The sequence below is a fragment of the Budorcas taxicolor genome, chromosome 5 (assembly GCF_023091745.1).
Source record: "Budorcas taxicolor isolate Tak-1 chromosome 5, Takin1.1, whole genome shotgun sequence".
NCBI classification, from domain to species: Eukaryota; Metazoa; Chordata; class Mammalia; order Artiodactyla; family Bovidae; genus Budorcas; species Budorcas taxicolor.
In genome coordinates, this window is record NC_068914.1 from 140842709 (window position 1) to 141103857 (window position 261149).

Here is a 261149-nt window from a genome sequence, read left to right on the forward strand (position 1 = left end):
TGGCTTAGTGGTAAAGAACCCACCTGCCAATGCGGGAGATGTGGGTTCGATCCCTGGGTTGGGAAGGTCCCCCGGAGAAGGAAATAACAACATGCTGCCGTGTTCTTGCCTGGAGAATCTATGGGTAGAGGAGCCTGGCGGTCTACAGTCCATGGGGGGCAAAAGAGTCGGACGTGCTTTAGCAACTACGCAACAACAACAACACTCTTAGGGGCTCTTTCTTGTGTATTTGCTTTATGACTTCAACTAGTTTGGAAAATATTCCTCAGTCTAGCATTGCTTCAGAATACAGAGTAGTGTAGTGAATATTTGAACTACTAGATGACCTTATCAACTCAGACTATCTCTTCAGATAATATGGTTTTTCAGATTGTATTGAGGGTGGAATTTGGAGAATGGGACACATACTTAGTTGTCTGAGGGTAAGAAAGGATCTGGAATTCTGAAAAAGTTTATCTTATCAACAGAGTGGCACATGAGGGTGGACAGACGAATAGGGGTAGAGGTAAGAGGCTCCTAGTAGATGAGATGGGCCTATGGCCTCTGGGCCAAAGCGTTGGGGAAATTCTTGAGCCCAGGTGAGGCAGACCATGGCTGACACAGACAAGAAAGTGTCCCCAATTCAAATCTAGTTCTTGCTGTGACAGGTTTTGCCTTGAACCAGTTTCTCAAGCTTCTTACATCTTTGCACAACATTTGCCCTATTGAGAAACTGGTTTTGCATGAAACCTCCCATGGCTCGGAGCAAGTCTCCATGACGGTGTTTGCATACCGTGGGGGTTTTACTCCTCCCCTATGTGCCAATAAGGGTGAAGCGGCCTTCAGATGACGTGATATGTAGTCCATCACTGCATACTCCAAAACCAAGAATCTTTGAACTATGTGAAAGGCTCATACCAGGATTTCACAATGACAGAGGAGGCCAGGAAAGACTAGTCTAGAAGGCAAGATTAAGAACATTGTCTTTGCCCAAGTTCTCATGAAGCCGTCTCTGAGTACTACAGCCACATTGATCTCTCCTGTCTCTGGTTCCTGTACTACTGGGTTGGCCAAAAAAAGTTCCTACAGGTTTTTCCATATGATGGTATAGAAAAACCTGAGCAAACCTTTTGGCCAACCCAATACATATTGTCTAGACTACACAGTTCAGTCCTGGTTGTCTATTGTCTTCTAAAAATTGCTTTGTGTGTTAACAGTGAATTTCCTGAGAATACAGACTACCTCTTGTACTTTTTTGCTGGCCAGTTTTTGATACAATTTAACCCAGTGTGGGCACAAGAAGATTCTCTGCAATAAGTGTTGATGAATTTGTTTTGGGAAATGCAAATTCACGGAGGAAAATTAGAAGACCTGTTTTTTCTTCTTCTTTTTTTGGATGCCATGGCATGTGGAATCTTAGTTCTCCAACCAGTTAGGAGAGAAAGATGCTCCCCTCCCACCCTCCCCAGTGCCTGAGACCCCATCCTAATTGCCCTTTCCCTTCCCAACCATGAAGGTCATACAGTGAGAGAGGGGAGGAGCATCAGAGACTGATGACTCGGATCCTTTATTTTGTAGATGAGAAAACTTGGGGCTCAGGGAAGAGCAGTTGAGGGTGGTGGGGAGAGGATGTGTAAGCTTTGGAGGCAGGCAGAACTGGATTCGAATCCCAGTGCTGTTCCTCTTTAGCTGTGATTGTGAGTGTCTCTTCACATCTTAGAGACTCAATTCCTCATCTTTAAAATGAGGATAACGATGCCTCCCTATGGTGTGCGAATTAAGTGAGACAGTGTATGTAAACACAGTGCTTGGGAACAGAGATGCTCAGGACTTGTAGGCACTCTCTTGAATGTCCTGCCCAAAGTCATCAAACAATTCAGTGCTTGGCTCTTCTGATATTCAAGCTTAATATCCTTTTGGTTACATAGTAAGACTAGCCTCTTCGCCCCTAGAAAATTAAGATCAATTATTAAAATTTTTAAAAATTACTTTCACTGGAGATTTGGACCCATTTATTTTGAGCTCATTTACATGCCAATAATACTTTGGCAACCTTACTCATTGGAAAAGACCCTGATCGTGGGAAAAATTGAAGGCAGGAGGAGAAGGGGATGACAGAGGATGAGATGGTTGGATGGCATCACCAACTTGATGGATAAGAGTTTGAGCAAGCTCTGGGAGTTGGTGATGGACAGGGAAGCCTGGCATGCTGCAGTCTACGGGGTCACAACGAGTCAGACATAACTGATAGACTGAACTGAAATGACAAGCCCACAAAGGTCAATATAGTCAAAGCTATGGTTTTTCGAGTAGTCATGTATGGATGTTAGAGTTGGACCATAAAGAAGGATAGGCACCAAAGAATGAATACTTTTGAACTGTGATGCTGGAGAAGACTCTTGAGAGTCTCTTGGACAGTAAAGAGATTAAACCAGTCCATCCTAGAGGAAATCAGTTCTGAATATTCATTCGAAGGACTGATGCTGAAGCTCCAATACTTTGGCCACCTAACGCAAAGAGCCAACTCATTGGAAAAGGCCCTGATGCTGGGAAAGATTGAGGGCATAAGGAGAAGGGGCCGACAGACGACGAGATGGTTGGATGATATCACCGCCTCGATGGACGTACATTTGAGCAAACTCTGGGAGCTAATGAAGGACAGGGAAGCCTGGCATGCTGCAGTCCACGGGGTTGCAAAGAGTGGGACAAGACTTAGCAAATGAACAACAACAACATATACAGTAGAGACAGAAGAACTTAAAAGACAGGAATACTCAATTTCAGAGTGAAATTCAAAGGTATTGAGGTTTTAGCCATTTTCAACTATAGTGTTTGAACTCCTGGTGCTCCTAAAATAGGACTGATGGCCTTTTACCCCTTTAAACAAAAAAATTCCAGTCTCTGATATATTTACATGCTTTGCTTTGCAACTTGATATTTTTCACCTGTCTTTCTTAAGCCGTAGTCTGCTGTCCATTCATCATCAACTGGAGCTAAAGTGAAACACTTTAGCTCAACACTGCTGTTGAAGTTCTTCTAGAGAAATAAAAAATGTGTCAGAAATGAAATGGATATCACTTATGAAAATTAAAGATTGGGAGTCCCCTGGTGGTCCAGTTGTTGAGACCTCACCTTCCAATGCAAGTGGTGTGGGTTTGATCCCTGGTTGGGGAGTTAAGATCCCACTTACCTCATGGCCAAAAAAACCTAAGACATAAAACAGAAGCAATATTGTAGCAAATTCAATAAAGACTTTTAAAAAATGATCCACATTTTTAAAAAATCTCCAAAAAATTAAGGATTGACCATAAACCTTTTTTTCCATGCTGGAGAATATTCACTGGGATCAGTATTTCTTTGAAAAATTTTAGTTAGCTACTATTTATTTTGTTTGGCTGCAAATATATCTTTCAGTGTGGAGCTGAATCAGGAGTAGACCAGAAGAAAAATCTTAGTGTGAAATACCTCCTAACTGTGACTATTACAATCTCCAGTTGTGGTTGCCAGCCCATCATTTGACGAATCAATTAGGCCCTGCAAGGCAGAGGGAAAAAGCAGGGGCAAACCTCCCTGAAATTTCCTTTTGGTAGTCAGCAGAATAATGGCCTCTCAAAGTCGTGTCCTAATACTCAGAACCTGTGAATATCAGGCCACATAGCAAGGGAGAATTCCAGTTGCTAATAAGCAGATTTAACAATGCAGGAGTATGCTGGGTTGTCCAGGTGAGCCCAATGTAATCACAAGGCTCCTTAGTAGGGGAAGAGCAGGAAGAGGAGAACCAGGGGAGAAGGCTGGGGATGTGAGAGGAACTCAATCTACTGCTGCTGGTTTTAAAGATGGAAGAAGGGACCAGGAGCTGGAAAGGACAAGAAAATGCATTTCCCCTGGAATCTCCAGATGGGAACACAGCCCTGCCGACACCTTGACTTTGGCCTACTGACACCCACTTTAGAATTCCAGCACTATAAGATAATAAAGAGGCTTCTGTCGTAGGTCAGTTGGTAAAGAGTCTGCCTGCAATGCAGGGAGACGTGGGTTTGATCCCTGGGTGGGGAAGTCCCCTGGAGGAGGGAATGACAACCCACTCCAGTTTTCTTGTCTGGAGAATCCCATGGACAGAGGAGCCCAGCATGCTACAGTCTATGGGGTCACAAGAGTCGGACTTGACTGAGTGAACAAAGATATTAAATCTGTGTTGTTTTCAGACACTGTTTGTGGTTATTTGTTTACAGCAGCAATAGAAAACTAACAGTCTCTGCAAACAAAGGCCATCTTGCCCCAAAGAGCCTGCCTTGCTGTTGTTTAGTCGCTAAGTCATGTCTGACTCTTTGTGACCCCATGGACTGCAGCACTCCAGGCCTCCCCGTCCTCCACTGTCTCCCGGAGTTTGCTCAAGTTCATGTCAGATCCTGCCCGGCATTCTGGAATTTCTCACAATCACGGGCAACAAAATTCCAAAGAGACTGAGACAGAGGGAGAGGCCGAAGACCAAGGTCAAGGGGGCAAAGGGGTCAGCAGTTGGTAGAGCGTGCTTCTCATGTTTGGCATCATAAAGGAAGGAGAAGACGTATAAATACAACTTATAACCTACAGGAAAGATAGGACTAAGAGCCATACTTGGTATTTATGTCACATTTTATAATATGTAAAGAGTTTCACTTAATGTTTCCATTTAATCCTCCCATCAGTTCTATGAGGTCGAAATTTTTATTTTCTGTTTTGTAAACAAAGCTGAAGCTTAGAAAACTAATTTTTCTTTTTTCTTTTTTTGGCCGCACCACATGGCTCCTGGAATCTTAGTTCCCCAACCAGGGGTCAAACCCGGGCCCTCGCCAGTGGAAGTATGGGGTCCTAGCCACTGGACTGCCAGGGAATTTCCTAGAGTTAATTTTTATAAAATCAGATAATAGTTAAGTAGAAGAGTCAAGAGTCACAGATTTAATTCCAAAATCCAGATGTGTCACTACTTTGACATGTCTTACCCAGAGAGCCATTCAACAAGGAAGTCAGTTCTTACAGAGATTGCTCATTACTCAAGGTCATTTCTCTAATAAATGGAGGCCATGGGGAGAGGGGCAGATAATACTTTGCAGTGGGTATCCACTCTTCATAGCTCCGCTTCTTATAAATATAATCTTCCTAGAACGTACCTGTTGTCAAAAACATCACTGGGCAGTGGTGGCTACTTGCTGAATATTTTAAATTCACTGACCACCATGAACCTAAATTTCACATGTCTAGATTATAGCTCAACCCCACCTCCCCCACCTCGATCCGACCTCCACCCTGACTTTCCTATTTCTTTTAAGGGTTTCATCATTAACCCAGTCATCTAGATTCAACATCTATAAAAACAATAACAGCTAACCCTTACTGGGAATACATTCCAGTGATTGTGCTAAGTATTTTAGATGTCATCCACTGAGTCCTCCCAACAATCCTATGAGGAAGGTACAATTGTTAACCCTATTTTACAGACAAGGAAATTGAAGTTTATATAAATTGCCCAAGGTGACACCTTACCATCATCTTTAATGACTTATCTTCTTCACCCTTCAGAGCTCATGAGTCACCAAGTCCTCTTAATCCTCCCTCTGAACTGTTTCTTGTATTTGTTGCTTGCTTTCCACGTCCATTGCCCTGGTACCAGCCTTGGCTCTTTTTGACTCACGTCTGACTTGTCACTATAGCTCAATATGGTCTCTCTCATTCTATGGTCTCCTTGCTTAGATCTTTCTAATATGCTTTGGTCAGATTAAGCCACCTGAAATCCAACTTTTATCCCATCCATTTCTCAGTTCAAACTTTTAAATTGGAGAGGATACATCCAAATATTCCCAAAGGTTATCCTTGGACAGTGTGATGGTGGCAATATTTTTTGAAAAATCAAATAACTTCATTGTATTAAAGTTAAAAGAAAAAAATGGTTAAAAACTATAGGTTGAACTCACAGGGCGAGATACATAATAAAGATAAGCAAACATTGTACCCTTTAAGTGTGTAGGTCAGACTTCATTTGTTCCAGCATCGAAGACTTCTCACTGATCATCTGACCCCATTCCAAATACATAATTCCATTTTTTACAGGCAAATCTTTGCATTTTAAAAAAGGTACGAAAACCTACTTACTGTTTCCATAATTTATAAATTTCATTTCTACTGGCAAAACAACAAATGGATATGGCAAAAGAAAGCTGAATCAAAATACCAACAAAGGATGTAACAATAAAAAACTGTCTGAGACTAAATGATGAGAATGAGATGCTTATAAAAATTAACTAGTACAATGACTGGGCTGAGCAGGCACTCAGTAAATATTTGTTACCAATCCCTGGTAAAGGGAGCAAATGAGTACTCCTTAACTAGTGATTTTAAGATGAGTTAACTAGTTCAATAATCAAGGAGCAGTGAAAGGCACTTCAGATTATTACTTATATATATTTGCAACTCATCTTCTTTATTAAGTGGCAATCTGTGTCATAACTTATAATGCCATTATAAGCGCTGAGGGAAGTTTATCAAGGAATCAGAGACCTTTAATGCTTTGCTTTTCAATAAAAATTATGATATTTGTATTGTTGTTAATAATGAAAAGTGAGAAATCTAACAACTTGTGCGTGCGTGCGTGTTCAGTCATGTCTGACTCTTTGTGACTCCACAGACAGTAGCCTGCCAGCCTCCTCTGTCCATGGGATTTTCCAGGCAAGAATACTGGAGTGGGTTGTCATTTCCTCCAGCAGGGAATCTTCCCAACCCAGGAATCGAACTTGACTCTTCTATGTCTCCTGCACTGCCAAGCAGATTCTTCACCACTGCGCCACCTGGGAAGCCCAACATAGTTGACCTCAGAATATTTTAGCATTCTATATAATAAAAAGAAAAAAGCTTACAAAATGCTAAAATTGTATGTCAACATGTTGAGTAGTGTTTGCTCAAGTTCCATACTTGAAGTAAAATCTTAAGGATCAAACTCTCCAAATGTTAAGGCATAATGTGACCCAACCCACAGCAGTGAATATATTTTTCTATGTCAGTTAAACAGTTCTCAGTTAAATGTCAACCCCCCTCCCCACAAAAAAAACAAACAAACCCAACAACAACAACTTTTGTCTCTCTCCCAAGCATAACCATTGAATAAGGTGATTTACATTTTCTTCTTTACCCTTTTTTGTAATCAACAGACTTTTAGCAATGGACATATATTGCTTTATAATAGAAAATAAGGCCAATAAAGCATAATTTTGATTCTTGAGAGTCCCTTGAACAGCAAAGAGATCAAACCAGTTAATCTTAAAGGAAATCAACCTTGAATACTCATTGGAAGGACTGATGCTGAAGCTGAAGCTCCAAGATTTTGGCCACCTGGTGTGAACAACCAACTCATTGGAAAAGACCCTGATACTGGGAAAGATTGAGGGTATGAGGAGAATGGGGCGACGGAGGATGAGATGGTTGGATGGCATCACTGATTCAATGGACACGAGCTTTGGCAAACTCCAGGAGATGGTGAGGGACAGGGAAGCCTGGCGTGCTCCAGTCCATGGGGTTGCAAAGAGTCAGACATGACTAGGCAACCGAACAGCAACAATGAAGCAAAATTTTAGAAAAGGAACCAAATTATTGATCATTCCCTGCTACTTAAAATAGAAAAGCTAATTTTTTTGATCCAGGCCCTGTTGTAATCTGGCCCCCAAATGCTTTCCAGGCTTATTATTTATGTACTGTTGAATACAAATGTTCTGCTTCAGTTAAACTATTTTAAACACCTTTTCCCTGCTGTGTCTCCAACTGTGTGTTTTCTCTTCCTGGAATGGGCTTCCCCTTCTCTTTTAATGTCCCAGTTAACACTATTGTTCAAGATCTAAGTCTGTTCAATGTGCAGCCTTTCCTAAAAAGGAAGAAGTCAGTCTGTAGTGAGTATCTGCCCTGTGGATTACGCAGTGTGCTTGGTGTCTTCCTTGGTATTCATTTGAACCTCACAACAGCTCTGGAGAGTTGGTATGAATAACTGATGGTACCTGAATAAGCGATTTTTAGATGGGTTTTTCCATTTTACAAGTAAGCGAGCGTAGGTCTTAATGTGCTCCCTGGTTTTCTGGACTGAAAAATGACAATGTTCAATAATAATGTATTATTATAAATGTAAGCAATACCTTTAGGAACAGTCTTTAGTAATTGAACCTCTTGTTCAACAGTGGTTAAATAGCAAGATAGAGTATTCTGCTTGTGTTGTCATGTCCAGCTCTTTTGTGACCCCCATGGACTGCAGCCCACCAGACTCCTCTATCCATGGGAATTCCCAGGCAAGAATACCGGAGTAGGTTGCCATTTCCTCCTCCAGGGAATCTTCCCCACCCAGGGGTCAAACCCATGTCTCCTGTGTCTCCCGTGTTGGTAGGCAGATTCTTTATCACTGAGCCACCTGGGAAGCCCAAGGATATTCTGATTAAATAGCCAAGTACCATTTTGATTAAAAAGTACTTTTAAAAATTTGTGTAAAGCCAGAGTTTAATGTATTGAACAAAAAGGTCTAGTTCTCTTTAGATCACTGAGTTTTAGGACCATCTCAAATCACGACTATAAAGAAACTAAAAATTAAATGGAATGTAAAAATAAACTAGTATCACCATGTTAATCCAATATGGAAACAACCAGCTCCTTTGTACAAGGTATATACTGCATTTTTAACCCTCGTAACAACAGTGGAGGAAATTGAGGAGGTCAGTAGGATCTTTGTGGGACTGAAATGTTCTCCATCTGCCTGAAGCTGGGTAGGATGCTTTTCACTTCCTTTTAACAGTTTCTATTGCCTAAGAATGCACCGCTAGTTAGGGACGAAACTGGGATTAGAAGTTTCTGAAATGATAATTTCTATTTCACTGTTTCCACTTCCTTCCTTCCTTCCCTTTCCCTGGTGAACTCACTGCCATCTTGCCTCTGCGAGATCATCTTTGGTGAAACCATCCTCTTCAGAGTCATTTATCTGCTAAGTCAAAGGAAGACTTTTTTTTAACCGTATCTTTTTAAGCTATTAACTCACTGGAAACACACTCTTTCCTTTCTTGAGATGCTGTCTTCTTAGCTTTATGTAACAGCCACACCCACTGCTTTTCTTTCTACTTTTCTGTGTCTCTACACTCTTGACCCAATCCTGGGATTACTCATTTTAAAAATCCTTGCCAAATTGATAAATGAAAAATCATCCAGTTTTTGTAACTTGCTGTGTCTGTTTACATATCTGCTACACAAAGATCAGATATACACTGATAACAGTGTTGTTGCTATTTGTTGGTTAGATGTCTTAATTTGACATTGAGGTTTTTCATCTCTTTCAGAGCTGGGACTGTATGATTTTGAACTCCTTCACCTCCCTCCTTTCTGCCATTTCCTTAAGAATGAGCAGGTATTGGGTTGGCCAAACAGTTCACTCAGGTTTTTCTGTAGTCTCTTGTTTAATTTAACTGAGTGAGATTGAACACTTAATTCCCACTAGACTTTTTTAAGTACGATATGTGGTCCAGATTTTTCTGATGTGGAGCACAGAGCTCTGTACTGAATGAAAGTAAACCTGTTTCTAATCCGAGTTTCATCCCTAACTAGCTGTGCCTTCTTGGGCAAGCCACTTAACCTCTCTGGACCTTCGATTTCTTATATATAAAGTGAGTGGGATGGTATCAGGTAATGACCTAGGTATCTACTAGCTTTCATATCACATAGGTACAATTTTCTTCCCAGAACTTCCTTCAGAGGCAAACTCAGAATATTCTCTCCTAATTCTGACAGAATTGTGTCTCCTCCAACATAATATCACCTCTTTGAGGCAGAACCTGCTTCCTTCCAGAACTATAATTCATTTGTGCGGGGCAACGAGCCCTAGGACAATAGTAGCAGCTACTGTTCAAAAAGACACAGACAAGACTTAAAGGTAAAGTAGGTCTTATTTAAATGTATACCGATAAAACGCTTTGAAAATCTGTTGAAAGTTAGGGACCACGGGAAAACATACATAAACATATAGTACACAGTTTTAGGGGGCTCCTAGACCTTCTGAGGACTTCCCTGGTGGCTCAGATGGTAAAGCGTTTGTCTACACTGCGGGAGACCTGGGTTCAAGCCCTGGGTCGGGAAGATCCGCTGGAGAAGGAAATGGCAATCCACTCCAGTACTATTGCCTGGAAAATTCCATGGACAGAGGAGCTTAGTAGGCTACAGTCCATGGGGTCGCAAAGAGTCAGAAGTCCATCCATGTACTCCATAAGAATCCATGAACCCTAAGCTAAGAATATTTGATTTGGGAACATTAAAGGGATCCCTGCAGATTAACAAAATTATCAAAAATGCTTACTTCCCATTGGAAAAGGGAGCTGTAAAATGAAAAAAATATGTACAGAATATTATTGAAACTCTTTGCAAAACTAAACTCTTATGCTTACTTGTAAATATCTTCTTCATAAATCAGGTCCTGTGCTAACCTGCTTAAATCTCCCACAGCAGAATGCAAATTCCTTCCTGTGCATTATAAAGGCCTGTATGGTCTGGGCCCTAGTTTTGTACTTTTGAGTGCCACTGGCCTCCGTTATGCTCTGGAAACATTACCAGCTCTCTACAAGTCACACTGTTTTTGCTGAACAGTCTCAGAGTGACCTGCTGCCTCTGCTCAGACCACATCCCTGGTGGCTATCCTTCAGGCTTCAAGTGTCCCCTCCTCCTAAATGCCTCTCCCAATTACCTTTAACTCCTCTTTAACATGCGCTATCACAACACCCAGTTTCTCCTGTAGAACTGATCTTGTTACAGCCCTGGCTGTTTTTGTCTTCTTTTCCCATTAGAATGTTAATTCCTTGAGAGATGGGACCTTGCCTCTCTTATTTATTCCCAGAGCCAGGGACAGATTAAAACCTTCAGGGGGTCTAAGCACTAAAGATGATGGTGCTCCTCTTCCATCTTTAATTCTAGCTAAAATATTTGGTGCACCTCCCTCATGTTAAACTCTAACTAGAACCAGTACTAAACTGTACATTTACCTATACTGCAACAAAGACAGCTTCTTCCCAAATGATCTGATTCTAAGACCTCAGAGCCTCTGCTTTGCTGGTGTCCTAGCCTGCCTTTGGGAAATCAAGCACTCACTCAATCCTTCAAACATACTGGATGCAGTTTTAGGTTAAGTTGGCTATGCTTACCAAAAATACCTTGCTGGGATTCTGATAGAAACTGTGTGAAATCTATAAGTCAATTCTGGAAGAACTGACATATTTACTCTATTGGGTCTCCCAAGCCATGAATATAGCAAGTCACTCCAATTACTTAGGTCTTCTTTAATGTCATTCATCAGTATTTTATAATTTTCAGCATACAGATCCTGCACGTGGTTTGTTAGATTTAAACCTAAATAGTTCACATTCTTTGCAGCAATTGTAAATGGTACTATTTAAAATATCTTTGTTGTTGGCATGCATAGAAGCTCTTTCAGTAGAACAAGAAGGCAAATACTCTTTAGTGAAGTAAACTTGTTCAGTGTTTATTTGCTGGACAAGTAACAAGCTATGTATTGAACCATTCATGTACCTCTTTAACGTGCTTCTACATTTCAGATTTGGCCTACTTCTTAATTGCTACACCCCAGTCCCTACTATTATTAGAGGGGTCTACTCATCCCTCACCTGAATACCCTTTATGCAATCTATCTCCTTGTCTGCTCCACCATTTCCTATCTATAATAGTCCCTCTGCTGAACCCTCTTACACCAAACTAAATCCTAACGATCCTTCAAGCATGAAGTCAAAGAGCTTCAGAAGATGCTTTCCCTGACAACCCAGCCAACATCACTCCTTTTCTCTGCTGGACTCTACTTTTTTTTTTTTTACTTAAAAAATTTATTTATTTATTTTAATTTGAGGATAATATCTTTACAATATTGTGGTGGTTTTTTGCCATACAACGACATGAAGAGTTCACTGGACTCTTTAAACCAATATTGTATGCCACTCAATCATTAATTTGGTTTTTAATTGGTTTTAATTTGTGTTGTTTCCCTAATTAGATGATATAGAGTGGGAGACTCCCATAATAGCACACACATGGAAGGTGCTCCAATTTAATTGCGTCAATGAAGAAAGAGGAGAGAGAGGTTTCAAGATGTGTCGGAATAAGGCGACTGGAGCTGCAGCAGGTAAAGAGGTCTTTCATCCAGGCAGGATCCATCTTTTCATCCAATAGATCCAGGATCTAGTCTAGGACAAGGATTCTCTCTCTTTTCCTTCCTTCTTCCGAATCTCAGCTCCTCAACTAAGCAGACTGGAGATGCAGATCCTCTCCAACGCTCTCTTCAGTAACTGTTCTGAAAACAGCAGGCAGTCGAATTTTAGGTTTTCTGTAAGAGCGTAGGTTAGTTAATAACTTTGGAGCTGCAGTAACATCCCCCGGCCACCAGAGGACAGCGTGCCGCGGAAGAGATCGTATCGCCCCTGCAGAAGGCTTAACGAGGTCAAAGGCAGAGGCAGAAAGTCGGCTCTGCATCTGTGGCCTTCAGCTTCTTTAACTGCCTCAAGGGCTCCCTCGCGCTCCCCTCTCTAGATGGACTCCTTTTCCTCTTAAAAAAGATGGGCCGGAAGTTCCTAGAGGCTTACTCTAATACTGACCTTAAATGATTATAGAAACGAATGGGCTTTAGCTACAGGATTTAAAGGCAAAAAAGAAGTAGGACAAGTTCGCTTTTCTAACAATCCTCATCCTCCCCTCCCCCCCCCCCCCAACATGCTTCTCTGTTATTTTGGCAATCCAAAAAAAAAAAAAAAAACCCCACAGAAAACAAGACGACGAAAAGCCTCAGTCAATGTCCAAACGGACATTTCCCAACAAAGATGTCTTCGGGGAACCAACGTCCCAAATCTAGTTCATTGCAAATGGAATATTTTATTCTTACACACAAATTCTGGCTCATGAAGCAGTCCACTCGGAGTGTGCTTTTCCGTCATTAATCACATCTCTGTTATGTGATATCCACGTGAGTACTTCTCAGTAGAAGCAGCTTCATGCTCAAATGCTCAAAGAACACTAGAATAAAGCTCCGATTGTCCTACTCAGTGATTCCAAGTCCTCGTGTGTCACCAGCTCAGGTCTCTATTTCCCAAAGTGTGTAATGCCGTTTCAAAACAAAGCTATTTCAATCCCAAATTTTAAAAGGCACGAAGTGTGTAAAGTAAAATCAACGGGGGTCTTGCACCTCCCAAAAGGTGAACCTCTGGTCTGACACAGACGATTCTGTGCTGCTCAAGCAGAGGGCACACAGTGCTTGAAAAGGACACACTTTTCAAGAGCATGTTAGGCTACTCGTGCTCGTTACATTTACAAATGTAAATAGAAATAAGTAAAGAGAGGCACAGTAAAATCATAAATGTTAGGAGCATTCTGGTGGGGGCTTTCTATGACAAACAGAGGGAGAGCTGACTGCCTGACCACCTGAGCGTGATTTTTCTTAAATTACCTGTAACTTATCTCTCCTAGAGCCCGCAATGTCCTGCATTTTGGACTCGTCACTTTTAAAAGATTGTAATTCTCTCAAATCATTGTTTGCTTTTCTTCACCCTGGGGAGGCAGCTGGAAACAGCCCAAAGAGGAGGAAAAGGCTCTGCGCCTCGCTGGGGCGGGAACCCTGAAATACCTGTTGGGGCGCAGCCCTACGCGGCCGAGACCCGGCTCGAGGGTCGGGGATCGGGGGCCCCGGGGGCAGCCGGCGCGAGGGCGCGGAAGGAGGAGGCCGCGGGGCCGCCTCCCCCGGCCACCCGGCTCCTCCCAGCGGCGCCCGCGGAACCTGCCCCGGAGTCGCCGGGCCCCGGAACGGAACGTGACCCGACCCCTCCCCGAGCGGCCGCGACCAGGCGCGGAGCCGCGCTCCGGGTTCGGGCGGGCGCACGGCCCCGCCCGTCGCCCACCGCCCTGCCCTCGCCTGTCTCCTCCTTTCCCCGGGGCTCCGCTGAGTTCATTCACTGGGATTGGTTTCAAGTGACGCCATCTCTTTATTTTTAAACCAATGACCTCATCCGCGCTTGAAGTTTCCTGACCAGCGACTCTTTCTCTTTCCCCCCAACCCCCCACCCCACCCCACCCCCCGCCTTTCCCCCTCTTTCTGGGTATCTCTGTTTGGGGCGGGGGGGCTCTGATCAGTTTTCCAAACAACTATCATCACCTCTCCCGACCCCCTCCGCGTCCCCCCCCCCCACCTCCCCAGGTTCCTCGCCCCTTTCAACAGTGTCTTTTCAAGGCTGATCGGGGGGTTAGTGGGGGGGGAGAGAAAGAGTGAAGAAAAGTTGCAAACGTCTCCTCGCTTCCTAAGCCTCCCGCCCCCACCCGCCCCTCCGAGCAGGAGAAGATAATATAGTGAAAAGAAGAGGAGGCGGAGGAGAGCGCGACGGGACGGACGCGGGCGGGAGCGCAGCAAGCCCTCCCGGCTCCGCCGCGGCGCCTCGCGGGTCCGGGAGGCGAGGGGGCCCCGCGGGGAGACGCCGTGACAACTTTCGTTTCCCCCCCGCCCCCCCGAGGGAGCCGCGAGGTCTGCGGCCCCGAAAGTAAGTGGGCGCGCGGACGGCGGGGCGGGTGGGCGCGGGGCCGGGCTCCCGCCGCGCCGGCAGCATGGACGCCGGTCCGCGCGTCCCGCCGGCGCTGCCCTCCGGGCGGCCGGGCCCGGGGTCGAGGGCGGGGTGGGGGCGATCGCGGCCCCGAGGGGCGAGCGCGTGGGAAGCGGAGGCGCGAGGGGTGTGTGTTTTGGGGGGGGGGCCGGCCCGGCCCGCGCGGGGTCCGGGCGGCGGCGGCGGGTGCGCGGGCTCGGGCCGAGCGGGCCGGGCGGCCGGCTGCCGCCGCCAGGAGCCGCCGCCGGACGCGGTCCCTTCGCGGGCCAAGCTGCTCACTTCCAGGCGCGACTGTTACACAACTCGCCTGCCAAGAGGGGCCCCGGCCTGACTGTCCCCATTATCCCCAGCTCGCCTTCCATGTGAGCGGCTGGGCCACCTGAGTGGTGACCGGGCTGCGCTCTTCAACCCACTCGCTTTTCCTCCGGGGACCCCCCCTCCCCCCGAGGCCGGGTGTTGGGGGACCCGGTGCGCCAGGGACTTTTTCTTTTTTTACACCAACCGTAAAACGTGAGAAAGGAAGAAGCCCCGGGAGATGAGCGAAGGTCTGTGTATATCATGTGCAGTTTCATGGAATGAAACACAGGGGAGGAAAATATTTATGCAAAACGGAAGTTTTCAGGTGCAGCTGCGTTTATTTCCTTGAAATTACAACAGCAACTACACGGTTATTGTGTTTTCTCACTTGAGAAAACTACAAATAGATATTTAAATGAATGGATCCTGCAAAATCCTAAGGAAATGTATCAAACCTCAACTTCAACCGTCCTAAATAATAATCCTAGGAGTCTCAAGTCGTTTGGAGAAAGCACACCTCCAATCAGACCGTGATGAATAAAGTGGAGAGAGGAAAAACCTGTTACATAATCTCATTTGCCGTGGGGTTGCAGTACCGGCCCCTGAAATCAAGGGGAAGTGAGTTAAGATGCAGGGTTTTTAAACCTCTCTGAAGGTTTTATTTACCCACTCTCCCGGCTGCCTCTTGTGCTTTAAAAGATTATAAGTAAATACTCTGCTCTTACAAGGGAACCAAACCTATCAAACCTGTTTAGAAAATGACCAGGTATGTTTCTTTCCTTTCTCCTGTGTGTGTGTGTGAAATTTACCATCCATGAGAGACATTATGACTAGTATTTGGGGAACCTAGACTGTCAGAAAATGCGTCTTTAAGCCACTCATCTTTTGAGCGCACATAGGTGACAACTGTTTTCCTCAGAGGATTTATACTATTCTGAACTCCATCAAGAAAAGAGATTTTTTGAAGTTAAGGTAAATTTTTAAAAGAAGGAAAGAATTCTTACCTGTTGAATCAGTCATTTGTGAATTATTTATTTTTCCTTGAGAAATGATGTGTATGGGTGGACAAACAGCTTGGGAGGCCGTAGTTAATTGAGACTTGTGCTGCAGCCTGGAGAAGGTACATTGAAAAACAGAATTTGGGGCTTTGTCGGGGTATATTAGTCAAAGTGTGACTAGGCATCCTGAGTTTGTTTTTATACTTTAGGTAAAGTTCTGGAACTTAACTGAGTTTGATGACTGTGAAATCTTGTTTAAAAAAGTTTTGGGGAGTTAACATTTAACATCCTATATAAAAACTTGGCCTAAAAGACACCAGCCCCAAAGTTGGCTTTTAGGTAAAATAATTTGTACTTTCCAAAGTTCTTTATGAGGGGGAACCGCAAAAATGAGTTTATTCTCAATTCTGCTGGTAATATGGTGATTAGCATGAAAAAGAGTAGGTTCAAGCTCTATATAAATGTGCATTTGAATGTAAAATAATTGAATACCTGTAAAGTGAAAATAGTCATGTAAAATTGAGGATCAGGGATCTCTTTGGCCAAGAGCTCAATGGCAGAAGCTGAAAAGTGGAAAAAAGAGAAGAACCTGTTAACCTAGTTCTTCTCCTTTTTCTTAAACATTAGAAACTCATTTGTGGAGGTGAGGCAGCAGCAATCAAGTGTGAGATTGTGCAGAATTTAGGCTCGGGTCAGGAAAAGGGGCCAGGGTTGATGTATGAGTTTGTTTTGATGCTCTTTTCTATAAATGCCCGTATTGAGAATTTAATTTCATAGTTTTTGGCCTGTGGGATTATATATTGCCAAAGATGACTTGCATAGCTGTTTAATGTTTTTCTATTTTTCAGCCAATCATAATAACCCACTAATATAAATTTGCTAGAATTACCAGTGTAATTTATCCTAGAAACCCAACTTTTCCTGGAGTAGCTTAAAAAAAAAAAAAAAAAGAGTCTTCTATCCAGTGTTATTTGGACTGAAAATTTCATTAGACATTTAGTGTTATTACAATGCTTTTCATTCTCAAGCAAATGGTACTTTAAATTAAAGAAGTAAATTAATATAGAGTAAGCTGATTTGGATCAGAAGCCCAGGAACAGGGAGGAAATAAATCAGAGGAAACAGAAACCAGATTTTATGATAGTTTTCAACAGATTGAAAAAATGAGTTAAAGACTTCATAGGAAAAACCTCAGTTGATATTTGATTGGCTTTTTGAAAAAACTGCATCAGAATTTAAAATTGAGACAGATATTCCACCATCGTAAAAGAAAATGTTACTAACAGTGATGGCTTAAGCAAAAACTTTAAGTAAATCTTGCCCAAAGCCACATGGTATATTCCAAAGCCAGATGTCAGATTTTTTTCTGATTTTCTTGTGTTGTGGATAATCTGATATTTTTGTACATTTCATTTAGCCCAGATAACCAGGGTTTAGTTGGCTTTGTGAAGGGATGGCCAGATTTAAAGAAGCAGGCTCAAGCTTTAAGAAGAGGCCAGTCTCGTAAACAAGCTGACTGAAAAGTTTGAAATCTGATCAAATAAGTGACTAGAGGAACCAGGAGTGGCTCAGAAAGGAGGGTCTAAGGCAGATTACCAAGGACAGGTACAAAGCAATAAGGAAAGCTTGCCAGGGCTATGATCAGGAAAGAAGGAAATGGGATCTATCTTGACATGAAAGGAAAAAGGCATAAAAAGAAAAAATACCCTTCAGTACCTCAGCAACAGGAAGAAAGTAATGAAACTCCAACTTCCTTCTTGATTGGGGTTAGATACTTCACTTGAAGGTATCACCAAAAAAGTCACAAGATTTTTTTTTGTAATTACATACAAAAATTAATCTTGGGGGAGGGATGGATAAAGTGAATTATGAGCAGTTATAATTACATATATGAGAATGTAAAGCTTGACGTTGCCAAAAATAAATTTAAACTAGAGGGGACCCACTGCAATTTCAGTTGAGTTATTGGAAAGGGAGGGTTAGGTTATAAAAAGGTGAAACTATTAACTCAATTGATTTCTGGATTAATTATAGGTATGAGTCAGTCAAGCAGAGCATTTATTAGTGGTAGACTATGTATAGGTCCCGAGGTGGATACCGAAACTTAAGGGCACGGGTCCATGCCCTTAATGAGGATTATGAGAATTTTAAGGGAGCTATATACATATGCAAAGATGAACAGTTATCAGACAGCAGACAAGGGTGGCATTCATGGTATGAAGGAGAAGGAGACTGGAGGAATGGGAGATCTTTTTCATAGAGGAGGTAGAATTTGACCCTGACCTCAAAGGACGGTTAACCTGTGTATGGAGTGAAGGAAGGGGAGGGGCAGGGGGCGGCCATTCAGCCATCCCTTCATTCAGCAGATCTGTTTGGAACCTCTACGTGTGCTTGGCACTGTTCTCTGAACCCGGCAAAGAGTGGAAAGTAAGATAAGGTTTTTGCCCTTATGGAATTTACATTCTAGTGGGAGAAGGGCAATAAACAAGTAAACACTTCATGGAAAATCTGATGTCAGAGAGTGATGTCTTGTGAAAATAGGAATGATCAGAGACAAGGAGATTACAGAGTGCTAGTTACAGCCCTACTTATTCTGTGAATGACCTGTTTTGCCTGTGATATGCCTGGTGAAAGGTTAATGATTTAACTTTTTAATATTTATTTGCAGCCCAAACCAATTTGAATAGACATCTGCACAGTCATTGACTCTATCTTTAACCAAATTTTTAAAAGAAACCTACATAATATTTTACAGATTGAAGCATGCAGGCTTTGCGTTTTCAACTCCTCGTTAACAATTTTTATGCAATTCTGCTGCTGTTGTCTGCTAGGAACCTCATGTTTTTGCAGTGAGGTTAATGTCATTCTTTCCAGTTTACTTAGAGTTGTGATGTACTGGGCTGGGTACTTAGGTATATTCTCCATTAGGAACAGTAATCACAACAGTGATATAAAGGGAAGCTAAACTCCAAGGACAGTTTGTTTTGATGATACCTTGTAGGAGAGCACACAAAACTGAAGGTGGACAGAAAGTAAAAGTCGGCTCTTCAGCTTAGTTACCAGAAAATGAGGTCCAGGGTGACGTTCCCTCCAGGTCTCGTCTGCATGGTACATTTGGCATTTGGGCTGCGTTGTGCTCTGTGAACTTAATCATTCTCCTTACAGGTTGGTAGGGGACTTAGTGGTCTCACTGGAAATATTATCTTAAACTTCTGCAGATAGTAGACCTGATACAAAAGTGTCAGTCTTGAAATGGGGAAGTCTGGACTCTGCAGTTGTCTGACTGCCAGGTTTTGTTGTTATTGACAAGATGTCGTTTATAGCGTCAGCTAAAAAATTCCTTAGTGACTCTTCATGTTTGGGAACACACTTATGAAGTACTTCTTAAGCATTCTTTAAGAAATGTGTTCTCTCCTTCTCCACTTTTTCTGTAGTTTTAAACGTAAAACAAACAAATAAACACAACAACAACAAAACCTTATAGGTGGAATTGAGGTAAAGGATCCCCAAAAGGATTTATGTGCCTGTGGAACCACATCTCTTAACATTTTCTATATGCATCTGACCAGTTTTCATCTGCAGTTCATTCTGACACACTTGGGATAGGCCTATGGAAAAGAAAACGATTTTCAGAGGAGGTGGGAGATTCTTTAGGCTTTCCTTGATTTCCTTCTGAATACTCCATTTATTTTTATTTTCTCTAACTTTTTATTTTATGTTGGAGTATAGTTGACTAACAATGTTGTGATAGTTTCAGGTGAACCGTGAAAGGACTCAGCCATACATATAAATGTATCCATTCTCCCCCAAACTTCCCTCCCATCCAGGTTGCCATATAACATTGAGCAGAGTTCCCTGTGCTCTACACTAGGTCATTGTTGATTATCCATTTAAAATATAGCAGTGTGTACATGCCGATCTTCAACTAAATACTCCATTTAGAAAAGAATTGTAGATGTAAATGCTCTGAGTCTGTGATGTATATGATAAAAGCTAATGTGATATGTAATCTTGAAAAGTATTTGGGAAGGACAATAGAATTCATATGTTTTAATGTCTGGGTGAGGGGTGGGCCAAATTGCAGGTTTTGCACTATAAATTGTCACGTATGTGGCAAGGTATTAATAGTAAATTTGTCCATTCTTCCCGTTAAAATTAATGGGGAAAGTAATATGTAGAGAAGTATATGCCGCTTATTGTTTCACTGAATAATTTTACACAAAAATACTACAGCCCATATCCTAATATGTGCCTAGTAGAATTGACTTTTTGGACAAATGTTTGCTGAATAAATTGAATTGTCACAGGTAGTTTATTCTGATGATATTTGCATTGTATTTCTAGCTTAGAGCACTGTTTTTTTTTTTTTTACAATTATCTTTTTATGTTTAATTAATTTATTTTGGATGTGCCTTGGGGGATCTTAGTTCCCTGACCATGGATCGAACCTGTGCCCCCGGTGTTGGGAGCACAGAGTGTTAAAACCACAGGACCACCAGGGAAGTCCTGGAGCCCTGATTTTCGAGCTCTGAGTTGAACCCCGCAGGGGGCTGCCATCCAGCCTTTTGGTTATGGGGCCTGTTTGAGTGGTGCCGTCACTCTGGAGCCCAGGCCCTGACCTTCCCTCCAGCTTGCCTGACCATGGGGCTGGGCCGACCCCATCTTTTCCTGCAGTTTCTGCCTTTCCTGATCAGCTGAGTGGGCCTCTTCAGGTCACTTCTCAGAGTACTGAAGTGTCCCCAGTTTGGCCTTTTTTGTGGTGGGTGTCTCTTGTCATTTTTCTCTGTTGTTTTGTTGGAGAAGAAGCACATTTCCCTGGAGAATAGTTCTTGACTTGATTTTGTAAACTGTGCATGTATATAGAGCATGGTGTTATTTCTACTTCCTTCTTGTCTTTAGCTGAAAATCTTGTATTACTTGTAACTGAATTGTTGAGAATGTTTTGATCCTACAGAACAACTAAAAACTAATGAAGACTCTTTTTTTGGGAGACAGTCGGGAAGTTAGAACATGGAGTATGTTTTATGTTGAAGGGGGCATGGCAACCCTCTCCAGTATTCTTGCCTGGAGAATCCCATGGACAGAGGAGCCTGGTGAGCTACTGTCCTTGGGGTCGCAAAGAGTCAGACAAGACTGAAGCGACTTAGCATCGCATGTTTTAGGTGATATTTAAGAACTATAAAGTTCATTTCTATGTTAATGGTATTGGGGTTATGTTGAATTCCATCTGTTAAAAAGATACATATGGGAGTTATAGACAAAATGAAATGATGCCTAATACTTGTTTTTAAAAACATCAGAATAGGCATACACACACATAGGAAATGAAATAATATTAGCAATTTTGGGGTAATTTTTAAGAGTACATGAGTGTTTGTTACAATTTCCTATACTTCTATGTGTATTTGGAAATATCTGTAATAATTAGAATATACACATTACTGATTATAACTGTCAAAGTCTAAATCAATAAAGTTATGTGGTTGGACATTTGAGTTAATTGACTAATCAGAAAATCTCCACCTTGCATTTTCTGTGAGTTCTGCATTTAGCAAAAAAAATTTAAGAATACAGAATTTTTTAGAAATATAGTCACAAGGTTAAAACTCTTAACTTTGAGATCTTATAACAATAACAGTATACCTGTACTGTATCAACTGTTTTGACATATTTTGTCTTTTATCCTCAGAACAAGACATGAATAACCCATTTCTCAGATGAAGAAACTGAGACCTTAGATTAATTTATCCAAATCCCAAAGCAAGTGGACCTGGAGCCAAGACCTTCTGACTCATTCTCAGGTGCCTGTTCTCTTATATACACACGCATATAAGCACTCTTTTTTTTGTGGTGTTGAAAACCAAAGGTTTTCTAACATTTTGGTGTTGGGACACTTTTGCATTATTGATGCCCCAAAGATCTTTTGTTTATGTGGACTATATCAATATTTAACATAATAGAAATTAAAAGTCTGAAATGTTTTAAAATACTTATTCACTTAAAAATGATAAACTCATGAAAGGTTAACATGAATAACATATTTTAATGAAAAAATATTCCAAAGCAAAAATACAGTGAGAAGTGTGAGATGATTTTATGTTTTGCCATTCTCTAATGCATTGCTTAATAGAAGACCACTGGAGTTTCATAACTGCTTTTGCATTCAGCCTATTGTGATATGTTGATTTGTTTGAAATATATGAAGAAACCCCATTTATACACAGATACATAGTAGAGAAAAGGTCAGGCGTTTTACTGTCTTTTTCATGTAATTGTGTATGTTCTTTAATATATCGAGACTCACCAAATGGTAGATTCTTTTTTTTCTCCCTTTGCCTCTTTTTTTTTTTTTTAGAAAGGTGTTCTTAAGAGTTAGTTGTGTTGATTCTGAACATTGTCGATGAATTTTTTGTGCTACTCCGTAATGGAAAAATCTACTGGTCCATCTTGCACTTTGGATGGATCTTTGACCAGCTTGTGATTTTTATAACATTGTACACTGGTCATTTAAAAAATAATCGTTGAGTTCTACAGATCTTTCAAATGTTGACACATTTGGTTACACAGTATTCATCAAATCACATTCATTAATGCAACCATTAATCTCATCCAAAAAGTCTTTAGAATTGAGGCACAGTCAAGATTTTGGTATCCAGTTCAAGTTTTCCAAAATTCTAATTTTTTCTTGAAAACTCAAATTTTATCATCAGCAACAGGTATTGTCAGTTTTTTCCTTGAAGCGTCAGGCTCACTGTATCTACTTTAGAGAAAATGTCTGCAAAGTACCTAAGTCTGAATAACTATATATAATAATAAGTTGTCTGCCAGCCATTCTTTCAGCAGAAATGGTATTCTATGGAAAAGTGTATAGTTCAGCTCACAACTCAATTGCATAAATGCTTTTCCTTAAGATGGCCATTGTATTAGGTATGTAGAAATGCTTTTTGTACATATTAGATATGATGAAATGCTCCCATTTCATCACACGGATTATTAAAAAGATCAAGTTCTCAAGAGCAAGATTTAATAATTAATAACTTTTACTGTTTTATCAAGGACATTGTTAAGTGAAACTGGCTTTTTAAAAATGATTGATAGGAGAGTAACATGGAAACGTATATTACCATTTGTAAAATAGATAGCCAATGGGAATTTGCTATATGGCTAAGGAAACTCAAATAGGGGCTCTGTATCAACCTAGACACGTGGGATGGGGAAGGAGATGGGAGGGAGGTTCAAAAGGAGGGGATATATGTATACCTATGGCTGATTCACGTTGAGGTTTGACAGAAAACAACAAAATTCTGTAAAGCAACTATCCTTCAATAAAAAATAAATTATTTTTTAAAAAAAAGATTGATAGGGACTTTGCTGGTGGTCCAGTGGCTCAGATTCTGTGTTCCCAATTCAGGGAGCCCAGGTTCGATCCCAGGTCAGAGAACTAGATCCCGTATGCCATTCCTGCATGCTGCAACTAAGACCCTGGTGCAGCCAAATAAATAATATGAAATCAACATTTTAAAAAGTGATTGACAGACAGTGAAGAATGTAATTCCTGCTAGTACAGTTTGGATCCTTGCCATAATTGATGCTAAAGTGCCAGCAGTTTTGCCCTTCATTGCTTTTGTGCCATCAGAGGAAATATCAGCATCATAGTTTCAGGGTAAATCATGAAAATTTGAAATCGCTGATATAAACTGGTGCCTTGTTCTAACATATTTTTAGAGTAGTCTAACACAGACAATCTGTAGCAATAAAATAATGTTTCCATCTTAGCTGATTAACTTGTTGGGAAGAAGGAAATATGCTATTGTGTGGGATGAGCCATGTGGTCCTGAAACCACAAGGGTAGAAGATTAAGTAACCTCGGAGAGTGGTGGGTAAAGGGTAGACACAAAGGAAGCCTATAAAAGTGCTTTTGTGTGTGTGCTCAATTGTGGCTGACTCTTTGCACTCTTATGGACTGTAGCCTGCCAGACTCCTCTGTACGTGAGATTCTCCAGGCAAGAATACTGGAATGTGTTGCCATTTTCTTCTCTAGGAATCCCCTGACTCAGGGTTCGAACCAGCATCTCCTGTGTCTCTTGCATAGCCACCTGGGAAGCCCAAAATTGCTTTATAGCTTACCAAAAAAAAAAAAAAAAAAAAAAGCATTGGTTCTGTTTTTTTTTTTAAGTTAAAAAAGCACAGAGCCCACATACATCATTCATATAAATCTATATATTCATACTCATTTTTATCTGTGCTCAAACTGAAGGTACTCAGCCATTTTATTCCTTGAATGACAGTAGGGGAGAGATGGTAGCACACTTGAGAGAAGAGATGTTTGTGGCTGTTGTGTGTTTCTTTCAACCAGGGAGGCTGTGAGTGGAGTAGATGTTAGTGATCACAGAGCTGGTATAGGCAGAACGGAACTGGCTGTGGGCAGAGTGGAGATGAGTGGAGATGAGTGGGAGCCAAAGGAATATTGTGGGGTGAATACAGAAAAATGGGACCTAGGAAAGTGCAGAGGTGGGTGCAGCTGGGGTCATGGAGGTAAACATATTTGACAGAGTTCCATCAAAATACAGTTAAAATAACTATTGAAATAGCTGTACTGGGCAGTCTGACTTTTAATGTCTTATCAGTATTCAAATTCTATTATTATAATCTCTAGAGGAGAAAACAGCAATGCCATGAATTATATGTAGTGCTGGTAAGTCTCCAGGCTTCTGTTACAAGCATCCATATGTGAAAATACTGACTCGGCCACTTTGGGGGCTGTAAATTCAAGAATGAAATTTTAATATTTAATCTTTTACTAACAGTTATGATTAAGGGCTTTCCTGGCGGCTCAGTGGTAAAGAATCTGCCTGTGATGCAGGAGACCTGGGTTCGATCGCTGGGTTGGGAAGATTCCCTGGAGGAAGGCATGGCAACCCACACCAGTATTCTTGCCTGGAGAATCCCATGGACAGAGGAGCCTGGCAGGCTACAGTCCATGGGGTCACAAAGAGTTGGACACAACTGAAGCAACTGAAGCAGCAGTTATGATTAAAGGAGCAGAAGAGTTTAGTTCAGATAGATCTTATTCATTAGTTTGTTATTTACGTGATACTCATTTCCAAAAAGGATTTGAGATGGCAGAAAGAAGGATCAAAGTCATAATCAAGAAAAAATATGATTCAAAGTCATGTTTCTTTCCCTTACGTTTTGTCTACTGATGATGTTTATTTTAATAGGATCATTGTTGAGATGTGCTGTAACTATAAAGTAATTGAACTGGTCTTTATTATGTGTGGCTTCTCAAGTGGTGCTAGTGGTAAAGAACCCTTTTGCCAATGCAGGAGACAAAATGAGATGCGAGTTCGATTCCTGAGTCAGGAAGATCCCCTGGAGAGACCACTGGCAACCTACTCCAGTATTCTTGCCTGGAGAATCCCATGGACAGAGAGCCTGGTGGGCTGCAGTTCATAGGGTTGCAAGGAGTTGGACATGTCTGAAGTGACTTAGTATGCATGCATGATGTTAATTATGCCAGAGAAATATAATATTGTCTCTTTTTAGGGGCATGTAAATGAGCAGAATACACCCTTTTAATGGGAGTGATGTGGCAGGAAAATTACAATAGGACACAAAAGATTTTGTTTTATCATTTTTTTTTTTTAATTTTTGTTGTGCCATGCTGCTTGTTGGATCTTTGTTGCCTGACTTGGGATTGAACCCAGGGCCCCTGGCAATGAAAGCGCTTATAACCACTGGAACACCAGGGAACTGCCCTGAAAAAATTAAAAAAAAAAAAAATTCAGTACTGCTTTCAGCGGTAGTTAATAGAAAGCCATCAGTTCAGTTCAGTTGCTCAGTCATGTCAGACTCTGCGACCCCATAAATCTCAGGCACGCCAGGCCTCCCTGTTCATCACCAACTCCCGGAGTTCACTCAAACTCATGTCCATCGAGTCGGTGATGCCATCCAGCCATCTCATTCTCTGTCGTCCCCTTCTCCTCCTGCCCCCAATCCCTCCCAGCATCAGAGTCTTTTCCAGTGATTCAACTCTTCGTATGAGGTGGCCAAAGTACTGGAGTTTCAGCTTCAGCATCATTCCTTCCAAAGAACACCCAGGGCTGATCTCCTCTAGAATGGACTGGTTGGATCTCCTTGCAGTCCAAGGGACTCTCAAGAGTCTTCTCCAACACCACAGTTCAAAAGCATCAATTCTTCAGCGCTCAGCTTTCTTCACAGTCCAACTCTCTCATCCATACATGACTACTGGAAAAACCATAGCCTTGACTAGACGGACCTTTGTTGGCAAAGTAATGTCTCTGCTTTTGAATATGCTATCTAGGTTGGTCATAACTTTCCTTCCAAGGAGTAAGCGTCTCTTAATTTCATGGCTGCAGTCACCATCTGCAGTGATTTTGGAGCCCCCAAAAATAAAGTCTGACACTGTTTCCACTGTTTCCCCATCTATTTCCCATGAAGTGATGGGACCAGATGCCATGATCTTCGTTTTCTGAATGTTGGCTTTAAGCCAACTTTTTCACTCTCCTCTTTCACTTTCATCAAGAGGCTTTTGAGTTCCTCTTCACTTTCTGCCATAAGGGTGGTGTCATCTGCATATCTGAGGTTATTGATATTTCTCCCAGCAATCTTGATTCCAGCTTGTGCTTCCTCCAGCCCAGCGTTTCTCATGATATACTCTGCATATAAGTTAAAATAAGCAGGGTGACAATATACAGCCTTGACGTACTCCTTTTCCTATTTGGAACCAGTCTGTTGTTCCATGTCCAGTTCTGTTGCTTCCTGACCTGCACACAGATTTCTCAAGAGGCAGGTCAGGTGGTCTGGTATTCCCATCTCTTTCAGAACTTTCTACAGTTTCTTGTGATCCACACAGTCAAAGGCCTTGGCATAGTCAATAAAGAGGCTTAAACCTTAAGCCATTTATTACTGTGTGGTTCAGAAAAGTTCAGGGAATTTCAAAGGTAGGCGGTCTCAGGCAATTCAGCTGCTCCGCAGTGCCCTCAGCCAGGTGGTCAGCCATCTTGTGCGTGTTTACTTACAGCAGGTCACAAAATGGCTGCCTCAGTTGTTGGCATCGCATGTCTTTCTGAGGCAAGAAGGAGGGAGTGGACAAGAGCCAGCAGTTCCTACTCCAGTGCTTGCCTGACGGAGAACAAAATCTTTCCCAGAAGCTTCCGTTCCCTTTATCTGTGGTGTCTCATTTGCTTGAATCGTTGTCTGTGTCTGTCCAACAGGAGTGGGTACAGGGGGTGGTGTGACGCACATCGTGTATCGTTTCCTAGGCTTAGATACGCGGCCCGCTGTCCAGGAGGAACCGGGACTCTTAGCAAGTCTGAGGGGAGGAGATGTCTCTTGGGTGATTGGCTGTGTGTCTGCCTCAGATAAGCAGAAAAGAAAGCACAGAGAGTAACCAGCAGCCTGCTACAGCAACTTTCCTGGAGTCTAGAGACTATCCTGTGTGTGTTTCCTTCTTGCTCACAGATTGCCTTTTCTTTCTTATTCTAGTGGAAGGTTCCAGACTTGAATCGCAGCTCGTTGTGGAGCTAATTTAGAGATAGTTAGGTCTTAGCTTCCTCAGCTGTGAAATAAAAATATCATATTCGATGATCTTGGAGGTGCCTTCTGGTTCAGACATTCTTGTCTCTCCTTGCGTTCCTGTCTTTTGATCATTTCACATTTATATCTTTTTTTTTAATCAAAAAAGTGGACAGTATTAGAGGATATAAAAGTGTATGGTGTCTTACAGTCATCTTGATAGCTAGGCAGTATGTCTAATAACAATCTTGATGGTATAGAAGGTTAAAGCTAAAATTAGGTTTTGGCTTTTTGGCAGTTAAGTAATGTGATATCACTTATGCCCCAAATTTCCACCAAAGGTGGAAAACTAATTGCATTTTTATTTTAGTAGGGGATATATCCATATACATACAGAATCTGTACTCAACATAGCCCCAGTACCGTGTCTTAAATTTAAGCACTAGTGGTTAAAACCTGGTAGAATACCCCCTTTTGCTTGTTGGGCATTTGTTCTTATTTGTTAATCTTGTTTGCACTGCATATTTGCCTTAGGTAAAATTAGAGGACAACTAAAGGAGAGTGATTCCCTTCATTCATGGTAGCAGCTTGACTTGACTTGAACAAGGCAGAACCTTTGTCTCATCTTCAGGTAGATTCTACTGTGTTTCAGAGAGAGTGACAGTCTGGCTCTTCCTATAGAATTCCATCAAGATTTTATGAATTTGAATATACTGTGAATTGAAAATCACATTCTCAGCTCTAGAAACTTGCAAAGCAATTAAACACTGCTTATAGAATAGGCTCTTGAAATGTTAACCTAAAAATGTATCAATCTGTTCAACAGAAGTCTTATAGAAGGATCGCAATGTGGTTTATTGTGGTTTATCAGTATTGGGAGACCCTGAAGATAAACATTATTAACTCTGGCACTTAAAGGAGCCAGAAGTCATTTGCAGTTTGGAAGGTATTGTTAAGAATAAAATGGGTGTAGGTATATGTATTTAACAGCTGCTTTAAACAACTTTAGGGACAGACAGCATCTAATTTCATTACTCCAGAATATCCAAATATCAGAAACCTTTCCTTCCACTGAAACTCTTTTAACTATGTAATTAAAGCAATTGTTTTCATTTTTCATTTTGTGGATGACTAAGAGCCTCATTAATGTAAATATTCAGGAAGCTTGATTTTATAGCTTCTTGGCTTTATAACCAACAATAAAAATCATGTACAGTGGAAAACCCCTTCTTCTCTTGACTGCAATCTCAACTGAAAGACAAACTCAAGCAATTTTTTTTGGCAGTGGAGTGACCTGTGTGACTGGCTCTTTAGATGTTGCCAGTGGCCATCTCATTAGAGGATGTAATTAACAGGACGTTAATTTAAGGCAATACAGTATTTGCTGGTGGGGTGGATTTCCAGTTACCAAGTGTTAATCAGTGTGGTATCCAGTAACAGGAAGTAGTAGTTTTATACAAGTTCTTAGTAAAAATTATTGTGAAGTCAGTGGAGGTATTTTATTTTACAAATGACCTTGGTTCATGTATGGAAATGAGCACTCTGACTTCTGAGTCCAATAGACTTTTGGTGGACAAAAGATTCATTCTTTTTGCCAGTGGTCGTTGGCATGTCTCTGTCATTGGCATGAACAAGTCTTATTGAGCAACTTCTGAGAGTGAGGTATTAGAAGAGATGCAAAGAAATATATGTAGCCTGTGGCCTTCGTCATCAGGGAGTTTATATCAATACTTGTTGCCAGGATCTCTTGAAAAGAAAAACAGCCATTTTCTTTTGTTGTTGTTGTTTTCTTTTTTAAAAAATTGTAGTAAAGGCAATGTAAAAATTATCATTGTAACCATTTTCAGATGTATAGTTCAATATTGTTTTGTATATACACATTGTGGTGAAACAGATCTTTAGAACTTTTTACATCTTCAGCATCTGAAACTCTACACAGTAGAGTATTTGAAATCTCCTTTCTCCCTCCCTCAGCCTCCGGTGAGCCCCATTCTGTGGTCTGTTTCCATGCATTTGACTATCTTGGATAACCTCATATGAATGGAATCATAAGCATTTGTCTGTTTGTGACATATTTTACTTAGTGTGCTGTCATCAGGGTTCATCCATGTTGTTGCATGTGACAGGATCCCCTTCCTTTTTAAAGCTGAATCGTATTGTATTATTGTACGTGTAATCATGTTTTGTTTATTCATCTGTTGATAGACCTTTGGATTACTTTTGGCTGTTGTGAATATGCTGCTGGGAATACGTGTGTACGAATATCTCCTGGAGACTGTTTTCAGTTCTGTTGGATAAATACCCAGACGTGGAGTTCCTGGGTCATATGGTAGTTCTGTTTTTTAATTTTTTGAATAAGTGCCATACTGTGCTGTATAGCATTTATACCGTTTCATGGGCTTCCCTGGTGGCTCAGCTGGTAAAGAATCTGCCTGCAATGTGGGAGACCTGGGTTCAGTCCCTGGGTTGGGAAGATCCCCTGGAGAAGGGAAAGACTACCCACTCCAGTATTCTGGTCTGGAGAATTCCATGGACTGTATATCCATGGAGTCACAAAGAGTCGGACATGACTGAGCGACTTTCACTATACCATTTCATAATCCTACTAACAGTACCCAAAGGTGGTACTTTCTCCACATCCTTGCCAGCACTTATTTTCTGTTTATTTTGGTTTTTTTAATAGTGGCTGTTCTAAAGGTGTGAGGTGATAGCTCCTTGTGGTTTTGATTTGCATTTCTTAGATGATTAGTAATGATGGGCATCTTTTCATCTACTTGTTGACCATTTGTGTATCATCTTTGGGGTAATGTCTCAATCCTTTGCCCAGTTTTTGGTCATTGATTTAATTTTTTATTGTTGACTTGTAAGGTGCCATTTTCTTTTTAAAAATATGAATTAGCAGAGTAGAACTGCTCATAGATCAGGTGCAGGGTGCAGAAATGCAGTGAGTGGAGTGGGGTAACAGCAGAGAGATTCACCTGTCTCTAACCATTATTAGAGCAGTCTGTTCTTTTTTTTTAATATTTAGTTTTTGTTTGGCTGCACCAGTTCTTAGTTGTGGCACATGGAATGTGGCATGTGGGATCTAGTTCCCTGATTAGGGATCGAACTCCGGCTCTCTGCATTGGGAGCAAGGAGCCTTAGCTACTGAACCACCAGGGAAGTCTCAGTGCAGCTTGTTTAATTGAGAGCTTTTACTCCCAACGAGGATTTGAGGCCTCAGATTCATCCTCCTCTTCCTCGCCATCCTCCTCCTCATTACCTGTAAAACTAGGGGATGGACAAGATGATTACTGAGGTATCTTCCAGCTCTAAAATACTGAGTTTTGAGAGAACTGCCTTTTACCAACTGACCTCTAGGTAGAGATCTCCAGTTTCCTTGGAACCTCATTAACATCTGACTTCTAGACTAAGAAATCTTTGATGGCTAGTAAGAAGCTCTCCTCCAAAGGCCCATTAGATCTTTGCTAACTTTTAATCTTGCTCCTTCGGGTCTTTATAGTGTGGTGTCACCCCCAGATTCTGGGCCTACAGGTCAGTTTGTTACCTGCTGCCGCACGCAAGTCCTTCTGTGGGCATGTGGCAGGGTGCTCAGGCCTGGACTTTGCCCTGAGATATACAGTGTTGTTGTTTTTTAAGCCTGCTCACAGGCATGAGGAAATAGAAGCCAAAGTTCATTGGACAGTGTATTTGTTGTTGTTTTGAACCCCTAGAGCAGGCAGAACTAGTCCAAATCTGGTGAATTCTCATTTTGGTAAAACTGGCAATGTTTCTGTGTTAAGTGCTAGGTTTAAAGAAGTATTACCCAACTGGTTTGTTTATTCTTTGTCTGTGGTTTTCACAGTGATACTTTGGTAATAGTTAAGAAAAAAAAAAGCGGCAATGTTGATTGTGATGGTTGATGTTGCAGATTACCATAGACTCTGATATGACTTGCTTAGGATTACTTTTAGGTTTCAAGTGCGTGGTATTTAAAAAATATTTTGTATCTAATAGATACTGTCTGGTAGATATCCAGTCTTCAGGGAGCTGATCTTAGTTATTAATATATGGAGTTATGTTATTGCCACAAGACACTGTGACTTAAAATACTAATGGCAACAGTATCCCATGAGGTAATAAGGTAAACAGGCAGAGTTCAGTAAACCACACAGGAATGGGTGAGGAACATGCGTGGTGACTCAGGAAGAGTGAGGTGCTGATAGTGCTTGAGTAGAACCCAAGATATCTAGCCCAGTAGTGTCTTTGCCCTCGAACACCTGTGGCATCTCCTTTGCCTTCTGGCTTGTTGTCAGGTCTTGGTGGAACATTACCAGCCCCTTCTTTTGCCCAAAATACTAAATATAGGTGTGTGAGTGGGGGACGTAACACAGGGACCGAGGCAGCTTCAGAGAGCTATGTTGTGAGAAGCTACAGAAATGTTCAGAGCCAGCCAGTGTCATTCTTCTTCTTTTTTTAATGTTTATTATTTATTTATTTGGCGGCATCAGGTTTTAGTTGTGGCGTGTGTGCTAAGTTGCTTCAGTTGTATCTGACTCTTCCCGACCCTATGGACTATAGCCCACCAGGCTCCTCTGTCCATGGGATTCTCCAGGCAAGAATACTGGAATGGGCTGCCACGCCCTCCTCCAGGGGATCTTCCTGGCTCAGGGACTGAACTCATATCTCTTATGTCTCCTGCATTGGCAGGGCTCTTTAGCACCAGCGCCATCTGAGAAGCCCTTATTTGTGGCACGTGGCATCTTTAGTTACGGCATTCAAGCTCTTAGTTGAGACATGTGGGATCCAGTTCCCTGAGCAGGGATAAACCTAGACTCTCTGCACCGGGAGCACAGAGTTTAGCCACTGGACCACCAGGGAAGTGTGCTGGTGTTACTCTTAATCCCGATTATACAGTCCGCTCAAGGGTTGAAAATGCATTTTGTAACATTATGATGATTTCATAGCAAAAGTTTATCCAGGCCCTGAGGGGCTTGTCATCACCATCCCTCTGATCATGTCATTGAATTATGAAAAAACATAACCACCAGAAAACAGGTAAAGTGAAAAGACAAAACTAACGTGGGTTTTAATTAGTAGTCTAGAATCCATTAACATCATCATTTTCAAAAGGGTGTGAGGCTTTCCCTCCAAATAGTAGCATCACATGTTTTCATTATTCATCCATTTATTTCTGTTGCATGGGAAATGTAACATTTCTATATACTTTGGTTTCTGGTTTCTTAAAGTATAAAATGTTACTGTTACTGCCACATCAGTCTCATTTATTTAAAAAAGCGTTTGATGGTAAATCTGTTTATTTTTTTTTATTTAGAGCATAGTTGCTTTACAGTGTTGTTAATTTCTGCCGTGCACTGAAGTGAGTCAGCCACAGGTATACATATATCCACTCTTTTTTGGATTTCCTTCCCGTTTAGGTCACCACAGAGCATTGAGTTCCCTGTGCTATGCACTCAGTTCGCGTCAATATCTTTTGTAATGGAAGTTCTTTTTCTTTCTAGATGTTTCAGAATCCACATACTAAACATCAGAGCGATGCATGTGGCTCTAGGACTGTGATTTGGTCTCCCATTTCTCTGATCTGCTTTGTATTTGGTGGGGAAAGGCATTATTAGGAAGTGTGACTAAAGGGATCATACAGTTTTGGCTAGATGGTAGCATTTAGACTATCATCAGACTTCATTTATCCATGTAATGTCTAATCTATTATTAGAATAATGATTTGATCATTAAGTAAACTTTTCTAATTGAACAGGGAATATATGTATAAAAATGTTTTGATAGCTTTAAATCAGTTAATATAATTCATCTCATTAACTGTAAAAAGGTAGAAAAATCATGACTATGTCAGTCGATTCAGAGAAACTATTTGTTAGAACCTATTTCATCATAAAAGAACTCTTAACAAACAAGAATAGGGACTTCCTAAACATGAGCCAAATTCTGATGAGGATACAGAGTGAATGGAACTTCCCTGTGTTGCTGGTGGGGGTACAAAATGGTAGGCTTCTCCGGTGGCTCAGCAGGGTAAAGAATCTGCCTGAAATGCGGGAGTTCTGGGTTCATTCCCTGGGTGGGGAAAATTGCCGAGGGAAAGGAAATAGCTACCCAAATCAGAATTTTTGCCTGGAACATCCCATGGACAGAGGAGCCTGGTGGGCTGTGGGGTCATAAGAGTCGGACAGGACTTAGTGACTAAACCACCACCACCACAAATGGTCCGCTATTGCAGAAAGCAGTTGAGCAGTTTCTCATAAAGATAAGCACACACTTACCACGTGACTCATCAGTCCTTCTCCTAGGTATTTACTTAAGAAAAATGAAAACTTGGGTTCACACAAAAACCTGTACGCAAATGTTTATGCAGCTTTAGAAATAATCACCCCAAACTAGAAAGAACCCAAATATCCTACAACTAGTGAATGAATATATACTTGGTGGTACATTCCTGCTAACAAACTATTGGTAAATGTAATAACAGGCATGAATTTTAAAGGCAGCATGTTGAGTAAGAGAAGCCACTGTCAAAAGGTAATGAGCTATATGATTCAATTTAAGTCATATTCTAGAAAGGAAAGCTATAGGCATTGGAGAACAAGTCAGTTGTGGCCAGGGTTTAGGGTGGGGAGAAGGTGCTGATTACAAAGGAGTGGCATGAGGATATTTTCTGGGCAAATGGAAGCGTTGTGTCTTGGTTGTGGTGAGGGTTACATTATACATCTGGTTAAAAACTCATAAGAACTATATACCAAAAAAACACGAATTTTGCTTTTTATAAATTAAAAGTAATATTTTTTAAAAAGTAAGTTTAGACACTAGGTCAAATCTATGAAATCTGTATTTCTGTGTAACAGTAGTAACCAGAAAATGAAATTTTAAGAAAGATGACATGTATAGTAAGAGCAAAAAATATCAAAACCTAGCACTAAATCTAATGAAAGATGTGTAAAATGATTATATAAGATGATTCTAAAATTTATATGGAAACACAGATGGCAGGAATAGTCAAAGTAATAACACTGATGATAAACAAAACTGCTGAATCTATACTGTTGGATAGTGGCTCAGACAGTAAAGCGTCTGCCTACAGTGTGGAAGACCTGGGTTCGATCCCTGGGTCAGGAAGATCCTCTGGAGGTGGAAATGGCAACCCACTCCAGTACTCTTACCTGGAAAATCCCATGGACAGAGGAGCACAGTAGTAGCTACAGTGCATGGGGTCGCAAAGAGTCAGACATGACTGAGCGACTTCACTTTACTGTGCGGTGTAGAATAAACAAATGGGTCAATGGAATAGAACAGAAGCCAGAAGCAGATCCATGTCTTTTTTTTTTTTTTTTTACACATGTATATAAAATATGTGTGTGCATTTGTGAAACTGAAAGTGATGTTTGCTCAGTTGTGTCCAACTCTTTGCAACCCAATGAACTGTTAGCCTACCAGGCTCCTCTATCCATGGAATTCTCTAGGCAAGGATACTGGAGTGAGTTGCCTTCTCCTCCTCCAGGGGATCTTCCCAACCCAGGGATTGAACTCTGGATCTCTTGCATTGCAGGCAGATTCTTTACCGTCTGAGCCACCAGGGAAGCTCTTGTAAGTAATGTGTGTGTGTATGTGTGTATACATATACATGCACATAGACACAATTTATGATTAAGATGACGTTATACAGGAATCTGGAAAGAAAAATCTTTTCAATAAATGATCCTAAACTGTTTATCCATATTAATAACAACTGATTTTAACCCCTATCTCATATCAGACTCACAGAAAAACTCCAACTGAATTGTAGATCTAAATACAGGAGGTCAAATAAAAAGGTTCTCAAGGTGCTCAACATAATAGTCACCAAAGAATGCTGAATAAAACTATAGTTACCACTACACAGTGAACAAAATAGCTAAAATTTAAAAACAAATAACCAACACAGTATTGTAAAGCAATTATCCTTCAATTAAAAAAAAACAAATATAGCAACAAAAAGCTTGAAAATATCAAGTGTCAGCAAGGATATGGAGCAAGAACTCTCAAACACTGATGGTGGGAATGATGAATTAGTACAACTGTTTTGAAAATTGGTGGTACTGTGTTACAGCTGAAATTTGCACTGTGCCTCTGACCCAACAAATTCAGTCCTAGTTGTATACCCAACAAACATGTGCTTATGTTCACCAAAAGCAAGGATGTTCATAGCGTAATTCATAATTACTCCAAACTGGAGATGACCCAAATAGTCCATCAGTATAAGAATGGAGAAATACATTGTTGTGTATTCAATGAAATAACATAAAATAGGAAAAGCTATTGCTATTGACAACACTAAGGGCTCAAATACAATGTTGAAGAAAAGAGTTCAGACACAAAAGAGTTCAAAAACAAGCGAAACTACTGTATTGATAGGGGTCAGGATAGTGGTTACCTTTAGGATGGGAGATTAGTTGATCGGATGGGATATGAGGCCAACTTCTAGAGTTTTCTACGTGATCAGGATGGTAGTTCCATGAGTATGTTAAAGTTCTTTGTACATTCATGACTTTTATGCTTTATAGAAATATGTTATATTTGAACTTAAAAAGTTTATGAAAAGAAATATTTTGAGTTAACCATAGGAGTGAATGGCATCCAAGATTGTATTAGGTTTTTTTTTGCATTGGTAAAGTTCATATTATCAGTGTTGTAAGATAGAAAATTATGTGTATCTACAGATACAAATAAATAGAGAGAGCTCCATAAATAAATACAGAGAACAGGCTTAAATTCTTTCCTAACTAAATCAAGACATTCCTAGGCTTCTTGAATTTTTTTTTGTTGTTGCTTTTGTTGCTAGGGATAAATCCATTCTTCCTGTATCCCTGGGTTTTTTTCTCTTCAGAAAAGAATACACTGTTGGAAACTATTCTATATCAGTAACTATAGATAGACATTTTTCTTTTTTAGAGCCCTGTGAAATATAATATGTTTAGCCTATCTATCACTCATTGACATTGAGGTTGTTTCTGACTTTTTATAATCACAAACATGTTTCAATGAACAATATTTCACATAAAATGTACTTGAGCAAGTATATTTATATAGGATAATTTATTGAAAGTAGAAGTTTTGGATCTTACAGTACGTACGTGTGCATGCTCAGTTGCTTCAGTCATGTCTGACTCTTTGCAACCCTGTGGACTGTAGCCCGCCAGGCTCCTCTGTCTTTGGATTCTCCAGGCGAGAATACTGGAGTGGGCTGCCATGTCCTCCTCTAGGGGATCTTCCCAATCCAGGGATTGAACCCAAGTCTCTTATGTCTCCTGCATTGGCAGGTGGGTTTTTCACCACTAGTGCTGCCTAAATTATTTTAAACTTTTTGTTCGGAAATAATTTTACACTTAAAATGTAACAGTTTGCTCTCTCTGCTTTATCACTTGCTGTCTCTCTTTACATACATATGTGATACATTTTTCCATTTGCAGATAACTTGCACACATCTTGGCCCTCTGTCCCCAAGCACGTCCCTGGGTCTCCAAAGAACAAGAACATTCTTTTACCCCCAGTAGAGCTGTCAAGCCCAGTGAACGAGCGTGGACTTCATGCCTCTGTTCAGTCCGTTTCTGTCCCTGTTGTGTCCAATCCAGCAAGATTTCTATAGCGTGATCTCCCTCGTCAAGCCCAGTGAACGAGCGTGGACTTCATGCCTCTGTCCAGTCCGTTTCTGTCCCTGTTGTGTCCATCAGTCTGGCAAGATTTCCATAGTGTGGTCTCCCTCGAGTACAGGACGCAGTGGAGCATCAGATGCTGTGTTTACTTGTCACTTATCTTTTTCGTTTCCTTTTATTTGGTATAGTCCCTTGGCCTTTCTTTGTCTTTTTTAAAAAATGACTTTATTGGGATATAATTCACATGCCATAAAATTTTTGTTTCCAAAAACTTGAGATAAATCTCACAACTATAAAATTTATACTTTTATAGTGTACAAATCAGTGTTTTAGTATAGTGACAGAACTGTGTGACTGTCACCACTATCTCACCGTAGAACGTTTTCATCATCCTCAAATAATCCCTTCCCATATTAGCAGTCACTCGCCATCACCCTCCTCCCCACCTTTGGTGCCTGATTCCCTTCTCTTAGCTTAATGTTTTCCAAGTGTATCCATGTTGCTGCTGCTGCTGCTGCTGCTGCTGCTGCTGCTGCTGCTGCTAAGTCGCTTCAGTTGTGTCCGACTCTGTGCAACCCCAGAGACGGCAGCCCACCAGGCTCCCCCATCCCTGGGATTCTCCAGGCAAGAACACTGGAGTGGGTTGCCATTTTCCTTCTCCAGTGCATGAAAGTGAAAAGTGAAAGTGAAGCTGCTCAGTCGTGTCCAACTCTTCGTGACCCCATGGACTGCAGCCTACCAGGCTCCTCCGTCCATGGGATTTTCCAGGCAAGAGTACTGGAGTGGGGTGCCATCGCCTTCTCCGACCCGTGTTGCAGTTGATATCAAATCCATTCCTTTCAATGACCGAGTCATATTCCACTGTATGGCTATAGACATGTAGGCTATATTTTGCACATCCATTGCAGTCCACGGGGTTGCAGAGAGTTAGGCGTGACGGAGTGACTAACACACACACGTGCGTCAGCTGAAGCACTGTGGGGCCGGCACAAACAACACTGCCGTAAACATTCTTGTACAGGATTGCGCACACTCTCATACCTAAACTCTGACCTAGGCTTCATATGTCACTGTAGACTCCCTAGATCTTTCTTGGCCATTGTTTCCTCTAGACTTTGAGATGGATTATGAGTAGTTTCCGCATCCAAAACCCGCCGATGAGGGCTGACTGTACCTGTTGTACAACATCATTTCATTTAAGGGATTTGAGCATCCTAGGATTTTGGTATCCACGGGGACTCCTGGAACCACTCCCTGTGTTTACTGAGGGATGCCTGTAGTCAGAGAGACAATTGCTAGGGGGACGTGGACTGGGCAGTTTTGTTTTTTCAAGTGGTCTATAGACTGAAAAGCCTGAGGACCGTAGGCCTAGACAGCTAACTTCTCTTGTCTGTGACTATTGAGATTGCCCAGCTCCTGAGTGCTTACGGCCTTTCATCTACCTTTCTGGACCTTCCAGTAAAATGGACTAATTTTAATAAATTCCTCTTTTTTATTCTTCCTGCTTACACTTTGTGGGTGGACAGAATGCTGCTGGACAGAAGTCAGGTCAGTGTTATCTTGTCAGATAACCGTCAGAGTTGTAAAGCGGGTACCTCCCATTCATTCTTCTCTATGTTTGTATTTGTGTTGGGAAAGGGGACTGTTTGCACCTGGGGTCTGAAGGAAGATGAACCACCTCTTCCCTCCCCGCTTCCCCTCTGCTAGGTCAATACCACAGTGAGAACCAGCAGCCTGTCTGCCTGCTGAAGATGAGTTTGTTTATATTTCCTGGCAGGAAGCAGCCAGTCTCAGGGACCAGCTGAAAAGAGGTTGCCTCCAAAATTCGTAGAAGGGTCTTCTGGCTAGTGACATCCCTGCTCCCCCGAGACTTCCCAGGGCCACAGGTTGTTCGTGAATACAGCTTGTGTAGCATCATCAAAACTGGGGTAGGGGAGCATCCAGAGTAAATATGTGCTGGTGGGATCCATCGCTGCCTCCTCGCTGACCCCCAGACGTCATCCCTGCAAGTCCTCCCATCTCCTCCTCTTGGAGCACCCCCATCCTGCTGAGCCTGGCAGTTATTAATACCCGTGTACAAATTTTCTTTCTATGGCATTGCGTTTAATTGTGTCCTCCCAAGGTACCTGAGCAAAGAGGCTTACACAGACTGGGTGTTCAAAAACTTGTTCTGTGAATGAGCCCTGGGGAGACCTGCTGTTCAGAGGAGACAGTCCTAAGCACTTCCTCATCTAGTTTCTTCTATTGTTTGTTAATCAGCTATATCATGAATAAAAATGCTGGACTCTTGGTTGAATGCCACTTTTTTTTTTTAAGAAACTGCTGGCAAACCTTGAGATGGGTGGGGATATCCTTTATTTACTGTAATATGGATGGTTTGGCTGGAGGCCCAATTCTTGGTGTCCATCATCAGCTTATTTAATGAAGTTTTGCAGGATTGGACTAGAGGGAAGAGTTACAAAAGACTGTCTCCGCTTGTAGTGGTGACTTGCCCTTAGTAATGGGAAATTCCTGGGCGGAGATGTTTAACCTGCACTTACTCGTTTACAGGTGAACACTGAATTTACCTTGTCTCCTCCCAAACTTTAAAAACCTTTTTTGGATATATCTACATCTGAAAAAACAGGGGAAAAGATTGGAAACTGGGTTGCTTCAACCATAAGCTGTTTGGTTAAGCCACAGTGGGCTTCTGTGTCTCAGCACATCCTCAGGGCCTTCTGTTGGGAGTCATAGTGACGTGTGCTCCTTTATTATTACTGGAATTCAAGACTCTGGGGCACTGACAGCTTGATCTATTACTGATAATATATCCAGAACATCATGCCTCCAGCAGATGTTATAAAACACATACCTCAAGAAGTAGGTCAGATCAGTGACAGCACTGTGCACATCACCATGTTTCTCCTTTGTTCTCTTTTAGACTCTGCCTTCCAAACGGTCTGTCTTTTGTGACCCCTAGGAGGAGGTCAAGAATTCACCTTTAAGTGTTTGTGTAAAAAATACTGATGCCTACGCCCTTCTTCCTAGAGGTTCTGATTTATTGGTCTGAGGTACTTTGGGATAATTAAGAGTTGCCCAGGTGGCTTGGAGAAGGAAGTAGCAACCCACTCCAGTATTCCTGCCTGGAGAATCCCATGGACAGAGAAGCCTGGTGGGCTGCAGTCCATGGGGTTGCAAAGAGTCGTACACGACTGAGCGTGCGCACACACGCACACACACGCACAGGTGACTTCATGTGCAGCCAAGGTTCAGAACTACTGTATTAACCAAAATACTGCTCTCATTGATCCTGTTTTAAGTTGTTAGCTTTTTAGTGAATGTTCCAGTGTACAAATATGGTTCTTCTGCATACTGTGTCCTCACAGTGACTCCATGACGCAGACAGACTTCCGCTTCCAGGGTTCCTCTTTCTTCCCTAGTGTTCTGTGAGGCCTTGTTGCCTCACTGTCTTATTCTCCACTCTGTACACGGCTGTTTGTGTGACAGGCTGTCCCTGTGGTGAGACCACTTCTCTTCACAGCCACACACGTCAAGCGTTTAAACGGGGTGTGTTGTTCATCTTTTGAAATCTATTGTTCCCTTTCTGCTTTCTTTTGGTTGCACCATGAGGCATTCAGGATTTTAGTTCCCCTCCCAGGGATCAAACCCATGTTCCCCTGCGTTGGGAGTGTGGAATCTTAACCACTGGGCCACCAGAGAAGCCTCTGAAATCTGTTGGTTTCTGTGCCTTTCAGGAGCCCATTAAAATTTGCAAAATGTTTGGTAAGCTTTGTAGCGTTGTGGAAGGCTCTGTTATAGAAACTCAGGTTTCTGTTCTACCATTGATGAATTGTGCGACTTTGGGCAAAATACTTAACATCTTGTAAAAGGGATATTATTAACCTACTGGAAGTCCCACATCAGATTAAATGGAGGTCCTGCTTCATCTGTGAGAGTGGAATGGTCTGGCCGACTGCTTGTTCCTCCTTTATCAGCTGCTACTATTGCCATTATATACACTTCAAACACAGCTTTCACACCTTTATGCCATCCAGGTGCTGCCGCTAAGTCGCTTCAGTCATGTCCAACTCTGTGCGACCCCATAGACGGCAGCCTACCAGGCTCCTCCGTCCATGGGATTCTCCAGGCAAGAATACTGGAGTGGGTTGCCATTGCCCTCTCCACCATCCAGGTGAGAGAGACTGAAAATCAATTCAGTTCACTCATTCTTGTCCAACTCTTTGTGACCCCATGGGCTGCAGTACACCAGGCTTCCCTGTCCATCACCAACTCCCAGAGCTTGTTCAAACTCATGTCTATCGAGTCGGTGATACCATCCAACCATCTTATCCTCTGTCGTCCCCTTCTCCTCCTGCCTTCAGCCTTTTCCAGCATCAGGGTCTTTTCCAATGAGTCAGTTTTTCGCATCAGGTGGCCAAAGTATTGGAGTTTCAGCTTCAGCATCAGTCCTTCCAATGAATATTCAGGACTGATTTCCTTTAGGATGGACTGGTTGGATCTCCTTTGCAGTCCAAGGAACTCTCAAGAGTCTTCTCCAACACCACAGTTCAAAAGCATCAATTCTTCGGCACTCAGTAGGTCTTGACAACTCATTGAATGTGAACGTTGACTGCGCTGTTCTTAGTCCTCTGTGATGCTTACAGGTGTTAATAGAAATTGTGATAGGTTTCTTTAAACTCATTTAGGAATCTGGACAACGGGATAGAACAGTAGAGCTTTATGAACATTATCCTTAGGATATATGCCATGGACTGCATTGTAGAGGAGATGATGAAATTGGATATTTTAAGTCATTGAACTACTTAATGGAGAATCCTGTAGTCTGCTTTACATTAAAATCACTTGTGGCAAGTCTCCTATATTTGTAATCATTTTGCTTTTAACTCTAGTTTTGAGCATGTGGCCTTTGATGCTGCAGGTCACTTGGAAAAGGAGCTTAGCCCCGTACTAAAACGTATATGCTCAGGCTGCTTTGTCTGCGATACATTCGAATGCCGTTTGCCTTGGAACACTGTTGTCATAGAGATAGGTAATTACATTTTGAAAATCTCTTTCACTTTCTCATACTAATAAGTTGCTATTGGATATATCCCATGATGCTGTTAATTACTTCGGTTAATGATGCCTACAAAATAATTTTCACTTAGGTAATATAGAGAATGGATTCCCAGGTGGCTCAGTGGTAAAAATTCAGGATCCCTGGGTCAGGAAGATCCCCTGGAGAAGGAAATGGCAACCCACTCCAGTATTCTTGCCTGGAGAATTCCATGGACAGAGAAGCCTGGTGGGCTACAGTTCATGGGGTCGCAGAGTCAGACACAACTTAGTAACTGAACAACAACAAGAGTCTAAATCATCAGGGCATTTAAGGGCTAATGAAATTGTAAGATCCCAGAGTAATCATCTCTACTCAGGATGACCACGTGTGAAACACCACACTGGAAATGTTTTACCTCTCTCCTCCAAAATAAAACTATTTTACAGTAGTAAATAACCAAAAGATTTTAAAGGTTGACCAGACACCCGAGTCCATGGATGACTACCTCAGAGCAGTCTTGAGCACTTAGGTTTACTCATTATAACAGCAACACACACAGGGCCTTGGCAGATGCTCCCTAAAAAAGAAAATGAATTAATGATAACGGGTAAACTTTAGAAAGGAAGAGGCTTCGTTTTAATCAGGAAGAGAGAAAGGAAGGTGACTATGAAGAAGAGAGGGAGAGAGGGAAACGTCAAGGCTCCTGAGAACATATAAGGGCACAGACGATGCTGTTGGTGACGATGTAAGAGTCAAATGATAGGGAAGAGCTAGGAGGAAAGGACGAAGTGGAGAAAGGAACTGTGGGATGAGGATAGGCTCAGTCTGACTCCCGTCTGGGGAGCATCTGTGCTGCTCTGCGGTCTCCTTCTGGGCTGTGATTCTTCAGCCCAGATCCTAGTCCTGTCACCCGCTTTGTCCTGCAGCGCAGGAGACACGAGCTCAATCCCTGGGTCGGGAAGATCCCCTAGAGGAGGAAATGACAACCCACTCCAGTATTCTTGCTTGGGAAATCCAGTGCACAGAGGAGTCTGGCAGGCTACAGTTCATGGGGTCGCAAAGAGTTGGACTTGACTAAGGAACTGAGAACAAGCAGCTTCCTGATACTGCAGCTCCCCTGGCCTCAGGAGGGGAAGCAAGAAGACAGATTCAATGACTCAGATTAGCCCAGGAGCCTGGCGGGATGCTGCTGCCCCTTCCCCGGCCTCCTTCCCTCTCATTCTTCCTTACCTGGTAGCCTAACGGCCCCAGAGGGGAATCCTGCAAACTCAGAGGCTGGCAGAGAAGCGGGAGTCATTGTCTCGGAACCAACCTTGGAAATCCCCCACCACAGAGGAAATTCTCTGCTCACCATGCTGTTTGTGGAGCCATTGTCCAGGGCTTACCCGTTGTAACTTCTGTATTGTGGGATGTAAAGTAGCTCAACACGACTGTTTAGGGATCACATCAACCCTGATGCCGTGTCCTTGTCAGGGCCGCTTACTTAAGGCCTGAGATGCACTGATGGTGACCTCATCATTCTGTTGCTCAGTTGAGTCTGACTCTTCGCCACTCCATGGACTATAGCCCACCAGGCTCCTCTGTCCACGGAATTTTCCAGGCAAAAATACTGGAGCAGGTTGCCGTTCTCTTCTCCAGGGGATCTTCCTGACCCAGGGATTGAACCCATATCTCCTGCTTTGGCAGGTGGATTTTTATCACTGAGCCACTTGGGAATCCTCGATCTTATCATGTTCTTAGTGAAATAATCCTTCAGTGTTACATGATCACAGGCGAGGAAACAATAGGCTGGAAGATCTCTCTCTCTCTTTTTTTTTTTTGGAGGATATATCTCTTGTTAGGACATTTTTGCATCTATGTAAAGGAGCTGAAATTAGGAACAAAGTCTCCCGAGTTCTGGTCCACAGGTTGTTTTTTTTCTTAATAAAAAAATATCTGCACCCTAAAGCCCACTTGCTTCTGAGCTTCTAGGGTTAGTTTTGGCATCCAGGGGAAAAGAAACTGAGCTGGCCTAGAATGGAGATGGTTGGCATGGAGAGACAGACAGGAGCCTGTGATGGAGGGTCTTGTGATTGTCCAGCTTTGCAGCTCGGGTTTTCACTGTCGGTGGAGCTGAGCCGGGGGCCGGCAGCTCCCCCCGGCCTGGCCCGTGTCCCGTTTTTGAGGCCCCAGGGTTATTTTTAGCTTTGGGGCCTTAGAAGCAGGTGTGGTCCAGGCTTGAAGGCCGTGTCTGGAATCTGTTCAAGTCTTGTGCACGTCTGTTTTGGAGCTGAGGACAGTGATGGGGCCGCTCAGAGACTTTTTAGAAGAATTTGTGCTTTTCCACCGAGAGGAGTAGAAGTCACATTGTGTTTCATTTGTGATGCTTTAAGTAGATTTGTTTTGGAAACTTTATAAATTAAAATACAGGTTAAGAGTGTTAGGGAATATATTAATTTTAAAGAGAAAGCTAGCTATGAATCCTTTGTATACAGAAAAAACCTTCTGTATTGAAAGAGTCACACCACAGCTGACTTTTTTTTTTTAATATTGTTGGTCTTTTGAAAAACTCTTTGTATTGGAGTATAGCTGATTATACTCCAATAATATTTATGCGTTATGTTACAACAATGTTGTGATGGTTTTGGGTGGACAGCAAAGGGATTCAGCCATAGATATGTTGCTTTTGTTCAGTTGTAAAGTCATGTCTGACTCTTTGTGACCCCATGGATTGCAGCATGGCAGCCTCCTCTGTCCTTCACTGTCTCTCAGGATTTGCTCAAATTCATGTTCATTGAGTTGGTGATGCCATCCAACCATCTCATCCTCTGTTGCCCCCTTCTCCTCTTGCCCTCAGTCTTTCCCAGCATCAGGGTCTTTTCCAGTGGGTCGGCTCTTTGCATCAGGTGGCCAAAGTATTGGCGCTTTAGCATCAGTCCTTCTAATTGAATATGCAGGGTTGATTTCCCTTTAGGATTGACTGGTTTGATTTCTTTGCCGTCCAGGGGACTCTCAAGAGTCTTCTTCATCACCACAGTTCAAAAGCACAGCCATACATATTTGTGTATCCATTCTCCCCGAGACTTCCCTCCCATCCACGCTGCCGCATAATGTTGAGCAGAGTTCTGTGCTCTACAGCAGGACCTTGTTCGTCATCCATTTTAAATATATCAGCTGACCTCTTTTAAAAGTCCAGTTTTATAGTCACAAGTGTGTGATTTAAAATTTAATTTTGTTCACCCCCCAGCATTATTAAATAATCCTTTGTAAGTCCTTTTGTGAAGTAGAGATTGAGCTTTTTACCTTGAGGGTAAACCTCAGTTTTCCTGTATCATTTATTCATCTTCTGTTTCTCCCAGACCGCCAGTTTTCTTGACAGCGCTGTTAAGGAGGACTAGAGCCACTGAGGACCCAGGTCTGCATGGATGTCATGCCTTTTTTCTAATTTTTTTTCATGCATTTTCCAGAAAGAGAAAATGGGAAAGAAAAGAATGTAATACATATTACATTTACTTCACCCAAGCAAAACTATTATGACGTTTTTAATATATGTGTTTGCATGTTTATGGATATATGCACCCTGCATATATATGGGTGTTTGAGGTTCTGCTTTATCTACTGTTCTGTACTTTGATTTTACTCTCTTTATGTATCATGATCTTCTCTCATTGTTGGTTGTTTACTTTGATCATAATGGTGGTAGTTTAGTCACTAAGCCATGCCCGACTCTTGTGACACTATGGACTGTAGCCCACTAGGCTCCTCTGTCCATGTTATTCCCCAGGCAAGAATACTGCAGTGGGTTGCCATTTCCTTCTCCAGGCATCATCCCAGTCCAGGAATCGAACATGGGTCTCCTGCTTCACAGATAGATTCTTTACCGACTGAGCGATGAGGGCTTTTTGTCAGGAAAACACACCTTTTATGTAGTGGAATTTTGTTGTTAAGGGGAGGGTGAGCTAACTGGTGCATGAATAAAGATGATAAGTTTGTATTAGTATGACCAACCCCGTGCCTACAGAAGTCTGGCTTACAAAGGCCTTGTGTACATATTTGATGCACCTCTGACAAGGAGAGCTCCTTGAAAACATTTTTCTTTATTTTAATGTGAAGCTCCTTTAAATGATTTCCTTGTTGTATGTGAAGTTGTTCAGTCGTGTCCGACTCTTTGCGACCCCATGGACTGTAGCCGACCACACTCCTCCATCCATGGGATTTTCCAGGCAAGAGTGCTGGAGTGGGTTGCCATTTCCTTCTCCAGAGGATCTTCCTGACCCAGGGATTGAACCTGGGTCTCCCTGCATTGTAGGCAGACGCTTTACTGTCTGAGCCACCAGGGAAGTCCTTGTTGTATAGCTGTATTCAAACACGCATCGTGTTTAACGTGTCTTTGATGTTTTTACTACATTCTGTGCTATAAAGCCAAGATTCTCTTACTAGATACTACATATCTGTGGAGTTGGAGAATTGTATTAAATTAGCATTAAGAGTCGGAGAAGGCCATGGCACCCCACTCCAGTACTCTTGCCTGGAAAATCCCATGGACGGAGGAGGCAGGTGGGCTGCAGTCCATGGAGTCGCTAGGAGTTGGACGCGACTGAGCGACTTCACTTTCACTTTTCACTTTCATGCATCGGAGAAGGAAATGGCAACCCACTCCAGTGTTCTTGCCTAGAGAATCCCAGGGACAGGGGAGCCTGTTGGGCTGCCGTCTATGGGGTGGCACAGAGTCGGACATGACTGAAGCGACTTAGCAGCAGCAGCAGCAGCATTAAGAGTAATCTTTCTGGTTTAGTTTAGTCCCTCAGTTGTGTCCAACTCTTTGTGACCCCATGGACTGCAGTATGCCAGGCTTCCCTGTCCATCACCAACTCCCGGAGCTTGCTCAAACTCATGTTCATAGAGTCGGTGTTGCCAGCCAACCATCTCATCCTCTGTCCTCCCCTTCTCCTCCCGCCTTCAATCTTTCCCAGCATCAGAGTCTTTTCCAATGAGTCAGTTCTTCACATTGCATGGCCAAAGTATTGGAGTTTCAGCTTCAGCATCAGTCCTTCCAGTGAACACCCAGGACTGATCTCCTTTAGGATGGACTGGTTGGATCTCCTTGCAGTCCAAGGGACTCTCAAGAGTCTTCTCCAACACCACAGTTCAAAAGCATCAATTCTTTGGCACTCAGCTTTCTTTATAGTCCAACTCTCACATCCATACATGACTACTAGAAAAACCATAGCTTTGACTAGATGGACCTATGGCAAAGTAATCTCTCTGCTTTTTAATATGCTGTCTAAGTTGGTCATAACTTTTCTTCCAAGGAGTAAGCGTCTTTTAATTTCATGGCTGCAGTCACCATCTGCAGTGATTTTGGAGCCCAAGAAAATAAAGTCTGTCACTGTTTCCATTGTTTCCCCATCTGTTTGCCATGAAGTGATGGGACTGGATGCCATGTTCTTTCTTATTACAGTGTTTCTTTTCATTTCTTTGCCAGATAATGCACTAATATAGGAACCACAGCTTCTTCCTTTGTAGTTTTAAAGAAGGAACTATACTAAACTTTTTGTATATAAACTTTATATATATATATATCTTATATACATGTATCTTTTATATATATATGTGTCTTATATATCCGTGTATGTATATATATCTTCTTGTGTATATGTGTATATATATATATCTTTTTTTAATGGTTAAGTTAGAAGTTCAAGTGGCTAAAAATGCTTCATTTCTAAAAGATATAACATAGTTCTGAAGAAAGACTGAACACCTGCCACATCTTTTCCTGGCATTTACCCCATTCAGCATTACTCTGGTCAACATATATGCATTGGCCTCAAGCCCTGACAAAGAGAACTAGTCTCCCAGGCATCCATGTAGCCATCACTCACTCCCTCATGGTCTTTATTCAACCATCAGAGCAAGGTCTTCTCTGACTACTCTGTTTAAACTTTAACCGCACCCGCTTCCTTCCCTACTTAATTTTTTCTCCATAGCATTGATCACCATCTTTCATATGATGTTTTGTTGTTGTTTATTATGCATTTCTCATAATTAAATTAGAAGCTCCAGGAGGATAAGAGTTTTTGCCTCATTCATTTTTGCTGCATTTCCACCCCAATTCCTGGCACCTATTAGGTACCCAGTAACCATTTGTGAATTGACTGAATGAGTTGCAGTGGGCTGGACAGATGCTCAGGAAAACCGAGATGTACTAATTACTCCCCATCTTATGTTCTGAGTCTCGTTTCCTGGCTGCAGCCCACCTTTATGGCAAATATCCTTCCAAAACGAGTTCTCCTTAGCTCTCAGATTAAATCAACCTCTGGGGGCTTCCCTGGTGGCTCAGTGGTAAAGAATCTGCCTGCTAATGCAAAGGACATGGGTTCTATCCCTGGTCCAGGAGGATCCCATACCCCTCAGGGCAGCTAAGCCCATGTGCCACAACTATTGAGCCTGTGTTCTAGAGCCCAGGAGCTGCAACTGCTGAGTCCTGAAACTCTAGAGCTGTGCTCCGCAAAAACAGAAGCTGCCACAATGAGAGGCCAGCACACCACAACTGGAGAGAAGCCCCCACTCACCACAACTGGAGAGAAGCCCCCACTCACCGCAACTAGAGAGAAGCCCGAGAGCAGCAATGAAGACCCAGCACAGCCAAAAATAAATAAACAATTAAGCAGCCTCAGGCCACATTTCTCTTGCTCAGCCAGTCCATCCAAGCATCCTTCATTCTCACTCCCTTAGGACCATCACTTCCAGTGGGGGACAGTCCCCATTTTCAGGCAGGGCCCTGGGAGGAAGCATTAAATGCAGAAGGCGAATGCAGGAGCCCTGTGGCAGGAGTGTGTCTGGGATGGATACCTAGTGTGGCCGCAGGAGAGAGGAGGGGAGCTCAGGTGCTCAGGGACGGGGGAAGCTAGTGGAACAGGCGACCATGAACAGGAGGCTTCCATTGAGCCAGTGCCAGGAGTACAGTGGTCTTCATCAGTAGGACCTGGGTGAAGGCTTGTCACAGATCTGGACTCTGCCTGTGGGGGCCCGCATCTGAAGCAGAGGCCTTGGATTTAGTCTTGGCAGGATGGCTACTCTTCCAGCCTTTATCTGTGGATCCTTGTTGTTCAGTCGCTCAGTCATGTCCAACTTTCTGCGACCTCATGGACTGCAGCCCACCAGGCCTCCCCTGTCTCCTGAGGTTTGCTCAAACTCATGTCCATTGAGTCGGTGATGCCTGTAAACATCCTTGAGATGCGTATAAACAGCTTGAGCCTCTCCAAGCATGGGTTCTTCCTTCTGTGCTGGGAGTTGCTGCAAGGTGGTTGGATTTTACGGTGCTGACAAGTGTGGTCTCCATGACTAGTTCTGTCTAGACAGTGATTCAGGTGACCTTTAACCTGTTACAGCCACCGCTAGTCAGGTTGCGACCTCTGCTTAGGGGTAAGAAAATACAGTCAAGGCAGGAATAGGTGACTGAAAGACACGTTAAGCTCATACTGTCTTCTTGCTTTTGCTGAGCACAGTTTTTTGGTTTATTTTTGTTTCTCTGTTGAATATAATTTACTAAATACTAGACCTCAGAATTTCTATCAGGGTTAACCCACAGCACATGAGGCAGACTAGCTTAAACCAATATAGAGCTAAGATGGCTGGAGTCCAGGATGGTCTTGCTTCCAGACATCATGGGCTGCTTTTTCCCCTTTTGAGTTTTTTCACTTTTTTTTTTTTAATGAGGGGTGGGATGACATGGGAGGTGGGAAGGAGGCTTAAGAGGGATGGGACATATGTATACCTATGGCTAATTAATGTTGTTGTGTGGCAGAAACCAACAATATTGTAAAGCAATTATCCTCCAATTAAAAATAAATAAATTTAAAAGAAAGGTCTATGTGAGGACTTTCCTGGCAGTTTGTTGGCTAAGACTCCTAGCTTCCAACACAGGGGGCCCGGGTTCAATCCCTGCCTAGGGAACTAGATCCCACGTGCTGCAAGAACCCACATGCCACAACGAAGACCCAGTGCAGCGAAATGAATAAATAAATAATTTTTTTTAAAAAGAGAAAGGTGAAATTCTTAAAAAATTCTGTTTGTAAATTGCTGCTGAAAGTCTATTTGGTGTATCTTGTTGCCTATTTCTTTAGTTTTGTTGGAGGAAAAAAAATTAAGACCAGTTTGTAGCTTAATAACAGTAAACTTCTCACCTGATTTTTATCCTTTCCTTAATTTCTCTGAGAATCTGAACTTGAGCACAAGTCTGGGGTTTGCTAAACACACTTGGGCTGCTGTGTTCCATCTGAAAATTTTTATTCCTGTTGACGTCTTGAAGAGATTTAGGATAAGATGAGCTTTTTGGTGTTGCAACAATCAAATACTGTGTTATCATCTTTTATTCATTTTTTAAAGAGGTTTTCCTTCTTAATGATGTATTTTTCTTTTATTATTTGGCTGCATCTGCTCTTAGTTGGGCACGTGGGATCTTTGACCTTCGTGTGGGATCTTTTAGCTCTGGTATGTGGGATCCAGTTCCCTGACCAGGGATGAAATGAGCCCCCTGCATTGGGAGCACAGAGTCTTAGCCACCAGACCACCAGGGAAGTCCCGTGTGTATCTTTTAAATCCCTAGTCACTTAGTGCTCAGTTGCTCAGTCGTGGCCAACTCTTTGCGACCCTTTGGACTGTAGCCTGCCAGGCTCCTCTGTCCATGCAGTTTCCCAGGCAAGAATACTGGAGTGGGTTGCCATTTCCTTCTTCAGGGGATCTTCCTGACCCAGGGATCGAACTAGTGTCTCCAGTGTCTCCTTTATTGCAGGCAGATTCTTTACCTGCTGAGCCATCAGGGAAGCCCTTTTAAGTCCTAATTGACGCCAAAGATTTTGAGAGCAAACCAGTTACAAATGTGTTCCTGATCTCAGAGTGTTGACATTCTTCAGAAAGAGCAGCAAACGCAGTATTGTTGGTTTCTGCCATACATCAACATGAATTAGCCATAGGTATACATATGTCCCCTCCCTCCTGAATGTCCCTCCCATCTCCCACCCCATCCCACCCCTCATGAAAATTTTGAACTTAGAGTTGTAGCACAGGGTAAAGACTTACCCAGAATTCTGTAGCTACAAGTAAATGAGGTTGAAGGCTACTGTTACCCCTCCCTCCACACCCCCTTGGCAGCCTCAGCCTCTTCTTAGTCACCTGGGATCACAGAAAATCAGACGTGCCCGTAAAGGTGCCGTCAGAGAGCTCTAATTGGCTGCAGTACGACGTGAAAGGTGTAACTTATCCTCAGTTCACCTTCATTCTTTGTTTCCGTTACGTCCTCATGTCAGGGCTACTTTGCCCAGACCTCTTTCTGGTAAGGAAAAGGGGTCTTTTTCTGTCTTGGACTGCAGACTGTGGTCATTGTGTCTGGAGTGACTGTTTTCTTCCTGGTGGACCAGTTGGCCGCAAGCTGCCTTCAGCTTCAGTGATTTGGGCTTTTGGCTGAAGGGAAACAAACACAAGAGCTTTCTAACTCCGTTTTCACGTTTTTGCCATCTTCTCTCTCCTTTGTGCCTGGATCTGCTAACCCAGATACTGCTTTGTCCCAAGTGACTTGCACCATTGAGAGGAGCCAGTCCGGCTCCGAGGCTCGGACCATTGTCCGTCCGCTCGCTTTCTCGGGTTTCCACCTCCTGTACTGCCCGGGCTCCCGCGTGGACCAGGCGCGTCACTCCGTCTCAGTGCAGCTTCGCTGCGGGAGCGGATTCTTAGGAAAATGGGGTAACTCGGGAGTAGGAGCCCTGGGTGGGGCAGGAGTCAGGCTGTCCGAGCAGAGGTCCTGCCATGGCTGTGAACTGTGTCCCCGGCCAGGCAGGACATGATTCAGAAACTCCCTGGGTAGGTGCTTTGCAAACAGACGTTGGTTGGTCAATGAGGACAAATGCTCTGCTCTGATTTCTTCACTTGTAGTAGAAATGACTTTTGTGCTTGACTGCCATTTAGGCTGTACTAAAAGCAATGCATTCCTGTAATGAAGAAGAGAAACGGAGAAACCATGTATTACATGGAGCTGATTTGTAAGATGTGAGGGTGGACGAGGTGGTTCCTCAGGTGCCTTCTGACTCCATGTGTGTCTGGCTCTTGTGAGAAGGGGCACAGCCTGGCTGAAGCTGGACGAGAGGAGCATGGAGTTTCTCTGTCTTTATCTGCTGAGGGATGTCTTTCACATTCCAGCTGCAAGGCACCTGTGTTCACCATTGGCATCTTTGCAGCACTCTCCTTCCTTCCTCTATGTGGTGACGGGTTGCTTTCTGACTTAATCACTTGAGATTACTGAGATAATTTCATCCTCAAAACAAACTCTGTGGGGTGACAGAGCTGATGTTATATATCTGTATTTTGTATATGAAGAGAATGTGGTTGAGAGGTTAATATGATTTGTCCGAAGTTAAGGGCAAGACCTCTCCTCTGTCCATCCCACCTCTTCCTGCTTCTCCAGGCTTCAGTTCCTATTGGGTTGGCTAAAAAGTTTGTCGATCTTTTTAAGATCTTATGGAAAAACCCGAATGATCCTCTGGCCCGCCCAATAATTTGTAAGTCTGAGATTGGGAAACAGGACTCAGTGATGATTGAGAGGTTCTCAGTGCTCTCAGGACCCTTCGTCATGTCCTACTCTCTGCAACCACATGGACTGTAGCCTGCCAGGCTCCTTGTCCATGGGATTCTGCAGGCAAGAACACTGGGGTGGGTTACCATTTCCTCTTCCAGGGGATCTTCGCAACCCAGGGATTGAACCCATGTCTGTTAAGTCTCCGGCATGGGCAGGTGGATTCTTTACCACAAGCCCCACCTGGGAAGCCCTGAGGGGTTCTACTATCAGTTAATCAAATATGAATTATTCAGTATCTTAAGTCATTTTTGGAACAGAATTTTACTTACTTTTAACAGTGTTAATTGAATATCTTATGTGCACAGCACTGTGGAGGTGAGAAATATAATACAAACACCTGCTGTCAGATAGTTTATCCTCTAGAAGTTGAATGCCAACAGTGGATGTCTCGTTTAATGTAGCAGAGCATTTCCTATAAGCAGAGATGGACTGGGGAGATAGGAACATGAGGATAGTGAAGGTCAGGGTGAGGTCTAAGCGGTGGGCACAAAACTCCAATTAGTGTTAGTAGGAAAAGGTCTGTCTTAGGAATTTAGGAAGAGTAGGGAGGCAGTCAGGAGAAGGCAATGGCAATCACTCCAGTATTCTTGCCTGGAGAGTCCCATGGATGGAGGAGCCTAGTGGGCTGCAGTCCATGGGGTCTCTAGGAGTCGGACACGACTGAGCGACTTCACTTTCACTTTTCACTTTCATGCATTGGAGAAGGAAATGGCAACCCACTCCAGTGTTCTTGCCTGGAGAATCCCAGGGATGGGGGAGCCTGGTGTGCTGCCGTCTGTGGGGTTGCAGAGTCGGACACGACTGAAGTGACTTAGCAGCAGCAGCAGAGACAGTCAGGGACAGGGAAGCCTGGCGTGCTGCAGTCCACGGGTTCACAAAGAGTCGGACACGACTGAGTGACTGAACGACAAAAGGATAGGAAGTGTCAGGGCCACTGTTCAGAACTCTGTCTGCCTGGGTTGTTAGGTTTAGAGTCCACAGTGAAGCTGTGAGGTTTCCTGAGGCTGAGAGTCCATGAGATTCGCAAAAACAAGGTACAAGAAAAGGAGAACTGCGAGGTGCTGGGAGAGCACCAGGCCAGCGTCTTAGCTGTGGGTCTGCCGGGAGAGAAGCGAGAACATCACAGACCCCGGCAACAAGTTCAGCACTTGGTGTGACAAGCATATCGGTCATTCTGTCCCCCGTCTGCCTTAATAGGTGGCCAAAATTTACAGAACCTCCCGGGTTACTGCCTCTTCTCCCAGAGGGCAGTTTTAAGGAATCTTCACAGCAATCACACCTCCATTATCAGAAGAGCCTTTTTGTCCTGATAACACGGGATCGCTGACCTGATCCCTGGCTGCTCTTCTTTGTGCTCTTTTCAAGAAATAAGCAAATAAATGAAGGAAACCCATCTGGAATAAAGATACCCGAAGTGGCTTTTTATAGCTCTTTGTAATTTCGTACCATAAGTCCATCAGTTCTGGGCCCCCAGGTGGTTACAATTCATGACTGTGTCTTCTTTTGTCATCTCTGAGTTTTTATATTTTGAGGTGAAAGTGAATTATCGAAGTATGTTTCCTGAAGCCCTACCTACTTGTCCTTTGTTTGTTTGTTCACATGAAACAGTGCGTCAAGTATGGAATTAGATTAATGGGGTAAATATTATGAATCATACAGTCCCTCTAATCCGCTGCTCTTTCTCTCTCTGGCCCCCGTGTTTTGTTTTCCGTCTGTCATTCTCTCTCGGTGTAGGCTTTTCAGCCCCGTGGCAAGCTGTTGGAGCGAGGGAACAGAGGTAAAGAATGATGTAATGCACTGGCCGCCCCAAAGCATCTTTTGTGGGAATGGTTATTCCAGTCATCTCTTTATGAATCAAATGTGAGGGGCTGCTTTGTGGACGGAGGCCTTTGCGAGAACACATCAACGGGAAAGAGAAAGAGACATTCACTTGGAGGGCTCTCGCCGAAAATGGGTTTAACTCTGCTCTATCCAGTCACCACCAGCCTGACCTCACACACTTCAGTACAATGGAGTGGCTGAGCCTTTGAGCACACCACCATTACATCATCGTGGCAAATTAAAGGAAGAGGTGGGAAAAGAGGACTTATTGTTGTCATGGCCCATGAGATGATTGGAACTCAAATTGTTACTGAGAGGCTGGTGGCTCTGCTGGAAAGTGGAACGGAAAAAGTGCTGCTAATTGATAGCCGGCCATTCGTGGAATACAATACGTCCCACATTTTGGAGGCCATTAATATCAACTGCTCCAAGCTTATGAAGCGAAGGTTGCAACAGGACAAAGTGTTAATTACAGAGCTCATCCAGCACTCGGCCAAACATAAGGTACATGCTTGCTTTTTTTCTTTTCCTTTTGAAAATAAATGAACATAGTGAATGGGGATCTATTTTAAGTGAAGCCCCCTTTTTAAGGAGAGAACGTAATTTGGGGAAGTTTTGGTTGCTTTTTTTAAACTTTAGTACCTTATGATATCTCGAAATAATTCACTAATTCTAAATAGTGTCCCTGCTCAGAATTTTCCTGAACTGTACAGAAAGGTGTAACCTGTTTTAATTTGATCACGTGCTGTGTTTTCCTGTTAATGTTAAAACAATTGTTTTATTAATTCAGTCACAAATAAGTTATATTTAATACAATATTTTATTAATACTCAATTAGTAATTACATATAAATATAATATTACATATGTGTTATTAACAATTAATACCTGAGCAATTGAGCATGCACAGAACATTGTTTTTTGTTGTTTACAAACATAATGAAAGGGAGTCATTGTTTTCAAGTGCCCTGGGAAAAGAAGTAGAAACTAATTATTTTAGAAGTACTTCTCATTTGTGGGAAGGTAATGATCAGAAGTTAAGGATCTTCAAGGCAAGTTTTTCTTAGGATACCAGAATTTCACGTTGTGATAGGTAAGGCGATTTCTTTTGTTCAGGAATAAAAATGAATTCATGCTTTAGTTTTACTAAACAACTGGTATGTTACTATGTAGAAATCACTAAGTGTTTCTTCAGCTCAAGAATCATTATGTTTATGTTGCATACTGTTGTGTTGTACATGCTTTTCATACCCTTTTTATAGTGTTATGGATTTAAAACTAAGGAGTTGTGAGCACAGTTACACAGAAACATCATCAAGTTTGCCGTATAAAAGTTGATTTTTACAAGCATTTAAACCATTTGTATGCCTGGTTTATCCAGTACATTGACCAGGTCTCATTTTTATTCAAATATTTTTTAATATACTTAAAAAACTTTTTTAAATTGGAGGATAATTGCCTTACAATGTGCTGTTTCTGCCGTACACCAACATGAATCAGCTATAAGTATACCTGTGTCCCCTCCCTCTGATATTCAGGTTATGAATGAAGACAGGAAGCAGTTCACTTGCCCCAGTGGCAGCGATTTGGAGACTGTTCCTCACCCTCCTTCCTCACAGCCTCACGTTTACGTTGTAGGTCGACCTTGACTGCAGTCAGAAGGTTGTCGTGTACGATCAGAGCTCCCAGGACGTGGCCTCTCTGGCTTCAGACTGTTTTCTCACTGTCCTCCTGGGTAAACTGGAGAAGAGCTTCAGCTCTGTGCACCTGCTCGCAGGTAAGGCTTGGGGCAGGAGCGAGAGGACTCAGGATCTCACGAATCCTGTAAGCGGGCAGGATTCCACAGCGAGCTCAAAGCACTGATGGATGAAGCTTTGAGGTCATCACATTAAATGATTTTTTTTGTAGCTTTTGACTGATGAGACTGTTCTACCTAACTTGAATATGGTTGTCCTTCCCCATTGGCCAGTGCATTTTTGATTTCGCTCAAATGCCTCTTCATTCGCTGTTTATTAGCCAGAAGGCCACGCAGATCTGTGTGCCCGTACAGATGGCTCAAAGCCAGCTGCTTCTATCTGGGACTTTTTCTTTCACCTGCAGTCTGTGAACACAGCGTAATCTGCATCTCAGCTCCCACCCCAAGGCAAGAACCCGACCAGTGCTCAATGTGAACCTCGGTTAAGCTGGACTCTGGGTGATAAGATCGCCTGTCCTGGACATGTTGTACAACAAGATAGGAAGAGAATGTGCGTAGAATATTTCTTCTAATAATTAGGGGGAGTATTTTCAAACTAATTTACATATTTTTGTGTGGTTTGTTTTCACAACTAAGTCTCAACTTGCAAATGCTAAGCAACCAGATGACTTTATAAAGTACATGGTAAAGGCTGTTTTATATCTGCCCTCAAGGAGGGTGGTGTGGGAGTTCTGTCTCACTGAATTCCAAAGCCGACTGTTCATCCTTGGCTTCCTCTGTTTGGCAGATGGTCCTAAAGCCCTTCCACTCACATGGTCTCCCAGAACGGGGAATACAGTTTGACAGTGCGTGGTAACCTCTGCCACAAAGCCGCTATGTGTACACTGGGTTCTACCACAGTGATCGGCAAGTGTACCTTCAAAAATCTGACCCAAGGAAAACAAAATAGTGACAGAAACGATCACTTTCACACCTTTTGTGTTTTGTTGCAAGGAGGTTCCATTGACCTTGATGATGTTGGCAATTATGTGTTAGAGGTACAGGTATTTCAGTTGTCAGAGAAATCATCAGTTACTGGTGTGTTATCACTTTAAAACTCTCTGAAGGCTTAAATAAGATTTCCGCGTCTCCAGTTCTCTCTCACCAGCTTTTGCTGCTGTTCTTAAGAATAAGCGTAGTTTACCTGTCACTTTCAGGTCATCTGTTGCCACGTGTTTCCTCTATGCTGTGATTCTTGCCTTAAGTGAGGCCAGCGTGTCTCAGAATGTAGCTCTCAGAACTCTGTAATGGAGAATTCACAGCACTATGAATGGTAGGCACACTGTTTTACTGGGAGTATAATTGTGTTAAATCTGACAATTGTTACTTGTTGTTCAGTCACTAAGTCTTGTCCGACTCTGCAACCCCCATGAACCTCAGCACACCAGGCTGCTGGGTCCTTCACTATCTCCCACAGTTTGTGCAGACTCATGTCCATTGAGTCGGTGATGCCATCCAACCATCTCATCCTCTGTTGTCCCCTTCTCCTCCTGCCTTCAGTTTTTCCCAGCATCAGGGTTTTTTCCAGTGAGTCGGCTCTTTACATCAAGTGGCCAAATTATTGGAGCTTCAGCTTAAGCATCAGTCCTTCCAGTGACTATTCAGGGTTGATTTCCTTTAGGATTGACTGGTTTGATCTCCTTTCTGTCCAAGGGACTCTCAAGAGTCTTCTCTAGCACCACAGTTGGAAAGCATCAGTTCTTCAGCACTCAGCCTTCTTACTGTTACTAGAGTTCCACTGACCTCAGTTGCTGAGTTTAGGACTGCAATTCATGCTTCCTGGGGCCACTGTGTGGGACTTTACCTTGGAATCATATCATCAGTACCAAGGTTTTTCTTAAACAGGGCACACCTGGAAAGTGATTATCCCACCTGGCTCTTGTTTCAGATGTTTTTCGCTCCGGGCCTCTGACCTGACAACTTGGCTGGGCAGATGCACCCGGAGGAATGAGCTCATGTCGAGTTTTAGTTACTCAAGTAACTTCCTCCCCCTTCTCCAGGAATATGCCCTTGTTACCTGGAAGGTTCTTATGAGCCACACTCTTACCAGCTTTGGGAGGGGCATTCATTGGAAAGCAAGGAAGTAAAAGGACTCATTCCGATCATCTCGATCAGCCCTAGGGACCCGTGGGCCTGTGCTGGGTCAGAACCCTCAGCGTCTCCCCTTTGCACAGGGATGTGTCCTAGACCTAAACGGAGGCTCACTGAGGCAGCTCCAGGAACCACACATGTGTATCTCCGTGTCACCATCCACACCCCAGAATCTGTTATTTCTCTTAGCTTCAAAGGTGGTTTCAAGGACTGAATGGCCTTCTCTGGGAGTGTCTGAGCGGCCGGATTTCTTAGGACACCTCAGAGAGGGTTCTGGATGATTAAAGGCCTCCCCAGCCATCCAAAAGCCTCTGGCCAGTTGGACATTTTCTTGGTTAGTGCATCTGTTCCTCAGAGTAGACAGAAGAATGTAGTTAGTGGAAGACTGGTGGGGAAGGCAGGGCTGTCAGTTCTTGGCTCATTTTTTTTTTTTTTTTGCCAAGGTCCAGATGGTCAGAGGACATCCCAGGGATATGGGGTAGAAGGACACATCGACACGTGTTTCTTCAATAATTTTGTTTGGAAGGGAAATAACTGACAAGCACACTAGCGCCCCACAGGTGCTGCGGGAAATGACAGGGTCGCTGGAGACAGTTTTCACTACAAACTGCCCCTTGATGCTTTCAGCAGTTAGGTATGCTTGTTGGCTCCATGGGGATTTGATAATGGAAAGACAAAGTGGCTTCTTGCAGTAATCTCTCCATCACGTTAGCGCTTTTAGCTATTCTGAGATTGTTCAGAAAGAAAGTATCAGACACGTGAAATGGCTTTTTATAGTCATTATATATGAGGAGAGGAATTGTGGCCATTCACAATTGCTCCATTCTTTTTGGGGCCACCTTACTCAGAGTCATGACTCTGGAGAAAGGGAACTAGAGGACCTCCCCAAGGAGCTGGTAGAAGAAGTATCTTAACAAGCTCTTCCCCTCAAGCAAGAGGAGACCCAGACTTACCTGTGGGACCTAGTTACATGGACATTAACAGTGAGGTCTTCCTGACAGTGGAAGCAGTACTGGGGCTCTGGGCTTAATTTTTCCGTATGGAACAGCAGGTCCGGCCCTGGGATGGGCTAGCTTGGTAAACTTTAGCTTCTCTGCCAGGGAAAGGGGTTCTGTTAAGCCACTTTAACAGCTGATTATCAGTAAGACTTTCCAATCCTGAAACTTTGACCTGATTCTGCAGTGAACTCAGCCTATATTGACTACATCTGTGGGCCTGCTTGGCCAGGGACCTTGACCCTGGCCTGATCAACTTTCCCTCCTTTTAAGCCCAGCCAGTACTCTAAACCGAGTGATTAATATTTGATAGACATCCACCACATGCACATCTTTGATTATTTTCTTAAAATCTCATTTAAACCTGTGTTGTCACGTATCTTTTCCATTTGTTAGCCTAACTCCCCTACTGGATTCTCTTTTTCCTAACTCCCCTGCCGGTTTCTCTTTTTCAAGCTAAGGACGTTGTCCTTGTTCATCTTGTGTTCCCCACAAGGCCAAGCACTTTTTCAGTTTTCAATAAATATCTGATATATAAATTAGCTCACAGGTAGGTTTAGACTGTTTGTATTTCATACGACTTACTAGTTTAGAATAAGTCATTACATTAAACAATGATGAAACTAATCGGAAAGTGTAGCAAGAACTTGAAGTATTTTGAAATAAATGATAGGCAAGTTGTCTTCATTCAGGTAAAGCAAAAATATAGTTTCTCTGGTGGTCCAGTAGTTAAGAATCCTCCTGCCAACACAGGGGACACAGGTTTGATCCCTTATTCGGGAAGATCCCGTTTGCCACAGAGCAGCTAAACCCACACACCACAACTATTGAGCCTGTTCTCTAGAGCCCACGTGCATCAGCTACTGAAGTCTGCGCAGCCCGGAGCCCGTGCTCCACAACAAAAGAAGCCACAGCAACGAGAAGCCCGCACACCACAACTGTCTGCAATTAGAGAAAGCTCTCGTGCAGCAACAGAGACTCAGTGCAGCAAAATAATAATTAATAAATAAGTCTTTTAAGAAATACACAGCTGTTACGGGAAAGGTATCTAATACAAAAATGTTTCCATCGTTTAAGTAGATTTCAGCATGGCTTTAAGATCTAATAAAAACCCTGGTACAGTTGAGCAGTACTGAAATACTGAACTGTGGCAAGGAACTGACAGCTCTAGAAAACCTAATGCCACTCACAGGAGGAGGCACGGCCTCGAATGCATATGAATTGAGGCTGGTTGAAGCAAATGTTTATATGAAGTCAATTCATTATTTAGCCACTAGTAAGTTCATAGCTCAGTCGGTAAAGAATCTGCCTGCAGTGCAGGAGACCTGGGTTCGATCCCTGGGTTGGGAAGATCCTCTGGAGAAGGAAATGGCAATCTACTCCAGTATTCTTGCCTGGAAAATCCCATGGACAGAGGAGCCTGGTGGGCTACAGTCCATGGGGCCGCAAGAGTTGGACACGACTTAGTGACTAAACCAAACCACAAGTTTCCCAGTGGGCTTCCCTGGTGGCTCGGTGGTAAAGAATCCACCTGCCAATGCAGGAGACATGGGTTCAATCCCTGGGTTGGGAAGATCCCTTGGAGAAGGAATAGCAACCCAATCCAGTACTCTTGCCTGGGAAATCCATGGACAGAGGAGCCTGGCTGGCTACAGCCGATGAGGTCGCAGAAGAGTCGGACACAACTTAGTGACTAAACTACAAAGTCTTCCAGTAACCAAGCCGGATTAAACCATAGCATTGTTTCACCCCTCAGAGGATTAAAGCATTTTACTGTGAGTTGTAGCCTCATCTTAGCCAAAAAGAATGAACTTGGATCCCTTTGGAAAGTTCTCCCTCATCATTGATGGGTATAAACAGTTGCCAATATTGACTTATTGATCAACTTTTTTGGTCTTGTTAACTTCCAGGAAACTCTCTAAAAGCTAATCTTGTTTCTTGGCGTTTAATTATTCATCATATTACTTAATTCTACTTGCCTTTGTCTATTATATTTCTAAGGGTGCCAGATTGAAAATAAATATATTAGAAAAAAAAAGAAAAGCCTCTAAATTTGGACATTTTTGTGTGTGCTAATATAATGGAGAATAAATGGGTTAATTTACTAGAAATAAAGATCAACCTACAGATAAAAATGCTCTTCTATTATTTCCTTCTCTTTCTTTGCTCTTGTAACTCTGGGTGAAAGCAAAAGGGACCCACAGCAGTTGGTTCGTTCTCCAGCACTCATTTCTCCCCCCCTCCCCCAAACTTTAAACTTTGAATTTTTGTATTAGGGTATAACTGATTAACAATGTTGTGGTAGTTTCAGGTGAACAGTGAAGGGACTCAGCCATACATATACATGTATCCATTCTTCCCCAATGGAGAAGGGAATGGCAGCCCACTCCAGTACTCTTGCCTGGAGAATTCCATGGACAGAGGAGCCTGAATAGTCCACGGGGTGGCAAAGAGTCAGACACGACTGAGCGACACACACACACACACACACACACGACTGAGCGACACACACACACACACACACACACACACACACACTCTCCCCTAAACCCCCTCCCATCTATGCTGCCCCATAACATTGAGCAGAGGTCCATGCAGCCCGCATTTGTGTCCTGTGATGAGGCACAGCATAGTCTTGAAGCAAAAAACCCCTGGAGCTGAATCACAGATCTCAGCCCTTTCACTTATAAATGAGGAATGACTCTCCCTGGGCTTCTCAGGTGGTGCTAGAAGTAAAGAATCTGCCTGCCAATGCAGGAGATGCGAGTTCGATCCCTAAGTCAGGAAGACCCCCTGGAGAAGGGAATGGCAGCCCACTCCAGTATTCTTGCCTGGAGACTGCCATGGACAGAGGAGCCTGGTGGGCTACAGTCCATCGGTTTGCAAAAGAGTCAGAGACAACTGAGCGACTAACACTACTAATGACTCTCTCCAGCTCTCCCCAAGCTCTGTGCCCAGTCTTCTGGAATTCCTTGAGGAGGCTGGACTGAGAATCAGGGGTGCCCACTTCAGGTCAAGTCTGTGCTTTCTTTTCGTGGTAGCCTTCTCTCAGCTTCTTTGTGGACTTCAGAGTCATATTCTTACTTCACATTGTATGAAAGAAGCAACATATAAAAATACACTGTATATAACATTTTTAAGCATTAATCTTTTTCAGTCGGGGAATCATCAAATAAAAGTCTATTCTGTTCTGAGCTGAATTATGACTCTGGGTAACAATAGAAGATACTCACCAGGGGGATCAGTGTCAAGTGTGGTGCTAAGGGTTTTTAGAAACATTTCATCTCTAAACACAGCTAAGGTCTTCGATGAATGTCTGCTAAAGGCCAAGTATGTATTTCTTTGTTCTGATTCAGAGTTGCTAGTGTGGTTAGAGCTGGGAGCAAATAAAAACGTGCTTGACTCTTCACTCACTTCCAGTTTAACAGGAATCTAGACTCAGCAGTTCTGTGTACAAAATGTGCAGCTTTCTACTGCCATTCCACCCTGAACGTGTCCGATCTCATCTGATTTGGGAAGCTAAGCAGGGTCGGGCCTGGTTAGGACTTTGATGGGAGAAATGTGCTGCTTTGGTTCAGTGGCACTGGTCACCGTCCTTCCACGTGGAAGCAGGGCAGGAGCTGACCCTCCCACTTACACATTTGCTGGTGCCACCGTCTGTTGTCTTATCCCATGGGGCGTTTCTTCTGTCCCCGTGTCTTGGGAGGGGAAGTCTTCAATCATTGCATTTTCAATCCTGAGGTAGCTGGTGAAACAGATTGGTGTTAATGGGGTCTAGTCAAAGTACTGCAGTAAGTCAGGAATTGCCTCTTCTCATGTTTAAAAAGCTGCGGTGACCAAGAGCCACTGAAAACAGACTAAAACTCGGTTCTGTTTCGCCCTGGTTGCCGTCTATTTGCTGGCTCTGTTTCTCAGTTTGCATGCAATTATCCAGACTAGAGCCCCTTTTCTCCGGTTGCTACCTGCCAGTATGGTAACAAGACAGCTGTGTCACTCCCTAAGTGACCCGGACCTCAGACGTCATGCCCGGGGCTGCTTCTGTTCAACAGCTGGACTGCAGACCATGCTAGAGATGGTTCTTCACCGTGACACCTTGCACAAGCCACCCAGAGGCCCCGTGGGTGACAACGGTGACATCAGTCTTTCCCTGACCCAATCATGTCATTTGTGTCCTATCCATTCAGCCAGCCTCTCAGTGTCCAAGGGCTTCCTTGTGTGGGCCCTGGGCTGCGCCTGGGGGACGGGGTGCTGGGAAAGCACACCTCTCACCCCCGCACCTAAGAACACAGAGTTAATTTGGAGTCCCACATTCGAAGTGGACGAAACAGAGGTGCGGTTGACAGTGTGCCAGCTGGTGAAGGGCGTGACTGGGTGTCGCCTGCCGGGCTTGGGGAAGAGTTGGTGACAGTGGTGGAATTTTGATCAGACCTTGAAAGATGAGTAAGATTTGGGGGCGGAGGGGAGGGACCTCGGTAGACTAACTGAAAGGAAGGGAAAGGTGATTACAGATGTTAAGAGTGGACATTGATTTTAAGAGTAGGGAGGAGACAGAATAGACTTTTTGTGACGGAGAGGAAGGGGAATTGAGTGGAAATACTGTCAGGCTGGGGTGGCCTGGGATGCCTTGGAGACTCGGTGACACCCGTTACCTCTCGGCCACCAGAGCTTTCTTCTGGCCTCTTTGCTCTGTACTTCTGCTACCAACTCCAGCCAACACTACCCCTCCACATCTGCCCAGGGGCCTCCTTGCTGCTCACACACCCTGTCCACACTCTCCCCCCACCCCATTACTCACTCTCTCACCAGCGTTACGTCTCTGTTTTATATTTTTAATGTAACCCTGATTTTATCACCCCCTGGCTTAATACACACCAGCACTTTGGGGGTAAATTCCATAATCTTTCCCTGACTCCAGGGCCCTGCAGTGACAGCTTCTGCCCGCCTTCACACCTTCGTCTCAGGCCCTTGTCCGTCCTCAGGTTGCTCTGTGTGTGTATTTTAGCTCTTTGGGTCTCGAGTGCCCTAGCCCTGCAGCCCTGAGGCGCCCCTCTCTGCCCTGATGTGCCCCCCTCTCCCTCATATCTGGGTCAATCTCCCACTTGACTCACGGCAGCCCTCCAGCCTCCCCTGGTCCCCACACAGAGGTGCGTGTCCTCTGTCACACACACTCCTCTGGCCACGCACCATAGTCAGCTAATTGCTCATCTGATTGATTGGCTGAAGTTTGTCCTGCTAAAGTGTCCATTCCAGAGACAGCCCCTGGCATGATCACCAGGGTCCCATCAACCCAGCCCCAAGTCCATCTCTCAACCAAGTGCAGATGCCAGTGGCCTCTAGTATTGTCTGGCTGACAGTTGGGGGCCCTTTCCTTCCCCGATGCTCCACCATGTCCGTGGGGAGGCGGCGCACTTGGCCCCAGAGGAGGACAGCTGCTAGAGCGGACACAGCAAAGTGGGCGCATGGGAGGGCTGCTCAGGGTGGGTGTGGGTTAGAAGCCTGAGCTTCACGGAGGAAAGGCCATTTGGGCTCCGAGGAGCCCTTCTCTGGAGACCAGACTCCTGTTCCCTTTTCCCCTTGACTCAGAGCATTGTCTCCTGATGGGGGTGAGGGGTCTCAGGAGGCCCTGTCCGCTGTTGGTCACCCTGGGCACAGACAGCAACCACTTCGTCCTCAGCCGGGGTCAGTCTGTCGTTGGTCCAGCTTGTCTCCTGAGGGCTGTTGCCCCTGGTCCCCTGAGCCCTGGAGGTCAGGGGTCTGAAGGCCTGAGCCTGTCTCTTGAGGGAAGTTCCCTAGACACGACAGAAGCACCTGAGGACTCACCGGGGATTCTGGATGATGCAGGCAGCATTTACCAGGTCTCCCTCCTTTTTTTTTTTTTTTGACATCAGAGAAATGTTCTGCTTGCTCTCAGCTGCCTCACTCACCCTGAGGGTCCTCTGGGGCCTCAGAGGAGGAGTAGGAAGAGGTTCTGGCTCCCACCCAGGCCCACAGAGCTCTCAGCGCTGAGTGGAATCAGGAAATCCTTTTGAACACCAAGCATACACGAGATTTATGTCCATCAACAGCTATTCATTGTAACAAGAAAGGATTCAGTAAACATTTAGTTACATGCTAAGCATTGTGTGAAATCCGGAGATGATTGCAAACAAGTGTGAGACACAATTCTTACACACAGTACACAGCGTGTTATAACTGGAGAGATAAGAGGGCACCACAAACACGGAATGAGAATTCACAGTGACCGGGTCAGTGGAAAATACTGCCATGTGATGGCTGTGTATACATTCATATATATGTGTATGTATATGCTTCCCAGTGGTAAGAAATCTGCCTGCCAAGCAGAAGAGCGAGTTCAATCCTTAGGTCAGGAATTCCCTGGAGGAGGGCATGGCAACCCACTCCAATATTTTTGCCTGGAGAATCCCATGGATAGAGGATCCTGGTGGGCTGCAGTCCATGGGATCGCGAAGGAGTCGGATATGACTGAGCGACTAAACAACAACCAACAACGAATATGTATTTTTAGTCACACTGCATGGCTTGTGGGATCCTAGATCCCCAATCAGGGATGGAACCCGTGCTCCCTGAGGTGGAAGCGTGGGGCTGTAACCATCGGCTTGTCAGGGTAGTACTGTGGCTGTGTATTTTAAAGAAGTTCTAAGTTGGCAAGACCATATTTAGATACACTGATCAGGGAAGATTGTTATTGTTGTTTTTTAATACAGCAGAATTTTAAGAACGCAACAGAGTACTAGAATTGAAACTAGAGAGCAGCTCCATGGTAAGAGAGGATTGTATCATGAAGCTTGCTTTGGTGGTGAGTCAGTGTGGGTGATAAGAAGGTAAACTGTATATTCTCTTTGTCACGGTAAGAGAACCGTGGCATATGCAGCTGGAGAAGAGCTGTGATCCGTGCCAGCCTCTGGTTCATAAGAACTGAATGGCCAGAGGCTGGCGATGAGACCACTCAGGTGTGCTGGGGAAACAGGAGGAAGATGATTGGACCTGGGATGTAGTGGGTGGAGCAGGGACAGTGAAGGTGGACAGTAGAGCGGGGTCAGATGATGAAGGGGCTTGAGTGGCTAACCAGGAATTTTGGGTTGCATTCTCTGGGCATTTGGGAGCACAGGTTACATCAGAACTATTTTAGGAGCTTAATCGGGCAACAGAGTGGAAGCCAGTTGGGGAAAGGACAGGTGGATCAAAGAGAGCTGTTCCTGAATTTATCCAATGATGCAGCTCAGAGCTCACGGGCAGGGGTGTGGTAGGGGAGATGATGAGGCAGGGACAGACAGACAGACGTCGCAAAGGCAAATTTGAGTGTTGCCATGCCAGGAGGATGCTGCTAAGGCAACTAGGAGAACGGGGCCAACAGGTACAGGGATAGAGAGTGAAAGAGAACGAGATATTGCCTTGGAATTTATTTTTAAAATGTCAGTAAGTCTTTCAAGTGCAAATGCCCAAAAGAGGGTTGAAAATGTTAGATTGGAATTTGGGACCTCAAGTTCCCAAATGCAACCTTGGAAGTCTTGACTTCCAGGTGAACTACAGCGTGGCCCATTCGGTAAGGAATCCGTCTGCAAGGCAGGAGACCTGGATTCGATCCCTGGGTTGAGAAAATCCCCTGGAGAAGGAAATAGCAACCCACTCCGGTATTCTGGCCTGGAGAATCCCAGGGACAGGAGCCTGGCAGGCTACAGTCCATGGGTTCGCAGAGTCAGACACAACTGAGTAACTAAACCACCACCACAAGAGCAAAGGTGATCTCCTGAACCACCTCAGAGGCCTTCTACATCCTGCCTCCTCAGGAAGCCTCCGGCGGCTGCTCGCTGGGCTGTGTCTTCGTCACCGGAGGACCCAGCGGGTGGCCCCTTTGACCCTCTCTCCTGCTTACAGTGCTCACTGCCTTCCCTCGGGTGGGTTCTGGCCATAATTCCTTTTGATTGGTTGTTCTGGCTGTGCTCTTCAGAACAATCTTTGTGTGAAGGGATTTATTAAGAGTCCTGCCTAGCTCTGTGCGTGTGTGTTTTAAGAGAAAGAGTCTCTGGGCGTTGTTACGTATCACCAATGTGAAAGCCCAGGGACTTCCCTGGTGGTCCAGTGATTAAGACTCTGCGCTTCCAATACAGAGGGTGCAGGTTCAAGCCCTGGTCTGGGAACTAAGATGCCACATGCTGCTCTGCATGGCCAAAAAATAAATAAATAATAACTTTAAAAACATCAATAAAAGCGTTAAAAAAAAATGTCAGTCAACATCTTCTGAGAACTCTTTCACTAAACAACACTTCAGGATTTTGCCAGTTGAATCGATCTAGATAACACTATCTTAAGGAATGCAAATTTTAGAAATTATGAGTCATAAGAACTCTGATAAGTTACATTCTTTTAGTATTTAGTGATTTTTTTTAATGCTAGTATTTTGCAAAATTTTAAGTCATTTATTGTGTTGGATAACGATGTTAATCCAAAACTTAGCTGGACTGTCCCATCCCCACCGTGCCGGGTGATTGGTGACTTCATACAGAGGGAGCTTGGAAGTGTCACTTATGGGGCAGGTTTCATGAGATGAAGGCTTCTTCTCAGGCTTCCTGGAGGGAAGGTCTTCACAGAAATGCATGTCTGCCCCCTTCCTCTCGAGGGAGTGGAAGGGTGGAATAAGAGTTTAATATAAATGCTCCACACCATTTGGATTTTTTTTCTCTTCTGTGCTGCTCAGCAGACAGTTAACTAGGTAGGACATAGTTGCTGCTGATGCTGCTAAGAAAAGTGTGCCAGGCTCTCTGCCCTCCTGTGTGGCTGGGTTTCCCTACACCAACCTTTGTACACTGGAAAACACTGGAAAAGTACAGTTACTTTTTTTTTTTCGCCCACACAGCTTAGTTCCCTGACCAGGGATCAAATCCATGCCCCCTCCAATGGAAGCCCGGAGTCCTAACTACTGGACCACCAGGGTATTCCCACAGTTACATATTTTTGCTTGCTTTCTTTGCAGATAAGTAATTACATTGCGTTTCTTCTTCTTTTCATTTTATGTAACTAGTTTCAACTCTCCATATATACGGTCTGCAGACCCCAGGAGAATTGTGACCATCCTTGAATATTTTTAAATGGTTAAAGAATAAAGTTGGCTGAAGCAGACACTTCAGACTAAAAGTGCAAAGTAATTATTCTTAAGAGCAGTTAACATGCTGGGTCGGCCAAAAACGTCATTTGGGTTTTTCCATGACAGTGTACAGAAAAGCATGAACAAACGTTTTGGCCAACCCAGTACTTCCAAGATACACATCTCAACATTTCAGTGTTTGATATTAAGATTGTCTCCTTTGCGCAGTAGCAAAGCCCAGATTTTACTTTCAGTATGGAAAGAGCTGTTGTGTACAGACACAGGAATACTCCATTTCAGTCCTTCACATACATTCCAGAATAAGTAGATGAATGGGTCATATTTATGCCACAGAAAAGGGAACTTTGTTTTGCAAAAGTCTTGAACTACATGAAAACTATATTGAAAACCTACGAGACTATGTAAACTGTGAAAATGATTTAATGAGTGGAACTTAAATTTGCATGTGACTTTTTAGAATAATGTGTTTCATGAAGTGGAGTTTTGTGTAAACAGATTTCTGTACATAGCCATGGACTTCATCCCCAGTGTGGGAAGGGGTTGCCTTGAATCCCACTTCGCAGTTTGGGTAGCTGTCAGAGGGTTAAGAATCTGCCTGCCGTGCAGGAGCTGCAGGAGATACAGGTTCAATCTCTGGGTCAGGAAGATCCCTTGCAGGAGGGCATGGCAGCCCACTCCAGCATTCTTGCCTGGAGAAGCTCATGGACAGAGGAGCCTGGTGGGCAATAGTCCACGGGGTCTCAAGGAGTCGGACACGACTGAAGTGACTTAGTGCACACACAGCTGATAAAGCTCTTAGATCTGCTGCCTGTTTGAACTGAAACATAAGTGGGCAGCCTTCTGTTTCTTCCTGCAGTGAAATGTCTTCAGAATCATGGAGTTGATGTTTATCTCTGGTTTGACTTCAAGGATAGGGATGCATTTTTAGAACTTGAATCTGAAAATTAACATCACTCATCTGTAGTACAGTGCTACTTTTGTTGATTATGGAAATATACTTTTAAGAAACACCGCTGTGATTTATAACTGCCAGGGTCAGAAGGAAGAGAAAGATGACCGATTAGAATTGTTCAGTGGTGTTTCTTTATGTATATTTTCTTTTACTTGGCAGTTTTTCTCCCTATGAAAATGGGATGGTGGTTAACATTGGCTCTTATAGAAAATTATATTTATGGCTGGAATTATGAAGGAGGTGTTCTTAAGAAGCGTTTTCTTGGCTGAGCGAGAAGAAAGTAACATACAAATCATGAATGCCTTTAAGCTGTACCAAATGTTTTCTCTTTCCAAAGTAATATGTATGTTTTTATTTATAAACATGCATTCTCCTGGTGAAGTAGTGGACAACAGACAGAATATGGATTTTTAACATTGCAATCTGTTTGGCTATCTATCCAGAGCTTTAGAGGCCAGTGCTGTCTGTGTGTCTGTCTGCTGGTCTCCCTACCTCCGTTTCTCTACAGGCCAGGATGTCTGCATATGTGTCTTCCTTCCTTTTAAAAACAAGCATTCCTAGCACAAGAGGCCCTAGTGGGTGCAACGTTCCGAGATTCAGGTCTGTCTTAGGGAAGAACGTATGGGTGTCTGACTTTCTGTTTACTCCATTCCTAGACAATAAGCAGCATAAAATCCAGGGATGGGAGAAATTTGGCCAGATTGGACAGTTGAGTCAAACCTTTGACAACTTTAAAAATTATTTTAAAACTGTTTTCAAGAGCGTGACACTTTTCCAGTGCTGGTCTCACAGTAAACAAAGGGATCCTGAGCCGACACTGTGCCTTTTTGGCGTAATAGACTCTAACTTGGGATCCGGGGACCAGAGTCAGGAGCGAGGGCCGAGACTTCTCTCTACTCTGCGTCTGTCATCCCCTTGTCACAGAGAGTTCACATAGATGAATTGTACTGTTCTCCTTGTGTGGATCTAGTTAATAGAGGAAGAGGGACATTTTAGACATATTTCAAAACTGAGTTGCTGATGAAGCCACAGATAGTTTCTCGAGGGTTTGGGTAGATCAGGAGGTGTCTCATCTGTGATTAATTAATGAAATGAAACCAGGGTCACTGGAGTCCAGCAATGAATGAAAGGTCAGCGAATGGAAAAAACTGTCAATAAAGGCGGATGTCAGCAGAGTGGAACATTGTCAGAGATAAAGATCAGGGGAAATGCACTCTTTGCCAAGGTAGACTCCTGTGGAAGTGACCAGGAGTCCTGGTTTGGGACATTTCAAGCCAGACTGAACACTGATTTCAATGAAATTTGTTAAATATTTTAAGGCTCTTTGGGTTTGTGCTGCTAGAGATTAGTTGTAAAAATTTGTTAAAAAAAGGGGGGGTTCTGTTTGCTTTATGATGTGTTTTACCACGTTATTCCTGTTTTGTTTGGCTCTGGGGGGGTTGTTCTGATGCTAAATGGTGGTTTGTTTTCTTTCTATTTTCTGTATTAGAATTTTCTAGCGCCGCACTCACATTTTACTTTTTTAGACCCACTGAAGTTAGAAGTGATTTAGGATAGCATGAATGATAGAGCTGGACTTGGAACAGCCCAGGCTGGCCGCTCTCACTCTACCATTGTTAGAGACTCTGTCCTCTCTGAACGTAGTTTGTTGGACGGAACGGGCTGAAAGTTACCAAGACGCAGGACAGCCTCACCACCGGTTCACAGACTGTGACCGCGAGCCAGCCGCGAGCCCCCAGTCCATCCTCGGTTTTGCTACTGGTCTCACGCGCCTCGAGCTTACAGAGCTCTTGCGTCTCTGGTCAGGCCGCCTTCTCTGTTCTCTGCCTCATCAGCGCTTCTGAGCCATGTGGCTTAGGGGGAAGCACGGCTCTTCTGTCTGTTTGGGAGAGGCCTTGGCCATTTCCAGCCTAGTGAAACGAGGCTGAAATGAGGCAGGACCCCAGAGATGACAGCAGACATGTTGCTCACATTCTAGGCAGCATGGCACTTAATTCCATGGCATTTTAGAAATGTGGTCTAATGCAACCAATGAGAGTACAGTCTGAAGCTGGGCTGCCAGGGTTCACATCCCAGCCCTGTTGGTTATCAGTCTGTGCCTTTCTGAACCTCAGTTACCTTATCTGTGAAATGGGAATAACCCAGGCACCTCCTTCAAGGGGTTGTAACGATCAAACAAAACTTATAAAGTGCTTAGAGCAATGCTTGTCACATAGTCAGTAACTCGAGGATGACTTATTTGTAAATATGATGACTTATAAGTTTAAAATGGAATTCCTTGGATGGTCCAGTTTCTGTTTTCTGAGAACACTTCGTAGACTCCCGTTTTGTTGGATTTAAATGAGAGAGACCATCCCCTGAACTGTTCTGGAGCCAGAATAGGAAAAAAAAATATGACAGCAGTTTCTTAGAGAAATACCAGAACCACAAAAGTTACTGGAAGTTAAAATTTAAACCCATTCAATTAAATTGTAATCAGAATTGCGGCCGTCAGTTACTGTGTTGGGTAAGCAAGCGTAAGATAGGCCAAGAATGTTGAGATTCTTTAATGTTTGTTTTTGCAAGAATTACTTGAGGGAAAAAAAACTCACCTTAAATGATTGTATTATGCCATTAAGAGACTGAAAAGGACAGAAGCAAAATGATGAATCCTGAATCATGAGAGGCATATACATATGCCTGTATTAAGGAGAGAAGTGAACATGTTAGTTGCTCAAGTTGTGTCCAACTCTTTGCGACCCCATGGACTGTAGCCCACCAGGCTCCCCTGTCCATGAGATTCTCCAGGCAGGAATACTGGAGTGGGTAGTCATTCTCTCTTCCAGGCGATCTTCCAGACCTGGAGATGGAAGCTGGGTCTCCAGCATTGCAAGCAGATTCTTTGTCATCTTACCAGGAAACGCCTGTATTAACTGATCCCTTTTTGAGATAGCTGGTGGGTTATACTCTAAGTGTGGAAATTCCAATTTACTGTATTTCAGTAGTTGCAACGGCCTTAACTTGATGTTTCCTGTGAGTTCCACCAGCTATTAAAAGATATTAGGGGGAAAATGGGAGGGGAAATTCCATGGTCAAATAAGTTTGGGAACCTTGAATTAAACGAAAGTAAACCAGTTTCCTTAGAGGTTTTTAGGCTCCTCAGAGAGCTTTTAATATGTGAGCTGTGAGTCTCCTAGGGAGAAGTGCCATGTAGTGTTTCAGGTCCCAGTGTCCCATCTGCCAGCTTCCTGCAGGAGGTCAGTGCTCCAGAGCCGACTCTGGGAGATGCAGCCTTCGGAGCACTGCTGCTTTTGTTCTGTTTCAGGTGAATCCTGCTGAGGAATAGCCGCAGACTAGCGATGGGGGAAGGCCACAGACGAGGCTGGGAACTGGATGTCTGATGCCTGTGCCGTGGGGCGCTTCCTCTGCAGGCACAAGCTCTCAGGCATCCTGACTGGCCCCATCCTCTCCATCCTCTGACAGCTCTGTGAGGGTGTCTGATCACTGCTCCCAGTTTAGGAACAGGAAAACTAACAGCCAGAGGGCGTCATTCACTTGTGCAAACCTGACAACCAGAACATGGTGAAGCCTGGACGAGAACTCAGTACAGCGGCCTGTGTTCTTCTTCCCTCTGATGTTCAGTCATGTGTGTATGTGGTTCGTATGCCCTGTGTGTGTGTGTGTGTGTGTGGTTTGTATGCCCTGTGTGTGTGTGGGGGGTTTGTATGCCCTGTGTGTGTGGTTTGTATGTCGTGTGTGCTCGTGTGGTTTGTATGCCCTGTGTGTATGTGTGGTTTGTATGCTGTTTGTGTGTGTGTGTGGTTCGTATGCCCTGTGTGTGTATGTGGTTTGTATACCCTGTGTGTGTACATAGACTGTGTGGGATAGGCTGGTCGTGGTGAGAGAACAGCATGTAAGTTGACAGTGAGTTTTGTGTGGCTGGAACGATGTTTGGAAAGGGCAAGACATGAAATCTTCACTCTGAGCAGGTGCAGACCCTGAGGACCCCGTCGGTTCCACGAAGGAAGTGGGGTTTCTGTAATGGAACCTCCTACTCTGTCTCCCATGTTCCCGTAAGAGCTTTACAGGCAAACTGCTTATGAATAAAAACAGTCCAGACCCCTGGGTTGGAGGCTCGGGATGGACACTTACATTTGGCAAGTGCAAGTTATTGGCACTAACTTGCTGCCATCCAGCTGGCTGCACTGTGCATGCCACGGTAAGCACAGATGATGCACACGGGTGTCCAGAGGGTCCTGCTGACCCTTGCCCTGAACAACACAGGGGATAAAAAAGGGTGATACTTCTCCTTCTGCAGGTGCAGGTGTCAGCTCCCTGCACTGGTGCAGCTGATCAGGGTGTGTTTTGTATGTATCCAGAAGAGGGAAAGGTGTGTAGAATGCAGCTCAAGGAGATGGAGGTAAATATTTAATGAGATTTGCAGGTCCCTTTTAAGGCTTGTTTAAAGAGGTAAGAGTGGGACTGCTCTATCTTCTCAACAAGTGAATTGTTTTTTAATTTAATAGTATTAAAACTGTACACACTGCTATACTTAAAATCCATCACCAACAAGGACCTACTGTATAGCACAGGGCACACTGCTCAATGTCATGTGGCAGCCTGGATGGGAGGGGAGTTGGGGGAGAATAGATATGTGTGTACCTATGGCTGAGTGCCTTTGCTGGCTACCTGAAACTATCACAACATTGTTAATCTGCTGTACTCCTGTACAAAATAAAAAATTTTTTAAATATGCACACACAGACATTCATATTCTGAGTCTCTTTGGTTCCTGAGTTTGTACATAGTGAGGGCTGGATAGGGAGGGATTTATCTGAAAATGTATCAAAATGTATTCAGTTCCTGGGTTTGGATTTGCATCACAAAGAGTATTTAGATTGGAAAAACCAGTGAAGACCTTATTCATCTTTTCTTTTCCCAGAGAAGGTGAGTGTCTCTTTAGTCAGTGGGTTTCTTGTCATTAACAGTAGCAAGATTGTAACCTAATAAAGGTCATGAATGGGTCATTTTAAGGACAGGACTAGAAAAAACGGAATTCCTCCAAGTCCAGGAATCTTCCCCCAGGGCCTCTGTATGTGCCCTGAGCAGTTAGGGTCTGTCAGCCCTTGTTTATAGTGAACGCCCAGCAAAGGAACAGGAGACCCCGGAATCGCGAGTAATTATGAAACCCTCGATACGGAGAATATTTGTAAGAGTAGAGGGTGTATGTGGTATCTTTGAAATTAAGTATTTACATAGTAGGAAGATTTTAAAAGTTCATTCTGAAAGAAACTTAAGTTGATCAACTGTGTTTTGAAGAAATAACACCTGGCCTCAGTTGAGGATTTGTTATATCCCCGTTTTACTTCTGCTTGGTTATTTGCTGCTCACTTTCCGTCCTCTTTAAGTTACACAGAAAAGGACGGGGGACTTTCAGGGCCTGGGCCCCTTTGCAGGCCCTGCAAGCCAGGGCTGTTGCTGGCCTGTACCCCAGCGCAAGCAGCTGTAGCCAGGGATCCGTGTACGGCAGGATCCACTTGCATTTGTGGGATTTGCTTTTTCTTTTCAGACAGCTTTATTTGACTGGTTACCAGAAGGCTGATTTTCATCTCTGTGCACGGCATAACTTTACCATGTCTATCCTTAGGTGGGTTTGCCGAGTTCTCCCGCTGTTTCCCTGGCCTCTGTGAAGGAAAGTCCACCCTAGTCCCCACCTGCATCTCTCAGCCTTGCTTACCTGTTGCCAACATCGGGCCAACCCGAATTCTGCCCAATCTCTATCTTGGCTGCCAGCGAGATGTCCTCAACAAGGTGGGTGCTTTGAAAATATCCTTCATTGCAGGATTTCTTGACAGCAGCCGGAGAGGCGCCGGTGGGCCATCCTTTCAGATACAAATGTTCTCAAAGCAGCTCCCCAGCCAGCAGCCCAGCAGCCTTACCTCCTCCCCCGTGCTGTCGGCTGTGATGTTCTGGTTGCCGTCGGAGACCTAAGCCATTGTCAGGTGTGCTGTTCTTACAGGTCCAAGAGAGCTGCGACAGGACAGGGATTTTCAGAAGTTTCGCCCCATTTTCTTAGATGTTCTGTTACAGTAGCCAGGCACACTCAGGAAGGCCAATGCCATCTAGATTATTTCACACTTAGAAACGTGTTCATTCGCTGCATCAACTGGAAAAGAGCTCAGAGTGGCTTGGATTGAGGAAGAGTTCATGATGACTTTCCCCTTCCAGAGGGGCAGGGGAAGGGGGTCAAAAGATGGTGAGGACCAGCGTTTAGAGGATGCAGTGCGGATCCCCTGCCTGAGGTTCCTTGACGCAGTTTGGTGAAGACAGAAGAGGGAAGAACATGAATCCTGGATGTAAAGGATGTGGGCCGTCCTGAGTCAGGTACGCCCAGCAGAAGAGCCGTGTTGATTGGCTGAGGCCGTTGTATTTACCGGTACACACATAACAGCAGTAAACTAAGGTCTGTCTGTCTCCACAGTCTATATGCTCTTAGCCAATGTTGCTAGAACACAGGCCCCTAATTGCCTGGAAAGTGATCTGTCTCTAAACCTCTTACTTGGTGGTGGTTTAGTCGCTAAGTCGTGTCCGACTCTTGCGACCCTATGGACTGTAGCCCGCCAGGCTCCTCTGTCCATGGGATTTTTCCAGGCAAGAATGCTGGAATGGGTTGCCATTTCCTTCTCCAGGGGGTCTTCCCAACCCAGGGATTGAACCTTGGTCTCCTAATTGCAAGCAGATTCTTTACCTACTGAGCTACCAGGAGGCCCTAAATGTCTTATTTACACCACCTCTAATTGAAAAAGCATTCAGAGATCTTAATTCAGCTGCTGATGATTTACAAGCACTGCTTTCTTATGTGAAAATAAATTTCTCCTTGAGTAGCTGAAAGAATTGGACTGGCTATAAAAATAAACTTCTAGGCGGGCTTGCTTTAGCATGTGGAAAGCAAAAACATCCCATCATTGGGCAGGAAGGAGGCATTCTTTTCACTGCTTTTTTTTTTTTTTGCTCTTAAAACCCCTGCATCTTCAAAATTTTGCCTGGACATCATTGTTAATACATCTGCTCTTACTATGAGGCATTTGAAATTTGATAACGCATACTTGCACTGAGCCTTTCTGGTGGGGTCATGATGTCTTTGAGCATGTGATTCTTATTAGTCCTCTTTGAGAAATAAGCAAAGTATGTCACAGCGTGCATGCTAAGTCACTTCAGTTGTGTCCTACTCTTTGCAGCCCCATGGTCTGTAGCCAACCAGGCTTCTCTGTCCATGGGATTCTCCAGGCAAGAGTACTGGAGTGGGTTGCCTTTTTAGTCAGACTTAGAAGATGAAGTCTTTGAGAACAAACAGCACAAAACCACTAATTTTATTAGTTGTCTTATTTATTTATTTTTAACAGAGTGCCACCTAAGTATCTTAAAAGCATGTCATAGTAATTTTCTTAGGAGAATAATAGTGTTTAACATTTAAAATGCTAGGCTCAAAAAAAAAAAAGAAAAGAAAGTGCTATACTCTTTATGTTACTGCATTTAACCCTCATAATAGGATTTAGAGGCAGGTTGGCCCTGAGTTGTATGACTTGCTTACCCACAGTTTTGTGACTAGAACGTCATTGACTTCAGAGTTAGTCAGTGGCAGAGATCTTTCTCAAACCTAGTCTACTCTGGCTCTGAGTCCTATGTTTACAGAACACCAGAAATCCTCATCTCCTGCAAAATGGAAATCTCCATAACAGGCTGTTTACAAAGGACTGAGATTCTAATGGGCTATAGAATTTAATTGAAATTTGTTTCCCCTGCTTTTTCTAAAGCATAGTCTATACCAGAACCATCCCATAGAAGTAGAATGCAAGCCACACATATAATCCAAAATGTTCCAATAGCCCTTTTTTTAAGAAGTAAAAAAAAAAAAAGAAAAGGTGAAACTAATTTTTAAAATATGTCTATCTACTTTTTATCTTATGACCGCACCACTTGACATGCAGGATCTCAGTTCCCCCGACCAGGGTTGAACCCCTGCCCCCTGCATTGGGAGTGCAGAGTCTTAACCACGCGACCACCGGGGAAGTCCCGTGCAATCAGTTTTCATAACATTTATCACCCTGTATCATGAGTATTATTTCAACCTGCGATCAATATAAAGCTTACGGGCGCGTTACGTATTTCGTTACTGGGTCTTGGAAAGCTCGTGTGTGTGCTGTGGCCGCTGCTGCTCTTGCTGTGGATGAGCCACACGAGCCAGCTCCCCCCTCAGACCCTGCAGGCCCATGCTGTGAGCGCGTGACCGTTTTCACTTCTGTCTCAGAGACCTGGCTCTTCTGTAGGAGGCCATAGACAGGCATCGGTAGTGAAAAGAACACCCTGCCCCTTACGCGTGTGCTTTGTTCCGACACTCTCCTCCTTTCTGGTCTTTGTACTGGAGTTCGAACAGGAATGGCAGTTGTGCTAAAGCAGTTTGCAGCTGCCCAGTTCTTATCTGACTGACTGCGCTTGGAATCAGAGTCCTGTAGTTAAAATGTTCAAGACAAAAGTTCCTGATGCTTTCTCCTCCCTTATCAGTTAAAATTCGAAGTGGACTTCTGTTTCACCCTTACACACGGGATGTGTGATGGAGTTACCTACTGCGCATTGTTCTTGAACCTGAACCTGTTCAGCTTCTTCACCCAACTCAACTCTACCCCTCTTTCCCCGTTTTAAACAGGCTGCTGCCAGCCTTCTTTGGGCAGCATCTCTTTTGTTAATATTTATTTGTTTATTTGGCTGCACCAGGCGTTAGTCGCAGCATGCGGGATCTAGTTCCCTGACCAGGGATTGAACCCAGGGCCCCCCACTTGGCGCCTTAGCCGCTGGCCCAGCAGGGGCATCCCTGGGTAGCGTCTCGTTTCAGTCTCCGGTGTGCAGAGCTGGCTCTCCTGTGCTGCCAGCACCAGGGCTGCTGCTGCTTCCCCTGGTGTTTCCATCGGAGAGTTAGGCAGGAGCCTGGTACCATGTAGCCAGATAACGCTTTCAGGTTTCTCTGTGATCTAGAAGACAAAGGGTCATGTCGTCAAAGCAGGCAGTAAAAATGTTTATTGTGTCCACTGTGTGTAGAATGCCATATAGAGTGCAGGTTGGATAGATAAGACTTGTTCATGAGTCAGTGATTCATGAGACAGGTGACTTAGGGCTTGAGTGAGGGCTGGCTTTGCACGGGGTGGATTTGCATCCCAGCTGGTTGGCCTCACCAGGCAGAGCACCTGAGCCAGGTGACGGAATCCGCTTCTTCACCTGCAAGCTGAAATGACTCCTGCCTCCTCCTAGTGTTCACGTGAGGCTCCAGTGACAAGGCATTATGCCAGGCACTGAGCACAGTTCCTGGTTTATAGGGGACTCTGATGTTGTCACCAGTGGGTGGAGTATACCAAGGTCTAGCGTGGGTGGTAGATACAGTGGGTATGGCTGGTTGAGGAGGGCTCGCTGGAGGAAGTAGGTCAATGCTGAAGGCAAAAGGAGTGGCGAAAACAAACTTATTCAGTTGGCTTCAGAAAGAAAGATTACAGTCCCTTTAGAGTTGCAGTGCCTGCATGATTTAATGAGACCTCTGTCCTCAGCCTAAGTGAACGTGGGAAACTTGACCAAATAGAGCAGTTTAATTAAGCTATATATTAAATCTATAATCCATACAGTACTCCATAGTCTATGTCACAAGAGCACAGAGCCCACGTTTAGAAATTAGTCCAACTATTGGGGAAAGTTTATTTCACGGTTTGAGAGAAAGAAACTTAAACGGGAAAAAAGTAGTGACTGTAAACCATGGTAGTAAAATGAAGATTTTTTTTTTGACTCACAAAAAATTATTTTTGAACATTTTCTTAATTGTGTTTTGAAACTAGAATCTTTAAAAAAAAATTATTAGGGGGTCATCTTTGCTGCTTTACGGCTGAACTCTTTTTTTATACCCAACCTGCTACATTCAATGTAATTTCCCTTTGTTGTTTAGTCCCTAAGTTGTGTCCAGCTGTTTTTGTGACCATGTGGATTGTAGCCTGCCAGGCTCCTTCGTCCTTGGGACTTCCCAGGCAAGAACACTGGAGTGGGTTGCCATTTCCTTCTCCAGGGGATCTCCCCCACCCAGGGGTCGAACCCACGTCTCCTACGTTGACAGGCGAGAAAACAGGGAAGCCCGTAATTTCCCTAGTGAAGGCCAATTAGGAGGAGGGACAGTTTGAATTAGTGAAAAATATACATTACAAGCTTTGGGGGTCCAGGCGTGGGCAACAACTTTATTGAGATATAATTCATACACCTTATGATTTACAGACTATTTTTTATTGAGATATAACTGACGTATAACATTATATTAGTTTCAGCTATACAACATAATGATTAAATATTTGTATGAACTGCTAAATGATCACAATAAATCTAGCTAACATACACCACCATACATTGTTACACGTTTCTTCACTCTGTTAACCACTCTCGAATATATAATTCAGTATCGTTATCTATATCAGTATACTGTACAGTACTTCTCCATGACTTAATTATAACTGGAAGTTTGTACCTTTTGACCACCTTTCACCCTCCCCTCCACCGCCTCTGGTGGCCGCCAATCTCTTGTCTGTATTTATGAATTCGATATTTGTTTGCTTTTTAGATTCTGCGTGTAGTGAAAGCGTATGGTGTGTTTGTGTTTCTCTGTCTGACCTACTTCACTCACCATGAAGCCCTCAAGGTGCATCTGTGCTGCCACAGCTGGCAAGGTTTCCTTCTGTTTTAAGGCTGAATAATATTCCACTGTATAATAATACCGTGTCTTCTTAACCCTTCATCTGTCAGTGGCCACTTGGGCTGTTTCCATGTCTTGACTTTTGTGAATTGTGCTGCAGTGAACACTGGGTTGCATGTGTCTTTTGGAGTTAGTATTTTTGTTTCCTTCGGGTAAAGACCCAGAAGTGGAATTGCGGAGAAGGCAGTGGCACCCCACTCCAGTACTCTTGCCTAGAAAATCCATGGATGGAGGAACCTGGTGGGCTGCAGTCCATGGGGTCGCTAAGAGTCGGACACAACTGAGCGACTTCACTTTCACTTTTCACTTTCATGCATTGGAGAAGGAAATGGCAACCCACTCCAGTGTTCTTGCCTGGAGAATCCCAGGGATGGGGGAGCCTGATGGGCTGCCGTCTATGGGGTCTCACAGAGTCAGACACGACTGAAGCGACTTAGCAGCAGCAGCAGCAGCAGCAGCATGGTAGTTCTAGACATCCCTGGTGGCTCAGATGGTAAAAAACCACCTGCAATGCAGGAGACCCAGAGTTGATCTCTGTGTCAGGAAAATCCCCTCTGGGAGGAATATCTACCCACTCCAGTATTCTTGTCTGGAGAATCCCACAGACAGAGGAGCCTGGTGGGCTACAGTCCATAGGGTTGAAAAGAATCAGACATGACTGAGCGACTAAGCACATGGTAGTTCTATTTTTAATTTTTTAAGGAACCTCCGTACCGTTTTCCATAGTAGCTACACCAGTTTACATTCCCACTAACTGTTTTAAAAATAAGATTAGGTGGGACTTCCTAGTGGTCCAGTGGTTAAGACTCCATACTTCCACTGCAGGGGGCCTAGGTTTGATCCCTGGTTGGGGAACCAAGATCCTGCATGTCGTGTGGTACAGCCAAAAAAATTTTTTTTTAATTTAAAAAATAAGAGAAAGTAAGGGAACTAACGTTTAATGAGACTTGTATATTGTGCATAAGTCACTTCATCCTCATAACAGCTTTACAAAATAGTCATCATCAGCTCTATTTTACAGGTAAGGAAACTAAAGCTGAGGGAGGTTAGTGAGATCATTCGGATAATGAACAGTCCCGCGCTGAGCCGTGCTCTCAGTTTCCTGGGCCTGGTACCTGTGTGCTGGCAGAAGGGATGGTGGTAGAGGAAGTTTATTAGAGTTTGCGTCTAGCGGTTTCCATTATCTCAGGGTAGTAGGAACCAAGCTCATCCACGAGCAGAGAGAGAGGGCGAGGGAGGGCGTGTGGAGAGTTGGAAGAGAAAGGGCAAGGGGTGGAACGGCATCCAGAGAAGAGGCCAGGAGAAGACTGAGGGAATACGGTGCCTGCCGATGCGTGGGACCCAAGGGGGCCCCTTGGCAGCGCGGCTGTGTTTCTCTTGGGCCCGTCCAGCTGCCCAGTGCAGATGCAGGCTCAGGGGCGAGACAGATTTATCCAGACTTATTGTGATCTTGCGAAGTGAGTGCAAAGGAGTGACAGAGGGACACCGGAATTGAGGGTGAGGGACTTCCCTGGCAGCCCAGCAGCTAAGACTCTGTGCTTCCCTGCAGGGGTGCACGGGCACCATCCCTGATCAGAGAACTTAAGATCCTGCACTTGGTGTGGCTAAAAAAAATGCTTAAAAGTTGAGGTTGAAAGTGAGGGAGGGATTCTAACTGTCTCTTGAGCCATGCAGGGGTTAATCCTCTTACTGTTTATGGCCAGCCCTCCCCATCTGCAGGGTCTCTGCGTCCTCCAGTTCAGCACCAGCAGATTCTCTAATACTGCAGTGCTTGCGTGCATGCTAAGTCAGTTCAGTCATGTCTGACTCTTTATACCCCCATGGGCTGTAGCCCACCAGGCTTCTCTATCCATGGGATTCTCCAGGCAAGAATACTGGAGTGGAGATGCCCTCCTCCAGGGGATCTTCCCCACCCAGGATCGAACCCATGTCTCTTAGGTCTCCTGCATTGGCAGGTGGGTTCTTTACCGCTGAGCCACCTAGGGAGCCCAACACTGTAGAACTTACTGTTGAAAAATATCCATGCGTAAATGGGCCTGTGCAGTTCAAACCTGAGTTGTTCGAGGGTCAACTGTGTCATGACTGATCATAGAATTTAAGTTGGGCCCAGAAGGAAGGATAGACGTTATAAGATGGAAGGACAGAGGAGAGACGGTAGGAGCAACAGATTGTAGGTCCTGAGGGGACTGAGGGACTCCAGCCATGGTGGTAGAGGAAAGCTGGTGGGAAGGAGGCACAGTCCTGCAGTGGGTTGTGTGTGGTTGTGGTTATTAGTAACAGCAGAGACCAGACCAGGCCCCGGGGAGGGAGTGGTCAAGGTGAGGTGCTCAGAGAACTCAGAGGCCAGGGTGTCAGAAGGGTATCTGAAAGGCCAGAGAAGACAGATTACGTTATCCATAGGAAACATGTATTAGCTAACTGAGCACAGAGTTGAGCTAAATATTAAACAGAGTAAGATGACTGCTCTCTGGAAGCCTATGTTTAACTAGGGGACAAAGGACTGTTGAGTTGTGTATGCTTTCCACAACACATGGAAACAAAACTGAGTGAGTGACATGAATTCCTCATCAGTTCAGTTACTCAGTTGTGTCTGATTCTTTGCGACTCATGGACTGCAGCATGCCTGGCTTCCCTGTCCCTCACCAACTCCTGGAGCTTGCTCAAACTCATGTCCATCGAGTTGATGATGCCATCCAACCCTCTCATCCCCTGTTGTCCCCTTAGGAAGTCACATTCATCTGTGAGTAAAAATAATCATTAGTCCGTAATATGTACACACTCTTCACACTTGTGGTTCCATCCCAGTTCTGCTCTCAGGAACTGTGACATAAGACGCACTCTTGAGCACTTACATGCCTGGCCATAAATACAATCAGGAGAGAAGGGAACAGAACAGTCACGTGACTCCTCAGCTAACAGCAGCTGCTGACCCTCCGCTTAGCTGCCCAGGTGGAGACAGGTGGAAGCCCCCCCTCCCGGCCACAGTGGGCCCTGGGCTGCAGTGGGCTCTGGGCTGTCACAGGGCTACTTGCCCCATTTGAATAGTCTGCTCACCAGGAGGCAATTGTGTTTGTTCTCAGACTATTTAGGCCAGTGTACTTGTTATTATAATGATGTACATTCATGAAAGTATCATATATATGAATGAAATATGAATGGGGAAAATGAACTATTTGTCTATGCTCTGAGCTAAATGTTTTCAAAAGATTCAGGAAAAACAAATTGCTCTACGTATTTTTTCTGTCTTAAGAGATGGGGAAAGGCAGCTGTAAGTCTAGAATATTCTGTCCTGATTTATTAGTTTACTAGTTCTTGCTCTTTAAAGAATGGAAACTATAAGTGGTAGATGCATTTGGTTGTAATTTTCTAAAGAACTCCAGTCAGCTAAGCTGTTGAAAAAACAAAAACAAACCCAAAACACCAAGGTCCTGCATCAGAAGTTAGTGCATTAATGTACATGTGTTTGCATTAAAATGTTTTATGTATATATGTAACATCTTTAGTGATTTCCTCCTTTAACTCAGTTTTACTGATGTAGTAACTGCCACTTTTTTTTCTCATTTCATTTTGCATGTAAGTTGTTATCTCCATTTCAACACAATAATGTCCCCTTCGCCCTTAGAAAGTGTTAGTCACTCAGTCGTGTCTGACTCTTTGTGACCCCGTGGACTGTAGTCCACCAGGCTCCTCTATCCATGGAATTCTCCAAGCAGGAATACTGGAGTGGGTAGCCTGTCCCTTCTCCAGGGGATCTTCCTGACCCAGGAATTGAACCTGGGTCTCCTGCATTGCAGGCAGATTCTTTACTGTCTGAGCCACCAGGGAAGCGTGTCTCCCTTATGTCAGTTATAAATAAAGCTACTGCTTACATGCATCTTTTATGGCATACTGTCTTATACTTGGAGAATATTGTTGAGTATAAACTCTTGTGGGCTTGGATGACTGTTTCCTACATGAGGTCTGAACTGCCCCCTTTTCATGTTTCAGCCATGGCCACTGGGCCCCTGGCAGCAGCCTGCCTGAGGCCGGGAGACGTGCATGCCGGCAGCAGGGCCACGCTGTGATGCCCGTGGCTGCAACCGAGGCAACAGTTGGGAAAAAAGAGGCAAAGTGCAACTGATGAGTCTCCTTCAATAGCTTTCTAGTGTCCTGAGTTACTCCAAGAGTCTGTTCAGAGAGAACCATGCCCAGATGGGTGTTCCTGTACTTTCTAACTGGTTAGAGTTTAAAAGGGTAAAAAAGGATGAAACTATATTACTTCACTTGGTTAAACAATAAAAATCTGTGTGTAGGCTAGTTACTTTGCTTTATTTCTCCATCTTTGTTGTTGAGTCACTCAGTCGTGTCTGACTCTTTGTGACCCCATGGACTGCAGCACGCCAGGCTTTCCTGTCCTTCACCATCTCCTGTAGCTTGCTCAAACTCACATCCATTGAATTGGTGATGCGATCCAGCTATCTCATTCTCTGTCGTCCCCTTCTCCTCCTGCCTTCAATCTTTCCCAGCATTCGGGTCTTTTCTAATGAGTCAGCTCTTCATATCAGCTGGTCAAAGTATTGAAGCTTTAGAGTCAGCATTAGTCCATCTAATTTGCTCTCAAAAGAACTTCAGTGGAGTGCAGCAATAAAGAAGACATATTCTAGAGATGAATATAATTGGATTTGACTTTTGACACTGGACCACTTGGTAGCTGTGTAACTTTGGAAACATGTAAACTTGCTAAGTCTTAGTGTCTTCATTTTTAAAATGAGGATAATGATAGTACCCATGTCAAAGGGTGGTCGTGAGGATTCTGTGAGACGATCCATTTGAAAGTTTAGCACAGGGGCTTTCCTGGTGGTCTAATGGTGAGGAATCTGCCCGCCAACGCAGGGAACCCAGATTCGATCCCCCGTCCAGGAATATCCCACATGCCGCGGAGCAGCTGAGCCCGTGCTCCACAACTCCTGAGCCAGTGCCCTAGCGCCCACAAGCCGCACCTGCTGAAGCCCATGTGCCTAGAGCCTGGCTTTGCAACAAGAGAAGCCGCTGCAGTGAGAAGCCCGCACACCGCAAGGAAGAGTAGCCCCTGCTCACTGCAGCTGGAGAAAGCCTGTGCAGCAACAAAGACCCAGGGCAGCCAAAAATAAATCAATCAAAAAAATAACAAAGTTTAGCACAGTACCAGGTACATAGTAGGCATTCAACATGTTGGATGTTGTTATATATGTACCATGCTCCCTAATAGTATATTGTTAATAGGCCTATAACAAAGGTGCCCTACAGATTTTTTTTTTTTAATTTAGGTTAAGTGATTGTTTCTATAGAGTGTGAAAGTTGTTCAGTCATGTCTGACTTGTTGCGACCCCATGGACTATACAGTCCGTGGAATTCTCCAGGCCAGAATACTGGAGTGGGTAGCCTTTCCCTTCTCCAGGGGATCTTCCCAACCCAGGGATTGAACCCGCATTGCAGGTGGATTCTTTACCAGCTGAGCCACAAGGGAAGTCCTGTGGCTGCTTGTCAGAAGTGTGCGTGGTTCCCATCTTTCTGTGGGGAAATCATACGTGACGCTCGCTATGACTCGTTACAGCTCAGTGTTGTCCTCGTTGAGCACTGCCTGTGGTTTTGTGATTGTATAGAGTGGGTGACATTACCTACATCAGCCTCTCTCCTCAGAAACGCCTGTGTCTTTACTGTTGGACTACTTTTCATTTAATAAAGCTTTACAGTACTGTTGACAGAAAGGAGGAGGATATTTTAAAAGGTTCCTTTCTTTAAGGAGCAGTGGTGAGAAAGGCCCAAAAGGCTTTTATCTCCAGCTCCTTGGTCAGGAACACTGTGGTGATCAGATGGTGGTAGAAAGCCTTCGCTCATGTACAGATGTCACCATAGTAAACACTGAGATCGTCATAGCCTGACTCTTAGCCCCACGGGAGCCCCTGAGTCCTTCAGAAGATGAGGGTCAATCACTTTGAGCTCAATTAGCTCCAAAAACTACTTCTTGAAGCCCCCAGTTGAGAGGGCTTTATACCTGATCTGGATTTGCTCAGTCTGCCTTTTATGTAAAACAGAATATATTCGTTGTGCCAAATGTGGTAAATGGAGGGATTAGGGAGTTGGCAGGAGGCTAAAATAGGAAGAAAACCACCAAATTCAAGACCATGGCTGAAAATGATCTAACAAAAAGATCTGTAGAGGAGGTCGCATTCCTAGAAAAGAAGTGACATGGTTGCTGAGAAGAGAATGATTTCAGGCTGGAGACGTTTCCTGAGAGGCAGCAGTGGACGACTAAATGAAGCGGGTCCTGTAGGCTTGACTGGAAGATGGCAGACAGGGATGGTAGTTGAACAAACACATACCGACCACGACTACGTACCTGGTGCTAAAGGTAGAAAAACAAGCAAGATTTAGTCCAAGATCTCAGTACCTAATAGGATAGACAAGAATTATCTGCTACTGATAACATAGTATGCTCTGTATTTTACTAATAGCATGTCCAAAGTCCTTTGGGCAAGCAGAGAACGGAATGGTTAATTATGTACCAGTAGAAGGGTTCATAGGAAGGTTAAACCAGAAAAGTGGTAGTCATCAGGAAGAACAGGGCCTGCTCAGAACTGGTGTGAACAACATTGAGGAAGGCTGGGTGCACATGTTATGTTGGGTATTCGAAGGTTGTATGGGACAGGAGCGGGCAGTGAGATATGGTGAAGATAAGTGTGCATAAAACATAGTCCCTGTTTGGTTACAAGAAAGGATACTGTAGCTGTTGTTCAGTTCAGGTTTGGAGAGGAGAACACTGCAAATTTAAGAGATCCGTGGCGGATAAGATAAGTGTGCATAAAACATAGCCCCTGTTTGATTATAAGAAGGCATACTGTAGCTGTTGTTCAGTTTAGGTTTGGAGAGAACACTGCAAATTTAAGAGATCTGTGGCGGCTTTTCTGCTCTCGTGGTGTGGGCTGCTGGCTGAGCAGCGACTGAGAATAGAGAGAAGGGGTGATGTGAGGGGTTGATGCTGCAAGGGTTTGACACCATTTGGAGGGGAGTGGTGAGGAAGAGAAACGGGATGAAAAGATCCCATTTTTTAGCTCAAGTGTCTGGGTGGATATTATTACCAAAACCCAATTTTGGATTACAGAGAGGAAACAAGAATTTGAAGCAGAGAAGGGAGAAAGAGAATGTGCTGTTTCTGAGTCTGAAAGTTTTGAGGGACATCCGAATAGAGATATCTAGGAAGCAGCTGGAAATATGGATCAAAAATTAAAGCGTGTGTGTGTATATGTGTATTTATTTAAGAGTCATCAGCATGTAGAGACATGGAAATAGTCAGCCTTCAGAGAGAGCATTTAGAGCCAAGAGATGGCCCAGGACTGTGTCTTAGAGAACAGCCACCATGTTCAGCTTGGGGAGAAAATGTTCTCATTGTGTGTGCATATGTTCTGAAGTCAGTACAAAACAAACAAAAGTATTCTAGTATACTTCCAAATCTTGTAAATCAATGCACTTATTCATGCATTTTGCGGATTACACCTAACATGGTCATAATAAATTTACATAGATGCCAAAGAGGGGGAAGTCAGTAAACTGTCATGGTTTCATTTTGTATTCTTTGTTCCACTTCTCTAGTAATGAAGATAATAGAGTTGACCATATTAGTGATGTGTGATTTTTTTAATAGCCTTTTATGCCCTTAAAAAGTTCTGCTTTAAAGCCTTGATTTAAAAAAAAGTCTTGATAAATGTAAAGAAACTTAAGTCATATCAAGCATCTTTTCCGACCATAATGCTATAAGATTAGAAATCAACTACAAGAAAAAGCTACAAAAAACAAACGTGGAGTCTAAACAATATGCTACTAAACAACCAATGGATCATTGAAGAAGTCAGAGAAAAGTAATAAGAACCCAGAGATAAGTGAAAATGAAAGCAGCAATCCAAAACCTACGGAATATAACAAAAGCAGCTTTAAGAGAAATGCATAGTGATGATGCAAGCTTATAGGAAACAGAAAGTCTCAGATAGCAACCTTATGCCTAGAGAAAGCAGAACAAACAAAACCCAAAGTTAGTAGAAGGAAATAAATCATAAGGATCAGAGAGGAAATAAATGAAAGTGAAAGTCGATCAGTCGTGTCCGACTCTTTGTGACCTTATGGGCTATACAGTCCACGGAATTTTCTAAGTCAGAATATTGGAGTGGGTAGCCTTTCCCTTCTGCAGGGGATCTTCCTAACCCAGGGATCAAACACAGGTCTCCTGTATTGCAGGCGGATTCTTTACCGGCTGAGCCACACAGGAAGCCCAATAAATGAAATAGAGGCTAAAAAAACAATAGAAAAGATGAATGAAAGCTGGTTTTTTGAAAAGATAAACAAAATTGATAAACCTTTAGCTAGACTCACCAAGAAAAAAAGGAAGTGAGTTCAAACCAATAAAATCAGAAGTGACAAAGGAGAAGGTACAACTGATGCCACAGAAATAAGAAGATCATAAGAGACTAGTGTGAGCAACTGGATGCCAACGAAGTGGGCAACCTGCAAGAAATGGACCAATTCTTAGAAAGGTGCAATCTCCCAAGACTGAACCGGAAAGAAACAGAAAATATAAACTAATCAATTACCAGTACTAAAAACTGAATCAGTAAAAACTCCCAACAAACAAAAGGGTGGGACCAGGTAACTTTATAGGTGAATTCTAACAAACATTTAGAGAAGAGTTAACACCTATCCTGAAACTATTTCAGAAACTGCAGAGGAAGGAACACTTCTGAACTCATTCTGTGTGTCCGCCACCATCACCCTGATACCGAAACCAGACAAAGATATCACACGCAAAAACTTAGTTTTTGTGTCAATTATCACTGATGAGCATGGATGCAAAAATCCTCAACAAAATACTAGCAGACCGACTCCAGCAATATATTAAAAGGTTCAGACACCATGATCAAGTGGGATTTATCCCAAGGATGCAAAGATTTTTCAGTATCTGCAGATATCATATCTACCACATTCACCAACTGAAGAATAAAAATCACATGAGTGTCTCATATATAGAAAAAGCTTTTGATAAAATTCAGCATCAATTTATGGGTAAAAAAAAAAACTCTTCTGAAAGTAGGCATACAAAAAAGTTGAAAAATGAAGCAAATTCCCTAGCAGTCCAGTGGTTAGGACTCTGCAGTTCCATTTCAGGGGGGCACAGGTTTGATCCCTGGTCAAGAAATGTGGGATCCACCCCCCACATGCCACAGCACAACCAAAAAAAAGGGGGGGGCTGTTGAAAGTGGGCATAGAGAGACCATACCTCAGCATAATAAAGGCCATATATGACAACTCCCACACCTAACATTATAGTCAACAGTGAAAGGCTGAAAGCATGTCCTCGAAGATCAGGAAGAAGACAAGAATGCCCAGTCTTGCCATTTTTATTCAACATAGTTTTGGAAGTCCTAGCCACAGAAATCAAAGAAGAAAAATAAAAGGAATTCAAATAGGAAAATAAGTAAATCTGTCATTGTTTGCAGATGACATGATGCTATAGATAGAAAAGCCTAAAGATGCTACTAGAAAACTACTAGAGCTCATCAATGAATTCAGTAAAGTTGCTGGATACAAAGTTAATATACAGACATAGGTTGCATTTCTATACTCTAACAACAGAGTATCAGAAAGAGAAATTAAGAAAATAGTACCACTAATCATTGCATTAAAAAGAATAAAAGACCCAGGAATAAACCTACCTAAGGAGGGAAAAGACCTGTATTCTGAAAACTGTAAGATGCTGATGAAAGAAATCACGCAGCAAAAATGGAAAGATACACCATGTTCTTGGATTGGAAGAATCAGTATCGTTAAAATGAGTATACTACCCAAAGCAATCTATAGATGCAGTGCAATTCCTGTCAAATTACCAATGGCATTTTTCACAGAACTTGGAAAAAAAAAATTAAATTTGTATAGAGACACAGAAGACCCAGAATAACCAAGACAATCTTGTGAAAGAAGAATGAAGTTGGAGGAATCGTACACCCTTACTTCAGACTATACTACAAATTTACAGTAATCAAAACAGTAAGGCACAAAAACATCAATGGAATGGGGTAGAAAGCCCAGAAATAAACCCACACACTTATGGTCAATTAATCTATGACCAAGGAGGCAAGAATATATAATGGAGGAAAGACAGTCTCTTCAGGAAATGGTGCTGGGAAAACTAGACAGCTTCATGTAAAAGAACGAAATCAGAATGTTTTCTAACACCATATACAAGAATAACTCAAAAGGGGTTAAAGAACTAAATTTAAGACTGAAAACCATAAAAGTCCTAGAGGAGAACATAGGCAGAACACACTTGGACATAAAGTATTGTTTTGGAATGATCTTCTGGAGTAATGGAAAATTAAAACAAACAAACGGGACCTAATTAAACTTTTAAAAGCTTCTGCACAGCAAAGGAAACCATAAACAAAATGAAAAGACAACCTATAGACTGGAGAAAATATTTGCAAAGGATGCTACCGACAGGGAATTAATTTCTAAAATATACAAACAGCTCATATAGCTTAATATCAAAAAAACAACCCAATAAAGAAATAGCTGTAAGACCTAAGCAGACATTTCTCTAAAGACTTACAGATGGCCAACAGGTATATGGAGAGATGTTCATATTGCTAATCATTAGAGAAATGCAAATCAAAACAACAAGGTATCACCTCACGCCAGTCAGGATGGACATCATTAAAGAGTCTACAAATAATACCTGCTGGAGAGGGTGTGGAGAAAAGAGAACTCTCTTAACACTGTTGCTGAGAAGGTAAATTGTTATAGCCAGTATGGAGAACAGTATTGCAGTTCCTTAAAAAAGCTAACCATATGATCCTGCAGTCCCACTCCTGGGCATATATCTGAAGAAAACTATAAATAGAAAAGATACATTCACCCTAATATTCACTGTAGCATTATTGACAATAGCCAAAACATGGAAGCAACCCAAGTGCCCTTCAACAGATGAGTGGATAAAGATGTGATGTATATATCTATAATGCTTATGTATGTATATACATATACATATACGTACACACAATGGAATACTGCTCAACCATAAAAAGAATGAAACAATGCTATTTTCAGCAATATGGATGGATCTAGGCATTATCATACTAAATGAAGTCAGAGAAAGATGTATCATCTGATATCACTTATATGTAGAATCTTAAGAAATGATCCAGATGAACCTATATGCAAAACAGAAACAGACTCACAGATGAAGAAAACAAACTTTTGGTTCCCAGAGGCGAAAGCTGGGAGGGAGAGGATAAATTTGGAATTGGGGATTAACATGTAAGTATATAAAATAGATAAACAACAAGGACCTGCTGTATAGCACAGGGAACTAAATTGAGTATTCTGTAATAAACTATAAAAAAAAGAATATGTAATATGTATAACTGAATCCCTTTGCTGTACACTTGAAACTAACACAACATTATAAATTAACTATACTTCAGTTTTTAAAAATTCTGCTTTAAACTTGTCTTCACATGTCATTGTGCTAGGTTTTGGATTTTACTGACTGAATGAAATCTGATCGCTTCAAGGAAACTAGTCATTTTAATCATCGTGTTAAGTTTTTCTCTTTAAAAATGATCATGCTATTACATTATGTCACTTTAACTGTTCTTTCCTTCCTTAGGAGCTGATGCAACAGAATGGGATTGGTTATGTGTTAAATGCCAGCAACACCTGCCCCAAGCCTGACTTTATCCCCGAATCTCATTTCCTGCGAGTGCCTGTGAATGATAGCTTTTGTGAGAAAATTTTGCCGTGGTTGGACAAATCAGTGGATTTTATTGGTAAGTAGCTCAAGTCATATTACAAATCCTTTGGGTTATAGTCTCATGTATGAGTATACCCCTTCCTCCCCTTTTCTCTCATTAGAGAAAAGGAACCTACTTCCCAGATTTTTCGAAAGTCTGAAAACAAGCATGATGCTGCTTATCTCATTCAGGGGCAAGGTGACGTGTGTGCGCCGTGTGTCCCTGAGGGACTGGCCTTGTGACAGCTTAGCTAACTCAAACATTCCCAGGGTTAAGCCTGATGGGATCTGGGATTACAGATTTGCGAGTGTTTGAAAATGGGTTAAACTTTTTTGGGATTAAACTTGCCACCCACTTCATCAGATCCTATAAAAGACTTTTGGAAACTCTGGTGGCATTCCTTAACCTGTTTCTGCCTTGCTGCTGTGCTTTCCCCAGAGAACAGCCAAGTCCTGTGGAAACTAATCCCATTACATTTAAAGTTTTTATGTCACAAGATTCCTAAGCCTCCGTCTGTATGCCAGCAATTTCAAGTATTAATAGTACTGGGTCTAATGAAATTCCAACACACACACTCACATTCGTGTGATCGTTCCTTGGCGATAACTGTGACAGGGTCTGGTCTGGATGGTACTTTGTTCTGCTCACTGGGCCCGTCAGCCCTGGAGCCTCCCCAACTCCCAGCTTCTGGCACTGCTATGACATTTTTGGTGCCTTGAAATCAGGTCTGCTGGTAGGAAATCAGTGACGTTTACTTGAAATGTGGTTTTGGTGGAAAATGGCTAAAGCAACGAGATGGGTTCCTTGCTCCTGGGCAGCACGATGAGGTGTGACTCTTGATGTCCATGTGAGGAGTTTTCCTTGGTTTTCCCCCCAGTCATGAGCTGGAGCACCCTCATCCATAATTAAATATACTCTTGAATTGGTTACTGAAAGTTTTTTTTTTTAAAGAACTGATTCCTTTTAAACAATGTAACTGTGTAAATGAAGCCCCTCACTCTATCCTTTCATCTGTGAGAGGAATTTTCTAAATAGTGCTTTTGGAACTTTGGGTAATTCTGAAACAGATCCCCCTTTTGTCAAGACTTCAGATTGCCAAGACTTCTCCTCTTTAATAGGCATGCATCCTGTGAAACACCAGAAGGTAAATGGCTTAGATAATTTGCATGAAAATCATCACAAACAAAACTCCTATAATTAATTTTTCCCACCATTCTACTTCTAGGAAGTATTCAGCATATCATTCAGTGTTTGCCTCTTTGAAAGACGACGATTATAGTTAATGTTCCCATTAAACGTCACATTGATCCAGAGATAATTGGCTCTGATTTCAGCTAAAAGTACGGTTTCAGAGTCTAAATTCAGAAGAAAACCTGATTCTGTTAAGTCATGACAGTGTCTAAGCTTTAGGAGGGTAGGTAACAAAGAGAGGACTTTGCTTCCAGCTTACTTTTCTTCGACTTCATGGGAGCTATTGGCCACTTTTAATTCATACAAAAGGAACTTTACCATGTTCCAAGTTGGTGAGATACATACCCAAATATATATTGTAATTGTATATCTGAAGATATTTTTACTTACCAGTAGTTCACTTGCTTGGCCCTATTTACTGTTAGGCTCACCACCCTTTTCCCACCCAGACCCAGACCATCCAGTGCAATACCTCCAGCCCACTGTGGAATTCAGCCTGTGTTCACTAGAGGTGTTCATCTCCTCCAGGCCATTTAAAGCCTTGGTTAGTCATGGCAGAGAATATAAAGATGTACCCTCGTACTAGGACTTACTAACTTACAGGCTCGTACATTTATTATTCAGATTAAATTTCAGTTAAGTTCCTGGGTTTGTTGGAAAGGCTCAGGTTTGAGTGTTGCCTTTGCTTTTAGGAGAGGGAGGCAGAGGTGAGCGCAATTGCCTGTCTGTGCTTGGGACCCTGACCAGGCCCCCAGCCCGGCTGGCTGTTGGTACAGACTCCTGCCCCACTTCACCCACAGCAAACTCAGGGCTTTTGTAAGCAATACAGGGAGGTAATTAAGAGGATATACTTTGGAGCCAGACTGTATTTGAATCCTGCCTCCCTTGGTTATCAGTTAAGTAATTCTGGGTGAGTTACTGAAAATTCTCTGTTCCTTAGTCTGCTGATCTGATGACTGAAGACAATGTATTTATCTTATAAGGTATATTGTATATCTGTATATACCTTATAAGGATATTATATGGATTAAAATAGATAATACATATAAACACTTTGCACAGTGCCCGACTTGTAACTGGGTCTTAAATAGTAGCTGAACTAAAAAATTATCTGAGAAGCCTTTTTTTTTTTTCCTTAGAGGTGTCCTCTGTCACCTCAGTTACTACTTCCTCCATTTTCACCTTTGTAACTTCTCCCCTTCGTCCATTTCATTTGCTATCTTTTTTTAAATTAATTCATTTTTCAATTGGATAATTCCTTTACAGAATTGTGTAGGTTTCTGCCAGATATCAACATGAATCAGACATAGGTATATATATATAGGTCCCCTCCCTCTTGAACTTCCCCCACCTCCTCTTTTTTAACCTAGAATTGATTAAAAAAAAATAGGCAAAATTGAAATATATCTTTTTCTTATCCTTGGATTGCTGTAGTGGCAACCTGCTTTTCCCAGTTTTCCCCATCCATGCCTTCTTATTGCCCCTATTCAGCACCTGCAGAGGCTACTTAAGTGTCTCGGGTCCTTCGCCCGAGTTTCCTAGACTCTCCAGCGGCTGCTCCCCACCTTTGAACCTCCTTTCCAGTCCCTTCCCACCCAGCACGCACCAGGCAGGCCTCTTTTCTGAGCAGTGGTCCAGCCCCACTGTGGCTCTTTGTTGAATGTTTCCCTTCTCTCCTCCAGGTCTATGGGCATTCCTTCCTTTGCCTTAAGAGACTCAGCTTAGCACACAGTTCTGGCAAGAAATGTATTCTAATGAGCTCCACTTCAGTATAATCACTTTTTAATTAGATTTTTAAAATACACCATCCAAACAGTTGTAATTGTAAGAGCAGTATAAATACCACACAGAAAATTTGAAAAACAGAGAAAAGGAAACCTATACCCTCAACATCCTAACGCATCTGTTACCATCATCACTTTATTTCCTTCTGGCCTTTTTCAATGTTTTTATAAAGATTACCTTTTAAAATATGTATTGGCCAGCGAGCCTGTGTACACAGGGTGTATACTGTGTGCTCAGTGTTCAGGACTTTGAGAGAGTGTTAGAAGCAAAACCCTTCTCGGCCCTTCGAGTCTAATTCTGAGATAATTATTAAAAATCAGAATACTGTCAACATTAAAAAAATATTAAAAATATTTCAAGCCAGTCTATTTCCAGTAAGAATTTGAAGCAGCTTACAGGAAGAGGTTGGGATCAGAAGGTAACACACATTCACCCCTATTACCATTAAAATGGAATGGAAGATCAAGAACCAAGTAATACGTGGCTAGCAAAGGTACAGTAAAATCCAAATCACAGTTCCTTATTGAAATTGAGTGAAAACCTTGGCTTTGAGCTTCTCAGTAGCCAAAGTGAAGAAGGAAGTACTAAGAGCAGTCTAGGCTAAATACTGCCTGGTAAAGAGGAGGAAGAGAGCTGTGGAGGCCCAGGAAGTCGTGGACTTTGTGGACATGAGTTTATATACCATTATGTTGTCTAGCGTGTCCTTATTTCTTTGTTTCAGTGTTGTCTTGCATCCCTTTGTTATTGTTTTATTGTGTTTGATTTCGCTATTTAAAGGGGAGCTGCTTGATTGTTCCTGTACTACCTCAAAGCCCTTCAGTGTTCTGTACATAACAAATAATGCATCATGTACGTTAGCTGTTTGTAATATGTATAACAGAGGTGGTGAGACTGGAGTTGCCTTGTATTATTCAACTGCCAGAGCAGAGTCTCTGGGATACCTGTTAATTACAAGAATATTAACATAAGGCTTGATAAACTTTTGATAATCAGTGAAAACAGGAATGAAAAGAGGAGTTGATGGCAGCAGGTCAGCATACAAGAAAACTGTTCAGAACTGAGGCAGTCATAGTACCGACTGAAATGGTGGCTGCTTCCAGGCTCTGGGGTAACTTGATCCTTACCCACGAGAAAGCTTTTAAAGCTCATCTACAGTGAGAGGTGGCAGGACTGTGTGATTGAATTCACTTGGTTCTTGGTTCTAACAGAGTCCTACCATGTTACGGGCAATTAGCATGACGCAGTGTGACAGTATGGTCTCAGGGAAGAAGTCAAAGTTCGCTTGGTCCTCGTTAAAGTGACCTACTAAACCGGATTCATGGTGCACGCATGGTTTCTCCCTTGAGTTCAGCAAATAAAGTTCAGGAACCACTTTATGTCGTAGCAAAGTCTCCTGGAGAAAAATGGGGAAACTATTTTTCTATGAGGAAGATGGGTTCTGAGCTGGCGTTTGAAGTTCTTGATGTGGCATCTTTTTACATTGTGATGTAGTCTCACTGTGACTAGGTCTCTCCCCTCCCCACCACCCTGCTTTTTACCCAGTAATGTGTATCACATATGTTTAAAATGAAAAAGTGCTTTTAAAATTTAATCTCATATGTTTAAATCATTATGTCATACACCTAAAATACAACGTTATATGTCAATTGATGCCTCAAAACTGGAAGAAGCTCTTAGCAAAAAGCTGAAGGGTCAGACAACATGGGTAAACAAAATATTAGCTAAAATCGTAGGATTTTGGATGTTATTTTCTTTTATACTATTCTGTATTTCTGAAGTTTTCTATGCCAAGCAAGTAGAATCATGTGATCACAGTGTATGATTTATACTCAGAGTAGTTAAAGTAATACATAATGTAAAAAGTGCAGTGAAATGTATTGAATGAGAAGCAACCTGGATTAGGGACAAATTGCTTATTAACACATGTGGGGACTTTCTCTGTTCTCTATGAAAATGGTGGGGAAATCGTGTTCCCCTACCTCCTTAAAAGAGTATTGAAAGGAAAAATAGATAAGTATCAAGAAGAGGGGCTTTCCTTTGCATCAGCAGGTGAAGGACATTGTGTGAGTAAATGGAAACACCGTTTCACTGCTGAACAAAGTTGTTAGTGAACTTTTCTGAATTTGACTCCTACAGAGAAAGCAAAAGCCTCCAATGGATGTGTCCTCGTGCACTGCTTGGCGGGGATCTCCCGTTCCGCCACCATCGCCATCGCCTACATTATGAAGAGGATGGATATGTCCTTGGATGAAGCTTACAGGTGAGGGCAGGAACACACCCTGTGCAAGTGGCTTCTCCTTTGACCTGAATCATGAGATATGAGAATGGGTGACCAGGATTATTTTAGTTAACACTCTACAGGTGACTTGATTTTTAAATGTTTAAAGATTGGAGGAAAATGTATTTTTATAATTTAGCACTAATTCTGCCCTCCCATGTGTGAAGTGCATTCTCAGCTGCTTTATTAAGTTTGAAAAAAGTGAAAGATGCTCAGTCATGCCCAACTCTTTGTGACCTCATGGACTCTAGGCCGCCAGGGTCCTCTGCCCATGGGGTTCTGCAGGCAAGAATACTGGAGTGGGTTGCCATTCCCTTTTCCAGAGGATCTTCATGACCCAGGGATCGAACCTAGGTCTCCTGCACTGCAGGCAGATTCTTTACCATCTGAGCCACCTGGGAAGCCCTGAGTTTTTTAAGAACGAGCAAATCTAGAGATCTTTCCCTAGTTGGAGAAATATCATTTGTTCTAATTTACACATGAGAAAAAATGCTCCAAGAGAATACTCATTATAGAATTCCTACTGTGCTTCAGACTCTCTCGCTTTCACTGACGATAAAGTCCAGTATATGTAAGTATCAAACCAAACAATTGTCAAACTCCATTCACAATCTAGACTTGCCCAGTTTTTTTTAATATTTATTGAAGTATAGTTGATTTACAGTGTTGGTAATTTCTACTGTGTGGCAAAGTGATTCAGCTATGCAGGCACATATTTTTTTAATATTCTTTTCCATTATGGTTTATCACAGGATGTTGAATATAGTAGGACCTTGTTGTTTATCCAGCCTATATATAATAGTTGGCACCAGCTAATCCCAAGCTCCCAATCGTTCCATCCCCGACTCTCCTCCCCCTTGGCAGTCACAGGTTTGTTCTTATGTCTGTTTCTGTTTCGTAGATATGTTTGTGTTTTAGATCCCACGTAGAAGTGATACATATGGTATTTCCCTTTCTCTTTCTGACTGTACTTGGTATGATAATCTTGAGGGCCACCCATGTTGCTGCTTCTGGCATTATTTTATTCTTTTTCATGGCTGAGTAATATTTGTTTGTGTGTGTGTGCACACATCTTCTCTATCCATTCATCTGTTGGTGAACATTTAGGTTTCCATCTTGACTACTGTGAATAGTGCTGCTATGAACATTGATGTGAATGTATTTTTTGAAATTATACTTTTGTCTGAGTATATGCCCAAGAGTGGGATGCTGGATCATATGGCAACTCTATTGTTAGTTTTTTGAGGAACTTCTGTACTGTTTTCCATAGTGGCTGCACCAATTTACCTTCCCATCAACAGTGTAAGAAGGTTCCCTTTTCTCCATAACCTCTCCAACATGCATTATTTGTAGACTTTTCAGTGATGGCCATTCTGATTTGTGGGAGGTGATATCTCACTGTAGTTTTGATTTGCATGTCTCTAATTAGCGATGACAGACATCTTTTTCATGTCCCTGTTGGCCATCTGTATGTCATCTTTGGTGAAATATTTATTCAGGTCTTCCGCCCATTTTTTGATTGGGTTGTTTGTATATTTTAGAAATTAAGCCCTTGTCAGTCACATCATTTGCAAATATTTTCTCGCATTCTTGGTTGTCTTTTTGTTTTATGGTTTCCTTTGCTGTGCAAAAGCTGCTAAGATTGATTGGTCCCATTTGTTTATTTTGGTTTTTATTTCTATTACCTTGGGAGACGGTCTTAAGAAAACATCAGTACAATTTATGTCAGAGAATGTTTTGCCTATGTTTTCTTTTAGTTATATGGTGTCATGTCTTATATTTAAGTCTTAAAGCCATTTTGAGTTTATTTTTTAATGTATGATGTGAGGGTGTATTCTGACCTCATTGATTTGCATGTGGCTGTCTGTAGACTTGCCCAGATTTTGCAATGTATACTTTTGACTGGGTTGTCCCCAATCTCATTGTCCAGACAGAAGGCAGCCAATGACAGCAGCACCAAGGACTGGGGTTCTGTTGAGGGACGTATGAAGCAGAGCCCTCTGTGTATCTTGTTGGATAGAGGTGGATAATCTCCATGTGATAATGGATCAATAAATATATGCACACAGAACCAGACCTGTTGTAACAATAGGATTTTTTCCTCAAATTGGAAAATTTGGAACAAAGAAATGAGCTACTTGAACAGCTCACTGGAAGAAGAAAGTGGGGAGGCAGATCCTCCTGAATGCCACACAAACCAGCAGGAAAGGCACCCTCATATCCTCATGGGGGTCTTAGCATGAAGACCCTGTATTTACACTTGTCACAGTTAAGTCAGTTATTTCTGGCTTTGTTAATTTGCTTTAGGTTACATATTTCTAAGGAGTTTATTTTTGAGTTTTCTCTTTCCTTCCTTATTCAACTTCTTAGGGTAGTTTCACTCCTACATCTTCTGAGGCATGTCCGTGAGAATCAGGGGCCACTAAAGAACGTATCTACCACTTCTGAGTCTTTGTTTCTGCCATGAAATGGAAAAGCTGTTTACTACTAGTTTTGATCCCTTGGTGACTCTTTTAACAAGGTGGTTACAGGAATGAATCCAGATGTTAGACCTGGTTTTGAATCCCAGCCCCATACTTCAATAACTGTGTGACTGGGGCAGTTCACATAAGGACTGTGTGTACCTCTGTGATGGTAGGTAGTTTTGAGGGCTGACTGAGCTGATACTCTTGTTAGTGCATTAACATCATGCTTAGCAGACAGAGTCCACTGTGTGACTCGTTATTCTGTCCCATTAAATACAAAGAGCAGGGAACTGGGAAGTGTGTGCTTTGATGCTCTGGCTGTCTGATAGCCTCTCTCTTTTGGTCATTAAAAATGTGAAATGTCTCGAAGTCACTGTGGGGACTGTGTCATTGGAAAGTTGAAGGTGGCATGGCTGTTAAGCTGTACTTCTGATGGGAACACCAGTGCAATGGCGGGGTAGGGGTGAGGGTGTCCCAGGTGGTGAGGAGAGAATCATCTCTTACCAGCTGCACTGGAAACACTGTGCATGCTGAAGTCGCTCAGTCGTGTCTGACTCTTTGTGACCCCGTGGACTGTAGCCCACCAGGCTCCTCCTTCCACGGGGATTCTCCAGGCAAGAATACTGGAGTGGGTTGCCATACCCTCCTCCAGGGGATTGTCCCAACCCAGGGATCGAACCCAGGTCTCCTGCATTGCAGGCGGATTCTTTACCAGCTGAACTAACCAGGGAAGCCCACTGGAAGCCTTAAGTCCTTGAAAACAGGGAGGATGAACCTAGAACTTTTGGGGCTGGGCTCCTTGCTTTCTAACATCCTCAGGGTCGTCTGTAAAGCTCCGCAAGGCAGAGGCCCTCACCTCCTCCACCCACTCCCTGAACTTCTAAACCAGCCATCTTCCAAAGGTCTTGGGAGGACCTCTCTGATAATTCCCTCTCACCTCTTCACTTACTCCAGCTTAATCACTTTAACAGGTCAGCTGTCAGATTCAAGCCTTTTTGGTTTTTCCCTCTCCTCACAGATTTGTGAAAGAAAAAAGACCTACTATATCTCCCAACTTCAATTTCCTGGGCCAGCTCCTGGACTACGAGAAGAGGATTAAGAGCCAGACCGGGACCGCTGGGCCCAAGAGCAAACTGAAGCTGCTGCCCCTGGAGAAGCCAAGCGAGCCAGTCGCCGGGCCCGGCCCCTTGGAGGGCGCACAGGGGAGCCAGCTGCCCCCAGGGCCACCCCACGGCCGCCCGGCTCCTGCTCCCTCCGAGGGGGCGGGGCCCCAGCCTGCGCCCCCCAGCACGGCCCCCGACGACGGCCCCCTGGTCCAGGCGCTCAACGGGCTCCACCTGCCCCCAGACAGGCTGGAGGACAGTGGCCGCCTGAAGCGCTCCTTCTCGCTGGACATCAAGTCGGTGTCCCCAACGCCCGGCGGGCTGTCATCCCCCGAGGCCGCCCTGGAGCTCTACAAGCCCGCTGCCTCCAGCCTGGAAGGCGCGGGCAAGCCCTGCCAGTTCTCTCCGGTGCAGGAGGTGTCAGAGCAGACGCCGGAGGCCAGCCCGGACCATGAGGAGGCCCCGCCGCCCCGGCCCTCTGACGGCAGCGGCCAGGGTGCGCGGCCCCGGCCGGGGAGGCCCCTGTGGTCGCCCCTGCACCGCAGCGGGAGCGTGGAGGACCGCGGGCAGCCCCGCTTCCTCTTCGGCCTCTCGGCCAGCCAGCAGCACCTGGCCACGTCGGCCACGGGGCTGGGCCTGGAGGGCTGGCACTCGGACCTCCTGGCCCCCCAGACCTCCGCGTCGGCCCTGACCAAGAGCTGGTATTTCGCGCCAGAGCCCCCACACTTCTACTCGGCCTCGGCCGTCTATGGGGGCCGCGCAGGCCACCCTGCCTTCAGCTGCAGCCAGCTGCCCACGTGCGGCGGGGACCCTGGGCACTCGGTGCGCCGGCGCCACAAGCCTGGCGACAGGGCCGACTCCCGGCGCAGCTGGCACGAGGAGAGCCCCTTCGAGAAGCAGTTCAAGCGTCGAAGCTGCCAGATGGAGTTCGGTGAGAGCATCAGGTCCGAGAACCGGTCGCGGGAGGAACTGGGCAAGGTGGGCAGCCAGTCAAGCTTTTCAGGCAGCATGGAAATCATCGAGGTCTCCTGAGCAGAAGGACACTTGTGACTCCCGTGGACAGGGCTTGTCTTGTTCACGAAAACTAATTCCCTGTAAATCTGAAATATATATATGTACATATATATTTTTGGAAAATGGAGCTATGGTTTAAAAACAACACATGGATCCACACCATTCTTTTTTTTTTTTTAACATCTGCAGTTGAGAGAGCAGCTAATACTTCTCTCAACACAAATGGAAGGGCCCAGGCCAGCTTTCCACCAGACACGTCACACAGTTCTATGCAATGGATTGCACATCCTCCCCTTCTTACTAGATTGAGTTCTACTTGGAGTTGGAGGACGGAAGCCCCCACCGTTCTCTTGTTGTGCTACAAAGAGATCTCAGATCCTAGTCCTGTCTGGTCCCTTCCGAAGTGCACCTTAGCGCTGAGACTGAGCCAGCCTGTGGGTCGGGCGGGGAGACCCCGTTAGGAACAAAACCTAATGGTAAATCAACAAGGAACCATCACGTCCAAAGCTGAGGCACAGATCCAAGCGCACCCGCCAGCCGCTGAGCTGGCCAGCGTCACTCTGCTGACCGACCATTAGGGGGCCTTGCCAAGACCTACTTTAGAGCAACCCCAGTACCTCAGACAGAAAGTCGGGGCTTTCACCACTACCAGGCCTGGTGGCCCGGTTTCTAGGCATTGTGAACAGGTAGGTAGCTAGTCACACCTTTCGACCAGTTTAGACGATCTCTGCAGGCATTTCCAATTAGGCCTGGATGGAAGTGGTCCAGCTCCTCTTTCTTCTCGGCTTTGTGAAGAAGGAAGACAAAGCTATCTGAGATCAACTGAACAGCCAGGACTCTGGCGGCATGGTGATTTAAGCTAATATTGGGAGGCTAAATGAGTCTACCTCCCTCTTTCTAAATCAAAAGAACTGTTCAAGATGGGCTTGTTAATCCTGGGAAGTAAAGGTTAACCTGGTTTCAAGCCAGATGTGAATTTATTTGGTAGCAGAGCAGCACCCCCTTCAAGGTCTCAGCCAAACTAGGTATTTTCTATTTTGGTTTCACTGCACAGAGGTATTTTGTGAAAATGGAACAATAAAGTGGAATTTTATTGCAAACAACAAGAGGCAGAAAATTGTGGAAGGACAAGATCAAACTACTGAGGAGCAGCTGCTGCTGCTAAGTCGGCTATTATTTTCTCAGTAGTTTTTTTTCCCCCCTTAGCATGTGACGAAGGTGGTATTTTCTACGATTTCCTTAGGCTTTCATACCGCTAGGGCTGAGAGGCTTTCGTAAGCCAGGAATGCTCAGAACTAAACGGTATAGAAAGGTGAGGAGGCGGACAAATTTTGTTTCATCGCAAGCAGAGTGGAAAGACACACCCACACTATTCTCAAACTACCCGCAGCATTTTTTAGTAGAAGGGACACCAAAATGGAGCGGGACCAAGTGGTCTCAGTCCATACCTACAATCACTGTATGGAATCAACCCTGGCAGCTGAAACTAGGTGATTAGAACAAGTAAACAAGTGATAGTACTTACCTGCTTTTAAACTTCCTGGCTTGAGTTTCGTCAGCTACAGTCTGGTCCTGTTTTGAAGCCTTAATTCACGTCAGCAGCTTTTTTTTTTTTTTTAAGGGTGGTGGGTGGGTGTTCGTGTTATTCTTTACTGTAAGTGTAGCTAGTTGCTGACTCATATCTCAGGTTTTTCTACGTGTGAGAAATGGACAGTCCTTTGAGTCGGATGTGACTTCATGTTTCTTATGGTGACTGCTAAAACCAGCATAGAATGACATGATTCAAAACTGACTTGATCGTGACAATTCTGAGCTTCATAGAACATAACTGGTTATGCACAAATAATGGGTTGTGATATGGGTGTAAAATGAAGTGAGTAAACTGTGTAGGGAGTGCATTGTTACCATACTGGAAAGGTTCTGTTAAGTTTAGCTTTTCTCTATACATGCAAATTCTGGGTGTAATCAGACCCAATTGTCAAGGTTTCACACATTGATTTTTGATGTGTTACGTACACACGCACCAACCATGTAACAGCTCCCAGCTTCCAGAGTCTGGTCACAACTGTGGAACATTTTTGAGAAGTGAAAGCAATGGCTCCAGTGCTGTCTGTTTCAGGAGGGCTGTGGGATTTGGTTTTAATGAGATCTTTGGGCTGAACTGGTCTTCCAACCTTCGGGATTTCTCTTGGCCATGGTCCCCTTCCTTCCTGTGACCAATGTGGTCCTATGCTACAGCTTTTAGTTCTTGGTCACTAATGTCAAATAATCAGCCCTCAGAATGGAGACTTCCCAGCTGAGGAGACAGCTTCTCAGGTCAGCCCTGGAGCCACATGGGTGGCCATGGGCCCCGAGTGGCTGGTTCTCTGCACCGTGAATCGGAGAGGGAGTGCTGGAGCCTACCAGATGATACAGAATGGTGATAGTAAACAGCAGAACTAGACTTCGATGTGAGAAATGCTGGAAAATGGTTTAGGACATTTGTAAAGTTGGGCGGGAAGACTGTATAAATGTTTAATATGAATATAGTGTTCTTTTGGAGTAAGGCAAGCTGTTGAATGGTTACAATTGTGCATTTCTCATTCTGATGTGTCATGAATGTTAATATGATGAAATAAAATCAAAACTGGTACCTGTTTATACATAAACATGAGAAGGGACCTCTCTCTGCAGCATGTTCAAGGGGTTAGGGAGGCCGTGGTGGGGCCTGGCCTGCAGAGGGTTCAGCTCAAGGCGAAACGCTGAGTCTTCAGCCTGTGTCACAGGCTCCACCCTGCACAGGGAACGCGCGTCAGAGCTAACAGTCTACTGCCGTCATCTTCATCCTCTCATGGGTACATCAGATGCACACTATGGCATAGAAACCTCAAAGGTGAACATTTGCTGACTGGCTGAATCCAGAATGGTGCAGGGTAGGAAGAAAAAAGACAAACATTCATGGTGCATTTTGTACAGTTTTAGAATTCTTGTAGGAAAAACCGAGGGAAAGTAGTCATTTCAAGATCTGTTCTCCATCCTCGTCATGCACATCCTAATGACCTCTCCGCTTCTAAGTGATGACACGGCACGACGACTCATGAGACAAGAAGCTCAACCTCATCAGGTTGTTAGTTAAAAGAAAAAAAGATGATGCATTAAAGGAATAAAGCATTTACCTTCAGTGCAAGCAGACAGGATACTGATGACACTGGTAATCGCAGGTGACATCATTTCAGTTGGTTGTGAAAGACTTCTGAGTTGAAGTCAGATTTAAGAAAATTTAAAAGTAAGAAGGATTGGATGGAGTGAGTGAAGACCAGAAAGAGCTGTCTTGGCTAGGACCTTGCCAAAAAGTGGAGGTGGGTGTGGGACAGAAGAACAGAAAGACAGTGTTAGTCGTTCAGTTGGGTCCGACTATTTGTGACCCCACAGACTGTAGCCCACCAGGCTCCTCTGTCCATGGGAGTCTCCAGGCAAAAACACTGGAGTGGTTGCCATGCCTTCCCTACCCAAGGATCAAACCCAAGTCTCCTGCATTGCAGGCAGATTCTTTACTGTCTGAGCCACCAGGGAAGGCATAGGAATAAATCTGCCTTAAGATGTAAGGTGGCAGGAGGGAGAACATGCCTCGGTGAGAGGCTTTGGATGGGAACTTGTAGGGGTTGGAAGGCCCGAAGGTCAAGCCAGTTACGACTTAGACAGACTTGAGGGCCTCTTGGGGCCCACCAGCCGTAGCAAGCTGGCATCGAAGGGCTAGTTTGGGTGTGACATGACCAGACCAGGGCTCAGGCTAAGGGGAAGCAGGGGGGGTGCAGCTGTGAAGGGTCAGGCGTACACAAGGGGACAAGGGGACAAGAACTTCATCATCAGGACCCTCACTGTCATTTTATCGTAGATGCTCCCATCTGGTGGTTTTCCTTTTCTGACACTAAGCAGAAATGTTTTTGGTCTAGTAAACAAAATTTTACTTCCCTGGTGGCTCAGATAGTAAAGCGTCTGCCTACAGTGCAGAAGACCCAGGTTCAATCCCTGGGTTGGGAAGATCTCCTGGAGAAGGGAATGGCAACCCACTCCAGTATTCTTGCCTGGAAAATCCCATGGATGGAGGAGCCTGGTAGGCTACAGTCAAAATTTAGGTCTAGGGGCTTTTTCTCTATAAATATTACTCTTCTCCTTCTCTCAATGAAAGAGGAAAGTGAGTTATTTCTTGCATTGTGTGTGGCTCATTCATCCTTGTACAGCAAAATTATACTTGGTTATTATCTTTGAAATGTTGCAAAAATCAACCATGAGAATTACCACAGCACCAACTTGGGAGAAGTCTGCAAGTCAATCATATTGTTGCAGTTTATGTACACAGATACCAAGCTGGTTATCTATACCAAAGGAATGAAACTTGTTTTTATTCCTTTGGTTCTGGCTAACACTGGAGTCGGTTCAAAATGCTTTCTTGTAGGACATGCAGAGTATGACTTTGGAGGAGGGTGTCACAAGCAAACAGGATAACTGGGAGAGGGTTAATAGCTCAGTGGTGGCCTAGCTTCTCTGGTCAGGGGAAGTATGACAGTTTCAAAGACATATTAAAAGCTTTTAGCATAAATTTTGCTTCACTATATAATAAAAGGTAGCAACAGTAATTTGCCTTGATTGGTGAAGAAAATTAATCGAATCATCAATAAGTTCCATCCTGTCTTATGTTGACACTGATGACCCTGAACAAACTCCTTAGAGTAATGGACACACACAGCCAGCCCACCACATGAGTACTGCTTATACTAATAAGCAACTAGATTTAGTTGCCAAAAAAGTTTTAACATTGTGGTTTGAAGCATGGGAATAATTAAGTTTTCTTTCCCTCTGTAGTCCCAACATCTGCATGGGAGGTACATGCCTTGTGTGTGTGCAAGAAATTCAGTGTTACCAACCACAAACCAGAAAACAACAATGACATCTCTTAGGCACTGTGTAGCTCTTAACAAAGGAATGAAAGTCAGGGTGAGGGGAAAGCAAAATTATTTCTCTCAAAATTAAGAAAACACCTACACCTAAAAATTCCACAAGAAAACATTTCCCTTCTCTCTACTCTGCCTTTCAGTTTTTAGCATCAACATTTCAAGTAATTTCCAACTGCGTACTACATATCCAGGTTTAGCTGAGAGGTAAACAAAATAGGAAGATAAAATTTTCAATTACTCTAGGAAACAGCAAACCCATTACACTCCCAAAATCTGTTCAAGAAAGTAAAGTATTGAGGAGGGAAAAGTGAAATGTTACCAGTCAGCGTTCAATCCATGAAGAACCGTTAGGAATGAAATAGAATAAGGAGGTTGTTCAAGAGACTTACCTTAAGCAATTAATTACAGGAGCTGGTCAGAGTCCTGGTTCAGCTGTTTCTTTGGTCGGGAAAGCAGCTGGATGGGCGGTGGGGAGGGATGGGTGGTGGGGGATGGATGGATGGGTGGTGGGGAGGGATGGGTGGGTGGTGGGGATGGGTGGGTGGTGGGGATGGATGGGTGGTGGGGATGGATGGGTGGGTGGTGGGGATGGATGGGTGGTGGGAATGGATGGGTGGTGGGGATGGATAGGTGGTGGGGATGGATGGATGGGGTGATGGGGATGGATGGGCAGTGGGGATGGGTGGTGGTGGACGGAGGGATGGAGGGATGGGCGGTGGGGGATGGATGGGTGGGTGGTGGGGATGGATGGATGGGTGGTGGAGGATGGAGGGATGGGTGGTGGGGATGAATGGATGGCCAGTGGAGGATGAAGGGATGGGCAGTGGGGCATGGAGGGATGGGTGATGGGGATGGAGGGATGGGTGGTGGAGGATGGAAGAATGGGTGGTGGGGGAGAGCCAGGACACCTGAAGCCTGCAACAAGCTAGAACCAGCATCTGGCTCCACCAGAACCCACACTGGCCTCGTCCCTTCTCTAAGCCCTCATCCTTTGTGCTGCAGAAGACCTAAGGAGACGCTGGCACTCATACCTGATCCAAGATGCTGAAAAGCTGCAGGCAGAGTTCTGGGGAGCTGGCCCAGCTGCTGCCCACACCATAGGTGCAACAGATCCCTGAAAATGTGCACAAGATGCAATAGGGGCTGACCAACAGCGACTTTCATCAAGCACGCACGCATGTTGCTTTACTTCCACTAGCAAAGCTCATGCAAATTCCTCTTGTGGCCAACCCTAATCAAAAAGGGACAGGGAAGGGAATTCTGGGAAATGTAATCCAATTTGGCCAAAGTGGACAACACTGCAAAACCACCACATACCATAAATAATAAATTAACTAGAATTATTTCAAAACACATATCTGCCTATTGTTCTTACTGCCTCTTCCCAGTAATAAGTAGCCTGTGGACCCAAATCTAAGTTAATACCATGTTTTGTCTAGCATCTTTATAAGAAGGAAAAGAACTGGATGGAGAGGTGGCTGGCAGAGAAGTTTTGCACGCTGTGCTAGGTTGCCTTTTTGCCACATACAAACCATCTCAGCTGCAATGGAACAGTGAGAAAGCGCTGTCCTCCTAGGCCTAGTGACATAGTTTGTCACTGTGTTATGTGCTTTTATTTATAAATTGTATTAAGTGCAGTGAGGATTATAGGACCTCACCCCTGAGCTGTTCTTACAGCTTGGTAGACAACCAGCCCTTCCTTCTTTGAAGGCTACAAGCTACTTGATGTTTAGAACCAAGTTCTGATATCACAGGAACTCAAAAGACAAAGATGGTGAGGGCTGAAAAATGCCACGTTCTGTCAGTCTAGTGGAAGGGAAGATGAGAATGCCTTGTATTATTTTTTTCAGCTTTTCTGCCAGTTAGAAGTTAAAAAAAAAAAAGTGAAGTTAGGAAAAAGGGGGTGTTTATGTAGCCACATCAGATACTAAAAGGTATTATGAAATTTTAATATTAAAAGTATGGGGGGGAAAAAAGCACGAAACAGTATGAAGACAAAGATCAATGGGTTCAAATAAAGTCCAACACCAGATTCTCCATTACCCGAAAATTTAATACACGAGAGGAACACTGCAACGTGGCAGTGGTGGGGGGGGGGGGGGTCATTATTTAACAAACACTGTGGCCTCCCCATCCGTGACGTTTCCTAGAATAACCTTAGCTACTCAGCAGGCTTCTAAAATTACAGAACATCTTTCCTGATGTGAACTCTGATGAACTGCTCTAGAAATGGTTTAAAGCCCCACTAAAATCCTGACCGTCAAAGGCATTTATAAGGACAAGCTTCTCAGGGCCCCCGATTCGGTGCTCTGGGACAACCTAGAGGGACAGGGTGAGGAGGGAGGTGGGAAGGGGGTTCAGGAGGCGGGGGGACCACAAGTATACTTGTGGCTGATTCAGGTTGATGTATGGCAAAAACCACCACAATATTGTGAAGTAATTACCCTCTAATTAAATAATTAAAAAAAAAACAGGAGGGAATACAACTTGGAAAAAGAAGAAAAAGAAGAGCTTCTTTCACCAGAATGGCCCCCAAACCTCTGATCTCTGAAAGTCTAGCTCCCCACGCCCAGGGCAGGGCTTCCAACCCCTCCCTGGCTCCCTCAGGCCACTTCACCTTCCTGGGCTGGGTGTCTGTCTACCCACTGTCCTCATGGTGCAAAGAAGTGGTTCCCAGAAGGGTGCTCTCCGAGGAAGGCAGACACCATCTTGGCCTCTTCATTTGGCTCTGGGTTCCAACCTGTCTTTCCGGCTCTGAAAGAGTGAACCATCTTCATATGTTTTGGGCCTTAGAGAATTCTAGAAGCTGTTGACTTTTACATCATGTCTAAAATTTTAGAAAATTATATTTTCCATTGAGCTTGGAGTGTTTATACTTAAGCCATCATGCAGTTGTTGTATCCTCTACATTTTACTCTGGGTTCTAAGAACCTTACAGGATAGTGTCTGATCAAACTCAATCAAAATCTGATTAGAAGAATCAGATGACGTTTACCTGAGAGATGCTAAATTAAGTGGGACCAATTGTAACCTTATAAACATACTAAAGGCTGTTTGGACACATAAAAAGTCACCCTCTGAGGCTTGGAGAAACCTCGGGAGCCCCGTGGGCCCCCGTGACCTCTCTCTATCCCCGGCTCCTGGTCTCTGTCTGCCGGCCTGGCTCGGTCCTACATTCCATTTCTTAGCTTCTGCAGTCTTCTCTTCCACTAGAACCTTTATAACGTGCAAAGTACTGTGCTAAGAACTTCTGTGGCTCCTCAAATTGCTTCATTTCCTAAACTCCCAGAGAAATTCAGCAGCGCTTGAGTTGTTTTTTCTCTTCAGAAAAGAAGGGCAGGGACTACACAGCCCTTTTTGTATGCAGACACAGTGTCTGGCCCAGGCAGTGGGCCCCGTGGATGCCTGCTGGGTGCGCGCTCTTCCCCTCTGCTCCACGCGTCTGCGAAACTAGTAAAGCAACGCTGGCTAAAACCTGCTTCAGAAACTGGAGTCCTGCCAACGCTGATGTAACAAGAGGAAACCTAAACTGTGTTTGCATCAAGGAAACCCATTATCAGTGGGAGACAAACCCAACCAGGCTGTGGAAAGGGAGGCTTCGGTTTCCAGTGACGACACGGCAGGGACACCCTGAGCTGACACAGGAGCGATGCCAGAGCCCTGCCAGGCCGGATCGAGGCTGGCTGCGATGGAAACACGACACGCACACCTGGATTAAGTTAGCTTTTTATGTTTGCAACCCGGACAGCCTGTGGAGAAAAATGTCACAGGGACACAGGGCTTCCTTAAATCTTCTTCCCCCTTCTCTTCATAGTTTCAGTCTGCAAGCTAGATTAGATAATATACACTGTCAATTTTTTAAAAAGCAAACTAAATTAAAAAATAATAATTCCCAAGGCAGGGTTCTGTACACAATTCCTAAGAGTTCAAATATTCCCACTTCGGAGACCATGGAGGGCAGGTTGGTTGGCTTTGCAGGGGAGAGCGCGTCAACGGGAGGGCTGGGGCATCACAGGTCTCCAGGGCAACAGACTGCCTCCCATGCCCTCGGGGAGCACCACACTCCCCTGACCTAGGTCACTTCCCGTGTCTCTGGTTCCAAAGGCCCCGCGGCCCTGGTGGTGCCGGGGACATGGCTACAGCCTGAGCTCGCGGTCGGGCTTCACACTGAAGGGCTCCAGGCGCTCGGCCTCGGGCAGCAGGCTGTTGAGGCGCTCCAGCAGCGGTACCGTCTGGTCGATGCCCATCTGGATGCGTCGCAGGATGGCTGACATCTCGTTGACCTTCTGGATCTGCTCGGCGTATTTGGCGTACCTTTTCTGGCGCTCCTGCATGAAGCTAAAGAGGGTTTCTACAGACAGATCCATCTGCAGGGACAAGAGAAATGAGACACGTTCAGTCCCCTGGAAACAAGTCCCGGCGAGAGGATGGTGGTGGGGGTGGGGGGCTGGGTGGTGCGGTGAGCAACAGGTGTGGACCACGGGCCACGTGGGGGACGACCAGCGTTCCTGGAAGTGGAAGCGTGGGGGACGAAAACCTTGCCGAATGTGGCTGGAACCCTCTGCAGGGGGTAAGAGGTGAAGGCCTCCAGCTCCATTTCTGGGTGTATAAGCCACTTAGTCCTAGGTGAGGCCCAGGGAGTTTCTAGCTCTTTTTCTCTATAGAAAGAATCCTGGGCTGGGAAATCAGGCAGATGGGGTTTGACTCTGGCTCTGCCATTTGTATAGATGGAGAAGCTCTGTAAGTCAGCAAAAACAAGACTGGGAACTGACTGTGGCTCAGATCATGAACTCCTTATTGCAAAATTCAGACTTAAACTGAAGAAAGTAGGGAAAACCACTAGACTATTCAGGTATGACCTAAATCAAATCCCTTATGGTTATACACTGGAAGTGAGAAATAGATTCAAGGGATTAGATCTGATAGACAGAATGCCTGAAGAATTATGGACAGAGGGTCGTGACATTGTACAGGAGGCAGAGATCAAAACCATCCCCAAGGAAAAGAAATGCGAAAAGGCAAAATGGCTGTCTGAGGAGGCCTTACAATAGTTGAGAAGCAAAAGGCAAAGGAGAAAAGATATATCCATCTGAATGCAGAGTTCCAAAGAAAAGCAAGGAGAAGTAAGAAAACCTTTCTAAGTGAACAACGCAAAGTAATAGAGGAAAACAACAGAATGGAAAGACTTACAGTGATCTCTTCAAGAAAATGAGAGATACCACGGGAACATTTCATGCACAGATGGGCACAATAAAGGACACAAACATTATGGACCTAAGAGAAGCAGAAGATATTAAGAAGAGGTGGCAAGAATACACAGAAGAACTATACAAAAAAGATCTTAATGACCCAGATCACCACGATGGTGTTATCACTCACCTAGAGCCAGACATCTTAGAGTGTGAAGTCAAGTGGGCCTTTGGAAGCATCACTATGAACAAAGCTACTGGAGGTGATGGAATTCCCGCTGAGCTATTTCAAATCCTAAAAGATGGTGCTGTGAAAAGTGCTGCACTCAATCTTCCAGCTAATTTGGAAAACTCAGCAGTGGCCAGAGGACAAGAAAAGATCAGTTTTCCTTCCAATCCCAAAGAAGGGCAATACTGAAGAATGTTCAAACTACCGCACAAATGCACTCATTTCACACGCTAGCAAAGTAATGCTCAAAATTCTCCAAGCCAGGCTTCAACAGTACGTGAACCAACAAGCTGGATTTAGAAAAGGCAGAGGAACCAGAGATCAAATTGCCAACATCCACTGGATCATAGAAAAAGCAAGAGAATTCCAGAAAAACATCTACTTCTGCTTCATTGACTACACTAAAGCCTTTGACTGTGTGGATCACAAGAAACTATGGAAAATTCTTCAAGAGATGGGAATACCAGACCAACTTACCTGCCTCCTGTGAAACTGTATGCAGGTCAAGAAGCAACAGTTAGAACTGGACAAAGAACAATGGACTGGTTCAAAATTGGGAAAGGAGTACGTCAAGGTTGTATACTGTCACCCTGATTATTTAACTTTTTTGCAGAGTACATCATGTGAAATGCCGGGATGGATGAAGCACAAGCTAGAATCAAGATTGCTGGGAAAAATATCAATAACCTCAGCTATCCAGACGATACCACCCTTATGGCAGAAAGCAAAGAGGAACTAAAGACCCTCTTAATGAGGGTGAAAGAGGAGAGTGAAAAAGTTGGCTTAAAACTCAACATTCAAAAAACAAAGATCATGGCATCTGGTCCCATCACTTTATGGCAAATAGATGGGAAAACAATGCAAACAGTGAGGGACTTTATTTTTTGGGCTCCAAAATCACTGCAGATGGTGAATGCAGCCATGAAATGAAAAGACACTTGTTCCTTGAAAGAAAAGCTATGACAAACCTAGACAGCATATTAAAAAAGTGACATTAGTTTGCCGACAAAGGTTCTCTCGTCAAAGGTATGGTTTTTCCAGTAGTCATGTATGGATGTGAGACTTGGACCATAAAGAAGGCTGAACATGTCAGAATTGATGCTTTTGAGCTGTGGTGTCAGAGAAGACTCTTGAGAGGCCCTTGAACTGCAAGGAGATCCAACCAGCCCATCCTAAAGGAAATCAGTCCTGAATATTCATTGGAAGGACTGATGCTGAAGCTGAAGCTCCAATATTTTGGCCACCTGATGTGAAGAGCCAACTGACTAGAAAAGACCCTGATGCTGGGAAAGACTGAAAGCATGAGGAGAAGGGGACGACAGAGGACAAGATGGTTGGATGGCATCGCTGACTCAATGGACACGAGTTTGAGCAAGTTCCGGGAGATGGCGAAGGACAGAAAAGTCTGGCGTGCTGCAGTCCATGGGGCACCAAAGAGTGAGACACGACTGAGCGACTGAACACCACCTGCCACTTGAGTTGCTAATGCTCATCCTTCCTGTCTCAGGTTTCTCATCTGCAAAAATCAGGGGACTGATGATGGCAGATGTGTAGGGCTGTTGGGAGGACAAAATGAGATGAGGTGTGCTAACACACCAGCTCCAATACTTTGGCCACCTGCTGTGAAGAGCTGACACATTGGAAAAGACCCTGATGCTGGGAAAGACTGAAGGCAAAAGGCGAAGGGGGTGGCAGAGGATGAGATGATTAGATAGCATCACCGACTCAGTGGACATGAATTTGAGCAAACTCTGGGAGATAGTGGTGGCTTCCCAGATGGCACAGTGGTAAAGAACCCGCCTGCTAATGCAGAAGACATAAGAAACATGGGTTTGATCCCTGGGTCAGGAAGATCCCCTGGAGGAGGACATGGCAACTCACTCCAGTATTCTTGCCAGGAGAATCCTGTGCACAGAGGATCCTGGTGGGCTACAGTCCACAGGGTTGCAGGGAGTCAGAGATAACTGAAGCGACTTAGCAGACACGCACCCATGCATGGGAGATAGTGGAGGACAGGGGAACCTGGGGGGCGGCAGTCCCTGGGGTCATAAGGAGTCAGACATGACAGGGACTGAACACCACCACCACCCCAGCTCAGGACTCAGCCTGGCATTGAGGAGTTTTACAATTCGCTTGGTCCTCCGTCCTTGCTGCGGAGCACAGCCAATCTACATGAGTTGCCTGGAGGGAGTGGCACTCTCTGCCAGAACCACAAATGTCAGCCAAGCCAAGTCAGCACCACGAGAGGTAAATAGGACTGTTCCATGCACCCTCCCTCCAGTCAAACAGACTTGGGGTTCTGGGCTCCCCTTCTGGGATCTCTTTTCCTCCCTTGATGGGGTTCTTTGGACCGATCATCTGGATAAAAACAGGGAGAGCGTACCACCAGAGTGTGAGATGCCCTTACCCTTCCTCTGCACAGGCCCACATCCACTCCCTCTCTGCCTGCTGCTATTCCCTGACCAGGGAAGAAACAATCACACCACCAAGACTCAAGCTTCTGTCTCAAAGCTGAGATGCTCCCTCAGTCCTTCCTTCTTGTGTCTCCCAGAAGCAAGGCCCTTCCTAGCCCTGGTATCAGGCAAAGTGCTGGCAGGCGCTCAACGCTTGTTTCCGCAGAGCCTGCGAGCATGGTGTGATAAAGACAAGCACAAAACACTCTAACCTCTAAGAGGGCCTGGCCTTCACTCTCTTACCACTGCTCCTGACCACTAAGCCCTAATCCCTTCTGTAGTATGTACCCATGAGCCCCAGGTACAGACTTCCTCTCGCATATCTGACACAGCTTTAGGCATTGTCAGTATCTAATACAATTCGGAACCTTTACCTTTTTTTTAACCCTTTTTGTTCTGTATTGGAGTACAGCTGACTGACAATGTGGTGACAGTTTCAGGTGCACAGCAGAGGGACTCTGCCCTGAATCTTACCATCTGGACAAACTGGAACAAGTTTACCTTTCCCATTTTTATTCTAGCATGAAGATTCCAACGAGGAAGCGTAAATACAATATACAGAGACAGCAGACATTTACTGCCACACATCATGTGGGGTCCTAGCGATACGGATATTGAGAATCAACTGTTTCCACCCACACAGCAGACTGTGCACATTAACATGACTTTTCTCTTCCACTCTCTTTGTTAACATGACTTTACTATTCTAGGAAACTCAGGCCCAGAAGGAGAAATGTTGCACATAACCTTGTTTCAGGAACTTTCAGCAAAACCATTTAAGTTCAAGAAAAAAAACTATTAGATTTTTCCAATAGACAGAGAATGACTAGTCCCCATGACTTTTGCCTCAAAACCCTGGCCTTGCTGTGACCATGTGACTAAGGACTAGTCAGCAGCACGTACAGGAGGAAGTCTCTCATGGAGCTTCCAGGCGTCTTCCTTAAAAGTTAGCAGGCCTGCTCCTCCTCTTCTCCTTCAACCCTTCCCTCCCTCTGCTGATGCTCAAAGGCAGATGCAGTCCTCGTGGGTCACAAGAATCACGAAGGTCACAATCCTTGGGTTGGCACAGCGGTGAACCAGATGAAGTCTATGAGTCTTTTGCCCAATGCAACTTGTACCAGGAGTGGGAAAGAACAACAAATTTCCATTCTGTATGAGCCACTGTAATTCCAGGTCTCGGTAAACCAGTGGGATTTAATCTTACACTCATAGAATGAATGTGATAGAGTCTCTACCCTCAGAAGTTGCTGTTTACTCTAAAATTCACACTTTAAAACTTGCCCCACATATTCACACATTGTCACTGGCAGCAGTATACTCCAAAAGGCAGGTGAAAAAGGAGGCAAGATTATTTGAACAAGTACAAGCTTTACTAAGACATGAGACATCTGTAGAAGGGGCTCAGACTCATTCCAAATACCTGATGTGGATTTGCCCATCTGGCTGGTCCATTGCCACCAATGGGTCCAAGACATTAGCGAATCCAAGCAGCAATATGCAAAAAGGACAGTCTATCATTACCCAGTGGGGCTTATCTAAAGGATGTGAGCTTTCTCAGCATCTGAAAATCAAAGTTTGCCATTTTGATATAATAAAAGTTAAAAATCACAATCATTTCAAATCAATGAAGAAAAAGCACTTGACAAATTCAATTATAAAACATTTCAGCAAATTAGGAACAGAAGGAAACTCCCTCAGTCTGACAAAGGTGTCTATGAAAAACCAACACTTAACATCATAGTTAGTGGCAGACAACACTTTTCTCCCTAAGAGCAGGAGTAAGGCAAGGATTCTTTCCCACTCTCACTACTTCTCTTCAACATTGTGCTAGAGATCCTAGCCAATGCAATAAGACAACCAAAGGAAATAAAAGGCACAAGCACTGGAGAGGAATAAATAAAATGGTCTTAATCTACAGATGACATGCTGGTGTGCCTAGAAAATCCTATGGAAACTTAGACCTAACACCTAATAAAACCAAGTGAATTCAGCAGGGTTGCAAGATACACAATTAATATACAAAAATCAATTACATTTCTACATATTTGCAGTGAACAACCCAACAATGGAATGAAAAAATATATATGAAACTTAACAACTGCATGAACACCAACTTAGAGAAAATGTCAAAAAAAACCCCATGTATAAGACCTGAACACTGATATTACAAAATCCTGCTGTGAAAAATTAAAAGAGATCTCAAAAAATGGAGAGGTATATACCATGTTCATGGAAGATAAATATCAAGATGTCAATTTTTACCAAATCAATTTATAGATTCATTTGCAATCTAAATCAAAATTCTAGATGGCTTTTTTGAGGGGGGGGGTTAGGGATTTGATTGGCTGATTGTACTAAATAGTATGGTCAAAAGAAGTGTGAAAAAGAATCAAGTGTGGGAAGCTCCCTGATGTACTGTGGTTAGGACTCCAGGCTTTCACTGCAGTGGCTCAGAGTCAATCCCTGGTTGGGGAACTGAGATTCCACAAGCTGTGCAAGGTGTAGCAAAAAAAAAAAAAAGGCACAAAAGAACAAAGTTTGAAAGACTTATAGTACTTGTTTCAAGACCTAATATAAACCTACAGTACTCAGAATAGTGTGGTAGTGGCACGGAGACAGGCATCTATAGACCAGTGTAACTGAATCGAGTACAGAAATAGATCTAAACATATGTGGTCAGTTGACTTTTTTTTTTAACCAAAGTTTCCAAGGTAATATATTAGAGAAAAGAAAGTTTTTCAACAATTTATAGAACAACTAGGTATCTATACAGAAAAAAAAAACCCTGAACCCCCACATCTCACTCCCTTCACAAAGATTAGCATGAATCTAATCACAGACCTAAACACAGAATCTAAAACTATACAACTTTTAGAAGAAAACACAGGAGAAAAACCTTTGCTACCCTATAGACAGCAAAGATTTCTTAGGTCTGAAAAACATAAACTCTAAAACAAAAAATGGTTAAACTGATCATCAAAATTTAAAATTTGTCTTCAAAAGATACCATTAAGAAAATGATAAGGCAAGACACAGACACAGACTAAGGTATTATATATATATATATACACACACACACATATATTCAGAATATATAAACACCTCTTACAACTCAATATTAAGAAAAAAAAAAAATCCAAGTTTTTTTTTTCCAGGAGAACTGACCTGGGCCTCTGTCTCATTAAAACATTCATTGAATTTCTAAAGAAAATCTGCTTTCAAGATCTTTTTGCATGCATGCTTAATCACTTAGTTGTAACCGATTCTTTGAGACCCTTTGGGCTATAGCCTGCCAGGCTCCTCTGTCCATGGGCTTGTTCAGGCAAGAATACTGGAATGGGTGGCCATTTCCTTCTCCAGGGGATTTTCCCGACCCAGGGATCAAACCCACATCTCCTGAATCTCCTACATTGCAGGCAGATCCTTTACCCCTGAGCCATCAGGGAAGCCCTAAAAAGGAGAATCAAGATCCCTTCCAGGAAAGTAAGCCTCCAACTGATCAGCTGGATGTCAACTGAATTTATTATGAAGGAAAGGAGGGGAGCCACTGGAAATGGTCTGGGAGCCCAGGGAAAAGGCTGTCGGAGGTGAGCTTGAGTAGCATCTGGATCTCTTGGGTAAAAAAGTAAACCTTGCCTGAAGATTGAACCCATGGGCACCGCTAAGTAAGCTGGACTACAGATCAGGAAAAAGAGTAGCTAGATATTAACCAGACAGCATTTTCCACAGAACGCCCAGGGGGAAGCCCTGACACAGTGTGGAAAGGAAGACATCGTGGTCAGTGGCCATATCACTGTGAGGACACTGCAGGCTTTTTGTCCATGGTCAAGATGACCCCGGATGCCACCCCTGTCTCTACATAGCTACTGCTCCCAGGTGAGAACTGGCTACTCACGACACCAGTGCCCACAGGGCTGAACACTTCACCGGGCAGGGACCTGTTTCACAGATGCTGCCGTCCTTGCTGAGCTGGGGTGGCAGAAAAGCACTCGGTGGTTTTCAGATCCATTGGCTTAAACCCTCAATAGCTGACCTCCTAAGGTTTTGCCAGAGCTTTCACCTAAGGTGTGAACTGACCATCCAGACCCTGCAAAATGACCTGCTCAGACCTCTGAGGCATTTCTGAGCTGGAGCTAAGTGACTCACAAGTCGCTCTGAGATCAGTGAGCTTCTCAGAAGGGGGACAGGGGCTTCAGTAGAAGCAACAAAATAAAGGATTACTGTGAGCATGTCACCATTCTAGCTTTACAGCTGACTGTATATAGCTTGCAGCTGAAGACAGTGCTGTCAGACAAAACTGGGTCAAAATCTCGGTTATGACTATGACTGATCATCTTTGTGACCTTGAACCAATTACTGAACCTCTTTGAGCTTCAGTTTCTTCACCCTTAAGCTAGGCATAATGGTAGGGCTTACCTCATGTGATTAATGTGAGGAATAATGAGATAACATGCACAAAACACAAAGAAGAGCCCCAGATAAACACATTACCAAAAACACGAGAACTGAAAGAGAAACTATGTCTAGAAACCTCTTTTACATGAAAAATGGAAAAGGAAGATTAAGTAAGTATGGGCAGGGAAAATGGTGACCTTTGAAGATATCCACATAGGCGCATGTATCTCTGTTTCATAAAGGCCGTGGTGGTGCAGTGGCTAAGGCTCTGTGCTCCCAATGCAGGAGGCCTGAGTTCGAGCCCTCATCAGGGAACTGATCGCACATGTTGCAACTAAGAGTTCTCATGCTGCAACTAAGACCCAGTACAGCCAAATACATAAAGAAATAAAAACATTAAAAAAAGGAATTTCAAAGGCGGGTGAGCAATTTTTATGCCTCATCACTGTTACACTATCTTCAATGTTTACACAGTCACTCAGAGGACAATCTACCATTATGTTTTTTGCTGGTAAGTTTTATTTTTGTTCTGAACTTCTGCTAAATCTTACAACTTCTGAAAATCTTACAACACAATTACATTACTTACCCCCAAGTTCCCTTACAGAAACATTTTACACTATGTAATAACTGAAATCATTATTTACCTACAAGTCCTTCCGTATGCTTTTGATTTATATGTTCAGTCATGAGAATGAGTTACTATTACCACTGTTTGGTGCTACCAACATGGTAAAATAAAAATATATACGTATACTTGCATGTATATATACATTTTTCAAAAAAATATTTTGAAAGCAAGCAGAAGAGCTTCAATAGACGATATCCTCTCTAGCGAGAGTACACGGCTTCAAAAATTATTTTTTAAAATTTCCTGATAGAATAAGCTTTGATGCTGGTTTGGGAAAGGTAGGTCATCCTATGGAAGATGTCTAAATGCTTCATGGAAATTCCCTTTCAAAGTAAAGTATAAGTACTACTTGTCAAAGTAGTGATACATACTTCAAGAGTAAATAGCTCTAAGTTAGAAAAAAGATACATGACAACAGCAAGAGCTTCAGAAAGAAGAGTGTACATCTTCTAAATTCTAAAACCCTAAGCTGTAGATAGGTTCAAGATGGTAAAAAGCAAATTTAACCTTTTCACAGATCAAAAGAAAATGAGTAGACAAACTGTGTTTCACAGTTAACAAAATTCAACTCTATACAATCAACAGATTATTGCTTTTCCTCCTCTTCTTAAGTTACTTAAGTCTTTTTTAAAAACTGGGACTCACCTGGTGGTCCTGTGGTTAGGAATCTGCCTTGCAATGCAGGAGACACAGGTTCGATCCCTGGTCAGGGAACTAAGATCCCACATGCCTCGGAGCAAGTAAGCCCACGCATGGCAACTAGTCAGTCTGTGCGCCCCCAGCACAAGATCACACATGATGCAACTAAGACCCAATGCAGCCTCAATAAATATTTTTTAAAAGAGATTGCTCAAGAACTTGAGACTCTATTTTAAAAAGTCACTCATTTTTCCCATCCTTTAAAAGTAACGTTCAGCTTTTAATGTGATATCGCAGTTAACTTAAGCTTCAAGGTCAATTTTTATTTGGTCTCAAATAGTCCACTTTCTCTCGGAGAAGGCAATGGCACCCCACTCCAGTACTCTTGCCTGGAAAATCCAATGGACGGAGGAGCCTAGTGGGCTGCAGTCCATGGGGTCGCTGAGAGTTGGACACGACTCAGTGATTTCACTTTCACTTTTCACTTTCATGCATTGGAGAAGGAAATGGCAACCCACTCCAGTGTTCTTGCTTGGAGAATCCCAGGGATGGGGGAGCCTGGTGGGCTGCTGTCTATGGGGTCACACAGAGTCGGACACGACTGAAGCGACTTAGCAGCAGCAGCAGCAGCAGCAGTCCTCTTTCTCTGCATTCATTCTGCCTTTAAATTCTGGTTTCCCAAGTTGGTCAATTTAGGAATATGGGGGTTGGGAGCTGGAGGCCACGATGGGCGGAGGCCAGCGAACCAAGGGCTTTCTGCCCTCTCCTCACATTTCAAATCCAGTCCCAGCTTTGTTCCTTTGTATAGATATCCTTTAGCACCCCCAAGTGTAATGAATACACAGGGGTACACAACTCTGCTCTTTTATTATAATTTTTGTTTCTAGCTAGAGGGGTTAAATGGAAAACTGAGAATTCATTCTAGTTTACATATATCCAAATAATGAATTCTCAAGTCTATAACAATCTATAGGGATGTGGCCAAGCCTCTAATGTCTTTTTGGAGATGGGCGTATCACTGATTTTTAGCAATGCAGGCTCACCCCCCCAATCCTTGACTTGGCTAATAATTCACTACCATAGAAAGATAGAAGTCAGAAGGCTTGAATTTAAAGCCTACTATTTGTGTGAGCCTGAGCTTCTACTTCTTAAAAATGGGAACAGTAATACCCGTCCATCCATCCACCTATTATTTTACAGTAGTGTTACGAAGATTACAAATGAGATGATATATTGAAAATGACCTAAAAAGAGACCAGAGCTATAAAAATGTAAAGTTATATTATTATAAGAAATACCATTGGATGGCCAAATCTGTTTGGAGATCTATTTTTCCTAAGTACTAACATAAAACTAAGAAATTGCCCAATTATATGATCACATTCAAAAGAAACTGCTTCAGTGCTTTATAAAAAGTTTCACTCTTTCTCCCATTCTGAATCTCAGAACTACCAATTGTGATTAGAGAGCAGTTGACATAACCAAGTAAATCGGTACCGTCCCAAGGGCAAAATCTGGGGCTGCAAAAATACAGCTTGAAATTCTGTCCAGTGGGCAGGCACACAGAAAGGAGCTCAACATCTTCAGTCGTTAGGAAAATGAAGATCAAAACCACCAACAGCTAGGATGACACTCACTAGGATGGCTGAAATAAAAAGCTAGGCAGTAAGCTCTAGTGAGGACGCGGAGAAACTGGAATCCTCATGCACAGCTGGTGGGAACGTGAATGGTACGGCACACTTTAGTTTCTCCAAGAATTAAACACAGGGTAACCATTAAATACCACACAACCCAGCAATTTTACTCTTCGATATATATACTCAAGAGAACCGAAATGGCTATTCACAGAAAAACCTGCAAGCAAATGTTCATGACAACATTATTTCATAATAGTCACAAAGCAGTAACAACGCAAATGCCCATCAACTGGGAAATGGACAAACCCAATTGTGATATATCCATACGACAGAGTAGTGCTTAGTCAGAAAAAGGGAAGCGACACTGATATAAGCCACACCATGGATGAACTCTGAAAACACCATATTAAGTGAAAAAGCCAGACACAACAGGCCACACCATATGATTCCATGTATGTGAAATGCCCAGAAAAGGCGACTCAGAGAGACAGAAAGATTAGTGGTTGCCAGGGGTGGGAGAATGGGGCGTGGGGAGTGATGGCTAATTTATACAGTGCTTATTTTGGGGGGTGATGAAATGTTCTGGAATTAGATAGTGATACTGGCTGCACAAGTTTGTGAATACATCAAAAACCACTGAAGTGTATCCTATAAAACAATGAGAGGTACCTCAAACTCAAGTTCTTGATCATTGCCTGGAACCTTCCTTCAGTTCAGTCGCTCAGTCGTGTCCAACTCTTTGCAACCTCATGAACCGCAGCACGCCAGGCCTCCCTGTCCATCATCAACTCCCAGAGTCCACCCAAACCCATGTCCATTGAGTCGGTGATGCCATCCAACCATCTCATCCTCTGTCGTCCCCTTCTCCTCCTGCCCTCAATCTTTCCCAGCATCAGGGTCTTTTCCAATGAGTCAGTTCTTCACATCAGGTGGCCAAAGTATTGGAGTTTCAGCCTCAACATCCGTCCTTCCAATGAACACTCAGGGCTGATTTCCTTTAGGATTTGTTCTTTTTCAAAATTTTTTAATTTATTTTTTAGCCATGCCACATGGCATGCAGGATCTCAGTTCCCCAACGAGCGGTAGGACCCACACCCCCTGCAGTGGCCGTGCCGAGTCTCTAACCACCAAGCCACCAGGGAAGTTGCATTCCTGACTTGTCCCTGCACTGACCCCATAATGGCCACTTTCCTAACGTCACTCTGACTGGAAGCATCTTCCAGAGGTCTTTCTTCAGCTCTAAGAACCTGATGCTGTGGCTTCATTGCTCAAGCTTTCACACATCTGCTACCTCCTGATTCTGCCTGTGACCCATATGATCAGCTCTCTCCGCTTCAGAAAATGGACTGCCCCTTGCCGTCAACCAAAGTTTGACCCATTCTAGCCCACCATCATCCATCCATTCTCATGGGGATTCAGACAGATTATAAAAGTGAGGGTTTCCTAGGTTGCAACAAAAATTCTCCCAAGGCAACTCTATGGTTTCTGGATTTCTGACCCTTCTCCAGACAACCATCCCCGAAGAGGACCAGGAGCTCTCTGTGGGAATCTTGTCCGGGGTGCCGCCCTCTCGCACAACAGACAGATGACAGGCAGATGTTTTCATCAATTACGCCACAGGCTCGATGACATCAATTACCACACACTAGATGTTCTGAAGTGACTGTTTCCAAAGGCAATCGCTTATGGTGACAGCTTCTAAGAGTAAACTCTTGCCACTTATTCTCATATCACACCTTTGATCTGTAAGTCAGTCAAGCAGGGAAATCCTTCCCTGGCAGATCTCAGTCTACAAGGTCTACCAAAAACAGGAACTAAAAGCCATACTAGCTGGACTGTTTCTTTCAGTCATCTTGTACATCATATTAGATAACTAGGAAGGCAGAACACAGTGTATAATTTAGTAATTCCCCAGATATTTTAATGAATGTAATAAAATCATATAATAACAGGGACTTCCCTGGTGGTCCAGTGTTGAAGAATCCACCTTGCAGTGCAGGGAACATGGGTTCGATCCCTGGTTGGGGAACTAAGATTCTACACGCTGCAGAGCAGCTAAGCCCACACACTGCAATCACGGAGTCTGAGCATCACAACTAGAGAATCCATGCACCGCATGATGCAACTAAGACCTGACGCCGCCAAATAAATAAAAGTATTTTTTAAAATAAAATAATGCTTAACAGTTGCAACTACTGTCCACTCTGGATGCATGCTCTGTTGCTTCAGTCATGTCCGACTTTGCATCCCATGGACATCCCCCTAGGCTCCTCTGTCCATGGGGATTCTCCAGGCAAGAATACTGGAGTGGGTTGCCATGCCCTCCTCCAGGGGATCTTCCGGACACAGGGATCTAACTGACGTCTCTTAAGTCTCCTGAAGTGGCGGGTGGGTTCTTTACCACTAGCACCACCTGGGTGAGTACCAGTTAAATGTCAGGGACTGTACTATATACCACAGATACATTATCTTTATTTCTCACAAAAGGCCTATAGGAAAATACTCTCCTACTAGAGCTGCAGAATCAGGGGTCAGAGATCATAAAATGTGTCCAGGGTCACACAGCTCATCCTAGCAGTGAAGTCAGAATTCAAACCTATGGTTTTTAGCCTAATCTCCCCCTATATTTTCTTCAGAGGCCATTCATTCAAATGTCGATTCACTTCAGTGAAATATGTACCATGTTGGGCCACGTGTTCGGGACCTTTTTGATATCCCTGACAGATGCGTTAATATGGCAATTTTCACAGTTTTCCAGCAGAGTGAAAGGACACTTTTGTTCCTAACTTAAGCACCACCATTTCTTTTTTTAATAACAAGGAGAACAAGCTGCCAGACCTAATACGAACATTCACAAAACAAAAACCAAGAGGAGACCAAAGGGAATACACTATTTATTAGCAGATAAACTTGAGTGACGTTTTCTCTGGCAAAGTCTGTTACATTTTGTACTCTGACATTCACTTATACAAGCATTTCACAATCCTTGACTTCACCCGGGGGCTCAGAACATGGAGGTTTAGCACAGCAGGGGCCTCAGAGATCATTTCGTCCCACCCCTCCTCACTTTACAGAAGGAGGCCACCCCGGAGAGGGTCAGTCCACACGGCAGGGACTGCCGGCGCCAGGGATGGGCTCCAGATCTGATCGAAGGCGAAGGGCCGCCCCATTACACTACCACCAGCTTTTCCACAGCGAGCTCTACCTGGTCAAACGGACTGTCAGTGTATGTCACAATCGTGACCTAAAACAGAAGTTTTCCAGACTCACAGACACAGAGGACAGACTTCGGTGGCCAGGAGGGGAAGGGGAAGGATGGGTTGTGAGTTTGGGGTTAGCATATGCAAACTAGTATATACTGGACGGATAAGCAACGTGGTGCTACTGTATAGCACTGGGGGCTATATTTAATATCCTGGCATAAACCATGATGGAAAAGAATACAGAAAAAGAGTATATGTGTGTAACTGAATCACTCTGCTGCAGAGCAGACACAAGACCGCAAACCAACTATGATGATGTGCGTGCTTGCTCTATACTTCCATCATAAAGAAATACATATATAAATAAATAAAAGTTTCTCAAGACACCATTTCTGGCCAAAAGGAAAATAAAAGCCTATCGTGAATTGACGTCAAAATCAAATGATAGGGTCTAGTCAGTCAAGTGTCTCCACGTCCATTAGGAAAAGGAACATGCTCAGGTGGCCTCAACCTGCAGCTAGGAGGGCATCACTCACAGTGGTGTGCAGTCTCTGTGCCCTTCTGGAATCACAGAAGCCTCCTCCTGCTCCTGAGTAGTCGGCCATTTCCTGTTGTGCAAGGGACAAACAATGGGCAGATGGTTGCCAGTGTTTTCATTAATTACACCACAGGCTGAATGGCATCGATTACCACATAATGGACATTTCACAGTGACCCTGCTTCCTTTGTTCAAACAATGTATCTAAATGTCTTAGCAAAGGAACCCATTCTATTTGGGTCTTTAAGAGAATGAAAAGACAGGAATCTCAGGAATAATTGCATCACTTTGCCCCAGTAATGATTTTATGACTTATCCAACTTCCTTTGTGCCTTCTTACCCTTGGAGGTGTTATGTCCAGGCAGGACGGGAGGGAAGAAACCTCAAAACCTTTAAGTGGGTCTCAAAGCTCGATACATCAGTGTCAGGCGGATCACCCCGCACCCTGCTGCCCTGCCCTGGAAATGGGCTAGAAAGTGACACTGAAAGGCAGCCAAAAAGGAAGAGAAGCACATCAGGGTCAAAATCAAAGCTCAAGGGCAGAAACGCCACTCCTCCCTCCCCGCTGGGAGACTTTCCCTGGACTCCACAAAAGATACTAGTTCAGGGCCCATAAACATCCTAGAACAGGGGTCCCCAACCCCCAGGCCTCAGAGCAGTATTGGTCCATGGCCTGTTAGGAAGGGGCCTCACAGCAGGAGATGAGCAGTGGGCAGACAGGCGAGCTAGCAAAGCTTCATCTGTGTTAACAGCCGCTCCCCATCACTCACATTACTGCCTGGGCTCCACCTCCTATCAGATCAGCGATGCCATAATAAACATAATGAACTTGAATCACCCTGAAACCATCTGGCTCTCCCCTGCCCCCCTGGTCCATGGGAAAACTGTCTTCCACAAAAGCAGTCCCTGATGCCAAAAAGGTTGGGGACCACAGTCCCAGAGGATCTTCTGCCTCCCTGGGAAGTCCCTGTCCTGCTTTCTCTCTCATTAAAGCCCCACTTTCCGCAGCCCTTCTGAGTGGGAGAGGGGGCAGCAGGAAACCACCGTCCAGCTTCCCTGATGGCGTCCCTCTGTCCACCTTCATTTCTGCCACAGTCCTCTGGGATACTGGTAAAAACCCCTTTCTCAAAAAAGTGACCGATCAGGAGCATAGAAAAGTTAGCCTTAAATCGGCAGACCTGGCACCTTCGAGATGGATACATGGGGTCTTCAGGGTTATTTTCTTAAGTGTGGCTGCATCCCATAAGGACTGCGTTTGAAATAAAAAAGTGTGCTGTGAAACCATGGGGAGAATAGTAGAAAGGAATATGGGATCAGGGAAAGAGAGCATTAAGTTTGATCAAGGAGAGGAGTTGGGGGGTAAAAAGCCCTTGGATAAAGTAAAGAGAGGGACTTGCCTGGCGGTCCAGTAATCAAGACTTTATTTCCAGTGCAGGGGGTGTGGGTTCAATCCCTGGTTGGGGAGCTAAGATTTCACTTGCCTACTGGTCCAAAAACCACAACATAAGACAGAAGCAATAGTGTAACAAAGACTTTAAAAATAGTCCATATAAAAAAGATCTTAAAAAAAAAAAAAAGAAGCAGGAAAAGACAGTAGGAAAAGCAAGAGCCCTGGAGTCTTCCATGTGGGTTTCAGATTTGGATTTGAGTGTCCGGCTCCACCGTTTAACAACCACATGCCATTAAATGGTTTGCCTTTCAGGTCTCTGAACCCTGGTTTGTAGCTGTCAGAAGTCTATGACAAGGTACATCAAATGCCTGCTCTAGACCTGGCGCATGGAAAACACGTACAAGAAATTACAGTGGTCTTACTGTTACTACTCTTACTCCCACATTAGGAGAAGAGCTGAAGGAGCCCTGGTAATAGATGGAAGTGGGTGGACGTGAAGAAAATCTGGCAGGCACACGGTAACCTGGACTCCCCTTCCCAGTGTCCAAGATTATAGGGAAATAAAAGTAAGTTTGTATGACCCAAGTAACACATTCACTATTTTAAAACCTGAGCTAAGACAACCAACCAGTGTAAAACTGGGTTAATAATGTGTTCTATAATCCCCTCACTTATGCAAACTGGACATGAATATAATCTCTTACTTAGAGAACAGACTTTGGAGGTAGTGTGCAGGTAAATATTTTACACCTAACATCCTCTATACTATGCTTGGGGAAAGAACCAGAGATACCCAAGATGAGACAGTGATGATGCTGCTGATGATGTTTATACTAACATAATCTAGTCGACCTCAAGTGACACCAGAGTCTGTGCTCTTAAACGCTGTGCCAGGTGACGTCTCCTGATATGCAAGCGCCTGGCATAGAGTCCAGAGGCCCATGTCATTGACACCTCAACTCCCCTACACAGACTCATGCCGTGAACACTTCCTCGGCACAAGGGGAAAAATGAGGCAGAGACCCCTTGTCCGGGCAGAGCAGGAGTGTTTTTAGACAGGCTGTTGGCATATCCAGAGAAGAATGGAGATGCACTGGGCAGAGACGGGAGCAGAGTCCAGCAGAAGGGAGCACACAGATGGCATGGAGTGAGAATGGAGACCAGAGGAACTCCCAAAGCGAGTGGATTCTGTAGCACACGACTGTGACAATTACAAGACGGAAACGCAGGTATGTGGTGACAGGGAGTCTCGGTCCCAGAAAAGGTGAAAGAGAAAATGGCTGATTAAAGACTGAAATAATGCCATCTGCAGCAACATAGATGGACACAGAGGTTATCAAACTAAGTAAAGTTGGACAGAGAAAGATTAAATATACACACTACAATATATAAAGTAGATACACCTACTGTATAGCACCGGGGACTCTACTCAATATTCTGTAATAACCTATTAGGGAAAAGAGTTGGAAAAAGAATATATATGTATGTATAACGGAATCACTTTGCTGTACACTTGAAATTACTACAACATTGTTATCAACTATATTTTGATAGAAAATTTAAAAAAAAAAAAAAAAAAACAGCTGAGGTGTGCTAGGATGCTTCCCTGACAGCTCAGTTGGTAAAGAATCCATCTGCAATGCAGGAGACCTGGGTTTGTTCCCTGGGTTGGAAAGATCCCCTGGAGAAGGGGAAGGCTATCTAGTCCAGTATTCTGGCCTAGAGAATTCCACGGACTGTATAGTTCATGGGGTTACGACTTTCACTTTCATTTTGTGCTAGGATGTGGGAATAAATCCCTACTAAACGCTATTTTAATTGTGCCACTAACGCTCATTCTTCTACAGTAACATCCTATAAGAACCCCACTGGTGGTCTTGCTGCATTTTAAAGAAATGACTTTTACTCACTAAAAGAATTCTTTCATTTACACAGCTCCTTAGATTCCTGCAGAGAGCTTGCATCTTCACTGTCCCATTTGCTCTGGAATGCAAGTTGCCTTAATTTTCTGCAAGAGCAGCTCTAGCAATGGTTGGATACGTCCCTGGACAAGTGTCAAGCTCTCTACTCATGCGCAGAATGAGCCCGGGGGAGTGAGGCCAGGACAGCATCTAAAATCTCATGATACTGGGATTACCCTGGTGGTCCAGTGGTTAAGACTCTGCGCTCCCACTACAGGGCACATGGGTTCGATCCCTGGTCAGGAAACTAAGATCCCATGTGCCACATGGCGAGGCTGAAAGAAAATAAAATGATGGAGCATTTAAAAAATTAAATTAAAAATATAAAAATCTCACAATACCAAAATACAGTCTGTCAACAGGGCAGAAAAAAGTTAACTGTTGTCTCAAGCTCTACAGACACTTCCTCAAGAAAACCTTTGAGAATCCTTGAGACCTGAAAGAATGAGAGATGTTTTTAAAAGGAGTTTGGCTCTGGAAGTGTCCTGCCAAGAAACAATAGAGACAGCAAATGAGCCTTTGGTTCAGGACATCCCAACCAGTGTGATAAAGAACAGACTGTTAATAGTGGATAGACTTAGGTACTGTGATTGTCATTGGTCGAAACACTTTTGATCACTTTTAGGTGTAGACAGTTGTGAGGAAGAGCCCTCCTGGCTTGCTCTGTGCTAGCCAAGAGGTCACTATATCAATGGTTCTCTCCTAATAAGACCTTCTGGGCCTATCCTACCTAAAATTTACACCCCACTGACATTTCAAATCCTTTTTCTTGCTTTCTATTTTGATTCTCGGCATTTTTCTTACATGTGATACATAAAACTACTTTTTCCATCTTGTTTATTATCTGTTTCCTCAATGGAACGTTCAGGTCTATGAGGAAGGGAGTCTGTCTCTTTTGTTCAGCGATACATCCTTACCACCTGGAGCAGAGCCTGGCCCAGAGCTGAATGAGTTCAGAAATGAAGTGAACATGTAGAGGTACATGCATAGAACATTCTGAAAAGCATATTCTATCGCAGTGAGTGAAAAAGCAGCAGCCAAGGAGACAGAACCCTGATAAGGCTCATATAAATGAGAAAGAGAGAAGAGAATTACTCTAAGTTGGGGAAAAAAATGCACGTTCAAGATAGAGATTTATTAAAAAGGAAAACAAACCGAACCAGGCTAAAAGCAAATACTGGTCATCTGATCACTACAGTTAGCAACCATGGCCAACTGTCGTATTTCCTTCTAATCGTTTTAAAAAAGAGATTTAACATATCTGAAATCCTATTAACTATATAATGTGTATTAATTTTTTCCACTTAATGATTTAACTGATGGCTTAATATCACTTGATTTTCACTGACAGGAGGACCTAAATCAAGTGAAATTTTCTTGGGAGCTCGGGGCCTTGCACCAACCCCTGTGAGTCTCAAAGTCAGAATGAAGATGCATTTTGGAATTATAAGTTCAAAGATGGCACAGAGGGGCTTCCCTGGTGGCTCAGTGGTAAAGAATCCACCTGCCAATGCAGGAGACACGGGTTCAATCCCTGGTCTGGGAAGATCCCACACGCCACACAGCAACTAAGCCCATGCACCACAACTATTAAGCCTGTGCTCCAGAGCCCAGGAACTGCAGCTACTCAAGCCCGAGCGCTCTGGAGCCTGTGATCTGGAACAAGAGAAGCCACTGCGTCGAGAAGCCCGCACACGGCAAAGAAGAGCAGCCCCGCTCACTGCAACGAGAGAAAAGCTCACACAGCAACAAAGACCCAGCACAGTCAAAAGTCAACCAAACCACCCTGGGCACACGACAGACTACATTTCCCAGCCTCCTCTGGAGTTGGCTGTGGCCACGTGACTGAGTTCCAGCCAGAGTGACCTGCAACATTTCCAGGTCTGATCCAGGAGAACCTCGCATCTGTGCTACGCCACTGTTTTCCCCTCCTGCCAACTGGAATGCTATCAGCAGTGTGGCCTTTGGATATGGCAGGAACATAAAATGGGAGAAGCCTTAAATTCCTCACTCAATGGAGGAGTCACCTGCTAATCAGAAACATCCACCCTGAATATGAGCAAAACATAAACTTCAGCGGCATTTGAGCCATTACACATTCTTGAGTCTATTTATAGCTGCAGTCTAGCCTACATTTACCTAATGCGTGTGCTGTGTGCTGAATCGTTCAGTCGTGTCCGTCTCTTTGTGACCCTTTGGACTGTAGCCTTCCAGGCTCGTCTCTCCATGGGATTTTCCAGGCAAGAATACTGGAGTAGGCTGCCACTCCCTCCTCCAGGGGATCTTCCTGACTCAGGGATCGAATTCGCATCTCCCATGTCTCCTGCACTGGCAGGCGGGTTCTTTACCCCACTGAGCCATCAGGACATTTACCTAACAGAACTCTCATAACCTTTATTTTCTGTAACCTAATAAGAAAGCTTATCAGTCACTATGACAAAGACATTGACACAGGTGAAGAATATACTAACTTGTTCATTTAACAAGGATTTATTAAATGTCTGCCATGTGCCAGGCATGTGCTGAGCATTGCAGCAACATTCAAATGTATTAACACGTTATTGACCGGGAGATTTTTGCAGAAACTAATGCCTGTGGCTGCTGATTTATTTTGCGAGTGAAGACTGAAAGGCTCCAGTCAGTAATGCTTGGGTAACAAAAGACCTATTTATACTTCTCTGGCCAATAATGTGTCACACTTCCTTATCTTTCTTCATGAAAGAGGCACAGGAAGGGACTGTCTTTCCCTGGTCCTACTTCCAGTTCTGTTACCATGTGCCTGGAATACTGCTCACCTGCTGGCTTACAGACTGCAGTTCCTCTGGCTTTCCTCACGAGAGAGGTGGCTGAGGGGCCTCCAATACCACCCATCCTCACAGGCTGGAACACGAGCTGGGGGAGAGAGTGGAGTGGGGCTCCAGCGCCTGGCCCGTGAGGCCTGTGCTAGGAAAGCTGGCCAAGCCGGCTGCCCAGGGGCACGACTAGGGCAGCTGACCTGGAGGCAAACAGGGCTGCTGCTCACACATGCTTCACATCAGGACCCAGAGCCTGAAAGGAGGGGAATCTCAAAGCAGTCGCATAATTGGGTTTTGCTCGGGCCTCGCCAAAGCACACAGGCCCACATTTCCAAGAGGCGAGTAATAAACTCAATTGGGCCTTCGTCCAGGATTTCTGCCTTTTGGCAGGCCAGCGCTGGTGCAGAGGAAGTAAGGGGCCAGGTCTGAGGAAGTGCTGTACAGCGTCCCTTACAGCCAGATACACCAGAATGTGCCCAATCCCTTAGCTGGATTTCCTGCCACGCAGGGGACCAGCTGTGTTTCTTACTGGTGAGAAAGGCTGCCCAAAGGACAAGAAGGGGGCACAACTCTGTCCCAAGGGCTCAACCTGAAATTCACACTAGGGTAGCTTGTTAGACAGAAAGGAGATCTGGAATGTTCCAGAAATGCCTCGCCCTCAGCCTTTCAGCAAAAAGAAACCCAACATTTCAATGCTCTTGTCAAAATTTATAGCTTTAACCAATGCTGCCAAACCCATTTTATAATGTGAAGTCGAGCAAGCAGTGACCAATGCCAGGATATGTTTAAAAGCACCAACAGGAATCTAACAGTGTTGTCATTGGGGGGACATTTGGTTCAAGGTGGCAGGCAAAGGGTAATATCCTCACCTGGCCAGCGGCTCACACAAAGCAGGCTTCTTGCTGAAGGGGCTCAGAGTGAATGCTAACACTAATTCGGACATGGATTCTCTGTGCAAACTGTGAGAAACTCACTTAACCTTGGTCAGCCTCTCCCCCAGCCCCATGGGAGGAAACATGGTACAGGAAGTCAGGTCAAATACTTGGAAAATGGCTCCAGCTGGGTCTCAAACATTACAGTATTGTCAACTGAAAGAAATCCCTTCCCAAGAACAGGAGCTCATTCCTTCCAACACTAGTTGAGAGCCTACAGCATGAAAAAGGAATAAAAAACCAATGATAAGGTTCTGTGGAAGTGGAATATAAGTAGTAAGGTAAAACAAAAAAAGAGGAGGGGAAATCAGAAAGATTCATCTTCTATTGTCTTAGTTATTAACTTGGAGAAAAAGCTTGGACAAATCCCCAATAAACTCAGGGACCCTTGGTTTTCAGTGTGCCATGAAAGGGCTGAATTAGAGAAATCTGAGGGTGTCTTTATAATCCCACCTAATCATGTGGCCTAAGTGTCCATCTGAAAATGCTTCATTTGGATTAATGTTAAGAGAGCATGCTTTCAACACAGGTAACAATGAAACACACCGAGGCTACCAAAAGCAAGCAAGTACACAGAAACTGTAACAAAGTTAACCTAGTGGCTTCATCTCAGCTAGGAAGGTATTCTAAACCAGGAACACATTCCCTCACTGACAGCAACTAGACTGGGGCAGAAACAAGATCCAGGTCAGTGACTGTGAGCCACTCAGCTTTCTCAACTATATCTTCCTTGGGGTTCCTTCCAGGTTTTTGACACTGGCCTTCCTCCCCACGACCCCGGCCCCTGCGGAAAGCCCTTACATTAGGGGGATGGACGTTCCTTTCTTCCTTACCTTTCAGTAACCACGATTTCAATGGAAGATGTGACCTACAACTGAAAGTGTCTGCCTGCCAACCTGAATCCTTAACTAGAGATGATGAGATACCAACAGAAATCACTGGAACGATCAGAGGCGAGATATTCACAGCTGAGAGGCCGAGGACCACTCACGTGCCACGTCCAGCTTCACAGTTCCCATGGTCCACGCTCCACAGGCACCGGTGTTTTACAGAGCAGAATAAACAGTTAAATTAACTACAAAGACTCCAGACAGCACATGTCTGTGGCATGAAGGAAATCAGGCAGGGCTTGGAGACTGGGTTAAAAATGATCAGCTGTGCCTCTGTTTAGTTCTTTGTGATACGCAGGTTGTTGATAGTAATTTAAGATGAGTCAGTATTTAGGCTGCTGCTGGTATCAGGAAAGTTCACACAGGCCAATTCAGAGCAGTAAGGTTAGGCTTTTCTCTCTCAGTCATTATTTTCTGTTATTTTTTTTCTATTAGTCATTATTTTTATTCGAAACAATAACAAGAGCTAATACCACAGTGTTTATTATATGGCAGACATGGTCCCACACTTTACACAGAGTAACTCATTTAACCCTCACCAGAATCTTTCTGAGGCAGACTACTACTTTTATACTCACGTAACAGAAGAGGAAACAGGCTTAGAAGAATCAAGTCGCAGGACTTCCCTGGTGGTCCAGCGGCCAAGATTCCGCACTCGCCGTGCAAGGGGAAAACCATCCCTGGTTGGGGAACTAGATCTCACGTACGTGTCAGAGCTGAGAGATTGCATGTCACAACTAAAGATACCACGTGTCTCAACTAAGAGACATGTCTCAACTGGGCACAGCCAAATTTAAAAATAAGAAGAATCAAGTAACTTGCTCGAGGTCACACAGCTCATTAAAGGCAGTGGCAGGGTCTGAACGCGGGAATGAGGCTCTGGAGTTCGCACTTAGAACCATCACACAGAACTGCTCACAAAATCAAGGCCCGAGTTCTTCCCACCTCCGCTGAGCCCTCAGTAACTCCTGGATTCACAGCTGTGCTCCTACTCAACAGTCACTCTCAACAAACCCTCTCCTTCAGAAAAAATACACAGACTCCTCAGGTGTGGCTGGTCTGTGCCCGGTGCCCTCTTTTTAAAAACCTGCCTAGTTCCCCCCATTCTTTCCAAACAAATGCCCCCAGGAATTCAACTCTCAGAATTCACCTTGTATCCTTTATCCACCACCTCTTCTCTCCTAACTCTTCACCCTCAACCCACTAGCCTGTTCTAATGTACTACCCAAGGAAAAAACCCCCCAAAACCCAAATTTCATTTGATTTTCATCTGCTTTTAATTCCACAGTATCAATTTCTGCATCTGTGTAACAAGGGCCTTGGACCAGAAGCTCTCTCAGGTCCTTCCAGTTCTGACACCTGCTTCTTACTGGAGAGATTTCCTGGAACAAGTTTAGTTTCTCCACTGTCCCCCTGAAGCCCCGAGGTTAATCTTCTTCTGAGACTCTCAGCTGGTCCCACAGCTGGCAACACTCCCCTCTCTCCATTCATTTCCCAAATCCCAGTTTTCCTACAAGACATGACTTTAGCCTCACCCAATCCAGAATATTAGAATCTTGAACTCTCCCAGGCCTTCGGCTGTGAACCACAACTGAGTACTCCACATCGATGGCACCAATCTTTCATCTTCATTCCCTCGCCTAGATGAAGCTCTCAGCGAGCAGGGACCATATTACGCTTCTCTATCACCCTTAAAGCCCCTCACTCTAGGTCAGTTGATAATAGCTGCTTGGCCATGCTGGCTGGCTGGCTGAGGGTCATCCTGAAGCTACTAGGGAAACTAGTGGTCAATGGACAAGACTCTCTGGTGTGAAAGGAAGACACCCCTAGCTTTCACTCCTCTCTGATAAAACAAATTCCCATCAACTTTTTATTCAAGAGCATCATCCAAATTTAGTAATAGGAAAGCCCTAGCTTCTTGGTTTTCTTCTCTGAATCAGCAATGGTTACAGACACATTTCCCTCTGAGCCAAACGGAAGTGATCCCAAGCGCTGCAGCTTTCAGAGCTTCTGGCTGATCCAGGTTCTACTTCCACTAATACACATTCTCCACGGTTATTAGGTTCCTTGACTTTTCCACGCATATAGCATTATGTTACTTCCTTACACTTGCAACCCAATTTCCAGGAAACATCTGGAATAATACAAGCGAGCTGGTGTTTGATCAAAACGACATCCTCTGCTTTATTCCTTTGGAAGTGACTAATTTCAACCCTGGGGTTTGAAGTGAGTGCACACAGACACGTGTGTTTCAGGAGTTTGCACCAAGAGAGATGACACGTCTCCGCTGAAAACCTGCAAACTGTGCTCACCCCTCTGGCCCTAAGAGAGCTAACGAGGAACTGCTGGTACCGGGCCTGCTCTCTCTGCTTGGCAACAATTCTGGCCACTACTGATGGCGCAAAGTGAATTCCAAGGCTCCTCAAACGCAGAATTTTAAACTTACTTTACCTGTTTTTAATGAACACTCCACAGCACTGGTGCTCAACCCTGGGTACTTGTGAGAATTATCCAGAGGGTGTTCATGAACACCAGGGCCTGGCTTTCTCCCTCCCCCACCCACCTCCCTTCAAAAGTTTCCATCTAACTGGTTTGGAGTGAAATCAACATGTCACTTGAAAGCATCTCAGCTATACTGCATGAATGAAGGTGATATTTTAAGTATGATAATGGTACTCTGGCTGTGTTTTCAAAAAGGAGTTTTTGTCAATGGAAACACTGGTTAAAAAAAAAAATCTCCATTTAGTTAATGGTATTGTACCAATATGAATTTCCTGGTTTTGTCATTGTACTAAGGCTTTGTAAGATGCTCGCTTTAGACAAAGTAATGAGAGGCAGATAAGGGATCCTCTGAATTATGTTTTGAACTGTTCTCTAAGTCTGAAAGTAATTCAAATTAAACAGTTTCTTAAAGGGGTCCTCTATTTTTAAAGACATATACGCTTAAATATTCATGAATGAAATAATATGCCTGAGATTTCCTGCAAAACAGACCAGTTGGGGACATGGAAGGGAGTGAGTGGGGGTGTGGATGAAACAGGGGTCTTCACAAGTTGATGCCTGTAGTAGCCAGACAGGACAGGACAGTAGCAGTGAAGAGAGGAAAGGCCCCAGTATTTGTCTGCTTCAGTGTCTGTGTAAAGGTTTCCACCATATATACTGGAGTGAAAATTCCCAGGTAATTCTAACACTCACTAGGGCCCAAGAAACCACTCTGGAGTTGAGAGTGTGGTATAATGAACTCTGTCTGTCTGGTACTATCAACTACAAAATACTCTGCCCGGATCTTTGACAGTGAGCTAGTCACTTAATCTTTCTGTACCATATTTTCCTAAACCATGAAGTGACAGGTATGGAGTAGAGGACCCTATCAAAAAGAAGACAGGAAACATTAAATGTTGATTTATTCTAAAATCTGAAAATTAATAACATAGTTAATTTCTAACACAGTCAAAAATGGTAAGGTCTTACGTCTACAGAAGCACTTCCCAAAGAAGGCTCTGAAAAACATCACTCCTGGGACTTCCCTGGTAGTCTGGTGGTTAAGAATTTGCCTTCCAATAGAGGAGACTCAGGTTCAATCCTTGGTCAAGGTACTAAAATCCCATTATCATGCAGGGCAATTGGGCCCACATGCTGCAGTGAGGAGCCTTCATGCCAGAATGAAGATCCTCCAAGATGCAACTAAGACCCAAGGCAACCAAATAAATACTGTTGTTGTTTTGAGAGAGAGAGAGCGAGAAGTCAGAGGGTATGTGTACTGTGAAGATGCTAAAGATCAACTTAAAAAAAAAAAGATTATTCATATAAGATGTTAACAGATGCTACCCAAGATAAGGGTTCCAAAATCAAATAAGTTTGAAAAGTGCTTATGTTCTTTACTGTAACATTGCTAAGAACTTTTAATAAGATAATATGCACTGGGAAGGGATAGAGCTAAAGCAAAAACAATACCGAGTTGTGGATGTGACTGGTGATAGAAGCAAGGTCCAATGCTGTAAAGAGCAATATTGCATAGGAACCTGGAATGTCAGGTCTATGAATCAAGGCAAATTGGAAGTGGTCAAACAGGAGATTGCAAGAGTGAACGTGGACATTCTAGGAATCAGCAAACTAAAATGGACTGGAATGGGTGAATTTAACTCAGATGACCATTATATCTACTACTGCGGGCAGGAATCCCTCAGAAGAAATGGAGTAGCCATCATGGTCAACAAGAATCTGAAATGCAGTACTTGGATGCAATCTCAAAAATGACTGAATGATCTCTGTTTGTTTCCAAGGCAAACCATTCAATATCACAGGAATCCAAGTCTATGCCCCAACCAGTAACGCTGAAGAAACTGAAGTTGAACGGTTCTATGAAGACCTACAAGACCTTTTAGAACTAACACCCCAAAAGATGTCCTTTTCATTATAGGGGACTGGAATGCAAAAGTAGGAAGTCAAGAAACATCTGGCCTAACAGGCAAATTTGGCCTTGGAATGTGAAATGAAGCAGGTCAAAGACTAATAGAGTTTTGCCAAGATAATGCACTGGTCATAGCAAACACCCTCTTCCAACAACACAAGAGAAGACTCTACACATGGACATCACCAGATGGTCAACACCGAAATCAGATTGATTATGTTCTCTGCAGCAAAAGATGGAGAAGCTCTATACAGTCAACAAAAACAAGACCAGGAGCTGACTGTGGCTCAGATCATGAACTCCTTATTACCAAATTCAGACTTAAATTGAAGAAAGTAGAGAAAACCGCTAGACCATTCAGGTATGACCTAAATCAAATCCCTTATGATTATACAGTGGAAGTGAGAAATAGATTTAAGGGCCTAGATCTGATAGATAGAGTGCCTGATGAACTATGGATGGAGGTTCGTGACACTGTACAGGAGACAGGGATCAAGACCATCCCCATGGAAAAGAAATGCAAAAAAGCAAAATGGCTGTCTGGGGAAGCCTTACAAATAGCTGTGAAAAGAAGAGAAGTGAAAAGCCAAGGAGGAAAGGAAAGATATAAGCATCTGAATGCAGAGTTCCAAAGAATAGCAAGGAGAGATAAGAAAGCCTTCTTCAGCGATCAATGCAAAGAAATAGAGGAAAACAACAGAATGGGAAAGACTAGAGACCTCTTCAAGAAAATTAGAGATACCAAAGGAACACTTCATGCAAAGATGGGCTCAATAAAGGACAGAAATGGTATGGACCTAACAGAAGCAGAAGATATTAAGAAGAGGTGGCAAGAATACACAGAAGAACTGTACAAAAAGGATCTTCACAACCTGGATAATCACAATGGTGTGATCACTCATCTAGAACCAGACATCTTGGAATGTGAAGTCAAGTGGGCCCTAGAAAGCAACACTACGAACAAAGCTAGTGGGGGTGATGGAATTCCAGATGAGCTATTTCAAATCCTGAAAGATGATGCTGTGAAAGTGCTGCACTCAATATGCCAGCAAATTTGGAAAACTCAGCAGTGGCCACAGGACTGGAAAAGGTCAGTTTTCATTCCAATCCCAAAGAAAGGCAATGCCAAAGAATGCTCAAACTACCACACAATTGCACTCATCTCACACGCTAGTAAAGTAATGCTCAAAACTCTCCAAGCTAGGCTTCAGCAATACATGAACCGTGAACTCCCTGATGTTCAAGCTGATTTTAGAAAAAGGAGAGGAACCAGAGATCAAATTGCCAACATCCTCTGGATCATGGAAAAAGCAAAAGAGTTCCAGAAAAACATCTATTTCTGCTTTGTTGACTATGCCAAAGCCTTTGACTGTGTGGATCACAATAAACTGTAGAAAATTCTGAAAGAGATGGGAATACCAGACCACCTAACCTGCCTCTTGAGAAAACTGTATGCAGGCCAGGAAGCAACAGTCAGAACTAGACATGGAACAACAGACTGGTTCCAAATAGGAAAAGGAGTATGTCAAGGCTGTATATTGACACCCTGCTTATTTAACTTATATGCAGAGTACATCATGAGAAATGCTGGACTGGAAGAAACACAAGCTGGAATCAAGATTGCTGGGAGAAATATCAATCCTCAGATATGCAGATGACACCACCCTTGTGGCAGAAAGCGAAGAGGAACTAAAAAAACCTCTTGATGAAAGTGAAAGAGGAGAGTGAAAAAGTTGGCTTAAAGCTCAACATTCAGAAAATGAAGATCATGGCATCCGGTCCCATCACTTCACGGGAAATAGATGGGGAAAGAGTGGTAACAGTGTCAGACTTTATTTGGGGGGGCTCCAAAATCACTGCAGATGGTGACTGCAGCCATGAAATTAAAAGACACTTACTCCTTGGAAGACAAGTTATGACCAACCTAGATAGCATATTCAAAAGCAGAGACATTACTTTGCAGACTAAGGTCTGTCTAGTCAAGGCTATGGTTTTTCCAGTGGTCATGTATGGATGTGAGAGTTGGACTGTGAAGAAGGCTGAGCGCTGAAGAATTGATGCTTTTGAACTGTGGTGTTGGAGAAGACTCTTGAGAGTCCCTTGGACTGCAAGGAGATCCAACCAGTCCATTCTGAAGGAGATCAGCCCTGGGATTTCTTTGGAAGGAATGATGCTAAAGCTGAAACTCCAGTACTTTGGCCACCTCATGTGAAGAGTTGACTCATTGGAAAAGACTCTGATGCTGGGAGGGATTGGGGGCAGGAGGAGAAGGGGATGGCAGAGGATGAGATGGCTGGATGGCATCACTGACTCGATGGATGTGAGTCTGAGTGAACTCCAGGAGTTGGTGATGGACAGGGAAGCCTGGAGTGCTGCGATTCATGGGGTCGCAAAGAGTCGAGGGACTGAACTGAACTGATGCATTGGGACTTTCTGAGGATGGTAATAAAATATGCATCAAGTCTGGCCTTCTTTGTATGGAACCAGTTTTGCTTTTTTTTTTTGGAACCAGTTTTACAGAACTTATCTTGGAAAATAATGCTCTAGATGAGTGGTTCCCAAATCCCATGTAATGGAGACTCGCGTTCGTATCATTCAATAAGTTGATTAAAATAATGATTCACAGACCACATACTAGGCCTACTGGAGAGGAAAGAATTCAACACTAAAACAAAAAAAATCCAAGTGATTCTAATGCATAGTCCTGTTTGGAACTTCCAAGTTCTGCCGACCATAATGTAGTAAAATAAGTCTAATATCGAAAAGGTCACATGCAAACTGATCAATAAAAAAGGTCATATTTAATACTTTTCCATATAAAAGTCATTAGTCCGTAAGAAAAGCATATATGCACACAACATTCCATGGAGAGTAAACAGTAAAATAATGGAGGTGTCGGCACATTTACATCTATCAGCAGAGCTAACGACCACTCTGTCCCCTCAAGGATGCAGTGCTTCTGTTACTAACTGATCATTAATCTGCAGTGATTCTCCACTTTCTCCCTGTGTGTTTCCTCCTGTCCATCTTCTCCTGCCAGAGTCAATGACCAGGACCAATTTGGTAAACGCCAGGAAATGCCATTCACATAGGTGGTTTCTCCAAGTTACAGCTCCTTACCTTTTCTTTATATGACATCACTTCAAGGTATCAGAAGAGAAATTCCTTCTTGATTGAAAATTTTTGTAAACATACTTACTTATACCTTGGTGCTCCCAGAGCTGTATGATGTGCTGGCCCAGTCAATGATATATTTAAATGTTTGAAAGAAGAATCCACTTATTGTTATTCATAATTACTTCACATGTGTACCACACACTCTTTCATTTACTAAGTACTTTCACGTGAATTATCTTGTGTCTTTCTTCACAAAAACCCTGTGGGTTAAGTAGGCACAACTGTTTTTATCTAACCAATAAGAATCACTGAGCTCTTCCTGCTGACACAGTGAAAAATATAATTGAGGAAGATGTCAGATGCTTTGCTCCCAAAGAACTGATACTCGACTGGAGTATCTATCAGTTCTCAGTATCAGTATATAAAATATAAACTACACACAGGAAAGAGCTGAAGTGTCAGTCAAAGCAAATTAGTACGGCAGGACTTCACACATACTAACAACAGTTAACACATACTGAGCAATTTAATCTTCACTCAACCCTTCTGGAAGGTTATTACTATTAGACCCATTTTTCTTATGAGGAAACTGAGACCAAGAGAAGGGAGGTAACCTTGCCAAGCAAATAAATGGAGAACCAGGATTCAAACTTCAGGTTAGTCTACTCCACAGATCACTCTTTTCTATCACCACATTTTACTGCTGGGAAAGACAATGTTCCCAAAGTCATGGGGACGAATGTCAAGACGTCGAAACAGAAAACGACTACCTCCCAAAACAGTGGGGTCAGTGGTGCTACAACCCAGGAGAAGAGGACCCAGGAGTCACAGGGAATCACAAGACTGAGTCAGCCATGCTACTTTCTCGCGATCCATTACCTCTTTGATTCGTTTCACCAAAGCGTTCTGGTCGAAAGCCACGGCCTCGGCGCACTGATGGAGGTGGTCCTGGTAGCGGAGACAGAGCTGCAGCACTTGCTGCGAGTCCAGCTTCTCCAGTTTGGCGTTTGTTGGGGAAGTCTGGCCACTCAACAGCCCTTCAGAGCAGAAAAAAAGAAAAAAAAATGAAATGAAAAATTACTAGTAAACTTGTGAATAAAGTAGTTTAATAACAAGTTCACGGAAGATAGAGTAAGAGGTTTAAACTTAACCTTGCATCTGTTGTCGTTTGCTAGTGACAATCACAGCAGCTATCATTTACGGAGCATCTCGTAGGAACCAAGCACTTGGCAAAGTGCCTCCTGGGCATTATTTTTCAGACTTACAATTGCCCAGGAAAGTAAATGACCATTAGCTGCATTTTACAAGTGAGGAACCCAAGATACAGAGAGGTTAAGTAACTTACCTAAAGTCACACAGTAAGTGGTTTCTATAAGACACAGCACCTGACCTTATGGCACTATTTTAAGATATTAAGAATATAAATCCCTTCTTGACCAAAAGAACTTTAAAACGGTTGTCTGAGAAACAGAAGAAAATATATATAAGGAAACTGTTAGGAGGAAATACAAACATGAAGACATTTAAAACCTGAGCAGGATGTCCACTAACATGCCATGAGCCTCATCCTTTACATTTTCTTCCAACATCAGTTTAGCTGGATAACTATTAAATTCCCTTAAATTTGAACAGGACATTATTTTTCAAAGCCTTTCACACAGAATTACCTTACCTTTCTTTAAGGTGTATAGACCAGGATAACATTTACAAAACACGAAATATCAGTTAAAGAGCTTAAATGACATACTAAGGGTCACACAACTCAAGTCCCCTGATTTCTGATCAAGTGCCTCCTTCCAACTCAAAGGTTCACAAACGTTTTGGTGTCAGGACACTTTGATCCTCCCAGAAATTATCGAGGACCCCAAAGCACTTGTGTATGTAGTTTAAAGCAATATTCAAAGCTGTTAAAAATTAAAACTGAGCAGAGGGAGGAGAAGGTGAGAATCAAGAGTAGCACTGAAACATATGCATTACCGTATGTAAAACAGACAGCCAGTTAGAAGTTGCTGGTGTAACTCAGGGAGCTCAATCTGGTGCTCTGTGACAACCCAGAGGGGTGGGATGGGGTGGGAGAAAAGAGGGAGGGGACATATGTATACCTATGGCTGATTCATGTTGCTGTATGGCAGAAACCAACACAACATTGTAAAGCAAATGTCCTCTGATTAAAAAATGAAAAAAAAAAAAACAAAAAACAGAAAATTCTTGAACACTTATCATTTTTTAAAATAATATTACTCAGCTATTAAAAAGAATGCATTTGAATCAGTTCTAATGAGGTGGATGAAACTGGAGCCTATTATACAGAGTGAAATAAGTCAGAAAGAAAAACACCAATACAGTATATTAATGCATATATATGGAATTTAGAAAGATGGTAATGATGACCCTATATGCAAGACAGCAAAAGAGACACAAATATAAAGAACAGACTTTTGGACTCTGTGGGAGAAGGCGAGGGTAGGATGATTTGAGAGAATAGCACTGAAACATGTATATTAACATACGTGAACAGAGCACCAGTCCAAGTTCGATGCATGAAACAGGGCACTCAAAGTCAGTGCACCGGGACACCCTGAGGGATGGGATGGGGAGGGAGCTGGGAGGGAGGCTCAGGATGCGGGACCCATGTCCACCCATGGCTAATTCGCATCAATGTATGGCAAAAACCACTACAGTACTGTAAAGTAATTAGCCTCCAGTTAAAATAAAAAAATCAATAATAACAGCCCCATATGTGTTAATGTAAATAACATATTTTAAAGGATATAACTACTTTCTCAAACAAAGAAGTGAGAACAGCGGCATTCATTTACATTTTTGTAAGTCTTTTCACTGTCTTGGCTTCATAGCAAACAGCTAGAGTCTCAGACCTGCTTCTGCATTTAATATGTTGCTATTTTACATCATGAAGCCTCTGAAAAACTCTACTGTACACTTTTGTAAGAGGATGAGAGTAATTAACAATCATCTAAGTATTACTGTGAAAGTGGTTTTGACCTCTGAGAATTCCTACTGGGAGCCTGGGGATCTCACGGACCCCCTTCCACTCCCAGAGTGGTACACTCGCACTAGAGCCAATGGCACAGCGCAGATCCGAAATAAACATGACAAGCACATGCACTGGGCACTGTCAGGATGGACTCGCACACCCAAGCTTGTCTTGGGAAGCCTTCCCCACTGCTGCCTCCCAACCACCAATGTCAAACCTCCACTGGTTCTGAGGAACTGGGGCGTAAGCCAAGTTCTTCATCCCCTAAAGAAGATGGAGGCTGGCTGACCCAATGGAGCTGTTCCAGAGAATTCTCTCAGCTCCTCCTCTGGCCTGACAGCAGAGTGCGCGCTGCACTCCGCAGGGCCCTGCTCCCCCACCTCCACTGCCGACCCTGGCACGGGACAGCCTGGAGCTCCTCAGAGCCTGCCTCCCCATAGGAGCTTTTGACAGGGTTGACTTTGGCAGAAATAAGGATTTATGTTTTAGATCTGACGTTTTTATTGAGATCCTGTGTACAAGATCTCGTGTATTCCTTTACCTAGCTTCTCCCAAAGGCAACATTCTGCAAAGCTATAATACAGTATCACAGTCAGGACACTGACATGGGTAGGACCCACTGATCTGCTCAGATATCCCCACTTTACCTGGACGTGTGTTTAGCTCTGTACAGTTTTTTCATATGCGTAGGTTTGGGTATCACTACCACAGTCAGATATGGAGCCATTCCAACACCACAAGTTCTGTTGCTTTTTATAACCACAACTACCCCTCTTCCATCCTCAGCTCCAACAAACACTAATCTGTTCACCATTTCTAAAATTTTGCCATTTCAAAAATGTTCAAAAAGGGAAAAATCCAAAATGTAACCGTTTGGGATTGACTTTTTTCACTTAACATAATCCCTCAGAGATTCATTTACTTGTTGCATGTATCAGTAGTTTGTTCATTTTAATTTCTGAGTAGTCCTCCATGGTATGTATCACCCAGAGTTTGGTTAACTATTCACCTGTTGAAGGACATCTGGGTTGTTTCCAGTTTGGGGCTATGACAAAACAAAGATGCTATGGACAGTCGCCATACGGGTTTTTCTGTAAACATAGATTTTCATTTCTCTGGGATGAATGCCCAAGAGTACAACTGCAAAACAAAACAAAGGGTACAGTCAGCAAAGACAAGACCGGGAGCTGACTGTGGCTCAGATCATGAACGCCTTATTGCAAAATTCAGACTTAAATTGAAGAAAGTAGGGAAAACCACTAGACCATTCAGGTATAACCTAAATCAAATCCCTTACACTTATACAGTAGAAGTGAGAAATAGATTCGAGGGATTAGATCTGATAGACACAGTGCCTGAAGAACTATGAACAGAGGTTCATAACACTGTACAGAAGGTGGTGATCAAAACCATCTGCAAGAAGAAATGCAAAAAGGCTAACTGGTTGTCCGATGAGGCCTTACAAATAGCTGAGAAAAGAAGAGAAGCGAAAGGAAGAGGAGAAAACGAAAGATATACCCATCTGAATGTAGCATTCCAAAGAATAGCAAGGAGACATAAGAAAGCCTTCCTGTGAACAATGTAAAGAAATAGAGGAAAACAACAGAATGGGAAAGACTAGAGATCTCTTCAAGAAAATCAGAGATACCAAGGGAACATTTCATCCAAAGATGGGCACAATAAAGGACAGAAATGGTGTGGACCTAACAGAAGCAGAAGATGTTAAGAAGAGGTGGCAAGAATACACAGAAGAACTACACACAAAAAAACTCTTAAATTACCCAGATAACCATAATGGTGTGGTCACTCACCTAGACTAGTCATCTTGGAGTGAGAAGTCAAGTGGGTCTTCGGAAGCATCACTGCAAACAAAGCTAGTGGGGTTGATGGAATTCCAACCAAGCTATTTCAAATCCTACAAGACAATGCTGTGAAAGTGCTGCACTCAATATGCCAGAAAATATGGAAAACTCAGCAGTGGCCACAGGACTGGAAAAGATGTTTTCATTTCAATACCAAAGAAAGTCAATGCCAAAGAACGTTCAAACTACCACAAAATTGCACTCACTTCACGTTAGCAAAATTCTCCAAGCCAGGCTTCAACAGTACATGAACCAAGAATTTCCAGATGTTCAAGCTACATTTAGAAAAGACAGTGGAATCAGGAACCAGTGGAATTGCCAACATCCGTTAAATCATCAAAAAAGCAAGAGAATTCCGGAAAAACATCTACTTCTGCTTCACTGACTACACTAACACCTTTGACTGTGGGAATCACAACAAACTGTGGAAAACTCTTTAAAGAGATGGGAATAACTGCTGGGCATACACACCGAAGAAACCAGAATTGAAGGAGATACATGTACCCCAATGTTCATCGCAGCACTGTTTATAATAGCCAGGACATGGAAACAACCTAGATGTCCATCAGCAGATGAATGGATAAGAAAGCTGTGGTACATATACACAATGGAGTATTACTCAGCCGTTAAAAAGAATACATTTGAATCAGTTCTGATGAGATGGATGAAACTGGAGCCGATTATACAGAGTGAAGTAAGCAAGAAAGAAAAACACCAAAACAGTATACTAACACATATATATGGAATTTAGAAAGATGGCAATGATGACCCTGTATGCAAGACAGCAAAAAAGACACAGATGTGGACAGCAGACTTTTGGACTCAGAGGGAGAGGGTGAGGGTGGGATGATTTGGGAGAATGGCATTGAAACATGTATACTATCATGTAAGAATTGAATCGCCAGTCTATGTCCGATGCAGGATACAGCATGCTTCAGGCTGGTGCACGGGGATGACCCAGAGAGATTTTATGGGGAGGGAGGTGGGAGGGGGGTTCATGTTTGGGAATGCATGTACACCCGTGGTAGATTCATGTCAATGTATGGCAAAACCAATACAGTATTGTAAAGTAAAATAAAGTAAAAATAAAAAATTAAAATAATTAAAAAAAAAAAATCTATATATATTAAAAAAAAAAAGAGATGGGAATACCAGATCACCTGACCTGCCTCCTGCAAAACCTGTATGTAGGTCAAGAAGCAACAGATAGAACTGGACATGAACAATGGACCTGTTCAAAATTGAGAAAGGAGTACGTCAAGGCTGTATATTGTCACTGTTTATTTAACTTCTCTGCAGAGTACATCATGTGAAATGCCAGGCTGGATGAAGCACGAAATGGAATCAAGATTCTCAGGAGAAATATCAATAACCTCTGATATGCAAATGACACCACCCTTATGGCAGAAAGTGAAGAAGAACTAAAGGGCCTCTCGATGAAAGTGAAAGAGGAGAGTGAAAAAGCTGGCTTAAAACTCAACATTCAAAATACAAAGATCATGGCATCCAGTCCCATCACTTCATGGCAAATAGATGGGGAAACAGTAGAAACAGTGACAGACTTTATTTTCTGGGGCTCCAAAATCACTGCGGATGGTGACTGCAGCCATGAAATTAAAAGACACTTACTCCTTGGAAGAAAAGTTATGACCAAGCTAGATAGCATATTCAAAAGCAGAGATGTTACTTTGCCAACTAAGGTCCGTCTAGTCAAGGCTATGGTTTTTCCTGTGGTCATGTATGGATGTGAGACTTGGACCATAAGGAAGGCTGAGTGCTGCAGAATTGATGCTTTTGAACTGCAGTGCTAGAGAAGACTCTTGAGAGGCCCTTGGACTGCAGGGAGACCAAACCAGACAATCCTAAAGGAAATCAGTCTTGAATATTCATTGGAAGGACTGATGCTGAAGCTGAAGCTCCAATAGTTTGGCCACCTGATGCAAACAGCCAACTTATTTAAAAGACCCTGATGCTGGGAAAGACAGGAGGAGAAGGAGACGACAGAGGATGAGAAGGTGGGATGGCATCACTGACTCAATGTACATGAGTTTGAGCAAGCTCCTAGAGATGGTGAAGGACAGGGATGCCTGGCGTCCTGTAATCCACGGGGTCGCAAAGAGTCAGATACGACTAAGCAACTGGACAGCAATAACAATTGCTGGGTTGCATGACAACTGCATGTTCAGTTTTATAAGTAACTGCCAAACATTTTTCTAGAGTGTCCATCCTGAGAAAATGTGGGGTTTTTCAGACCACTAAAATCTCCTAACAAAGTTATCAATGGCTACGCCACTACTGACAAAGAATACAGTTCCAGGAACACAGACTTGGGAAGAAAGGCACCTAGAGCATTTTGTTGTCAATCTAGGACTGAAGTCATAAAAAGACTGAAGACAAACTGTGAGAAGAGGAATTAAATGATTCTGTGCCATCAAAAGTGGGCCAGGATTAAAAAAAAAAAAAAAGTGGGCCACGATAACACAAAGACCATAAAGGAAACATTGATATATCCAAAAGATAAAAGTCAAGATTCCTCATGGCAAAAAGCACTGTAAGCTAAAACAAAACAAAAAATCTGCGAGAAATATTTGCTACATGTATCATAAACGGTAAGCTTCCTATTAGATAAAGAGCTCCTAGAAACTGGCAAGCAAAAAATCAGCAAAAGCAAGTCAGACAAAGGATATGAACGGCATTTCACAAAAAAGTAAATACCAATGCCACAACAATAAGATGCAGAAGTTCACTCACAATAAGAAAAATAGAAAAGAAGACTTCACTGGAAGTGCATTCTTCTCTCAAACTGGTAAAAATCCAAAAGTGTGATTAAAAACTCTGTGGGTGGAACTATGAGGAAACAGGCATTGCTGACTTGTATGTAAGCTGCTAATGTCATCACAGAGGATGATTTGGTAAAGATATCAATTTATGCAATTATAAATGCATAAAGCCATTAATGCAGCAATTTCTCTACTAGGAATTTATATGTTAGCACACATGCTAAACGATGTATCATTATTTAAATGATTAGTCATTGTAGTAGTGACTATAATAATAAAAGGAGAGAGAATACCTCAATATCCATCAAGGGAGCTTGCTATCAGTATCAATCAAGGTACATCCATAAATGGTATTACACGGCCACGGAAAAGAATGAAGATGGTCTATACGTGTGTGTGTTAGTCACTCAGTCATGTCCAACTCTTTGTGACCTCAGGGACTGCAGCCCACCAGGCTCCTCTGTCCATGGAATTCTCCAGGCAAGAATACTGGAGTGGGTAGCAGCTTCTTCTCCAGGGGATTTTCCAAACCCAGGCATCAAACCCATATCTCCTGCACTGCAGGCAGATTCTTTACCATCTGAGCCACTAGGGAAACCAAAGGTTGGTACATATTCACATGGAAAAATCTCCCAAGGATATGAAGTTATAAAAGAAAGGTATATAGAAAATGAAGAAAATACATTGCCTTGGTGAATTTATCATGTTCAAATTGTCTTATTAATATAGTAAACTTTTTCTAGCTTATCTTGGCTTTTTCAGGTGATATCTTTAAAAAGACTTTTTTCATTTATGTATAATGTCTATAGTACTTATTTTATACCCCTATTGGATTTATAAGACTCTCTCAGACAGTTAAATGTAAGTGGTAATTGCCGGAATCTCAGTCAAGCTCTTGAACTAAACTGTAAAGATTAAGTATTTGCTGTTCATTGTGTAATTGCTATTGGTAGTTATTAAATAGTCTTTACCATATTTAAATAGTTTAATTATCAAGAATGGGGGACTTCCCTGGTGGTCCAGTGGTTTTGATTCCAGGCTAACAATGCAAGAGGCCCGGGTTCAATCCCTGGTCAGGGAACTAGATCCCACATGCTGCAACTAAGATCCGGTGCAGCCAAATTAATTAATTAATTTAAAAAAAAAAAAAAAGAGAGAGAGAGCAAGCTGAGGAAATCTTCAGGAGGAGAAAGGCTTCTCAGGGTCCCTGCTCTGCGTTCCCATATATACTTCAGAGTGAGGCCTGCTCTCAGCCTGCACCTGCTCCTCCAAGGTGAGTGAGGAAGATTCCAGAGCCTGCCCTGAAGAGTGGCAGGGAAGAGAGCTCCAGCCAGTGCTGGCCCATGGCACCAGAGGCTGAAACAGAGGGCCTCCAAACCAGCAACGGATCTTCAATCAAAACCCTGACCCTTCTTCCTACAAAAAATGGGGGAGGTGGGGGGAAAGTTTGCTAAGTCTAGAAGGCACCCTAAGGTGTTCAAAGGAAGCCACTCAGCAACTCCAAGGTCAGAGAAATTACACTTGAAGGGACTTCCCTGCTGGTCCAGTGGTTAAGACTCCATACTTCTAAAGCAGGGGGTATGGCTTCTATCCCTGGTTGGGGTACTAAGATCCCACATGCTGCATGGCCAAAAAATAAAAAAATAAATTAAATAAAATTTAAAAAAGAAAAAGAAATCACTCTTATAAACTGCAACTGTACCCTCCCCTAAATACTTGAAAACAAAGCCCAGGTACACAGGTCTATTATCAGAATGTGCTTCTTAGACTCACAGGAATCTGAAAATTGGCCCATAAATCCAGTTCTAGGACACCGAAGGAGCAAGACAAAAAGAGGGGAAAAAAAAAAAAGATGGGCCACTTTTTCTACTCCTGAAGTTACAGAGCTCCAACAAGACAGGCTGGTCTTGCAGGCAATGAGAATAAAGTTTTCCCAGGTTCTCAACTGTCAGGAACTCAGCTCCCCCATTCTGATGCCTGAAGCACCCCTATATCTTCTGATGAAAGGAGGAGAGCAGACAGAAAGCTGGGTACATTCAGAGATGGTAAATTTTTTTCTTTTGCAGGAGACCATATATCGCCTGCCCTCCAAGAGGTTTTTGTTTGGAACACATGTTCATTTTTAAAAATTGCTGATGCTTTAACTATGTGCTCTCCTGCTCTGTCATCCTCTACCTGAACACAGCCAACCAGCATCCCTCACTCACATTACCTGCCTGGCCTCTGAGGGCCTCTAGGCTTATACCTCTATTTTGAGTCTTACTTACCAACTCTAGTGATAACCTAAACCCTTAGCTTAGGTAACAGACAATGAACTCTATATACCCTTGAAATGATCTTTTGTATAGTTTTATAAATGCTCTTTATGGTTAAGTCTTTTTTTCCTTTTTTATATTACATAAATTTTCAAATATACAGAAAGGAAAAACTATATACCCAAATACGATCTAGAATCAGCCACTGACATTTTATCACATCTATTAATACTTCATCCTTTTGCTGTCTTTTCCTAAGCCGTTAAAAAATTAGCAGTCATGACACTTCATCCCTGATATTCTATTCTTTTACGATTTATGGTTAGTTTTTCATGTTAAACAAAAGTTTCTAAATTATGTCTTCCTTACTGTGTTAGGGAACAGCCATTACCCTCAGCTTTCTAACTCTTCTTTAGCTTAACACAGTGATGTACACAACGTAGATGTTTATTGACCTAAAGACGTGATTTAATAGATTCCATATTTGCAAACGGTAAATACTGAGGCATACCCTAAGATCCTGTTGAAACCACTCTGTTTACCCAGGAATGAAGAGTGGGCTCTGGGGAATGGGTGAGGACCACGTCTGAGTATTACACAGATACAGCAACTTGCCATTTGTACCTACCTCTCTTTGTAAAGTGTTGAGTGGAAAAACCATCAGGGTTAGAAATTTGGAAAAGATTTTTGCTGAGACATCTTTTTCTTTCTGAAATGTCAGGTAGGAAAAAAAAGTTTTTCTAGAAGTATAGTACAGAGCCATACGGCTATTAACCTATGCTATTACCAAGCTGAATTCCTTAACTTTTAAAAACTTAGTTACTTTCAGGAGTAGAAATCAGTATTATGAGTAATAGCACTCAAATTTGGGAAATAGTATAACAAGCGTCATTTTCTTCTGCAGAACCAGAAAGCAGAAGCTATGTAACTTTGACAACAGCTACTGTGAAGGTACAACTAAGCAACAGATTATAAAAAAAAAGAAATCAGGTCCCCACAAAATCAAGGATTTCTTACTCTATTGGTCACAGAATATTTCAAAGTCAGAAGTACATAAGCCATGTGTATTATTTACCTAAACTCTAGATCCCAAAGACATTCAGGTCTACAAACACCTGCCCATTTAAACAGGACCTTATGATGTACGTTAGTGATCGATTCTTTTGCGGTATTCAGAAAAGCGTGCCCTCTATGACTGGTTCCCTGAGGACTTTTTATGTCCACCTCAGAGGCACACCAATCTCACTCAGGAGAAGCAGCCACCCAGAATGGCTACCATTATTGTTTTGGTTAATCCATGTGGCAGAAGAGACGGCAAGTGTAGACAGCCCCAGTGTAACAGCCAATCTATCACAGCTTTCAGGGTGGAGAGACTGCTCCCTCCTAATCTTTTCTACCAGAGGCTCTAACTACCAGAGGCCCAAGAAAGAACTTCCTCATTGAGAGAGTGCTACATACAGACTGAATGTCCGTATCCCCCAAAATACATGTGCTGAGACCTAATGTGAGAGTATGAGGAGGCAGGGCCTTTGGGGGTGATTAGGTCATAAGGCTGGAGCCATCACAAATGGGATTAATGCCCTCATAAAAGAAACCCCAGAGGGTACGACTGATTCATTCACCATGTAGGGCACAGTAGAAAGACTGCCGGTTGTGAATGGAAGTGGTCCCTCACCAACACTGAATCTGCCAGCACTTTGATTGCGGACTTCTCGGCCCCCAGAACTGGGAGAAATAATCTTCTGCTGATTGAAGACATCCAGTCCATGATATTTTGTTACAGAAGCCCAAATGGACCAAGACAGGGAACATGGGGAAGGCTGATTTGAGTCCCATTATTTATGAACTGTGTGAACTTTGACAATTTACCTTATACCTCTGAGCCTCAGTTTTCTCATGTAAAATTGGGATAATAATCACTTCCCTTTCAGGATTTACCTAGCATACAGTAGGATCCTGGTAAATATCTGTTCCCTATCATCTTCCCTGTCCTAAGACTCAGGAGGGAAAGGGGTACTCAGGCTTGGGGGGAATCAGCAGTCGGGCACAGAAAGCATTTCACCCCTCCAGGTTCAGGCACCCATCTGTCCACGGTCAATGCCCTGGTTTATGGTACTAAAGAAACAAGAACAGAGAATGTCAACAACCCAAAGCAGATACAAGTTTTCTAAGCACGATCAGTACCTACAAATGAGAAACCTCACTATCTTCAAGGAATCCTATCCACTAATATGAACTTAACTTAGCTTTTTTACAATCTCCTCCACTTTTTCCTCCCAAAGAGTTAAGTAAAGGTTCAACTCATTATCCTTCTTCAATAGTCTCCAGGCTCAAAGCCTTGCACTCTTGTTGAACTTACAGGGCAAGGAAGGCAGGCAGCTTGACAGAATGAAGAAAGTATAAGCTTTAGAATCAGACTGACCTGGGAATTTGAATCCAGGAATTGCTGTTTACCACCTGTGTCATGGGAGGGTGGATGCTTAACTTCCCTGAACTCAAACCCTTCATCTGCAAATTAAATACTACCTACATTAAAGGAGTACTGAGAAAATTATACCAAGGTAAGCTGAGCACCGAAGAATTGATGCTTTTGAACTGTGGTGTTGGAGAAGACTCTTCAGAGTCCCTTGGACTGCAAGGAGATCCAACCAGTCCATTCTGAAGGAGATCAGCCCTGGGATTTCTTTGGAAGGAATGATGCTAAAGCTGAAACTCCAGTACTTTGGCCACCTCATGCGAAGAGTTGACTCATTGGAAAAGACTCTGATGCTGGGAGGCATTGGGGGCAGGAGGAGAAGGGGACGACCGAGAATGAGATGGCTGGATGGCATCACCGACTCGATGGATGTAAGTTTGAGTGAACTCCGGGAGTTGGTGATGGACAGGGAGGCCTGGCGTGCTGCGATTCATGGGGTCACAAAGAGTGGGACATGACTGAGCGACTGAACTGAACTGATGCCTGCCATAGTGTAAGGTACAGAGTAGGCACTCAATTCATGTTAATTTTCTCAATGTCCTTAAGTCCCCAACTACCAACTGTTGCTGTAATCAAATAAGCAGGGCCAATCCTACCATATACGAATATCAGCTAGCACTGCCTTCTACATATACTATATACATCAGGACTGTGGAAAATAACAAAAAAGTGATCTCCCTCCTTAGGCAGATTACCAGAAGCAGCAGGACTTAAATACAAAGAACACAGAGGTGAACAGGGACTCCAATGAAAAGTAACAACAAAAGCCAGTTCAAAAATGGGCAAAGGACTTAAGTAGACATTTCACCAAAGATACAAGGATGTCACTAAAGCACATTAAAGATGCTCATTATCACTACTCATTAGGGAAATGCAAAACAAAAAACAAAAAAAACACAATGAGACCCACTTGTAACTGACATAGCAGCTATTATCCAAATAATAGAAAATAATAAGTTCTGATGAGGATGTAAAATGCTTTGAAAACAATGTTTGAAAACACTGCTGAAACTGAAACCCTTAGGGGTTGCTGGAGAGAATGTACAATGGCACCCCCACTGTGGAAGACAATACGGTGGTTCCTTTAAAAATTAAACAGAGAGGATTCTGGGAAGATAGTAGAATGGGATGCACCAGGAATCCGTCTCTCCACCTAGACAACAACTGCACTGGCAGAATCTGTCTGATATAACTATTTTGGAACTCTGGAGTCTACTGAAGGCTTCAACTTCCAGGGGAAGGTCTGGATGGTAAACTGTGCTTGATTTCAGTCACTTTCAACGTTTTAGCACAGCAGCATCTTACCATCCCCAAACCCCTGTGGCAGGCAGCGGTGAACAACTGACACACAGCTTGTAGGAGCCAGGGTGGGCAATAAGGAGCCTGTCCCTCCGAACACCAGGGGTCCAGGTTCTGATCACAAAGGGGCAGACAAGGAGGCAGTGGCCACTCGTGGTGCACACCCCGCACTGTTGCAAGGCCTCTCACCCTCCAGCTGAAGTGATTTCTGGGGACTTAAAGTGCTGGCACCTTTTCTCTTCCCTTTCATTTTTCTCTTTTTTCCCCTTTTGGAGCTAGATAGTAAACATGAGAACATCTGGAGCTAGACACTGGCGATGAGAACAATCAAAAGCAACCACATATATGGGAGAAATCAGAAATTCACTGTGTATGCCCAGGAAAGGTGCAGGCTTAGAAAAGATCTGGGAAGCCCTGCTCCTCAGCAGAGAGACAGCACAGTAGCAGAATACAAAGTTAACACACAAAAATCAGATGCATTTCTATATACTAACAACGAACAATCCAAAAAGGAAATTAAGAAAACAATTACATTTACTGAAGTATGAAAAAAGGATACTTAGGAATTAACCAAGGAGACGAAGGATCTGTACAATGAACACTGCAAAACACAGGTGGAAGAAGTTGAAAAAGACATAAATAAGGAGAAAGACAACTCATCTTTCATGATCTAAAAGACAAGATGATTAAGGTATCAATACTACTTAAAATGATCTACAGAGTCAATGCAGTGCCTACTGAAGTTCCAACAGTTTTTGCAGAAATAGAAAAGCACATCCTAAAATTTATATGGAATCTCAAAGAAACCTCAATAAGCAAAACAATCCTAAAAGAGAAGAGCAAAAGTGGAAGACTCATACTCTGCGATTTCAAAACTTACTAAAAAGCTACAATAAACAAAACAATGTGCTACTGGTATAAACAGACATATAGATCCACGGAACAGGATAAAAGTCAAAGTGTTCAGCCCTCAGTCGTGTCCGACTCTTTGTGACCCCATGGACTGCAGCCCACCAGGCTCCTCTGTCCATGGAATTCTCCAGGCAAGAATACTGGAGTGGCTTGCCATTTCCTTCTCCAGGGGAACTTCCTGACCCAGGGACTGAACCTGGGTCTTCCGCATTGCAGGCAGACTGTTCACTGACTGAGCCACCAGGGAAGTCCTATGGAATAGAAGAGAGAGCCCAGAAACAAACCCTCACGTATGTGGTCAAATGGTTCTCTACAGTGGTGTGAAGACCGTGGACGGGGAAAAGAACCATCTTTTTAGGAAACGGTGATGAGAAAACTGGATATTCAGGTGCAAAAGAATGAAGCTGAATTCTTTTCTAACACCACATACAAAAATTAATTCAAAATAGATCAGATTTAACTATAAAACTCTTCGAGGAAATGACAGAAGCTTCACAACATTGGATTTGGCAATGATTTCTTGGCTATGACATGAAAGATACAGACAACAAAAGATAAAATAGACAAGCTGGATTTCATGGAAATTTAAAAATTTTATGCAACAAAAGGCACTAACAACAGATTAAAAAGGGAGCCTACAGAATGGGAGACAATATACACTAATCATATATATCTGATAGGGCTTTCCTGGTGGCTCAGAGGTTAAAGAGTCTGCCTCCAATGCGGGAGACCCGGGTTCGATCCCTGGGTTGGGAAGACCCCCTGGAGAAGGAAATGGCAACCCACTCCAGTATTCTTGCCTGGAGAATCCCATGGACTGAGGAGCCTGGTGGGCTGCAGTCCACAGGTCACAAAGAGTCAGACACAATTGAGTGACTTTACTTACTTACTTACATACATCTGATAAGGGGCTAACATTTAGAATACATTAAAAAAAGACTCCTAAAACTCACATTAAAAACAGCTTGGTTCAAAAATGGTCAAAAGACTTGAATAGATATTTCTCCAAAGAAGATATATATAAATAGCCAATAAACACATGAAACAGTCAAAATCACTAATCATATGGGACATGCAAATTAAAACTGCAATAAGATACTACCTCCCAGTCATTCGTAAGGCTACCATCAAAACAGCAGAAAACAATAAGAGCTGCTGAGAATGTGGAGGAATTGGAATCCTCCGAAGTGTTTTTTGCATTGCTGATGGGAATTTAAAATGTGTAGTACAGTCACTGTGGAAAATAGCATGGTAGTTCTTCAAAAAATTACTGTATGATTATCAGCAATTCCATTTCTGAGTATATACCCCAAAGAACTGAAAGCCAGGACTGAAAGTGATATTTGTACACTCATGTTCACAGCAGCATTATTCATCAGAATTAAGAAACGGAAGCAACTCAAGCATCCATCAATAGGCTAATGGATATGCAGAAAGTGGCATATACATACAATGTTATATCATTCAGCCTAAAAAGGAAGGAAACTCTGACTTATGCTACAACATGGATGAACCCTGAGAACATTATGCTAATGAAATAAGCGAGACACAAAAGGGCAAATATTGTATGATTCCACTTACATGAGGTACAAAGAATAGTCAAATTCAGAGAGAAAGAAAGAATAATAATGGTTGCCAGTGGCTGAGAGAGGAGAAAATAGGAAGTTACCCTTTAATGGGTACAGAATTTCAATTTTGGATGATGAAGTTATAGAGATGGATGGTGGTGACGTTGCATGATAATATGAATGTATTTCAGTTCAGTTCAGTTCAGTCGCTCAGTCACGTCCGACTCTTTGCGACCCCATGAATCACAGCATGCCAGGCCTCCCTGTCCATCACCAACTCCCAGAGTTCACTCAGACTCACGTCCATCAAGTCAGTGATGCCATCCAGCCATCTCATCCTCTGTCGTCCCCTTCTCCTCCTGCCCCCAATGCCTCCCAGCATCAGAGTCTTTTCCAATGAGTCAACTCTTCTCATGAGGTGGCCAAAGTATTGGAGTTTCAGCTTTAGCATCATTCCTTCCAAAGAAATCCCAGGGCTGATCTCCTTCAGAATGGACTGGTTGGATCTCCTTGCAGTCGAAGGGACTCTCAAGAGTCTTCTCCAACACCACAGTTCAAAAGCATCAATTCTTCGGCACTCAGCCTTCTTCACAGTCCAATTCTCACATCCAGACATGACCACTGGAAAAACCATAGCCTTGACTAGACAGACCTTTGTTGGCAAAGTAATGTCTCTGGTTTTGAATATGCTATCTAGGTTGGTCCTAACTTTTCTTCCAAGGAGTAAGCGTCTTTTAATTTCATGGCTGCACTCACCATCTGCAGTGATTCTGGAGCCCCCAAAAATAAAGTCTGACACTGTTTCCACTGTTTCCCCATCTATTTCCCATGAAGTGATGGGATCAGATGCCATGATCTTCATTTTCTGAATGTTGAGCTTTAAGCCAACTTTTTCACTCTCCTCTTTCACTTTCATCAAGAGGTTTTTTAGTTCCTCTTCACTTTCTGCCATAAGGGTAGTGTCATCTGGATATCTGAGGTTATTGATATTTCTCCTGGAAATCCTGATTCCAGTTTGTGCTTCTTCCAGCCCAGCATTTCTCATGATGTACTCTGCATATAAGTTAAATAAGCAGGGTGACAATACACACCTTTGACATACTCCTTTTCCTATTTGAAACCAGTCTGTTGTTCCATGTCCAGTTCTAACTGTTGCTTCCTGACCTGCATATAGGTTTCTCAAGAGGCAGGTCAGGTGCTCTGGTATTCCATCTCTTTCAGAATTTTCCACAGTTTATTGTGATCCACACTGTCAAAGGCTTCAGCATAGTCAATAAAGCAGAAATAGATGTTTTTCTGGAACTTTCTTGCTTTTTTGATGAATGTACTTACTGCCACTGAAATGCACACTCAAAAAGGGTTAAGATGGTAAATTTTGTTCCTGTATATTCCACACAACAAAAAAAGTCAAGTAGGTTGATTTTCACTTTCGCTCAACAAAAATATTTCACAATACCTAATAAAGTGTCCAAAAGTGTGTGGCCAATAGGGAATAAAAGGAAAACTATAAAAGGATAAACCAAGGGAAAACATCTAAGTCTCATTTCCTTCTCTGAAAATTGAGTGAGTTGAACCATGTTTGCTTCCAAGTCTAAACTTCAAAAATTCCAAGTTTCTCTGACTTCCCTGGTGGCTCAGATGTTACAGCTTCTGTCTACAATGTGGGAGACCCGGGTTCAGTCCCTGGGTTGGGAAGATCCCCTGGAGAAGGAAATGGCAATCTCCTCCAGTACTATTGCCTGGAGAATCCCATGGACAGAGGAGCCTGGTAGGCTATAGTCCACGGGGTCACAAAGAGTCGGACACGACTGAGTGACTTCACTTTCACTTTCACTTTCTGCAGAGAGAGACAAGTATTATTCTAGAGTGCTATACCATGTTTCTTTTTTTTTTTTTAAGTTAAGACTAATTTAGAATTATCTGCAGAAAGGAACATATTTAAATTCAGAAGACTCTTACTCTGAGTATGAAAATAAAAGATAATGAAGGGGGAGAAGGGACACATGCATATATATGGCTGAGTCCCTTTGCTGTCCACCTGAAACTATCACAACACTGCTGATCGATTACACACCAATATAAAATAAAAAGTTAAAACAATAATTAGAGAAATGCAGTCTAAAGAGTTGACTCATTGGAAAAGACTCTAATGCTGGGAGGGATTGGGGGCAGGAGGAGAAGGGGACGACAGAGGATGAGATGGCTGGACGGCATCAGTGACTTGATGGATGTGAGTTTGAGTGAACTCCAGGAGTTCACAGGGAGACCTGGTGTGCTGCGGTTCATGGGGTCGCAAAAAGTCGGACACGACTGAGCGACCGAACTGAACTGAACTGAACTGATGAACATACGTAGTTCAGATGCCACAGGTTTTCAGTATCTCTCACTGAATGAATGCAGAAAGCCCATTCTGCCTCCCTCCTCTGAAGAATGAATGCCAGCCTGTAAACTGGGCACCTGGGTCCTCCGTGCAACTTGGCAGCAAGCATCCACCACGCCCAGGTGTTCTCCACTTACTGAAACATCGATACCCTCAAAATGTAGCTTTCCAGACAAAGTAAGGATAGTTTTTTTTTGAGCACCAAGGGCTTCTTCCCTTTCTAAAAGAGTTTGCTTTAAGGAACAAAGTGTTCTAACACTTGATTCCACTGACACTTAGTTTGAGGTGTGTGTACATAGCTCCTCACAGTACAGACTCTGCAAGGGTCTTTATAGAGTCAACAGCAAGCACGTTGGGGACCTGAATTTTTTTTTTTTAAGGTTTTCAGAAAGGTGAATCACAGATTTGCTTTATATAAAAACAAATGAAGTACTAAGAAAAGGATGCAATGAAAAAGATATTGGAAATATTAATGTGACGACTTCTTTGTTCAAAGGAGTCATCTTTCTTGTCGGTGTTAACTCATGGCTTCCTTGAAAGATTACACACTCTGTCCCATGGATTAGGGGACACATTGAATAAATTGTTTACACTGAACAAAACACCCTGAAAGGACAGAATGTTCTCACACTCACTAGTAGCTTAAAATGCTCAGGCAATACTGTTATAAATTAACAGCTAATTGCTAAGTACGAGATGGATTTTAGAGAAAAACTGATATTTTTCCACACATGAGGCCTACTAATAAGGAAAACAATCTTGATTTCTACTCAGCTTATATACAATCAACAGGAAACAAGAGTATTTTTTTTCTTAACACAGAGAGTTAGGACCCAAGCAGCTGGCAATAAGGCAAAGTGTCACACGTGAGAGCCTAGTCACCTATTATATCCAAACTGAAGAGCCAAAGAGCCTCTTTTTTCCCCCACCTGCCCTGCAGCCAGAACACAAACTCAATGGCTGAAATTCCATCCATCTGTCCATCCGCCCAAGCTACTAAATAGGGAGCAAATGTTGCAAAATAGGGGCCTTCCAAGAGGTACATTCGCCGGTTTCTGGAGAACCAGTGTTTCTGAGGAAGCAACAGAAGCAGAAAGAGTGGCAAAGCCCAGTCTCCGAGGCCAGCCGTCACTGTCTGTGGTACAAGGTGTGTCAAGCGCTTGGTCCTGTCAAGCGCTTGGTCCTGACAGTCACAGCAACCTCACCGGGTCAGTTCTGTGGCCTGATTTTGGCCATCTGCTTGAGTAGGTTGTTCAAAATCTGATTCTCGAGTTCTTCAGGAGATTCTGTAAACCAGTCACTGTCCTTTCGGTAAATTCTTTCTCGGCTTAAATCAGATGGAAAATCTGACTGATACACTTAACTTCAATTACTCTGTCAGTAAAAGAGGGGTAAGACTATGTACCTTGAAGGCAGCCGAGAGGATTAAACGAGATATGTGAAAGCCCTTTATAACCACGTAGTATCAAAATTCACTAAAACTTAACTACATGGCAGGCACTGAATAAAGCATTAAATTTCAAGAAAAACAACAGTTAACATTAATGATGGCACTCTCTTAGCCAAGCACTGTGCTAAACATATTATATGCTTTATTTTAATTGTCAGAACGACCTTAGGAGACAGATTTTAGTACCTTCTCTACTAAGAAAGTAAATAAACAGTAACAATGATCATGACAACAAACCACAGTGACGGGATTAACAAACAAGAAATACTGTAAATTAATGATTTTTGGTGACAGAAATAGTACTGTAATTTAAAGGAGATAATAGACAAACCAAGAGAGCTGTAGAGCTGCCAATTCTTAAAATTCTAGTGTCCTCAATTTGGCAACTCACTTGAGGAATTAATTTAAAATACCATTTTCCTTCTGATTTATGCTTAAGGCAGTTTTGCTTATTTGAAACTTGGTTATAGTTTGGAGTCAAAATGTTTTCAGCCGCAACATAGCTCATTTATAACTAAATCTTACTCTTCAAGGGGCTGGAGCTCTGGTGGAAGATTCTTTTTTGGCAGTTATCATAGCATTGTTTTTGTATATTGTTATTGACCTTCTTGCTTTCTTTCCAGTTACTGGGTAAGGTCCTTGAGGAAGGAATCATGTACTTTTGTCTCTGAAATTCAGACCCAAGGCACATAGGTGGCTCACAGATATATACAAAGTAGTACTCCATAGATGTCTGCTGTTTCATATACTGAGGAATGCTCACTTTTGTATGAATTCTGCAAACACACAATTGGTACCCCCTTGGGCCTTGGCTGAAGCTCCCAAATTCTAGAGGCTTGCGGGCTCCGTCACTCCGTTCCATTTCCTCAAAGCAAAGTTCTGATTTAAATTTATTTTTCCCTAGAGGGGTAGAGTGGGAAGAAGGAGGCAGGCTCAAGAGGGAGAGGATGTATATATATAGTTATGACTGATTTGTGTTGTTGCACAGCAGAAACCAAGAGAACACTGTAAAGCAATTATCCTCCAATTAAAAATAAATAAAATTTTAAAACCAATACACTATTCAGTTAAAAAAAAAACAAACTTTCAAGTGTGCTTGCCAGAAAAAAAAAAAGAAAGAAAATTATTTCTCATGAGAGCAAGAGACGCACATTCTGTTCATATCTCTCCAAAGACATGAACTCATTCCTGCCTCTAAAGTAAACTTACGTCACCCGTATTGAAAGATATAGGCTCCTCTTGTGCAAGCAGCACAGGAGACCTTAATCTGTAAATCACTTGACTGTGGTCTTTTGAAAATTCGGCAAAGGCAAGTCTATGGAACTACAGATAAAGGTGATACCAAAGGTCAACAAAACTGCAGATTAAACTCTGTTCTCCTCCCCTAGCAACTACTGAAACACACACACACTCTGGCCTGTCATCACTCACTCAAAGCTTGATTGATCTCATGTAATTAAACCATGTACTCAACAAGTCCCCTCCTCGGTCTCCTGACCCTTGGACTCAAGTTCACTAAGGTGACATATCTGGATCCCAGTGTGACCACAAATGCCAGGTCACTATGACAGGGCTCGGAGTGCGTGTTTCCACATTCTAAGCTCATCAAACCATGTGCGTCACTCCCTTTGTGGTAGAAGACACCCAAGTTATAAAAATTCAGACTTTCCCCGCTACCCCTAAAGCACACAGCTGTGAAAACATCCTTCTTTATGGAACGTATCAGCTGACAGCATTCAGAAAAAAAAAAAAAGTATTCATTTGTGACTTTTTCTCACCCTATGCTTCAGTTTCCCCAGAGACAGGAAGGAGCCCCATAGGGCACTAGGGAGAGATGGGCTATCATAGGAAGGAAATCCTTGGTGTGTCCAAACCACGGATCGAGGAGCTGGGGTTGTCAAATGGGAAGCAAGCAGAAGCAACACATGTCCTATAATCATGCCACACTACCAATATGATATCCCAACTGGGTTAGCCAAAGATGTGAACATCCTTTAACAGAAATACATCTGATTTTATGATGTAATTAATGAAATATGATAGCAAAATTAATAGAAATGTTACAGAGACAGACTTGCAAACTGGTTTAAATACACAGGTTTGAGAATTAGACCCGAGTTTAAAACTGGCACTACCTTTAATAGCTATGTGACAGAAAAAGTCTTTAAACCTCTCTGAGCCTCATCATTCTCATTTGCCAAATAAGGAAAATGCCCACTCGAAGAGATTAGACAGGTTTTAAAGGAAGTAATACATGTAACACCTTTGTGGGAAAGAAAGAAAAAGATAAAAGTTGCTATTATTCGTAGTAGTAAAGTGAGACTGTATAAACCAAAACCTCTGCTCATATGCAAGTTAGAAATAATAATAAAACGAATAGTCCCTATAGACACTTTGGAACTTTTCTATCAAGTATAAAAATATGTGGAAGGTTTTTCTAGCCTACCTGTGTTCACATATGTAATTTTCACTACTAAGTCAAGATAAAGCTAAATTGTATCTTGGAAAGAAACAAGACAAAAAGTAAGTCAAACATATGTTTGTTTTCATATCTGTTACAGTAGAAGCTAACAAATAAATACAGGTGAAGAATTTCCAGCAATACTTTTAGGGAGCCTTTCATTAAAAAACAAATGAAATGGTAAGTGAAAGTTACAGAAAATCAAACTTGGGCTTAAGTGACAGAACCACATTCAACTAACTCATCAAAGTTGAGCAATAAGGGAACAGATTGCCTTATGTTGCAACAATCTGCTTGGAATTAGATATTTAGCAAGTCAAACCTGTAAGTCTACTTCAATGAGACAGTCTACAAAATACACTCAGTTTAAGGACTCTGCAAGTAGAAGACTGGATGATAAAACTTTAAAACTCCCTCCCAATTCTAAAATTCTACAAACCTTGACACTACAATACACAAGAAACTCTCCGGTATCCATGGTCAGGTAGAGTTCACCTCTAAAACTGCAAGTCATTCAGCTGTGTCTGACTCTTTGCAACCCCACGGACTGTAGCCCACCAGGCTCCTCTGTCCATGGAATTCTCCAGGCAAGAAAGGATTGCCATCTCCTTCTCCAGGGAGTTCACCTCTAAAATCATCCCTATTAAGAGAAAGATTCAATTAAAGATTTGCCACTCAATTCAAAGGGCTTCTCTGGTGGCTCAGTGGTGAAGAATCCACCTGCCAATGCAGGAGGCAGAATTTGATCCCTAGGTCAGGAGGATCCCCTGGAGAAGGAAACAGCAACCCACTCCGGTGTTCTTGGGGTTGCAAAGAGTCACACACAGTGACTTAACTCAATTCAAATATAAGAGAAGCTAAATTAATAGATCTCATGACCCCTCTGTTTCCTCTCTCAACTGATTCTTTTTCTTTTGTATGGATGCCTTTCTTATAATCTCTTTCTTCAGTCTAACTCCACACACATATACTGACCTTTTCTAGAAGTCTATCCCAAAGAAACAACCTGAAATGCATCAGATTTTTATACCAAGACTGTTTACTGCTGTATTATTTTAACATCAAAGATGTCCTCTAAGGGTAGAATGCTTAAGTTACAACATTAATACAAAGAAACGTTATGCAGCTATTAAAATAGTGTTTTAAAATAATAGTCAATGACAGGAAATGCCACAATATAGTCTTAAGTGAAACTATGATATAAAATAAATTTAGCATGATTCTAATTGTAAATATATATCACATATATGTTTACAATACAAGGAAATACATAATAAAATGTTAACAATGGCTATGTCTAGGTGGTGGAATTTTTAATCTTATTTTTTGTAACTTCTGTTTTCTGAACTATCCAAAATACCTATGTATTCACTTTATGATCATAAAAAGAAACATTAATTGTTAAAAATAAATGTGAGCAAAGTAACCTGTTATGGTTACCTGATTCTATAACTCTGAGAGTGAAAACAGTTCCTTTAAAAGGAGAAAGGCTGATATAAAAAAACAAGTTTGCATCTGTTGACTCATGTTTGAGCTGGTTGCTAAGCACAGAGCTGTCTTTAAATGAATCAGTAAACAAGGAACAGCTGGGACAATATCTAGTGTGCCTAAGGATGCAGAACAACAGGAACTCTAATACACAGCTAGTAAGGATATAAATCGACACCATCTTTGAAGAGTTGACTGTGTCTAGTAAAGTTGAAAATACTGTGCCCTTCAGTTCAGTTCAGTCACTCAGTTGTGTCCGACTCTTTGTGACCCCAAGGACTGCAGCACGCCAGGCTTCCCTGTCCATTACCAACTCCCAAAGCTTGCTCAAACTCATGTCCATCAAGTCAGTGATGCCATCCAACCATCTCATCCTCCGTCTTCCCCTTCTCCTCCCGACTTCAATCTTTCCCAGCATCAGGGTCTTTTCCAATGAGTCAGTTCTTTGAATCAGGTGGCCAAAGTACTCAGCTTCAACTTCAGCATCAGTCTTTCCAGTGAATATTCAGGACTGATTTTATTTAGGATTGATTGGTTGGATCTCCTTGCAGTCCAAGGGACTCTCAAGAGTCTTCTTCAACACCACAGTTCAAACGTATCTATTCTTCGGTGCTCAGCCTTCTTCACAGTCCAACTCTCACATCCATACATGACCACAGGAAAAACCATAGCCTTGACTAGACGGACCTCAGTCGGCAAAGTAATGTCTCTGCTTTTGAATATACTATCTAGGTTGGTCATAACTTTTCTTCCAAGGAGTAAGCATCTTTTAATTTCATGGCTGCAGTCACCATCTGATTTTGGAGCCCCCCAAAATAAAGTCTCTGTTTCCACTGTTTCCCCATCTATTCGCCATGAAGTGATGGACTGGATGCCATGATCTTAGTTTTCTGAATGTTGAGCTTTAAGCCAACTTTTTCACTCTCTTCTTTCACTTTCATCAAGAGGTTCTTTAGATCTTCTTCGCTTTCTGCCATAAGGGTGGTGTCATCTGCATATCTGAGGTTATTGATATTTCTCCCTGCAATCTTGATTCCAGCTTGTCCTTCATCCAGCCTGGCATTTCACATGATGCACTGTGAATAAAAGTTAAATAAGCAGGGTGACAATATATAGCCTTGACCTACTCCTTTCCTGATTTGGAACCAGTCTGTTGTTCCATGTCCAGTTCTAACTGCTGCTTCCTAACCTGCACACAGGTTTTTCAGGAGGCAGGTCAGGTGGTCTGGTATTACCATCTCTTGAAGAATTTTCCACAGTTTGTTGTGATCCACACAGTCAAAGGCTTTGGCATAGTCAATAAAGCAGAAATAGATGTTTTTCTGGAACTCTCTTGCTTTTTTGATAATCCAATGGATATTGGCAATTTGATCTCTGGTTCCTCTGCCTTTTCTAAATCCAGCTTGAACATCTGGAAGTTCAAGGTTCATGTACTGTTGAAGTCTGGCTTGGAGGATTTTGAGCATTACTTTGCTAGCATGTGAGATGAGTACAACTGTGCAGTAGTTTGAGGATTCTTTGGCATTGCCTTTCTTTGGGATTGGAATGAAAATTGACCTTTTCCAGTCCTGTGGCCACTGCTGAGTTTTCTAAATTTGCATATTGAGTGCAGCACTTTCACAGCATCATCTTTTAGGATTTGAAATAGCTCAACTGGAATTCCATCACCTCCACTAGCTTTGTTTATCGTGATGCTTCCTAAGGCCCACTTGACTTTGCATTCCAGGATGTCTGGCTCTAGGTGAGTGGTCATACCACTGTGATTATCTGGGTCATGAAGATATTTTTTGTATAGTTCTTCTGTGTCTTCTTGCCACTTCTTCTTAATATCTTCTGCTTCTGTTAGGTCCATACCATTTCTGTCCTTTATTGTGCCCATCTTTGCATGAAATGTTCCCTTGGTATCTCTAATTTTCTTGAAGATATCTCTAGTCTTTCCCATTCTATCATGTTACTCGATTTCTTTGCATTAATTGCTGAGGAAGGCTTTCTTATCTCTCCTTGCTATTCTTTGGAACTCTGCATTCAAATAGGTATATCTTTCCTTTTCTCCTTTGTTTTTCCACTTCTCTTCTATTCACAGCTATTAGTAAGGAACCATCTTGCCTTTTTACATTTCTTTTACCTTGGGAGTGGTCTTGATCTCTTCATCCTGTACAATGTCACGAACCTCTGTCCACAGTTCTTTAGGCACTCTGTCTATCAGATCTAATCCCTTGAATCTGTATATATACAGTCGTAAGGGATTTGATTTAGGTCATACCTGAATGGTCTAGTGGTTTTCCCTACTTTCTTCAATTTAAGTCTGAATTTGGCAATAAGGAGTTCATGATCTACTAGATAGCAATTTATTCCTAGCTACATACCCTAGAGAAAACTCTTGGACTTCCTTGGTGGTCCAGGTGGTTAAGAATCTGCCTGCCAATGCAGGGGTAGAGGTTCAATCCCTGATCCAAGGAAGACTCCACATACCTCAGGGAAACTAAGCCCATGTACCCCAACTACTAGGACCGAGCTCTAGAGCCCACAAGCCACAATTACTGAGCCTGCATGCCACAACTATGGAAGCCTGAGCAGCCTAGAGCCCACGCTCTGCAACAAGAGAAGCTGCCACAGTGAGAAGCCTGAGCACCACAACTCGAAAGCAGTGCCCTGCCCACTTGCTGCAACTAGAGAAAGCCTTTGCACAGCAACGAAGACCCAGTGCAGCCAAAAACAAGATAAATACATTTTTTAAAAAAGAAAACTCTCATACATGTCCACAAAGAGATGTACAGGGTGCCCTCAGAAAAACTGTTTAATAGTTTAAAAAAAGTCTGAAACTCCAACATTAACAGGACAATGGATAAACTGTGAAATATTGGAATACCATGCAGCAGTGTAAAAGTAAGAGATATCAACATAGACAAATATAAAAAATGTAAACCAAAAAAAAGTTATAAAAGTATATGAAGGAAACATATGATAAAATGCACTTCATATAGACACAACACATTAAAGAATATATTAGATACTGTCTAGAGACACATAATATTTGGTAAAAAGTAAAGCAATGAAAAAAACTCATGGGCATGATAAACACCAATCAGATCAATGATTCCTTGCAAAGAGAGAATATTAAGGAAGGTTACAAGCGACAGCGAGGGAGGCTTTAAGTTCATTTGAAATATTTTTCTCCTGGAGGGGGAGGGGAAAGAGATCTGAAGCAAATATATCAAAATATTAAAGTCTGACAAAGTTGGTAAATAAAGACTCAGGTGTTTGCTATTTTTGCTACATGCTAAGATATTTCAAATGAAAAAAAAAATTTAGGTAGCAGCTGGCAATCTCTACTGAGGGCAAGGCTCTTCATCCACATCCTTAAACTCTTTTGGGTGTGAAAATTAATAAAGAGAAACCTCACTAATATGAAGTTGGGAGGGGGAATTCTCAAGTGGTACCACTTGACATCAATCACAAGAACTGTCAATTTCAGATCTCAACTCAAGAATCACCAACAGCAAAGAGTCATTCATTATAGGACCAGACAGGAAAAGAGGTACACTGCACCTCCTACAAGAAATTAACTACCCCAGCAATTCAACCAGTGAGAAATCATCATCATCCTGAACTCTCATTTTTCTCCAATGGACTTTCATTCAAAACAACCCCTTCCAACTTCCTTCTTTTTCTCTCTACAAAGTAACATTTTCCCCTCACCTTTATTTATTAGACCTGCTTATGGTTTTTGCAGTGGCTTGCTTGTCCTGAATTCCGATTCCCTACTATTCCTGAATAAACACATTTTGGGGGTTAAATACCTGACTTTTATTTTTAAGGTCAATATTACTTGGTGTCAGAAGTGGGATCCAGAAATGAAGCCCCCAAAAACCTCTGAGGCTGGTAAGTGAACAGAGCCAACTGGGCCCACTAGTTTCTTACCAACCTTGGAGTTTCAGGGCCAAATTCAAGTTTAAGGTTCAAATACAAGTTCTCTTGGATTTTGAGCTTTGCTGTCTTTGCATTTTCAGTTCTCCAAGCTTTATTTGGAATCTGTTTATAGGCCTTGTCTTTTCTGAGACTACTATTGGGCTTTTGGCCCAATTCCTTTAGGAACAGGGCTGTTTCTATTGGAACTATGCTGGCTTTTGATCCAATTCCTCTTGGAATTAGGCTTTTCTTATTGAAGCTGGTGTTTAGGAATTTTTCTTTTTGCTCTAGAGAAAAACATCTAAGAAATCAGATCCCAGTCATCAAAATGCTTTGAGGGTGCCTCCTCTTTGGCAACCTTAATCAGTTTTATGTTTTAAAACTACAGTCCTGCCTCATGCACATTTCTAATTAAATGGAACAACTTAATCTGAAAGTATTAATAACTGAGAACAAAAATGGCCATCTTAAGAGAACTTCCAAACTCCCCAGACTTACTTTTCTTAAAACAGAATTGGACAGTCATGGCTCTAAAATGGTTAAAACTGAATGAGATGCCTATTTTGATTGGTATTTTGAGGATTTCAAAGGCTATCAAGGGCCTAAAACTGCCTCTCTACAAAATGCAAATTATAAATTAACTGAGACAAACAAACAATTAAAGAAGGGAAAAAGTTTTCTGAGGTCTCTCTTTCACCTCCCCTACTTTCTTTGACTCCACCTCCAGGGCCCTCATGCCCATTTCCTTCTGCACCACCTCCACCTCCTCCACACCCTGTTTCCAAATTCTAATTCTTTCACCACACCTCCCCTTGAGCCTCTCTCCATTTCCTTCCCTTCTGAGCCTATCAGAATGTGCCCCTTTAACTCTTCTGAGGATCCAAATAAATCCCAAATATCTTATGTTCCCTGGGCGAAGGCCAAATTGCAAGCCATAGTCAAAGCGTTTCCTAAAGTAACCAAGAGGCTAAGACCTCTTGGAACAGTTTTATCCTGAAATTACTTTCTCCCTAAAGGGGAAAGTAATTCTAGAATTTGACAGTAACAATCAATATAGACAACCAAATGAACTAAATGATCCTTTGACATCTTTTATTTGCTCCATTTCTGATGGCACTACAGTGGAATATAGGGACACTAATCAATTGTCCCTAATGGATCAGCTGCTATCCTCCTTACGGGAAAAATCACCAACTAATATTGGCAGAATTCACAGTTCATCTCCTATCAAGATCCAAAGAGATCCCTCAAAACCCCTCCCAGAATTAAACAATATCTTGAAGGAAAAAAAATAAGACCATTTAATACATCAAGCCCATAATAGAGAATTATAAGGCCCAGGGCCACAATAGTATCATTACTAGCCCCTGTAATACCCCTATTTCACCTGTGAAAAAACCCAATGGCCAAGGATGGAGGTTTGTGCAGAACTTATGAGCAAGAAACAATACGGCTATCCCCTGACAGCTGGTTGCTCTTAGCCTGAACAGGCTACTGACATCCATTCCACTGAAAGCTTATTTTCCATTCCAACTGATTTATGCAGTGCAGTCTTTAGTGTTCCAGCTGATAAGGCTAACCAATGCCTTTTTGCTTTCCCTTGACAAGAAAGGCAGTACACCAGGTTATGCCCCAAGGTTTTACAAAGTCCCTCTTATTTTTTCACAAATCTTGAAAGCTGATTTAGATGATATAGTTTTTTGCAGACTCGACTTTCTTACAATACATAGATTATTTGCGTCTCTGCTCCCCTTCTCAAACCTCTTCACAAGACAGCATCCACCTGTTAAAACTTTTGGCATTGGTGGTCCAGTGGTTAAGAACCCACATGCCAACGCAGGGGACACAGGTTCCATCTCTGGCCTGGAAGATTCCACACGCTGTGCAGCAACTGAGCCAACGCGCCACAACTATTGAAACCTGCCCTCTAGAGCCCATGCTCCTCAACAAGAGAAGCCACTGCATGAGAAACCCACACCACAACTAGAGAACAGCCCCCCAAGCAGCAACCAAGACGCAGTACAGCCAAAAATAAATTTTAAGAATTTTGTTTAAAAACTTTTGCTTCCTACAGCTGTGACTCAATTTCTGTTTTGTAAAAAAGTTCATTTGTACCATGTTTTAAAATTCCACATATAAATGATATCATGTGGAATTTTTCTCTTAGTTTTCTGAAGTGAAATTGCTCAGTCATGTCCGACTCTTTGTGACCCCATGGACTGTAGCCTATCAGGCTGCTCTGTCCATGGCATTTTCCAGGCAAGAGTGCTGGAGTGGATTGCCATTTCCTTCTCCAGGGGATTTTTCCCGACCCAGGAATCAAACCTGGGTCTCCCGCACTGCAGGCAGATGCTTTACCATCTGAGCCACCAGGGAAGCCCTCTTAGTTTTCAATCAGCTTTAAAATTTCATGACAATACCTATTACTGCCTGTGATTATGCTTAGTGCAAACTTATGGTTACTATGAGGGAAGACAGAGAGGGATAAACTGAGAGATTGCAAATGCAAAGTGAAGTCACTCAGTCGTGTCCAACTCTTTGCAACCCTATGGACTGTAGCCCAACAGGGTCCCCTGTCCATGGGATTTCTCAGGCAAGAATACTGGAGTAGGTTGCATTTCATTCTCCAGGGGATCTTCCAGACCCTGGGATCGAACCCAGGTCTCCCACACTGAAGGAAAACTCTTTACCATCTGAGCCACCGAGGAATCCCAACTGAGAGATTGGAACTGACATATACACACTACTATATACAAAACAGATCACTAATATGGACCTACTGTACAGAACAGGGAATCCAACACTCTATAATGACCTATATGGGAAAAAATAATCTAAAAGAGAGTGGATATATGTATAACAGATTCTCTCTGTTATGCACTTGAAACTAACAACATTGTAAATCAATTATACTCCAATGAAAATTATTTAGAAAACAACAACAACTTTTGACTTTGAGGGGGCTTAAAGTCTCCAAAGAAAAATAACAGTTTGCTCAAACTCAGTTTCAATATTTAAGGCACTAGATCTCAGAACAAGGACGACATTTGGATCCACGGTTAGTCGAATGCACTGATAGCGCTATTGAGACTCAACTGGCAAAATTTGTGAGGACTCTTCAAATACTTTGACCAAAAACATTACCACTGGACCTTCTAAATTTCAGATTCACAACTTCTGGAACTAAAAAGCTCTTACCTTTTGATAGAATCATGAGACATCCAACGCATCTAGCTCCTGCCCCTTTTGATATGCAGCTGATAAAAGGAGATATACTTCAATACTATAAAGGTTTAATTGGTTCTATTAAAAATAACCATCTTTGGGGGACTTCCCTGGTGGTCCAGCCACTAAGACTTCGTTCTCCCAATGCAGGGGGCCTGGGTTCGAGCCCTGGTTAGCGAAGTAGATCTTACATGCCACAGTGAGCAGTTTTCATGCCATAGCAAAGATGGAAGGACCCACGTGCTGCAACTAAGATCCAGTGCACCCAAATGAATAATTTTTTCTTAATAACCATCTTTGGTAGAGTAATATTTTCATAGCATGCTCTCAGGAGATGAAGATCTTAAACATCACATCTCGTAACCTGGAATTTTGTATACTGAAAAAGACACCTCTAGAAAGATTTTCTTCAACCTTGCTGGAAAGGTAAGGTTCATCAGGGTTTGGTGCTTTCTTTAAAATGTGTCACGTGAATTCAAGACGACACAAAAGTTGGTTAGCAGTACCTGAGAGAGTCTTTAAGTGAAAGTATTAGTCGCTTAGTCGTGTCCAACTCTTTATGACCCCATGGACTATAGCCCGCCAGGCTCCGCTGTCCATGGAATTCCCTGGGCAAGAATACTAGAGTGAGTAAGCCATTCTCTTCTCCATGGAATAGGGGCGTTTAGGAATATGTGAAATTGGTCATCAGGTTGCCCCCATTCCCAAGGCTGCATAGTATTCTGGGAAAATGGAGGCGGGGGTGTCACATACCCCACACAGTCTGCAGTGTTACCTCCAGGTGCCTGCAAATCCTAACAAAAAGGATGTTTTGCGTTTGCTATTACTGGGTTGCGGGGATGTCTTCACTCACACTTGCTGCAGCCCTCTACCGAGCCAAAACAGCCACAGGGGGCCATTCTTCCCTGAAAACGAGTCAAGGCGATTACACAACCCCTTCCCCAGGGATCTGCACACAACAGGCTCGCAGGGAGTGTGGGAAGAGCCCCAGGGACCTCTCTCTCCTTCAGCAGTTCAAGTTCCAACGCTGATGCCTTCTGACAAAACAAACATGGCTTTTCCATCATAGTAATGTTTCTGTAACAAGTAACTCATTCTCCCACTCCTTCTCCAGCTTATTTTTTCCCCCTCATTCTTTACCCTTTGCCCGAAATCCCTCCTCCCCACCATGCTGTACTATTTGTTTGGAAAAAAAAAATTTTTTTCGGAGCTGCTTCTTGCCAAGTGTGACATCAACTCATTCTTATTTAGTGATGTCCACTGAGAACTCGCTCTTCCTAAAAGTTTACTCTGAAGCAAGATTACTCACTGCATTTTGTTTGCCCTGTCGCTGTTGCTGATGCATTGGCTATCTTCTGAAGCAAATGACATAACACCTCATTTCTATGACCTGAGGCACTGTGCTTGTATACAGAGATTTTCTTCTAACAGCTTCAGGAAGACAAAATATAGCCTCTGTTACTAAGATGGTAAAAGAGAACTTGATAAGGTAACATGATCATTTTAACCTCCCTGAAAACAATACCACTGCTTTCAGTAACAAGAAAGAACTATCAATATTAAAGAAAATGCGAGCCCCAAAAGTCTATTCCAGGTAAAGAATTTTTGTTACTTAGGGGGGAAAAAAGCAAAACTGGATATTCTTTAAAACAGTAAGATATGCAGACACAGAGAACAGACTGTGGACACAGAGTGGGAAGGAAAGGGTGAGACGAATTGAGAGCGTAGCACTGATACGTATACGCTATCATACGTAAACCAGATAGCTAATGCGAAGCTGCTCTATAACTCAGGGAGCTCAGTTTGGTGCTTTGTGACAACTTAGAGGGGTTGGCGGGGGAGGAGGGCGATCCAAGAGAGGGGATATGGGTGTTGCTCAGTCACTCATGTCTGACTCTCTGCAGTACCCATGGACTGCAGCACACCAGGCTTGCCTGTTCTTCACTGTCTCCAGGAGTTTGTTCAAACTCATGTCCATTGAGTCGATGATGCCATCCAACCATCTTATCCTCTGTTGCCCCCTTCTCCTCCTGCCCTCAATCTTTCCCAGCATCAGGGTCTTTTCCAATGAGTCAGCTTTTCACATCAGGTGGCCAAAGTACTGGAGCTTCAGCATCAGGATATAGATATACTGATGGCTGATTCATGTTCTTGTATGGCAGAAACCAACACAATATTTAAAGCAATTATCTTCCAATTAAAAATAAATTTAAAAATAATAAGACAGATGTATTATACTACTTCCTGCTCAACATCACTCTGGCAAGGCACTACTTAATGCACAATTTTGAAAAGCCAACAATTTTATTCGTTTTAATTATTATATTCTACACAAAATTGGGCTTCCCAGGTGGCACTAGTGGTAAAGAACCTATCTGCCAATGCAGGAGACTTAAAGAAATGTGGGTTCAATCTCTAAGTCGGGAAGATCCCCTGGAGAAGGAAATGGCAACTGACTCCAATATTCCTGCCTGGAGAGTCCCACGGACAGAGGAGCCTGGCAGCCTACAGTCCATAGGGTTGCACTGAGTCGGACATGACTGAAGTGACTCAGGACATACATAACACACACATGAAATAAGCTACAGTTCAGAATTATTTTCAGTTAGTTTGCCGGAAAAGTCGGTGCTGGTATTCCTAAAGTGTGTCCAACTGTGATGGAACTACTGAGCTAGGTAAGGTACTAATCGTCCCTCATGAAATCATTCTTAAAACCCTTCCCATTCCATCCATTGGTTAATTAAAAGATACGATTGGAAACAACATTAATTCCCTCGCTCTCCTTCCTTCGGGGAATATGAGCAGCTAACCTCACTTAATTATCAGAAGACAGACGTGAACTCCCAGTGTGGATTGGCCCCGGGCACGACTGCCAATTCTGTCACATTCCAGGACTTGCTGACTAGGATGGCGCAGAGGAACCTAATCCACACACAAAACGTGTGATGACACTCACATTTTCCTGGTGCATTGTCTAGGGTATCAAGGCATTTGTTCCAAGGCACTCGGACGTACTTTCAGACGGGTCCCTCATAGCTCAGAAGGCTAGATAGACAGCTAGATCTGTCTGGGGTTTCCAGCCCTTGGAGACGCCAGGTTTCAAATAAAAAACAGGAGAGGAACGAGGAAGTATATACCTTCCCGGGGAACTGCAACTATTTAACAGAAACAAGCGCAAAAGGTTTATAGAGAAAAAGAAAATCATAGCTTTGCGAATGTGTGTGCGCTCGTATGTGTGTGTGAAGTCAGCCAGAAAAACACAAAGGAAAAGGCCTTGAGAGTTGTAATTATAGAAGATTGTTCAGGTGACTTCATCCCACCCACATGCTTTTTATTTTCCAAAACTATGACGAGTGCTTTTTAAGTTAGTGCTCCGGAAAGGCTGCAGCTGTTCGGCGCAGATTTCAATGCTCGGTGAAGAATAATATTTTATCAACATAAAGGTTAATGGCTTCTAAATAAGGGCGGCAATTTCCAACCTGAGCACTGTAAATTCTCACTCTGTTTGAAGACACAGACGCAGAAGAGTGACTTAGTCCTTGGCCTGAGCAGTAAAATAATAACCTCAACAGTCATAATCCCCCCAACTCCTACCCAAGATTTTTAGCTGGTCTTTTACAAAACGTCACATCTGTGTTTACGCACATCAGGCTGGAGGCATTTGCCTTGACTGAACTCAATGGACCCACAGCCAATCAAGTCAGGAAAACAGCAGATTTTGTTTTTGTTTTGGCTGTGCCATGCAGCATGTGGGATTTTTAGTTTCACAATCAGGGATCAAACCTGCGTTCCCTGCAGTAGAATCACAGAGTCTTGACCACTGGACCACCGGGGAAGTCCAAACAGAGCAAACTTTGAAAGACACCTGCCCCTCCACTCCCTCCTACACTCCCCACCCTACCACCTCCTTCTAAAGTGTCTTCTCCAGGACCAGAGCGGGTGCTAGAATGGTGCTCAGCCAGGGAACGTTCTGTGTGCAGCACCAAAATGCCTCCTGGCTGTGGTTTTGCAGGGCCAATTTAAAAGAGGAATTTCCCTTCCCAATTCTGTCATTTCACTCTCTCCCGGTCAAGCGACCCTACAGGTGTTTTCCCTTTCATTTATTTCCTGCACCTAATCTGTCAGGTCCTGTCATTGCTTCCTTGAAAACATCTCTCAAATTCGTTCTTCCTTCCACTGTCCCCATCCCAGTCTGGACTTTCCTCAGCTCCTCAAAACTAGAATACTATAGCAGCCTCGTAACTGGTGTGTCCATCTCTGGTTACTGCCATACTTAGCATCCAAAACACACAGCTCTCAACCTGTCAACACCCTGTTCCCTACTCCAACGAATATAAAACACCAACTGCTTCTTACAGCATCACCTCCAAATTCCTTTCTCAAATGCGTTTCAAGAACACCCATGATCTGCCCATGGTTTCGCTTTCAGACCTTACTTCTTACTCCTCCTTAGATGTGTGCACCTTTCTCTTTGCTAACGTTTCTTTCACTGTCTCCACTCTAGCTCCCTAAAAGCAGCAGACTCAGGCTCACTTTGCTCACACTACCCACCCACCCAGGAATTCCTTCCACCCCACTCCCCCGCCCAACACCAGCCAAAACATCCCACCACAGTTCTGCCTGTTCCCATAGGTGCGGCTCAGTTAATAACTCCTCTGCATGCCTGTTTCCCAGGACCATGGCCTACCGTGTCCAAAAGTGTGATCAAAAGAACCGGGTCTTTGGATTACGACAGACCTAAGTTTCGATCTCTGTGGAAAATTGATCAAGTTGTCTAATTTCTCTTTCTCATAGCTCAACTTTCTTACCTACAAAATGATGACATTAATGCTTCTTTCATAAGACTGTTTCGCAGATTTAAAAAAAACCCAAAACATTCTGCATGGAGAGCAACTAGTGTAGCTGAGTACATGGTACAGGCATTCCACAAATGGTAGGTATTATAACATCACACCATACTATATGAGTAACTATGCTTCTACGATTCTAGGCTCTAAGTCAATAATTGTGCTTTGATTTTTCTACTACATTGTTAAACTATTCAGGAGCAAAACTGTCATATCCAATTGCATTTCACTTATTTAGTAATTTCAACTCCCTAGAAAGCAAAGAAAACAAGGAAAAACAAACAAAATGGCTTACAGATTGCTCAAACAGTTATTATAAATCCCCCACATTGATGCCTATGTTTTTTATTAACAGGAAGCCCTTCAGATGGCCCCTGAGGGCCTATTGATTTTTATTTTGGTTTCCAAGCTGACAGTAGCAATTAGGAGGTGGCTGCTATTTATCAGCAAAGAAGATAACAGAAAAAGTATAAAAAGTAAACATACACGCCTGATCTGTACAAAATGGTAAACAAAATCAAGTCTAGCAACCAAAGCTTCTGTTCTAATTCGGGTATTTAGCATGTATTGTCTCAGAGATAAAGTATCTCAGAGATAAATTTCTCTCTGTTAAAAAATACAGAAACATACAAAATTAAAATGATGGTTGTCTAAGTCTAATGATCACAACTGTTAAAAAGTTAAAAGAATGTTTTGCATGACTAAAGCAATTATTTATCAAGTCCCTGACACGTACCAAGTAAATATAACACATAAGCCATGCTGCTTACATAGATTAATCCTCCTACTAGCCCCCAGGCATCGATATTAACTGGGGCTCAGAGAGGTTAAGTGCCTTTCCCAAGATCACATGGCATGTGTGACAATTTCCACCCCTGAGCTAACTCCAAAGCTGGCGTTCTTCTCCCATTATGCCACACTGCTCCTCCATGCCCTTGTGAATTGTAAGAAGTGATCCTAAGTTATGCGAGAAGATCCTTTCAGTTCTGCTTATACAAATCTAGAAATGGAGAGTTCATGACTTTGTGAGACAGCTTAGCAGTTATGAGCACAGCCAAATCTAGGTTATGAACAGCTGTTTCACTACTTTTTAGCTGCACAATACTGAACAAACCAGTTTCATTGAACAGGTTTCCTTACCTGTAAAATGGAACTGAAATGTACTCATATGACAAGGTTGCTGTGAGGATTAAATGTGAGAGGCTGCACGAAAAGTGCTTAGCTCACGGCCTGATGTACTGCAACTGTTCAATAAAGAAAGTCCTTTACATCAAACCAAACTCCACCTCCCAATCACTTCTCCCCTTTGACCTCAGTTCTGATCACTGGGACTTCACAAAAGATCTAATCACACATCTGCTCAGCAGCCATTTAGTATTAAAAGCGAGTAGGGATTTCCCTGGCAGTTCTGTGCCCACTCCTAATGCAGGGGTCACAGGTTTGACCCCTGGTCAGGGAACTAAGATCCCACAAGCCGCACTGTGCAGCCTAAAAAAATAAAAGACCACAGCAACTATACTTCAATTTAAAAAAATGTTTTTAAGTCATTTTTTAAAATTAGTTTTTAAAAAATATTAGAAGAGATATATTCCCCTAATTCATTTCTTTTCCAACCTAAAAACTCATATCTGCTTCAAGACTTCTTTACATGACAAGGTTTCCAAACAACGCCCTTCTGGGTGTTTACTCAGGATATACCTTAGCTTATAAATAAACACCTTAAATGCAACACCCAGAACACTCTCGCAGGTACAGTACTCAGCCGGAGACTATCACTTCCACGTCCGGCTCTTGCTCTTGCCAGAAACCCCTACTGAACTGCCGTTGAGCCAGTTTTCCCACACCCTGTCCTTATGCAACTGACTGTTTTTCATCTAAATGCAGGACTTGACATTTATTGCTTTTAAATGTCATTGTGGTTTCAGCCCATCTTTCAAATCTGCTGAGATCATTTTGAACCCTCGATCCCTGGATCTGTCCTCCCTCATGTTAGATATTCCTTCTAACATTTTATCATCTGCAAGTGTGATTAATACGCTCCTACCTCTTTATTTAAGGTCAGTCGATAAATCTTTACTGAGTTATACAATATGCCCAGAGTCCTTTGATAGGAGCTAAATAAATGATACAATGTTGAATAAGAAAGAAAGTCAGAACCTTGTGGCATCTTATTTGCAATCTTCTTGTGCACTTACCTTGAAAATGTTTAGTCTGCAAAAGACAAGGCTGATAAAGGCACAATAGTCCATATTTTCAAAGGCAGCGAGCTCTGCAGGTATAAAGAGTTCCCATCGGATAGAATCTTACAGTGACCCAAATTTTTGATTTATCTTCCCTCTTTCAATTGCCCCATCTTCCTTCATTCCTCCACGTTTTAGTGAAAATACTTTTTTCTATGTCTAAGCTTCCAGCACCTCTTCTGTTCTAAAGAATTATAGATGGGGCTACAGTCCATAAGATTGCAAAGAGTTGGACACAACTGAAGCAACTTAGCACGCACACATTAGTTAGAAAAGACCCTGATGCTGGGAAAGACTGAGAGCAAGAGAAGAGGGCAACATAGAATGAGGTGGTTGCCAGGGCTGGTGCACTGGGATGACCCAGAGGGATGGTATGGGGAGGGAGGCTGGAGGGGGGTTCAGGATGGGGAACACATGTACAACCCGTGGCGGATTCATGTCAATGTATGGAAAAACCAATACAATATTGTAAAGTAATTAGCCTCCAATTAAAATAAATAAATGTTTATTTTAAAAATAATTTTAAAAAATTAAAAAAAAAAGAATGAGGTGGTCAGATGGCATCACCGGCTCAATGGGCGTGAGTCTGAGCAAACTCCAAGAGATAGTGAAGGACAGGGAAGCCTAGTATCCTGCAGTCCATGGGGTCACTAAGAGTAGGACACGACTTAGCAACTAAACAACAACAAAATCTTCGTGTCGAGCCCGGGAGTTCAGATCTGACTCTGGCTGTCAGTATGGAGCAACCCAATCCTTTCAGCAGGAATCAGATAACTTGAGCTAGGTTTAAAAAAGATTCTCGCACGAGGTGTACGTAATTAATTAGAAAGAATTTAAAATGCTCATTTAAAATGGATTTGTTTGAATGGGCCTAGGGGAAACTATCTGGCTGGGGATAGTTAGTTAGTGGCTCAGATGGTAAACAATATGCCTGCGATCCAGGAGACACAGCTTCGAGCCTTGGGTCAGGACAATCCCCTGGAGAAGGGCATGGCAACCCACTCCAGTATTCTTGCCTGGAGAATCCCATGGACAGAGGAGGCTGGTACACTACTGTCCATGGGGTCACAAAAAGTTGGACATGACTGACTAACAAAAACATACTTCCTCTGTTGTTTTCAATTTTTTAATTAATTTATTTGTTTGGCTGCGCCGAGTCCTGGCTGGGGTACACGGGATCTTTGTCTTCATTGTGGCATGCAGACTCTGTGTCACCTGCCGCAACTAAAAGCTCGCAAATGCTGCAGCTAAGATGTCACGTGCTGCGACTAACATGCCTTCTCTTTGAACCTGCAACATGTGTCTCAGCAACCTGCATCCCGTCCCCGTGTTGGAAAGAGTAAGTCATTGAGTGTTTTCAAAACAAGAGGAGGGATCAAACAAAGCCAAAATAAAGACGGCCCAGATCTGCAGCTTCTTGCCAGGATTTGCTATAAGTCGGAGGAGGGCTGGCTTCAACTTGCTAGAAGAAAGGCTTAGTTGTCTAACCAAAGGGAGTTAGGCTCATATCTGGGAACGTTTTTTTTTTCCATCTCACACTTCTAATGTGTGGGACTGCCTTGATATTGTGTTTCCATCTCTTCCAGTACATTGGCAGGAAATGGAAAGAACAGCAGAAAGATAAAGCCCATCTGGCCACAATGTTAATGTTCGTCTTCCTCTCTGGTCCTTGGACCAGACTTCCAAATGATGCACACCTTCTCTTATATGTGCCACTCATGACCCCGGTTTCCCTTCTATAGTTACTCACACCTTGCCTATTTTTCCTTACTGCATTACTGTGGAATAGCCGTCACAGTGGTTTTAGTAATACCCTTATCTACTACTGCTCAACAACCACATCCAAAGAAAACAGTAGATGTCATGATGAAACATTTTAACTTCTTTAGTGACAGATATATTTCTTTTGCTTTTGAATATTAACTATCCCTGGTTAGCAGTTACTCTTCGTTGATTTCATGTCATCTAAATTAGTGGCAGCCATCGACACTACTAGCCTATTCAGGTTTGGGGCAAGTCTTAAAATACGATTTTTTTTCTCCCCTCAATGGTACATACAATTCTTATCTCTCTGGTGACTCTCACTATGTGTTTGGAAAGCATGGTCCTCAATGTGGTTTAAAGTCTCAGGAAAAACACCTCAACAATTTAAATGAGTACTGTAATAATATACATAGAGTTACGCATAGGATATCATAATAAATACTGCACCAGTGACATATATAATAAAACACAGCACTAAGAAAAAGATACCAAAATGAGACTCAATAAATTTTACAATATTGAACATTACCTCTCATTAATTACATGTAAGGTGGAAGTCTCTTCATCCCAAGGAACACTAAATAGAAATTAGAAAATAAAAAAATATATATATCCTTAACAGATGGCAAGAGTTCTGTGTCTGTTGACTGTAATATAGCTTCAGCTCTTCTCTGGCTCTCTGAGGTGGGTCCCATCCTGTTAAGATTTTTCAATGACTTGAATGAGCTCCTGCAAAGTCTGTTAATCGTGGGGATCCAAAAATAGCCTCAAGAAGTCAGAGACACAGCTACATCTGACACTGAACTATGCATGCCTGTAAAGCCTTTCACTGAAGGCTCAAATGGCTATCTGGAGAAATATGGAAAGAGGGAGGTATGGCTTCATATTAGCGCATTTGAAAGAGGCCTTAAGATTTGAGACGATTCGGTGTGACCCCACTGCATGAGGCTGCCATGAGCGCAACTTCCGACTTGGGCTGTCGCACAAGGAACACAGCACGCAGAGCAGGCAGCAGGCTGGCCCTCACCACTCTACTCAGCGCCGGGGGCCACACTCCAAGGGGAAATGGGCGTCTGAGTTTCAGTTCAGAGGGCTGGGAGAGGCAGTGCCATTTTATACAAGAACTGAAACTGTTTTGTCTAGAGAAGAGCCTGGTCTATAATTTTTAAATGAGCATGTACGACTTTTATGGTCAGATTAAAAGACATTTCCACTTTGGGTTAAAAAATATGTAAATAATGCCCTGTGTTAAACAGGATATGATGAAACTAACATGTCCAGGCCCTGCTGGTTTTACTATAAATTGGCTTACTAAATCTTTGGAAAACAATCCTGCCATACGTTGTGACAGATGTGAAATTGCTGTTATAGTGTCTTCAGAGACAAAACATGGTAGATTCATACGATGGAATACTGATCAGCAACAAAAAAGGAACAAAATACTGATATAACCATATGAATGAATCTCAGAAGCATTATTATTAAGTGAAAGAAAAAAAAATCCCTGACTCAGGGATTTTCCTGGTGGTCCAATGGCTAAGACTCCATGCTCACAATGCCAGGGGCCTGGGTTTGATCCCTGGTCAGGGAGCTAGATCCTACATCCTGCATCTAACAGCGTGCATGCCGCTACTAAAGATCCCACATCGTGGTAGTTCAGTCACTAATCTGGACGAATTTTGCAGCTCTATGGACTGTAGCCCACCAGGCTCCTCTATCCATGGGATTCTTCAGGCAAGAAAACTGGAGCAGATTGCTATTTCCTTCTTCAGGGGATTTTCCTGACCCAGAGATCAAACCTATGTCTCCTGCATTGCAGGCAGATTCTTTACCCACTGAGCCACCAGGGAACCCCTTAAGACTCGGCGCAGACAATTAAAAACAAAAAAAGCAGCAGCAGCCAGACTCAAAAGGCTGCATACCATATAATTCCATTTAAACAATATTCTAGAAAAGGCAAAACTACAGGGGTAGAACTACTACGGTAGTCAGGGGAAGAGTAAGACTGACTGCAAAGCAGTATGGGAGGAGTTTGGGAGAGTGATAAAGCTGTTTCATACCTTGATTGTTTGGGTGGCTATACAACTGTATAGATACATCAACACACTCAGAACTGTATTTTAACATCAGTAAATTTTACCGAATTTAAATTATATCTTAATTGAAAGAAAAAGGGGGAAAAAAAGAGAAAATCTTGAAGGCAGCCAGTAAAAAGAAATACACTACAGAGAGAAGAACAATAAAAATTTGTCTTTTAAAAAGTAAGAAAAAAGACTTGTTCAGACCAACAAAAACTGAAAAAGCATATTTCCAACAGATCCATACTATGAGAAACGCTAAGGGGAAGTTCTTCAGGCAAAAGTAATGTGATATCAAACAGAAACTTAGACTAATACAAAGAATTAAAAGTTCTCCAGAAATGGCTGAGATGAAGGTAATATGAACTACCTTTTCTCTTATTTTTAATGGCTCTCAATAATGATCATCTAAAGCAGGGGTCAATAAACTACGGTATAAGGGCCAAATCGCACCCTCTTCCTGCTTTTGTAACTAAAGTTGCATTGGAACACAGTAACACCCATTCCTTTATGTATTGTCTATAGCAGCTTTCATGACAGAGTTGGGCAGTTGAGACAAAGACCAGATGGCCTACAATGCTGAAATTACTTACTATCAGGCCCTTTATAGAAAAAAGTTTGCCACCCCTGGTCTAAAACAAAAATAGCAATGTATTATGGGTTTACAGCATACGTAAAAGAAAAACGTGTAACAACAATAGCACAAAATGTGAAGAGGAAACAAGTATAAATACCTTCCTGCGATAAAAACTCTACACTTTGTGCGAAGCAGTGATTAATTAAAGACGTGCATTATAAACCCAAAGGCAACCACACAAAAAGCTTCTAAGGTTTTAATGATATGCCAACAGTGGAGATAAAAACTGGGTCATAACAAGATGTGATTAATGCTAAAGTAGAGAGGAAAAGAGGGGGAAAGGATCAAAGAATAAGTTGAGTAAATAGAAAACAGAAAGGTGAAGAGTTTAATCCAGTCACGCTGAAATTGCATCAAATATAAGAAGGTTAAAGATATTATTTAAAAGACAGAGATTTTTCAACATGAATAAGAAAGCAAGGCTCTTTTCAACATGAATAAGAAAGCAATAAGAAATTTAAGAACAGAGTTAGATTAAAAGCAAATGAATGGGCCAGGCATGATTTGTTACTATAGTTAAGTGAGGTGATCAACAAGTCCTCTCCATAAAAAGCAACTACAAAGCTGGACAAATTTTAAAAAAACAATCACTTTGAAGCTTGAGAAATCAACCAAAGGCGTACAATAATCTGAGAACCATTTATGCCTAAAAACAGAAGAACGTGGTCGAGAACAGTGGGAATCTGTGGCATTCTAACCTGCAGCTTCTCCTATCCCTCCTGCCTTAGTTGAAGCAGATGTTGTCCCAGAATGGGGCAGGTTGAGAATAAGCAATTATTCTGTTGCAGGAGAAAGAGGTTCATTTGATTTGGAGCAGCAGGTAACACCCATGCCCAGTGACGGTGTCAGCAGAATTCACAATCTCAGAGACGGGCAGGTGCGAAGGGCTAAAAGCTCTACCAGCCCAAGGTAATGGTCATGACGGCACATGTGCTCAGCTGCGTCTTAGTCTTTGAGACCCCATGGACTGTAGCCGGGCAGGCTCCTCTATCCATGGGATTTCCCAGGCAAGAATATTGGAGCTGGTTGCCACTTCCTTCTCCAGGGGATCTTCTTATCCCAGGGATCAAGCCCACATCTCTTGCATCTCCTGCACTGGCAAGCAGATTCTTTACCATTGAGACAGCTGGGAAGCCATGTGGTCATGACTGGGGCAAGTTTATTCCTGGCTAAGGCTGCATGCATTTATAGCAGAGATCCAAGAGGGTCTCAGTTCAGTTCAGTTACTCAGTCGTGTCGACCCCATGAACTGCAGCACGCCAGGCTTCCCTGTCCATCAACTCCCAGAGTCCAGCCAAACCCATGTCCATTGAGTCGGTGATGCCATCCAACCATCACATCCTCTGTCGTCCCCTTCTCCTCCTGCCCTCAATCTTTCCCAGCATCAGAGTCTTTTGAAATGAGTCCATTCTTCGCATCAGGTGGCCAAAGTATTGGAGTTTCACCTTCAACATCAGTTCTTCCTGAAAATCCGGGACTGATCTCCTTTAGGATGGACTGGTTGGATCTCCTCACAGTCCAAGGGACTCTCAAGAGTCTTCTCCAGCACCATAGTTCAAAAGCGCTCAGCATTCTTCACAGTCCAACTGTCACATCCATATATGACCACAGGAAAAACCATAGCCTTGACTAGACGGACCTTTGTTAGCAAAGTAATGTCTCTGCTTTTTAATATGCTGTCTAGATTGGTCATAACTTTACTTCCAAGGAGTAAGCGTCTTTTAATTTCATGGCTGCAATCACCATCTGCAGTGATTCTGGAGCCCAGAAAAATAAAGTCAAAAAGGTCTAACCAGTCACAAACTCTTGGCTGAAAGTGAGGCTGTGTGTATGCCAAGAGGAAAGGTGAAAGGACCCAATGCAAAAGATGGGAGAGTCTTGAAAATGACTTGAACTTTGAATGTGCTACTTACCCACACTTCATGGCAAATAGATGGGGAAACAGTGGAAACGGTGGCTGACTTTATTTTGGGGGGCTGACTTTATTTTTTGGGGTTGTCAAAACAGTCAAATACAACAGATGACAGAAACCTTACTGGATCAAGGTGGCTGAATATAATCTCTCTAATCGCTGGCTGACTAGCAAGCCTTGGAAACATAAGGACAATCCCTGGGAAAGCAGACTTAAAAACACATTTAAAAAGAAGCAGAGATATCAGTGGCTACAAATCACAGGGAAGAGAGAGTTTACAGGTTTCGCAAACATATTACTAAACAAAGAAACAGTGAACAAAGAAAAAGCAATAATATGATATGTTAATTACCTTGAATGTGGTGATTATTTCATAGTGAATATGTATACCTAATTAAATTATATACTTCAAATATACACAATATTTAATTGTTATATATTCAATTTAAAAAACAAAACAAAAATCTTGAGGAGATCAGAACCCAGAGCTGCTTAAATATCTCATCAAAAATGTCCAGTTCTCACAAAAAAAAAAATTATTAAGACAGAAGAAACAGCGAAGTGTGACTTACACTCAAGAAAAGGACATCATTCCAGGATGTCTGGCTCTAGGTGAGTGATCACACCATTGTGATTATCTGGGTCGTGAAGCTCTTTTTTGTACACTTCTTCTGTGTACTCTTGCCACCTCTTCTTAATATCTTCTGCTTCTCTTAGGTCCAGACCATTTCTGTCCTTTATTGAGCTCATCTTTGCATGAAATGTTCCCTTGGTATCTCTAATTTTCTTGAAGAGATCTCTAGTCTTTCCCATTCTATTATTTTCCTCTATTTCTTTGCACTGATCACTGAAGAAGGCTTTCTGATCTCTCCTTGCTATTCTTTGGAACTCTGCATTCAAATGGGTATATCTTTCTTTTTCTCCTTTGCTTTTGGCTTCTCTTCTTTTCACAGCTATTTGTAAGGCCTCCTTAGACAGCCATTTTGCTTTTTTGCATTACTTTTTCTTGGGGATGGTCTTGATCCCTGTCTCCTGTATAATGAGATGAACTTCCATCCATAGTTCTTTAGGCACTCTGTCTGTCAGAACCAAACCCCTTGAATCTATTTCTCACTTCCACTGTATAATCGTAAGGGATTTGATTTAGGTCATACCTGAATGGTCTAGTGGTTTTCCCTACTTTCTTCAATTTAAGTCTGAATTTGGCAATAAAGAGTTCATGATCTGAGCCACAGTCAGCTCCTGGTCTTGTTTTTGCTGACTGTATCGAGCTTCTCCATCTTTGACTGCAAAGAATATAATCAATCAGATTTCGGTATTGACGATCTGGTGATGTTCATGCGTAGAGTCTTTTCTTGTATTGTGGGAAGAGGGTGTTTGCTCTGACCAGTGAGTTCTCTTGGCAAAACTCTATTAGCCTCTGCCCTGCTTCATTCTGTACTCTGAAGCCAAACTTGTCTGTCACTCCAGGTGTTTCTTCACTTCCTACTTTTGCATTCCAGGGTAGCAATTCTCTTTAGGGCTTAAAAAAAAGTGACAACAATTGGTGACTTGAAGTCACCAGAAGAAATGAGGAACACCAAAAATAGTAAATGTGTGGGTTATATAAAAGATTATACATATATATATATATATATGTTTTTACTCATTTATTCTAACTTCCTTGTATACTGTACAGAGGACTATAATGGAGAATGGTTATATTAAAACCAGATAAAACAGACTTTAAGGCAAAAAGTATTAATAGAGAAAAAGAACATTTCATAATGATAGAGTGACTACATTAGTAAGATATAATTATAAATGTATTTCACACCTAACAATGCAGCAATAAAACAGAAACAGGAAAACAATAGAGAAAATCAGTAATATATGACTTACTTCACTTTATAGATCAACAAAACCGATAAAACTGTAGCCAGGATGATCAAGGAAGAAGGAGAAACAACTCAAATGATCAAAATCAGCAATGTAAGAGGAACATCACCACTGACCTTACAGAAATTTAGAGGATTAAAAGGGATTATGAAAAACTTTATGCCAATAAATTAGATAAGTGACAGAAATTTCTAGAAAGACCAAAAGTACTAAAACTGACTCAAGAAGAAAATAGAAATCTGAATAGATAGATCTATACCAAGTAAAGAAAATATCAGGCCCACGGGCTTCACTATGAATTACATCAAGTATTTAAAGATAAAATAAAACCAATCCTTCATAAACTCTTACAGAGAAGGAAGGAGGAAGTACTTCCCAACTGATTTCACAAATCCAGTGTTTCCTCATAGCAAAGGAATCACAAGAGCAAGAAAAAAACTAGAAACGAATCCCTTATTTATGCTAGGTTCCTAAGCTCTGATGTCCAGATATATCCATGTAGATTTTCCTCTTAAACATCTAGAGCACAGAAGCATAAATATTTGAAAGTATGCTTTACTGATAATTTAAAATTTTTTCCCAAGGTTATAAGTATGCTAAGTCACTTCAGTCGTGTCCAACTCTGTGCAACCCCATAGACGGCAGCCCACCAGGTTCCCCTGTCCCTGGGATTCTCCAGGCAAGAACACTGGAGTGGGTTGCCATTTCCTTCTCCAATGCATGAAAGTGAAAAGTGAAAGTGAAGTCGCTCAGTCGTGTCCGACTCCTACCAACCCCATGGACTGCAGCCTACCAGGCTCCTCCATCCATGGGATTTTCCAGGCAAGAGTACTGGAGTGGGGTGCCACTGCCTTCTCCAAGGTTATAAGTATACAGGTGGCCAAAAAGTTTGATTGGACTTTTCCACAGCATCTTACGGCAAAACCAGAACAAACTTTGTGGCCAACCCAATAATATATAAGATTCTTACACTAACTTAATTATACCCAACAGCTCTACAAACACGAGATGTTCCTCCACTGTTGTTCTGGGCCCACAGGGAACCTGAGTAAAGATGATGAAAACACATAACAAAGGCTCATAGGCAGAATGCTGTAAGAAATCATTTTTTTATTGAAAAGCAACAAAGGGATTGATGGCAAATCCCTGGGAAGTCTCATTAGATTACTGTGAACATTCTGCAAAGGGGCACTGAGGGTATTAAACTGCAGTCTGAAGAGCCAAAATTCAAGTGACCTTAAAGGCCAAGACACTGAACAATTTTATGTATTAGCTACCATATGTCTACTGGGGTTAAAATGGATTAAGGGTCTTCAAAAGCTCTACTTCCCTGTCTTCAAGGGAACTCACTCTTGACTTAAGCCATCCTAGTAGAAGTTCATCCTAAAAATTCTACAAGGTAGGAGACTGTAAAACTTCCAATATCTGAACTCTCAGAACAACACCTAGTTCAAACATGGATGGCAATATTTTGCAAGCCATCATTGTATTTTTAAACTTTAAATATTTTAAATACCTTTAAGAAAAGTTGTATAAAGTACAGGATTCCTATCTGCCCTTTAGAGCTTCCTCTAATATTAACATAGTACATAACCATAGTACAATGATCAAAACCAGGAAATTAACAATGGTACAATACAATCAACTAAACTACACATCTTACTCACATTCCCTGTTTGTTTGGTTTTTTTTTTGCTAATGTCCTTTTCTGTTCTGGGATCCAATTCAGGACCCAACATTACTAGGTCTCCTTAATTTCCTCCAGTTCAGTTCAGTTCAGTTCAGTTGCTCAGTCGTGTGCAAGTCTTTGCGACCCCATGGACTGCAGCATGCTATGCCTCCCTGTCCATCACCATCTCCCAGAGATTACTCCAACTCATGTCCATTGAGTTGGTGATGCTATCCAACCATCTCATCCTCTGTCATCCCCTTCTCCTCCAGCCCTCAATCCTTCCCAGAATCAGGGTCTTTTCAAATGAGTCAGACCTTCACATCTGGTGGCCAAAGTATTGGAGTTTCAGCTTCAACATCAGTACTTCCTATGAACACTCAGGACTGATCTCCTTCAGGATGGATTGGTTGGATCTCCTCGCAAGTCCAAGGGACTCTCAAGAGTCTTCTCCAACACCACAGTTCAAAAGCATCAATTCTCTGGTGCTCAGCTTTATCAGTCTCCTCCAATCTATGACAATTCTCCAGTCACTCCTGTCCTTCATGACTTCTGACTTCTATGAAGAACAGTAGTCAGTTACTTTATAGAGTGTCCCTAACATTTTTTCCTTAATATTAACAAGAATCTTTTATTGAGGGTTTGCTAAATATTAGGCACAATGTTGAGCCCTCTATCATCTTTTTAAATAAGTGTTTTTAACAGACTTTAGAGCAGAAGCATTTTAAAAATCAAAGAGTAATCACCTTTAACTCACCTTTCTCCAAGCACTAGTGTTTTGTAAATTACAAAGCATAACCAAACAGATTATTATTCCCCAACTGCAATATTCTTTGATGTTCCCTACCCTGCTAGAAAATATTAAGCCCAAGTACAAGCTTCAGATTCAGAGCCCTTAAGTTGTTAATCCACCTCAATCTTTACAGCCCACATTTTCCTACCCATGAACCCTGGTTCATAGCTTTCTTCATTTATACCTGCCCTCCTTTTTCATCTCAAATACCTTTTCTTGAAGACACCTTTAATCACTGCCCCTAGCTCCCAAGAGCTACTGATCCACCGAAATCCCACAGAATTTAATGACTACACTAGTCATTTGCTACATATACACCACCCTGAGCTATAGGCGTATGTTTTTGCAGACTGTCTCCCAAATCAGGCTTTTTCAGAGCAGGATGTGTGGCTTCCTTTACCTTTGACATCCCCTATATATACTACCTTAGGGGCTTCCCAAGTGGAACTAGTCGTAAAGAATCCGCCTGTCAATGCAGGAGACCTAGGAGACACGGGTTTGACCCTGGGTCAGAAGATCCCCTGGAGGTGGGCACAGCAACCCACTCCAACATTCCTGCCTGGAGAATCCCATGGATGGACGAGCCTAGTGGGCTATGGTTCATACAACTGCAAAGAGTCAGACATGACTGAAGAGACTTAGCACATACCACCTCAATGCTTAACATCATTTACTGAATACCTACCAATTGCCAAGCTTTTGGTGGTGGTTTAGTCGCTAAGTCACGTCCAACTCTTGCGACCCCATGGACTGTAGCCTGCCAGGCTCCTCTGTCCATAGCATTTTCCAGGCAAGAACACTGGAGTGGATTGCCATTTCCTTCTCCAGGGGATCTTCCCAACCCAGGAATCAAACCCGGGTCTCCTGCATTGCAGGCAGGTTCTTTACTGACTGAGCTACGAGGGAAGCCCAAAGCTTTTGGGAACCACTGAGAAATTAGAGACGATTAAGACACAATCCTAATTCTTCAGAAATTTTTGATGTAATAAATATTTCTTTGAGTATAGTGACAGACTGAACGTGGAATTTCTCTCCAGAAACTTCAGGTCACTGAAAGGTTCCTGCAGTAGTAACTTTTTTCCTTTTCTGTCCTGATAAGCAGTAAAACAACTAATTATAGATTACTGATGTGTCACAGAACATGTATATTTTCCAGCCAGCCTGTGCTCGAAGCAAGCCGTAACCTGATTTTATGAGAAATCCAGAGGAGATACACACTAAACTTAATTAACCAAAGCAAATATTGCCACAGGTTGTAGCAAGGGTTAACCAGCTTGCCAACCGTTTTAGTTTAGTGACATCTAGTGGCAAAAGTGTCAAAAACAACACTGCTATAAATTAAACCACATTACAGGGAAGCCATCTTATGAAAACAAGTAGCAAAATATGAGAAAGAACTATGATACTTACCAGCATTAAAAAACATTTTAATGTCTCTTTGGCCTATTTAATTATTAACCCGTCTCATTGGAATTTATCATTTTTTCCTTCTCTTGAAGCTATGCGTGGGTGCTCACTCAGCTGGACCTCATGGACTGCTGCCCGCTGGGCTCCCCTGTCCATGGATTTTTCCAGGCAAGAATACTAGATAGGGTGGGTTGCCATTCCTCCTGCAGGGGCTCTTCCTGACCCAAAGATCAAGCCCGTGGCTCCTGCATCTCCTGCACTGCAGGCAGGTTCTTTATCACTGAGCCATCTGGAAAGCCCATTCTTGCAGCTCCTTAAATATTAATTTTGACATAAAATTTACGGAAATAAATGATACTAATATTTTAATTATAAGTTAGAGAAAAGCCCTCAATTTAAAAGACTGAATGAAGAACAAAGAAATCCCCAATGGTTGTATGTCTGTTCCAAAAATCTGGGAAATCAAAACTGCGTTTTTATTTCTACACATTTGTCTATTGACAATTTCATATGTAAGTAAACATGTTTAGAAACTTTTGTTACTGATTTTCATCTGCCTATATAAGGTAAATAATTATCCAAACTCATTTTTTAAAATATCACTTTGCATTTCACTGAATTTCTATGAAACTGAATTTTGGTGGAGATAAAAACACTTAAACATTGTAAAAAATCTGTGACTTTTAACAGATTTTTCTACAAACAATGAATTACCAATGAATTTTAAATTTAATGCACAAGTATTAAATGTGAATCGTTTTAATAATTGATTTCATCCAAAAGTAGTAAAAAACCTAGTAACATTTTCCAAAATACCTTTTTGATAACCACATCTCTTAAAAAAAAAAAAAAGATGTCTAAATCATTTAATTGAATGATCTATTAGTTTTTGTGATTTCAAGCAGGACTCAAGGTCGTAAACTTTGGCTCCTTGTTTTCCAAAGTGTTGCTTATGAACCCATTTCAGAATCCCTAGCTCAACACACAGATGGTTGTCTTACATCTGAACCTACTGATTCAGACTCCCTTGAGTTTTGGGGCCCTAAAATCAGCAATTTTTAAAATGCTTTTCCAGGTGGCTTTATTATGCATAATAAAGTTCTGGAAATAATTACTATCAAGACAACAAATATAAATTTCTCTAAGTTGTTCTGATTCTAGTCAAACTTTCTGGCCTCTTTCAGACGCAATAAGTTGTTCCATCCTTAGGTTCTCTGATGGTTCCACTCATTAGGTTCACTTTATTTACACCGCTTACCATGTGGGTCACAATTTATCTGTTAACAATATATTGGGTTGACCCAAGAGTGTGTTCGTGATTTTCTGTAAGATGTAACGGAAAGACCCCTGCGAATTTTTTTGGCCAATCCAATAGTTTCCCTCTATTGGGATTGATATATATTCACTATTGATACTATGTATAAAATAGATAACTAATAGGAACCTACTGTATATCACAGGGAACTCTCCTCAATGCTCCCTGGAGACCTAAGTGGGAAGGAAATCCAAAAAAATGAGGATATGTGTATATGTATAGCTGATTCACTTTGCTGTACAGTAGAAACAACATTGAAAAGCAACTATACTACAATAAAATATTTTTTAAAAGACAAGAACAACATATATATGTATCTTTATAAAACTATATATATGTGTATATATATATGTAAATATATATTTCCCTCACTAAACCTGTGAGCTCTTCATGGGAAGGAGTTATGGTTTTTGTTTTTGTGTGTCTAGCCCAACAATATCTGATGAACAGCAAGAGCTTAATGAATTTGGTTAAATGAATAAGCAAACATATGAAGTATACAGTTCTAAAAAAAAGCATGTGGCTTCCACTTGTGCTCAGAGTGAGGAACCTTATGTAGTACCAATTCCAAATATGATTAAATTAACATCAAAGTAATGTCTAATAATCAGTTAACATTTAGGGGCTGGGAGAAATCGAATTTTTTCAAAATTCTGCAAATACCTTTTAAACTTTGACTTTCCTGAAAAACTATTTCAGTCTTAAATGCTAGAGTGTTTTAAAATAGAAGAATTTTTATATGTGATTTTTGGAAAAAAAGAAAAATTGAAAATGACTAACAAAATTTTATACTGTTCAGCCTTAGACTTTCTCTAGGCTGTCACTGAACAGAAACTACTGACAAAACTAGAACCCTGAAAGGAAATATATACTGTACACCCATCTTCAGTGCCATATTCCAGGGTAAAAGGCTGACTCAGGCAGGAAAAGTTATTGCTTAGAAAGATAGATCCTTCGTTGTTCAGTCGCTAAGTTGTGTCCAACTCTCTGCGCCCCCATGGACTGCAGCCTGCCAGGCCTCCCTGTCCTTCATCGTCTCCCGAAGCCAAAAGATATATCCTTGGGTTCTAGCTAAAGTAAAATAAACCATGTATATTTTGCTTCAAATCATAACATAACACAAATTAAAAGTTTAAAGAAATAGAACAGAATGAACAGTCAGTACATAAACTAATAATTATTCCAGTAAATTATTGTCATACGGCTTAAAATTAAAATCAGAATTTAATCCACATACATTTGGGTAACCTGCATACATTGGCTAAGAACAGAAAATTCAAGCAGTATGTCTGAGATGTAATTTTAGTCAAGAACTCTTTAGGCATCTTTTATTTCTCTTTAGTAAGTTAGCCAAAAAAGTTCATTCGGGAAAAATGTGAGTGAACCTTCTGGCCAACCAATATTTACTTGAAAGATTTTAAACCATGAATCCCCTCCTTGACCCTGTCTTCTCAAGGTGGCTACCTTCCATTCATTTCTGGAAGCGCAGCTAAAGTGTTACTTCCTCTGTGAAGCCTAGCCTAAATTCCCAGGTCAAATTAATGAGTCTCTCCTCCATGCCTACCTAGTCTGTTGGGTCCTGGCCAGTATTACACACACTATAACACTACGAGTTATTCACCTGCCGAAACAACTATCAAAATGACACGCTCTCAAAGGGCAGCAGCTGTGTCTTACACTGTTAGTACCTCCGCTCTCTGGAGGACTACTAGAACCTGGACAGGAGTTTACCAGGATTTTCCAGAGATGAATGCCCAGTGTAGTCATCAAAAGCTGTGGGCAAGAGGGGCTTAAGTAAAATGAAGAAGTGGCAACTGACAGAAAAACATGGATTAAAAAGCATCTTTGGGGAGGATTTCTGTTTCTGCCCATGAAGGATTACCTGCTATTATGCCTTCCATAGACAGTCAGAAAACCAGAGAAAATACACAAAACACTCTTTTCAGATATTGTGTAACAGGCAGTGCGCTACTGTGCGCCCCGTGAGAAGGGAGACAAGTGGGCTCTATTACTTCCCCAGCTTCCTGCTGGAAGGCAGCTCCCAGGATGCAAACCAGGGAGGAAGAGCAGCCACAGTGAGCTGAAGAGGGACAGAGCCTGCCAGGATGAAGATGTCTAGCACTTACACGACGGAAGATGGGAGGGGAGGGTATTCCATGAGCATACTCTGGAAGAGTGCACAGGGCACCCCCAAACACTTGGCACTAACCTATGAATTTATGGGCTGAAATTTCACAAGGTTGGAGAAAGGCCCAGGACAGCAGTAAGCCAAATAATTTCTGAAACTCACATAGGGCTCAGAGTAGTTCATGTTCCCAGCAGCCAGAGTGGAAAGACGTCATCATACACAAGGCAGTAGGCAGCATGATCAGAAGGGTACTGCCTTATGAGGGAGGCTTAATAAACCAGGCTAGGCTGCTCTAGATGAGCCTTAACCAAACTCAAAAGCAAGCCTAGAAAGAACCAAACTGATGACAGCTAATGCCAGAACCAAGTCCAACATCCTTTAAAGGAATCAAAATCCAGCATCTAAAGACAAGATTTACAATGTTTGGCATATGGTAAAAAAAAATTTCCAGGCATGAAAAAAGTAGGAAAATGGGAAAATGTGACATGGGAAAGCTCATTCGTTTAGGAAAAAAGAAAGATCCAGAAATGATAGACTGACAAGAGTTAAGAGTTAATATAAAAATATCTGATATGTTCAAAAAAGAGACAAATGAACATAAGCACAATAAAGAAATGGAAGTTTTTTTTTTAATAGGGGGAAGTGAAATCAAAAGCTGAAAAACACAATTATCTGAAATTAAATACATTTCCCCTCATAGCTCAGTCGGTAAAGTATCTGCGTGCAATGCATGCGACCTGGGTTCGATTCCTGGATTAGGAATATCCCGTGGAGAAGGAAATGGGAACCCACTCCAATATTCTTGCCTGGAAAATCCCCTGGGCTGAAGAGCCTGGCAGGCTACAGTCCATGGAGTTGCAACAGTCAGACACGCAACAGTCAGACTAAATCACCACCACCACCAAAAATACGTTGGATGGGATTAAGGGCAGCACAGACACAACAGAAAAAAAGACCACTGAACCTGGAAACAGCAATAAAAGCCATCCAAAGCAGGACAGAAAGAAAAACAACTAAAAAACCAAAAATGGTGCATTGGTGTGAGAAAACACCAAAACTAGTCAAACACAGAAACTGGGAGAGGCAAGAACAGGAAAAATACTGAAGAAATAATGGCCAAAGTGTTTGCTAAAAAGCTATAAACCTACAGATCAAAGACCATGTGGAGCCCATAAGCATGAACTCATCTTTTTCAATATATATCTGCTCAGTTCAGTTGCTCAATTGTGTCTGACTCTTTGTGACCCCATGGACTGCAGCACGCCAGGCTTCCCTGTCCATCACCAACTCCTGGAGCTTGCTCAAACTCATGTCCATTGAGTCGGTGATGCCATCCAACCATCTCATCCTCTGACGTTCCCTTCTCCTCCTACCTTCAATCTTTCCCAGCATCAGGGTCTTTTCATATGAATCAGTTCTTTGCATCAGGTGGCGAAAGTATTGGGAGTTTCAGCTTCAGCATCAGTCCTTCCAATGAATATTCAGGGCTGATTTTATTTAGGATTGACTGATTTGATCTCTTTACAGTCCAAGGGACTCTCAAGAGTCTTCTCCAACACCACAGTTCAAAAGCATTAATTCTTCGGCGCTCGGCTTTCTTTGCAGTCCAACTCTCACATCCATACACGACTACTGGAAAAACCACAGTCTTGACTAGACAGACCTTTGTTGGCAAAGTAATGTCTCTGCTTTTGAATATGCTGTCTAGGTTGGTCATAGCTTTTCTTCCAAGGAGCAAGCGTCTTTTAGTTTCATGGCTGCAGTCACCATCTGCAGTGATTTTGGAGCCCAAGAAAATAAACTCTGTCACTGTTTCCATTGTTTTCCCATTTATTTGCCATGAAGTAATGGGACCAGATGCCCTGATCTTAGTTTTTTGAATGTTGAGTTTTAAGCAAACTTTTTCCCTCTCCTCTTTCAATATATATAAGTAAATATAAAAATAAATACTGATGTTAATGTGTGAGTTTGTATATATACACATGAGTATATTTCCTGCTTAAACACTGAGAAGGTATGGAAGTGGTTTCTAAACACCCCTCTCCACTGAAAGAACAGCACTCCTAAAGAAATACTCAATTCTAGCACTGGGGCCAGAGAAGAACAAAGTAACTCTGGAACATTATAATGTGCCAGAAATTAAAAATATGCTCAAAGAATAATGAGAGCACATGAAAAGAACACAGGAAGCTAAACTGACAGTATTTCAACTGGCCAAATTTGGAGCATTTTGAGACTGAAAACGAATAGTCGTCCCTTGGCGTCCATGGAGGCACTAATTCCAGGACTCTGACAGTTACCAAGTCCCTGGATGCTCAAGTCATTTATATAAACTGGTGTAATATTTGTACATAACCTACACAGTGCTCCCATATACTTTAAAACATCTCTAGATTACTTATAGTATCTAATACAATGCAAATACTATGGAAATTGATGCAAACGCTATGTAAGTAGTTGCTGGTACTCAGAAAAATTCAAGTTTTGTTTTCTGGAACTTTCTGGAATTTTTTTCCTGAATATTTTCAGTCTGCCCTTGGGTGAATCTGTGGGTGCAGAACCCACAGATATGGAAGGCTGAATGTAATGACTTAAACAGATCATAACCCACTGAATAAAATAGGAATTCACTGTTCCGCTTAAATAAATGAATAAATACTGGGGAGAAGAGAAGGGTCCTCCTTATAGTAAAATGCAAACCAATAAATGTAGAAGGAATGATAAAGTCAGAAAACCCCTATTTGGAAACCATCACTGTATAATGAATTCAAGCAAGAAATATCAATGAATATTATAACTGGTGAAAGAAATGGTCTTGAAAAACAAAATTACACAGTCTCACAATATCTCCTCAAAAACACAGTCATCATAAAAAAAAAGGAAAAAACCTTATAACAATAATGAGCAAAACTAACATTCTTATATAAATAAAAACAGAAAGAATTTGCTTCCAGCTGACCTGCACTGTAAGAAATGCTACAAGAAGTTCTTCAAACTAAGAACAAATTTCATCAATGGAAGCTTCAGTCTATAGGAAGGGATTAAGAATTCCTGAAATGATAAGCACACGAGTAAATATTCTATATATAGGTTTCCTTCTCTTAATTTCTTTAAAACATATTATTTAAGGGTCTTTAATAAAAGACACAGACACACCTTCTTAGAGACTTCACAGAAAGAAACAAGAACGGATACAGGCACAGAGATTTACTGGAGTGAGGAACAAAGTGAGGTTACTCTCACAAATCTTCTCTATGGCTTAGAGTGACCATTCTCCTGGTACGTCTCACTCTTCTGAATAAGACTCACACTTTGCTGGTTAACGGCCATGTTTAAAAAGTTAACTGAAACACTATTACACATACAATGTAACAGGTAATAAAGGAATGAATTATCAACCTTTCCAAGATAGTACCTGGGGGGGAAACTATACTCTTAGGATCAACCATGGGTCTGGAGGTCACCGTTAAGCCACTCAGAGAAGACTGTGGCTCTGATTAAGACTCACCCGTGGTTGCCTCCTTTGTCACTCCACTTTCCAATGTGGAGGGAGGTAAGGCCTGGCAGGTGGCAGAGGCAGGTCTCTGATGAATGCCAGGGCCAACCTCCTTTATTATTTTATTTGTCGGGCTAATAGGTGGGTGAGTGAGAAAGACATGAATAAACTGGTCATTTGAAGTCCAGCTCCCTCGTGTTCTTCATATCAACCTTTTCCATCAATTCATGCTTCTCCCACCCACCGTCTTCCACTTAAACTTCAAGCACTATCTCTCTACATTACACATGATTTCAGAACCTTAACTGATGTTTTGCGAGATTTTGCTCCACCAAGGAAAGCCTCAGGCTTTTTTTAATTGTCAAAACCTCCTTCATGTATTGCTAAGTTGCTTCAGTCATGTCCGACTCTGTGCAACCCCATAGAAGGCAGCCCACCTGGCTCCCCCATCCCTGGGATTCTCCAGGCAAGAACACTGGAGTGGGCTGCTATTTCCTTCACCAATGCATGAAAGTGAAAAGTGAAAGTGAAGTCGCTCAGTCGTGTCCAACTCTTAGCGACCCCATGGACTACAGCCTACCAGGCTCCTCCGTCCATAGTATTTTCCAGGCAAGGGTACTGGAGTGGGGTGCCATTGCTTTCTCTACCTTCATGTATATCATCTTCTTAACAACCAAGCACAGAACTCCCAACAGATTTGCTTAGTACCACTGAAGCTTTTACACTAATATGTTGATAATAAGACTGTCCCCTTCCTAGGCAACAAGACAATATTATGTTTGTATCCAAGGTCAGTTGCAAAAACATCATATGTGTACGCACCATCATGTCCTCACTCCCATGCGCATATATATATCATCAGGAGTGAACAGTCTTATAACTTTGATATACAAAACATCAATATTGCATTTCTCTTGTATTTCATTTCTGCAGAATGACATAAAAAACAGTGAGATTCATTAAAAAATAGGAGTGGTTGAACTTTAAGCAAGAAATCCTCTGGGAATCTAATTTGAATCAAATCTACATTTTACTTTTGTGCTCTGTCACAGTCATTTGTTGCTAGTCTCTAATTTTTTAATTTCTGCTTTTCTCTTAAGTGTGTTATATTTCAAAATAAGCTGCTACTTCAGAGACTTCTAGGAAAGAAAGGAAATTCTTTAGGCTTAAAAGAGGAACCTTGCTAATGTAGTTACTTGGCATTTGTGTGGACCATAAATTATACCCTGGGATGTTTACCCAAAAGGGTTAAGAACAAAGAAAGAATCTGCTTGCTTATAAAGAAAAAAACAAAAACGCACACATTACCTCAGTCAGAGAAATCGCCCCAAACTCGCCCAGGCACAGCCTCCGCAGATCACCCACCAGCATTAGCACTGTATCAGATGACATTACAGAACAATACTGAACTCTGTGCAGGGCTTGAATATATTGTTTTGAAAGAATACACTGTCATTAACTTGAATAAAGCTTTCTGAAATAAAACCTGCGGGCACAGCCCTCACTGTGTGGCCCTTTTACTACTTTGAGAAACAGCCTCATCCCGAAAGCAGTAGAGGAGGGAAAAAAGAGATTAGGAATAAAGGCAACCGTGATGAGTCACCCCGGCCCAGTCCTGTAGGCAGATTCAGGGCTTTATACCAGGCGGAACATCATCAAAGCAGAAGGCTCAGGACTTCCTTCCCTGGTGGTCCAGCGTTTAAGAAACCACCTTCCAATGCAAGGGACGTGGGTTCCATCCCTGGTCGGGGGAACTAAGATCCCACATGCCATGGGCCAACTAAACCTGCACACTGCAACTAAGACTCGACACAGCCAAAAATAAGTAAATAATTTTTTTTAGAAAAGGCAGGAGGCTCTGTAAGGAACAAGGCACCTGAAAATCCAAACCAGCTGACATCCATCACGCTATTTCCCTTTACAGCCTCGTGATTTTTACCATGGGTTTCCCTAGAATTGGAAACTGAGTTGTCTTTTCTTTTTTTTTTTGAAGTATAACTAACTTCTAATACTATACTTGTTTCAGGTGTACAACAGTAATTTGATATTTGTATACCTTGCAAAAAGATGACCATGATAAATCTAGGTACCATCTATCAACACAGTATTACCAATTATATTCCTGCTGCTGTGCTTTACATCCTGGGACTTGTCTATTTTATAACTGCAAGTCTGTACCTCCCCCACAACTCCCCTCCCCTCTGGCAACCACTAATGCATTCTCTGCATCTGAGTCTGAAACTGAGTCTTATTCCACGTACAAAATAGTTAAAACTCGATATCCAGATGCCAACTTGAGATGGCAGTTCTCTAGGCCATGAACTGAAGCTCTCTAAATGGCAATGTTTAATCTAGAAAGTGGAAAGAACACAGGACATCCCTGGCGGTCAGGTGGTTAGGATGCCGCCCTCCCAGTGCAGGGGGCTCAGGGTTCAATTTCTGGTCAGGGAACCAGATCCCACATACCGCCGAGGAAAATTCTGCATGCTACAACTAAGACCCACTGCAGCAAAAGAAAGGAAGGAGGGAAAGAAAGAAAAGAAGGGAAGGAGGGAAAGGGGGAAGCGAGGAAAGAAAGAAGGGAGGAAGTGGGTAAAGAAAAAAAGGTCACACATAGTATGGGAGGTGAGGATTAGCTACAATTACTGTTAATATCATGACTATACTTAATATTTCCACTCAGTCGTCCCCCTGGCCTACCTTTTCTAATCATTGTCTGAGACGTTTCTTCTTCACGAGTGAAGCATGAGCAGTAACTTAAATATTCACTGGCTTTTTTTGTTTCCCAGCAGCCTGGCCACTACCTCTTGTTGCCATTTCTGTTCTCACATCGCTCTCAGCACTCTCATAAAGTGATTTTTCTAGCTTCAGTAGCCAAATCCCAAGATTCCTCTTAACTACAAGCTACTTTTCGTGAGCTTTCCTCTCTCCAGCACCTGTTCTCAATGATCTCAACAACCAAGGTTCAAAGAGGTGAAAAGCAAAGCCAGGGCAACACAGAGAGTTGGTAGCCAAGTCCCACTTAAAACCCAGGTTATGGAAGCCTTGTAAACTGTTGGTGAGAACATAATTTGGTGCAGCCACTATGGGAAAATAGAATGGAGGTTCCTTAAAAAACTAAAAATAGTACTACCATACGATCCAGCAATCCCACTCCTCGGCATGTATTCAGGAAAAACAAACACCAAATTGAAAAGATACATGCACCCCAATGCTCACAGCAGCATGATTTACAAGTAACAAGATATGGGAACAAACAAGTGCTCATCAACAGATTACCGGATTAAGACGTGGTAATATATATACAATGGAATATTGGCCTTAGAAATGAATGAAATACTGCCGTTTGCAGCAATGTGGATGGACCTGGAGAATATTATGCTTCATGACAGAAGTCAGACTGAGAAAAGACAAATACTATATTTCACATCACGTATATGCAGAATCTAAAAAATTATAAAAATGAATGTATATGCAAAACAGAAGCAGACTTACAGATGTAGAAAAAAAACAACTTGTAGTTACTAAAGAGGAGAGGAAGTGGGGAGGGACAAATTAGAGGTATGAAATTAACACATGCAAACTATTACACGTAAAATAGATAAGCCACATGGATACACTGTATACAACAGGAAATTATGCCCATTATATTGAAATAACCTATAATGGAACATAATCTACAAAATACTGAATCATTATGCTGTACATCTGAAACTAACAGACTACTGCAAATGAACTACACTTGGATTAAAGATAATAAAATCCAGGGAGCAATGCAACCACATCCAGCTGTGTTGTATTAACTGCAGTGCACTATTCACTGCCAGAGTTCCCAGGGACGATTTTAAATCTGAGGTTAACTTGCCTTAACACTAAACTTCTTGTAGATGCTTCCCATACTAGTCAACTTATCATAAAGTATAAGTTAGTTCAAATGCTCAAAGAAGAAACAGTAATTCCAGAAAAATATTACATATATCTCAAAGTTCTGGGGTTTTTTGTTTTTTCTTTTAGTTTTTTGTTTGCTTTCAGAATTTCCCTAAAGAGTTGACTCACTGGAAAAGACCCTAATGCGGGGAAGGATTGGGGGCAGGAGGAGAAGGGGACAACAGAGGATGAGATGGCTAGATGGCATCACCGACTCGATGGACATGGGTTTGGGTAGACTCCGGGAGTTGGTGATGGACAGGGAGGCCTGGTGTGCTGCGATTCATGGGGTCAAAAAAAGTTGGACACGACTGAGCGACTGAACTGAACTGAAAGTGGGACGGGGGCTTCCCTGGTGGCTCAGACAGTAAAAGAATCTGCCTGTAATGCAGGAGACCCAGGTTTGATCCCTGGGTTTGGAAGATACCCCTGGAGAAGGGAATGGCTCCGCACTTCAGTATTCTTGCCTGGAGAATCCCATTGACAGAGGAGCCTGGTGGGCTAGAGTGCAATGAGTCACAAACAGTCAGACACAACTGTGTGACTAACACTTTCACTTCTTAAAGTGGGGTCAAAAATAGATCACACAGGCCTCATCCAGTTCTATAAATGTAAGATGTTTTCTATATTATACTATACCAGGTTAAGTAAACCAGGGTAGGTCAACTAAATCATTTATAGTTCCTCATTTTTTGTGAGGAGAGGAAGACAGAAAGACTTTGGGAGGAGAGGGGCATAGTTAACAGGAAGCAGAGACATGATCAGGGTGACTATGAGCAGCACTACTTGCAACTCCAAAGGCGATCAAGGACAGGATACAAGTGTCCTCCTCTAAGTTTCTAAAGATAAAGGTGCATCTTTTAAACTGGATTGCACAAGGATCTATGAAGATGGAAAATTGATTAATGCTGGCTTCTTTGGAGAATTACATATTCCTTAAAACAACAGAAACTAATGAGAAGGTGGGTAACAGGATACAACAAGCTGTGTAAGAACCAGACGAGTTTACTGAAGTCTAACACAGAGGCCTGCGGGGAAAGACTGAAAGCTTGTATTTCCTCATCTGTAAAGCAGATGAAGCACTGGGAAGAATGAGATGGTACATGGACCATTTATAAAGCACCATTTGGGTTTATTTTTGTTTTTTAAGAACAGCGTGGAATAGTGTAACTAGTAGATCTGACATCAGTGATACAGGTTGAAGTTCAGCCTCTATCTGCTAGTTGTCTGATCAGGCACAAATCATTCAAACATATGTAATGATGTAAGAACTAAAGAGTTAATATCTGTTGTGTAGGGGAAGGAAACTTTTAATATAAATGTAAGATGTTTTCTATTATACTGGACCAGGTAAGTAAATCAGCGAAGGTCAACTAAATCATTTATAGTTCCTCATTTTTTGTGAGCAGAGGAAAACAGAAAGAGTGATTCTTACTGCAGAAATCCCATTCAGTTAAGAGAAAAATCATTGGTCTTTGGGACACCCACATATACTTTGTAAGTGTGCTAGGTGCTCAGTCGTGTCTGACTCTTTGTGACCCGTGGACTCTAGCCAACCAGGCTCCTCTGTTCATGGAATTCTCCAGGCAAGAATTCTGGGGTGGGTTGCCATGCCTTTCTCCAAGGGGTCTTCCCAGTCTTTCCCAGGTCTCCCACATCACAAGCAGATCCTTCACAATCTGAGCCACCAGGGATGCCCAGAGAGACCTAGAGATATCAACTAAGTATAATTATTCTGTTGTGTCAGTTAGGATCTCTGTTATTTTACTGACTTTCTGTCTGGAAGGTCTGTCCCCTGATGTCAGTGGGGGACTTACTATATTCAATATCCTGTAATAACCTATAATGGAAAAGAATCTGAAAAAGAATATATCACACACAAACACATAACTGAATCACTTTGCAGTATACCTGAAATTAACACAATCTGGAAAATCAACTATATGTAAATAAATTTTCTTTAATGCAAACCCTTACCTTTCAAAAGTGGCTGGAAGGTTGGAATCTCTTGCAACTTGATGACATCAGGATCGTTGCTGACGTTCCTTGAGGCCTGGGAGCCTTGAGCTACAACCACAATATCGTCCATCTTGGCTCTATGCTTAGCTGGAGAAGGAGTCACTGAAAATAAAGTTACATCGCTCAGGAGTTGCATGTTATTTAGCCACCTCTGTCTCAACAAGGCTGTTTTCACTGTAGTCATTAAAAAGGACATTCTTACACACACAAAAATGCTAACTGTACTTACCCTGTGGTGGGGGCTGGGGTAGGGGAGATGAATTACAGAGGACCTCTGCTTTCTATGGTGTTAAAAAATCCTCAGACTTTACAGGAACATATGCCATCCATTGGAGAAGGAAATGGCAACCCACTCCAGTATTCCTGCCTGGAGAATTCTATGGACCAAAGAGCCTAGTGGGCTACGGTCCATGGGGTCGCAAAGAGTCAGACACGAATAAGCAACCAACACACACGTGCCATCTATAAAAGTGCTTCTGTAACTAAAAGTTTATTCAACACACAAAATAAGCAGATTGTTTTTAATTTTTGTTTCTTTGATCCTCCTGATGTTTGTCCAAATAAGGGTACAAGATTTAGCTGGCTTCCCTGGTGGCTCAGAGGTTAAAGCGTCAGCCTCCAATGCAGGAGACCCGGGTTCAATCCCTGGGTCGGGAAGATCCCCTGGAGAAGGAAATGGCAACCCACTCCAGTATTCTTGCCTAGAGAATCCCATGGACTGAGGAGCCTGGTGGGCTGCAGTCCACGGGGTCACAAAGAGTCGGACACGACTGAGTGACTTTACTTACTTACTTACTCAAGGTCAACAGTGCTAGAGACGGAGTTAAGAAGGAAATGGGAGGTAAATGGATTATTGGTATACATGGCCCATTCCTGCCATGCTGGGGTTCCAAAGCTGTAGCCACCCTACCACAGTAAGCCTGGTATGTTGAATAGATCCTAGTTATGGCAAAAAACAAAAAAACACCCTGATTCTCAACCCTAGATGACCACACCAGCCCCCTCGCCCCTTAAAGTCACAGGGCAGAAAGAACCAGTGGGACAACGGTAGGCTGAGCCAAAATTAAGAAATTTGAAGGACTGCTAAAAAGGCAGATCAATTTCAGGCTTCTAGGCAAATGTAAGCCATTTAGAAGGAAGTGATTTAAGGACGTCCCAGACCAAGACATCCTGTGTTCCCAAACATCTGGTTGGGGCAAGAATGAATCTTTATTGTTTTACACTCTTGAAGGTAGTATTTGCAGGCTTACCATAATCATGTCTCAAAGGTTGATCCAAACATGCCATAGAACCATCCTGCCTCCTGCAGGCTAAAGTCTCTGGAGACCTGGCCTTCACTCTTAGAATCTCAGCTGCTTTCACTGCTCTTCAAGAAATCTCTCTTAGCCTCTTCTGGTAATTTACCTAATGTTTTTACAAACCTCAAGCCAGAAATCTTTCCTGGGACAAAGTGACTCCTCCATCCCCAGACTCCAGAGGATAACAGACTTCACTAGATTCTAGGTAGCCTCTACTGCTGCTGCTGTTAAGTCACTTCAGTCATGTCCGACTCTGTGCGACCCCACAGATGGCAGCCCACCAGGCTCCTCTGTCCATGGTATTTTCCAGGCAAGAATACTGGAGTGGGGTGCCATTGCCTTCTCCGAGGTAGCCTCTACTACTTGTCTGTAAAATGGGGCTACTGAGATGATTAAACATGAACACATGTGACGCACTTAGCCTATAGTATTTGGCAGTATTGGTTAGTATGCTCTGGTACTGGTCAGAACCCATGCTGTTGGTTAGAAGGCGAACAAGCCTATTAAAAAGATGACACAGTTCTTGCAAAACATGATTCTGGCCTGACACAGAGGCAAGAAAGTAAAGGATAACAATTATTGCCGTATTTGTTATAAGATACTGCATTCTGGATCTTCCAAAGAAATAAAAATGTAGCCATAGATACTGTTCACAGTTAAAAGCTATCTCAATCTAGCCCCCAGAATGGTCTGAACTAGCCTTGAAGGTCACATTTCAGTGTGGAATACCTCTAGCTCTGTTAACTTCTACATTTCTGAATTACACGTCCTACCAAGGTCAGAGCAGTCCTATTTATGACCAGAACTCTTTTTAGGCCCCAGTTATAAGCCAGTTTGGATTAACCACTCCAGAGCTTATTATCCAGGGCAGCCCCAGTGGCCCTAGGGTTTAGTGTGTAGCAAATAAAAAAATAAAGGCAAAAACGATCCTCAATTAAGCATCAGCTGTTTGAGCGCTCACTACAGGAACAAAAATCGTCCCATTTCTACATTAAACTCGAAGAGAAATCTAAAAAATACGGATGCGGAAAGAGTAGGGCAAAACATCAGAACTTGCCTTCATGGCCAACTTCTATATAAGAAAGGGAGCCGAGACACCTTCCGATGGGAAGATGCAGTTTCTGGACATGTTCGCACGCAGGGGTTCAAAGCGATTGTACACCTGTCACACGCCTCTTCTCAAAAGGAATTTCTAGGACCCACTTTTAAGGACGAATCTGTTCTTTGAGGTTCTATGACCCATCCACTGTGCGACCCCAATCTCACCCTGCCAGGCATGAATACTAAAGCCAAATATTAATTAGATCGTCTTTCAAGGAGTAAGCTGCAGCTGAGACGAATAGCTGTTCTGAAAATAAAAAATGGGCTTGGGCGCCCACGCTGGTTTAGCTTGCAATCACAGCACTGGTTTCCATCGGGGGAATTAAGGCTAGGGCAGATGATGGCTTTTTTTTTTTTTTTTTTTTTTGCTTTTTTAAGAAAAAAGCACGGCGAGGGCTTTCTGTGCGTTCCTGTCCGCCGGCCTCAGTCCCCAGCAGGCTGGCAAGGCAGCCCGCCCGGCATGCAGGCAGGGCTGGCTGGAGAAGGGTGGAAGTAGTTAGGACACCGACCTGAGGAGTTCAGATCGTTGGGTCGGCTCTCGGCCTCGGAGCTCTGCTCACTGCCCATGATGCCGGCAGCGGTGGCAGCAGAGGAACGACGGAACGGGCGGCGACCGCTCAGGCGGAGGGGCGACAGAGCAGGGACCGGGGGACCGAGATGCAGAGGCTACACCGGCTGCGATGTGGGGATGGCGCGCCCAGCCCACGCGGGGGCGCGGACGGTGGGGGACGAAGAGGCCCTATTTGGGGAAAGGCTTGCAGGGAAGCACCGCGGGGATGCACGCCGCTCGCCCGCCCGCCTTCTTTGGGGAAACCAAAGGCAAGGAGGCGGGTGAACGCCGGGAACCAGCCACGCCTGCGACCCGCGGGCGGCGCCGCAATCACTCACTCGCTCCAGGGGCCGCAGGTTCGTTCCTTCCGCGACGCGGATTGGCAGCGACGGCTGCGCTCGGCGGTCAGTTCCGGGTTAGAGTGCCCCGCCCCCTGCCCGAGGGAGGGCAGGGAGTCTCAAGCTACCTAGTACAGCGGGCGCAGCCTTAAAGGGCCAGATCGCCTCAAATGCAGAGCCGCTCCTAAGATGGAGTTGGTTCCTATGGTAGTGATGCGAGACACCTTTAAGCATCATCTACACGCTAGGCAAGTTACCTCTATAGTTAGAAATTTACTAATAGGTTTTTGAGGGGGTTGTTTTTACCTCAGTTTGCGTTTTTTTTTTTTAAACGTATTGCTCTTTTTCATTTTTTAAAGTGACATTTGTTTATATTTATGTTTGGTTGTGCTGGAGGGCTTTCTCTAGCTGTGTGGTACAGCGGCTAAGGGGCCTGCTGGGCTTCTCATTGAGGTGACTTCTCTTGTTGCACAGCTTGGGCTCTAGATCACTGGTTCAGTAGTTGTGGTGTTGTCCTACATGTAGGATCTTCCTAGACCAGGGACTGAACCCCTGTCCCCTTGCATTGATTGGCAGATTCTTTACCACTAAGCCACTGTGCTATGCTTACTCACTCAGCCCTGACCGACTCTTTGCTATCCCATGGACTGTAACACACCAGGCTCCTCTGTCCATGGGGATTCTCCAGGCAAGAATAGTGGAATGGGTTGCCATGCCTTCCTCCAGGGCATCTTCCCAACCCATTGATCTAGCCTAGATTTCCTGCATTGCAGGTGGATTCTTTACCATCACAGCCACTAGGGAAGCCCTTTTGATATTTTTAAAAACTGAAATGTAATTGACATACAACATTATATTAGTTTCAGATGTATGACTCGATATTTGCATATGTATGCTGCAAAATTTTAAATCCTCTTTTACAGATGGAAAAAGAGAGGTGCTGGATAGACTTATGTTTGGAATCCACATCATAGCACAAAGCTCCTATTTTAGTTCCCAAAGCTGGGAGTTTGGCAGTGGCAACCATACAAAAAAAAAATGAGAAACACTAGATGGTGAAGGAAGGAGCTGGAAATGAGAGAAGAATGAATAGAAAATGCTGATTCTTGTGTTAGGGTGTTTGTGCATCTTCAAAAGAAAGTGGATGCCCCAAGTCTACTTTCTGGGAACCTTGACATTTACCCACAGGCATTCTGAAAGGAGAAAAGGCAAGAAGGAAGTAGAGATAATGTGTAACAGAGACTGTCAACTTTGGCAGGTCAAGGATGTCAAGGTAGCAATGCTTTCCCATTCAGTAGTTGGGTGGCTATGGCACTTTCAGAACTTTACAGATCATATTGTTTGTTTCACTAATTTTAGCTAATGCCCTGAGTTTTCAAATCAACTATGATTTCATTATACAAATATTTACAAATTGAGTCAAAATCTAATTTTTTTAATTTTTAAAAACTTTTTATTTTATATTGGTGTATAAGCCAATTGGGCTTCCCAGGTGGCACAAGTGGTAAAGAACCTGCCTGCCAATACAGAAGACATAAAAGCTGCAGGTTTATCCCTGGGTTCGGAAGATCCCTGAAGGTGGGCATGCAACCCACTCCAGTATTCTTGCCTGGAGAATCCCATGGACAGAGATGCCTGGTGGGCTATAGTTCATAGGGTTGCAAAGAGTCAGACACAAGTGAAGTGACTTGGGTGATTAACAATGTTTTAATAGTTTCAGATGGACAGCAAAAGTACTCAGCCGTATATATACACGTATCTGTTCTCCCCTGCAAACTCCCTTCTCCTCCAGGCTGTCACATAACACTGAGCAGAGCTCCCTGTGCTGTGCAGTAGGCCCTTTTTAGTTACCCATTGTGAATATAGCAGTGTGTGCATGTCAGTCCCACACTCCCTAACTATCCCTTCCCCCCTGGCAACCATAAATTCATTCTCTAGGTCTTTGAGTCTGTATCTGTTTTGTAAATAAGTTCATTTATGTTGAAATGATAAAAGTATCATTAAAGAAGTATATTAAAGAAATGATAAAAGTATCATTTCTTTTTAGATTCTGCATATAAGAGATATCATATGATATTTCTCTTTTCCTGCCTGACTTACTTCACTCAGTATGACAATCTCTAGGTCCATCTATGATGCTGCAATAGGCATTATTTCATTCTTTTTCATGGCTTAGTAATATTCCATTGTTTTATATTTTTTATATATTTTAAGCTCATCTGATGCCCATAAACAGATAACCTCTTCCTGGTAACTAGGTCGTAAGTGGTGAAACTAGGATTTAGGACTCTTGCTCTTTCCTTTGCTCACCATTACAATACAATCATCCCTTGAGATTTATATAAACCACCAGGCTGATGGAACTGAAAGGGGTCTTGCCTGGGAAATTCCATGGACAGAGGAGCTTGGCGGGCTACAGTCCATAGGGGTCCCAAAAGAGTCAGACACCACTTAGTGGCTAAACAACAGCAACAATGCATGTGGGATCTTTGGTTCCCTGACCAGGGATTGAGACCACACCCACTACATTGGAAGGCAAAGTCTTAACCACAGGACCACCAGGGAAATCCTAAAGGGTTTATTCTTGATCATACAACTCGTGAGTGATAAAACCAGGGTTCGGGTTTTATAAAACTCATTATGCCTCTATTTACTCCAGACTAGCTCCTTCTCCTGTGTCTTTATCCTGACGGGCACTCCAAGCCAGAAGCCTTGGAGGCTCCCAAGCCAGAAATCTGGTTAACCTCACCACCATATCCAACCTGTCACCACATCTGTAAAGCCTCTCTCCTTAATTTATCTTTTGTCTCCATGCACAGTTCAGGGCTTCCTGACTTCTTTCATTCCTTGGAAGGCAGGAGGCCTCTGGCCTCATTTCCTTCAATGCATCATTCATGTGACTGGCACAGAGAATTTTCTAGAATATTAGTCAGGTCTCTGAACCTGTCACTGCCCTGCTAAAAACCTTCAATATTCCTCATGGTTTCAGGATAAAGTTTCAAATTTAGCATATGAGAACCTCATTGCTCTGACCTCAGCCTCTTGTTCTATTCCTTTCTATACAGTCAAACTTCATGCTGATCAGGATGAAATTCCCTGAATAGTCAGGCTGTGTTTTCTCTGTCCAGAATATTCAGCTTTTCTCTGTCCATCTCATTAACTGAACTTTATCCTTCAAGGTTTAACTTAGAGTTGAAAACTTCTGTCCACACAAAACCCTGAACACAGGTGTTTATGGCAGCTTTATTTATAACTGCTAAAATTTGGAAGCCACCAATGTATCCTTCCCAATGGGCTTCCCTGGTGGCTCAGATGGTAAAATGTCTGCCTGCAATGCAGGAGACCCAGGTTCAATTCCTGGGTCAGGAAGATCCCCTGGAGAAGGAAATGGCAATCCACTCCAGCACTCTTGCCTGGAAAATCCCATGGACGGAGGAGACTGATAGGCTACAGTCTATGGGATCACAAAGAGTCGGACACAACTGAGAGAAGAAGCTTTTAATGTATCCTTGGTAAGTCACTTCAGTTGTGTCTGACTCTTTGCAAACCCATGGACTCCAGCCTGCCAGGTTCCTCTGTCCATGGGATTCTCCAGGCAAGAATACTGGGGTGGGTTGTCATTTCTTTCTCCAGGGGATCTTCCCCACCCAGGGACTGAACCCACAGCTCTTATGTCTTCTGCATTCGCAGGCGGGTTCTTTACCACTAGAGCCACCTGGGAAGCCCAGGGTATCCTTAGGTGGGTATATAAACAACCTCTGATCTAGACATTGGAAGAGAAAGATGAAGAGACAGAGAGGAACCTCAAACACATATCAGAAAGTGAAAGAAGCCTGTCTGAAAAGGCTGCATGCTGTACTCCAAGTACATGACATTCTAGAAAAGACAAAAATTTGGAGATAGTAAAAAAGACTTGTGTTTGCCAGGGTTTAGGAAAAGGGGAAGAGATGAATAGGCTGAACACAGAGGATTTAGGGGGCAGTGAAAATACTCTGTAGAAAATTGCAATGGTGGATACATATCATTATGTACTTGTCCAAGCCTACAGAATGCACAACAATAGGAATGAACCTAAGGTCAACTATAGACTCGGAAGGATTTTGATGGGTGAGTCTAGGTTCATTGTACGTGCATGTGTGTGAGCTCCGTTGCGTGGTTGTGTCTGACTTTGCAGCCCGATGGGCTATATAGCATGCCAGCCTCCTCTGTCTATGGGATTTTTCAGGCAAGAGTACTGGAGTGGGTTACCGTTTCCTACTCCAGGGGATCTTCTCAATCCAGGGATCGAAACTGTGTCCCTTGCATGTCCTGCACTGGCAGGTGGATTCTTTAGCCACTTGGGAAACCTGTGTAACAAATATACCTCTCTTCTACAGGATGTTGGTAATAGAGCAGGCCATGCATGGGTGGGGGCGGGGCCTACGGGAAATTGCTGTACCTTCTTCTTAATTTTGCTATGAACCTAAAGTTGCTCTTTTAATACTGTTCACGGGGTTCTTATTTTCTTGGGCTCCAAAGACATTACTTTGCCGACAAAGGTCCATATAGTCAAAGCTATGGTTTTTCCAGTAGTCATGTATGGATATGAGAGTTGGAACATAAAGAAGGCTAAACACCGAAGAACTGATGCTTTTGAATTGTAGTTTTGGAGAAGATTCTTGAGAGTCCCTTGGACTGCAAGGAGATCAAACCAGTCCATCCTAAAGGAAATCAATCCTGAATATTCATTGGAAGGACTGATGCTGAAGCTGAAGCTCCAATACTTTGGCTACCTGATATGGAGAGCTGACTTATTGGAATAGACTCTGATGCTGGGAAAGGTTGAGGACAGGAGGAGAAGAGAGCGACAGAGATGGTTGGATGGCATCACTGACTCAATGGACATGAGTTTGAGCAAGTTCCGGGAGATGGTGAAGGACAGGGAAGCCTAGCATGCTGCAGTCCGTGGGGTTGCAGAGTTCAACATGATTTAGCAACCAAACAACAAAGGTGCTCTTAAAACACAAAGTCACAAAACACAAAACACAAAACACAATTATTGGACTTATGCACCTCCTCCCAGAAGTCCAGATTAGACGTCCCCCTCGTGAGCTTCCTTAGCTAGTTTTTTCTATTATAACGTGTAGTCTTTACACAATCATTAATTTACCTGTGTTTCTCCCCACCAAACTATAACTGAACTGTAAGGATGTGTTTCTCCCCACTGAACTATAACTGAACTGTAAGGTAGGTGTGTAGCTGAGCAGGACCCTCTGCGGCCTTCCCAGGACAGGCCCCTCGCCAACATCCTCTGTGGTAATTCAGGCATATTTCATGAGGTTTTCAGATGCTAAAAACCACCACCAATTTCTTCCGAATGGAAGAAATTGACTACTTGATGATAGTAAGCAAACAGCTCTTAATCATTTTGGCACCTAAGGATTGATAATGTTACTTCACCATCAACCAATCAGATAAATATGCCCAAACGATCACACACCCTGGGACCCTCCATCACCTGGCCTTTAAAAATGCTTTGCTGAAATCCTCTGGGGAGTTAGGGAATTTTGGCGGGGGGCAGGGGGCACAAGCCACCTGTTTTCCTAGCATGGCTCTGCCATACACCTTTCTCTGCTCCACACTCCAAACTCTGATATTTTGCTTTGTTTGGTCTCACTGTGCGTCAGGCACATGAACTTGTGTTTGTTAACAGATCCGTGTCTTATTGGTCTTTAATTTCCCAGTGCAGGTGCTTAATGTATATTTTCGGACTAAAATACCTTTAAAAAAGTCTGCCTCCTCATAAATGGAGAGGTGTGTATTGGCAGAAGAGGATTAAGACTCTCTTTGTATACAGTGGAATATTGTATATGTATGTCAGTCCCTCAGTTGTGTCCGACTCTTTGCAACCCCATGGACTGTAGCTCGCCAGGCTTCTCTGCTGATGGAATTCTCCAGACCAGAATACTGGAGAGGGTTGCCATTCTCTTCTCCAGGGGATCTTCCCAATCCCGGGATCGAATCTGGGTGTCCTGCATTGCAGGCAGAGTCTTTACCATATGAGCCACCAGGAAGCCATTACTCAGCCATAAAAAGGAACAAAATTGTTTTTTGTAGAGACCTAGATGGACCCAGAGACTGTTATACACAGTGAAGTAAGTCAGAAAGAGAAAAATATCATATATTATTGCATACATATGAAATCTAGAAAAATAGTATGGTGGTTTAGTTGCTAAGTCGTGTTCAACTTTTGCGAAGCCATGGACTGTAGCCTGCCAGGCTTCTCTGTCCATGGGATTCTCCAGGCAAAAATACTGAAGTGGGTTGCCATTTCCTTCTCCAGGGGACCTTCCTGACCCAGGAATCGAACTCAGGTCTCCTGATCTTATTTACAGGGCAGGAATAGAGACAGAGACATAGAGAACAAATGTATGGACACCAAGGGTGAAGGAAGGGGTGGGATAAATTAGGAGACTGGTACTGACACATATACACTATTGATGGGTGTGTGTGTGCGTGTGTGTGTGTTGCTCAGTCAAGTCTGACTCTGTGACCCCATCGACTGTAGCTCTCCAGGATCCTCTGTCCATGGATTTCTCTAGGCAAGAATACTGGAGTAGGTTGCCATTCCTTTGTCCACACTACTGATACTATTTATAAAACAGATAACTAATGAGAACCTACTATATAGCTCAGGGAAGTCTACTCATGCTCTGTGATGACCTGAATGGGAAGGAAATCCAAATAAAAGGGGATATATGTATACACACAACTGATTCACTTTGCTGTACAGCAGAAACTAACACAACATTGTAAAGCAACTATATTCGAATAAAAATTATTTTCAAAACAAGAATCTTTTCAGCAATGAGGTGGCATTTCTAATTTAAACTCCTGCTAACTGCTACTGCTAAGTCACTTCAGTCATGTCTGACTCTGTGTGACCCCATAGACGGCAGCCCACCAGGCTCCCCCGTCCCTGGGATTCTCCAGGCAAGAACACTGGAGTGGGGTGCCATTGCCTTCTCCAATTTAAACTCCTGGGCTGTATCAATAGAAAATTTGTCTTTAATCATTATTTTCATCAATGTCTTCTGTTCACTGTCATAACTGAAAAATCACTTAACAATTACCATTCGTTGTATCCAAGCCTTGAATCTGAAGTTTCTTTCTTTTTTTTTTTTTTTTTACAAAAGTTTATTCTTAAATGTACAACAGCTTCCAAGACAACACGTCATTCTAGCTATAGGTGGCAACAGATATTATGGCAGGGAATCCAGGTGATTAAACAGGAATGGAAATAAAGGTCATCATTGTCTCTGGCATAAGGAACAGCTTACTTTTTGCCAGATTTCTCAATTCCACTGGTGTCCAGGGGCCCTTTCCCCTCGGCCTTTGCTTTTAGCTCCTTGAGTTTCTTCTGCTCCTCCTTCTGCTTCTGCTTGAATGCCTTATCTTCCTCATCCATCTCCTTGGCTTGCTTTGTGGGCTGCTTCGGGGCTTCTTCTTGCCACCTTCGCGGCCCGACATGGCACCTGCTGCCCCTTCCCCTGAATCTGAAGTTTCTAAGTGGGGAAAGAAAGATCTACTTAGTTCCTAGAGTGGATCATCTGTGAAAGGAGAGTCCAAGAGTGTGACCTTGCTAGGTACCGGACCCACGTGTATATCATCTATGGAGATTAAATGTACTGAGCACATTAGTCACTGATTGCAATAGGAAAATTGCTCCAATGGTAATTCACTCTGGAGTTTCCTTTGGTAACCTTTCAAAACAAATATTTGCAATGTTATTGAAATTCAAGAGCAGGTCATCCTTTGGATACAACTAGCCCAGTTAGTTTCACACAATGGACCATTGTTCACAGGCATCTCTAGCACCACATGCCTCCAGTAGCTATTGGTTAAAACTAGAGCTGTGGTTCTTAGGCCTAGAGTAACAATCTACAGCTGCACGGTGCCTTAGGCTTGAAAGCTCTTTCCTATTGACCAAAGTAGAGATACTGTGAAAGGTTAGAACCTCAGCAAGTTAAGTATCAAAGGTTTAGTAACATTGCACTTGTTCTCCTGTATATGGGGGTGGGTGGAACGAGCATTGATTTAGAAACACACTGATAAAATCTATAACCGAGTCCTTCTTTTCCACTCATGCAATCAACAAATATATTTTTGTTAAATATTTACTATATGTGTAAAATATTTACCTGTTATATGTACCAGTGTGTGAGTGCAGGCTCAGTCACTCAGTCATGTTTGGCTCTTTGCAAAACCTATGGACTATAGTCCTGTAGCCAGGCTCCTCTGTCCATGGGATTCTCCAGGCAAGAATACTGGAGTGAGTTGCCATTTCCTTTTCCAGAGGATCTTTCCCACCAAGGGATGGAACCAGAGTTTCTTATGTCTCCTGCACTGGCAGGCAGGTTCTTTACCAGTGTACCACCTGGGAAGCCTTCATTATGTACCAGGTACTATGCTAAATATTAGGGGTGACATTTTAACAACAGACACCATTGTTTTCAATAATAGATACCGTGTGGATCACAACTAACTGTGGAAAACTCCTAAAGAGATGGGAATATCAGACCACCTCACCTGTCTCCTGAGAAAGCCATATGCGGGTCAAGTAACAATAGTTAGACCCTTACAAGGATCAACTAACTGGTTCAAAATTGGGAAAGGAGTATGACAAGGCTGTATATTGTCACTCTGTTTATTTAACTTATATGTAGAGTACATCATGCAAAATGTGGATGACTCAAACTGTAATCAAGATTGCTGTGAGAAATATCAACACCCTCAGATATGCAGATGATACAACTTTAATGGCAGAAAGTGAGGAGGAACTAAAAAACCTCTTGATGAGGGTGAAAGAGAAGAGTGAAAAGCTGGCAAAAAACTAAGATCTTGGTATCCGGTCCCATCACTTCATGGCAAATAGAAGGGGAAAATGTAGAAGTAGTGACAGATTTTATTTTCTTGGGCTCCAAAATCACTGCAGACGGTGACTGTAGCCATGAAATTAAAAGATGGAAGCTTTTAGCTTCTTGGAAGGAAACCTATGACAAACCTAGATGGCATATTAAAAAGCAAAGACATAACTTTGCCAACAAAGGTCCGTACAGTCAAAGCTATGGTTTTTTCCAGTGGTCATGTGTTGGAGTATAAGAAAGGCTAAGCACTGAAGAACTGATGCTTTCAAATTGTGGCGCTGGAGAAGACTCTTGAGAGTCCCTTGGCCTGCAAGGATATCAAACAGGTCAATCCTACAGGAAATCAATCCTGAATATTCATTGGAAGGACTGATGCTGAAGCTGAAGCTCCAATGCTTTGGCCACCTGATTCGAAGAGCTGACTCATTGAAATAGAACCTGATGCTGGGAAAGATTGAAGGCAGGAGGAGAAGAGGGAGGGCAACAGAGGACTAGATGGTTGGACGACATCACTGACTCAATGGACATGAGTTTGAGCAAACTTGGGGAGATAGTGAAGGACAATGAACCCTGGTATGCTGCAGTTCATGGGGTCACAAAGAGTCAGACACGACTTCGCGAGTGAAAAACAACCACTGTTTTCATCATTATTATTCATATCTATAAACAATAAATCCTGCCAAATCCCAATGCCTTCCTGGGGTCTTGATTTGCACATAAGCTCAAGTATTGCCAACCTAACGAAGAACTCTCCATGCTTTGAACGACTGAATAGGATTCTCTCAACTATGCCGCATATAGAAGGCACTGCAAACTCTTGAATGTGAAGAACGTTTGATCAGAGGTTGCCTCTGGGGAGGAGAACTAGATTGGGACACAGGGTGAGAGGCAGGGTTTTCACTCCACAGGTGTATCTGGATTCAGCACAGTTCAGTATCAGACCACCAAAACAAGGCAAATAATCTCAATAAAGTCGCATATTTTTTTTTTTTTTTGGTTTCCCAATGCCTATAAAAGTTATGTTTGGGCAAGGCCAGGTGGCTAAGTGGTAAAGAATCCACCTGCCAATGCATGTGATGAGAGTTCATCCCTGCCAGGGGGTGGGGGTTGGGGGGTGGAGGGGGAAGATCCCCTGGAGAAGGAAATGGCAACCTACTCCAGAATTCTTGCCTGGAGAATGCCAGGGACAGAGAAGCCTGGTGGGCTACAGTCACAGGGTTGTAAAGAGTCAGACAGGATTTATTGACTAAACAATAACAATCATCATAACATTTAGCAAGTCATAGCAGTAACCTCAAAGATCACTGATGACAAATCACAATCCTAATAAACATAATAATAATGAAAAAGTTTTAACTGTTGGGAGAATCACCAAAAGGTGACACAGAGATAAAGATACTGTGGGAAACATGGCACCAATAGACTCAGTCCAGGCAAGACTGCCACAAACCTTCAGTTGTTTTGTTTTTTTTAATGCAAAATCTGATAAGTGCAATCGAAGGAGGTACGTTTGATTATATTTTGTATTGCTTGACTTCCATCATGGCTTATTTGCCCTGTTCTCAGGGAATCCGAAGATGCAGACCCTCAAGCATACACCAGGGTTGAGCCCCCCCCGTCCTGGCTGCACGCACAGCCTGGACCCCGGGCATCGATGGGTGAGTGGGGAGGTGTGGGAGGGGCTCCCGGCTCTCCGCGGTGCCCAGGGGACCTTTCCAGGTTGCTGGGAAGCAGCTCCGGGTTGCAGGGCGGGAACGTGCCCTTCCCCCTCCGGCAAACTTTCGGCCGCCGCAACGGAAGCAGGAACTCGGGAACCACAAACCCGAGGCTAAGCGGGAGCTGCGGAGCCCCGGAGCCCTTCGCAGACCTGCCGCTGCTTCCCGGAACGTGCGGGGCTGCCCTGAAGCTGGAGGGCAGCAAGACCTCGGCCTCCCGTTGCCAGGTAAAGGCTCTTCTCCATCGTTCCCTCGCCCCCAGCCCCCGCGGACAGCATCACCACCTGACCACCTTTCCCGGAGCGAGGTTCCCCCGCCCCTCCGGGAGCTCGGGCCACCGGGCTGGAGCGGGGAGGGGCTGAGCGGATGCTGGTGACCCCTGTACCTTCGAGGGGGTCGCCGGGCAAGCCAGCTGCTGCGGCAGAAGAATCATTTCGTGAGCCCCGTACACTTCCTCAAGGAAAGGGCAAATTCCCCTTGTTCTCTTGTATTCTTTGTCTCCTGTGTTCATCCAACCTGCGGATTGTCTAATACTCTGTAAGGTGTGTGTGTGTGTGCAGTTATAAACACTTTGATAAATTAAGTTAGATTATGCTACGAGAAAAAATGATTTACAATATTTGACCGAGTGATTGCTGGTAAGATCCCATGACTCTACTCAGCAGGTATGAAAGCTCAGGTGCGTCTTCTTCCCACCTGTATCCCTTTCCCACTGGTTTTCAACAGAATTTAACTTCACTTTGAACCTTTTTTGTTTGTTTGTTTAATTATATGCTTGTTTTGATCTTTTTATTGTGGTAAAATACACATAACAAGGGCTTCCCTGGTGGCTCAGACAGTAAAGAACCTCCGGCAATGCGGGAGACCTGGGTTGGATCCCTGGGTCAGGAAGATCCCCTGGAGGAAGTCATGGCAACCCACATCAGTATTCTTGCCTGGAGAATCTCATGGACAGAGGAGCCTGGCAGGCTAAAGTCCTTGGGGCCGCAAAGAGTTGGACAGGGCTGAGGGACTTTCACTCACTCCCTAACAGGTAACAAAATGTATCATTTTGATCATTCTTAAGGGTAGAGTTTAGTGGCTTTAAGCACATTCCCATTATTGGGTAACCATCACTACTGTGGTGACCCAAGGATGAAAGAGCAGAAAAGAACCAAGGAAGGTCTTGGAATGCAGGAACAGAAAAACCAGACCCTTATCGTCCTTCCCTCCCCCATGATAACTATTAATGTATGTCAGATCCTCCTGAGCAGTATAACCCGGCTCCCCTCCTACCCCATAGGGAGAAGGTATTTGCCTTACTCTCCCTTCTACCCAGTATACGTGACTCATCCATTCAGCAAATGACCCACAAGACCCCTATCCCACTCCTTGTATGCTGGGTATAAAGTGGACTAAGGACCCCTGTTCAACATGGGTTCTCCCTTGAGCTGGCCTGCTGTTCTAACAGCGTCTCCCAATCTAATAAACTTTATTTCCCTCTCATTCTGTCTCATGTCTGAAAATTCTTTTCCAACCCAAGCGCAAACCATAACTACCCATTTTTAGTGTATCTGGGGCACCCCCAAACAGAAACTCTGTACCTGTTAAACAGTAGCTCCCCCTCCCTCCTCCACCAACCTCTGGTAACTTCAATTCTGCTTTATCTCTATGACTTTGCCTTTTCTAGATACTTGGTGGTTTAGTGTTAGTAGTCCCTTAATCATGTCCAATTCTTTGCCACCCCATGGACTGTAGCCCACCTGGCTCTCTGTCCGTGGGGTTCTCCAGGCAGGAATCCGGGAGTGGGTTGCCATTCCCTTCTCCAGGGGATCTTCCCAACACAGGGACTGAACCTGGTCTCCTGTGTTACAGGTGGATTCTTTACCATCTGAGCCACTAGGGAAGCCAGATACTTAGTATAAGTGCACATGTTCAGCATTTGTCCTTTTGTGTCCATTTTATTTCGGTTAGCATAAAGCTTTCAGGAGGTAGCCTGTATTAGAATTTCATTCCTTTTTGTAGCTGAATAATATTCTACTGCACGTGTATGCCACATATAAAAATCTGTTCCTCTTTGGACCTTCAAGGCCTAAATAATAAATGGATTGGAAAAATTAATTTACCTAGTAATGGTCGGGTGTTGTTAATGAGATAAGCTCTTCATTCCTGCTTGCAGGCACAGAAAAGATACTGGTACTAGAAGCCCAGCTTTCCTCCTGTATCCCACATTACAGTTCGTTTCATTGCAGCAACTTCAGGAGAGACTCTTGGAATTCATTCAAAGCCAAATGTGTGCCTGGTTTTTGTTATTTTTGTTTCTGTTGGTTTTTTTTTTTTTTTTTTTTTCCTTCCAGTGACTAGAAAAGATTTGCAAAGTGTGGTAGCATACAAAGTAACTTGTGCCAGGATTTTTACCCTGGGTTGGGGGGAGTCCATGGACAGCATTCAGAAAATCTGTGAACTTGGGTGGAAAAGTTTATTTTGCTAACCTCTAAATGCAGTGTCGTATTTCCATTAAGAGGCATGTAGGCAAAAGCCGCAGTGGGATTAGTGGTAGGGTAGCTCTGATTTGCCTCTGGCAGAAGTGGTACTTATTTCCGTATTGCATTCCTTACTGAATATGTCTCAAAATCATTACATTCAACACTACTTCAAAATTATGGCAGTGATAAAATGAAACAAAATTGGGTCATTTGTGTCAATGTGGACGGACCTGGGTAGAGTCTGTCATACAGAATGAAGTAAGTCAGAAAGAAAAATATCGTATGTGAATTAATACATATGTATGGAATCTAAAAAGATGGTACGGACGAGCCTGTCTGCAAGGCAGGAATAGAGATGCGGGTGTAGAGAACCGACACCTGGACACAGTGGGGGAAAGGGAATGTGAGACGAATTGGGAGAATAGATTGACATATATACACTACCCTGTGGAAAATAGAGAGCCAGTGGGAAGCTGCTATATAGCACAGCGAGCTCAGCTCGGTGGTCTGTGATCGTCTACAGGGGTGGGGTGGGAAGGAGGCTCAAGAGGGAGGGGATATATGTATACTTAGAGCTGATTGACTTCATTGTACAGCAGAAACTAGAACATTGTAAAACAATTATACTCCATTAAAAATTAATTTTAAAATGGGTCATTCAAAAAACTATGGCAGTGATTAGATGTACCACTTGTCATTTATCACACAGTTATTTTTTTTTAACTGAAAGTGACGCTAATGGGATTTAGCTTCTAGAATTCATGTAAGGATTAAATGACATAATGTACGTGATGTGCTTACATAAAGAAACAGTGTTATTTTCACGTTGCTGTTTTGGGAAGTTAGACATAATAGTTAGCAAGGAAAGTATGGTGCTTTGTTACCATATAATATTTTTTTAACTATGTTAATTTTTTTACTAACTAAAGTCTACCTGTTTATATTAGGGTACACTCTTGTATTTTACAGCTCTATAGGTTTTGTCAAATATAATGGTATGTTTTCATCATTCAGTTCAGTTCAGTTGCTCAGTCATGTCTGACTCTGCGACCCCATGAATCTTAGCACGCCAGGCCTCCCTGTCTATCACCATCTCCCGGAGTTCACTCAGACTCATGTCCATTGAGTCAGTGATACCATCCAGCCATCTCATCCTCTGTCATCCCCTTTTCCTCCTGCCCCCAATCCCTCCCAGCATCAGAGTCTTTTCCAATGAGTCAACTCTTTGCATAAGGTGGCCAAAATATTGGAGTTTCAGCTTCAGCATTATTCCTTCCAAAGAACACCCAGGACTGATCTCCTTTAGAATGGACTGGTTGGATCTCCTTGCAGTCCAAGGGACTCTCAAGAGTCTTTCTTCTCCAACACCACAGTTCAAAAGCATCCATTCTTCGGCGCTCAGCCTTCTTCACAGTCCAACTCTCACATCCATACATGACCACTGGAAAAACCATAGCCTTGACTAGGCGGACCTTTGTTGGCAAAGTAATGTCTCTGCTCTTCAATACAGAGTCACATAAAATAGTTTCACTGCTTTCAAAATCCTTTGTACCCCACCCTTTCCTCCAGACAACGACTGATCTTTTAATGTCAATGTTGTTTTGCCTTTTGCAGAATGTCATAGGGTTGGAATCAGATACCAGCTTCTTTCACTTAAAGTGAAACTGTTAGTCACTCAGTCCTGTCTGACTCTTTGTGACCCCACGGACTGTAGCCCACCAGGCTCCTCTATCCATGGAATCTTCCAGGCAAGAATACTGGAGTGGGTTGCCATTTCCTTCTTTGACCAAATGATATACAATTAAGGTTCCTCTTTTTGTGGCTTGATAACTCATTTCCTGCTGAATAATATTTAACTGTAGGGATATACCACAGTTTGTTTATCCCTTGACCTAGTAAGGGACATCTTGGCTATTTGTAGTTTTTTGGCAATTATAAAAAAACTATTATAAATATTTGTTTGTGGGTTTTTGTCAGGATTTAGTATTAACTTTTTTTAAAATTTTAGCCATTCTTGTGTCGTGGTATCTCATTTTTTTTTAAAGTAATTTTATTTATTTATTTATTTTGGTTGTGCTGGGTCTTCGTTGCTGTGTGAGGTTTTCTCCAGTTACTGTGAATGAGGGCTACTCTCTAGATGTGGTGTGCGGGCTTCTCATTGAGGGGGCTTCTCTTGTGGAGCGCAGGCTCTAGACTGCATGGGCTTCAGTAGTTGTGGCTCCGGGGTCTAGAACACAAGCTCTGTAGTTGTGGTGCATGGTCTTATTTGCTCCACAACATGTGGAATCTTCGCAGAACAAAGACTGAACCCTTGTCTCCTGCACTGCCAGGTGGATTCTTTACCACTGAGCCACTAGGAAAGCCTGCATCTCATTCTTTTAATTTGCAATTCCCTAATGACAGTGAGGTTGAGCATCTTTTTATATGCTACTTTGGGGAGGTGTCCAGATTTTTGCCCACTTTTAATTGGGTTGTTTGTTTTCTTTTTGTTAAGTTTTAAGAGTTCTTTGTGTATTTTAGCTGCCAGTTATTTATCAAATATGTGTTTTGAAAATACTTTCTCCTAGCCTGTGGCTTAGCTATTCATTTTCTTAACAGTGTCTTGCACAGAGCAGAAGTTTTTAATTTTGATGAAATCCAACCTACCAATTTTTTCTTTCACAGATTGTGCTATTGGTGTTGTATCTAGAAACTCATCATCCAGTCTAAGGTCACAGAGCCTTTATTCTATGTTACATGGAGTTTTATAGCTTTGCATTTTACAGCTAGGTCTGTGATCCATTTTGAGTTAATTTTTGTGAAAGGCATAAGGTCAGTGGCTAGATTTTTTTTTTTCTTTTTGTCCAATTGTCCAGCACCATTTTTGAGAAGACTATCCTTTGTCTGTTGAATTGCCTTGTTCCTTTGTCAAAGATCAGTTGACTGTATTTGTTCAGGTCTATTTCTGGGCTCACTGTTCTGTCCCGTTGATTTATTTGTCTATTCTTTAGCCAATAGCACCTTGTCTTGATTACTGGTGGTTTATGGTGAAGTGTTGAAGTGTCAGTCCTCCAGCTTTGTTATTCTTCAGTGTTGTGTTGACCGTTCTGGGCCTTTCTGCATTTCCATGTAAACTTTAAGATTGGCTCATTGAGGGAATTCCCTGGTGGTCCAGTAGTTAGGACTCTGCGCTCTCACAGCCAAGGGCTAGGATTCCATCCCTGGTTGGGGAACTAAATCTCACAAGCCACACAATGCAGCCAAAAAATAAAATAAATTTTTAAAAAATTAGTTTGTTGAGATCTATAAAATAATGTACTGGGATTTTGATTGAAATGGCATTGAATGTGTAGACCAAGTTGGAAGAATGGACATCCTAACAATATTGAGTAGTGCTGTTGATGAACATGGAATATCTCTTGATTTCTTAGTTCATTCTTGGTATCTTTCATCAGATTTGTAAAGGCACTTAAAAAAAAACTCTTCAATGATTACATTTCAATAGGACTATATTCCTTTGTAATCCTATATATTTCATTTTATACTTTTTAAAACATGTGTTTTGTACATTTTAAAACATGTCAGAAGAGAACCTAAGCATCACCAGAGTACCAAAGGGTGCATGACTGAAAGGTTACCAAAGGCTTCATGACCTAAAAAGAAAACTTAATTGGTAATTCTGATCTAGGCTATCATTAGTGAACAATTTGTATTCTGGAAATGAGGATAGTTTCTGGTATAGCATTGCCAGTTTAACTTTTTTTTTTCTTCCTGGAAGAACCAGCTCACCCATGGAGTTGGGATTAATACATATTAGGACTTTTGTGTTTTTAAGGATGTCAAAAAGAACTCTTGCCCTTACACTTTCCTTCAACTAAGCTAGATGAAGCTAGATCATCCTGCTGACGTGCTAATTCCTAGAATTAGATTATTAGCATTAACCTGCCTCTGGTGTGATACTTAAAAGGAGACAGCAATAAAAAAAAGGCAGCCTCAGTTTCCTCATCTGTAAAATGAGGAAAATAATAGCTTTTTTGCAGAGCTGGTGTAAGAATTAACTAGGATAATATATGTAAATTTTAACACATTGCCTTCCACTCAGTAGGTGATTTAAAATGTTAATTGTTATTACTGAGAGAGAAAATATGTCCAAACCAATGATCAGCGATCATTTACTGCTTCATCAATGACTGCAGATTTTATGTCTCTTCCCCTCTTGTTAGGAGAGGCAGGAAGAGGAAGGATTCTAAAACTGAAAGGCAGACTACTATGATATTTTACTCCTCTTTCTTAGACATTTGTCAGATTTTAATAATTAATAGGATAGCATTGGGTTGGCCAGATAATTCATTAGGGTTTTCCTGTACAATCGTATAGAAAAACCTCAATGCACTTTTTTGGCCAACCCAATATATGTGTGTGTGCTTACTAGCTTTTTGCCAAGTTTTTAATGAAAGGTTGTCTCAAATCTATTAAAAGTGAGATGAATACAAAAAATACTTGTTTATTTCTGGCCTTTTATGAATTGTTAGTCATTTACATTGATTTGAAGGAAATGAAATGTAGCTTCTCTAGGTTCATTCAAAGAAACAAAACTTATTGATGATTTCCTATTTTTGTCCTAGAGAATTCCATCGTCTGTACTATCTTCTTGAAGCAAACTCAAGCAGGAGGGAGAGTTTATCTGACCTTTGAAGACTAAGACTAAGCTGAAATTTAACATGTTCTTCCAGGGAAGATGGATCTTGACTTACACTTTTGTAATAATTTGTTTCCTGACACTAAGACTGTCCACCAGTCAGAACTGCCTCACTGAAAGCCTTGAAGATGTGGTCATTGACATCCAGTCGTCTCTTTCCAAGGGAATCAGAGGCAGTGAGCCCATACATACATTAACTCATCAGGACTGCATTAATTCTTGCTGCTCAACAAAAAATATATCAGGTAAGTAACAATGCCTTAATGACTCTCTATTCCACGTGTTTTGTGATGTAAGTACCTGGTCAATGAGGCTGAATAGTTTGTACTAGGGATTCTCAGAAAAATGGGTGGCACAGTCACTTGGGAGTGTTCCACGGTGTGCTCTCCTCTCGCCTAAGCTGAGTCAAAGTTGCCTATGAGTGTATATGTATTATTAGATATCTGGGTAGAAAAAGGTTGAAAACCACTGGTGTCTAACAGGCATCTAAGATAGTAAAACCAAAAATCCTATCTAGATGCTTGGCTATCATTATCGTGGAATATTGGAAACACAGTGTGACTTTAGTTTTATTTGTCTATTTACGGACTGTGCTGGGTCTTCAGTGCTGCTCGGGCTCTTCTCTAGTTGTGGTGAGCGGGGGCTGACTCACTATTTTTGGTGCGTGGGCTTCTCATTGTGGTGGCTTCTCTTGCTGCCGAGCGTGGCCTCTAGGGCCCAAAGTCTTCAGTAGCTGGGGGACCTGGGCTTAGTAGTTGTGGTGTCCAGGCTCTAGAGCATAGGGCAGAGGCTCAGTAGATGTGGCACACGAACTTAGTTGCTTCACGGTATGTGGGATCTTCCTGGACCAGGGATCAAACCCATGTATTCTGCATTGGCAGATCCTCTGCTGCTAAGGCACTGGGGAAACCCCAGTGTGACTTTAGAAAGAATGTTTAGGGACTTTCCCCACGATCCAGTGGTTGAGAATCAGCCTGCTAATGCAGGGGACATGGGTTCGATCCCTGGTCTGGGAAGATGCCACATGCTGTGGAGCAATGAAACCCATGCTCCAGGGCCCACAAGCTGCAACTACTGAGCCTGTGCACGGCAACTGCTGAAGCCCACACGCTGTAGAGCCCGTGCCCCACAGCAAGAGAAGCCACCACAGCGGGAAACTGGTGAACCGTAGCTAGAGAGTAGCTCCCGCTCGCTGCAACTAGAGAAAACCCGTGAGCAGCAGCAAAGACTCAGCACAGCCAATAACTAAATAAAATTAAAGTCACACTGTATTCCAAAATAATAATAATAAAAATAATAAATGAATAATTTTTAAAAAAGAAAGAACATTTAAACAGAAAGGGAGTTGAGACAAAAAATAAAAACTTTAAGTCATCTCATAGGAAAATCAGCATTTGCATTTTAAGTGGGAGCACAAAACTTCCATTTCCCCTCCCTTTCCTGAAGCTGGTGGCATAGGTGAGTCAGCAAGCCACTGACCACTCAGTGCAGCTTCTAGGACTCTAAGAGGTACAGGAAGGGGCTTGGAGTGACCCATTTGCAATACACAAAAGAAAACTGAGGCCCACAGGCTTGAACCACGTCCTTGGACATTTCAGGTTCCAAACATATGACCTGAAAACAGAAGTATATATATAAGTGAAAACAATGATCATGTTTTAGTTCCTTATGATCCTGTCCTAATTCCCTAAATGGAAAAAAAAAACCACCTAAATTTATTGAGCATCTAATGGCTTGCTGGTGCTGGAAATAAACCATTAATAAGATGGAAAAGGCCCATTGTCAAGGACCCTAGGAGAGCTAGTGAACACTGGGCTCGTGATCCTTACTTGATTTATCAGCCAACAAAATCATATGCTTTCTCTTAGATCTTTATTTCCTTTTCATTCTGTAATGATTGTGGTATGGTAATAGAAATATATATGGACATGAAATTGAAGGACACAAATTTTGCATATTTATTTCTAGTCTTTGTCCCTGATTCCTGGCACAGAGCTCCTAAAACCTTGCCAATTCCCTGAGCAAAGGAGCTTCTTCTATTATTCATAATGAGCCCCATTCCACCATACCTGAGCTTATGCTAATGAGGTACCTCTTAGTGGGGTCCTAGATAGATGGGGTTCCGTGGTGGTTCTAGTGGTAAAGAACTGGGTTGAGAAGGTCCCCTGGAGAAGGGAATGGCAACCCACTCCAGTATTCTTGCCTGGAGAATCCCATGGACAGAGGAGCCTGGCAGGCTAGAGTCCACGGGGTCACAAAGAGTTGGACACAACTGAAGTGACTAAGCCCAGCACAGATAGCTTTGGGAGGGTCGCTAGTCACCAGAAAGACCAAGCTTTGCTTAGAAACTTGAAACTTTCAGTCTTCCCACCTGCCTCCAGGTAAGGGAAGTGGGGTGGAGACTGAATTCAGTCACAATGGTCAATGACTTAATCATTTTGCCTACATAATAAAACTGCCATGAAAACCCTTAAATGGTGAGTTCAGGGAGCTTCCAAGTTGGTGAACATATCCATGTGTCAGGAGGCACCCCAGCCCCACCAGGGACGGAGGCTCCTGCACTCCGGATCCTCCCAGACCTCACCCTGTGTAACTCTTCATCTGGCTGTTCATTTGTATCCTTTATAATAAAGTGTAACAGTAAGTGCTGCATTTTCCCCAGTTCTGTGAGTAGCCCTAGCAAATTATTGAGCCTGGGATGGGAGGTGGTAGCCTAGCTGGGCGTATGTGTGAGTGACCTGGGGCATCTTGTGACTGTGCTTTGTGACTGGCATCTGAGTGGGAACAGTCTTTTGGGACTGAGCCTTAGACCTGTGGGATCTGACACTCCAGGCAATTAGTATCAGAATCGAGTTGAATTGTAAGACACCCCATTGGTGTTAGAGAACCAGAGAATTCATGTAGAAAGGACACCATATATTTGCTGTTATGCGTGCCTGTTCATTTGCTCAGTTGTACCCGACTGTTTTGCGACCCCATGGACTATAGCCCACCAGGATCCTCTGTCCATGGGATTTCCCAGGCAAGAATACTGGAGTGAGTTGCCATTTCCTCCACCAGGGGATCTTCCCCACCCTGGGATCAAACCTGCATCTCTGTGTCTTCTGTACTGGCAGGTGGGGTTTTACTACTGCGCCACCTGGAAAGCACCTATATTTGCTGTCAGGAGGAAACAAATCCTTCAGTGATCTCAAATTGACAAGCATACTTTTAGACACTCTTTATAGAGAAGTAATTGATAGAGCTCTCATTTAAACTTGTAGTTTTTCTCTAAATGTTGATACCAACATTTATGTGAAATAGAAACACAGCCTGCAAACAGGACTGAATGCCACATGGGCGTTTTCTGGCCACACAGGACACCTGGCCTTTCTCTTCAGTTCCTTGAGGGGTGTTCAGTAAGAAATTAGGGTGTAAGACTTTGCCCTACAAGCAGAAACACTGTCGCTGCTTTACTGTGCATGTGTGCATACCCAGTTGCTCAGTGATAGCTAACTTTGTGTGGCCTCATGGACTGTAGCCCCCCGAGCTCCTCAGTCCATGGGTTTCTCCAGGCAAGAATACTGGAGTAGGTTGCCATGCCCTATGCAGAGAGCATTGGTTTTTAACTGTTTGGGGCTCAAAAAAAAAAAAAAAACCAGTTTGATAATTTGCCCATAGCCACAGACTCTAGAAAAATGCCTACAGAAACAAAGGACACAAAATTCTGTGTACAATGTGGACCCTATCAGTTCAGTTCAGTTCAGTCGCTCAGTCGTGTCCGACTCTTTGCGACCCCAAGAATCGCAGCACGCCAGGCCTCCCTGTCCATCACCAACTCCCAGAGTTCACTCAGACTCATGTCCATCGAGTCAGTGATGCCATCCAGCCATCTCATCCTTGGTCGTCCCCTTCTTCTCCTGTCCCCAATCCCTCCCAGCATCAGAGTCTTTTCCAATGAGTCAACTCTTCGCATGAGGTGGCCAAAATATTGGAGTTTCAGCTTCAGCATCATTCCTTCCAAAGAAATCCCAGGGCTGATCTCCTTTAGAATGGATGGGTTGGATCTCCTTGCAGTCCGTAGTCAAGGCTATGGTTTTTCCTGTGGTCATGTATGGATGTGAGAGTTGGACTGTGAAGAAGGCTGAGCGCCGAAGAATTGATGCTTTTGAACTGTGAACCCTATGGACCCTCCGTATTACCTAAGTGACACCGTAAATGGTACTGCAGGATTATCACATTGCGGGGAGAAGAAAAGTCGGAGTAACTGGAGTGCCTTTATTGTTATCTGAGTAGTGGAGAGACGACAGGATAAAAACCCCTGCAGAAGCGAACTCAGTCTGATTTCCCATTGAGGGAATCAAGGGTGATCTCTGACCTCTGCCTGATTGGGAGACAAACAAAAATGATAATGAAGAGCGGAAATTTGAAGACCCAAAAGAAGAATGGTACTGATAAAAGTAAAGCTTTGCAGATTCATTCATTCATTGGAAGGAGGCATGATATATATAAAGCTAAATTTACTGTTTCTACTTCCCTCAAGAAAACCAGAACTGATGGCTTCGTAGGCATCTAAGATGCCTTCGGGATGCAAGAGACTTGTAAAATCATTAGGGTTCAATCCATTTCCTGAAGTCCAACTCAGTGCTGAATTGTAGAGTCAGTATTTCTATGTATATTTTTGATAAATATTTTGGCAAATGGAAGGCTTCTTTCTAAAGAATTTAATGTACTTTTAAAAATGGGTTTTGCCAGCATCTTTAACTATTGTGATGATCTCAATTGGTAAATATCACATTACACTTGAAAATGTGTCTTATTTCCAAATCTCTTTTGATATTGATTTCTAACATCATTCCACAGTGACAAGAGAGCAGATTCTGTATGATTTCAATGCCTTTAGACCACGAAGGTTTTGCACCTTGATATGTTCCAGTGTCTCCTGGTTTATAGTCTATGGAAACTTGAATAGGACTTTGTATCCTGCTATTGTGTGAAAACTGTATAAATCTTTATTTAGGTTGAATTGGTTTTTTTCAAGTCTACTGTAACCTTCTACTGTTCTATTTCTTCTATTAATTTTTGAGAGCCTGATATTGAAACTCCAACTAAAAATCTTTATCTACTTAAAAACATAATTGTAATATATAGTAGAACTGTATGTAATTGTGTTCTGTATTTTCCAAGTCTCTTGTTAATGTGTTATTGTACTTTCATAATTTAAAAAAATGTATTTTGCCAGGACTTCCCTCGTAGCCAAGTGATTGACTCAGCTTCAAATGTAGGAGGCAGGGATTCAGTCTCTAGTTGGGAAACTAAGATCTCACATGCTGCGCAGCCAAAACATTTTTTAATTAAAAAAAATTTAATATGCTTTGCCAATGTTACCTCCATTCAGAGTTTTAAACCCAAGGTCTTTAAAAATTGCTTTCCGTGATTAAGGAAAAGGAAATGACTCAGCAGCCAGCAGGCAGCAAACAAAAAGGGTTTTGTGTTGGCTACCAGAATAAATGAAGTTTTCCTGCTCTCCATACTCTTTGGAAAATCCTATTTCAAAATAGTTACTTGTGAAACCTTTCATTACAGGGGACAAAGCATGTAACTTGATGATCTTCGACACTCAAAAAAAAATTAAACTACCCAACTGCTACCTGTTCTTCTGTCCCAGTGAGGAAGCCTGTCCTCTGAAACCAGCAAAGGGACTTATGAGTTACAGGATAATTCGAGGTAATAAGAACCTTGGTCTTTGTCTTTTGTGATTGGAATTATTTAAGGATATGGTTCACTTAGAAAGGTTTTCCACCAAAGAGTTGAAGAAAAACTACCAAAGGGGATCACAAATACAGAGGCACATCAGGAAAATCTCATGATTTAAATTTCAGTTGATTCAGCCCAACATCTTGTCTTCTCCCCAGTGAAAGACTTATGAATGGTAGTGTTTTGTTTTGCTTTTGTTTCTGTTTTTCTTCGTAAGATAAAAGACACACAGACCTTTCTTGAAAACATTTTGAAACACCTCTGGAAACTATGCCAGCAAGACTGGAATAAGTATACAGGTCTCCAGGGTGACTATTTTGAAAGAGTTAAGACCTGTGTAAATACAATATATAAAATTCCATTTGTTATTAGGTACTACTATTTTATTAGCACATTCACTGAAATCAGACTTACTGGATTTTGTTATCCAGACCTGAAAAGAAGCGCATTTAAGAAGTTCTTGAGAATCTGCCATGTGCCAAGTTTTGTGCAAGGCATTGGAGATACAGTCTCTATGCTTGGAAATTATGTATTTGCTCAGAATACAGAAAATAACCAAGTAAAAATAATATAATCGTTTGGATCTGTCTTGGTGAGACTTTGGCTTGTTTATTTCTCAGGATGCAATGCTTTCAAGTTTCCTTTAAGTTTTAGAAAGTTTTTATCCTTATACCCTTAGGTAGAAACAATATCATGTTTTTTTTCATTTATTCAAGAAGCAACAAATTTTACTTAGCATCTCTTATGTGCAAGCATTTTTAATACCCTAAGGATACAAAGATATGATATTAAACATGAAAAACAGGGTTCTCACTTCTAGCACTAATGTTTTAGGAGAGAGAGACAATAACCTTAATAAATAAATAAGTTAAAAAAATAGAGTCACCATGGACATAGAGAGCAGACTTGTGGTTGCTAGGGAATATGGCTTTGCGGGAGGGATGGAGTTGGAGTTTGGGGCTAGCACATGTAAGCTATTGTATATAGAATGGATACACAGCATAAGGTCCTATATACAATGCACTACTTTAACCATTTTAAGAGCAGAGTCCTGCTGTATAGCACAGAGAACTATATTCAGTATCCTATGAAAATTCATAATGGTAAAGAATATAAAAAAGAATGTATTATAAAAGAATATAAAATGTATAAAAGATTATACATTTTATATAAAAATTTATAAAGAATATAAAATGTATATATAAATGAATATAAAAATGTATCCTGAAAGAATATTTAAAAAATGTATTATATTCAAAATGTAATCACTTTGCTATACAGCAGAAATTAGCATAACATAGTAAATCAACTATACTTCAATAAGAAATTTTAAATTAAAAAATAGTACTTAGTTAAACAGATAGCTAGTGGAAAGCTTCTGTATAGCACAAGGAGCTCAGCCGGGTGCTCTGTGATGACCTAGAAGGGTGGGATTGAGGTGGGTGGGAGGGAGGCTCAACTAGAAGGATATATATCAATATATACTTTTAGCTGTTTTGCAGCAGAAGCTGACACAGCATTGTAAAGCAGTTAGCCTCCATTTAAAAAAATAACACTTAGTGATCATGAAAAAATGAAACAGGGCCTTTATATAAGAATACATTTTCAATGCAGAGAAACTGAAAACTTAAAATTCCCATTAAAAAAAATAGAGTCACAAGAGCAGATAATTAAGCTAAGACAATGTAATAGATTATCACTGAGTGGACCGTCTCGATTAGGTGCTCAGGGGACACATCTGCGAAGCTGTAAGCCGTAAGCCGAGATCTGAACACTGAGGAGCCAGATGTGAGAAAACAGTGGGAAGACCTTCCAGGCCGAGGAAACAACCTGATCCAGTATCTTAAGGCAGAATGGTTTGGGAGTGTTTGTTCAAACACTGCACTCTCAGTGGCTGACTCATAGTGAAGCATGCGAAGAGTGATATGCAAGAAGGGAGGAAAGTGGGGCGAGCCCATCAAACTTGTTAGAGGGTAGGGAGTTTTTATTTAGAGGCGTGATAAGAAGCCATTGGGAGTTTTTCGGGAGGCATGTAACATGCTGAGTTTTTTGTTTTGATTAATTTTTATTGGAGTGTAGTTCCTTTGGTTTCCCTGGTGGCTCAGTGGTCAAGAATCGCCTGCCAATGCAAGGGACACAGGTTCAGTCCCTGAGTTGAGAAGACCCCTTGGAGAAGGAAGGGGCCATCCTCTCCAGTATTCTTGCCTGTAGAATTCCAGGGACAGAGGAGTCTGGTGGGCTAGAGTCCATGGGGTTGCAAAGAGTTGGACGTGGCTTAGCGACTAAACAAAAACATAGTTGCTTTACAATGTTGTGTTGGTTTCTGCTGTACAGCAAAGTGAATCAGCTATAGGGATACATGTATCCCTTCTTTTTGGATTTCCTTCCTGGTTAGATCACCGCAGAGCTTTGAGTAGAGCTCCCTGTGGTCTACAGTAGGTTCGCGTTAGTTATCTGTTTAATACATAGTATCAATAGTGTGTATATGTTAACCCCAGTCTCCCAGTTCATCCCCCCTCCATAACGTGCTGTTTTAAAGGTGATTTCTCAAAACTCACCCTGACTGCTCTGTTCAGAATGGACAAGCATGAATCAGCAGCAAGAGGGCAAGTGGGAAGGCTGGTGTGGAGGCAGGATGAGGATCATAGTGGAAGGCCGTGGCCTTGGGGACCAGGGAGGCGGTGGAGGAGATGGAGGGAAGTAAACTATGGGCCATTTCAGAGGTAGTGTTGGCAGGGCTTACTGGTTGGCGTGGATGTGGGGAATGAGGAAAAGAGAAGAGTGAGGCTGAATCCTAGTTCTTTTTTTCTTTTAATTTACCTATTTTTGGCTGTGCTGGGTCTTCGTGGCTGCGCGTGGGCTTTCTCTCATTGCAGAAAGTGGGGACTACTCTCTAGTTGCGATGCATGGGTTTCTAATCACAGTGGCTTCTCTTGTTGTGGAGCACAGGCCCTAGGGCATGTGGTCCCAGTAGCTGTGGCTCCCGAGCTCTAGAGCGCAGGCTCAGTAGTTGTGATGCATGGTCTCAGTTGCTCCTTGGCATGTGGGATCTTCCTGGACCAGGGATCGAACCCATGTCCTCTCATTGGCAGGCGAATTCTCTACCACTGGACCACCAGGGAAGCCCCGAGTTGTAGTTCTTGACTTGAGCATCTAGCTGGACAGTAGTGCTGTCTGCTGAACTAGGGAAGATTTGAAGAGAAGCGGTTTGGGGGTTGGAGGGAGAGTGTAATGCAGATTTTCTGGGGCATGGTGCTGCCCAGGGCACCCGGACACTGACCTTGCTTTGTCCCCTGGATGAGGCTGTGTCTGAGTTTTGTTCATGAACTAGGGAAGCTTGATATATCCAACATTCCTTTGAATAGGAGCATAAAGCTCAGATTGCTTGTGTAAACTCTTCCTGCATGGTGAGAGAAGCCCAGGTCCTGAAAGATTGGCAGATAAGGTACAGAGTTTCAGTTGTGCTCTGGAGGTGGATAAGGGTGATGGTTGTACAACCATGTGAGTACGCTCAATGCCACGGGACTGTTCTCCTAAAAAGGGTTTAAGTAGTATGTTGTATGAAGTGTATCTTACGACAGTTGTGACATATGATAACAGAACAAATTAGGTTTCTCAGAACATCCAGGATTTTACCTTGCATGGAAAGAGTCTTGTTGCCTCCTGCGCTTTCTGGGCTTCACGCTGGCCAGGGCGGCTGCCCCTAACTGTTTGGCTTCTTCGTGTCTATATATAATCCTGAATGAAAACACCGGGACCACCAGTAATGTATGGATATAGCTGGTCCTCTTTTTTCATCACCTGGAACACTGCAGAGCCTGTTGAACACCTGGGGATAGTATCTAGCAGGATCTGAACACGTTGGTTTGAGTTTCCAAAGGTGGCAGGGCGCAGGACACTAATTGGAATGTTGGTTTTTCTCTTTCAAGAGCTCCCATCAGTTGGAAGCTGGGCCATCACATCCCTCTCTCTGATCCCTTCTCGCTACCTCTTCCTCATTGTGCCCTTTCTTCCTCTGTCATCTTTCTCTCTCTCATCTATTTCATGATTAACACAGAATATTAAAGAAATGATGGAATATTCTGGAAATTATAATGCAATCCAGTAATTCTATACTTCCATAATGCCTATCAGTTTAGTTCAGTTCAGTTGCTCAGTCGGTTCCAACTCTTTGCAACCCCATGGACTGCAGCACGCCAGGCCTCCCTGTCCATCACCAACTCCCGAAGCTTGCTCAAACTCATGTGCATCGAGTCAGTGATGCCATCCAACCATCTAATCCTCTGTCGTCCCCTTCTCCTCCCACCTTCAATCTTTCCCACCATCAGGGTCTTTTCCAATGAGTCAGTTCTTCACATCAAGTGGCCAAAGTATTGGAGTTTCAGTTTCAGCATCAGTCCTTCCAATGAATATTCAGGATTGATTTCCTTTAGGTTGGACTGGTTGGATCTTGCAGTCCAAGGGACTCTCAAAAGTCTTCTCCAACACCACAGTGCAAAAGTATCAATTCTTTGGCGCTCAGCTTTCTTTATAGTCCAACTCTCACATCTATACATGACTACTGGAAAAACCATAGCTTTGACTAGATGGACCTTTGTTGGCAAAGTAATGTCTCTGCTTTTGAATATGCTGTCTAGGTTGATCATAGCTTTTCTTCCAAGGAGTAAGCATCTTTTAATTTCATGGCTGCAGTCACCATCTGCAGTGATTTTGGAGTCCCAAAACATAAAGTCTGTCACTGTTTCCACTGTTTCCCCATCTGTTTGCCATGAAGTGATGGGACCAGGTGCCATGATCTTAGTTTTCTGAATGTTGAATTTTAAGCCAACTTTTTCACTCTCCTCTTTCACTTTCATCAGAAGGCTCTTTAGTTCTTCTTTGCTTTCTGCCATAAGGGTGATGTCATCTGCATATCTGAGGTTATTGATATTTCTCCCAGCAATATTGATCCCAGCTTGTGCTTCATCCAGTCCAGCATTTCTCGTGATGTGCTCTGCATAGAAGTTAAATAAGCAGGGTGACAACATACAGCCTTGACGCACTCCTTTCCCGATTTGGAACCAGTCTGTTGTTATATGTCCATGCTCCATGTCTGTTGCTTCCTGACCTGCATACAGATTTCTCAGGAAGCAGGTCAGGTGGTCTGGTATTCCCGTCTCTTGAAGGATTTTGCACAGTTTGTGGTGATCCACACAATCAAAGGCTTTGGCATAGTCAATAAAGCAGAAGTAGATGTTTTTCTGGAACTCTCTTACTTTTTTGATAATACAATGGATGTTGGCAATTTGATCTCTGGTTCCTCTACCTTTTCTAAATCCAGCTTGAACATCTGGAATTTCACAGTTCACGTACTGTTGAAGCCTGGCTTGGAGAATTTTCAGCATTACTTTGCTAGTGTGTGAGATGAGTGCAATTGTGCGGTAGTTTGAACATTCTTTGGTATTGCCTTTCTTTGGAATTGGAATGACAACTGACCTTTTCCAGTCCTATGGCCACTGCTGAGTTTTCCAAATTTGCTGGCATATTGAGTGCAGCACTTTCACAGCATCATCTTTTAGGACCTGAAATAGGTCAACTGGAATTCCATCACCTCCACTAGCTTTGTTTGTAGTGATGCTTCGTAAGACCCGCTTGACTTCACATTCCAGGATGTCTGGCTCTAGGTGAGTGATCACATCATCGTGGTTATCTGGATCGTGAAGATCTTTTTTGTACAGTTCTTCTGTGTATTCTTGTCACCTCTTCTTAATATCTTCTGCTTCTGTTAGGTCCATACCATTTCTGTCCTTTATTGAGCCCATCTTTGCATGAAATGTTCCCTTGGTATCTCTAATTTTCTTGAAGAGATCTCTAGTCTTTCCCATTCTGTTGTTTTCCTCTATTTCTTTGCATTGATCCTTGATCCATAAAATCTATAACAAAGAAAAAGGCATTGGTGTGAAACTTTTTATTGTGTAATTAGTTTTAAAAGTGAAAGTAGCACTCTGGGAGTGACTGTTAAAGGAAATTGGTTTAAAAGTTTCTACAGCTTAGATGTCCAAATGCTAGGGAATGGTAGGGTATAAAACAGGATGTATCCACCTGAGGAAATATGATGCAGATATTAAAGAATAAGTTTGAGATGTAGAAGTAAAAGGTCACCTAAATTCCAGGTGAAAAACACCCAATTGTTCTTAAGTTACATGAAAAAAGTTTTAGTTTTAAGGTATACATAAATATTAATAGTTGTTGGGACATCATGATGGACATGATAGTGGAATTTATTTTATAACTTCCATAATACTTCTGTCATGTTGTTGCTTTGATGATACATATATTAGAGACAGAGAGCAGTGGTAAAGATTTTCTCCACTGGAAGTGGGAGGGAAAGCTTGGCTCTTGCAGAAACCATTTTTTTAAGGGCCAGTGTGAAGGTGGTGGTTTAGTCGCTAAGCCGTGTCCAACTCCTGCGACACCATGGACTCTAGCCTGCCAGGCTCCTCTGTCCATGGGATTTTTCAAGCCATACTGGAGTGGGTTCAGTGTGAAAGTGAAAGTGAAGTCGCTCAGTCATGTCCAACTCTTTGCAACCCTATGGACTGTGTCCATGGGATTTTCCAGGCAAGTGTACTGGAGTGGGTTGCCATTTCCTTCTCCAGGGCATCTTCATGACTCAGGGATCGAACCCTAGTCTCCTGCATCGTAGGCAAACACTTAACCGCCTGAGCCACCAGTGTGAAGGTGATGAAGTGAAATTAGAATCCAACAGTTCCTGTGGCAGCCACCAGGGGGCACCACCAGCCCAGAGCAGGTTGATATCTAGGGACAAACTGTCACCTACGCCGGACTGGGTGTCCTGTCTGTATTCACAGATGTTTACAAATTGTGTTTGTAATACTATTTCTGAATCTGCCTATGTTGCTGGATTGAGATTACCCCATAAAAATGAATTATCTGCCTCTCACTTCGAGTGAAATCCAGTAGATATTTTTGGCGGTTTGTTTAGAGATGAACTCAGTTTCCTGTGATTAATATTTACAGACCAAAAGTTCGAAAGATGATAATGCACTCTGTTCATTCTGTAAAACCATTGCAGCTGGACATTATTCAATGTCAGTTTGTTTGTTTTTGCAGCTTGGTGGTCTGTCATGCCACCAAGGACTAGAATAGACTAGAATAGGGGAATTCAGAAATAGAATAAACTGAGAGTCTGTTGGCTCAGCTGGTCTCCAGTTAGTAGTCAATACTTAAATTGTTTTATCTAGTCAAGTCGCTCGCATATGAAACTCAAAAGAGGGGCTGAGTACACAGGGCCGTTTCCCAGCACCTTCTGTAGCTCATGTCTATGTGACTGAGAGAAAACACCACACCCCAATGGCAAACATCAGAGGGTGAGGTAAATGGAACAGGTGTGGAGGGTCCCAGCGTGGTTCTAGGACCTTAGCCAATAGATGAATCTTATCAAGAAATGGGACTAGCCCTCGCTTTGTTTTATTTATAACCTTGCATTCTTGAGAAAGGAAACAGCTGTTTTAGTCATTCTTGTCAATGGGCTTAACTTCTGAGTTCACATACATCACAGAGCATTTATTTAGCCTTTTTTTTTTAAAAAATTTTAAAATGAAATATGATGAGTCCTGCTCTTTTTAAAAATATCTGACACAGCCTAAAACTACAGATGCTGTTTATCTCACGGTGACACTATGCCTGCCAATGTCATATCACCTGCAGCAGAAGTTCTTTTCTTCAGCTTTGTTGGAAGAATTTCAGGCATCAGCATCCTATTTGACAGTGTCCCAGAGCAGGTGCCCACAAACTTTTTTTCTGTCAGGGGCCAAATAATAAGTGTTTTAGGCTTTTCAGGCAAATCTTTTAGGCTTAGTGGGCCATATGCAATCTGTCAGACATCCTCACCTCTGTCCTTGTAGTAGAGACAGCCATAGACAATATGTAAACAAATGAGCATGCTTGTGTGCCAATAAAACTTTATTTATGGAAACTGAAATGTAAATTTCATATAATTTTCATGTGTTACAAAATATCCTTTTTGATTTTTTTTTTCAATCATTTCAGAATGTAGAAGCCATTCTCAGCTTGCAAGCCTTATAAAGAGAGGTGGCAGGGACTTCTCTGGTGGTCCAGGGGCTAAGACTCTGCAGTTCCCATGCAGGGGGCCTGGGTTTGATCCCTGTCAGGGAACTAGATCCAACATGCTGCAACTAAGATTTCGAGTGCTGCAACTGAAGACCCCAAATTGCTGCAACTAAGACCCAGCGCAGGCAAATCAATAAAAAAAAAAAATTAGAGAGAGAGAGATGGCAGGCTAGATTTGGCTCTCAGGCCATAATTTGCTGACCCCTGTCCTAGATGCATTAATAAGTGACAGTTCTAAAGGACCTCAGATGGTGACGTTTAGAGAGTAGTCAAAGATGTCACAAGTGTGAATGTGCCTCTGGATCTATTTGTTAGGAGAGAGGAGAGTGAGGGGTTTAGAATTGGTATTGAGGGAAGTTGAAGAGGGGAAAGAGAACAGAGGAGAATGAACCAGTGAATTCTAGAAAATTCCTTTGCTTCCTTCCTTGTGTTTCTGCAGTTCTTACTGAAGTGTGATGATTAGCCCAGTAGCAGAGTGAGCGCGTGCTAAGTTGCCTCTGTTGTGTGCACAACTTTGCAACCCTATGGACTGTAGCCTGCCAGGCTTCTGTATCCATGGAATTCTCTAGGCAAGAATACTGGAGTGGGTTGCCATGCCTTCCTCCAGGGGATCTTCCCAACCCAGGAACCGAAGTCTCATGTCTCCTCCAATGGCAGGCGAGTTCTTTATCACTAATGCCACCTGGGAAATCCTAAGTAGCAGAATAATATGGTGCAATTCAACTGGCCTTTCCCTGCCCCAGATTGCTTTAACTGGCCTTTTCAGTTTGAGTTGTCATAAACAGCATGTGTGACAAAGAGCAAAATTCTAACCTTTCTCAAGCAGGAGGAGCATCTGAGGCTAGTTCCTCCTCTGCAGGAGTTGGGACTGTGATTGTCTGCTTTTTATGTCAGCTACGTGGCCAGCATGACTTCAGATACTGGTCCATCGTCTTCAGAACCTGAGATACTGGCTATATAATTTTAATCTTCAAGAGTCAAAACAATCACTGGTGGTCCAGTGAGCAAGACTTCACACTTAGAGATATGGGTTCCATTCCTGGCTGGAGAACTAAGATCCAAGGAAGAATACTGGAGTGGGTTGCTATTTCCTCCTCCAGGGGATCTTCCCGACCCAGAGATTGAACCCCTGTCTCCTGCATTGCAGGCAGATTCTTTACTGCTGTGCCACCTGGGAAGCCCTTGCTGCCCCCACAGAACTCCTCTTAGCATCTTTGCTGGCCCCTCCCACCTCCTCCTTCCTCTAGAAGGAAGGTGCCATCACTCTAGAAATAAACCTGTGTGCCATCACTCTAGAAATAAACCAGAGCTTCTGCAGGAGAGGCCAGGTCCTTGCACCATGAAATACTGGGCTTCCCTGAATGCTCGGTGGTAAAAAATCCACCTGCAATGCAGGAGCCTCAGGTTTGATCCCTGGATCTGAAAGATCCCCTGGAGGAGGGCATGGCAACCCACCCCAGTATTCTTGCCTGGAGAATCCCATGGACAGAGGAGCCTGACGGGCTACAGCCCATAGGGTCACAAAGAGTCTGGTACGACTGAAGTGACTTAGCCCCATGCGCATACCATGAAATACCAGGTAGCAACAGTCTGAGGTCTTATTGAATAAGCTGATGACAGTTGTCTCTTCTGTCCTCCCTTCATATGAAAATGTCGAAGTCTTCCTATTATTTTCTTTCCATTTTCAGATTTCCCCTCTTTGGCCAGAACTGATTTGCCAAGCTCAGGGGTAGCCCAGGAAAACTCCATCTTCACTGGTGGGTCTTCCCGTGCCATCACTCTCACTCCCCAGCCTCCAACCGGTGACTCAGAGCCGACGGTCTTATGGAGAGGTTCATTTTCTCAGACGTCTGGATCCTCGGATCACTTGGAGAAACTACTCAAGATTGATCTGGAGAGTCCACCGTCATCTGATTATAAAGAAGAAGGCCACTCTCAGACGTCACAGTCTTCCTCAGGGCCAGCAATAGCTAATCTGCTGCCTGAAAATGTGACAGCATTCCCCTCTACAACGGCGGTGTCTTCTCTGCACACCATCCTGGCCACTCCGAAGCCTCTCTCTGCATCCCTCCCTGCCACCAACACGGCAGTGATGCCACCTTTGACTTGGCAGCCTTGGAGAGCCACATCCGCCCCAGCCATAGCCACGATCACTAGCACGACCACAACTGCGGTTTCGACTTCCCTCTCCAGGGCATCCACGGACTCACGAGGCCCACCCACCACGGTGCCCTTTCGAGACATCGCCAATCTGACTTGGAGCGCGGAGGATGCCGGGGAGTCTGTTACAGTTCCTTTGTCAAATGTGGATTCTCCTGCTACAAATAGGACAGCTTCCCAAGAGAATGGGAAGGCCAGTGCAGGCGACCCCTCCCTGAGCAATGCCCCAGGAAGCCAGCAAGGCCTTACCGTCGAGCAGTGGCTCCTGATTGGGGCTGTGCTCTTCGGGGTCCTCTTTCTTGCCATAGGCCTGGCCCTGTTGGGCAGAATGCTCCTAGAATCCCTCCGCAGAAGACGTTACTCGAGGCTAGATTATTTGATCAATGGCATCTACGTTGACATCTAAAGAGAACACTAGCTGTCTGTTAATTCGTGTAGTTACTGCTAGCCTCACTGCAGCAAGTTTCTGGGGACTTTCTGATCTTCGCAGGATTTTTCAAGTGTTTTGAAGACAGGCAGATGCCTCTTACTGCGTTCTTTTTGCTTGTTCTTTAAAGAGAAAGGGGGCAAAGAAACAGATGGGGTGGCCTGAGTGATCTGTCTCTAAACCATTAGATGAAAACAAAGCTCTACCTAAAGCAATAAAGAATAATTGCCACGTAAATTGGAAAGCGGCTGGCTTTTTTACAGAGAAAAAGGGTTAGGATTCCTAGGCTGCATTTCACTAATGTTTCTGGTTCCCGATAAAGTTGACTGTGTATGATATTAATTCTAATGGATTTACTTTCCTTTTTATAAGAATTCCAATAAAACTTATTCCAGATGTAGTTCCTTCCAATTAAGTATTTGAATAAATCTTTTGGTACTCAGTAATGTTCCTGTAAATGACACATCCCGTTGGATAACTTTAAATTTATTCCCACCAGCAAAATGATTAAATGATGAAAATATGTGTTCTAAGTTAAAATGACAACCCCCTCCCCCCTGCCTTTTCCCATCAGTGAGCAAAAGGGTGTCCTTAGGGAGAATTCTAGCAGAATATTAGCCTGCATGGAGACAATGATAAGTGAGTTCTGATACATGGCCAAATCTACTTTGGGTCTGTTCTAGCTAACTATTTTTTTTTTCAAAGAAATAAAATACACAGGCATTTTCTAAACTTAAGTAAGTTTAAAATGTAACAGTATGATTTATAATTCCTTATCTAAACTGGACCAATAGTCAATTTTGGCCTTATTTGGAATAACAATGGAAATAACAGATAACACTTAAAATGACAGGCATTCCCCATTTTATTGTTCTTCACTTTATCACACTTTGCAGTGTGTACACTGCACACTGCATTTTTTACAAATTGAAGATTTATGACAACCCTGCTTCAAGCAAGTCTGTTGGCACCATTTTTCAACAGCATTCATTCAGTTCCTGTTTCTGTGTCACATTTTTGTTAATTCTCATGATATTTCAGGCTTTTTCATAAATATTGTATTGGTTCTCGGGATCTGTAATTAATGATCTTTGATATTACTGCTATGAATTGCTGAAGGCTCAGATGATGATTAGCATTCTTTTTAGCAATATTTTAATATTAAGTAAGGTGTATACTTTTTTTTTTAGACAGTGCTATTGCACTTACTACTCAGCATGGTGTAAACGTAACTCTGTAGGCTTTGGGAAACAAAAGAATTTGTGTGACTCACTTTCTTGCCGTAGTCACTTTACCGCAGTGATCTGGTACCGAACCCAGAGCATCTCTGAGGTCTGCCTGCATTATTGAATGATTTTATTGTTGTTCAGTTGCTAAGTCATATCAGACTCTTTTGTGAACCCGTGGACTATAGCATACCAGGCTTCTCTGTCCTCAGCTAGCTCCTGGAGTTTGCTCAAATTCACGTCCATTGAGTCGGTGATGCTATCTAACCATCTCATCTTCCCCTTCTCCTTTTGCCTTCAATCTGTCTTTCCCAGCATCAGGGTCTTTTCCAACGAGTCAGCCCTTCACTTCAGGTGGCCCAAGTATTGGAGCCTCAGCTTCAGCAATAGTCCTTCCAGTGAATATTCAGGGTTGATTTCCTTTAGCCTCGACTGGTTTGATCTCCTTGCAGTCCAAGGGACTCTCAAGAGTCTTCTTCAGCACCACAGTGTGAAAGCATGAATTCTTTGGCTCTCTTCTTTATGCTCCAGCTCTCACATCCACACATGATTACTGGAAAAATTATAGCTTTGACTTTACCGACCTTTGATTAGTATGCTGCAATTTTTATTGATTAGTTATGACAGCGTCTGAAGTGAACCTGGGGTAACCGGGAATCCAGGAGACTGCCTGGGTCACTTTGACACTTCACCTCTCTGAACTTTAATTTACTAACTTGCAAAGCAAGAGATTTTGGTCCCTTCCTGGTGTCGTCAGGGTTTTTAAAGTTAAAAGTGGGATTCATGTGAGAATTTATACAGTGACCGCTAGAGGGCAGTAGCTGGTTAATAAGTAGAGCCCAGGAAGGCAAATGTACACAAAGACAGAAGCAGGCTTGGCTTTTCTCCTCCCTCCTTCCCATCCCCTTGCCTGGTACCCCCTCCCCCTCCTCCCTGGTTTACACTAAGCTCATAAAGCTCATTAAGAGGAAAGCTGGCCTATTGAAAATACTACTTTTCATATATTTTCCAACTTAACAGCTTGACACAAATCTCCAAGGGGTTTACATAAGCTTTAAGTAGGTTGAATAAATAAAACCTTGACTCAATTTAATTTAACAAGTATTTATTGAATATCCACATGTACACCAGAATCAGATTAGTAACTAAGTGCCTTGGAATTTGAACGTTTCTCCTCTTTTTGTTAACAGAATTGGATAGTGAAAATAAGGCTTTCAATGGCTTTTATAAAGGCCTCCTCCTGGTTCTTCTGTAGTTCTCCACCCAGCTTGCAGTCTTTCTTGTGATGGAGAACCTGAATTGGGAACCTGGACAAGAGATGCTATGGGCCACACCTCTGGTTGTGACTGTGAGGGTTTGGATTGTAGGGGAACCGCTGAGCTGAGACGTCCTTTCCTGGGAGAAAGAATAGCTCTTCTGACATCATTCTCTGCTTATTAACCCATCACCGTGGGTGAGATGCTACACTGGGCAGTCAAAGAGGGGAAAAGCCTGCATCTGTTTCCTTTGAAATACCTTTCAGAGTGACTGGCCTATCCAAGCTTCTCGACCAAGTGAACTAAATTTATGTACCTCTTTTGGTTCAAGTGAAGGAAAGTGACAGCTTAGAACAGATGAGAAGACTAGGAAGGTCCCCCAGCTTAAAGATATCCTATCTCCATATTTCCTCAAGTGACTCACCTAGGTTAAAAAGCAAACTCTCACAAAAGCGAACGACCAGGCCTTTTCTGGTGGCTCCGTGGTAAAGAACCCACCTGCCAGTGCAGGAGTCCTGGGTTCCATCCCTAGTCTGGAAAGACCCCGCATGCCACGGAGCAACTAATCCGGTGCACCACGACTACTCAGCCTGTGCACTGGAGCCCAGCTGCTGAAGCCTGGGCATCCTAGAGCCCATGCTTTGCAACAAGAGAAGCCGCTACAGTGAGGAGCCCACATTCCACAACCAGAGAGTAGTCCCCACTCGCCACAGCTGGGGAAAGGTCCACGTAGCAACGAAGACCCAGCACAGCCATAAATAAATAAACATAGCAGCGAAGACCCAGCACAGCCATAAATAAACAAGCAACAATTATTTTAAAAAGAAAGCTAAAAGAGGATAAAGGAATAAAGGATAAACCTGAAGGATAAAGCCTATGAAGCTTATTGACTCTGGATGAATACCCCTATGTTCTTATTTCTCAGTTCCCCCTGGCCTGAGTGAGGCAGCCTTGAAATCTTTGGCTTCCAGACTGTGGGGAGCACTGTGGATTTTCCTTGCAGCAGGCAGCCCAGCTCCACTTTTGCCTCATTTGTTTATTGGTTGGAAGTGCCAGATTCTTTCCCAGCCCCTCCTGCAGTTAGGGATAGGCCTGTGACCCTTCTAGCTGAAAGGAAACCTACTGGGGGCTTCTAGGAAAGGTTACCCTCCTTGGTAAGTGAGGCCTGCACAAGGTAAAGAGCCCCTATTTCCTGCTTGGAATGATGGTCATGTGAGGACTTACTACTTGGAGCTACTGCAGCCGTTCTGCCACCATGAAGAAGAAATCCCTAACAAGCTGACAGTGAAGAGTGGAATGTGGAAAGAGTCTGGTCCTTGATAAGTTGGTGAAGCAACAGCTCCAACCTGTAACTGCCCACTTCCAATCTTATTCTGTGAAAATAAATCTCTAATATGATTGAGGGCAGGAGGAGAAGGGGACAACAGAGGATGAGATGGTTGGATGGCATCACTGACTCGATGGACATGAGTTTGGGTAAACTCTAGGAGCTGGTGATGGACAGGGAGGCCTGGTGTGCTGAGGTTCATGGGGTCGCAAACAGTTGGACATAACTGAGCGACTTAACTGAACTGATGTGTACTACTTCCAGTCAAATATTCCATTACTTATTAATAAGGATAGCAAACACTCACAAGATACTTATACTGTATGCCAGGTACCCTTTTACGTATATTAACTCACTTTGTTCCTGTAACAACCTCATGAGGAATTTTTATCCTCATTTTGCAGATGAGGAAGCTGAGGCACAGAAAGGCTTAACTGATTTGCCTGAGCTTACTTGCTGGGTGAGGTCTTCCCTGGTGGTTCAGACGGTAAAGAATCTGCCTGCAATGCAGGAGATCTGGGTTTGATCCCTGGGTTGGGAAGATCCTCTGGAGAAGGGAATGGCAACCCATTTCAGTATTCTTGCCTGAGTGGAGAATTCCATGGACAGAGGAACCTGGCCCGCCACAGTCCATGGGTTCACAAAGAGTCGGGCACAACTGATCGACTAAGACAAGAATAAGTTGCTGGGTGATCTGGCTCCAGAGTTCCCACTCTTAGAGTCTTATAACTGGAAAGATAAGCAGTGTAACAACAGCAACAAAAGAAGTGTGCAGGAGATCAGACATATTTTAGATAACAGCTTTCAAGTAGTATTGAACCAAATAATAGATGCCATGAGCCGGAGCATGGAAATTAAGAGATCAGAGGTCTCATTCTGGAGCAGGCTTCTCAGCTGCTGTTGTCCTATTTTCCTGATTGGTCACTGGCCATCTGTGCCAAAGTTAGTGGTCACTCTTTGTAGAGAATCCATCGTGTCTATGTTCTCGCATCTGGGTTAACACCAGCCACCCAGTCTCCCCTGTACTGAGCAGCTTCGAGTCGTACTTGGGTTCTCCCTGTCCCTCAGCCTGCAGAGCCAGTGTTTACCATGTGTTATCTATTCTCTTTCAAAAATTCTTCTCAGAGTTGACCCTTCCCACTGCCGCCTCCTGTTTGGTCTCCCCAACCTGTTTCTCCTTCCTCTGTTCCCAAATAACGTACTCCCTCCGTTTGACCTCTAGTTCCCTTAAAAGCACAACATCAGGCATTACACCTCTGTGTCCCATTACCTGTAGGGGCGATCCCCCACTGAATGTAGGCTAACAAGGCTCCCATGTTCTAGCCCCAACCTAACTGGCCTCCGGCTGCCTTCCCTCCCATGAGACCTGGGCTGCAGCTACACACACCTTCTCACTATTTCACAGAAGTGCCAGGCACTTCATGAGACATCCTATTCCCTCTGCTTGTAAATAGCCCCCCTTCACGTGGCAAATTTCCACTCTTCTTTCAAGACTCAACTCAAACATCACCTCCACCGCAGTCTTCCCAGCATCCCCCAGGAGAGGTATTCTTCCTCCTGGATTTCTGGCACGGTTCTCGATATATACCATCAGCAGGACATTTCCATGGTCTCTTAGGGTGTATCAGTTTATGTATAATATTATGTGTTTGAGAGCAATACTCCTGTGGTTCTTTTATATTCATTGTGTGCCTGGAACTCACTACACCCAATAAATGATCATGAGTGAATTTTAGAACCTGTTCGTTGAAGTTCATGCCTTTCAGCGACTGGCAGTAAAGTAATCGACTGGATGCGTAACAGCTTCTATATCACGAAGAGAAAATCCAGCAGGACCGCGCTGCTATGCATAGTTTTTAGGAGAAAGGAATACAATCCAGGTGTACCGTGATGAAATGTGTACTCGTATTTTAATGAAGACCATGTGCGGAGGAATCAGTAGATAAGCATTTTGATTCTGTTTATTTCTCTTCTTAGGGTTAAAGTAGTACAGTTTATTTAGCCTTCAGAGAAGGTGAGCTGCCAGAATGGGTTTTTGTGGGTGCTTTTATATTTTCGGTTAATTTTTCAAAGTTTATTTTATTTAAGAATAGTTGGTGTACAGTGTTGTGGCACCTGCTCATCTCCATGTTTGTGAGTCTGTTTCTGTCTCATAGATAAGTTCATGTATGTCATAGATTTCACATATAAGTGATGTCATTTGATATTTGTCTTTCTGACTTACTTTACTTAGTATGATCATGTCTAGGTCCATCCATGTTGCTGAAAATAGCATTCCTGCCTTCTTTTTGGCTGAGTAATATTCCTGTGTGTGTGTGTGTGTGTGTGTGTGTGTGTGTGTGTGTGTGTATACCATGTCTTTATCCATTCATCTGTTGGTGGACATTTAGGTTGCTTCCATGTCTTGGCCATTGTGAATAATGCTGCTATGACCATAAGCATCCATGTATATTTTTGAATTATAAGTTTGTCCGGATATCTGCCAAGGAGCAAGGAGTGAGACTGTTGGATCATTTAGCAGCTTTATTTTTAGCTTTCTGAAGAACCTCCATACTCTTTTCCACAGTGGCTACATTTTTGTTTAATTTTAAGGCAACTTTTAAAGCACATTTATTGCCAAAATAAAGCCCAGAATCTAAGTTATCTGTCCCCAGATTATAATGTTGGTTAGCAAAAGAGTCCAAACCTTCTAATTCATATTCTTTCCACCAAGCTGTCCTACTGTGAGCAGGACTGTGTCTCTATTGAAATAGCACATCTTGTAATACACATAACCCAGACATTGGGGAAGCAGGTGTTTAATTTTGAGTTTCAATCTCATTATATCTTATGTAATTTATAACATCTTTAGTAAACATTTTGTTTTTGGCTGTCCCTCATGGGTTTCCCTGGTGGCTCAGATGGTAAAGAATCTGCCTGCAGTGAAGGGCAAGATGCCCTGAAGAAGGGCATGGCAATCCACTCCGGTATTCTTGCCTGGAGAATCCCATGGACAGAGGAGCCTGGCGGGCTACAGTCCATGGGGTCGCAAAGAGTCGGACATGACTGAGCAATCCAGCATGTGCACATATGTAGCATGTGGGACCTTGGTTCCCCGACCAGGAATTGAACCCGGGCCCCTTGCAGTGGAAGCGCAGAGTCTTAACCACTGGACTAACAAGGAAATCCCAGTAAACCTTTGTTTTTCATCTATTCTCAATGAGAAATGTCCATTTACAATTAAATATTCGAAAATGAGGATGCAGAGGACTGGTTAAAGTCTAAATTCTGTGTCAGTGCTTATATGCAACTGCTGTCTTTGTTAAGAGCCAGCAGCATGATTCTGTAACATTATATTTGTGTTCATCTTTTTATATGGACAGTCTGTTTTCGCAGCAATACTGAGAAATACTGGAAAACCAACACTCCATCTCACTCTTCTTATCTACTAGCATCACTTATTGTTTGCCACCTGTGGCTGGCGCTCATGCCTATTTTTTTCTCATCAGTCCTGACTACAGTGCAGTGAGGGATAAGAAAGATACAGCTTAGAGAATGGAAGGCCTTGCCCAGTCTCCTCTGCCTCTCCATCCCTGCTTTTGACGTTGTGACAAGTATTGCCAGCTCGTGTGTTGAATAAGTTGCCAGTAAATGTCTGTTAGATTGAACCTCTTCTAGACTTGCTATTGTTTTTGATCTAGGGGTGTGTGTGTGTGTGTGTGCGCGCGTGCAGGCACAGTTGTGGTCTTGTCTGACTCTTGGCGACCCCATGAACTATAGCCTGCCAGGCTCCGCTGTCCATGGGATTTCCAGGCAAGAATACTGGAGTGGGTACCCATTCCCTTCTCCAGGGGTTCTTCCCGACCCAGGAAGGAATCCCAAATCTCTTGCATCTCCTGCATTGGCAGGCGGATTCTTTACCCTTGTGCCACCTTAGTGTTTGGCCTGTTCTCACAGTCGCTGAAAACTCACTCCCAGCATCAGAGGTAAAAGGAAGCCCTGACCAGCCATTACAACACATACCTGATCACACACATTTGCAGACATTTGATGTTATGGGCCACACTTCATGGTATGTAAGATCTTAGTTCCCTGAGCAGGGATGGAACCTGCACCCCCTGCAGTAGAAGCATAGTCTTAACCACCAGACCACCAGTGAATCCCCTTGATGCATTTTTATACATAATAATAAAAAAAAAACCCAAAACCTAAGAAATCTAAAATGATAACATAAAAAAATAGAGGTAGGCACTAGCATATAAGAAGTGAGGGAATGAAGGGGACTTCCCTGGTCTAATGGTTAAGGCTCTACCTTCCCAATGCAGGGGGCTTGGGTTCGATCCCTGATCAGGGGACGAGATCCCACCTGCTGCAGCTAAGATGTGGCTAGGGAGACAATGAGGGTGCATAGGTGAACGAGAGGACTCCAGAAGAACCATTAGCCCACAAATGATGTCATTGTTTAATATTTAATGAAACTATGAAAGTGAAAAGGGAAAGTGGTTCAGTCGTGTTTGACTATATAGTCCATGGAATTCTCCAGGCCAGAATACCGGGGTGGGTAGCCTTTCCCTTCTCCAGGGGATCTTCCTGACCCAGGAATCAAACCAGGGTCTTCTGCATTGCAGGCAGATTCTTTGCCAGCTGAGCTATCAGGGAAGCACTAATGAAACTATACATGGTGCAAAGTTTATCAGCCTCAGCCCATGTCCATAACAAAGCACTTACAGTGTCCCTTCCTGGGCCTACCAGGTGCGGCGGCATACATACCAAACACTGCTGCCACACAGCCTCCTTTTTGGATGCCCCCAGGTGAAGAGGAGCAGGGGCTGTTGCATTTTGGGGAGCTGGCATGGAACTACAATTATCCAGTCCCTCCTGCCCCTGCCTTCCAGGCAGCCCTTCTCGAAACTCAAGTCAGTTTTCTGAGCATCTTGGCTTTCTTCTCATCTCCTTCAGTCAACATCATCAGCAATCTTTGGCCTTGAAGCGGGGCAGGGGAGAGGGGAAGCCAAAAGCTGCTCTTTTTTTTTTTTTAAAAAAAGGAAAGCCTTTGCATTAGGAGGACTTTGTCCTGCAAGGGCAGGTTACACTCCCCCGCCCCCATCACCCCACCCAGCCGCAATAACACAATATACACTTGGCTGGATTTATGGCCTCCCTCGCTCCCCCCTTGCCTGGGAGAGAAAGGGCACAGCTTTGAGAAAAACAAGTATCAAGGGTTGATGTGTGTGCTGAACTTTAAAATGCTAAATGACGGTGAAAAATATTTTGGAAAAGAAACGATCTTCCAAATTGTGCTGCATAGTAAAGTTAATGGAGCCCATATGGCGTCTACTAAGACTTAGAAAAACAAACCAAAAACAATACTTTAGCACCCGCCAGGCTGAAATGTGATCTACTTCTTAATATTCACTCAACCCAGAGTAAAATGCTTTAAAATGGTAATGATCCCAAAGTGCAGGCTGAGCTCGGTGGATAAACAACAGACCTCAAACAACAGTGGGGGTGGGGAGGGAAGGGGTGTTCTGTTCTGATCCCAGCTCCAGCAAATCAGCCAAAGGGCTTAATCTTCTGGTTCCTTCTCAATTTTCTCAGCTCTAAAATGGGGCTAGCAGGACTTCACAAAGGGTTTTTATAAGTCATACTAGGACGACTGTAAAGCGCTTTACAAATGTTGAAGAACTGATGCTTTTTTCATAACTGGGTTTTGTAACATCCTTCATTACCCATTCGGTGGTGTGGAAATAAGCTGAGGAGCCAAATGAGCACAGAGGCTATTTATGTGGAGCTTGCTGTGGGGAGGGAGGCAGCCACCGCCGCTTGCATTAGGCAGAGCCTCAGGGCAGAGAGGGGAGGGGGAAAGTTTCATAATGAGGAAAAGGGAAGGCTTTGGAGGTGCCCTGGCTGGAGGTCCTTGGCATGGGGAGGGTGGACTTGGGCTACCAAAAAGTGAGGCATCCTGTGTGATTGGTTTGGGGGGCATCTTCGGCTTTCTCAGGTTGGTTCTGGGGCTGCTGAGTTGGAAGCTGACTGGTTTGGTTTTCCCAGCTAGTTGTGGTAAAAGTTGTGAGTCAGAGTTCTATTGTCTTAGACAGTTTGGCCATTGTCTATTTGTATGTTCGGTTTCAGTGAAGAACAGAAGGTGAGAGAGTCTGATCACCTCACCCCAGATCAAAACTAGACACCTGCCTAGTAGCCTAGGGAATAACTTGTACTTTTTGTATCTTTTCTTCACTTTTAGAAGCAGCAGATTTAGAAGACAGACTGATGAGCCAACAATTTCACTCTGCGAAATCAATGGGCACCATGGCTGGGTGAACAATGAGAGGGGTGGGGAGGGCGGATGGGTGGGTGGTGACTCTAGTCCTCCCACCAAAACACCCCAGGGACCTGAGCCGAGTCAGGTAACCTCTCAGGGCTTCAGTTTTCATGTGAATAGGGAGAGAATTCCTATCTGTCTAGCCTATCTCATTGTTGGGTTTTGAAAATAAGTGGCTTCATGTTTGTAAAAGAATCCCATAAAGCAGGTATTTAAAACTCTGTAAAGGAGGTATTTTATAAGGCATGTTAGATGTTTGAGAAGGAAGACTGTAGCTTAAGCCTTTGAAGTTTCACAGCATGGGCTGGAGTCTTGAAAATTTTCGGTGTGTCCTGTCGGAAGACAGACTAACTCTCTCAGACTCCCCACCTGTCCCACATCTGCTTCCGTTAGGGCTGCCTCGTCCCCACACCTCTGTGCCTCCGTTTTCTTTTTTGTTTTTGCCACGCCATTCGACTTCCAGGATCTTGGTTCCCTGACCAGGGACTGAACTGGTGCTCTCTTCTTTGGCAGCTTGGAGTCCTAACCACTCGGACCACCAGGGAATTCCCTGCACCTCCATTTTCCATCTTTGTGAGTAGGGTCACTAGAAACTTAAAAATTTCTTTAGTTCCTTGCAGGCAGTTTGCATGTTCGACTTGTACCCCCACTGATTCATCCATCTGTTCAAAAAGAATGGGTGTCTTGTTGTAAGGTTTTGGGTTTTTTTTTAATCTTTCTTTCGGCTCTGCTGGGTCTTTGGACTTCCCTGGTGGCTCAGACAGTAAAGCGTCTGTCTACAATGAGGGAGACCTGGGTTCGAGCCCTGGGTTGGGAAGATCCCCTGGAGAAGGAAATGGCAATCCACTCCAGTACGATTGCCTGGAAAATCCCATGGACAGAGGAGGTATGGGAGCTGCAGTCTGTGGGGTCGCACGGGGTCGCACAGAGTTGGACACGACTGAGCGACTTCACTTCGCTTCACTGCTGGGTCTTCACTGCTACGTGAGGGATTTCTCTAGTTGCGGTGCTTGGGCTTCTCCTTGCGGTGGCTTCTCTTTGCACAACTTGGGCTCTAGGGTGTACAGGGTTCCACGCTAGTTCTGGTGCATGGGCTTAGTTGCCCCTCAGCGTGTGGGATCTTCCCAGGCCAGGAGTTGAACCCATGTCTGCTGCATTGGCAGGTGGATTCTTAACCACTGGACCACCCAGGAAGACCTTGTTGTTAGTTTTAAATGAAGTAATAAATCTTCAATTTGTCATTAAAATTCCTATCATAATATTGGTAGTTATAACCAATATAAACAAAATCTCTATAGCTTGACAGTAGTTAAGAGTGAAAGGTACCCTGAGATCAAAATATCCATTAACTACTGTTTTAGATAATCTTATCCTTTTTTTTTTCATCTAATGATTTTACACCTAGGATTCCATTTAAGGACACAGAATTGCACATAAAAATTTATGCACTTTGTTTCTTGCGGCAGATTTATTGGTAGAATCAACCTAAGACCCTGGATATGATTAGTTTATCTGAATATGATTAAATAATTCATAGTACATTTATAAGGTAGAGTATTATATAGTTAGTGAACATGCAAAGAATTTTAATGATACAGATAACTAATTTTCATAAAGGTGCCAAGAATATACAATGGGAAAAGGTCTATCTCTTCAATAAATTGTGTTGGAAAAATTGAATATCCACATGCAAAAGAATGAAATTGGACCCTCATCTTATACTGTAAAAGAAAATCAACACAAAACGGATTAAGGACTTAAATTTAAGATGTGAAGCCATAAAACTCCTAGAAGAAAACACAGGCAGTAAACTCTTTGATATCAGTCTCAGCAATATCTTTTTTGATCTGTCTCCTCAGTCAAGGGCAAGAAAAGCAAAAATAAATAAGTGGGACTACATCAAACTAAAAAGCTTTTGCATTTTTTCAACTAAATGAAAAGGCAGTGTACTGAATGGGAATATAATATTTGCAAATGATATATCCAATAAGGGGATAATATTCAAAATAGTCAAAGAATTCATACAACTCAAAATTTAAAAAATAAGCAATCAGATTTTAAAAAATGGGTAGAGAACCTGAATAGACATTTTTCCAAAGAAGATATACAGATGGTCAACAGGCACATGAAAATATGCTCAGTATCACTAATTAGGGAAATGCAAATAAAAACTGCAATGAAGTATCAGCCCACACCAGTTAGGGAGTTTATTATTGGAAAGACAAGTGATAAGCGCTAGTAAGGATGTACAGAGAAAAAGGAATCTTTGTACACTGTTGGTGGGAATGTAGACTGGTACAGACATAATGGAAACTTGTGTGGAAGTTTCTCAAAAAATTAAAAATAAAACTGCCATTTGATGTAGCAATTCCGCATCTAGGTTTTCATCCAAAGGAAGTGAAATCACAGTCTTAAAGAGATATCTGTACCCCCATGTTCATTACAGCATTATTTCCAAAAGCCAAGATATGGAGACAACTTAAATGTCCATCTACAGATGTATGGAAAAAGAAGATGTGGTATCTATTAACATCTATCTATCTATTCATCTATAATAAAATATAACATAGGCTTAGAAAAAAAGGATATTCTGCTATCTGCAACAGCAAGGATGAACCTGGAAGATATTGTGCTTGAAATAAGTCAGATAGAGAAAGACAAATACTGTATGCTATCTCTTATATATGGACCCTTAAAAAACAGAGTTGAACTCATAGAAACAGAGCAGAATGGTAGTGCCAGAAGTTGGGGGCACTGGGGGAACAGGGAGATGTTGGTCAAAGGGTACAAATTTCAGGGAATTCCCTGGCAATTTAGTGGTGGACTCCATGATTCCACTTCAAAGGGCATGGGTTTGATCCCTGGTCCAGAAACGATAATCTGAGCAAGCTGAGTGGTGTGACCAAAAAGCCGGTTGGGACTGGGGGGTGGGGAGAGGGAGGAACAAATTTCAAATCTAAGATGGATACGTTCTGAAAATCTAATGTGTAGCGTAGTGACTATGATGAATGACATTCGTACTCTTGGGGACTCCCCTGGTGATCCAGTGGCTAAGATTCTGTTACCAATGCAGGGGGTCAGGGTTGGGGATCCCTGGTCAAGAAACTATAGATATAATATGCCACAGCTAATAAATCCTATGTCCCAAGGAAAGAACCTACCTGCCACAACGAAGATCGAAAATCTTGTATGCTGCAACTAAATTTGTACTCTTGAAATTTGCTAGCACAGTGAGTCCTAAGCATTCTCACATACATTCAAAAAGGTAACTGTGAAGTGGGGAATGTGTAAATTAACTTGATCGTAGTAATATTTTTTAAATATTTATTTGTGTACATTGGGTCTCAATTGCGGCACAGGGGATCTTTCCTTGCAGTGTGGGAACCCTCTAGTTGTGGCTCGCGGGCTCACTAATTGCAGCCCACAGGCTTAGTAACTCTGAGGCATGTGGAATTTTTAGTTCCCTGACCAGGGATGGAACCTGAGTCCCCTGCATTATAAGGCAGACACTTAACCTCTGGACCACCAGGGAAACGCCGCTTGTAGTGATAATTTTACATCGTGTATCTATGTGAAAGCATCACATTGTACATTTTAAATATAATTTTATTTGTTAATTGTCCCTTAAGAAATCTGGGAAAGATAATGTTAATGACATGGGTAAATGCTAGCAGGAAAATATTAAATGAAATATAAAACTATATTAGGTATAATCCTGATTTTGTATATATGTTGTTTTATGGGTGTGTAAAGGCTAAAAGACCATTTACCAGATACACCAAACTTGACAGTGATTATCCATCTTTGGGTCATTGGACTTCAGGTGATTTTGTTTCATTACATTCACCTGTATTTTACAAATTTCTATAAGAAATGAAAAATATCACGTTATAATTCAGTTCAGTCACTCAGTTGTGTCTGACTCTTTGTGACCCCATGACTGCAGCACGCCAGGCTTCTTTGTCCATCACCAACTCCCGGAGCTTGCTCAAACTCATGTCCATCGAGTCGGTGATGCCATCCAATCATCTCATCCTCTGTCGTCCCCTTCTCCTGCCTTCAATCTTTCCTAGCATCAGGGTCTTTTCCAGGGATTTGGCTCTTCACATCAGGTGGCCAAAGTATTGGAGTTTCAGTTTCAGCTTCAGCATCAGTCCTTCCAATAAATATTCAGGACTGATTTCCTTTAGGATGGACTGGCTGGATCTCCTTGCAGTCCAAAGGACTCTCAAGAGTCTTCTCCAACACCACAGTTCAAAAGCATCTATTCTTTGGCTCTTAGCTTTCTTTATAGTTCAACTCTTGCATATGTTCATGACTACTGGAAAAACCATAGCTTTGACTAGATGGATCTTTGTCGGCAAAGTAATGTCTCTGCTTTTTAATTTGCTGTCTAGGTTGATCATAGCTTTTCTTCCAAGAAGCAAGTGTCTGTTAATTTCATGGCTGCAGTCACCATCTGCAGTGATTTTAGAACCCAAGAAAATAAAAGTCTGTCACTGTTTCCATTGTTTCCCCACCCATTTGCCATGAAGTGATTGGACCGGATGCCATGATCTTAGTTTTCTGAATGTTAAATTTTAAGCCAACTTTTTGACTCTCCTCTTTCACTTTCATCAAGAGGCTCTTTAGCTTTTCTTCACTTTCTGCCTTAAGTGTGGTGTCATCTGCATATCTAAGGTTATAATGTTGTTATAATTATAACAACATAATTTTAAAATGCAGAAGTTATTTTTAAAAACACTTATAACATCACATTTATATTTTTAATACAGAAGCATCTAACCTTCCCAAAGGACAAGGATCCATAATTTACGTTTATGGGAGAAGAAACATTTGCTACAATAAGCATGAAAGCATGTATGTATATGTATGTGTGTTAGTTGCCTAGTTGAGTCTGACTCACAGAGACCCCATGTACTGTAGCCCACCAGGCTTTTCTATCCATGGGATTTTCCAGGCAAGAATCCTGGAGTGGGTTGCCATTCCCTTTTCTAGGCAAATCTTCCTGACCCAGGGATTGAACTTGCGTCTCCTGCATTGCAGGCAGTTTCTTTACCACTGAGCCACCAGGGAAACCAAAAGCATATATAACTACAGATTAAATATATAATCGTGTGCCTGGAGTCTGAAAAGTCATCTTTTTCATAAAACACCTCTTTTTGTAAACTACCATGGGATAGTCCAGAAATCAGTCACACCAGGGGGAATGGGCAGAGGTCATTGACCTCAGTATAGATGTATGACTAAGGACACAGGCTTTGGAGAAAATGCCAAGATGAAAAGATAAGCCTGAGAGGAAAAGATAGATGGACTCTCACTTCTATAAGCCAAGTCCCTGTAGAATCCGAGAGTCAGCCAGAGCTGGGGTGGGGCAGGCAGCAGCAGGTGATTGGAAAAAGACCAAAGAAGCCATTGGCAACAGGGAGATATGGTGATAGGGCGTCAGGCATCGATCCCAGGGGTGAGCTGAGGCATTTAAGGAGCCAGTGCTACGGCCCCCAATTCAAGGGGCCGTGGATAAAAGTGGGAAAGCCTGGTTTCAGAGATTTATTTGAAAGACCTCACTCAGACATACAAAGTTCAGCCAAGTGACCTGGATCTAATTTCTGTTTCACAGGGTTATTGTGGGGTTAGATGAAATATGGCAGGTGAAATATTCAGCAGACAGCCCCCATAGTACAACTAAATCCAAGGCACATTACTGTTTATATTCATTATTGTTGTTATATTTATGATTGTTGTTGTTCTGCCTTTCTTGACTCTCATAAAATGGGCTTGGGCATTTGTGAGTAAGAATCATGGTTTCTCTGGTGACACTTTGCCTAACAGACAAAGCCTAGACATTCTTCACTAAAAACCACTTGGGTGCGGACTTTCCTGGTAGTCCAATGGTTAAGAAGCTGCCTGCCAAGGCAGGGCACCCAGGTTCGATCCTGGTCCACGAAGATCCCATGTGCTGTGGGATCCTAAACTCATGAGCTGCAACAAGAGAAGCCACCACAATGAGATACCCTTGCAGCCCACGTGCAGCCACAAAGATCCACTGCAGGGAATAATAATAGTAAAATAAATACAAATAAAAATTTTAAAAGTATCATCCAGGTGGCGTCCAGACAGGAACCGAGGTCAAGGGTGATTCATAGTGACATCGCTGGCTATCAGTCTTCTCATGCGGAGTGTCAGCACCGTCTCTGCATCACACCCGTGTACACAGCCACAAAATGAAGCGTTACCGCCTTCATTATTGCATCTCTGGAACAGGAGGGAACCAAAGCAGCATTCACTTTCTTCTCTTAAGCTTTAAGTTATAATGCTGACAACCATCATGCCTTTTTGGATTAAGAAACAGAATTACACATGTAAGTTATGAATCATACCTTAATCCAGTTGACTAGACCTTGTATAACCTTTTTTGAGGTGTTATAAATGTTTACCTTCAAATTTCCAACATTAGAAGATAGAACCATAACAAAGGAAATAAAGGGGGAATTTCCCCTACCAATTTCTATGCCCTTCACTCAAAGTTAAGAAGATAAGCCCCCAGCTTTTGCTGTTACCTGTATCAGCAAGTAAGATAGGCCCCCACCTTTTGCTGTTACCTGTATCATCAGCAGGTAAGATAGGCCCCCACCTTTTGCTGTTACCTGTATCATCAGCAGGTAAGATAAGCCCCCACCTTTTGCTGTTACCTGTATCAGATTCTGCTCCTCAGCCTTGTTTTCTTAGAGGTTCAAGCTCAAATCCATGCAAGTTTGGACCCATTTTAAAATAGGACTTGTTGTTTAGTCACTAAGTTGTGGCCGACTCTTTGCAACCCTTTGGACTGTAGCCTCCCAGGCTCCTCTGTCCATGGGATTCTCTAGGCAAGAGTACTGGAATGCGTTGTCATTTCTTCCTCCAGAGGATCTTCCTGACCCAAGGATCCAACCCCTATCTGCTGCATTGGCAGATGGATTCTTTGCCACTGAGCCACCAGGACTCAGGAAGCTAGTAATTTCTGCTTGGGCCCAGTGTTATGAACTTTACACCCTAGCAAAATTATAAAACCGACAGTAATTAGTTTTCTTTTTTTTTTTCCTTGCCCAGCATCCCTTCTACTTCTTGGGTAACACTATCCTTTTTATTTTTTTGGCGAGCTTAGGGGATCAGAGAGGGTGGGGTCGGAGGGTCAATGCCTCCTTGGCCCCATATAGACTTGGTGGAACTCTCACAGTATTCTGCTCATGAAACAGAAGACTTTTCAGACTCCAGATATTATATGATTAGACATTTAAGCAGAGGCTGTATTCACCATGCCCTGAGATTCTGATTCAACAGGGGCAGGAGTATCATTATTTTTTAAGTTCCCCAGACGGTCCTAGTATGCAGAAGACATGTTGAGATCCACTAGACAGGGCAATCAAGCTGTGGCAGTGAGACCCTGGGATTGCCTATCTCTCACCAACTCAAGGTACTCTCTTACCCCCTGCCCATTCTCCGTCTTCTCGCTGGTGAATTTCCATCTGGCTTATCCATGTTATAAAGTGGAGAGTTGTGCTGTAAAGTTCTACGGAGTTAAGATTTTTAGTTTTTAAAAAAACTCGCCAGAGTTGGTGAATCACTTGTGACATTTTTATTATTCTCAGACCCGACTTGTGTTTCTGTTAGCCTAAACAGACTCTGCAGTTCCCAAACATGGCATATTTGTGTTAATGGGAAGGTTATTCTGCCAGCTTGGCGAGAAGACTAGTGATGAGAAGCAGCAAAGGCAGTTCGGAGTCTGTTTCTAGGTTGTTATGGGCATCTTCTTCTAGGAAACCTCTCCTATCGTGGAGACAGACCTGAGATGCAATAATATTAAGACCAGCCTTGTGAGTATGTGATAGGGCATACTCTTGGACTTATAGAGCTACATGGACACTAGAATTATGATTCAGATACTGATGTAGGACTCCTCTTGTCCTATCTCCAAAACATATTTTAAATTCTTTAAATCAAGATTTGATGGTCCAGTGGCTAAGACTCCATGCTCCCTATGCAGGGGGCCTGGGTTCAATCCCTGGTCAGGGAACCAGATCCCACATGCTGCATGTAACTAAAGATCCTGCACGCCACAACTAAGACCCAGCACAGCCAAATAAATAATTAAAATGTCAATAAATCAAGACTTTAAAAGATAATGGACACATGGATTTGTTTGAGCCCGTGCTCTGGAATGCACACACTGTGCCCAGTTTTGTCTCACAGAGATTGCCCCGTAACAAATTAGACCATGGTCTTCGCTGGGGAACACTGTTCAATGTCTCCCTGGCAGCAGCAGCTGGAAATGCCTGCTCGCACGTTTCATGCTCACTGATCCATCGGCTACCAAGGCGCAGGGCAGAAAGTATTTAATTCCACATCCCGAGGTTCACCTCCCACCTGCTTTCCAGTTCAGTGGCAGAGATGCCTGTTGTAAACTTCTCTGAGTTCTTAAAAGCCAGTAATCTCTAGCCAAGCTGCCTTTGTATTGGTTAAATCCAAAGGGACCTGAGACGGTTTTCCTTACTCCATGTATCCATTTACCAAGCAGTGATGGAGCCCCTTCTCTCTGTCAGGCATACCAGAGATTCAAACGCAATGAATGAGGACTTCCCTGGAGGGCCAGCAGTTAAGACTGCACTTCCACTGCAGGGGCGCGGGTTCAAGCCCTGTTGGGGGACTTAAGATCCAGCATGCCTTGTGGTGTGGCCAGAACACCGCCCCCCAAAATGAAAAAAACATAATGAATGAACAATTACAACAAATTGTGCCATACATGACCCTAGAGGGAGGAGCAAAGCCGTGCAGAGAGACAGTTTCCTTAGAAAATTAAAGACTTTTTTTTCAAACACAGGAAGCATGTTCAAGTTGGGTCTTGAAGAGTATAGGGGAGTTCCCCTAAGAGAAAAGTGGAGAATGGTATTCTAGGCAGAAAGAATACGATATACAAAGGCATATGAGTTTAAAAAAAGAAAAAAGAAAGAAAAAGCAAGGCAACTTTGAGAATAGTGAGAAATTCAATATCACTAGAGCAATGCGTTTTGTTGTTTAGTTGCTAAGTCGTGCCCAACTCTTTTGCAACCCCATGGACTGTAGCCCACCAGGCTCCTCTGTCCATGGGATTTCCCAGGCAAGAATACGGGAGTGGGTTGCCATGCCCTCCTCCAGGGAATCTTCCCCACCAGGG

The 261149-nt window shown here is 42.9% G+C and overlaps 3 protein-coding genes across 5 annotated transcripts; 2 read left to right on the forward strand and 1 right to left on the reverse strand.

The window, feature by feature from the left end:
* The first annotated feature begins 14114 nt into the window (after positions 1 to 14114).
* DUSP16 (dual specificity phosphatase 16) lies at positions 14115 to 104452 on the forward strand. 2 transcript variants are annotated; one of them, XM_052640463.1, is made up of 8 exons: positions 14115 to 14546; positions 21591 to 21702; positions 54462 to 55052; positions 56186 to 56324; positions 75071 to 75234; positions 91869 to 92028; positions 97105 to 97228; positions 100730 to 104452. In XM_052640463.1, the coding sequence occupies exons 3-8, from the start codon at positions 54825 to 54827 to the stop codon at positions 101844 to 101846; spliced, it is 1932 nt and encodes a 643-aa protein (XP_052496423.1). In that variant the 5' UTR covers positions 14115 to 14546; positions 21591 to 21702; positions 54462 to 54824; the 3' UTR covers positions 101847 to 104452. The 2 variants fall into 2 exon arrangements, with proteins under 2 accessions (XP_052496423.1, XP_052496424.1); XM_052640464.1 differs by lacking the exons at positions 14115 to 14546; positions 21591 to 21702; positions 54462 to 55052; positions 56186 to 56324 and adding an exon at positions 56349 to 56793.
* A 5931-nt stretch (positions 104453 to 110383) lies between these two features.
* Positions 110384 to 207717, reverse strand: BORCS5 (BLOC-1 related complex subunit 5). 2 transcript variants are annotated; one of them, XM_052640467.1, is made up of 4 exons: positions 207251 to 207662; positions 204301 to 204444; positions 142052 to 142209; positions 110384 to 111129 (listed from the first exon to the last, which is right to left on the reverse strand). In XM_052640467.1, the coding sequence occupies exons 1-4, from the start codon at positions 207306 to 207308 to the stop codon at positions 110899 to 110901; spliced, it is 591 nt and encodes a 196-aa protein (XP_052496427.1). In that variant the 5' UTR covers positions 207309 to 207662; the 3' UTR covers positions 110384 to 110898. The 2 variants fall into 2 exon arrangements, with proteins under 2 accessions (XP_052496427.1, XP_052496429.1); XM_052640469.1 differs by having other exon boundaries at positions 110385 to 111129; positions 207630 to 207717.
* A 10624-nt stretch (positions 207718 to 218341) lies between these two features.
* MANSC1 (MANSC domain containing 1) lies at positions 218342 to 242147 on the forward strand. Its single transcript, XM_052640465.1, has 4 exons — positions 218342 to 218477; positions 225320 to 225638; positions 230959 to 231099; positions 240951 to 242147. The coding sequence occupies exons 2-4, from the start codon at positions 225416 to 225418 to the stop codon at positions 241826 to 241828; spliced, it is 1242 nt and encodes a 413-aa protein (XP_052496425.1). The 5' UTR covers positions 218342 to 218477; positions 225320 to 225415; the 3' UTR covers positions 241829 to 242147.
* The last annotated feature ends 19002 nt before the right edge of the window (positions 242148 to 261149 follow it).

Coding starts and splice junctions, on each gene's coding strand:
- DUSP16 (XM_052640463.1), top strand. CDS start 54,825: ATGGCCCATGAGATGATTGGAACTCAAATTGTTACTGAGAGGCTGGTG. Junction 56,325..75,070: donor CTCTGTGCACCTGCTCGCAG/GTAAGGCTTGGG, acceptor GTCTATCCTTAG/GTGGGTTTGCCGAGTTCTCC. Junction 92,029..97,104: donor CAAATCAGTGGATTTTATTG/GTAAGTAGCTCA, acceptor TGACTCCTACAG/AGAAAGCAAAAGCCTCCAAT.
- BORCS5 (XM_052640467.1), bottom strand. CDS start 207,308: ATGGGCAGTGAGCAGAGCTCCGAGGCCGAGAGCCGACCCAACGATCTG. Junction 204,445..207,250: donor CAACGATCTGAACTCCTCAG/GTCGGTGTCCTA, acceptor CTTTATTTTCAG/TGACTCCTTCTCCAGCTAAG. Junction 111,130..142,051: donor TGGTGAAACGAATCAAAGAG/GTAATGGATCGC, acceptor TTGTCCCTGCAG/ATGGATCTGTCTGTAGAAAC.
- MANSC1 (XM_052640465.1), top strand. CDS start 225,416: ATGTTCTTCCAGGGAAGATGGATCTTGACTTACACTTTTGTAATAATT. Junction 225,639..230,958: donor CTCAACAAAAAATATATCAG/GTAAGTAACAAT, acceptor CTTTCATTACAG/GGGACAAAGCATGTAACTTG. Junction 231,100..240,950: donor GAGTTACAGGATAATTCGAG/GTAATAAGAACC, acceptor TTCCATTTTCAG/ATTTCCCCTCTTTGGCCAGA.